This window comes from Perognathus longimembris, chromosome 2, assembly GCF_023159225.1.
Source record: "Perognathus longimembris pacificus isolate PPM17 chromosome 2, ASM2315922v1, whole genome shotgun sequence".
NCBI classification, from domain to species: Eukaryota; Metazoa; Chordata; class Mammalia; order Rodentia; family Heteromyidae; genus Perognathus; species Perognathus longimembris.
In genome coordinates this window covers 25595447-25826541 of record NC_063162.1, presented here as the reverse complement: position 1 = coordinate 25826541, position 231095 = coordinate 25595447, and the positions used below count along the sequence as shown (strand labels likewise).

The window sequence follows — 231095 nt, the reverse complement described above, 5'->3', positions numbered from 1 at the left end:
AATTTCAGGGATTGAACTCAGGGCCTTATCATGTTTCCTAGCTAGGTGCTCTACTGCCACTTGAGTAGGTGCCATCTCCAGTTCCTTCTCACATTCATTTTTAAGGCAAAGTCTTGTTTTGTGCCCACTCAGGCCTGAGTTGTGATTCTTCAACTTAATGCTTTCCCAAACTACTGGAGACGAAAGGCACATACCACTGTGCCCAGCTACTGTTCTTTCCTCATCACTGGGATCCACAGCATCCAGCCATAGTTGAGATGGAGTCTCACTGGGGTTGGTCTCAAACCTTGGTCTGCCCTCCCCCAATCTATGCCTCTCAAGTTTCTAGGATTATTCTTCCCTGTATATGCCAGGGCGACAGAGCCATAGTAGTTGGAGTTTACTTCAGAGCTAGAGTGGCTTTTCCTAGAGCTCTATTTAAGATGAGGTAGGTAATTTTCTGTGTAAGGCCATTTAGGGGTAGAGATGGGTGACCCTGGAAACAGAGATGACCTCTAAGCTGGGTGGAGTCAGGAGTTACCATGCTGAGGGCCTGGCACTATTAAACCAAACAAGGATGTCAGTGGAGAAGAAACTTGATTTCCCAGCAGTGTAATTCCCAGCATCAGGCTGAGTGCCACTCCCCTTACACCTTTGTCCTCTCCTGCTCTTGACCTTAGGCCTTTGTCCTCTCCTGCTCTTGACTGTCTCATCAGACCCTGTGACATGCCAGGCAGACCCAGGGCCATCCCCAACACAGACAGGCGGGCAAGGCCAGGAGGATGGAGCCACACCTGCAGCTGCTGAGTCCATCAGAGAGTTCCACTTTCCTCCTGGGAGCTTCACACTTCCTCAACCTGGCCCCCAAACCACAGACTTCGAGAGCAAGGAAGCCGTTTGGGGTTGGTCAAGGAGAAAGAAAATAAGAGGGTTTGAATGCATTTCGCTGCAGCCAGCATGAATCCCTGATTAGATTCCAAAGGGAAGTATGCATTTCCAACATTTATCTCAACTTCTCTTGTGGCTAAAGAATACAAAGATCAAAGAGGGTTCTCAGCCTCTCCAGAGACAGAACCGAGGTCTGCATAAGGAGAGATAGGAAAAGAGGAACAGATAGCAGAGGTGGGAGGAGGAAGAGGAAGAGGAGGAGGGAACAGGGAGGAGGAGGAAGAGGAGGGGAGGGGGGAAGGAAAGGAGGGGGGAGGAAGAAGAGGAGGGGGAGGAAAGGGAGGAGGAGGAGGGGAAGGAAAAGGAGGAGAGGGAAGAGGGGGAAGAGAGGGAGTCAGAGGAGCAGGAAGGGAGGAGGAGGAGGAGGGAGGGAAAGGAAGGGGAGGAGGAGGTAGGCAGAGGTAGTAGAGGTAGAAACCAGAGATGGATGGGGAAGAGGGGGAGGCAGAGAGGAGAAGAAAGGGGGAAGGAGTGGGGGGAGGAAGGAGAGGATTGGGGAGGAGTAGAGGTAGAAACCAGAGATGGATTTCTTTTCTCTTAGCCTCTTCGTTCAAACAAAAGTTTTACACTTCTTCAGGTCACCCTGATTATTCACATTCATGCTCCACATCTGAATTTCTGGTGCTGCCACATATTTAGGAGTGGAGTCTCCGAGCCCATCTGCTTGGCCAGGCCACTGACCTGGCCACGACAGTGACAGTGGGACAAGAAGATACTGCCTCCTGGAATCACTGCTTTCCCCCAGGCTAGCAGCTCACTGTTTCTCAAGGGATTTGGAAGGAACTCGAGCCCCTTACCAGTCCTTTTCCGCAGCTTGGAAAGAACTTGATAAAAGCGTGTATGACATTGTCAGAGCAGAGGAAAAATGGGCTACACTGAGTGAGAGGGTGTCAGCTTGCTCCTTCTGAACTGTTGGGTATACTCCATTGATCACTTGACTTTTCTCTCCACCAGCAACTTTGATTAGCACCTGGACCGGCAGAGAAAACAGTCAGGGGTGGGAGTTACACTTCTGCTTTTTCTTTTTACAGCCATTTGCCTTTCTGCTTTTTACTGTATTGAGGCTGACATGGTGAAACCGAGAGTCTGCTTTCCTAGACTAGTTTGTTCCATGCAGTGTGATATGTGTGGCAGACTAATGTTCCAGTTCCAGCCCTGCCATCAGTGCTTGGCAGTGGCAACTGGCTTGACAAGACGGCCAAGGCGAGGATGAAAACCTGTGATGCCGCCTCTTAGCTGATAACTCATAAATGGCATGAGGCCTCGGGACATGGTCCTCTAGCATAGGCATGATGGGCGTTCAGGCCCAATCTACATGGCACTGTGGACGTGGAAATTCATGAACCACTAGATTAACCCGTGACAAATGACTGATTCTAATGTGAAAGAACTTTTGTTTTGTTTTGTTTTTGGCCAGTCCTGGGGCTTGGACTCAGGACCTGAGCACTGTCCCTGGCTTCTTTTTTTTGCTCAAGGCTAGCACTCTGCCACTTGAGCCACAGCGCCACTTCTGGCCGTTTTCTGTATATGTGGTGCTGGGGAATTGAACCCAGGGCCTCCTGTATACGAGGCAAGCACTCTTGCCACTAGGCCATATCCCCAGTGCCGTGAAAGAACTTTTGAAATGCCTATATACTGCTGATAAAAGCATAAAACACAATCACTTTGGAAGCACTTTTAAGATATCTAATAAATTTTGTGGCATTCATACCTATAACCCAGTATTGGTCACAGATATGGACAGCATTGCTATTGGTACACACACCAAGATCATAATTTTCATTGAATTCCCGTTCCCCCCCTCCATTTGTTTCTACGTGGAGATTGAACCGATAGCCTTTGGCATGCTAGTCAAACACTGCCACTGAGCTACACATCTATACTTGAAGTGCTGTTTCTAATAGAAAGTAAAATACAGTCCTGGAAATAACCCAATTGTTCATCAAAAGGAGAATAAACAAGTTACCATTGCTCATTCACAAGATGGAGTACTATTGAACACCGAAAACAAGCAAAATATGGATAAATGACAAAATTGCATCAGTATGGGGAAATGACTAAAATAATTTGAGCAAAAAAAAAAGCAAACTGAAGAAGTTAGTCTGGCATGGTTTTATGTACATCGAGTTTAAAGACATTTAAAATGAAAGAACATGTTATTTAGGATGCGTGCATATATGGCAAAAAAAAAAAAGGAGTGAAGAATAATAAACATAAAATCAGGTGATTGATGAGTAAGGAGTGAAAGAGCACACAAGGCTCCAAGCAATTATATCCTTTGTCTTGCAGAGGATGTAAATGCTAATTTTATACTGCAATTACTTATTTCTCACATATATTATAGGCATACAGTATTTAACAAAAATAAAAGTTAAACGATCAGCTCTAGAACTACTGGGCAAAGCTATGTCAGCATGCATAAATCTACATCATTTCTATGGGAAGATGAGGAAGGCTTCAGCGCGAGAGACTATTATATTGAAGTTTAGGGATCAACTCAGGTAATCTTTGTTTTTCTTGGTCTCTTTTTCTTGAGTCTGTGTAGGGTGACTACAACAATATGCTTAGTGAATGCTTTCGTTGTTTCCTGTGCTATAGTAACATTCATTTTACATGTGAAGAAGTTAGTTCTCAGGGAGATTAAAGAACTGGTCCAAGTTATGCTATTTATCCATGGGAGAGCTAGGATTCAGACTCAGATATGTTTCCAAAGTCCACCCTGCTAATCTCACTCAGGGCTCTGCTATTGCAAGGGATCTGTGATTCAGTAGAAAACCCTGCTCCGGCATCATGACCTTGGGTGGGTTACTTCATTTCATGACCACAACTTCTCACTTTTAGAAGATAGGAGAAGGGATTCGAGGAATGCTCAGGCTCCTTCTGACTTAGAATCTGAAACACTGCCAATGTGGACAGAAATTGGCTAGCACCAGTGGAAACACGCTCAGAGTTTTCAGAAGAGAAGTCTCTCTTTTTATTAGCGCTTCCCAAAGAGGTCAAGGTGGTCATGGCAGCTTTCAGACCACTGGAGGGAGTTCAAGTCCACATGGGGGCTAGAATATTAGCCGCTCTGGCACCTTCCTTCTCAATGCACTTCCCCTGCCAGGGTCAGTTTAGGCAAAATGTCAAATGAACTGTGGTGTTGGTACTGGGAAGTCTGGTTCTATATAGGACTTACAACCTACTCCTGCTGTGCTCAGCCTCATGACAGCTATCACTCCTGTTACAGGATGTAAAATCTGAGTCTGAGCAAGGTATCAAAAAAGTTACTGAAGGCCACCCAGTCTTCCTGAGCTAGGGCCCTAACCCCCAAACCATTCATTGACTCTCTTTCCCTTTCTTGTGCTGACTTCTTGCTTGAGGTGGGGACTAGAGCAGATCTACTGGTGTTTGGACACTCAAGGCTTGTGTAACAGAGCTTGCCATTGGTCTGTTCCATGCTTGGTCTCCTCAGCTGCACCAAATCAAGGTCACCAGATAAGGGAAGGTCTGAGAGGCAGATAAAGAATTTGGTAAGGGGGAAACAACAAGGGGAAATAGCAGAAGAGGATAGGCAGAAGGAAAGACAGAAAAGGAAGTCTTACAGATGCTAGTGGTTTGTCTGCTCTCCCCTTTTGTGGCAGGAGATGCAGGAAGGGAGAAAGAAGGAAGAAGAGACATCTGTGGCTTGAACAATTGGGCAATGTCCCTTTAAAGCTTGAAACTATGAGACAAACCAGTTCCCTATTTTATCTGTTCAGAAAGCTCAACATTCTATATATCAAATTGATCTAGGATACAGCATCCATCTTATTGTTCTGATGAAAATGGCCTTTGCATATTGTACCAGTCCAAGCCTCAGTTGGAAATAATATTCCAGTGGCCTAGTATTGGGATGCACAATTCCTGATCTATGCGTCATCTTCACTCCCTCCTGTGCCAGAGCCTAGGAGGCAGCCAGTTTCTCCTGTGACCGATTTTTTGCCTTCACTTTGCCTTCACTTTTTTTTCATTCCCTCCACCCTAGGTCTCACTGAGATTCCTAACTAGCTTCTTGCTGCTCCTGTCTAGCTGCCAGATCCGCCCCCATTCAGGCTTTCTATTTTTCTAGAATCACACAGGAATGCCTCTCACATCCCTCTGTGACCAAGTCTCCTCTGTGATTCGCCTTATCCTCACTGCTTTTCAGGAAGTGACCATCTATCATCTCTTGGGTCAGACTGCTCATTAACATCCAGAAACAAAGAGATAGACATCGCCAAGAACTGCTGGGCAAAAAATTAACAAGAGCCTATCTCGATAAACTTGCTAGGTATGGTAAGGAACATCTCTAACCCCAGCAGGTTAGCATAGGAGGATCTTGGTTTGAGGCAACTAGGGCAAAAATTGTGAAACCCTATCTGAAGAGGTAGTAAAGCAAAAAGGACTGGGGATGTATGGTTCAACTGGTAGAGCACTATTTAGTTGTATTGATTATGGAGTCTGATTTCATTTTTAACATTTCCTCCACTGATTTTTTCCATCTTTTTTTTTTTAGAAGATCAAGTGGTTCCTTTGTGGAATTTCCACATATGTAATTTTTAATATATAGGATATTATTATTATTGCCAGTCTTGGGGCTTGAACTCAGGGCCTAAGTGCTGTCCCTGAGATTCAGTGGTCAAGACTAGTGATGTACCACTTGAGCCACAGCTCCACTTCTGTCTTTCTGTGGTTAGAGATAAGACTTTCATGGATTTTCCTGCCCAGGCTGACTTCAAACCATGATCCTCAGATCTCAGCCTCCTGAATAGCTAGGACTACAGATGTGAGCCACTGGTGCTTAGCTATTTTTTTAAATATATAGAAGTAGGAGAATTGATGTCAGAGATCAGTAGGTCAAAGCGTAAGATCTTATCTGAAAAACAGACTAGAAGGGAAAAGACTGGGGTGTGTCTCATGTGGTAGACAGCCCTTGCCAAAGCAAGGGTTCAATCTCCAAGTTCAATCTCCAAGATTGCAAATAAATAAGTAAATAAATATCCCAATAAATGTTTTGTTACTAAAAATAAAAATATCAGGATGAGCTTTCTTTGTAGTTATGGTCTTTGCTAAAATACATTTCACTGAGCATGCTTCACAGTACTGTCTTCATAGCCACTTGAAATAATTTTTCTTCTCCTGGATAAGATCCCATTTGAATTCACTTGTTTCTGTTTGTTTTTGTTTGTTTTACACACAGTGCTTTTTACCTGGGTTTGGCCATCTGGGTTTGCAGTCTTCCTACCCCTGCCGCTGGCAAAGCCAGGATTACAGTCAGGTATGAAACACCACATCTAACTTTTCGCCCAAACTAGCCTCCAACTGGGTTCCTCCTTTCTCTACCTCCCAAGTGGCTGGGTTTATAGGTATAGGACACCATATCTTGCCTTTCAAACAGAAGTAGAAAACCCAACTTGGGATGAACTAAGTAAGACAGGAAATTGTTGAGTGATCCATCTGTTAGAGTTCTGGTCCCAAATACTATGGTTTAGAAGCAGTGAGGGCAAGAGCCCTCACTGAGCCTCTGATGACTTCCTTTAAGCTATTTAGATGTTTGTTTGTTTTTTCCAGTGAGCTGCTACATGCTACTAAGAAACAATTGTCAACTCTTTAACAATTTTGTGAACCTATTGTTAACATTGCTGGAAAAAATCACATAAGATTGTAATTAAACAAATTATACTTAGAAGTAAACTCATCTCTTCCTTGTTATTTGTTTTGTTTTTTCCAGTCGTAGGGCTTGAACTCAGGGCCTGGGCATTGCCCCTAAGATTTTTTGGCTCAAGGCTAGCACTCTACTGCTTAAGTCACAGTGCCGCTTCTGGCTTTTTCTGGTTATGTAGTACTGAGGAATTGAACCCAGGGCTTCATGCATGCTAGGCAAGCACTCTACCACTAAGTCACATTCCTAGCCCTGTCTTCCTAGTTATTCATTACATTTACTATTATTGATGCTTTTGAGGTTATTTACACCTTGTGAGCCTGTCTCTAAAGTTCAGCAATGGCATCCTGGAGCTTGAAATCATCTTAGCCGAAGTATTTTCAGCTCAGGAATTGGCCAGTGCTACAAATCCAAGACCCAGTGTTACACAGTCACCAACATACCACCACTCTGGCTGCTCTCAGGTTCAAGTACAACTAGATGAAGGCAGTACCCTCAGACACAGTGAGATTCAACCTGATAAATTATGTCCATCACATCTCTACCTGTAAATAAAATGCCAAGGCTGAAGGAAATTGATGCTCTGTCTTTCAAGCAGGAGCCAGATCTACCCAAGGCTATGAATTTATAGTGATCCTCAGATGAACCTCAGGAGCTATTAATGGAAGAAGGGGGAAATGGTGACTGGGAAAGCCTCAAAGTATAACCATTTGTAAAGTAATAACTTAGACATCAATCTCCCATAACAGCTCCTGGTGCTCAGAATCTCCTACCATTCATCTTGGACAAGAGATGGGGGGACGGGGGGGAGAATCTGATCCAATGAGGCTCCTGGCAAGTGAGAGATGGGCATGTCTTCCTCACAATATCTAACCTTCTTCTCCAGAGGGACATTTTCCTACCCTTTTCTTCCCCAGTCTGAGTTGTGACTGCTCAAGTTTGTCACTAAGTTTCTGTGTGGTTTAAGTCATTAAAATTTGTGTGTGTGTGTGTGTGTGTGTGTGTGTGTGTGTGTGTGTGTGTGTGTATCATGGCATCATGCTCTCACTTGATAATAGCTGATAGCTGGTGGTCTACCACTTGAGCCATGTCTCTAGTCCAATGTTTTTCTGGTTAATTGGAGATAGAGTCTTACAGCCTCCCTCCTCCCCACCCCCCACTAGTTTTAAAACCAAGATCCTCAAGATCTCAGGCTCCTCAGTAGCTAGGATTACAGGCGTGAGTCGCTAGTGCCAGCTGAAATTTTTAATAAGTCAACCCAAATGATTTCTTTCTTGGCAAGGCAAATGGAAGAGACAGATTCAACTATAAAATTACAAAATGGAGGGATGCATGCGGTCATTGGATGGTGCTAGGGCAGCGGCCGGGCAGCAGGTGTGAGCTGGGCCTTTACTTCAGATAGGCAGGGGAAGCACAGAGTAAAGTGGGCAGTACTGGGTCCAGTGTGAACTATGGTGCTGAGAAGTTACCTGGCTCCATTCTTCCCAGTCTCCTCTCTCCAGCACTCCTCAGGCAGGTTTCCCTGCCCTCTTCTCTCCTCTCATCCTGGAACCCAAACATGAAGTCACACAGAGGCCCTGCTTGCTGCTGCTCCCCTGCAAGGTGGCCAGGGGCCTCCAACGGAGCCTGTCAGGAGCTGGGGCTGTGTGGAACTCACTATTTGCTCCCCACTTCCAAGGATAGACCCATTCCTTTGCAAGCATACACTGAAGTAGGCAGGTTCTTACTCAGGGAGCTTTCCTCCTTGGCTCCATGACTGTGTGACCACACAATCTCAGTCTATTTTCATCACAGGGTACGCATTTCTACAACTGTCTTTTGAGCCTGAGGACCGAAAGCACCATTTATAGCTTTGCTTCTATGGGAAAAGTGCTTTCAAGTACCCAACAACCAACTTACAGGAAAGATACTGAACTCAGCTGCTTTTAAGTAATGAATTTCCTGTGATGCTTTGCACACTTCAATGCTAAACACTGATGTGTGTGTGTGTGTGCTTGCACACATGCTAAAATTGGATGCCAGGTGCTGTATTTTCAGACTGACCAAGTGTGACTGGTTTTTCTTTCTTAAAGCAACAGAATCATATATCTGCTTAAAAGAATATTTAGAGGAAAATAATCACTAGGGGAAGAAAATCAAAGGAGGAAATATATATGGATTGTTTATTTATTGACTTACTGATTGCGACATGAGCTGGCTATGCAGCTCATGGAGGCCTGGAGCACATAATGTATCCTAGCTTGGTTTTCAATTTGAGATTCTCCTGCCTCAGTCTACTATGTCTGTGTACTGGGATTACAGGCTTATGCTACCACATCTAGAATTTTTTTTTAACTTTATCATAATAAATTAAGGCAAGCCTCCAAGATTAAAGTCACTTGTACAGCTGGTTTTACTTTGGCTCAGCCACCCAAAAGGATGGCCATGATGGTGTATCGAGCCTGCTTCAAAGCAACCCCAGAACAGAATAAAAAATGATAGGACATTTAAAGCCACATAATGAAGATCACACATCATTCATGTCTCTGATCATCAGTATGGTCATGTAATGCATGGGTCTGAGGGGGTGGCCAAATGATTTGCATGGAAAGAAAACTGGTGGGCCCAGTACTTGTTCCTTTTGCCCTTCACCTCTTCATTCCTCTTTGTTTCTCTTCTACACCCCTGACTGATTCAGTTTCTTTATTTCTCTCTCACTTCCTCTAACTGCAGAGTATGACATGGTTAGAATTTCAGCCTCCTGCACCGAAGAAGTGCAGTTAGCTGTGCCCAGCTTTTCCCCCTTTCAGAACAACCAGTGTCTTTCTATTTCTTTTGAGATTTGTTTCTTTTGTATACACATTGACATGATGAGGCATTTCCCCCTGTAAGCACTGGTGTAGAGTTTTCTATGTACAAAAATAATGCTATCAGCTAGGTGCTGGTGGCTCACACCTATATCCCAGCTTCTCAGGGAGCTGAAATCTGAGGATCACAGTTGAAAGCCTGTCCAGGCAGGAAAGTCTGTAAGACTCTCATCTCCAATTAATCACCAAAAGCCAGAAGTAGCTCAAATGTTACACCATTAGCCTTAAGTGAAAAAGCTCAGAGACAGCACCCAGTACCAACACACACACTGCTATCAATCTTTCTAAAAAAAAAAAATCACTTGTGCTTTTGAATACAATCCATTCCTTGCTAGCAAGCAGAACTGATCCCATGCTTTCTGGGATCTGGTACAAATGACTATACACAAGGGTCTGGGTGCAACAATTACTGTGGATTTCAAGGTGGTGCCTGTAGATCATTGAATCAAGAGTGAGGCTCTTCTGATTGTGACTCTGGGTGACATTCATTATAGCACATGGGCCAGCTGGTGAATGGAGGGCTTTAGAGCTGTTTTCAGATTTTTAGGACTTAATAATAAAATATTCTCAAAGTGTGCTAATGTTGGAGTCACATTTCCCTCCCTCCAGGACTGGAAATATTTGTAATGACATTTGTAATGGGAAGGGGTTCTGTGTGGACACAAAATCAGCACCAGCCAACACTGTGGCTTCCTGTGGCTGGGTCTGTGGAAAAGTGAGAAAGCCAGATTTCCCTGCTTCAAGCAAGTGAGATCAAGGTTACAGTTTTCTCCTCTTGTCGACACTTTGTCGAGATCCCAAGGACTTCCTCTTCTCCTCATAGTCCCCACTGCCATATTCCTGGTGTCCTTCTTGCTAATCTGACAGGGTATCAGTGACATCATCCACACTGTTATGTGGGAAAGGTGAGGAAGAACAACTGTCCCCCTCTAGCTGTGTCTGTGCAACAGGATGCTTGGCAGACAGATCTCAGTGCATTTTCCAATGGCCACTGTCATGGGAGTTCACTTCCTCTCCACTGCCCCTTCTACCCTAATGGAGACTCATATGTGTCCTAGGAATTTTATCTTTACAGCCTGTTGAGCTTGGGCACTGATGGGAAGGTTGGGATTTGGCAGGATTCAATAATGGATAATAAGAGGAAGGTATTTGGTTCAATCACAGCCCTAAGACTGCAAATCAGTTCATCTATTCTTCCATGTGGTTTTCTCTATTTTCTTCCCCTCCCCTTCTCCTCTCCTCTCCCCTTCCTTTCTTTTCTTTCCCCTTTTTTTTTAAAGTTCCATCACACTTGCTAGGCGAGCACTCTTCCACCTGCCACTCTTCTTGCTCTTTTCATTTTAGTTATTTTTCAGGAAGGTTTTCATGCTTTTTGCCTAGGCCAACCTCTAACAGGACAACAATCCTTCTATCTATACCTCCCGAGTAGCTGGAAATATAGAAGTGTGCCACCATACCTGGCCCTGTTTATTTTGTTTGTTTGTTTGCTTGCTTTTGTTTTGAGGCTGGATCTTTCTGGGTAGCCAGGTTAGCCTTAAATTCAAGATCTTCTTATATCAGGATCCTGAGTGCTGGGATTACCGGCATATGTCACTCTGCCTAGATTTTCTTCAATTTTCTCTCTCTACCAGATCCCATTCCCAAGTACTGATGTAGCTCCATCTACTACCTTCTCCCTCAAAATCCAGTATGGTGGTTGTAATTTCTCAGCCACTCCTTCCCTTCCCATCATCTCTTACCCCACTTAGACACTGTCAGAGACAGGGGAAAAATGAACAACAGTCCATCAGCAAGGAGAAAAGAGCTGACCATCCTAAAGAAGTTGGAAAGATTTCATGAACAGTGGACATTCAAATTTCTAGCCATGTGTTGCCTAAGTTGTCAGTGCTTTACCATCATATGAAACCTCAAATAACTGAAAACTTGTCCCATCACCCTTTATAGTTCATAAAACTCTTTTACATGCACTAATATACTTGAACTTTAAACCACATCATGGCATCATTGATCATGTTAGGTCCATTTCACAGAGAAGGAAACAGAGACACAGAAGCAGTTTTGTATTTTGCCCACAATTAGCCAATATGAGAAGTGAAGTCAGGTGCTCTGATTTGGAAGCTAATGTTCTTTCCATTCTCCCACACAGCTATTTATTGAACTTCATCTTTGGCTCAATGCACATTTATTTCTTCCCTTTTTTCCCAAAATGATGAGGGACATAATTAGAAAGGACTGAGAGCCAGGTCTAAAGTTCTACTGCTCACCCATCCTCTTGCTGACAAATATAGAAGTCATAGGCCTTTGTTATCTTTAAAAAATAGGTTACAGATCAGCAGAGAGAATAAAGGTTGTACTTAATAGAATAATCTGGGAACATGAAATGGTAATGGTTAAAATGATAGATATTGAAATCTTCTGAAATAAAGTCCTTCATTCACCGCATGTAGACTTTCTCCAATAGGGACTTGTTTTATAACCCAGAGAGAGAAAATACTGACCCCAAGAGGTGACAAGTAGAACTTCCACACCTTGGAAAGAAGGCTCTGTATGGCCAACTTAGGAAGCCACTACCATCCATCCCAGGCAAACCTCTGCACCACTTCAGCTTAAAGCTTATGTAAGTCAGAACTACCCTCACAATGGTTAACACATAACAATATGCAAATGATTGCCTCAAAATTTAAAAACATTGAATATGATTTTTTCTAATTTTTAGAAAGTAAACAATTACCAAACATTAGAAAAGATTACTCTATTGGAAGTGAGTCACATTTACCTCCTCCCTGAATTATTCTCTTTGACAAATAAATATTTTACAATGAAATGTCTCAAACTTATTGCACTGGCACCTGAGTGGAGTACCGCATTTGCAGTGGAAGGTTGTTTCTGCAGGCCGTTGAACCCCCTTTCCTCCCAGGTGGTGATAAAAGACTTATACTTCCTGGCAAAGAATGAGAGGGTTTTGGCTATATCCCCAGCAAAACCAGCTGTGGAGAAATGGTTTGGCACAGACATTTTGAGGCCCTACCCTATGTGCATCAAGGAGCGCTGTCAGCAGAATCGTCCTTAGTCTCTATGGATGGAAGCACACATGACATTCTTCCATTTGTAATTTGGGACTGTCACCTTTGTGTAAGGACCAGAACTAAGCCCTTCTAGGCATGAAAAGATTCTGTCTAAGTGGATAGATAAGCCATATTTGTCTACTGTAAGAAAGGAAAGAGACTGATGGAGTGGCTCAGGTGATAGGATGCCTGCTTTATAAGCAGGAGGGCCTGAGTTCAAATCCTAGGGCCTCCAAAAAATAGGCAAGAAATTGTAACCTCCTGGTACAACCTTTTGAAGTTCAGAAAAAATTCAAGATGGGGGCATGGATTAAAAAGATAGAAAAGCAGTTAGGTAGGGCCAGAAGATAAGTAAAATGGGGAGTGAACGTGCATTCTTTGGGTAACTTCCCAGGAAACTGGATCTGGGATGGGATTTGTGTAGGTCTATTGGGGCCGCATTTGGGATCATGTCTGTAGGACAGTGAAGGAAGTAGAATGAGCAGTAGAGGGCAGAGGGAAGTAACACAAATGGGGATAACAATGCACAGGCATGTGGCAGCCCTTCAGAATTGCTACCCACTGAAACAAGATGGCTGGGCCTCATCACCTCCCTCAACCACTGAGCACAGATTGGTGTGAGCTTGCTCCCAGGGAACATCCTGTCCTTAGACAAGATGGCTGCCTTTGTCAGCCAGTCGTCTGGCAACATTCCTTCCTGAGGGTGGCTGTGGGTCAGATATCATAATACCTAGTACAAAGGGCTGGTGGCTTTGCTGAGCCATTGCTAGGGGGCATGGAGTGAGGGGAGGTCCAAAGCAAATGATCATCTGCTTCCCTTTATTATCCACTTCACTACTCACACCCCTAGAGTTATACACAGGACCACAGCATAAAATCCCACCTATAAATCTAGTAGAGAATAACTGAAATCTTCAACACTATTTTCAAACTACAAAGGTCAGACAGATTTGTAATTTGGTCTAATTCTATATATTTTTTACAATTTCAGCTATGATCCTATCACTTTCCAATGGTATATATCTTCTTTATATATATATATGTATATATGTGTGTATATGTGCCTATATGTCTATGTGTGTGTTCTAAAATATATGTCATTCCAGAAACTAAGCTAGGGGCTGGGTTTTGGCTTAGTGGTAGAGTGCTTGCCTAGCATGCATGAAGCCCTGGGTTCGATTCCTCAGTACCACATACACAGAAAAAGCTAGAAGTGACACTGTGGCTTAAGAGGTAGAGTGCTAACCTTGAGCAAAAAGAAGCCAGAGACAGTGCTCGAGCCCCGAGTTCAAGCTCCAGGACTGGCAAAAAAAAAAGAAAGAAAGAAAGAAAGAAAGAAAAGAAAGAAAGAAAGAAAGAAAGAAACTAAGCTACAGCCAGGCACTGCTGGTTCATATCTGTAATCTTAGCTACTCAGAATGCTTAGATATGAGGGTTATGGTTCAAAGCCAGCTCAGGGAGAAATGTCTATGAAACTTCAGACTGGAGGTATGACTCAAGTAGTAGAATGCCAGTCATGAGCAAGAAAGATGAGCAAATTTGAGGCCCTAAGTTTTCAAGCCCCAATTCTGGCACACACATACATAAAAAGCTAGGCATGCTGGTACATACATAAGGAAGCATTAGGATCATGAGTTGAAGGCCAACTTAGGCTATATAGCAGTACCCTGGCTTCAAAAAGAAAAAGAAAAGAGAAACATTCCAGGTCTTCCTGGCAGGGCAGATTTAAGCTCCAGAAAGCACCTGCTGACAAGAACCAAACACAGCTGTTGAGGCAACAGAGGAAACTGATGCTCAGTATGAAACCAACCCAAAACACGCCTGCCCGCACAGGCAATGGCAAAGTGCCCAGATTGACAGTGTGAAGTAAATAGATGATGTGAGGTGTTTGATAGAAAAGAAAAGAAAACTGCCGGAAACAGAAGTCTTCTTTCCCAAACTGCCTTCCTCCAGCATGCAGCAGTGGGGCTCCTGAGGACAAAAATAATGTTTCTTGGGGAGCAGAGACCCACCTGTGCCCCGACCAGGGAGGATGTGTGGCCATGGCTTCCATCCCATGACAGCAGCAGGAGAGGCCTCAGAGCAAGCTTGTGGGGTCAGTGACACCCCAAATGAGGGTGCTGAGCACGGGAGGCAACTTCAGAGCATGAGCAGAGTGGTGGAGAGTGACCAGCATGACCTTAGCTCCCTTTTGGCTGTCATCCTGTTACTGGCAGGAGCATTGGTTGTTCCTTCCAGTATTTGGCAGTAAAGGAGGTGGGGTAGAGAACCGTAACCTGGCACCAACAGTGGGCCAGGTAGACATGTGTTTGGGGGTTGGTCTGTTTTGGTGTGTGTATATCTTTTTGTGGTACTGGGGTTTGAACTCAGGGCCTGGTACTTTCTAGACAAATGCTTGATCACTTGAGCCAGACTTCAATGTCTGATTTTTGGTACAAGGTCTAGCAGCTTTTTCCCTGGCTGGCCTCAACTTGCAGTTCTAAGTCTGTTTCCTGTGTAATTGGGATTACGGGCATGAACCACCATACTTGGCTTTTACCCAGTACCTTATTCATTACATACAGCACTAGGAGGTTAGCACCATAATTGTCATTTTACAAGTTAGAAGCTGAGAATCCCACCAGTCAAGGAAATTGCCCAAGAACACACACCTGGTATGTAGTGTGCTCTGTAGGGAGCTCTGTCCTACAGAACAAGCAAATAAAATACAAGTTGGGATAGCCTAGGCCAAACAAAATTAACACAGTTTCTTTACTACAGGAGCTCCTGGGGACTTTCATGTTTTAATATACATTTAATATAATAGCGTTCATCTGGATTTCTTAAGTTCAATGTGTAACAGAACTTAACTTTTTCTTTTCTTTTTTGTCAGTCATGGGGCTGGAACTCAGGGCCTGGGCACTGTCCCTGAGCACTTTTGCTCAAGGCTATCAGTCTATCACTTTGAGCCACAGCTCCACTTCTGGTTTTTGAGTGGTTAATTGGAGATAAGAATCTCATGGGAACTTTACAGCCCGGGCTGGCTTTGAACTTCCATCCTCAGGTCTCAGTCTCCTGAGTAGCTAGGATTATAGGCATGAGCTACCACTCCCTGGTTTAACCTTTTCTTTTATGAGACAAGATCTCACTCTGTCCCATAGGCTAGCCTTGAACTTGAGATCCTCCTGCCTCAGCCTCCCAAGTGCTTAGATTAGGGGTATGTGTTACTGCGGGACTATCATGTCCTAAAGCCACAGGTCACCCCTCCAATCTCACAAGCAATCTGTTCTTCCTCTTTTGGAAGGATTTAGAGAGAGTAGAGGCTGTCCAGTACTTTATGAGAACTGGCAGAGATATTGCTGTGTGCTGGGGAGATGAGAGGGAAGGGAGAAGGAGACAGATAGGAGAAGCCAGAAAAAGCTGCAAGTGGCACTGTGGCTCAAATGGTAGAGTGCTAACCTTGAGCACAAAGAGGCTCAGGGGCAGCACCTAGGCCCAGAGTTCAAGCTTCCCAACTGGCAAACAAAAAGATAAAAGCAAAAACAAAAAGAAAGAAAGGAAGGTAGAAAGGAAGGAAGGAAGAAAGAAAGAAAGAAGAAAAGAAGGAGGAAGGGGAGTAGGAAGGAAGGAAGGGAGGAAGGGAGGGAGGAAAGGAGGGAAGAAGGAAGAAAGGAAGAAAGGAAGGAAAATTTGTAGGACAGAAAAGCACAAAAACAAAAATTAAAACCACACACAAATCAATTAATTTATGATATCCACTACTACAGTGTTAGGCTTGACATCCAAATTGCCATCCAAATTCTTTGGTATCCAAATTGATGTTATTTGGTTACCAATACATTGTAAATGCATTGACAATGATTAGATTATGATCATTTACCCAAGTTATTTAATACTATCATGTAGCATAGTTCAGGTAACTAAGTAGTGTTTTGCCAAAGTTTACTAACCAGCCTCCTTAATGTTGTTTCCATGTCTTCCTTGTTCAAATGATGCTATGATGAGCATGGTGGAACATAGCATTTTATATGTCTCTCCTAAAAAAGGAAAGAAAGAAAATGATGGATTGAGGGGTTTGAATATCTTACAGATTTTTTTAACACTGTCATCAAATTATTCTTTAAAAAGGGTATGGCTTTTTTGTGTAGCAATGTGGGTGAATACCCCCTTTCTATACTTCTATTCTTATTGGACATTGTGTCAGTTTAGGGTTGTTAGGTATTTTACCAAAGTACACTAGGCATTTCTGTTGAGAGAATTTAATAGAGGTAATTGGTTTACATTCATTGGAATGACCTTGCTGGACAAAGCAAAAAGAGGACAGTGGGGCTGAGAATGTGGCTTAGTGGTAGAGTGCTTACCTTGCATGCATGAAGCCCTGGGTTCGATTCCTTAGTATCACATAAACTGAAAAGGCCAGAAGTTGTGCTCTGGCTCAAGTAGTAGAATGCTAGCCTTAAACAAAATAAGCCAGGGACAGCACCCAGCAGAATGAGAAGTGTGGCAATGCTGATTATGTAAAATCAAAGCAACCACACGCAGTATGCAGCACCACATGCAAGCTTATACCTGAATGTCTGTGAGAGGAAGAACATACCTGTGGCCTGGAAGTTCGAAGGAATCTATAAAAACAAGAGAAGGACCCGGACACTCAGAGAAATCAGTGATATTCCAACAATGGTGCTTCCTTCCCTACCTGCCTTGTAAGGTTTTCTGAGGAGCTGATGAGACTACATATGTGAACGCAGATGCAACTTGCTATTTCCATTAAGCTCTTGATACTGGAAGAAGGCACTGGTCAGAGCCAGGCATTCCTTCAGCAGGAAGCTGTTACCAGCTTCATGGGCAATGCCCATGAAGACTTCCCCTGGCTTCAGAGTCTACAGTGAGATGACATCAGAGCCCTTATGCAGAAGAGTGGCAGCCTCCCTCTCCCCGTCACTTCTAAAGACACCCCTCTATGGTACAGCCAGAGAAGGAGCAATCTCTTCCTATGGATCCACTGCCAACCGCCCACTCAGGCCCTCGTAAAAAGAGACCTAGGCAGATGGGCGCCTTGACAACCTCCACACCTCAAGACATCAAATTTCGAGACTTGGTCCTCTTCATCTTGGAGAAGAAAATGGGAACCAGCCGCAGAGCCTTCCTCATGGAGCTAGCCCGCAGTAAAGGGTTCAGGGTGGAAAATGAGCTCAGGTAGGACACTGCGCCATCACTTTGCTAAACAATTAGGGGGGCTTGAGAACAGCTTCTTTGGCACTCAAGGAACCTGTGTTTGCTTGGCTCTTCCCTAAACACCTGGTGGTGCTAAGATAGCACCACAGGCATCAACCTTTAGCGTGGTTTTCTGAATAGAGGTCCAAGTAGGGCTTAGAGAGAGGTTCTGGTTGAAGACTCAGTGACAAGTCATCTGATAGACACATCAGTGGGACATGACCAGAGCCCAGAAAGGAGGCAGTTGAAGCCACTGTTTAGGTCACCTAGGCTGGTTATTTTCCCACTCTGCTCCTTTTAAGCAGTGGTTCTTCTTGTTTTCCTCCCTGCTATATATACTGGCCTTGAATCAATGAAGAGAAAACACAATAAAATTGAGAAACAGTGATACAAGAACCTGGCCATAAATGAGAGTTCTAGACCAGGTTGCCCAGAGATTGTAGTGAGGACAGAGGAGGGAGCCACTCAATTCCCTGACAGATGGGGACCTACACAATTCTCTGTTTCTGACAGAGTAGATGGACCACAATTTTTTTCCAGAAAAACACATAAGAATTCTAGGTGGCATTTGGACTTGAAAAAGAGTCTGGTACTTACAAATAAAATTGTCAAGTATTTCTTGATGAAATGTCAACTCTAAAGTCTTAGAAAGGCAGAATTCAATAATCAGATATGTAAAATTCCACAACACCACCATTCCTAAGACAGGGACTTTTCATTTAGTGTTTTGCTGAAATATCCCCATGTAGAAATTTCAAATCTCCTTTGATCTCTCCTTATGATTTCTCTTTACATACTCTACCTTTTTTTCTTTCTTATTTCTTTTCTTTTTACTCTTCTACAACTATTCGCAAACTCATTTCCTTACATCTCTTCTCAAAATCATAGACTCTAACACACTGTAAAATTTGCCTCATCTCACAGACTTACATAATACATTAAGAGTTGGGAGGGGGAAAAGGTTATATAGGTGTAGAAGCATAGATTAAAAATAGAAATGAATAGAAAGTCTGAGTAAATACAGAACTGATTTTCATGGTTCAGAAATGTGGTGAGGTCCAGCCAGGTAGATGAGAACCAGTTGCTCAAGATAACCACTCACGTGTAAGGCTCTTTCTGGAACGTCCATGTTTCCGGAAGTGGCCCCTGACTTACAGAGCTGCGATTATTGTTTATACAGTGGCTGAGGCCGGGACTTAGGGGATGGAAGGCAAGTTTCTTCTGTTGGCAGGACAGTCAACACGACTACTTTGTGCTCCGGATGCCTGCTACCAGGGGCCAAGCCCAGCTGCTCAGGCAACAGAGGAAACGAGTGCCCGGCAAGCAAACTGCTGCTGGGTATGTGATTGGGGCAAAGTTCCCAGGCTGGCAGCTCAGAAGACTCATTAAACACACCTGAGATCTATTGGACAAGAATAAACCACAGGAAGTATAAGTCTTAGCTCTCTGTGTCTAGAGACATAGGTCTTTTGGAAAGGAAAATAAAAAATGAGCACAGGAAAAATCTCAAGACAAGAAATCTAGAGCTCTCAAATCCTGGTTCTGATCCTTCCCAGTCATATGATTTGGTCAAAGTCTCCTCTTTCCACCTGACCTTGTTTTCCTCAAAAATGGTCTGATGTGATCAGCAAACAGGAGAATGGGTGTCAGTGTGCTTTGGTAAACTGAAATGGTTGTATGGGTAAAGTATGATTTTCTTGTGCATCTGCTGAATCTATTGAGCTATACAGGAGAACCCAAAGGAGCCAGCTCCTCTCTGTGGCATGAAGTAGATCACATGACAGAAGCAAATAGAACAAAGACAGGAAGAAAACCCACCAAACTGTCAGAAGTTCTTAGGGGTGGGAGATTGTGGATATTTGTATTTGTGTCAGCACCAGGGCTTGAACTCAAGGCCTTAAACTCTCATTCTCCCTTTTTTTCACTCACAGCTTCCATCTGATCCATGCCTCCATTCCACCCCAACCCCCCCCCAACCCCCCCCCGCCCCCCGGTTAACTGGAGATAGAGTCTTACAGAATTTTCTACTTTAGCTGACTTTGAACTGTGAGTTTCATCTCTCAGACTTTGGAGTAGCTAGGATTACAGTTATGAGCCACTAGTGCCTAGCTAAATGTTTTTATTATTTGTATATTCTAGGTACTAGTCTTCCTTTAAATAAAAATATACCAAAAAACCCTAAAATATGTCTACCCAGTTCTTTACTTCTTGTATTATTTTGGTTTTGTTTAGCTAACCTGGCTGCTTGTACTTCACATTCATTCAGTATAGCTAACAGTTAAAATGTGGCTCCGGCCTCACTCCTCATCCCAAACCACTACCTCTCAAGTCCTTGGGAATCTCATGGTAGTAAATACTGTGTTTTCCACCTGCATATTGGCTGACAACCTATCCTTGACCAAACTCAGGCATGACTTTTTATCAGTCCCAAGGGGGGGCTTTTGTAGTCGTTTGTCTTTTTGCCCTGTGTCTCTCGATTTTGGTATTCTCTTTCAGTTTCCTAGTTCTTTTTTTTGCCAGTCCTGGGCCTTGGACTCAGGGCCTGAGCACTGTCCCTGGCTTCCTTTTGCTCAAGGCTAGCACTCTGCCACTTGAGCCACAGTGCCACTTCTGGCCATTTTCTGTATATGTGGTGCTGGGGAATCGAACCCAGGGCCTCATGTATATGAGGCAAGCTCTCTTGCCACTAGGCCATATCCCCAGCCCCTCAGTTTCCTAGTTCTAATACCAGTATACACGGTTTCCTCTCTTTGGATTGTTGAAACGTAAACAGTCAGATAACTCTCACTTCCCAGTGTCTGTAGAAGGGTGAGGATCTAACTTCAGGGTCACTGAAGTCCAGGGTCATTGGGTCTAACACACCACCAAAGTTTGCTTCTCCTCCATCATAATATATATTATAATTTATGTATATTTCCTATAATGTATGAGTATTACTTTTGTCTTTGACAATCTAATACAAACCATGTTTTTACAATAGCAAGGAATGTAAGCTTTCAGTAGGAAGTAAAAAGGAATAGAATTTCTATTTCAAAATTTGCAAGTTTTAAATTATTGACAAAGCTAGGCACTGGTGGCTCATGCCTGTAATCCTAGTTACTCAGGAAGCTGAGATCTAAGGATTGTTGCAAGCCAGCCCAGGGAGGAAAGTCCATGAGACTCTTATCTCCAATAAACTACTCAGAAAAAGCCAGAAGAAGCTCTGTGGCTCAAGTGGTAGAGCACTAGCCTTGAGCACAAAGAGGCTCAGGGACAGTGCCCAGGCTCTGGGTTCAAGCCCCAGGACCAGCAGAAAATAAAAATTAAAATAATTAAAATAAATAAATAATTGAATAATCCCATTTAAGGTAAGACAAAGAATCTAGACATGTTATTCTTGGTTAAATTATAGCTGGAGCTGGGTGCCGGTGGCTCATGCTTGTAACCCTAGTTACTCAGGAGGCTGAGCTCTGAGGATCACTGTTCAAAGCCAGCCTGGGTATGAAAGTCCCAGAGATTCTTATCTCCAATTAAACACCAGAAAACCAGAAGTGGCCCTGTGGCTCAAGTGATAGAGTACTAGCCTTGAGCTGAAGAGCTCAGGGACAGCACCCAGACCCAAAGTTCAAGCCCCATGACATATATATGGCAGGCCAGAAATCTAGCCTTACTACTGCTAGTAAGAGCTCAGGATAAAAGCTACACAGCTGTTTCCATTTCTAGGTTCCAAGGATTCCGAAAGACATTAGTTGCTAAGGGAAATTGGCCGGGGGGGGGGGGGGTGGGTGGGGGGCGGGGGGGTGGTTGTAAACCATAAACAACTTGGTTTGAGGATAAATCATTCAAGTCACTATTTACAAAATAAGTCCAATGTCAGATGTGAGGAATCTCCCAGGAAAACAAGCAGAAAACCAGGTGACCTTCAGTGAGTTTAGGAAACCCAGACTAGACTGGGAGGCAGGTCTGTCTCCAGGCAAAGAAAATGGCTGTCTCTTCCTTCATGGAAGGTGTTTCTAGGTGTTTGGAGAGAGGTAGCACTAGCTAGGAAAAGGAAGACAGGAAGAGCAAGGAAAATGGTAGCTGAGGGGAAAAAAATCAAGCCTCTGAACTGAGATTTGTGAGTTAATGCTTTAAATTAGAGTGTCTGAGCACTAGGCTTTTTATTTTATTTATTTATTTATTTATTTATTTATTTATTTATTTATTTATTTATTTGGCCAGTCCTGGGCCTTGGACTCAGGGCCTGAGCACTGTCCCTGGCTTCTTCCAGCTCAAGGCTAGCACTCTGCCACCTGAGCCACAGCGCCCCTTCTGGCCGTTTTCCATATATGTGGTGCTGGGGAATCGAACCGAGAGCTTCATGTGTAGGAGGCAAGCACTCTTGCCACTAGGCCATATTCCCAGCCCCTTTTAATTTATTTTTTTAATGTCTGACTATATTCTTATATTTTAATTGACACATAGTAATTGTGCCTACTTATGGATTACAGAATAATAACTCAGTACATGTCTACAACATGTAAGACCCAGGGGGGGTAATTAGTATTTCCATCTCTTTATGTATTTATCATTTATCTGTGTTTGGAGTCTTTGAACTTTTCCCTCTGATTCTTTGTGAAGTACTAATAGTTCTAGTACTGGAGGGCTCAGAGCAGAGAGAAATGTGCGTGCTAGCAAATAGACAAACAGATGCCACATAGAGCAGTAGGAAATCACCAGTGTGGGGTACGGGGGTGTAGGGGAGTAAGTCTCCTGGTCATATTGTTTTCAGTGGGCTCAGGACTGGGTGTAGAAGAGGGCACTCCAGAGGTGGACATGTCTGCCATAGGCAGCTGATAGCCCTACCTTGAGGTAGCCCACTGTACCCTACAGCTAGACCAGCAGGTGGAGAAGGCCAGGTGAACTCAGGTAGCGCAAGAAGATAAAATACAAATGGCAAATACAGGGATTGCCCTCTAAGCTTGTACTTCTTCCATTATTCCAGACAAAGGTCTAGTTTACAAAAATGTCTATTACCCTGAAGGTTTTATTTAAAAACAAACAATAAACCTATTGTGGCGATGTCAAATCATGCCTTCCAAGCCCTGTATTTACCTTGTTGGGAACCCAGGGCCCATACCATATGCACTTTGAGTAGCACAGGCTTAAGGAGTCTTGTTTGTTGGGCTCTTTGTTTGGGGGTTTGCTTTAAGATTATTCTTGCCGGGTGCTAGTGGCTCACACCTATTATCCTAGCTACTCAGAAGGCTGAGATCTGAAGATCATGGTTCAAAGCCAGCTGGGGCAGGAGAGTCCATGAGACATTTACCTCCAATTAACCACCGGAAAACCAGAATGGCACTGTGGCTCAAGTAGTAGAATACTAGTCTTGAGCCAAAGAGCTCAAGGACAGTGCCAATGCCCAGAGTTCAAGCTCTATGGCTGGAAAAAAAAAAAAAAGAAGTTTATTACAAATATTTTTGGCATTATATGGGCCTTGAATTGGGGGGAGCAGTTATAGCTGTTTCATTGGGCCTTGTAAAATGTTTGGCCATAGCTCACTTATTCGTGGCATATCTGCCACCAGACAGTCATAGCTCTAACTTCTATCCCCCACTTCCTTCCCAGCTCCAGCCTCGGGTCTCACCTGTCAACCAGATATTTTAATCTAAATCTTCCACCTTTTAAAGCAGTATGCCCACAATAAATTCAATCCCTTCCTTATTCTTCCCTTTCTTAAATCCTTATTTCTACTAAAGGTGTTATTACTTGGGATTATTTTAGAGTTATTTGATTCTAATTTCCACTTCACCTTTCACAAGTGAACCCACATGAGATTTCCTCAGTGTTTCTCTTTTGTCTTCCTTTCCATTGTAGCAGGAACCCCACTGGGGTTATGGTCTTCTCACACCTGGCCTGTTATTTCACTCCCCACCCACCACGCTCCCTTCCAAGTCATTGTGTACACCAGATCACTCATAAACTAACACTGCAGTGTGATCAACACCCTGATCACAAAAAGCCTCCTCTGGCTTCAGAACCCCAGAAAAGAAGAGCCAACTCCCTCAACCAGGCTTTGTCTTTTAGACCCTCTATAATTTGGTAACCCCTACTAATTCAACCACTTGCTAACAGCCTTCTCACTCCAGTGCAGGCCAGTTCTTCCCTGTTCCTTGACTTCTGAACTATTTCTTCCAGGAGAACTCAGAGCTCTGCCTTCCAGATACCCTATCCCTATTCAGCCCTCAAAACCACACACGAGCCCCAATTTTCCATGGTTAGCTGCCTCTCCCAGCTCACACCCATCTCTTTGTTTTCTTCTTGTCTGTATTTTGTGTCTCTTCAAGATTCACATTGTTAACCCTTGGTTTCATTTGAGAAACTATTATAGAAGCTCTTCCTTTTTTCTTTCTTTGGTACTCAGGCTTCTTTACCACTAGCACCACCACTACAAAGAACCTAGGGCCATACATGTAATAGTGAACCTCAAAATACTCAATGAAGTGAAGAGAAAAGGGAAGTCCAGGAACAGAGTAGAAGGAATAGAAAGGGCTTAAAAAAAATCATTAGGCCTAGTGGGGTGATGGTGGCTCACGCCTGTAATCCTGCTGACTCGGGAGGCAACGATCTGAAGGATTATGATTCAAGGACAGCCTGGGCATAGAAGTTTGACTCCATCTGCAAAATAACTAGCAAAAAGTAGAGCTGGAAGTGTGATTCAAGGAGTCAAGCAGCAGCTTAGCAAGCTGACTCAAAACCTAGGTACGGCCCCACTCCAATCACCAGGTCTTATGATATGATGCCAACTGTAAAATCTTGTTAAAAAACTGGATATAATAAGAACATACCTGGCCTAAATATGGCAATCAAAAAGAGTATAATTTATAGCTATGTGACTTTCACGATGTCACTTCTCTTCCTCACTTTCTCTCCCTCCCCCCTCTCTCTCTTTCCCTCTCTCATAACACAGACCTGCCTCAGACTCTCAGTCCACTTGCCCTGTAGGGGATGGCTATGCCTTTAAGACCTGGGGTAGCTCTAGCCATTCCCACCTCCTTCCGGTTTCTAAACCTGAAGAGAAGCCAAACCTGCCCCGCCTCTCCCTGGCAAGCACGTGTGTCCTGATGGCGGTGCTAGTTGAGCCAGAGGCGGAGCCAAGTGGTCCCCGCCTCTTCGGGGAAGTTCCGTGACATCACCATGATGGACATGCTCGTTAGCCTATCGTTGGCACCTGGCCAGTCCCTCTCCTTTGCGTGTCACTGCTGGTATAAGTGTATTTGCCCTCCCCCTTATTAAACCAGAACACCCCTTGAGGGTTCTCCGAGACCCCACGCACCCGTGTCTTCCTTGGCGAGTATAGGGAGGGGGCAGGGCGTCTCGCCACCACACGCTGACCGAGGCTATTCGTGGACCTGGCCCCCACAGTCAATCCCTACTGGCCAGGGGATGCATTGAGGGCGATAGGGGACCACAAGGGAGAGGCGGAGAGGCCCAGGACCTCCATGCAGACGGAGGTAGAGCTAAGCCCGGCACTGCCCCAGCCTCTTTTTTTTTTTTTTGCTTTTGTAGTTGTTTGTCTTTTTTTACCCTGTGTCTTTTGATTTTGGTATTCCCTTTCAATTTCCTAGTTCTAATACCAATATACACCGTTTCCAATATACTCAGATAAGATACAGAGATAGTGTAGGTACAACCACAGGAAGCAGATACAAGAAGATCATCAATAATAGAAGCTACAGTTACACATAGCATGTTGAAAGTAGTTACAACAGTGATATAACAATTGTTTCCATAACATGGAGTTCATTTCACTTAGCATCATCTTATGTGTTCATAAGGGTATAGCTATTGGGTTCTTGTGATCCTCTGTTGCCCCAGCCTCTTAAATGCTGAGATTACAGGTGTGTGCCACCACACCCAGCTTCTTTTCTCATTTTTGCAGTGTGGATAATCTAACACTTACTTGAGAAGTTACATGGATAGTTAATGACATGATAAAGCTTGGAAATAGAAACATGCCAATTGCTCAGGATTATTAGGGAAAAGATCCCTGGCTGTCTTCCATCACAGGTATGAGTGCACAGCAAGACATGCAAAGCAGAAGTTCCTAAAGGCTGGTTATAAGCTATCAATTAAATCAAGTCAGTGAGATGCTGCTATGGTCTGAATGCTTATGGTCCCTAGGACTTGTATTGTGAAAGCGAATTCTTGAGATGACCATAGGAGGTGGGAGAGAGGTAAAGTGATATGGTCAGGAGGGTTCTACCCTGGCAAACGGAATAATGGCTTTACTAAAAAGGCCTCAGAGCCCCTTCCTACCTGGTGAGGACACCTAGCAGGTGCCACTTATGAGGAATGGACCTTCATTAGCCACCAAACCTGTCAGCACCTCCATCTGTCTTCTCACCTTTTAACATAGTGAGCAATCAAACTCCATTTTTAATGCATTGCCCCATCTAAGGTACTTTGCTTTATCAGTCAAAACAAACCAAGACAGATTAACAGCCATACCCATATCTATTTGTATCTTAGGTCCGGATATAAAATAAAATCTATTTCTACCTATGGATCATAGTTAGAAAGCTACTGGATTTACTCCAATATAATACCAGTTGTCGAAGGAGAATTTCACTTTCTATCTCCCCTGGACCGTGGTGGTCCCCGGACACCAAATTCTTGCTAAGATTGTCTGAATTTTTCTTGCATCTGACATCTAACATAGACTGTCCTCTTCCACTCACTTAAATAACGGATTCCTTTGCATGCAATCCTGGATTCTGGTGGAGCCTAAGATGCATATTTCCCTTTGTGATTGACACTCTGAAACTTGGAAGACAGAGGAAGCTCCAGATGTTGCAAACTTCTTTACCCAGTTACCCTGTGTTGTGTTTTCCAGTGATTCTGTCACCCACATTGTAGCAGAAAACAACTCAGGCTCAGACGTTCTGGAGTGGCTTCAGGTACAGAACATCAAAGCCAGCTCCCAGCTGGAATTCCTTGATATCTCCTGGCTCACGGAGTGCATGGGGGCAGGGAAACCAGTGCAGATGACAGGAAAGCACCAGCTTGTTGTAAGTGTCTTGGGTGGAACCTACATTGCCTTTTGCTTGGTGGCCAAGAGCATGGGCTGTGGAATCTATAGACCTGAGTTAAACCTCAAGTTCTCTAAGTCACTTAGATTTTCTGAGCTTTGGTTTTCATATATATAACAATAATGCCACCTTGTAAAAGAAGCATGAAAATTGGAATAGCACATGAGCAGAGCAGGTGCCACATATGATAGACTGTCGGAAATGTGTAGGTGGGAGCTATTTGCACGAACACATTTATATACAAATATTTCAAGATATTTGTGCTTCGATGTTCTTGCATCCAGTAAAGTACTTTTTCTCACTAAAATTATCTGGAAAAGAAAATGAAGAAATAAAAAATAAGGAAATTTAAGCTCTTAATTCTAAATGCTTCACCAATAATACTAGGACATTTGGGAAGAGAGATCAGTCCATGATGATACCAGTTCACAGAAAAGAAAAATGATTATTATTTGGTAGTACCTTTTTCATGTTTTATTTCCAAAAAGAAACATGTCATAATGAAACTCACTGATTAACTCACAAAAGAAAAAATATGCATTAATAATAGTAAATTCAAATATTAAGATGTATGTAACATTTAAAAAAATTGTTGTTTGATCCTCCTTCCAGAAATTATTTTCTACATGGATGTCTATTGTTATTATTGTTCAGTGCTATTTAAAACTGATGGTTATACATTTGTTTAGGTGAGAAGAGACTATCCCCCTAGCCCCAACCCAGGCCTCCAAAAGACTCCACCGCCAACTGTACAAAAGATCTCTCAGTATGCTTGTCAGAGAAGAACCACTTTAAACAACTGGAACCCCCTGTTCACGGTAAGGGCTTTACCAATACCCAGAACAAATGAAGGCTTTGAGGCTTCTTTCTATGGGCCCACAAACGAAATAATGATTTAGCTGGAAATCTGAGAAAGCTGTCTCCCATATCTACTCATCCTTTAGGCTGGTTCATCATTCTTCTTTCTCTCAAGAATCAATCTCTTTTATAGTTTATATTGGGAGGCCCTCTTTCTTGTGTGGAAATGGATCAATACCTCTGAACTATATTCTCTAGAGAGGATAGATGACCACTTATTGAGAATTGCCACTAATGATCACAACACTCTTGAAAGGAAAATATCCTGAAAAACCAAATACTGTAACTAGCCAAAAACATTGCAAGAACAAATCATGCATCAATGATGAATGACTTCCAACACAGCTTTTGCTGGGAAGCTAACAGATGAAGAGTCGGCTAATGTGGAGGCCAGCCTGAGATTAAGTAGCTGGAGCAAGTTGATGCCTCTCTCTGAGCCTAACTTCCTGGTTTATGCAATAAGACATTAGCTGGAGCATCTCCGAGACCCTCCCCACCCCTGAAGTGTTCCAGATGACCCTAATAAGTCCACAGCTGCTTGTCCCCGAGCCCAGTGGTCCATCATCACCTGCACAAAACATCCGGTAGAGTATTACACACAGAGCTGCTCCCTTTTACATTTCCAGCCCCACATCTGGGAGGAAGACCAGGAAATTGCAGCTACTGGTCTACTGAGTACGATGCAGCCGCAGCTGCTTCCTCTGCTAGCAGTGCAAACACACTTCACCTTAAATAACCCCGTACCGGGGTCTGTACTACCTAGAAGCATGCCCATTCACTCAAGAAGCCCATGTTAAGCATTGGCTGTGCTTTGGGCCCATGCTAAGAGAGGAAGATGCCCAGGGATCCTGGCAATACAATGGCCACAGGCTAGGTGAGGAAGACAACTAAGAGGGAAGGACCATGCCTAGGCATGATTAGAAGAATGCAGTGAGCACCATAGCATTGATTGGTTAATTCATCCCTGAGTGTCAACAGCAGCTAAGTGTGTTTCCACAAGATGCACTAAGCTACTTTCACTTTAGCTCTCCACTCTGTCCCAGAAGGGAGGATACCAAGATGCAGGAGGCCAATCCTGACCTTCAAGGAGATGGACAGGTGCTTTTTAATATCTAAGGAGAGCAAGAGACATTTTTGAATGGCCACTGGCTAAGGACTCAGAAGCAGCCCTTTTGCTTACCTGGTTTTCTTCTTCAGGATGCCCTCGACATACTGGCTGAAAATTCTGAGTTTAGAGAGAATGAAGCCTGTTGTCTGGCATTTATGAGGGCGTCCTCTGTCCTGAAATCTCTGCCATTCACCATTAGCAGCATGAAGGACACAGCGGGAATTCCCTGGCTGGGGGACAAGGTGAAATATATCATGGAGGTAAGGGCAAGGTGGAATTTGTCATGCCTCTTGTTTGGTTTTGTTTTTTTGCCAGTCCTGGGGCTTGAACTCAAGGCCTGACCACTGTCCCTGGCTTCTTTTTGCTCAAGGCTAGCACTCTGCCACTTGAGCCATAGCACCACTTCCAGCATTTTTCTATATATGTGGTGCTGAGGAATTGAACCCAGGGGCTTCAAGTATACGAGGCGAGCACTTTACCACTAGGCCATAGTCCCAGCCCTGTCATGCCTCTTAATAGGGAAAGGGAGGAGAGACACAGAGGGGCAAGAAGGGGAGAGGGTGAAGGAGTCATGAAATCATATTTATATAATCATCAGGAAAATATTAGTTCATTCTACCTATCTCAACATATATTTCTATATAGGATATTTCTTAGATAACTCTTCATATCTATAGAGTTAAATGTGTGTGTGCGTATGTATAATCTATACCCTACTGATATGATGGCTGTAACTATGAAGGACCAGTTAGTAGAACGTAGAACAGAAGACGTGCAGTGAATGTTTTCCTCCTCTTCACCTGTGTTCCAGCAAGACAGCTAGGTGGTATTTATGTATTTGGGGATGTTGAGATCTGAGGATCACAGTTGGAAGCCAGCCTGATCCAGAAAGTCCATGAGACTTATTTCCAATTAATCACCTGAAAACTAGAAGTGGAGCTGTAGCTAAAAGTGGTAGAGTGCTGGTTTTTAGCAAAAGAACTCAGGGACAGCACCTACGTCCTGAGTTCGAGGATATCCCAGCAAGTTGGTTGTAAGTTTCAGTATAGTCAAGGGCACAATACATTATTTAAGGAACATAAGGGCTTAAATGTGAACTGGCTTTTCAGTGGGTCCAACATGAACCTGCTCAATTGAAAAGTCTTTTTATTTCAATAAGTTCATCTCCATTGGAAAAGGAATGGTCAGAAATAGGGCATGTATTTGTCAATGAATATGTTGCCTATGGGTCTATAGATGGGGACCCTCATAATTCTGTACTCTATCCTGAAGTATTGTTAAGGGGTCTTGGGATGATGAGGAGCTTGCATTGTCAGGATTACAGGGAAATCCTTTCCTCCAGGCCAGCTGGGGGGCAGCCTGCAGACCATGGCAAGTGTCGCATGAGAAACCATGCTTCTAGATCTGCGAATGGGAGCCTTGTACTGTGATTGTGCAGTGGCAATCAAATTATTTTTCACTTAACAATGCAGGGAATTATTGAAGATGGAGAAAGTTCCGAAGTTAAAGCTGTGTTAAATGATGAACGATATCAAGCCTTCAAAGTAAGTATATGTTTATTGGGGGCGGGGGAAAAAGCCTTTTGGTTAGTTGTATTATCTTCTCTGGATGGCTGTTAGCTTGGGCTGCTATAATGAAATGCCATAGAGTGAATAGCTTATACCATAGAAATGTATTTCCTTCTAGTACTGGAAGCTGAAAGTTCTAGATCAAGGCACCAGCATGGTGGGGTTCTTTGTGAAGATCTCTTTCTGGTTTGCAAATAGCTGCTGACTTCCTGTATCCTCCTATGGGGGCAGAAGAGGGAGAGGGAGAGGGAAGGAGGGAGGGAGAGAGGGAGGGAGGGAGAGAGACAGGGAGGGAGGGAGAGAGACAGAGAGAGAAAACACGCTTTCTGGGGCCTCTTCTTTTATAAGCACAGATATAACCTTATTTAAACTCAATTACCTGTCAGAGACTACATCTTTAAATATCATGTGAGAGATTAGGACTTCAACGTATGGACTATGGCATGGGGAGAGGTGCACTATCGAAACAAACGTCGATGCCCTAGCATATAGCCATGCTATGGTGACATGTAAATGACACTACCTTCCAAGAATCAGTCATTGGTGTCTACAAATATCAAGAGGACACAGGACCACAGGAACTGAACAAACTTCCTCTGAATAGCCACCCATGTCTGGGAAGCAATTCCCTATACCATCATTGTTTTTTTATATGATCTGTCATTTCCCAACTTTCCCTCCCTTAGAGTAGTAGGTAGAAGGGATTTTGACCAGACCCTTCAGTTCAGAAATGATGCAAAGACCTAAAATGTGGCTGTGAGCAGGAGCCTGGACTTAGAAGTATAAATAAAACGGGGCTTCTGTCTGTGTTCCACCATTTGCCTCCTGTGGGGGAGGAGAGATGGTTAACCTCCATGAGCATTCCTCTATCAACCCTCAGGGTAGATACACAGCATGCAGCACTGGGAGCCCAGGCAATCTGCTACCTGGGTTCTATGTGAGCCCTGAGCAGGTGCCATACCTGCCTCTCACTCTCATGGACCATGTACAACAGCCTTGCAGGAACTACCAGCACCCACCTGCTCGTCAGGCTCAAGAGGAGCTGGGTGGGAGCCTTGCTTATGCTCTATCGCCGTAGACCTTGGAAAGTCTCCTGTCATTTTCATGGTGATTATCCTCAAAGTTAATAGCACGTCTGTCCCTCCCTTTAGTTGTTTACCTCTGTGTTTGGAGTGGGACTGAAGACATCTGAGAAATGGTTCCAGAAGGGCTTCAGAACCCTGGGTGAAGTTCAATCAGACAAAAGCCTGAAATTCACACGAATGCAGAAAGCAGGTGTGAGCTCTCCTGGTACTCCCTGTGGCTCTGGGAGGCTGGGTTGTGGAAGAGACTGGAATCAGCGGCATTCACTTGAATCTGGAGGGGCTGGAATGTTTTGGGGTGTTTTTTTTTTTTTTTTTTTTGCGGTAGATTAGTATAATCTGTTGATGCTTGAATCCAAATCTTGGTTCTGGCACTTTCCAGCTGTGTGACCTTAAGTAACAGGGAGAATACATCAGATAACATGGTGTCTGACCCAGAGGGAAAGGCATTTCCTGGTGGCTAATTTGATTCCTTTATCCCATGTCAAACAGAACTATGCTCTGACCTGCTTCATGTGGACTTGTAGACATTTAGGTCCTAGTTCTCTCCCTGGATAAGAGACATGGGTGAAGAGTCAAGAGAGGAAGGAGAAATTGACCTGGGGGCTGGAGATGGGAGGATCAAAAGTCAGAGACCGACCTAACTACACAATGAGAGCCAGCCAACAGAAAGGAACAAGAGGAAGAGGAAGACAAAGAGGAAGAGGAGGAAGGGGGGAGAAGAAGAGGAAGGTAGAAGAGGAAGAGAAACAGAAAAGAGGAAGAGGAAAAGGAGGAGGAAGAGGAAGACTAGGGAGGAGGAAAAGGCAGAAGAGGATGAAAGAGAGGAGGAAGAGTAGGGTGTGAAAGTAAAAGAGAAGGAAGAGGAGGCTGAGAGTAAGGTGACATTGTCCAAAAAGAAATGTACTCTTGGGGCCAGGAAAGAGGCCTTGTGGCCTCGTATACATGAAGCCCTGGGTTCGATTCCTCAGCACCACATATATAGAAAATGGGCAGAAGTGGCGCTGTGGCTCAAGTGGCAGAGTGCTAGCCTTGAACAAAAAGAAGCCAGGGACAGTGCTTAGGCTCTGAGTTCAAGGCCCAGGACTGGCAAAAAAATAAATAAATAAAAGAAATATATTCTTTACCAGACTTATATAACAGAAACCCCTCTACACAGAATCTACACACACACACACACACACACACACACACACACACACTCCACCCTGGAAATGCTGCACATACCACAGTGTCTGCGCTGACCAATCCTGTCCAATGGCCTCTCAGGGTTTCTCTATTACGAAGACCTCATCAGCAGTGTGACCAGGGCGGAGGCAGAGGCGGTCAGTGTGCTGGTTAAAGAGGCTGTCTGGACATTTCTTCCCAATGCCTTGGTCACATTGACAGGAGGCTTCCGAAGGTGAGTGACGGCGCTGCTCCATGCTGCGGGCCACAGGCAGGCTCCAGAGAGCACACAGGGGTTTTAATGACCTGATACCAGCCTCTCCCTGGAGCTGTGTCTCCTGTCCCTCCGTTCATTTGCAGCATCCTCTCCCTGCACATGCAACTGCTTCTTGTGTCTGACCTTGCTCAGAGGTAGTCTCTCCTTGGGCTGCCTTTCTTGGATATGTTCTTTTCATCAATTTTATGCCCCCTCAGTAAAGCCCTCCCCCACCCCCCACTTCTCTGTGCTGGAGTAGGAAGCTCTCTTCAAAGTGGCCTGAACATGTGCCAAGCCCCTGCTGTAGTTTCACTCCTTTGGGAGCTTGTCCACTAAGCTATTGGGCTCAGCTCCCACTCAGACCAGGGCACGATGCCTGGCATGGAGCAGGGGCTCGGGAACTCGTGGGTGACTCCTTGAATGACTGGCTGAACTTCTCAGAGATGTGTGCGCTTATCAGCTACCAAGACTTCTATGTCAGAAAGGGATGTATTCCTTGTCTCCTTTCCTTCCGAGCCTCTGCTGGTGGCTGCTGCTACTCTGACCAGTGAGGCTTGGAGGGCAAAGGAGAAACAGGAGAAAGACTGAGTCCAAGAAAATCCTCTTTATCTCTGTCCTAACTCCAGGAGTGTGACTTTGTGTTATATAAATGCAGTTCTGGTTTGCTTGTTCCGTGTGTGTGTGTGTGTGTGTGTGTGTGTGTGTATGTGTGTGTGTGTCTGCGCACACGTGCATACGCTGTAGATGTCAGTGAATGTACAGAAGAACCTTCATTGTTACTTTCTGCCCACCTGTAAATAGCCAGGTACATTCTACATATGAATTTTGCAAAGAAGGGAATTCCAAGAGCCACTAGCTTGTTTTTTTTTTTTTTTTTAATGTTCTGAAGCCTGCCCTTGGCATAGTAATGCACACCCCTGGCATGGTGATGCATGTGTATAACCCTACCTCTTTGTGGGATGGACAGAAGAAGATCATGGTTTAAGGTTATCCTATGAGGACTTTTCTAAAAACACACTCAGGTGGGAAGGTCTGTGGGCATGGCTCAAGTGGCAGAGCACTGGTCTAGCAGGTTGAAGATCCTAAATTAAGAACCAGCACCACCAAAAAGGAAAATGCTGTAGTTATTTTTGAAGTATAAACCTTAAGCATAGGGCATAGAAACAAAGATAATGTTTTACAAAAACTGGCTGAAAAGAATCTAATCTGTTAGCTAGAATCTAATCTGGTAATCGGGTGTTGGTGACTCATGCCTATAATCCTAGCTTCTAGGGGGGCTAAGATCTGAGGATTGTGGTTCAAAACTAGCCCAGGCAGGAAAAGTCCGTGAGATTATTTTTCCAGTTAACCACCAGAGAACCAAAAGTGGTGCTGTGGTTCAAAGTGGCAGAGCTCTAGTCTTGAGCAAAAGAGTTCAGAAACAGAGCCCAGGCCCTGAGTTCAAGCCCTATGACCACCACCACCAACAAAAATCTAATCTAGTGATTAGAGACATGGGTCAGTTGGTAGAGTACTAGACAGTCTGAGATCAAAAAGAAAGAAATGAATCTGATCTAATTAATTCATTTTGAATTGCTTTTTGTTAAACTAGAGGTAAGAAGATTGGGCATGATGTGGATTTTTTAATTACTAGCCCAGAAGTAACAGAAGAAAAAGAACAGCAACTTCTGCATAAAGTGACAAACTTGTGGGAAAAAAAGGTAAGACAAAAGATCAAGGCTGTGTGTGATGGTTCATGCTTGTAATCCCAACTACTCAGGAGTCAGAGGTCATGATTCAGCCTGAGAAAGCAAACCTTAGTGAGGCTCCAAACAGCTATGGTGTACCTGTCTGTAATCCTAGCTACTTCAGAGTTTGCAGGTGGATTGCAGTCTACATGCATATCTAGCAAAAACCAAAGCCCTAAATAAACAGTGAAATAATAAACAGTGAAAAAAGGGACTGGAGGTGTGGTTCCCTGTTGGAGCATCTGTCTAGTAAGCATGAGGGCCTGAGTTCTGGTAGATTCTCTCAAAGTTTTCCTAAGCCTCTCCCACCACTCAATTCCTTTTCTGCAGAAGGACAAGGACAGACACCTTTTTCATTTCCTCTCCCAACGTTGTGAGAACATGCATGCACCCCACTTCTGCTCAGCCCTGTGAATCATAGACATCAATCATAGATTCTCTTCCCAGAGACCCTCCCTTCCTTCCTGAATCATCTTCCCCTCACTTTCCAGGGATTACTTTTATTCTGTGACCATGTGGAGTCGACATTCGAAAAGCTCAAGTTGCCCAGCAGGAAGGTGGATGCTTTAGATCATTTTCAAAAATGCTTTCTCATTTTGAAACTCGACCATCAGAGAGTGGACAGTGACCAGTCCAGCCAGCAGGAAGGAAAGACCTGGAAAGCCATCCGGGTGGACTTGGTCATATGCCCCTACGAGCGCCGTGCCTTCGCCCTGCTGGGATGGTCAGGGTCCCGGGTGAGTGTTACCTGGGGTGGTGGAGGCTTTCCCAGAGGCAGGGGTCTGGCCTTTCGGGGCCTGGGGATTGCTGGTGGCAGCAGGAGGGAAGGCCAGGGGACAAGGGAGGCCGTGCCAGGAAGCCTCTATGTTGGGACATTTCTTCCTGAATCTGGCCACATGAGTCAGGTTAAGACCGAACCATTATTCCCCAAGTGAGACCCCAGATCAGCAACCTGACGTTGGAACAGCTTAGCTCAGTGACTTCTCCACCCACCCCAGGCCCATGGGTTCAGAATCTCAGGAGGCAGAGCCAGCCATCTGTGTTTGAAATGCCCAGACTTGGTGACAGGTCTTATTTTGCATCTTCCTATCTGGCTGAATTTGAACAAAGTTTCTATACTCTTACAAATTTAATTTGGCCATCAGGGGAAATGATGGCCAGGATGTTGGCTACGTCACTGGATTGCAAGTTTGGTGAGAAGATGCTCTGGAAACCTCAGACACACGCAAGGCAACCAGGCATGATATAAGCAATGGCACCGCCATCTTGCTTCTATGACCTTTCTTCATCTGAGGTTTCAAACACCATCTTTGCCAGCTTTAAAAAAAAAAAAAAAAAAGAAGCCAGAATTGACTGGTGCAAAGAACCCAAGCTCTCAGACTCAGAGACTGAGCCCTAGTTCCATCACTGGAAGTTACTTGGGCGTTCTTCCTTCCTTCTCCTTCGTCCTCCTTGAGGGTGCAGCTCTCCCAAGCTTTCTGTCTAATCCATCTAGAATAGATGGAAGCTTTCCATCTGTTCTTCTCTCAGGAAGGCTAGCCGAATGACTGTTTTTCACTGTCCTTGTTTCCAAGCTTTTCCTGTTACCATCTTGGGCTTCCGATCTTGCTGAGCCTCAAAGCCCACTCGTGCTCATGGGAGATGCCGTTGCCTCATAGATGGCTCTTCCCAGAGTCTTAGTGTAGGGAGCTGTGAAAGTCAGAGAGGACCTGACTATGCAATCTCTCCATCCTGTGACCAACCAAGGTTCCGAGAGGTTGTGTGATCGCCCAAGAGATGCACAGCCAGGCTAGAATCTGGGTCTCCACTTCCTTTCTCTCTTTTGCAATGACACTCAACATCTAAAAGAATATTATCCAGAATTTCCTTTAGATCAGAATAAGCTGGACACGATTTGCTCCCTACCAACTTATCCATTCAACAAACATTCATCTTACACGCACCTTCTGGGCACTGTTTGATGAGGAAATAGGGTGATAGAACAAGTTACATCTTTGCTATCATCCAACTTTGGTTCTGTTTGTGGGAACTCAGAGTTCTGCCTTCAGAGAGCCCTGTACTGGGAGAGAGCACCACTTGGGCATGTTCAGTGGACAGCAATATTTCACTTGTGGGTCTCAGCTATCTCTAACTACCCAATACCAAAGACATGAGTCTAGACTTAGCAGTGATTTATTTTTACTTTCTCTTCCCAGCAGTTTGAGAGAGATCTCCGGCGCTATGCCACACATGAGCGGAAAATGATGCTGGACAACCATGCTTTATATGACAAGACCAAGGTAGAACTTTCTTCCTGGAACAGGCTGCTTTGGTCCCATCCCCAAGGCTTCTTTCCCGGGGTGAAGGGGAGGGGGGAGTACTTCCCCTGAGATCTGAGAATTGAAGTTTGGAGTCAGCTGGGCAGTCCTAGGGCTTGAGTCTGGGTACTGTCCCTCAGCTTATTTTTCTCAAGGCTAGTGCTCTACCACTTGAGCCACAGTTCTACTTCTGTTTTGTTTTTGTTTTTGTTTTTTTCTGAGTAGTTTATTGGAGATAAGAGTCTCATGGGCTGGCTTCAAACTGTGATCCTCAGATCTCACCCTTGTGAGTAGCTAGGATTACAGGAGTGAGCCACTGGTGCCCAGCTATGAGATTCTTATCTTCAGTTAACTAGCTAAAAGCCCAGAAGAGGAAGTATGGCTCAAATAGTAAAGCACCAGCTGTGAGCAAATGAGCTGAGAGAGAACATGAGGTCCAGAGATCAAGTCCCAGAACTGGAACAAAAAAAGAAAGAAAGAGAAAAAAGACAGAGTGGAGATAAGATGTGTTTAGCCTTAAAGAAATCCTAGATGAGTGGGGTAGAGGGTGGGCAGGAGGGCAGAAGGCTGGGGAGACCCCACTACACATCGGCATCCCATGATTACTAGCAGTACAGAATCCTGTCTTCAGGTAAGAATCACTCAGAACTTTCCAAACAAAATTAATAAGACAGTCTCTTCGGGGTTTTGATTTCAACCACAGATTCCAAGTGCCTTTTGCTGAGTGTGGAAGGCTGTCATGATTTTCCCTCAATTCAATTAGTGCCATATTCTTGGATGGGAAAGAAATGTATAAATGACAGGAGTTAGTTATCATGATGTATGCTTCAAAGCAGGACTTTATGTTTTGACAATAATAATTCATGCTGGCAAGACAGTTTTACAAGTAACACTTTGTGTCTGCACTGAAAAAATATTTGAATGTACTTAATTCTCATTATATGTTATTTCTTATTTTACTTTCAGAAGCTATTTCTCAAAGCCGAGAGTGAAGAAGAAATTTTTGCACATCTGGGATTGGATTACATTGAACCATGGGAAAGAAATGCTTAGGGAAAAGGTTGACATTTCTCCTCGGGTTTTTTTTTTCCAGTTAAATAAGCTGTGCTTTGTAGTAATACAAGATGCTTTAGGAAAGTTTAGAACCCTGTAGGTCTTGTAGCAATGCAGATTGCTACTAGAAAGGCATGACACGGAGACAGGACATGGTAAGGAATTAGGTTCCCACAGGCCACTTGTACTGCTGCCTAGAGCTTGCAAACTTTCCAAGTGCCATGATGTTATTGGAGGGTCTCAGGGGAGCACATCAAAGCTCACTTTGCAGCAGTGTAGCGGAAGTGCCCCTATCATCAATAAAAACAGTCTAAAACAAAGTAGTCGGGTCCAATTTTCTTAACTCGGTTTTTAGAAGTATTTTAAAACCCAAATGAAACAGTAAGAGACTAAAGAGCTTATGATTTATCTTGAGGGGACCTAAAGCTTTCATTTGAACATGCAGAAATTCCAAAAGAGACTCTGGATCCTTCCTGGGCATTGGGAGGAGGTGGTGGTGTTGATTCTTGGCTGGATCCAGTCAGCTTCTGTTCAAAGCCAGTTTCTCTGCAATCCCACGGTGCTGGGTCCCTAGGTACTGAGAGCACAGGGCACACCGCTATGCGTCCCATGGCTTGCAAGAGCTATTTCCCTGGAAACCTGTCTCAGAAAGACAGTCTCCCTTCATCTCTTCATCCCAGGGCACTTAAGGGAAGGAAGGAACTGCTGGGATTTCCTTCAAACTCATTCTGGCCATGACTGGTGACTTGTGCCTGCAATCCTAGCTATATAGGAGGCTGAGATCTGAGGCTAGCAATTCAAAGCCATCCTAGACTCTGACTTCCAGCACAAAGCAGGAAGTGATAGAGCACTTGTCTTGAGGAGAAATGTCAAGCAATAGCATGAGGCCCCGAGTTCAAGCCCCAGTACCAACACATTGCCAAGTGGATGGGCAAAGGTCCCCAGCCAGAGTAGCCTCCTTGGAGGATGGTGGACATTGAGAAGTGAGCTTTCTGTGGCCAGGCATTGAAGTACATTGCAACCTGGGCTTCAGGGCTCTGCTTTCCTGTGTTTTCCATCTGCTTTCTTCCCGTTGTGGTTTATCCAACATTATCCAGACACCGCTTTCCAGGATTACTCAATGGAATTCCCTAGGGCTGGTGGAGCGTGCTCAGTGCGCTTCTCAGGAAATGAAAATGATCAGGTCCTGTCTGCGCCTCACTCTCAAGAGCATCTGGCTCTCCAGGCCCAAAGCTGAGCAGCACCATGGACAGGGCAAGCAAGCAGGTACAGAAGGATGCTGGAATCTAAGCAACACCCCCATCATGCTTAAATAGGGCCAAGAACAAAGATTACAAGGAACCCAGATGAATACAAATGGCTCATGCCTGTAACCCCAGCTACTCAGAAGCTTGTGGACACAGAGATCTGTGGACAGCATACAAAGCTTGCCAGAACGGGAAAGTCCATGAGAATCCTTTCTCCAATTAACCAACTGGAAGTGGGGCTGTGGCTCAAATAGACAACGCCATCACTGAACAGAAAAAGGTAGGCTAGATTGCAAGGCCCTCAGTTCAAGCCCCAGTACCAGCACACACACACACACACACACACACACACACACACACACACACACACACACACACACACACACTCTCTCTCTCTCCCAGGGTTGACAGCACAGTTGGCCATCCTGCAATCCCCAGTTTGAATGAGACAGCCTGGAGCAACTGCCCCTGGGGACAGTGAACAAAATGTGAGCAAAACCTCAAAAGACATCCCTATCTCAATCAAATTTATAAAAAACAAAAAAAAAAAGTCTGGGTGTGGTGGCACATACCTGCTGGCGTAAACAGAAGGATGGTGGCCCACACCCATATGGGGAATACCACAGCACCAAACAGCAGCCCTCCCCTCATCAGAGAGCCCTGACAAGTCCAATGATGTGCTCATCTGTAAGAACACTCTAAAAACATACTAGGAGTTCCACAACAATCACTTAGTGTGGTCACAAGTTATCAGAACCCAGCCTTCCACAGTCCTCTTCCTGTGTATGTAGAGCGCCCTCTGGTGGCTGTGTTTTGGAAAGGTAGATGGGGGATGCTGAACTGAGCAGGACCTTATTCCACATTATCTGTCGGCGGCAAGACACACCCCGACCCCACCCAGTGCTACACAGTGGGTAATGAGTTAACACTAGAGGGTTTATTTGGAGAAAAAGGAATTGAGACAAGGCTTTTCTATGTAGCTCATGGTTAAATGTTACAGGGCTTGATGCCACACAGAAAATTATGTATTATTGTTACTTACTGAGCTAGAGGAGAAAGGACACACCCACTTGAGAAGTTAGGATTAGGAGGACCGCAGAATACAGAGGCAGTGCAAACGTGTGTGTGTGTGTGTGTGTGTGTGTGTGTGTGTGTGTGTGTGTGTGTGTGTGTGGAGGGGTGGGAAAGACAGAAAGGCAGGAAGGGGGCTTTAATTTTTAAGGTTTGTGGAAACACAAGGTCAGAAAGCTTGACCAGCGTGGAGGCAAACTTAGAGACAAATCAAACACTAGTGAAAAGGGAGCCACACACAGCAGGTGGCCCACTCGAGATCACCTTTCCCTTCCCCTGAGCTCTGGGCCGGGGAGGCAGAGCTGCCAGCTCCCGGGGGCACAGGGCTGCCCTCCACAAAGCACTCGATGGCCTCCACCATTTTCCCAGCCTAGGAAGTGCCCATACCAGGAATATTCCTGGGATCACCTTGGCTTTAAGTGGGTGGGGACGGGAGGGAAAAATTGGGAGAGAGTGAGGGAAGGGGAGACATGGTTTAAAAAAAGAATTGTGCTCACTACCGGGCTCATGTAACTGTAACCCTTCTATATATCACCGCAACAATAACAATAAAACATAAATTTAAAAAAAAACTTGGCTATAAGCCCAGGATGAATGTATTGTATGTACTTTAGTATTCTGTAAAGGAGAGCCATAGACATGTTATAGGTGCATCAAATGGCCATTTTACTTTTCTCTTTATTTCAAATAAGTTTTGTGTTGTTTTTTTTTTTTTGCCAGTCCTGGGCCTTGAACTCAGGGCCTGAGCACTGTCCCTGGCTTCCTTTTTGCTCAAGGTTAGCACCCTGCCACTTGAGCCACAGCGCCACTTCTGGCCGTTTTCTATACATGTGGTGCTGGGGAATCGAACCCAGGGCTTCATGTATACGAGGCAAGCTCTCTTGCCACTAGGCCATATTCCCAGCCCTCAAATAAGTTTTTGCATATACCTTGTTAGTTTAGTTAGAGCCAAGCTGAAATAAAAACAATTTTTTTTTTGCCAGTCCTGGGGCTTGAACTCAGAGCCTGAGCACTTCCCTGGCTTCTTTTTGCTCAAGGCTAGCACTCTACCTCTTGAGACACAGAGCCACTTCTGGCCTTTTCTGTTTAGGCGGTGCTGAGGAATCGAACCCAGGGCTTCATGCATGCTAGGCAAACACTCTACCTCTAAGCCACATTCCCAGCTGAAATAAAAATTCTAAGCAATACATTGTAAGTAAATTAAAATATGGGATCCAAAACTAAGTCATACCTTACATGAAAGGCTGTCATTTTTTCTTGTATATTCTATTATTTCTTTCGTTTATTGGTACCCGTGCTAGAACTTGAACACAGGGTCTGGGCACTCTCTCTAGGTTCTTTTGCTCTAGGCTACCACAGTTCCACTTCTGGCTCTTTGGTGGTTAATTGGAAATGAATCTCTTGGGTTTGTCTGCCCCAGCTGGTTTCGAACCACAACCTCAGATCTCAGCCTTCTCCATAGCTAAAATTATAGGTGTGAACCACCAGTACCTTGCATTTTATTTTATTTGTTTTGTTTTCTTTTGAGACAGGGCTTTACTATGGAGCACAACCTGGCTTGACACTCTCTATGTAACCTAGGATGGCATTGAACTTTTAATCTTCCTACCTCTGACTCCCGAGCGCTGGGATTACAGGCATACACCATCCTGCCTGAGCTGACATGAATATTTCCCTCGAGTTTGACAAACTGCTGAGTGGGGTGGGAGGATGAAAACTGCCATCTCCACTTTTATTTTGTATTTTTTTTCCATCTCCACTTTTATAAGTAAAGCATTGAGATTGCAGATGGCCCACGTCTGTCAGAGCCCATGCCCTGACACTGGAAAACCCAATTCTCCCCTGAGTTCAGCACACCCAAGGCCCTGCCCAGCCTGTGGGAGAAGTAAAGGCGCCCACATCCCTGGGCAAAGATGCTTTAGGACAGACACATCTGCTGGTCAAGATGGTGGGACCCAGGGAACTGGGCATTGCATGAGGGGCTTTGAAAAGTGGGCATTCCATGTGACCATGACCCATCAGTGTCCAGGACAGAGAGACAGGTCCCCGAGTAGGGTTCCTGTGTGAGCCTCCATGTCTTCCAGGATATCTAGGTAGCTCGTGGGGGATGCTCCCTGAGACACCCCTGGACCCAGGCTTTGCACAGGGAGAGGCCCTGGGGTCCCAGGGGGCTGCAGGTTGCTGGGAGCCCCCTCCCGGAGGTGAAGCACTTGATGCTGTCCCTGGGGTCCACCCCTCCTACAAAACCCCCAAACAGAGGCCTGACAGAGGTTTTTGTTTTTTATTTGAGGGGGGAGGACATAAAAAAAAATCCAAACCCAACAGTTGAGAAGGCAAGCCACTCAGAAACAAGCCCACACCCCCAGAGAGCAGAGGCAGTCACGTTGCTGGTGGTTCAGGAACAGAGTAGGCAGGGTATACAGAAGCTCACCCGGCTCCGAGCGCTGCCACAAGCCCCACTGGCATTGGCAACTTGAGGACCCCCCACCCCCCCACCCCATGAGCTGCTCTAGATCTGTACAGGAAATTCAGATTGGTTATGGAGCAACTTGGCTATTCTCCTCCCAAATCCTTGGGCTGTCAGCGCCGCCCCAGCTCCAGGTCAGCTCCTTGACTAAGGCCTGTCATTCGAGACTCAGCCTGGGCACCAGCCACCACAGGCCCCTCCTGCGTTCCAGGGCTTCTGGGGGCCGGTAGGCATCAGGCAGGGGCTCCTCACTTCCCGACACTGTCTTCACGTAGATGTGGGCCTCTTGGGGGCCTGTGGTGTTCCTCTCAGGTCGGGGTGGCCGCCCAGGATTCTGCAGGGCACAGATTTTTCTTTTAAAATAGAGCATAGACTTGTGCATGGAGCCAAGAAGGAGTTAAAACAATCTCATTGACTCCCCCTCCACCCACCAACCAAAAAGGAAGATAAAAGGAAATAGGGAAGCCATGGTTTTCAAGACACTGGGTCATCACCTCAAGAAGGGCTAGGCCTTGTGAGTAGAAAGCCTGCGTAGACTGCCTGGGAAGGGGTTCGCGCCACTCCGTCCTCTTTGGCTTATTTTTGGTGTAGTCTCTCTTATTCTCCCCCCCCACTTTTAACTTTTAATCCTTTCAAGTTTTTAGTGTTTCAAATGGGGCCTTGCAACCATCATATAGTTGGGTTTCTCTTTTATAGCTAATCTGAATGTCTCTTGCCTCTTCATTGGAGATATCTGGATCATTGACATATAATGTATTATTGATATGGTTGTGCTTAAATCTGCTGCCTTGCTATGTGTTTTCTATTTTGTTTTATGATCACCTTGTTTCTTGTTTAAAATCCTTTCTGGGGCTGAGAATGTGGCTTAGTGGTAGAGTGCTTGCCTAGCATGCATGAAGCCCTGGATTCAATTCCTCAGAACTACGTAAACAGAAAAAGCCAGAAGTAGCTCTGTGGCTCAAGTGGTAGAAAGCTATCCTTGAGCAAAAGAAGCTCAGGGACATTGCCCAGGCCCTGAGTTCAAGCCCCAGGACTGGCTAGATAGATAGAAAGATAGATAGGTAAAATTCTTTCTGCCTTATTCCACGTAGAGTTTAGAAGAACTTGGATTACTATGTTTCATAAAAAATTCTATTGGGATTTATTTAGGAAGCACGTTCATGATATAGATAACAAATAAACCATGCATTCATGGTGATTGACATCTTTATGTTACTGAGCCTTCCTACCTAGGAGTATGGCATACAACTCTTACTGTTTAGGGTTATGGTATGTCTGATTACAGTTTTATTATGTTCCAGAAATGGATTATGTCTGTTATTCTTTAGATTTCTATATTTTTATTACGATTGCAAAAATTGTCTTTTGGAAAATTGCTTTTTCTAAATGATGTAGATCTAGAGAAATGCATATTGTTTCTGTATATCCACTACGCTTGCTAAAATTTTTTTTTCCAATTCTAATGGTCCTAATTGCTTGTCTTTTCCAATAAAGGCAATTTTGTTTCTTTCTATACTTACATTTTCAATTTCTTTTTCTTTTCTAATCTGAGACAAGGACTCAAACTCAGTATCTGCTGCTTTCATTCTTCAGCTAGTGCTCTACCAGCAGAGCCTCAAACCTTTCAATTTACTTTTCTTATCCTTATATATCGATCAGGTACAATGTTGAATAGAAACAATGAATGCCTTTGATTTATTTCTGCTTTTGTTTTTAAAGCTTGCCTTCAACTTTTACCCTGAGGTATGATGTTTGATGTATTTTTTATGGTTGCTTTATTCCAGAGCTGAGGACTGAACTCGGGGCCTTGCGCTCGCCAGTCAGGTGCTCTTCCGCTGAGCTAAATCCCCAGCCCCTGATTTATTTTTTTAAACATGTCAACTTTTAAGTCAAGTTCCTACTCTAGTTTGCAAACAGCCCAACTCACACGACTTCCCATATTGTCAAGCAAGCAATATGGGAAGAAAGCCCTCCCATGACTGCTTTGAACTTCTCTTCACTGGGTGAGATGGCCACACCATTTTTCTCTTTTGTCAATAAAAGAAATGATGTTAAATTGATTTTCTAGCCTTGGCTCTTTGTGACTCTTTTTGTCAATTGTCAGTACCTAGGCATTGTCCCTGAGCTTTTGTGCTCAAAGCTAGTGCTCTATCACTTTGAGCCACAGCACCACTTCCTAAAGTGATTTTCTAACATCAACTTAACCCTGAATTCCTATCTTCCCAATAAACACAAGAAGCTTAAATTTTGAACATAAACTTCTCTTGTTCCACACATTTCTACATGTGATCCTATCATACTTTTTGTACATGGAAGGCTTTGAAAGCCTTAGTTCAGTTACTGTGTGAATCAACTGTAGAAACTCTAGTAAAAGGTTCTCACCTCTGATATCTTGGGATTGTCACTGATTTCAGAAATTTCACATGGTCTGTCATTTTCCTAAAGTGTAATAAAAAAAACTAAAATCAAAATGTGAAAGGCATAACCTATAACCATGACTAAAACCAGTGGATTTTAAACGTTAGGATCCCCAAAGCTTTAAAATAAAACAACACACACACAAGCAAAGAGATAGTAATCCCTCCCCAAACATAGCAAAACAAACTCAAGAATCATCATTATGAACTACTTTAAAAACAATCCCAGGTTGACTGGTGGAGAAGTGAATGGGAACAGACATAAAATGAGATTGATAATCAGGTCTACACTACAATTCTCTCTATTGTATGTTTATTTCTATTTCTATTCTATTCTATTATATATATATTTAAGTTACAGTAACCTTTACAAAGGTTTGGCTTTCCATAGTTTCAGTTTCTTGTGGACAACGAGGGCATGAAATTGTCATGGGAAATCCCAGAAGCAAACAATTCCTAAGTGTTTTTTTTCTTTGGCCAGTCCTGGGCTTGCACTCAGGGCGTGGGCACTGTCCCTGAGCTTCTTTTGCTCAAAGCTATAACTCTACCACTTGAGCCACAGCACCACTCCCAGCTTTTTCTGTCTATGTGGTACTGAGGAATCAAACCCAGGGCTTCATGCATGCTAGGCAAGCATTCTACCACTAAGCCACATTCCCAGCCCACAATTGCTAAGTTTTAAGCTGCAATGTTGAGAAATGTGATGAAATTTTGCTTCATCCCATCTAGAATGCGATCATCCCTTTAGCTAGCATATCCCCACTGTACATGTTACCTACCTTGTAGTATTCCAGAGAAAGGACAAGAAACCACGTTCACAACACTATAGTTTGTTGTTGTAATTGTTTTATTTTACTGTTAGTTACTATTGTTACTCTCTTACTGTGGTTAAGTTATAATTTATATGTAGGTATGTGTGCATAGTGGAAACCAGTATCTGTGGGGATTGATACTGCCATAGTCCCAGACATCCCCTGGGGAAGCCTAGATGTGTCCTTTGTGGATAAGAGGAGACCACTATATCTATAACGAAAGTATTTATTTATTTGGCTAGGAGAGAAGCTTGGTGATAGAGCACTTGCCTAGTGCGCACAAGACCCTGGGTTTAACCCTCAGAACCACAAATATATATATATATATATATATATATATATATATATTATAAATAGTATGTACAATGCCTCTTTGCCTTCAGTCTTTCTTAACATTATCTCTAGCCCTGCATTGTGAAGCTTGTGCCTTATAAACATCCTGGGCCACTAGAACATTTCACTGTTTGGGAGAGGAATGACAGAGTCTCAGTATGTCATCCAGGTTGGCCTCAAACTCCTGATCCTCCTGCCTCAGCCACCTGAACATTGACATTAAATGTGTGTGTTACCATGCTGGGCACCACTGCCACTTTTTGCCACTCCAAATACCATCATTGTTGCCAGAGATTTCTTTAAATGGCCTGAGAGTTATACACAAATCCATTCTAACTAGAGTACAAGGTCGAATCTAAGATGGAAATCATGGCACAAACACGTTACCAGGGATGATATTGATCAAAATGCATTGTATTCACCAACTGATATGTGGAATAGAAACCCCTTCATATAAAATACGACTTCCCCCCACCTTGTCCTTGTCCCAGCTCCCAAACTAGTTCACTGAAACACTAATTCCTGCCACAGAGCTACAGGCAACCCAGCCCTCACCTCAGCAGGCTCCCTGCGCCTTCGCTGGCGGATCACCGTAAACAGCAAGGCCACCAGCAGGGCAGTGGCCACCACGGATGGAATGCCTGCTGCCACTCCAAGAGAGGGCCCACAGTCCTGGCACACAGAGAAAGAAACACTTTCCTTAAGACTGAAGGAAGAATTCAGTGCCTAAATAGCAAACACAAAACCTAGACCCTCAAGGTCACAGAGAAAATCCAAAGGGTCATGAAATGCTGTGGGGGAAAAAAAGGGTTGTAACATACATATATGACAAATAACTTGCTTTCCTAGGAGCTTGTTTACAGAGCAAATCAGTTGAAAAGGGTGATAATCTAGAACAATGGACAGCCTCTCTGAGGGGCAGAAACACAAAGGCCTCTTGTATAGGAAAAGCCCAGGAATGGCTCAGGCAGATTCATCATCCCTTACTGGTTTGGCAAAAAATTAAAGCATGTTACTCTTACATATTCCAGCCCACACCACCTGATGCGTTCTTGTTTGTTTGTTTTTTTAAGTTTACTTTCACTAGATGCATGAAACAATTTTTGAATGTCCATTTCATTTTAATATGAGTGGGAATAGTCATGGCTAAGTTTTCAGGTTTCTAGATTTTTCTGGAATATTGAGTTTATCTGCAGGATTCTCCAGTCGCTATGCAATTCTTATGGCATGCTGCATTCTTCTTCACTTTTGGGGGGGGGAGGATGATTCTTATCAAAATATAATAAAAGCAAATTTTCAGGTTGATGACTTTCCACATAGTGGGTGGGCATGATGCATAATCAACACTCAGATCCAGGAGCTGCCGGGACCCTGGGGGCCCCATCCTGCCTCCCCCTTGCTGTTTGGGGCCACCACCTGGAGCTCTACTGCTGTCTGTTATTCAGCGTAATCTAGGTGGCTTGTCTTTGTTCAATGCCATGAAATCCATGTGCTCCCTCACTTTTGAGCAGAGATGGTTGTAAGAATAATTGCAGGGCCAAGTTTAGGGCTTGGTGACAGTACCCTAATCAAATCCTAATCTTCCAGACAAATGCTCAAGATCCGTTGAGCATCCCTACTTCCATCTAACAACCAGCCAAAGCCTTGGGAACTTCTGGGGGCACTTACCGCTTCTTTTCCACCAGTGATAACTGGGGAGGAAGTCTACAAAAAAAAAAAAAAAGAAGAAGAAGAAGAACATGTCTTATAAGGAGACAAAATCCACACAATCCTCATCTGAGTTTTCCAAGGTCTGGTGGTAGGCAGGGGAGAATACATGAAGCTACTGCTCTGCCTGCGCCTTCTTTACCTGTGCCCCTCCAGCTCTCCCCAGAGCCCGAGGCTCTCGCCAACGCCTGCTGACTGCAGCAGCGAGCCATTGTGGACCACTTACTGTGGGCAGAGCAATCTAGCACTTTTCCTACATTGACATGTGTGTTCGTCTCAGCAGCCAGTGACGACAACAACCCCCATTTGACAGCTCAGAGGAGCAGGGCACAGAGAAATGGGGGAATTGGTGTGAGGTCCCGCAACCGGCTACAGCAGGCTACAGTAGTCTGACTCTAGGACCCCCGGTCCTATCTCCTGTGCCAGGCACAGTACCCAGCCCAGGTTTCCATACATGAGAGTTCAGTCTGACCCAGTCTGACCCAGGACAGAGGATGTTCTAGAAACACCAACTGCCTGGCCTGAGAGAGGATGCCCAGGAAGCAAACTAACACAGAGCAGCATGGACAAAACAGAATGATTGACCCTACCCAGGTTCTCAGAGAAATGAGAAGATGGCAGCTGCCGTCCTCAGGCCCTCCACCTGGCACCCTCCATGCCTGAGCTGTGGCTTCTCAGCATAGCCTCAATAGAAGGCGTCTGACCATGTGAGGACTAAGCCTGTGGTGACCTCCCAACAGCCAGCGAGAAAGTTCCAGCAGTGACGAAAGAAAAGGTTTTAACAGGCGATGAGAAAGATTAGGAAACCTGTCTGCAGACAATGAGACTGAGGTGGAGCGATGGAGTGAGTCGAGAGATCCAAAGCCAGGACCCCAGGAGGGGAGAGCAGATGCTGGGAGAGCTGGCAGGACAAGGATATCCAGCGTGGACACTGGTGGCACCAGAAGGTTAGCAGCAAGTTGTAAGGGCCCAACATTGTACTCGTTTCTAGAACACAGTCCTCCTGAGTGCTAGTGTAGGAGTGCTCTCTAATAGCCTCAGAACTTACCAGAAAAGTCTGGACCATAGAATCCACCAAGATGCCGAATCAGGACGATGCCTCCCTCACCCAAGCACACAACGGATGTGAAAAATCCCTCTGGCTGTTAGTGCTATCTCTGAACAGTGTGAGAACAGGAGGTGGGAGAGCAGCTGCCGGTGAAGCGGTGAGCTCCAGGGACTGAAATCTCTCTCCAAATGCGGTCACCAGGAGCTTTAAGATGTTCATTCCCCAGCGAGAATCTATTCCAGCCACGTGCAAGTGGCTCACGCCTATAATGCTAGCTACTCAGGACGCTGAGATCTAAGGATCGTAGGTTCAAAGCCAGCCAGGGAAGACAAACCCAAGAGACACTTATCTCCAAAAGCCAGAGCAGAGACGTGGCATAAGTGGTAAAATACTACCCTTGAACCACAAAAAAAAGGTCAGGGACAGCACCTAGACTCTGAGTTCAAGCCCCAGGACTAGCACAAAATTAAAACAACGATGGGAAAATTTAAATATATAAATGTATACTAAGAAAACAATAATCAAAGACAAATATAAAAATGATGTCAAGAAAAACTGAACAGGAAGGGAATGCACCAATGATTTCTGTTCATGGGAACTTAGAGTTTGGGGCTCTTCCTATTTTTCTTTTCAAAATGTTCATTTATTACTTTTATACTTGCAGACCTTGTTCTCATCACCGCTCAGCTCTCACCAGTTTCTTGTGGGGTAGACGGGGCGGTGAACCTGCCTGTTGGACTTACCGTGTTAGTGGGCAGTGTGAAGATGAGTGAAAAGTTCTGCAAGAGAGAAGGAAGCATTAAAACTCCCCAGAATGGTTAGTGAGTTCCTGACTCCTCAAACCCCGAGGCCCTAATATACTTCAAAGGGATGGGCTGGTCCTCCAGGGAGACTGTCTCTGCTCTGGGTGTTGGCCCCAGAAGGAGGGGCAGCCTTGCCCCTCCCCCACCAAGGCCCAACCACAGCTGTATTAGGGGTACAATCAGTGCAGTTCTGGTCTGAGGGGTGCTCATGCATAAGGACATCAAAAATTTCAGCAAGAGACTGAAAATGTTTTGTTTTCTCCAGAACTATATTTAGGGGAGAAACTGTACAGTTCTGAAATACTTTGTATTTTCAGCTTAGAGCAGAAAGCAAATCCTCCACCCCACAAGGTGGTGACACTTCTCCAAATGAGTTACCCTGGAGAGACGGGCTGCCATGTTTACTGAGTTCCAAACAGGGGAGTGGGCTATGGAGCTGAACTGGTCAGAATGGTGGGGAGAGGTAAGCCCACCCGCCCTACCTCCCCTCGCACCTGGACTCACTCTCCTCAACATGGGGAATCAACGTGTAAAGATGGTGGGCTCCGCAGACTGCCGGACACCCTGCCTTGGTGTCCACTTACTTGTTCAAACTCTAACCGGGGCGTGGTGGCTCCTTTCTCCTTCCTGTCCTTACCCTATCGCTCCAGTTTGGACTCATTGAGACATCTGTCCAGGCTGCTGCTTCTCCGCCTGGACAGGAGCAGCGGATGGACCCTACTCTAACATGGCCAGCAACAATCTCTGATCCTGATTTCCCAGGCTGAAGCGATTTTGCTTCCATTTTCCAGGCTCTCAACAACTGGGACTCAGCCATCTTGATGAAAGCCCCTAGTGACACTCAGGCTCCCTGACCATGCTGGACCCGCCCTGCCCTCCAGCTCCTGATCTCCCTCCCTCAACCTCAGACTAGGTTCTTTCATTCTAGGAATAAGATATTTGCAAAACATTATCAGGTGTTAACAACAGGAATCTTGTGAAGAATTTTAAAATATTAAAGATCGGTTAGGCACCAGTGGGCTCACATCTGTAATCCTTGCTATTTGGGAACTAAAATCAGAAGGATCATGGTTCAAGGCCAGTATTGGGGTGGGGGTGGGGCTGTTAGCAATAGTTCAAGAAACCCCTTTTAAGCCAATAGCTGGGTGTGGTGTCATGTCTGTGATCCCAAACTATGTCAGGAGCTGAGATAGAGAGGATTTGAGTCCTAAGCCAATCTGGACAGAAAAATCCATGAGACTTCATCTCAGTGGAGAAGTTAAGCATGGTGGTACATGCCTGTCATCATCCCAGCTATGATGAGATGCCTAAAATAGCTGTGTGGTAACCCAGGTGCATGCCTGGGCAGGAAGAGAGACCCTATCTCAAAAGAAAAAAAAAAGTCAGTGCAAAAAAGGACTGGAGGTGTGACTGTAATAGAGTGCTTGCTTAGCAAGCATAGCACACTTGAGTTCAAACTCCCATACTGCCATTAAAAAAAATGAATGTAGATGATATGATTTCCAGCCTGAAGTATGTCAGAGGTATTTTTTTTTTTTTTTTTTGCCAGTCCTGGGGCTTGGACTCAGGGCCTGAGCACTGCCCCTGCCTTCTTTTTGCTCAAGGCTAGCACTCTGCCACTTGAGCCACAACGCCACTTCTGGCCATTTTCTGTATATGTGGTGCTGGGGAATCAAACTCAGGGCCTCATGTATATGAGGCAGGCACTCTTGCCACTAGGCCATATTCCCAGCCCTGTCAGAGGTAATTTTAAACCTTGAAACTTTATTTCACATGAGAGGAGATTGAGACCCAAGACTCATCAGAAATGACCTAATGGATAAGTGAGAACAGTTTGTCTGTCTCATTCTCTCTCGCTCTCTCTCTCTCTCTCTCTCTCTCTCTCTCTCTCTCTCTCTCTCTCTCTCTCTCTCTCTCTCTGGCAAATGAGCTTGGTCCACATGACCCTGGTCCAAGCTAAGAAATGGTTTCAGAGAGGGTAGGCTCAATCTGTGCCAAAGTGCTGGCACACATCTTTTGGCGAACTGACTGGTGGGTTGGAGTAGAGATGGCCTACTGCATGAGGAAACCTGTGAACTGGAACTGTATTAAGCAGAATGTACTTCTGTCTAGCTATGCTCTAAGATTATGTCCTCCAATTAAGATGGCCCCATCCAACTCGCATGCTTCAACAGTGACTTTGCCCACTCTCTGTCGATTAGAAATATGGCATCTTGCTGGGTACCAGTGGCTCACACCTATAATCATAGTTACTCAGGAGGCTGAAATTTGAAGATCATGGTTCAAAACCAACCCCAAAAAGAAAATGTCAGATGTGGTGCTGTTGATCAAGTGGTAGAGTGCTAGTTGTGAGCAAAAGGAGTTCAGGGACAGCACTCAGGCCCAGGGTTCAAGTCCCAGGACTGGAAAAAAGAGAAAGGAAGGAAGGAAGGAAGGATGGAAGGAAGAAAGGAGAGGAAAAAGAAAGATAGCATCTTCACTTTGCCAAGAAGGAAACCATCTCTAGAATGTCCATGGGTGGCCAGGTCCATATACTTGGTTAGCTGTCACCATATCTAGGTTCTTGGTAACAGCCTCTTTCTACCACTTGCTGAGAAGGCTACGAGGTTTCTACACAACTCCTGCAGTTTCTGCATATGAACCAGAGGCCTTATACACCTCTTCATCCATGACCCTGTTGGAGCAAGGGGTAATCTGGGCCTCCTAGGTCAGGTTCCTGTTGCTCGAGGATCTCACCACTGTCCTTCGTGCTGACACCAACCAGGCAGAGCAGTGCTGCAAGGACACTGGTGAGTGATGCCCTAGATGCAGCTGCCCAGCACTTACGTCACCAGTGAATGCTGGGCACTGATGTCACTAGGCCCAAGACAAAGCTTCCTTTACAGAGAGATGGGAGAATAGAAGCAGAAGCAACAAGCAGGCTATTGCATGCATTGTTTATCAACTGTCGGATGACAAAGATCTTGGCCAGTTTCAGCATGTGAAGACATTCATATGTTGTAGAAACACAGTACAGTGTTCTCACGGAGAGAAAAACACGGCACAGTGCCCTTCAGAGATGCAGCTGGGTAGGGTGAAGCAACCCTGGGCATAGGGCCACCCGAGCTGGATTTGAGTCCAGACACCTCCATCACTTAATGGCTTAGATAAATCACTTAACCTCTCTGGTCTCCATTTGCCAATCTATTCTTCCAGGCTCAGGTTTTCTATATTCAAAATGGGATGCTATTGCTATTAACTTGCCATCTCTACCCTTCAGGATAAGCCCAAGGGATATAATGTCTATGGTAGTTCCTTCCAGATTATCATACCCTCTGGGATGTGAGGAGTTGCATGGCAGCCTGTTCTTCAAGGCCTGGACAGCACAGCGTTAGTATACAAAGCCACTTGGGAAGTTCTTGTAAGGTGAAGTAAATCATACTCAAAGAATCAGACTGTGTACGATACACCTGTTAGCTGTTACTGCTCCTCTGGGCAGGCAGTACATGTCTAAAGAATGACTCCAAAGGCACTTGCAATCTTGGTGGCTGAGCGTCTCTGGTGAGTTTGTTGGAGAGGGAAGGAGGAAAGATGGCAGTGACTCAGTTACTGAAGGTGTGCTGGCATCAAACACTGTCCTCACAATCTCCCCACGAGGGGAGTGGTGTTGCCCCTAGGTCCTGGATCTGGAAATAGGTTTCTGGAGGAAGCAAGCTTATCAGTGGTAAGGGTTAGGTGCCAGATGTTCCTAACTCTAAAATTCAATGTGTTTGTATCCTCCCTCCTCATCTTTGCATTCCACATGCAAGTGAGATACACACTATTTTTCTTTTTGTGTCTAGCTAGCCATGTCCTCTAGGTCCATCCAGGCTGTGGCAAGTGGCAGTATCTTTCCCCCTTTTTGATGGTGGTACTAGGGATTGAACTCAGAGCCTTGCACTTGCTAGGTAAACATTCCACCACCTGAACTAGGCCCTCAGCCCTTTTGTTTTTGTTTTGTTTTGTTTTGCCAGTCCTGGGGCTTGAACTCAGGGCCTGAGCATTGTCCCTGGCTTCTTTTTGCTCAAGGCTAGCACTCTGCCACTTGAGCCACAGAGCCACTTCTGGCTTTTTCTATATACATGGTGCTGAGGAATCGAACCCAGGGCTTCATGTATACGAGACGAGCACTTTACCAGTAGGCCATATTCCCAGCCCAGCCCTTTTGTTTTTGAGACTAACTTTTCCTAGACCAGAAAAAATTTTTTCACCTTCTCGAATCTGCCTCCAGACTAGCTAAGATTACAGGTAGGAACCACCATGCCTAGTGGATCACCTCCTTTTAAAATACTGAAAAATATTCATCTAGGAACTATATATGTGTGTGTGTATTTATATACACAAATATATGTAATATGTAATATAGATGACATACAGTATACATATATAACACATAATATACATTGTGCATATAATATATACATACACACATATATACACACATATATACACCATATATACACATAATGGAACATATATACACAATAGAATATGTATCACATATGTGTATGTGTGTATATATATGTATGTATATGTACACACATATAGTTTCTTTAGGAGTTCAACCACTGACAAACATCCAAACTGTTTCCAGAATCCTTTAATAAAGAAAACAGAAATCTCCTGTTTTCCTTCCTGGTTTAACAAATCTCACTTGGTTGAGAGACAAATACCCACCACAAATCAGTGAGCGGGCTGGAGAGTTTGTGATCTGCCTGCTGAGAACATAGCAGGAAGCAGCCTGCATAAGAAAGAGGACACCATTGATGCAAGTAGGCAAGGAACACAGCTGAAGCATCTACTCTCAAAATAAAAGGTGAGATCAGCAAAATAATACTTGAGATTAAAAAAAAACACCTAATTATGTTGCACAAAGGAAAGTAATTACAAGCCCAACTCCTTGATTGCATTGTACCAGTTATAGTTGATTGAATTCAGAGACCTGAGCTTTGAAAGTCTGCAAATCAGTTTTACAGAGAGAAATGTTTGGCTGAGAGAAGATGCTAATGCTCACTCACCATTTCCAACAGCCTCCCAAGAACCTCTGCAAGCGCAGCCTTTGGCAAGCTCCTTTCTTGCCAGCGTTACTGGCTTGTGTCTCCCATTGTAGGAACACCCAGCTGGAATTGCTGGGGAGGCAAGGCTAGCAGTGGCTCTGAGAAAGCCCTGGCCAAGCCATGTATGGTCAGGGGAGTAGCCAGGCCCTCAGCCCGTCCCTCGAGAAAGACAGCTCTGTCCCCTGGACACCGCAAGTGGCTCAGGTCCTCTAGCCTCTTTGTTTTTGTTTTCTGGCTTTCTTACTTTTCTGGCAGCTTCTTCGATCTCAGCAAAGAAGCCCCCAGCTGGCCTGAGAGCTTGGAATCTCCCACAATTGACAGCTCTTTAGAAACAATGGGCCACACAGGCCGAGGCGGGCCACTCTGTCCCCAGCTGACAGGCATGGCCACGCTCCTGGCCATGAGGAAAGCAACATGCCACCCGCTCACTGCAGGGGATGGCTGTGGGTAGGTGCTGAGCTGCACTGGAGGCAGGGACAGGGCTGCCACAGTGAACAGCTCTGTGGTCAGACAGTGGACCGATGCCCCCCCCCCCCAAGTCCTCATAGGTCAGTGGGAATCTCCAAGGGCTCAGAGTGCTGTACAGTTGATGACTTGTCATGAACTTGCTTCTTTAAGATGGAAAGTTGCCAACGAAACCAAATTACAACTAATCATGTTGGTCACTTAAAGAGAACCATCAAGAGAGGAGCAAAGAGGGAGGTCGCTGCTTTAGATGACTCCAGGAGATGACATTGGAGCTACAGGTGGAAGATATGAAGAGCACAGAGGTGTGAAGGGTAGAGGGAGGAGAGGCCCAGTCGAAAGGTCCTGCAGGCTTGGTGTGCTCATAGAACCGGAAGGAGGCCGCTATAGCTGTAACAAAACCAAGGAGTGACCCGGAAGAACTTAAGGACAGAGTGGATCTGTGGCCTGATGATGCAGGCACAGCAGAAGATAATGAGTTTTGGGGTTTTTTTTGAGTGTTGTTTTTTTTTTAATCCCTAGGGAAAGGGGAAGCCTTTAAAGCGTTATAAGTGATGAGGAAGCATGATCAAAACCTACTTCAAAATTAGAAGGTAAGGGCTGGGAATGGGGCTTAGCAGTAGAGTACTTGCCTAGCAGGCATGAAGCCCTGGGTTCGATTCCTCAGCACCACATAAAGAGAAAAAGTCGAAAGTGGCACTGTGGATCAAGTGGTAAAGTGTTAGCCTTGGGCAAAAAGAAGCCAGGGACAGTGCTCAGGCCCTGAGTTCAAGCCCAGGACTGGCCAAAAAACAAATACATAAAAATTTAGAAGGTGAAGTATGTTTTCTATTGGATGTGTGTCACTCTCACACTGTTGGAGTGCTTTTTTAAAAAGTCATTAAGTCCAGGGGCTGGGGATATGGCCTAGTGGCAAGAGTGCCTGCCTCATATACATGAGGCCCTGGGTTCGATTCCCCAGCACCACATATACAGAAAATGGCCAGAAGTGGCGCTGTGGCTCAAGCGGCAGAGTGCTAGCCTTGAGCAAAAAGAAGGCAGGGGCAGTGCTCAGGCCCTGAGTCCAAGCCCCAGGACTGGCCAAAAAAAAAAAAAAAATTAAAAAGTCATTAAGTCCAACCATTGTAAGTTGAGGACCATCTGTATTGAGCCTGAGGTTCATCACCTTAGAAATGGTAAGGAATGGCTTTAGTGGGCAAGCAGTTAAAGACAGATGTGGTTCTCTGCTCATGTGTACCTCCCCATCATTTAAACTGGTACAAGTCCAGCCACACCAGTGAATTATGGGACCCTCAACTTTGCCAGCTTAAAAACCTAGAACATGCTCAGTGACCACAGGCTATACTGTCTTTCTGGGCTGCTACACAGAACAGCATTGCCTGAATGTCTTACAACAACTAGGTGCCTTTATAAACATAGCTCTGGAGTCCACAAGTTCAAGGCTCCAGCAGATTTGACGCCTGGTGAACACCTGCATCTTGGCTCACCTACAAGCATGTTTTGGCTGGGTCTTCATAGGGGAGAAAGGACAGGGGGCTCTCCGTAGTCTCTTATGAGGGCATAAATCTCTGGTGGCCTAATCACATCCGAAGGCTCATTTCTTAATACTGCTGCATTGGGTTCTAGGACTTGAGTATACAAATTTTAGAGTACACAAATGTTTGGTCTGTTTTCTATGCCCTTATCTAAAATGTCAGTAATGAAAGTAGTAAAGAACATATTAAACAGAAGGACCATGATCACTTCCCATTATGAATGTCACTAGTAAGAGGCATTAATGTTATGCACCCAATATTTCTGTAAGGTCCATTGTGGGAGGGCTCCATGCAGATACCCCCACCTGTTTTAAGTCTGTGCCCAGTACCTGACTTACCTACGTAACTGGCACACCTGGAGGCAGTTACCTCCTCTTTCTCTGAGGTCACATCCAATCCTCCTGGCCATATCTCCCACCTTTCCCTATATAATCCAGCTCAACACAGTTCCCTCTCTCATCCCTTTTCTCTCTTACTCTTTTTCCCTTCTTCCTTCCCCTCTGTCTCCCTACACTTCCATCTTGTGTGGGTTGGCAGTTTGCTTTGCCCCCAATAAACTCCTGAACCATGTGGTAGGTTTCCTTTCTGGTGAACCTGACAATTTCTAGTTCACTTTGTTCTTACCTGAAGTTAAGCACAGCCATATAATGTGCTTTGGTCAGTGAAGGGGGAGTACAATATGTTACTCTCAAGCCACACTAATAACCAGTGTGATCTGTCAGCTTCCTTGTGTCATGCACGCTCTAGATGGTGCCATTCCATCAGCCTGATTTATGAGGATGATGAGAAAGAGCTTCCAGACGACCAGAAATTAACATAGAGTGTGGCCAAGAAATAAATCTCTCCTATGTGAAGTTAAAGAGAACTTGGGTTGTTTGTTGTTGCAGCATAAGCTAACCTATACTGACTGATACATGGACATTTATAAGCTCACAACCTTGGAACTCACTTATTAAGTTCAGAAGATGAACCATGCTGGGGCTATCTATCATTACCTATCATCATCTATCTGTCTAACCATTTATCATCTTTCTACCAACCTATCATCTGTCTAGTCTATTTCTCATCTACCTACCTACATAGATGTACATAGACATCTAGATTTAACACCAGTGGGCCCCAAAATGTGGTGACTGTAGGAAAGCCATTTTTAGCTTGTGCTAAAGGCAGTATTGCTACATAGCCCTGACGGGCCTTGAACTATGTAACCCAGGCCGGTCTCAAACTCATGATCCTCCTTCCTCAGCCTCCCAGGGGCTGAAATTACAGGTGTATAGCACCTTACTAGGTTGCCTATGTCTTTCTAAGTCCATTAGGAACTCAGTTCTGGAGCCAATCATTTGGATTCTTACCAGAGAGTGAAGGTTCTTTTTTTTGCCAGTCCTGGGCCTTGGACTCAGGGCCTGAGCACTGTCCCTGGCTTCTTTTTGCTCAAGGCTAGCACTCTGCCACTTGAGCCGCAGCGCCACTTCTGGCCATTTTCTGTATATATGGTGCTGGGGGAACCGAGGACTTCATGTATATGAGGCAAGCGCTCTTGCCACTAGGCCATATCCCCAGCCCCGAGAGTGAAGGTTCTTTAACAACCTAAGTTGTTCTGGCTGTAGAGAAAATTATTGCCGGGAGCACCTATCTCATCTGAAGTAGCAACAAAGACTCAGGACACGTCAATAAATTACATTCTTTAATGAAACCACCCTTTGTAGACAGGCATGTAAGCTCCTCTCAATGTTCTCTTTAAAACTGACATTCTATGGAATGACTCAAAATAAAGAACATCTTATATTTATAGATAACACTTTAAACAGTTCTGTAAAAGAAATCTTTTAGGCATTTTGGTATTTTTACTCAGAAGTTCAGTCTATAAAGCAAACTTTTAAAATATCTGTTGGAAGCCAAAGGAATCTTCATTCCAGAAGTGAATACGAATGCTGCCATATTCTGAGGGTTTCCAAACCACCCAGACTGATGGGAAAACTCTCAAGTTAATTTGCTAGCTAACTGCATTGAAACCAATTAATTTAATCAGGCAGAGAAATTTGTAACTATCGTGAAACTGAAGAAATAATGAAATAAGAGGAAACTTTCAGAAGAAAATAAAAATTATAAATGAATCAATGCCCACACAGCCTTGCTTCATCTGTTGTGGAGAAATCCCACTGGCCCATATGAATTCCAGATCCTTCTTTGCCCTGGGATGCTGGTTCTAGCTTATGCTATCTCACAGTACACTAGAATCTGACCAGGATGGAGGCCCAGACCCAGGATACTTCCTTAGATCATACATGTGAACACAATTGTCCTGGGGCACGGTGGTATTCTCAGGTCCTAGCACCCTGTTAGCCAAAGTAAGCAGATGGAGTGCCTCCAGCCCCTACATCCATTTGTGGGGATGTTTCTAAGCAGGCCACGGGGCAACTGGAAGAGCCAAGGTAGGAGTCTGGGTCTTGCTGCTGAATGGACTCTCCCTTGTGAGGCCAGCTCTGAGGCTCCTTGCAGGGCCTGGGGGTGCAGAGATCCCTGTGGGTTCCAGACTAGGCCCAGGCAGCCCCAGCCGAGTCAGAGCTTGTAGCTCTGAGGCTTCATCACTCACAGGCCTAAATAAAGGTCTTCATAAGAGTCCTGGTGACGAATGCTGGGAGCTGTGGACTTCCGAAAATGTCCCTCCTACAGAGTGAAAAGAAGCCTCCGTGTGGCGAAGGCGAAGGCAATGAACGCTGAAACGGTGTCTCCCTCCCTCCCGCCTCCCGGTCCATCTCATTTAGACTTCTAAAGGTTAACCATAGGTTTTTTTCATCTCCTGGAAAAGAGATCCTTGGCAGCCACCTGATGCATCCAGTTTTGTTTCAATTTGGACAGACAAAATGGAACCCCGGAAATCACCAAGGTCGGAGAAATGCAATCCACCTTAATGGGTAGATGGATCTGATAAGATAAGGGGATATGTTACTCTATATACCATACCAAAGTTCACCCAGAGCAGGGTGGGCCATCTAGCAAGATGTGAGGATGGAGGGTGAGCCTCCGTCCAGGGCTGGGAAAGGCTAGAGAGAGCTTGGAGGGAGGTAGGAAGAATATGCAGAGCCAGCACTGGAGGCCAGGGCCATAAAGCTACTGCCAATGGGGGGCCTTTCCCACACTGCTATGATTAAGGCTTTGACAACTGATCCTTTACATCCATACATATATTATTATTAATAAAACTTTGATTTTTTGTTTTGAGAAAAACATCCCCATGTCTGTCTGTTTTTCTTTCTCCTTGTTTTATTCTAGGTTTTACTGCCCCCCCCCGCCCCGGCCCCAGCAATCAATTTTAATTTGAAACAGTCTTCTGGCTGCCAAGTCTGATCTTTAAAAATGATAACCCTTAGCCTTTCACAAACATCTTGTTTAAAATGATCATTTATCCCAGAGGAATTCAGAGTCTTGGGAGCTCCCTGGAAACTCCCATGTGCCGCTTCTATGTTCAACAGCAACTAAACAGGACTTCTGGTTATGTAAACATTATTGTAAAACGATTCTAACATAAATATTCTTTTAAAAGCTAACATACCACACAGCTTTGAGCTCATAGTGCCCATAGATGCCTTAATGAAATGCCATTCAAAGCAACCTCCTTGCTTACCTTGTATCTTGAGGTGCTAAAACTATGCAAGTATCGTCTCTACTTCTCTAGAACAAGTGCCAAGGCTTGTGGACTCTGACTGCCAGCTGGTGGCTGAGGATTCACCAACGGAAGTCATGAAAGCACTGCCTAACCTGCTGGATTTCAGCGAGTTAGTCATGATGGACTTCCCCGCCAGTGATGATTCTTACATAACTTAAAATGAACAGTGTTCACCCCACCAGCAGGCCCTGCCCTGGTCCCTCCTGAGGTGTCTTTGCACATCTTGCAGATGCACTCTGACCTGGCTGTCAAGGGCTCGAGGACCACCCCCCCCCCACCCCCTGCCATCCCCCAGCAAATGCTGCCATCACCCGAGGTTATTCAGAAGCCAACGAGAGCCCAAACCTAGATGGCGTCTTCTCCAAGTCAGGGAGGGAAAGACTATCAGGAAGAGTCAGGATATTTTCCTCTCGGCAAACAAGACTCTCACTAGCCAATGTTCTGCTGGGATTCCCAGGGAGGCCAGAGTCCCCAAGTGCAATCAGGGATAAGGGAACCCCCAGGGCCCTGGGAGGCAGAGGGAAGGTGCGGTCTTCCAAGGTCATAAGGAGTAACAAATGAGCCGCAGCCACATCTTTATCTTCCTTGCCAGTGTAGACCAAAGACAGCCTGTGCCACCAGGGTCCAGTCACACAGCAGGCATCTATGGAAACATCCAGAACAGAAGAATGACCAGCCCTTGGCTGGCCTGTTGCCCCATAGGAGCAAGGGATGGATAATGAGAATGAACAAGCATAGCTTGCATAGTCAGTGACTTCAAACCTTCACCTTTTGAGGCCCACAAGTGCTAACACTGCAGCTGGAATCAAGGGGACATTTTCTCTTTCATTTTGTGGGCCAAACCCTTATGTAACTGTTGTCTAACTACATGCCTTCCAGACTGAATTTAAGTTTTTGTTTGAGAAAAAGACTGTACACTGTTTTGGGCTGGCTCTCAAGGTGCTATTACAAAGCCCTCTTCAGTTCCTGTCTTTCTAGAACTTGGGCATTCCTATTTCATGTGCAGGGCATCCTGGAACTTGGTGCTGGTATATCGCGCGTGGAAACCTTTCTTGTTGATGGTGTCGTCTGTGTGGAACCGAATCATCAGGGAGTCTCCTGCAGAGTAGATTTCTTCTAATGGCTGAGGAGAGGAGAAAGGAAAAGCCGGGGACATTAGGCCAGCTGGCTGCGGTGGGAGTTTAAATGACAACAGGACGGGACCCAACCCAAGGACAAGATGGCTGGGGCTATGATGAAGCATCCCCCACACCAGAGGCTCTCAGGGGCACCCAAAGCACTCGATGCTTTCAAAGGAAAGTGTTGCTCCCCTGGGCCTTGCTTCTCCATAGAAGATCCAAGGTGCATAGCGCACAGCATCTACCATGTACCACCTGCACAGGTGGGCCAGGCTCTTGCCGAGCCCTCCCAGACCTTATCTAAAGGAAGTGTTACAAGCACTCTATAAAGACCACCTCCATTTTCCTCTTGAGGAACCTGAGACTCAAGTTCCCAAAGAGAGGCGAGGGCTGGGCTCTTTCTGACCAGGAAGTGTGTGCCAGGACTCAGTGGCACTTTGTCCTTTACCATAGGGAAGTGTCTCCCAGGAGACCTGGAACAAGGGCCCCTGCTCAGGTCTCCATCCTCAGGGGGTCCAGGAAGATGCTCAGAGCTGCTGAATTTGTTGGAAATGTTGTGCCAGGTGCTCTGGAAGTGCTCCCAGTGCTCCTAATGTGGCCTGCTGGATCCTGGCAGAGACAAGGGGCTCCCCACTCGGGACCGTCAAAGGGTCCTGTCCTGGGAGCACACAGCTTCGGAAACTTCATCCAAGCCCCAACCTCCTCTCTGGGGACTCTCCTGTTTCCCATTCTACTCCAGTCCTAGTGCCAGCAAGTGGCAGGGGAAGCAAGGGCTCACGCCCAGGTGTGAATTCAGCCACCCCCCTGGGTGGGACTCACCCCTGAGCCACAGAAGCGGCCAAGCCTGGGTGCTGAGCCGTCGTAGCCGTCATAGGCCTCCATGTAGTCATAGCCACAATCGGCCTCCTCCTCGACTTCGAAGGTCCGGAAGATCAACTCCACGCCGTAGCCATCCTCCGCCACTATCACCCAGTCACAGCGCGCCTGGCTCGGGTAGTTGTTGTCCCCAAACTGGGCGTGGGAATAGAGCTCCTTGGTCTGCACTTCGGCCTTCAACCTGCCCCCGCACTCTGGAGCAGAGAGAGGAAGGAGACCTCCCCTCAGTCCCTAGGGGACTGGTACCACCCCACACGTTCTGCCAGCTGCTCTGCAGAGCCCCATACATGCCTTAAAAGAGAGCCCAGACAGTCTTGTCCTCCCACTTCACAGAGGAGTAAACAGAGGCAGGAAGTCTGAGGTCAGGGCTCCCCTGGGGAGCTGAGAGTCAAATGGTCCATTTCAAGCCCAAATCCCATGTTCCCAATGGGGCCATACAAGGCCTCTCAGAATCCCTAAGCATGCCACTGAAAAAGGCTGGCTGCTTTTTTCTCTCCCCACTTCAGGGGGAATGGGCTGATGAACTGCCTGCCTGACCAGTTGTTGGATCTAATCACGGCCGGTTAGGCAGGTGCAGGAAGCTGTCACTGACTTGATGTCATGTGATATTTCTGCCACCAGAGGGCACCTCAGAACTGCAGGTGAACCCCCCAGGAGAAGCCTTAGCACTGACCGATGGACTTCTTGCATTTGAGAAAACCAACTACAGGCCAAGGTTCCCGTGGGTGTCCCAAGGGAGTGCGTCTCAGAATTCTGGCTGTATCCTGCAGCATGGCTTCTGGGGTTTATTATATTTTTTAATATTTGCATACATTTGTAATATAAGAGGGTCTGTGGCGGTGCTTCTTTCCACACAGGTGCACACTGTACTTTAAACAAATTCACTCCCCATTTCTGCTCTCTTCCCCTTTTGCAAACAATGTTTGATGGGTATTGTTCTCTCTCTCTCTCTCTCTGTGTGTGTGTGTGTGTGTGTGTGTGTGTGTGTGTGTGTGTGTGTGTGTGTGACATTACTTAGGGTCCCACGATCATGATCGCAGACCTGGCACTACAGAAGCCATGCACATACTCTAACTCCAGAACAGAAGAGTCCATGAGACCTCGCTCTCTGCCACCAGAGCTGGTCCAGGTGCTAACTAGCCTTGTGAAGCCGCAGGAGCAGCTCCTTTTCCTCCTGACCTTCTACTTAGCAAAGCAAAGAATGTAAGTTACAAGCATAGGCCTTTTCCTTCCCAAGGGATCCAGAGCTCCTGGCATTTTGAATGCAGGAAACAGTAACAGGGAGCAGAAGTGGTTTTCATGTTCCAAGCTGGTTCTCAGAGGGTAGAAAGGACCGCTCGCTACCGCTGGCTCCCAGACTGTGGCCTTCACAGGCCAGCGAAATGACAAGGACATTGTTGGAGGGGGGAAGAGAGGAAAGGAACTGATGAAGGGTTGCCTACATCAAATTTTGTCATTTAAGATCTCATAAGGGGCTGGTAGCCTGGCTCCAGGGAGAGAGCACCTGCCATCAGGTGAGAGGCCCCGAGTTGCAACTCTAGTAGCAAAAGCAAATGGAACAACCAAGCAAAACCAATGGAGGACCTTAACGACAACACCCTAAAAACCCATCAGCCTCTCTGCCTATGGTCACTAATCTTTCTTTCCCTCTTTCCCTTCCTCCCTCCTTCCCTCCCCCTCTCCCTCCCTTCTTTCCTTCCCTTTACCCTCTCCCTCCCTCTCCTCCATCTCCTTCCTTCCTTCCTTTTACCCTCTCCCTCCCTCTCCTCCTTTTCCTTCCTTCCTTCCTTCCTTCCTTCCTTCCTTCCTTCCTTCCTTCCTCCCTCCCTCCCTCCCTTCCTTTCCTTCTCTTCCTCTCTCTCCTTTCTTCCTTCCATCCATCCCTCCTTCCTTTCCTTCTTCCTCAGTTGGTGGTTTTTAGTATTTTTGTTTGGGTTTTGCTCAAGGCTCGTATTCTAACATCTGAGCCACAGCTCCACTTCCAGCCATTTGTTGGCTAACTGGAGGTAAGAGTCTTACAAAGCTTTGTGCCTAGGCTGGCTTTGAGCCTCAATCCTCGGGTCTCAGCTTCCTGGGTAGCTAGGATTCCAGGCGTGAGCCACCAGTGCACAGCCCATGCTTCATTTAAACAGGGACGTTTTATCACACAGTGTGTGTGGGCCCTTGCCCTTCCCTCAGCGATGGAGGCCTTCCTCTCTGCCTTCCCCACACACAGCTCCACCTCCCCCGAGGTGCCCCGGCCCCCCCCCCCCGCCTGCACCTGTGCTGTGTGCCGCCTGAAAGCCTTTCCGTTGCACAGAGGCGTCCGAATAAAACCTGAGGAACAGGCTGCTGCCCGAAGCCACCACGGGGTCCGGCTTCTTGCTGCCGCAGAACCGACCGAGGACAGGGGCCAGGCTGTCAGGCCCATCGTACATTTCCAGGTGGTCATAGGCACATTCCTGATGCTGCTCGATCTCAAACTCATTGAACGTCTGGGGACGGAAGAGCAGAAAGTGAAGCAAGGACCTGGTGCAGAGCTGGGGTTGGGAAGGGAAAGGCTGGCTGTCAGTGGTGGCATCTGCCCAGCCTGTCATGCAAAGGGGTGCCTAACCCTGACGCTGAAGCTCAGGGGCACTGTAGAAGAGGGGCTCCACTCAGCCTCTTGTTAGTCTCCAAAACAACCTGGAGAGCTACTGCTACCATGTCATGACCACTTTGTAGGGGAGACAGTCAATGGGTGCTTGACGACACCATGACCACCAGTAAGCAGCAGGTGCTAGCTATGCACTCCCCGTTCTGCCCCACTTCCTACCTTCCCTGAATCCCAAGAGCCAGCAAGGGCCGAGGGCTGCCCTCATGCAGATGTAGTGAATGCTGTGCAAGTATTACCTCGTTTGACATGCAAAAGTCTGCCATATGTCCAACCCCAACTCCAAAGCTGTTGGAAGCAAGTATACGTCAGGTGACTTGCCCAAGGTCACACATTGGTGCAGCAGGGTTGTAACCCAGGAGCTCTGGCCTCAGAGACTCTTTTTTTTTTTTTAAATTACCAGTACTGGGCTTGAATTCAGGGTCTGGGCACTGTCCCTTTGCTTTCCTGCCTGACTTGGCTTGATGGTTAGATCTCAGCCTTCTTATTAGCTAGAATACAGACACGAGCCACTAGTACTCTGTGAGATTTTCATCTGTGAGACATCTGCCTGCTGTACAAACAAAACAGGTGTGACTGCGCCAGGCATGCTGCTTTATGCTCTCTTCACTTGTCATCCAGGATGCATCCTGCCATTGCAAACATATTCCAGCAGATGGCAGTCGTGGGAAGATGTGCCTTTCTCAAACGCACTCCTAACCCACTCCTACCCAGACCTGAGGCTGTTCCCAATGACACAGGCAGCTCCCGGGAGCAACCAAGAGCAGTTCCCAGGTGGGTAGCATGTACTGGATGTGTGGGCTGAGTGTCCCTTCTGCATGCCATGAGATGCCCTGGGAGCATCTACCTGTCTAACCCTCATTCAAGGAGATTCACCTGTGTGCATCTCACTGAGGGCTCTCAGCACTAAACACCCCAGCAGTCCCTGTGCCACTGGCTGCTGGTGACCATGTTTATACCTCTGATGTTGTGCATTCTCCCTGAGTTATTGTTCTGTCATTCACAGGACAAATCCTGCTCCCGTCAATCAGAGGACTCATTTAGAATAATGGCATCATGGGCTGGGAATATGGCCTAGTGGTAAAGTGCTCACCTCGCATACATGAAGCTCTGGGTTCTATACCTCAGCATCACATATACAGAAAAAGCCAGAAGTGGCGCTGTGGCTCAAGTGGCAGAGTGCTAGCCTTGAGTAAAAAGAAGCCAGGGACAGTGCTCAGACCCTGAGTTCAAGCCCCAAGACTGGCAAATAAATAAATAAATAAAATAACAACATCAAAAACTTTGTCAGCCCAGTTGGCAAAGTGAGTTTGCCACACATTTCCAAATTTGGAAGTCCCTGGGAGTTAAGAAATAAGACTCAGAGAGACGTACTTCACCTTTGAAATAACTGAGCATGTGGTATAAGACACATTATCAGACACATGGATGAGACTTTAAATAAAGATGTGCAAGGGGTTTTCTTTTTTAATTCAAGAAAGAGTAAACATAATGTTCTTATTACTGATTGAATAAGTTGTACGAGAATATGAATAACTGGATCTGATTTGAATGCCCTAAGTAAGAAAAAAATCTATATTTTCCCCTGCATGCACATGCATAGGAAATTTCTGGATGGATTCAGAAGAAAATGCTGAGGGCACCCAACATTTAGTGCTTGCTGAAATTATTTTTTAAACCTTGAGAATGTAATGTTTTGGGTTTTTTTTTTTTTTGTTTTTTTTTTGCCAGTCCTGGGCCTTGGACTCAGGGCCTGAGCACCATCCCTGGCTTCTTCCTATTCCAGGCTAGCACTCTGCCACCTGAGCCACAGCGCCCCTTCTGGCCGTTTTCCATATATGTGGTGCTGGGGAATCGAACCAAGAGCTTCATGTGTAGGAGGCAAGCACTCTTGCCACTAGGCCATATTCCCAGCCTGTTTTGGGTTGTTTTTAAAAATCAACACTGAAACAACTGAATTCCAAACAGCTCTGCATATCTGAGGGGTACATGCGTATACACACACACACACACACACACACACACACACACACACACACCCCTCGTGAGCCAGTATTGTTACAGAGCTGTTGTGTGTGGCCTCTCTTTTCCTTCTGCATCACACCACAGCCCCATAAAGCAGGTGTCATTAGCACCCCCACTTTCTATACCGTGAATCTAAGACCTAGAAATTCTGGGTAGATCCCCAAGTGTCAGAGATGGGAAGTGGCAGAGCAGAGACTCAAATTTGGGCCCGGCCAACATGGAAATTCAAGTACTTAACCAGCTACATACGAAATGACTGACCAGTTTCACCCTGTGGCCAGCTGTGGAAGAGATGTTCCAGGTACATTCCCTCCGGCTGGGGTATTTGTCAGGCCAATTGGGGGTTGCCAGCGTCCCCTCTGCACTGCTGATCTTGTGTTCACAGCCAGCTGGGGCCACAGGGGTAGAAGTGGGGGCAGGCAAGAGAGTAAGAAAGAGAGAGAGTGTGTGTGTCAGTCACTTGTAAACAGCACCAAAGGTATTTGTTCTAGAGGTTTCTTCTCTCCCCTCCTTTGTCTTGGGGTCATCAAAGGTTGTGGGGGGGAACCTGAATCCAGTGCCCTTTCGTGCAGAGATCTGCTGGTTTGTTTGAGCTGCTTTCCTGGCTGTGGCTCAAGAGCCAGGATCTTTCTGTTAACTGTCCACATGGCTGCTGGCATTGCAAGTAGTACTGGGTTCGAAGCACAGGCCTTGGGGGGCAGGTGGAGCTCAGTTCAGGTCCAGGCCTTGGGCACTTACATCCTTAATTTGTAAAAGGGGTATCAGCCTCATACATGCAGATTAAATGAGATACTACATGTAGGAGGCTGGTTGAGCTCCAGCCTTGGGAGAGCGGCAGCAGAGATCTCCCTGTCACCAGGCCCTTGCCAGCGTCTGTTTCAGCTCTCCAGCATGTGGAGAACTTCCCACTTGGATCACCAAGTGCATCCCCAGGACAGCATTCTGGGCAGTGGTTACCTTGGGTCTTTCTCTGTGCTATGCAAGCATCCAATCCTTTCACTCATTCCCATTTCCAAGGAAGAAAGCTGGAGTGTGGGGGAACCTACTGCCCTCCCACAACCACCAAACTCATTTCTGGGCTCTGCGGCTTTCTTTTAATGTCTCAAAACTTTAAGAAGGAGGTCACTGAGTCTCTTGCTGAGTCTCAGGGACAAGTTAACTTGCTCAAGGTCACACTGCTAACGAGTGGCCAAGCTGGGGTGTAGAACTGGGCAGCCTGATTCTGGGGGTACTGCTTAACCACTTTTCAGAACTCAGCTTGGGGCACCTGAGCCACTCCCAGGAACCCAGAGTAAGGAGCATAGAGTTCCAGCCACTCACAGAGCAGCCCCGCCCACCCACTGAAGCCCCGCCCACCTCCACCACAGCCCCTCCCACCCCTCCTCCTCTGGAGGCATGGGCACACGGGGGGAAGGGCATGCAGCTGGACCCAGAGGCTGCCCTCACCCTCTTTGCAGTCGTGCTCGTTCTCATGCAGCCGGTACCCGTTCCGACACCTGCACAGGTAGCTCCCGAACGTGTTGACACACTCGTGCTGGCAGCCACCGTTGTCCTTGGCACATTCGTCTTTGTCTGGGAAGATCCATGGAATCTCCTAAGAAGTGCTGGTTGGGAACGTCCCTCTTGGCTCAGACCCTGTTCCAAATTGGCCTCCTCCAGGGAGCTTCCCTGATTGTCCCCTTATAGTGTGTGTGTGTGCGTGTGTGTGTGTGTGTAGTGTGGGAGTATCTTTGCCTCCCATGTGCTGGCATGGCCTGGCCAGGTATATTTGATTCCCTCAGTTCCTAAAACACAGCACATGTGTTCTCTGCCCCTGCAGGAAGGGCTCCTATTATAGCCATAGTCACAATGATATAACCGCCAGTACTGAGTATGTACTGGGAGCGGGTCCTGCCCTCAACACTTGCTATATAGCATCTGGTTCATTCTCAACCAACCTGAGGAGGGAGGGTCCGTACCCATTTTACAGGCAAGCAAATGGAGGCTGGAAGGACTGAGGTGCCCAGAGTCACTCAGCAAGTGGCCTACGCGAGCCACCTGCAGATCTGGGCTCGTACCTTCTGACACACACCACTTCCTGCCTGCAGAGCCAGGCAGACAGCGAGTGTTGCATGCTGCACCCCAACCCCCAGGGCAGGTACCAGCCCCCCACATCCCTGCGTTCTTCTGTGGATGCTCGCAGGCCCTCACCCTGCTCAGCCTCAGCTCCTTTGCCCTCAGGTTTCCAATGCAAGCATGGAAGTGTGCCCTGCTCCGGGGACTCGCACACCGGCTCTGAGGGGGCTGCTGGTCCGCTCCCCTACCCGACCAGCTCCACGCTCGAGGCCTGGCTCGATCACAGGCCTTCTTCACAACACCCCCTGCTCAGGAACCTGCGATCTCGCTCCTAGGTCCATCGAATCTTTGCCCTCTGGCCTGCATTCAAGGTCCCCGGAGACCGAACCCCGCCCAGCCTGGATCACCTCATCCCTGGTCTTGAGGACTGGCTTGGTGTAGTCTCTGTGCCCAGTTGAGACCCAAAACCCAAGCTCCCATGCTTTCCCTTCTTGGACCTTAATCGCTTTCTCTCTGGTTGTCCTAGCTCTGCCCTTGTCCTGTCCATCCCTTAAGACTTGGCTTAGACCACCAGGCATTCTGCAAAAAGCTTTTCCATATACTCCAGGCAGCCAGGTGCCCTCTCCCCACAACATTCATCCTTGGTAAGCCAGCCTGCCCCAGAGTGCCCCAAAGGCTGGGGTTCAGCAGGGTGAGCTCCCCCGGCCTCCCCAGCCAGAGGGTAAACTTGTCCACACCCTGGCCACCTACCTGAGCCCAGTGCTAGGTTATTACCTGCCCCCACCCCCAGCACTGTAAAACAAAACTTGTCAGAGTTAGAAGCCAGTGGCTCATGCCTGTGATCCTAGCTACTCAGGAGGCTGAGGTCTGAGGATCTCAGTTCAAAGCCAACCAAGGAAGTTAAGTTGGAAGATTCATATCTCTAACTAACCAGCAAAAAGCCAGACGTGGAGCTGTGGCTCAAGTAGTAGAGTATTACCCTTGAGAGAAAAAGCTATGGGACAGCACCAGGCTCCAGTTTCAAGCCACAGTACTGGCAAAAAAATGCAATGAAACAAAACAAAAAACTACCAAACAAAACCTTGTCAATGAAAGGCTGCCAAATCTCTCTCTCTCCCTCCCTCCCCAACCCCTCTCTCTCTCACAGGGAACTCCAGGCACATTCCAGGTACATATAAAGCCCATGAGGGATTGGCTTGCAGCTCAGATCTAAGCAATCTGCATATAAAAGAACCCAACTGCAGTCCACACTCCAATGCAATGTGACAAGCAGCCCCAGTTAGGTGATTTGGGTGGGCCTTTGATTTCAGATTTCTGGCCCCTAGAATAGTAAGAGAATATGACTGTGTCTTAAGCCACTCTGTGAGTTGTGATTTGTGATGAAAGCTCTAAGATGTGAATAAAAACTTTGGGTCCAGGCGTCTATCGGGGGAGGGTGCAGGAGTGGGCTAAGAGATGACAGGGACTCAGAGGTGGGAGCCAAGCCACTGACCCTGGGCTGCATGGCCTTACCACCGCCTCACCACCTACCAGAGAAGAAGTGGGCCCGGAAGCCCCGCTTGGAGACTGTGTTGTCAGACTTGAACTCCACGCGCATGTTGTTGCTCTGCGACGTGATGACCTCGGGGGTTTCAGACCCGCAGAACTTGCCGTGAAGCCTGGCGTCAGGGGACAGGCCACTGCGCACCTCCACAAAGTCGTACTTACAGACCTGTGAAGGAAAAAGGAAGAAAGCAGCCATTACCCCATCTCCCAACCCAGAGCCCCTGCACCCTGCCATGCGGCTCAAGCTAGCTCCAGCAGTTGGGGGTAGGGGTGGGGGGGGCTCCCTCTATTTTTCTATGCTGATCGTTAGACTGAGTTGCAGAAGCTGCCAGGGACCAACCCTGTCTTTCGTGCCTTCCCCACAACAGAGCCCCAAGCAAGCACTGCCCACTTGCTTCTATCATTTTATATCGTGGCCTGCCCTATGAAGATTATCTTGAAGAAAGGGCCCCCCAGTGCTCTGCTGGAAGAGAAGAGAAGGAGGAGGAAGAAGGTGCAAGGGAAGGAGGCAACATTTTCAAACCACGGACACAACCCAAATCTACCATGTCCTCCTGCAGAAAAATGAAAGCTCAGAAGGGCACAGACACTTGTCCGAAGCTGCAGACACAGGGTACACCTGGCAAACACTCTGGCTGTAGCACCCCAACTTGGTCATCCATAGCTACTCCCAAGAGAGGAAACAGGCTACCTGTAGCAACAGCTGAACCCCAGCCCTTCTGTTCCCCTCAACTGGACCCGGGGCTCAGAGCTGTCCCTCCCTGCCTCCTTCACTTGGGTCCCTGTTCTGCTTAGAGTTATCAGTGACAAGAAGGCCTGAGGTACCCTATGTGCAGCTGAAGAAATTGGGGAAAACACCCCCCATCCCCACCTCCACACTAGATTCTGCCAGGCTTAGATCCTGTGACTCTTTCAAATTGGTTGCTTCCACAGGGGCAACCTCCCCGCCTGCCATCACCCTCCTTGGTGCCCAGTTGGCAGCCACTTTGTGAACACAGCTCCCCCTCAGTGAGAGCACAGATACATACGTCATTGCCTTCCAGGTCGAAGGCCTCAAACTGCAGGGAGATGCGGTACTGCGCGGGGGCCACCACCTGCCAGACACAGTTCTTGTTTGTGGGATATTCCTTGGGCCACCCAGGGCTGGTGATGGTTCCGTTCAGCTTGGTAATGAAACCGCCGCAGGCCACTGTGCAGGGGACACAGACACGACATTTCATCTGGGGGTTGTTCCGAGTGCCTGCGCTCCCACCCCTGGCAGCAAGGAGGCCCTGCTCTGGCCTGACCATGGAAACAACTGGAACCAACTCGCCGCTGTTTCAAGCTGAGGATCTAGAGGAAGGTGGGAGACAAGTCTTTTTGGCATTGAAAATGATGATGCTTGAGGTGGAGGGGTGGCTTAAGTGGTAGACTGCTAGCCTTTGCAGGGAGGGCAGCCAAGTGTGACCAGGAGGCCCTAAGTTCAAGCCCCAGTACTGGCACATAAATAATAATACATAAAAGAAGATGAGGATGATGCACAGACTTGTCACCTAGTGGCATAGCTGTGATATCATAGGACTTGGACCAAAGGAGAATTAAAAATGTCTGTACCACCAGGCACCGGTGGCTTACACCTGTAATCCTAGCTACTCAGGAGGTTGAGATCTGAGGATCTTGTCTTAAAGCCAGCCTAGGCAGGAGAGACTGTGAGACTCTTCCAAATCAGCCAGCAAAACGCTGAAGTGGAGTTGTGGTGCAGGTGGCAGAGCAATAGCCTTGAGCAAAAAAAGCTAAAGGAAAGCCCCCAGGCTGTGAGTTTTAAGCCCCAGTACTGGCTGCATATACCCCCCTTCCAAACAAAAGTCTTCCCCAAACTGCTCACCATACCTGGCTTGCATGAGAAGTAGAGTCCCACAGGTAGAAAGGTGGTGGATGAAAGGAGTCACACCAAAGGGCTCATAGAGTTTTTCTTTGCCTTTATTTCCTGCCTTAATTAGGATGTAAATCTTACAGGGCCACAGAAGAAAATGAACGGTGGCTCATGTAGTTTGGGTAACTCCCACCTGTCACTGGTCACTGTGTGTGTGTGTGTGTGTGTATCTATCTCTCACCAGTATTCCATCTCTGTCCCCCACCCCCTCACATTGGCTGGGCAGGTTCAGTACCGACCTTCACATGACTTCTTGTCAGCAGCCAACTCGTAGCCAGGGTCACAGGCACACATGTAGCTGCCAAGTGTGTTCACACATCGCTGCTCACAGCCACCATGGTCTGGCCAGGAACATTCATCTACCTCTGTGGGGAGGAAAGGTGACCTGGCTAAATCCTCAGCTACCTTCCTGGTCCACTACCCACCCTTCCACATCCTGGGGCACCCAGCTAGGCCGAGAAGAGAGAAGGCTGGGACCGGGTCTCCACATAGCATAGCCGGAGCTCTGACTTCTTTCCATCCTCCAGCTGGGAAAGAGAAAGGAGGCGGCTTCCATGCATCACTGAGACACCCCAACAACTGTTTCAGAGTTACGGAAAGATGAGGTATTGAAGAAATGCCGTGAAGGACGCTGGTTCCCTTCACCACTGAGGCTCAGGGAGCAGCGATGAAGGGAAATCTCACATTCCTCATGGAGGGGCTACGCACCAAAATGGTCTAGCCAGGCCTTGAATGCCACGGTCAATCCACATCACCAGACATGGAAGGTGCTCTACCGACTGTCCAGCTAGTACACTCTGAGAGGGACTGCCATTTGGCACCAGGAGAGGGCTGCTGAGGCCAACTGGCATTCTGGCCGGTGTCATGGGCCAGCTGGGCCCCGAACAGAGCCTGCTACCAGCAGGCGCCAAGCACGAGCCTCTTTGGCTTGCTCCCGCTCTGTGGTTATGCTTCCAGCTTCTCTTGCTGGCAAAGTCCTGACACATGAGCTGGGCGCTTGTGTCCACAGCACAGCCTGCTGCTAGTCTCACTCCAAAGAAGCTGGGCTAAGAAACTGGGCATTACGACTCTCGTTCTGCTCCTACTCTTCTCTGGAAGCTCCCAAGAGTTAAAAAAAAAATAGTGGGGTGAGGAGTGTGGCTTAGGGGTAGAGTGCTTGCCTGGCACACATGAGGCCCTGGGTTTGATTCCTTGGTACCACATAAACAAAAATAAACTAATAAAATTGAAAGAAAAGAAGTACATTGGAGATTTTCAATAAATACATTAAAAACAGTGATCTCAAAGCTCACTGGGCCCTTGTCAGCTTAGAAAGCACCACGGTTTCATTGGGCTGATTTTTCTCTCTTCTGCAGAGGGGAAAACTGGGATCTATGGCTGCCTGTCACAGTGGCATGGCTTGAAGTGGGTTCTTTGGGCCCCTTTTTCTTTGTGGAGAATATAGACGTGTCTAAGAAGGCGATGGAAAGGAGATGGGGCCAGGTGCCAGTCACACCTGGAATCCTAGCACCTCAGGAGGCAAGATGGGAAGATTATAGTTTGAAGCCAGCCCAGACAGGAAAGTCCTTGAGACTCTTATCTCTAATTAAAAGGGGGGGGGGGGGAGGGAGAAGCCTGAAGTAGAGCTGTGGATCAAGTGACTGAATGCTAGCATTGAGTAAAAAAGGAAAAGGACAGCGCCCAGGCCCTAAGTTCAAGCCCCAGTACCAAGCATACACTCTTCCCCTCCCCTCCATGCTAGGGAACTGAATGTTTTACCCGGTCTCTGGTACACAGTAAGCACTCAACTAATGAGAGCTGCTGTTCAAATATTCAGTTACCAGTGCTCAGCTTCACTCTGCTCTAGTTTGACCTCGTAAATTTACTACATCTCATTCTCAAGTTCAGAATGATCTGCTCTATAGAGGCCAAGTTTGAGGCTGCTCCTGAAAGCTGTAAACTCTCGGGGCCTGCGGGCGGGTGAGCTCAGGACAGCTCTGAAATGGATGGCTGCCTCCTCTCTGCAAGGAATCGTGCTTCAGGCTAACACTGCATATGGGTTTTGTGGTTCTTCCACAAGGGGAAGAAATACTTATTCCTGCAAGTGAAAGTGGAAACCAACTTCTAATTCATACCCTTGAAAAAACTGGCAGCAAAGCCCGCTTTGTTAATGGAGCTGTCGGATACAAACTTCATCCACAATCTGTTGGAGCTTGATTTCACATCATCTGGCTTCTCGTAGCCACAGAAGTGGCCAATCAGGGCGCTGTCTTGTGTGGGGCCATCGCGGATTTCCAGGTAATCATAGGCACAGCTGTCATGTCTTTCAATCTAATGGGAGAAACAAAGGGGGTGCGATTATTCCAGCTGGCTTGCCTTCAAGGTTTTTGATTTGGGAGTTGAGTATGATTTAGGAATGCTGAGTATGGGCCGGGCTTCTCCGTGTTTTATTTATTTATTTTTTGTGGCAAAAGTCATGGGTGAATCCAATTGAGGATGGACTAAGAAAAGGGAGGAAAGATAATTCTACAAAAACTTCCTTGGATGGATTCCATCCCTAATCTGTCTACTTCTGTTATCCCTGTCAGCCTCTCTCACAAAGGAGGTGAAGCAAATCTCACAAAGATTTGTGACCTTGAAATGACATCTTACGTTCCTGTGTTGAACTGGACAATGAAAATCATCTTCCCAGAGTGAAAGGTGTGGAGCAACAGCTGTCACTTGCTTCATGTTCATGAAGACACGCAAGCTCCGCTCACCTCAAAGGCCTGGAAGGTTAGTCCCACGTGAAACCCATCTGACACCGTGATCTTCCACACACATTCCTTGGAAGGCCTGTAATCATCAGGGTAGTTGGGAGATTGAATCTGACCCGCGTCTTTGGTAATGTCTCCTCCACACATAGCTTTGGAAAGACAAGCACAAGGAGGAACCGGGTCCCTGGTCACACATTTTAGGAAGACAGGTAAGTGGCCATTTGTCACCACGAGGTGGCTCCACTCACTAACATTTTCCTCTAACGTCAACAAAGGCTGTGCCCCCCAGAAAGATACAAATGCATCTGATTTCCACTCTGGCATTCCTCATATAAGGAAAACCACCTTGTCATGCCTGCATTGCCTGTGAAATTCACACAGGAGCTTTTCCCACAGTGGGAGCCAGAGTCCTGTACCCAGAGGTCTAGGTGGGTTTGGGGTACACTGATCAACAAAGCTCAGAGTGTCCCAAGTGATTCAAAGGGCAGAAGTCTGGTGCTACACACAGACGGACATGCACCTCACCCATACATACACATGTAGCAGGTACATGCACAGATGTGCACACTGTTAGATTTCTTTTTTTACAAATACAAAATTTTGGCCTCTCCAACATTACAATGATTTGTGCCAGAAAGGACCGTTAGTAATTTTCTAGCAGGGTCCCTTTTTTATTTAGGGGTCGGGAGTGGGCCAGAGAAGAATTTTCTTTCACTAATGAAACAAATAGCAGCCCCAACAGATGAAGGCCTGTGCTTAGGCTCACACAGCTACTCAGCGGTCGTGGGCATGTGTACAGGCTCTATGCCAGCTGTCCAGCTGGACCGGTGACAGGCAGAGAGCAGTTCCAGGTGGGCACCCTGGCCTCCATCTTCCAAATGTGGTGGAATGACCTGCAATTCTAAGACCACCCTCCCCACCTCCAGCAGTAGCTTGACCCTTGGGGCTCCGGCAAGCTGCACTCACGCCTGGGGAAGAAGAGGGCCAGAGGGCTACACAGCAAGGACAGAGGCATATCAGCTGCCAGTGGCACGTTGCTTCATCATGAACAAACCTTCATAGACCGCAAAGAAGCCCTTGCCCAGGATGCTGCTGCTGCTTCGGAATTCCACCCAGAGCCGGCTGTCCGAGGAGACGAGGGGCTCCGGGATCTTATCCCCACAGAACCTCCCTGGAAAGGGGAAAGACACGGTCAGGATGCCTGTGGACAGCAAGAGGTGCTCGCTGCTGCCTGAGAACAAGGCCTGGTTCTTCCAATGTGCTTGGCAGACCCTCCCTGGGTCTGCAGATGTTGAGAATGGGAGGGCGAGTCCCACACTCGTGTGCTTCTTTTGGATGGGTTTCAGTCCATCAGTATACTTGGGGACAGCCTCCCTGGGGATACCCTCCTCATGGGGCACCCTCGTCAGCGCAGCTCCTAAATACAGCAGGATGATGCTCTGAGCTAGCACTCGTACGGCACTATGCCCTTTCTTCTGGAGCAATGAACAATCTGCTTTCTTTGTCTTGGGGGGTGGAGAGATACGAGAATGCATGTCCCCATCCTTGTGATTTACACAAGGGGCCCAGGCTGGCGGAGGGAGGGTACTGGGAGAGAGGCCTGGAGAGGGCAGCATGGGCTCCTTTAGGGACCTGTACTCTAGCCACCTTGAGGGAGACCATGGATGGAAAAGGGTGACCCCAGGCAGGTTTCAGCCCCTGGGAGAGGCATAAAGCTGTCCCCAGTCCTTAGGTAGATCCTGGAGGGGCAAAGAGATTTTCAATTTCCCAGCCCTCCCTGAGGGACAGCCTGGACAGATATGTCTACATCATCTGTCAAGACACTAGACCGTGAAACAGACACGAAGAGTTCTATTCCGCAAGCAATGTGACAGTAGCGCCATGGTGCAGGCTCCGGGTAGAAAGGCACCTTGTCATAGCCCTGATACTGTGGGGGTACTTTTATTTTCGGTGTCCTGTAAGGTACTGGATAAAAGTCTCTTGCAACTATAAATCCGTTTTATCCTTCTGAGAAAAATGGGGAGCAGTAAGGTTGGGAGAAGTAAATGCCCCCATGCGCACTTCTTTTATTTTATTTTAATTTATTTATTTATTTATTTATTTATTTATTTATTTATTTATTTATTTATTTATTTATTTGCCAGTCCTGGGCCTTGGACTCAGGGCCTGAGCACTGTCCCTGGCTTTTCTTTGCTCAAGGCTAGCACTCTGCCACTTGGGCCACAGCGCCACTTCTGGCCATTTTCTGTATATGTGGTACTGGGGAATCGAACCCAGGACTTCATGTATGGGAGGCGAGCACTCTTGCCACTAGGCCATATTCCCAGCCCCCCATGCGCACTTCTTAACGGCCCACTCTGGAGCACCTTCCCTGGGAAAAAGGTGACAAGGGACTACTAGCCTAGCCTCCTTGGTGTCCTCCTGATTTTGGCCACCTGTGGCCACGTAGATTTGGTGATTTAATATTCAGTGAGGTGAGATGGAATCACTGCGAGGAAGGACTCACTAGAAGCCCGGACATTGTCCGTAACTGTTCTGTGGTGCTGCCAATTAGATTCATTAGATTCTGGAGACTGACTGACTGTGAGGAATCATTGCTTACCAGCAGGGAGAGAGAGCAAGCTCAGGGGAGAGGGAGAGAGGGAGAGAGAGAGGGAGAGAGAGAGAGAGGGAGGGGAGAGAGAGAGAGAGAACGAGAGAACTCAGTGGCAGTTAGACAACATCAGTCAGAAGCTGAAATTCCTTCTTAGCCTAGCCCAAGTTTCAAGTCCGAGTTTTCCCTCTTAAAGCCCCAACTATCATGGCTACTGAGTACTACATCCAAAAGGGAAAGCGACATCCCCATCTTATTGCTTAAGGACCTAAGGGATGAGATGACTCCCTCCACCACACACACACACACACACACACACACACACACACACACACACAGGCTTCCAAGGAGAGACTGCCCTTGCTCAATTCTCTGAGTGAGGCAGGAATTGCATGCAAGAATATTTTATTGCCTAGGTAGTGTCTCAAACGAGGCACTCTCTCCTCAAGTTTCTACCACCTCCCATTAACCTGTGCCTCCATCAGTGGATTCTCCACGGATGAGGTCAGAACTCACAAGATCCAGTCACCTCTGAACACTGCTGCACTGGGGACCAAGCCTTCAGCCCAGGAGCACTCGAGATGCAAGCGGAAACACGTGGGGATGGGATGAGGGACTCCGTGGAGTGCTAAGGCGAGTGTCTCACACTAGCCACAGACACGACGGACAACAGAGGAGCTTTGCTGACATCCACTGCAGTGGAGAGTTTGAAGAAGTAGGGGGTGTGTCCTTGAAGGGTTGTCCCTGGTCTCTCACTCTCTTTGCTTACTGGCCATCATCAGGCAAGCAGCTTTTGTTTACCATGATGTACCTATCACCACCTTGCCACCTATCCAGGAGCAAACCAGGCAAGCAACCATGGACTGGAACTCTGAAACTGTGAGGCCAAAGCAAACATTTACTTCCTTTAAGTTGATTTTCCTCCCTCAGGTATTTTGTCACAGAAGCAGGAGTAGAACATACCACTCATCCTCGGATTAGGTACTGTTATTAATTGCACTTCACACATGAGAAAAGTGAGGATGAGGGAATTTATCTCCGAACTGGAGGTAGAAGTAGAATGTGAGCTATGGTTGTTGGAGATCCAGACTCCCACCACCAGTATCACCATCTTCATGATTACTACCCCCCCTCACCACCACCACCAAAAGGAAGTTGGGTACAGTTCTGAGCACCGTACACAGTTGGATGCACCAAATTTCCCCACTGGAAATATAAGTGTCAAGTTCATTCCTCACTTAGGAAACAGAGAAGTAAGAATGAAGATCACAGTTTGAAACTGTGAAGCCACTTTGTACAATACCAGGCTTGGCTGTGCAATGCCAAGCTTAGCTATTGGCCTCACGCTTTCATTAGTAGTTTGGGAAGCGAGCCTTGATTTGGGGCCCTGAGATACGGTGGCATAATGGGCCTCCTGGCCTTCCTGAGCTCCCTCCCCATCTGAAGGAAGGGGAAAAAGGGCTTTTGTGCACTTTGTGATGCTACAGAATTCTGAAGACAGTTCTGCATACAAAAAGTACATTGTTTTGAGTAATTCCTCTAACAAAAATGTGTGCGTGTGTGTGTGTGTGTGTGTGTGTGTGTGTGTGTGTGTGTGTGTCCATTTCCAGGGCAGTGTTTAAGACTACTATACGGATTCTCCACGTAGCCATTGACTTCTCCCAAAAGGCACAATCTCCTAAGCGGCCCCTGATGTTGAAAAACTGAGTTGAGATCTTTAAGCAGCTATGAAATATTTCTCAATCCGCTTAATTATCCCTGGAAATCATTCTGTGAAAACCTGGGTCCTGGGAGGCCTCCCTCTAAGGACACGACACCAAACAGGGTGAAGAGACTGCCACAGAGACAAGGTGTCCAGTCCCTAAAACTAAATCCTAGTTCTTGAGTTTAGAGGAGGAGGAAGTTTAATAAGGATATCAAGAAGAGGAAATGTAGATGAGGGCACTACAAGTGGCTCTGTGGGGAGTCATAAAGGCTTCATTCATAAAAAGTTATACGCGCATTATGCCTGGATTTTCACACACTGCCCTGGGAAAAAAATTCGATGCATGGTTTTTCAGAGCAAGATGCATACTTTCACAATCCGCCCTAATCCGCTCTGCCTCCTGCCAAAGGGGCGTTGACCTGCCTCCTCCCAGCAGATTTCATGGCACTGACCCCTCCCAGGGACCAGCTCTGCTGACACAATGCACTTGTTCCAAACACAAAAGTTCACTAACAACTGCATTTGGAAACATCAGAGCAGGCCAAATAGTTGGCAAAGGAGAGAGAGAGCTCTTGCAAATGAAGAATGGCGGTTGTGGGCACTGAGCCATGGTTGGCTGCAACACCACACACACACACACACACACACACACACACACACACTGCAGCCATGGATAAAATATGAGCCTGCCAACTCTCCCCAAAATAAACAAACAAACAAAATCCTCAAACCATCACAGCTGGGAAGTCCTGTTCCATTAATGCACATACCAAGATTTACAGCGAGAAAAATCCCTGCTTCAAGATCAAGCAAAGAAACCCGCCTGTGCCCACTCTCAAAAATGTGCCCGGGCCTTCTTCCCTTGGGAACTTCTAGAACAAAGACTCCTCCTGAGTCTTTGAGTTTACCCCTTTCCTGGGGTACATAGGACTAGCCAGGTTTAGCAAACAAAAATTCAGGAAGCTCAGTTAACTTTGAATGTCAGATAAACAACACATAGTGTATTTTATCTGGCAGTCCTAAAAGAAAACCGTGCTCAGAGCCGGCATTACCAGGACATCTGGATTCTGGTCTGATCGCAGCCACTCATGGGCTGCACAGCCTTAGAAAGGTAGTGCCTTCTTGGGCACCTTTCTTGTGAAGGTGTGGGATTCGGCAATGGGAATGGCTGGGCGGAGGGGACTGTGATCTCATGTCCTCATGAAGCTCCTCCTACACAGCTCTTGTAAAGAACGAACTTGTATAAGATCCCAACGATGGAGATACGTACAAAACAAAACACACAGCTGTTGGCCTCCAGGCTTCCTTTTTCCTGGCCCAGAACATCCCGGCCATCGCCTCAGTGTATTGGTTTTGGACATGGGCACATGCACAAACAAAACAAACTTGTGGGGGTTCCAGTTCAGCAGTCTCCCAGGAATCTGTGGTCAGAGAAATCTCCCCAGGTCATGTCAATGCTCCATAGTTTGGGAACTTCTGCTCAGTCCTCTCATTTTGCCATACCCCATTATTGCTATACTCTGGTGAATTGTTCACACCCCTGAAAGGCATGCCTACCCTTATAAGGCATGCCTATCCTAGCAACCACACCTCCCTCTAGCAGCTAGCACCCCTATGGCTGTTCATATTAGGCAGGAAACATGGACACATTCTGTGCCGTGTATAACCCACGGTTCCTTCAGTGCACACATATGCCTGGCCCATGGCCACGTTCTCGGCTTGCCTGAAGTGAGCTGTTACTGGGGCACTCACAGAAGATGGTGACAGAAAAGCAAAGAGGGAAGCCAGGTGCTGGTGGCTCACGCCTATCATCCTAGCTACTCAGGAGGCTGAGATCTGTTGCAGTTCTAGGCCAGACCAGGCAGGAAAGTCTGTGAGACTTTGATCTCCCATTAACTACTAGGAAACTGGAAGTGGCACTGTGACTCAAAGTGGTAGAATGCTGGCCTGGAGCAAAAGAGCTCAGGGATAATACCCAGGCTCTGTGCTTAAATCCCATGACTGACAGAAAAAGAAAAGAGGGGGGGCACGTGGTAGAGTTCACTGCTAGATAAAGACCTGGCATTATGTTGACCCTGGCAACCAAACATGAGATAGGAGGGAAGAGACTGGAACAGAAGGTCTGGCCGGAGTCAACGGGGCCTGGTGGATATGAAGCATCTCTATGTTGAGGGGTCCTCACTGGGCAGCTGCTATTAGGAGTAGCATATAAGCACCTATCCCAAGAGGTACAAACAGGAGTTTTCATCCACAGGAGCCCCAGAGCACAGGGAAGAAATCAGGGCAGGCTCTGGGTGGGGTCACCAGTGTGCCAGCACTAGGAAGGATCCATCAGATAATTAGCAGTCCAGGTAGACAAGCCGAGAAAGTGGCCATGGGCCAGGCACATATATGTGTGCATTGAAGGAAGCATGGGTTAAGCACGGGACAGAAGGTGTCTGTGTTTCCTGCCTAGTGTGAACAGCCATGGGGCACTAGCTGCGAGAGGGAGGCAATGCTTGCACTATGTATGTATGCATATGCATGTTTTAAATAAATGCCACCACTCATTGTACTGGGTAACATGCTTTCCTGTGTGTCTCAATGTACTATAAACACCTTTCTGAATCAGTATGTAGTCACCTGAAACTTCCTTGTTAATCGTTGGCAAGTTTTCCATTGGAAAGATGTGTCATCATTTATTCAGCTAACTCCTATTGTTGAACATTTAAACTGCTCTCAATTGTCCCTGCTTCGGTGCACAGCTCTGTAGCTAGAGCTCTGCACACGTCCTTAATTAGTTCCCTAGGATAAATTCCAAGCAGTGGAGTTGCTGGGTCAAAGGGTATTCACAGTTTTAAAAGCTTTTAACATGTGTGGCCAAATAGAATGTACAGCGTTTTACAATGACAAGGGCGCTTGGGGGGCTTCCTGTGGCTGCTGTCGGGATGGGCCTTTCCAGACAGGAACCGCAACTCAGAAAGAGCACCCAGAGGATGGGCCGCTCCTCCTAGGAAGTCTGTCCCAAGTCCACTCACCCAACAGGGGGGCTTTTCTCCAGTAGCCATCCCGGACCTCCACATAATCGTACCAACACAGGCGGCTCTTGAACAAATCCATGGCTGTGAAGTTTAGGATAATCTGTTAAAAACAACAACAAAAAAGTTCTCATCAAATGCGTTTGGGCAGCAAAGCCTGAGTTTCTCTGAAAGCTCCACCTTGCATGTGGCATTCTCAAGTTACCCCTTAGTATACAGAGCCCTCAGCCCCTCGGTAAGAGCGTCTTCTCAAAATACACACACAGGAAACCTCATGACATTAAATAATAAACCCTGGGCAGGAGAGAGAGTAAACAGAAGGAGATGGGTCCTTTGGTTCTGTCTGGGGAAATCATTCAAGTTTTTGAAGTCACTAGGTAGTTTACAGAAAGCAAGATGCATTAAAAAAGACAGGCCAAGGCGTGTTGAGACTGGGAATCTGGGAGGAGGGAAAGAGTCAACAAGGTTCAGAGATACGAAAAGATCTTATAACATCATCAATCATTCCAGAGGGTCTGGGGTTAGTCTGAGTGCATCCATTTCCCCTCAGCCATGACCACTCTTCTGAGGTGTGGTGTGTCTAATAGCTTCCTCTCCACCCCCTTTCTTCTTTCCCTCCCTCCCTCCCTCCCTCCCTCCCTCCCTCCCTCCCTCCCTCCCTCCCTCCCTCCTTCCCTCCCTTCTTTCCTTCTGTATTGCTTGTGAGCACCTACTATGTGCTATTCTATTTGGAGCACTCTAGAAAGATCAGTCCAACAGAGTCCTTGTTTTAAGAAAGGTTAGCAAAAATACTTGCAAAACTGTTTGGTGTAAGTGAACTGAACATCTCCGGGGGGTGGGGGGGGGAAGGGAAAGTGGGAGGAGGGGAGGGGGGTATGAGGGACAAGGTAACAAACAGTACAAGAAATGTATCCAATGCCTAACGTATGAAACTGTAACCTCTCTGTACATCAGTTTGATAATAAAAATTTGAAAAAAAATATTAAACTGTGAAAAAAAAGAAATGGTGGAACAAAGGTTAAATAAATGTAGCAGTGATACTCACTAGATAGTATGTTGAAAATGAACTAAGCAACTTGTGGGAGATAAGGGCCAAGAGGGGAAAACCCTGGGAGAAAATGAGGGGACAGGTGACACTGTTAAAAAGGAAATGTACTATTACCTGACTTATGTAACTACAACCTCTTTGTGTATCACTTTTACAATAAAAATAAAAATTAAAAAAAATTTAGAACAAAAAGAAAAGAAAAGAAAAGAAAAGAAAAGAAAGGTTAGCAAAGAAGGAAAAGGCAAATGAGACAAGCCAGTGAAGAGACAGAGTAAATACTGAAAAAGACAGGGTGAGGGTAGGGGGCCACAGGAAGAGCCTCTTGGCAGTCCTAAGAAGAGAGAGAAATTCTGCCTGACAATCTTGCGTAAATAAACTTCTCAGAAGAGGTAACATTTAATTGAGGGAATGAGGAACACCATGGGCCCAGAAGCAGGGCTAGAAACAGACATGAGCTGTGGGAGGAACTAGGCTGTGCCCCCAGTACAAGCTACTGTGTGTGGCTAAATGAAGGACCAAAGAGCTGGAGCAAAGGCTATGAAGACAGGACTTCCAGTTTCTGGGACATCCTCAGTATGGTTGCCTCTATGGCCAAATAGGTGAGCTTCAATAGAAGAGGCTGCAGGGGCCAACAGGCTGGGATTCAACACACAGGTGCTGCAGGCATGAGCTGGACTTCATTCCTTCCAACACTCCTGTCTGGAGCTTACTCAGCAGATGGTCCAGGGCTAAGCCAGGGTTTCCCCTTGCCCTTCACACACCATTCAGCCTGTGCTCAGCATACCTCAGTTCCATCATTCCTGCTTCCCAGCCCCAGCCCAATGCCTGCACCTCTCATCCAACTCCATTCCCACTCCTGTGGCTTTGTCTCAGCAATCCACCATTCAAAAGCTCTTCTCCACTCTGTGCCTCCACTGACCACTTCCTCCATACTCAAAACAGCCTCAGGGACCCACTGGCTTGAAGTAAACCCTCTGAGTGGAGGGGCTTTGAGTCAAAGGTTCTTACCCCTCCAGCCCAGATCTAAGGTGGTAGTTCCTTTATCCTTGGGTTCCTAGACCCCTCTGCTCTTAATTTGTCCTTCCTGGTTGCTATCATGGGCCTGTTCTCTGTCCACTGCTCTCTCTGTCTGTGTCTCTGTGTCTGTCTGTCTGTCTGTCTCTCTCTCCTTGGCTGGTTCTTTCTCACCTTGCTCCTTTGCTAACTGCAAGGACGCCCCAAGACCTAACATTTTCTATTCTGTCTACCTGGCCACAGGAGACCTTCTGCCCCCATCCCTGAAGTGCCCAACTTTATTCTTTCCTTTATCTTGTAGTTGACTTCCCCCTACCTATCCAGCGCACATGCCCATGGCTCTTTGCTCCTTAAGGTCCCCTTCCTGATCACTGCAGTGGGATGATGTGTCCATTGGTCCCGTACACCAGTGCTTCTGGGCCAGCCTTCTGTATCTTGAAGCACACGCTTACCAATACTCCCCCATCATGCTTAGGAATCACCCGTGGCTCCCTGTGCCCCATGTTCTGCTTCTCCCAGAGCCTCCAGGGCCAGCCTCTGTCCCCTGTTTGGCAATGTTACCTGATACACCAGCACTAATGGCGTCCTTCGTAGGCCTGGTGAAGTGCCCCTCCCCCTGAGTCCTCTGACTGCCCAGATGGACACATGGCATAGTCACCACTTTGGAGCACCCCCCCCCCACACACACACATACTCTCGTAAAGGTTCTGAGCAGGTGTTTTTAGAGTCAGGCCAATCTGGGTTCGCTTCTCAGTTCCATCTCTAACTAGTTCTAAAATCTTAGTGAAATGCTTGACTTCGCGGACCTCTTGTTCCTTCTGTGTAAAATATTATGCACAACATTCACTGGGTTGGGAACGCCATGAGACATTGTACACAGAGTGCAGGGGTTATGCCTGGCACAGAGCAGGTACTTCATACGTGCTCATTTTAAACATCAGGGCTTGTTGAGTGTGCAAATAGTGGACCATAATGTACCAACTGCTCCTCACAGCTGTCTGGACTGGTCTCGAGAGTATCTTCCTACTCCTTCACTTGAGCCAATCCCACCCAGTGGTCAGATCCATGGCAAGTGGCATCTTCTTCCATAAAACCTTGTGACCTCCTTGGAACGGATAGTGAGTACCAGAGACCCGGGGGACAGCTCCCGCTAGGAGTAATACTGTGCACACGATGTCACACCCTTTCCAGCTGGACTAGCATTTGCAACTGTACTTGTAAAAGAATCACCTTGGAAGCTTTGGGACAAAAGCTGATACCACACAAATGCCTGTCCTTCCATTAAATCAGTCTCCAGGGGAGTGAAGGAAGTCTACACTAAATGAGAAGTCTTGCTTTGTTGCTTTTGGTTTTTGAGACAGGGTCTTGCTATGTAGCTCAGGCTGGCCTTGAACTCACAATCCTCCCTACCTCTGTTCCCCTAATGCTGAGATTGCAGGTGGATAGCTGGCTTATAGTAAGTCTCTTAAAGACCTGGCTGTACCTCCGGCTTTTCTGCAATCCCCCATAGTGCCTGTAATCTGATGACCAAGCTCAGTGATAGTTCTAAGTTGGTTGTATGATAATTCTTTTTTTTTTTTTTTTGCCAGTTCTGGGGCTTGAACTCAGAGCCTGGGCACTGGCCCTGGCTTCCTTTTGCTCAAGGCTAGCACACTACCACTTGAGCCATAGTGCCACTTCTGGCTTTTCCTGTTTCTTTATGTGGTGCTGAGGAATCGAACCCAGGGCTTCATGCATGCTAGGCAAGCATTCTACCACTAAGTCACATTGTCAGCCCCAGGATAATTTTATTGCTATTATTAAGGTGTTGTACAGAGGAGTTGCTGTTTCATAAGTCAGGTAATGAGTACATTTCTTTTTTTGGACAATGTCACCCCTTCCTTCAATTCTCCCCAGATGGTAATTCTTTGGTCTTTGCTTTTTTAAATTACAGAAAGGAAATGTTAATACAGCTTGCTTAGTAACACATTCATGATCTGAATGAGAGGGATAATTATTCAGGCTAATTAATTTAAGTGTGTTCATGAACCATAAAGACCATAGATGTGTGATGAATGAGAGGTGATACTCAAATCAGTCAAGTTTGCTAATTACTAACAGCTTGGGGGAAGGCTGGGGAAAGTAGAAATTGGAATAATTGGTGCAGAAATCTGAATAATATATATTCTCCCTTCCCCCAGCGATCACAAATCATTTAAATTTTGTGACACTTACATAGTTCAAACGTATCACATAGTCAACAACTGGGGATAACCAGACCCCTTGCTCCTCTTTCTCCTTTTCCCTCCCTCCCTCCTGTTAGCACCTTCAGCAGAAACAAGGACATCACATCCACCCAAGGCAAAATGTCTGAAGTCTTAAAATCAAAGTGATAACCACACAGTCTTAAATGCTTAGAGCCAAAGAAATGATGTAAGAGAAAGTATGTGTGTGTGTGTGTGTGTGTGCACGTGTGTATGTGTGTACGTAAAAACGATACTCAAACATCTATCTACTAGCTGGTCCTCTCTGTGGAGTAATATAAGAGGATGGTCTATTCAGGCCATTAGGCTCTCAATTGCCTGGGTTCAAGTCTCAACTCTGCAATGAACTCAGAAGCCCTTGGCAAGTCTGTTTCCTTGCTACTAAATGAGTATGGCAGCGGTAGTGGCCTGCACATGAGAGATCAGTGTGAGGATTAAATCCAATGATCTGTGCTTCTACCTAAGTATGGAACCCAGTGCTCAGAAAAGGCTCGCAATCCAACCGAGCCATTTCCCTCTAGTTACCACACTGTGCTTCATGACGCTTAGATGGATACGGATTTTAAGTTACCAACTAGGAATACTTGACAGTAACTACTGGCACCTGCCCTGTATCACCTGACCTTCTTAAATCCACATCTAGCCATGCTCACTGGATGGCTGTGCTGTGCCACGGACCACATGGGGTGCTGGGGCTGAGGGGGAACAACCTCTGTGTTCCGTGAGTTTAAGCATTAGAGGATGGATAAGCATAGCAGCAGACACGGAGACATGCTGCAAAGGTACAACTGTGAAGAGCTCTGGTCTCACCTAGACCCAAGCAAGAGAGTTTCCCAAAGACAGCTGCATCTCGTCTGTGGCAGCTTGAGAACACTTGGAGCTGCAGATGCACATAGCAAAAAGATCCATGTTGGAGTACAAAGCCCAGGTTCCCCATTCTAAGTTCTCTATCCTGCTACAAATTTGGGCCACTTCCTCAATGTCAGAGCCTCATGCACAGGACATATATAAGAGCATGCATCCTAAAGTGAGGTTGAGAATGTGCCACTCCTGGACCAGGGCTAAGAAACCCTGACTCAAGCTGTTGTAGAGTATCACTCACTGAATTTTCAAGGACAAAGGAACATGGTGCTACAGAGCTTGACTGGCCCCCTGACTTCACTCCAAGGACCAATAACTCCAAATGTCTGAGCCCACTTGAAGAGCGCACACACAGTCTCTACCCTAGATTCGATTTCGATTGGGTAGATGCATACCTGGCCAGCCTACCTCTGCTGGGAGATAGCCAAGCAACATCTGCTTGCAAGACAGGACTGAATGCTCAGGAGTATGGCCTGGGTAGCCATCCTAAAGTCCCAAGCAGGGAGATGGAGGCTGGGGAAAGACAAGCCACGTTCAAGAGCAGCACTCTCTGTCAATAAAGTCTAAGGTACATATACCTGCCCTCCAGGGCCTGGTACACATATCAAAGCAGGTGGATAGCGTTCACTCTACCTTACAAATGAAACTTACATGTTCATTTAGTGCATGCCAGGCCTCCCTTTATATGGATGAGACTGATGGACAGGCATAGAAATGATGAACTTCCCATTTATCTTTTTTTTTAAAAAAAGTATTCATTGTTGTTATTTAATTTTGTATCTTCATGGGGATAACGTGGCGTCCGTCTTTGCATACCCTATGCAATGATCAAGTCTGAGTAGTTAACGCGCTCACCTACCTTCTCTCCAGGAGTGACTGAGACCCTCCACACACAGTGGGAGTAGGAAGGGTAGCCATTTGGGAAACCAGGTGCTGAGAAGTTTCCTGTTGTATCCTGCAGGGTCTCTCCACATGCTGCACAAGCAAAAGAACAACTGTGACACCAGCATGAGCACTGGCTCCCCGCCTGAGTTGCCCTGCCCTCCCCACTGTCCCAGGGCTGCTGGGTCAATGCAGCAACCAAAACCCTCAGAATGAAAGTAGCATCAACACTCTCAGGTTCTGCAGAAGCCTCAGATCTCAGAGCCTGGGCTGGGTTTGGAGCTCAGATCTCAGAGCCTGGGCTGGGTTTGGAGCTCAGCTTGTGGCTGGCTTGGTGACATGCACTGGGTCTTAGTCTGCTTCTCTGAGAAATATGTAGAGCCAACTCAGGGCCCAGAAGGTGAGCAGAGTCACCTGAATTGGACAAAGCAGATGTGCTCAGTGCTCAGGACCCAGTGAGCCTCATTGTAGCCTTTATGATTACTAGTAACAATAGCGACTGTTTACAGTAAAAACACTAAGTGCAGGTGAGTGAGGAAAAAACAAACCAAACAACTTTGGAATTCCTTCCTTCCTTCCTTCCTTCCTTCCTTCCTTCCTTCCTTCCTTCCTTCCTTCCTCCTTCCTTGCTTCCTTCCTTCTTTCCTTCCTTCCCTTCCTCCCTCCCTTCTTCCCTCCCTCTCTCCCTCCCTTTTTCCTTCCTGCCTGCCTTTCTTCCTTCCCACTCTCCCTCCCTCTCCCCCACCTTACTTCTTTCTTTTTGTGCCAGTACTGGAACTTGAACTCAGGTCTGACCACTGTCAGGACTCAGGCACTGTCTTTTAACTTTTTCAGTCAAAACTGGCTGGGACTCTACCATTTGAACCAAATCACCACTTCCAGCTTTTTGGTGTTAATTGGAGATAAGTATCTCATAGATTTTCTTGTCTGGGGTGGCACTGAACCACATTTAAGCTGTTGATTTGAACCTTTATTCCCCAACCTCCCCCTCCCCAAAAATGCTCTGAAAGAGCTAGAGTCAAGAAAACAAAGAAAAAGGCAGAAGACAGGAGGCTGGAATATTCTGTAGTATTATATTCTGCCTTTGCATGTTTGAAGGTTACCTGTGATAGGCATGGAACATAGAAAGTGTGTGGGAAGATCTTTTCCTAATTTATCTTAAAAAAAAAAGATATCTGGGGGCTCTTCTTTAGACCTCTCTCCTGATGGAGAGTTTCTGCTACTTTCTTTCCTGGCTTTCCTTTCACTTTCAAATAAACTTAACTCTGTTTACCTAAAAAATAAAAATTAAAAAAAGGATAGCTGCACGATGGAAAGGTAACAGTGATCAAGATGCATTGTACTTGTAACCTGGGCCATGGAATTGAAACCCCTTTGTACAACCACTTAATTTTTAAAAAGGAGGGGAGGGGAAGTACCTGTACTTCGGGGGACTTACAGGTTTCATATATCCTTGAGCCCAAGGGATTCCGATTCCAAGACAAAGACAGAGAGCGGGTGCTCAGCCTTCTTTAATGGGAAACAAGCATCCTCAAGCATCTCCTATGTAGGCTGCTACCTCGGAGCACCAAGGGCCCTATAGCTTTTAGTTCCTGCTTGAGATTGCTTGCAGCTTGGCAGCTTTTGGTGCTGAACAAGGGGGTATGTGGAGAGCTGCCCATTGCTGGCCTCAGGAAATCCTGGATCGGGGCTTCAGTATCACATTACCCAACAACTGCCAGGCTTCATGAGGATTATTCCCGCAGTCAACACCCCCGAGGGCTCCATGGAAATTATTTTAGAATAATCATCAACATTCTACAAGAACAGATACATTACTGTGTGGCTCCGTGGTATTTACCAGCTGCCTCGAACCCTTTTGGGAAATAAGCAGCGTATACATTAAAACTAAATAAATACGATGGCATTTCCCAGGGAATGCTATAAGGTTTCCCTTTAAATTCAGCAAGGTTACATGATATGTTTGTCCTGCATTTCAGCCCTAATGTCCCCTGATGACTAATAGCTGGGTGGACATATTTCCTAGTTTCATGAGGATGCAAGCTCCACAGAGCACTTTGTAAGCTCTAGGGCCCTGCTGCCAGCAGTCCAGATTTTCTCTGAGGGTCTTCATCTCAACATATTCTAGCCCATGAACAAACCCTGGGTCTGGTTTGTGCATTTGGAAAAGGCTAGTAGAGCTATTGATAATGGAACTTTCTTCGGTCCTTCCCAAGCCCTGGAAGTGCTCTGTGACCCTTCAGTGGCAAAAACTTAGCAGTGGTCACCAGTACTTGACAGCAGCCTGGGGACATTCACCTCAGACAATGGTGGCTACAAGGTTGTGGAAAATGGGCTGGGAATGTGGCCTAACCGTAGAGTGCTTGCCTAGCATGCATGAAGCCCTGAGTTCAATTCCTCAGTACCACAGAAACAGAAAAAGCCAGAAGTGGCACTGTGGCTCAAGTGGTAGAACACTAACTTTGAGCACAGAGAAGCTCCAGGGCCAGAGCCCAGTCCCTGAGTTCAAGCCCAAGGACTGGCAAAAATAAAATAAAATAAAAATCGTGGATAAGGCATGGAAACCAAAGGCAAAGAGGGCCAATTTGAGGGACAGGGACTGCCAAACTGGCCAAGAGACAGGTATGTGCTCCAGCCCCAGGGTACTGTCCAGTCTTCAATGGCAGACTGCTAGTCACTGACCCTGAGACTACAGAGAACAATTCATTTAAAGCACCAAGACTTCCTCTATCTGTAGCATCTGGGAACCCGACCCCTATTCTTCCCAAACTATTCCTCTCTTTTTCTGTCTTCCTGCCAGGTCTCCCTTGGTTCTTCTCTTGCCAAACCTACATCCCTCTAGTCTTGCAGAAAGGAGAGGAACTCACACGGTAATGGATCACGTTGCTCTGAATGCCTGTGTTCGTCTTGCCTCCTCCTGCTGCGCCCAGGGCTTTGCCAGACAAGTCTGGAGCCTCCCACTAGTCTAGCTATGGGCTCTGAGACCTATTATTCTCCTAATCAGTTTGGCTTTCAGCACTGTCTCGTACCTCCTAATGGGACACAAAACATCACAGCTGCCAAGAAGTAGTCCCTTTAGGACCCCCAAGTTATTTTCCCAGCAAAGGGACTGTGTGACAACAGTACAAGACACATTCCATGAGATGCTAGTGCATGGACACTCTCATGGCCCACCATACCTGGGCATTTGTACAGCTTCCTTGCTTGTGCTATGTCTCCCTGACTGAGCCGTACCCGCTGGCCAATGGTTGGCCTGACGCCATTGTCATCTCGACGGGGAAGGATGGTGTCTAAGAAAACTCCCCTACAGGAAAAGAGAGAGAGAAAGAGAGAGGAAGAAAAGTCAAAGTTTCTATGCATGCCTGGAGTCAGTCTTCATTTCCTTGCCCCTAACCCATCAGCATTCCTTCCCGAACATCCCATTTCCTCAACTGCCTACTTGCTTCCCTATGGAAGATGATGATGAGACATGGCTCTGGATGTGGTGGTGGCTACTCCTACCCCTAATATCTTTATTTCCAAAGTACAAGTGGACAGTGGGATCCCTGGCTGACCACTGGTCCTTTCTCCTGGCCTGGCCTGGTGCCACCTCTCGGCCTTCTGCTCTGCCTGCACGCTGCCTGGGCCTGATTTGGAGACCAGGCCTTGCCATGAACCTGTTTCTTCTTCAAGAGTCACTCAGTTTCTTTCTTTCACAACCAACCAATTTCTGGGAAGAACTGGGCCCATCACCGTTTGATGCTCTCCTCTCATTCACTCCTTATCCCAAGTGCAATCTGATCATGTCAATGATGGTCACTGCTTATCTACCAATGGGCACTTCTCAGTCTTGGCCTGCCCTCTGACAGCCCTGGACCCTGTTACCCACATCCTCTCTTTACTCTATTCTCCTAGTTCTTAGGGCACTTCCCTGTCTCTCTGATCTGAGAGACAGGAACCACTTCTGCTTAGAAGATGCTTCTTGGGTTTCCTCCTTTCACTCTGTTCTCTCTCCATGCTCCACCCATCACTATGGGTTTTAATCATCACCTATGGGTCCCTAGCAAATTCTGATTTCAGTCCAGAACCCTCCACTGTACCTCCTGATGCCTGAATGATCCAGGAGACTTGATATCCAATGTCAAATTTGGCTACAACAAATTTTATTTCATTCTTCTGCTCCTCTCCTGACCCTTGTCTCCTATGGCTGAATCTGAAGGGCCTTCCGCCTTCCAGCTCCTTTCTCTTCCTCATACTCTCTTCTTGAATCCAGTGACCAGGTCCTGCCCACTCTACCTTCTAAGTGTTCCTTTTGTGTGTGTGTGTGTGTGTGTGTGTGTGTGTGTGTGTGTGTGTGTGTGTACTGGGGCTTGAACCCAGAGAGCATGCTACCACTTGAGCCACAGCTCCACTTCCAGCTTTTTGTCTCACAGACTTTCCTACCTGGGCTGGCTTCAAACCACAATCATCAGAGCTCATCCAGCGGAGTAGCTAGGATTATAGGTATGGGCCACTGGCACCCAGTTGTGCTAGGGTTGTAACTGTTTCCCTGAAAAGGAATTTTACACTACACACTTATGTATCACCACATCGTCTAAGCAGCCCAAGCTAAGAGCAGGCTTGTGGTAAGGAGACCATGCTCCCTGTACCACCCTCCAGACCTTCCTGTGTGCCAGGCTCACGGGTGGGCACTTTGGGTGCATTATGACACCCTGGGAGGCCTATTATAGCTGCTGCAAGTGTCTTTTTTTGTAAGTGAGAAGGTGGAGCCCACAGGCCTGAAGTGACTGGCTTAGAGGACAGAGCAGTAATGGAGCACCAGCTCTGGAACCCAGGCAGGCCAGAAACCTGCTTGGGCATCTGCTCCTTCCAACCAGTTGCTCAGTGGCCAAGGAACAACTGGCCTTGATGTGCATTAAATGACATCATTAAGAACATTGAAGACATTGGAGCCAAAACAGCAGACACAGCATTGGCTCATACTCCTTCTTTGGAGTTGGGACATCCCGGCTCATTCCTGAGCTGCTAGCAAGGGAATGGTCTCAGAACAAGGTCTACAAGAGCTATCCCTAGGTAAAGCATTGATTCTAGAATGGACAGCTCCTGGCATTGACATTCTGCTAAACTGAGAGGGGCTGGCAGATGCCTGAGGAAATAAAACTGTCAGCTCTGAGTTCTTCAAAGACACCCCTGTACTAGGGAGCTGTTCCCTCATTTCCTGGATCTGTGCACAACAAAGATTCCAAAGATGCTACTCTCCTCAGCCTGGGTCTAACAAGGGGAAGAAGGGAGGAACTGCAATAAACCAGAGGGAAGAGAGATGAAAGGAGATAGCTCACTTGTAAAGGGACAAGGGATGGGATGCCCAGAATTAGGAAAAGCTTTGTCCACAGATGAACCTATAATCCTCAGGCTATTGGCTGTGCTTTTAGAGAAACAAAGACATGGATAGCCCAGCCCACAAGATATGTGACCAGGAGTAATAACCCAGAGTCAGGAACAGAAAAACTTTTGACAAAATGTCAGGAAAGCCCACCCATAAGGATCCATAGAACAAAACAGCTTTCTCGCACCAAGTATCAGAGAAAGGAAAAAGAGAAAGAAGAATCTGTTGTTTGAAAGCACCAAGTCTGGCAGGAAGCAGTAGCAAAAGAAATCTGCCTCTGGGGAAAGTGCTCCACTCTTAGCTGCCCATCACAGCCAGGGGCTGGCTCCTGGCCAACCTCCTCCAAGAGATTCTAGGTTCTAGAGAGAAGGAATGATTATTTCATGAGTTTGGCCCAGGGACTTCCTCTGCTCAGTGCTGATAAAATGGTTCACACTGACAGTAGCATTAGGAATGGTTATCTCTTGGGGGCTAAAGGAATGTGATTATAAGATAAAGATCTGGAAGTAAAATAGGCATAAAAAAGAAGAGATAAATAAAGATAAGAAAGGTAATGCTGGCTTCTGGATCGAGTTCTGGGCAGAAGTTGACACATAGCAGACAAGAAGAAGGAAGTGCTGTTCCTCCAGCCTCTATCTAGGAGAGACGCAAGCGTTGCCCCAGTAAAGTGACCACATTTGTGGGTGAACAGAAAGACTAGCAATGAGAAGAATGAAAATTTCTTCTCTCAGCACCATGGCTCTCCCAGGCCCTTCTGAAATCACTCATTAATTTACAAACTGAACAACTATCCATTGAATACCTGCTGTGTACCAGGCACCCTAGTAAGTGCTGAGGAATAGAAGAGAATGAGGTAGACTCTGCACCCAAGAGGCTGTCTACAGAAGGAGAGAGCAATGCAGGAGATAAAAATTAATAGATTAGCTGAGGCACTGGTGGTTCATATCTGTCATCCTAACTAGTCAGGAGGCTGGCTGGGATCTGAGGATCCTGGCCCAAAGCCAGCCTATACAACAAATTCCATAAGACTTACCTCCAATTAGCCACCAAAAAGCCAGAAGTGGAACTGTGGTTCAAGTGGTAGCAAAAAAAGCTCAAGGACAGCATCTAGGCCCTGAATCCAAGCCCAGGACCTACATGTGCGTGTACACACAGACACACACACACACACACACACACACACACACACACACACACACACTTAACAAATGAACAATAATGAGTAAATAAACCATAAAGCAATCTGAAGAGTTATGAGTTGTGACAGCTACAGATTAAGACCCAAGCCACTCAACTGGGCCAACCTGACATTCATTCTCTAACAAAATTAATACTTTGCTTCTATGTACCACCCTGCAGCTCCTGGGAAAGAGGGTAATATTTGGCTATTCCCTATGGCATATCTTAAACTGGGGTAAGGGGGGAGGCGGTTCAGCCAAGTCCTACTAGTCACACATCCATCTCTGACATTTTGGAGTGATCACTCATCCTTCCCACTCCATTGCTTTTCTGGGTTTCCCCCTCCAAAGTCTCAGAGTCTGGAAGAGGATACCCTGCCAGCTCCTGGGTTCTTGTATGGCAGTGGATGAGGCCATATCTGTCATCCCCTCACCCACTGCGGCACGAAGGTGAGAACTGAAAGGAGCTCAGAGAACACCTGGTTCAGCCTTCAAATGGGGAGAGTGAGGCTCATGAGTGTGAGGGGAGACACTGTAGCCAACCACATAGCTGTCTGCACTTCCATTCCTTGCCAAGCTCACAGAGAACTAGGGCTGCAACCTAGCCATGCTACTCAGTGTCAGTGGTCTCCACGTTTCACCAAGATACCCCTTGATGCATTTCAGAACGATCTAGGAGAAAAGTAAAGAATCCACAGTGGGTGTGGCTGGCAATGCCAACTTGAACAAAACCCTTCTGTTAAGAGTCCTGGGAATCGCCAAATGGCAGGGAATAAGGTCAGCACCGAACCAGCTTGTGGCTAGAGGAACAGCATCCCAGAGAACCTGGGATGCTCAGATCTATCAAATCCATCAGCAGGATGCCTCCGGCAGCCCTGTACTAAAAAATAAAGGACCTTTGGAGACAAGTGTCCCTTTGGGTTCTGGAAGCTGGTGCTTGAGCTGGTGGTTCACTTTAATCATTATGAACATGGAGACAGGAGCAATGGAATGTCTCCTTCTTTGCTGGGACTGTAGGAAACAGAGGGCAGGATTTGCTGCCAACCTCAAGAAAGCACATATGGCCGGTGGCACGTATCTGAGTACTAATTTATCACAGACCTACACAAAGCTTTCTGCTCTTTTTTCTCTCTTTCTCCCTAGTGTTTTCACCTGTTGTTTTTGTTTTTCTACTGGGTATGTTCTGGAAATCACCTTAACCCTCTTTAGGGCAATGATGAAATAAACAGCTAGTTTTTTTGGTTTTGGCTTGGTTTTTGCTATTGCTGTTCTCATACTGGGGCTTGAACTCAGGGCCTTGTGCTCTCCCTTGGCTTTTTCACTCATGTCTGGTGCTCTACCATGTGAGCCACACCTCCATTTCCATCTTTTTGCTGGTTAGATGGAAATAAGAGTCTCATGGACTTTACTGTCCAGACTGGCTTTGAACTGGGATCCTTGGATCTCAGTGTCCTGAGCAGCCAAGTTTACAGATGTAAGTTGCCAGCACGTGACACAAACAACTGGTTTTAAGAGGAGAATGGAAAGAAAGCCAAGAGAGGAAAGATATTTGCACTTTGTGACTCCCTCTACTAAGAGTGAGAAAACCTAAAAAGGAAGGAACTAGTTGGGAAACATTTCTACACACAGAACATGCGTGTGACCTAGAAGCAGGGGCAAGATGGAGAATACTAAATATCTGTATCAGATAACACAGCCCTCTAGCTCACCAGAACAGATCCTGTTGGTGTCATCCACAAATAGCTATTTGATAGGACCATCTGGATGGGAAGTATTATCACCAGTGATGTGCAGGTATACAACCCAGGTCCTCCTTTCTCACTCTGATCCCAGCTACCTACGTACGCTCCCTGAAGCTAGCTGAAATCTCTTTTTCCTTTTTTTTGAAATGAGTCAGTGATTTATATCCCTCCGATCTCTGACATGGCTTCTACTGAACCAACCCCCTTCTAGGAGAATGGGAGGGCCTCCCTGTTACACAAGGGTATGCTTTGAAGATGCCCCCACTCACTAGAAATTAGACACAAGCCTCAAGGCTATCGTCCCAGCTGACCTCTCCACAGTCTCCCCTTTCCAGTTTGCTGCTTGTGACATTACACTATGATGGACCGCCAGCTTCACATTGGGATTCAATCGTATTAGCAGGAACCTGATTAGATTATATTTCACTGCAGCCCAGAGGCCACTGTATTTCAAGGACAGACAGGCGAGCCGTGTTAGGAGCATGCAGAGACCCGCTAGCTCTGGGCAGACCTCAGGACTCCAACCCAAGCCTACACAGGCACAATAAAACACAGATGGCCCAAGCGAAGGTTCTGACCTTGAGAAGGTGTTCCGGGCGTAGTGCATGATGCTGTCGAAGTCGTATGTCTCACCCAGAGAGCTCACTTCCCCGGCTTCCATTTTTAAGAAATTATACTCCTGACCTGTGACACAACACTCTGTTAAGGTCTTGGGAAACCCAAGGCAGCACCTAAAGAGAGGCAGAGGGAGAAGGAGGGACCAGAACAACTTCCCACAGCTCCTGTAGCCAAACTGCTCAGATAACAGGGTTTGAGGGGCTTCTGGTGTTTGGATTTTTTTCCCCAACAGACCATAGGGTAAGTTATGTGTTCTCTCATCCCTACCACCCAGCACATTTTCCCTAAATGTCACTCAAACCCCTTCACCTCTATTGGTATGCTGGTTAGCATTCTGTGTGTCTGCAAATAAAACATTTTGTCAAATAACAGGACTGGGGGCTTAAGGGGTCCTGAGATCAATCACCAGCACTACAAAGATAAAAACTGACTTTGCAACTTGGAGAATGAAAAGAAAATCAATCAGAGCTAAATTCAATGGCAAATATTTCCCAATTTAGATTCTCTAAAAGCAATCACATAACTCAAGTAGCTATTTTCATGTTCAGTATTTAGTTTTTTTTTTTTCAGTATTTAGTTTTATACCAAGTGATGTAATATGAGGAGATTTTATTTTACATCTGGACATGCTATCTGCCTTGGGGAAGAATTCTGCCAGGCAGAAATGATACATTTGTAAGTATTCATATCTTAACTATAGTGCAGTTTCAAAAAGATGTGTTGCCAGAGTCAGCAAAAACGCCCCGTGAGAACTGCTAGGAGAACTCCTCTTTTGGGGGGTGTGGTGGTCAGCTTTAATGCTGCCACTGCATTCTGGCCAGTTCTGTTCCATTCAGGAAGTGGGGTTGGGTTTCCTTGTCCTTTCTAACTCAGAAAATCATTATTTTGCTTCTGTTGTAACCTATAAGCTTTCACTGGGAAGATGTCTTCCCAGGAAAGCCACAGGTAGACAGTGGCAATACTGGGACACATACATGCAAAGTCAAGTTGCCACCTCCAATATTTAACAAGCAGCATTGGTCAGCTCCTGGCAGGCCCTCTCCTTCACTCCTTCCTCTCCCTGTGACTGCTGGCTTTCAGATTCCACACAGTCCTCCTTACCTGGCTGGATGTTTTCTCTCATGATGGTGACATGTTGGTCTCTGTCAGGCCGGGTGTGTTCATGCCAGAACCCAACCACGTGGCCCAGCTCGTGAGCCACAATGCCGAACTTATCACAGTTTTTCCCAATGGATATGGCCTGTGGACCCCCTCCTCGGCGCCCAACGTAAGAGCAACAGCTGGAAAATATAGAATGCTCAGGTCAGCAGGGCAGGGGATAGCCAGAGCAGGAGGCAAGCGTCTCCATTCACTCTGCCCTCTATGTAGAGTGTGTCTAAGAAATACAGCTCTGCGGCAGTAGACATGATCTCAGCGTGCAACCTTCCACCCTGTGCAGAAATTCCCTCCAAAAATGCACTGCAGTCTTTCTGGTAGTCACAGCTGCTCTTGAGAAATGGCTGGGCACTGGTGGCTCACGCCTGTAATCCTAACTACTCAGGGGACTGATACCTAAGCCAGCTAAGGCAGGTAAGTCCAAGAGACTCTTAGCTCCAACTACCAGCAAAAAGCTGGAATTGGAGGCATGGCTCAAGTGGTAGAGTATCAGCCTTGAGTGAAAAAGCCAAGGAAAAGCGTCAGGCTGTGAGTTCATGCTCCAACACGAAAGGAGGAGGAGGAGGAGGAGGAGGAGGAGGGGGAGGGGGAGGGGGAGGGGGAGGGGGAGGGGGAGGGGGAGGAGGAGGAGGAGGAGGAGGAGGGGGAGGAGGAGGGGGAGGAGGGGGAGGAGGGGGAGGAGGAGGAGGGAGGGCGAGAGGGAAGAAATAGCCTTCCTCCCTAGAATAAGACCATGCCGAGCCCTTCACCCCAGAGTGCTGAGTCTCTACTGGGCCATCTCTAAGGACCAGAGACTGGTGGAATTTCTATCTTCAGCAATGGTATAAATGCATAAAAAGATACTTGCTTTGCCATTTTGGTCAACATAAAAAGTTATAGTTTCCCATCATAAAAAAATGTATCAACTTGCCAGGCACTGGTTGCTCACACTTCTATTCCTACTCAGGAGGTTGAGATCTGAGGATGACAGCTAGGCAGAAAAACCTGTGAGACTCTTATCTCCAACTAACCAGCAAACAAGCCCCAAGTAGAGGTATTGCTCAATTGGTGAAGTGCCAGCTTTGAGCACACACACACACACACACAAACACACACAAAAGTCAAGTGAGAGTGTGAGGCCCTAAGTTTAAGCCCCATTACCAGCACCGCCCCGCCCCCGCGAAGCAACCTACATCATGTAGTATAAAAAACAGCTATACATGTTTTTGCTAATCTATTTTGTGATCAGCTATCATAGTAAAGTCTCTAATTATTTTCTAATTTTCTAAAGTCTCTAATTATTTTTCAATTGATTTTCTAGGTTTCCTGGGTATATAGTCACATTAATTTTCAATAATGAAAACTTTGCCTTACTCCTGTTAATATTCATGTGTTTATTTCAGTCTTCTGTCTAATTACATTAATGTTTCCAAAACAAGGCTAAATAACTGTGGTGACCACAAACATCTTTAATCTCTTTCTGATTCTAACAGAAATGCTTCTAGAATTAAAATAAGTCACATCTATTCTAGTGCTACCTTGGTGATTGTTGTTTGTTTTTTTCATAACAAAATACACATTGAAGCACCTAGATGTCTTTTTTGTGTGTGCCTGTACTTGAACTCAGGGCCTTGAGCTCTCAATGTTTTTTTTGCTCAAGGTTAGCGCACTATCCCTTGACCCCTCCCCCCCCCCACTTCCAGCTTTGGGGGATGTTCTTAATGCTTAATAGAGGGACAAGGTATATCAACTTTTGTAGGTAATTAAAAACTGTTACCAATCTGATAGAACTACAGTAATAAACTACAGTAGTCACAGCCCAAATCCTCTAATGGTCTCTACTTCTTTTTTTAGCCATCTTGATGCTAACCTTCTTGGATTGACAGAAATAAAACAAATATCTCCCTGCCATGTTTCTGTCCACTTCCCCTTGAAATCCTTAGGCTTGTTTTATGATTCTTGATGCCATGCTAGTTAGTGCATAAATACTTATGACAGTTACAGTCTCACCACAGCCTGTACCCTTTCTCATTATAAACTGTCCTGCCCTTTTCTGACCTTTAAAACAAAAGTAGGGCTGGTTGCATTGTAGTGATCAAGCACTTGTCTGGAATGTTCAATGCCTTAGGTTCTGTCCCTGGCACTGTAAAATCAGCTTTCATTTAAAAAATAAAAAATGGAAACAAGAGGGTTTTTTGTTCTTTTTTGCTGTTTCTCTTTTCTTTTTGTTCTGTTTGTTTATATGTCTTTGAGAGTGTAAGGGGAGGCACAGAAATGGAGGGGCAAAGGGTGAACAAATGCAGCAACAGTACTCACTGGACACTATGTTGAAAATCACCTTTACAACATGGGGACAAGAGGGAAAAACCAGGAGAGAGCAAGGGACGGAGTGACACTGTTGAAAAAGAGATGTACTCTTTACCTTACTTACATAACTGTAACCTCTCTGTACATCACCTTTATAATAACAATAAAAAAATTTAAAAATAAACGAAAGAAAGCTTCATGTGTAACTAAAATGGTAACCTAGCATCGTTAGTATTTGCTTATTTGCAGAATTGTGTGTGTGTGTGTGTGTGTGTGTATGTGTGTGTGTGTGTGTTCTTTTGGGGGGTAACACTGAGTATTAAAATAAGGTCTTCACACTTGCTAGACAGGCACCTCTGCTGATTGAGTCATGCCTCCCTCACTTTTCCATTAGTTATTTTCAAGACAGGATCTCACTTTATGCCCAAACAGGTGTGGGCTGCAATCTTCCTACCCCACCCCCACTTTGTTGGGGATGAGAGGTGTGAACTACTACGAATAGCTATTGTTCTTCCCCTGTTGCTGTGATAACATGCATGTGTTACCACACCCAGATGAAGTCTCTTGAACTGCTTTTTGCCCTGAGCTGGCCTTGAACCATAATCACTCATCTTGGCCTAGAATTGCAGGCTTGAGCCATTGTACGCAGCCTTCTGTGCATCATTCTTGAGGGAGAAATGAGCTCACCTGCCATCAGATTCTCCATAGAGTCATTGCTCTAAATCCTTCCCTGTATGAAGCAAAGTCCTCTGCTGTCCTGGTGACAAGACTCTAGGAACAAATCTTCCTGGAGTCATGTTGTGACCTACCTGCTTTACCATGGGAGTGTAATTTCACAGAGGGCAGAGAGCTTCCAGCAAAACCTCAGCTCCTATAGAGCACAGCTCACTGGAAATATATAGCATTAAAGAGGCTCATTTGACCTCTGACCTGTTGCCTGGGACTCTGCTTTGAGGGCCTTACTTATGGGGACTCACCCACAGGTCCTGTAGCTGAACACAATAAAGCTTTCCTCATCCGTCCTCTCGATAAAGGTCACGCAGGTGTGCTTCTCCCAGTGCCTCATGGCCTGCTTGAAAATGGCCCTTTGGCTGCCTGAAAGACACAAGTGCTGGTCATTTCACCAGGCCATACCATCCCTAGAGGCTAGGTCATGGCCAGGGAGACAAAGCTTGCTCCAGTGGCTTTTGAAAACTTGCTGGTGATAGTGCATTCCTTGCTTGCATTTAGAGTATTGAAAGTAAACAAATTCTTTTTCTTTTCTTTTTTTAGAATTCTAGGCTCTTTAATCACTGAATTTCAGGTTTTACAAATAGTCTTAGGACAGACAATTTGGGTGACGAAAGTTTTGTGGGGGCACTTCTTGTACATGATGAACAATTACATGCTCCATTTTTTCTGTACGTTTAACTATTGGCTAGGATAACAAACATTGTCACAGAAACGAATATCAAAGCTGCAGATCACTGCATTTGTATTTACAAAAAGCCATAAATAAACATGCATCTCCTTTATTAGGACAACTTAAATAGAGGTTTAAATATTAAGGCTGTGATGATTCTAAAACATGAAATTTTAAGTTAAGGCTTTATGTTTGCTCTGAAACCCACATTCCTAGGCAACTATAAGTAAACGAAAAACAAAAAGCCACTGGAGGAAACTCCCTTGATGGGGTAGAAGATGGGGGTGTCATGTCACATTGTCCCCTAAAACATACACAGAATAAAGAATAACTTAGCTGTCTATTCTTTTCAGATACCTTAACACTCCCAGTTCAAATTGTTTCTTGCTTCCTTATCAAAATAGCAAATCTACTAATTACAGAATAAAATAAAATCCTTCCATAAACAAAATTCATACATATATAGTATATATACACATAGGTTGATAGATCATTTTGATGACAGTAATATAAGTCTTTGGTCAGAAAGAACACACCAGACCTGAAAGAACAGTTAAGGCACTAAGATCGATTGCCCTAGTCATTATCCTACATGCCAATCTTGAATGTGTATCTTTCTCTGAAAGCAGAATTGGAACTCCTAGAAAGCTGGCCCCACTCTTAGCCATCTTCTGGCTCCACCTGATTAAGGTTCTAGCACTAGGATGCCATAGGCAATGCTACTTGGGCAGCAACCATCTTGGGCAGGTCCCAGTCCTCCCAGGCTCCAGGTACCCCACTCAGGTGTATACAGTTCTAGTTCTAACTTGCTCATCTGAGGTTCTCAATGGTTATGGGTAGTCATTAGGACATCAGCCTTCCTCAACCCCCTTTCACAGTGGAGTCACAGAGCCACACAGAGGTGAAGACTCGCAAAGGTCATAGAGAAGTTGGGAAGCTGGTTGGTGTGACTGTTTACTCCAGTATTCAACCAGCATAGTCCTGGCTGCAGGCCTGGGATGGGCAGATGGGCAGATGGGCTTGGCACAGCCAAGCCAAGCCCTGTCCTAGGTGCTGGACACAGGGAAGAGAAAGTGGATGGAAAAGGGAGGGGAGGATCCTTGCTCCTACAGAGCTTGGGCAGGGACAAAAGTAAAAGAAATACAAGTGACTTAGGTCATGGTAAGTGCTGTAAAAGTTATAAATGGTGCTGGGAAAGAGGGGTACAAAGGAGACAGAGGGAGCCATCTATGGGTGAGTCACTTGATCTGAACTAGAATAAGAAGCCAATCAAGGGAAAATTGAATTTTCTGAGATTCTGGAGACGTGATACCTGGAAGAGAGATGATGTCTTCTCTCAATATAAAACCATCTTTGGTTACCAGCTAAAATATGAAATCACTGTACTGTAAGTAGTAAATAAATGAAGGCTTGTTTCAGGCTGAAAAAAAAAAAAGAAAATAAACAACCTCTGGAACACACAAAAAATGTTCCAGGCAGATAGAAGGGCAATTTCATGAATGCTGAGGGGCTGGAAGTGGACAAGTTCTAAGACGGCTTGGGAAGCCAGAGCCCAGGAACTAAGGAGAGGGAGAAGAAGCTAAAGGGCCGAGGGGGTAAAAGATGAGGAAAACTCCATGGAGAGAGCCTGAGGCCATGGTTGGCAGTTTCCAGTTCATTCTAGAAACAATGGAAAGCCATAGGATGGTAATGTATCCCGCACATAATTAGTTACCATATGCCAGGCACAACCCTAAGTGCTGTAGGAGTTCATAAAGTCCTTAAAACAACTCTATAAAATGGAAAACATAGATATCCCCATTCATGGTACAGGGAGCAGGGGACAAAGAAGTTAAGTCATTTGCCAGGGTGGAGCTGGGATTGGATGTGGGGAGTCAGGGTACTGATGACCTCTGGTTGCCAGCTGGAGCACTGCTCAGGCAGATGGTGGCAAAGAGGGCAGTCAGCCCATGGTGCTTTGCTGGGCAGAGGATGGCAAGCCATCCTGTGTAGCTAGCTGTTCCTGCTCATGGCCCTCACGTACTCATTGGGTAAACCTATCTGTCCTTCAAGGTCTAGCTTATAAATACACAACTAAACACATATGAGGTTGTATGCAAATGTACACAAGTGTATTAACTAAAATATGGTAGGTGCAAGGGAGAATTCAAATGATGTAACTGCTTAGAAAAATGGACTCCTAGCCCAACAAAATGAACACCAGGAAGCTGGTACCTGAAATGTGAGAGTAGGGGGAGGTCAAGGGGAGTAGGGTAGAGGAATGAAGAGGAATAAAGGGCACAATGCAGTCATAATATTCAATATATATCCAATGAAACTAGTAAAACTGAAGGGGTAAGTTAGGTTGGGAGGGGTAGGGGAAATGAAGAAAGATACATTGTATTTATAAACTGGCATGTTGAATGGTAACCCCTTTGTACAACTACTTAAACATAATAATATATGTATAGACATTTGCCAGTACTGAGGCTTGAATTCTGGGCCTGGGCACTATCCCTGAGCTCCTTTTGCTCAAAGCTAACACTCTACCACTTGAGCCACAGCTCCAGTTCTGGCTTTTTCTGTGATTAACTGGACATAAGAGTCGCATGGACTTTCCTGACTGGGCTGGCTTGGAACCATGATCCTCAGATCTCAGCCTCTTGAATAGCTAGGATTACAGGCATGAAGCACCGACCTGGCTAAAAAATACATTTTTTTTAAAAAGGCCAGAAGAATAATATCTGTTGCTAATGAAGCTTCAGGAACAAGATGACCTGACCTTTTTTTTTTTTTGAGAACCCCCCCCAACAGAGACAATAGTTTCTCTGGATGTGATGGGCCAGGTCCCATGGGTATGAGGGATGCCCCAGCATCTATTCGGCCCCACCAAGTCTCTCCAATGGGGACCTGCTTAAACTCAGGAGTCCAAACATGCCTTGTCTTAGGTACTGACCTGTGAAGTTCCCTCCAATGACATATGGAATGACCCCTCCAGGCCATATCCTCTCTGTCCTCGAGGTTGTGGCTCTGCGGACCCGGGCAGAGAAGGTCTTGGCTGTGGCTTCCGAGGTGTCAGAGCTATGTAGAAGTATGGTTCCCTCCTCGCCACCTGCAAGACATTCAGGAACAGTTACTCTTAATTTTGCTCCATGAATGCAGTGACCACATTGTTTATGACTGCATTTACCATGAGCAGACAGAAGGGGGCGCTAAAACCTGGATCCTAAAGGGAGCTTTTTAACCTGTGCAGGGCTTTGAGTCACTACTGGACAGTAGTTTCTGGATAGCAGTGAGAAAGTGTAACAAGTGTGCCTGCCTCTCAAGGGTCTGGCTTGTGTGAGACCTTGAAACAGTCCCCTGGGGGTGTGTCACAGAATCAAGTGGGCCCAGATAATTTAAAGCCATGGGGTGGAGGTGGGTGGGTAGCGGTTGTGATGCATTTTCTTCTTGGAGCCAAAAGCATTTAGGTGAGCAAGCTGAGATTGCCAATTTTGTGTTCTGAAATAATTTAGTCAGGAGGGCACAGAGAGTAGATCATTCTGTGATATTGGAAAAAAGAAAGAAATTCTTCGAAAGATAAACCCTGGAGAAAGCAGAGCCTCATAAAAGCTCCTAGCTCTTCACAGTCTCTTGGAATACCTGACCCTTTAAGAGAGGAATGGAGTTGATTGTGAGGTTCATAACTTCATAATTGCAGTCCTAGCACTTGAGAGGCTGAGACAGGAGAATCTTGAGTTTAAGGCCAGTCTGGGCAATACAGCTACCACTGAGTCACAGTCCTAAACCCTTAAGAAAACACTTGTATTGATACTTTAAACCATCTATCTATCGTCAGCTAGGAAGGATGTCAGAGTTAAAGGAGAGCACTTTGGAATACAGGTGTGGTGAAATCACACAGGTTTAAAGTTTTGAATCCAAACAATAGGCTTCTGAAAAATAGCTTTTAAAGTTATTTTCATGTTTTTACTTCATTAGCTTTATTTATCTAGTTACTTCTTTCTCTTTTTATTCTTCTGATCGGTATACGGTTTCTTTTCCTTTTGCTAAAACACTGAGATGTGATTCATAATCATAATATTTACCCTTTATATAGGATTCAATTCAGTTGTTTCTTGACTACTTGCAGCGATGTGCAACTATCTAGTTGGTACAGGCCTGGGACAGTAAGGTCCTTTTCCCTATTATCAATGTGTTCATCATTCCAATAGAATACCTACATCCATGAACAACCACTCCCCATTTCTCCCTCCAGGACCCAAAACCAGTACTGTGTTCTGGACATGTATATGAATGGAATGACATCACACATTCTGTGTCTGGATATTTTCACTAGGCATCTTTTTTTCATGTTCATCTGTATTGTAACATGAATCAGTTCATTCTACTTGACAGCTGAAGAATATTCCATTATATGGACACTTTTGGCTAATCTACCCTCAGTTGATTGGGTTGTTTCCTCTTTTTTTTGGCTCCTATGAATAAAGCCACTACAAACATTTGTGTACATATGTTTTGGTGAGCATAACTTTTCAGTTCGGTTGGGTATATTGCTAGGTCATATGGTAACTTTCAGTCTTTTGGGTAGTTACCAGACTGGTTTCCACAGCAGTTTCCCCATTTCGCAGCCTCACCAGTAATGTACCACATGGTTCCTTGCCAACACTTGTTATTGTCAATTTTTTTTATTATAGTCATCTTAATGGGTGTGGAGTTGTGGTTTTCATTTGTATTTCCCTCATAACTAATGGTGTTAAACATCACATCATATTCTCTTTGGTCATTTGTCTTCTTTAAATCCTTTGTCCACCCCTTATCCTCTTCTTGCTGGTCCTGTTATGGGGTTCGAGGGGGGAAGATTCCACATCCCCCCAAGAGCCCACCACTCAGAGACAGTCTCAAGCAAAAAGATGGGTTTATTGGGGAAGCAAAAAGCGAACTGACTGGCTAGGGACGCAGCACAGACTCAGGAGCTGAAACTACAACACCCCCCCCCCCCCCACCAGTCCTCGGGCTGGAGTTTATCCAGTAAAAGCATAGCACAGATATAGGGGGTTGACGCAGGGGGTAGAGCATGCAACAAAGCAAGTGTGGCACAGATGTAAGAAGTTGACACAGGGGAGTAGAGCAAATAACAAACAAGTTAAGCAAGCCATTTCAGAAGCAGAATTTTGGGGTCAGGTTGGCCTAATAATCAAGATGGAGTTAGCTCTATTCCCCCCAACATTTCCTACCATGTTCCCTAATCAAGATAGATTCAGCTCTACAACAGTCCTAGGCCTTGAACTCAGGGCCTGAGCACTGTCCCTGAGCTTCTTTTGTTCAAGGCTATCACTCTACCACTTGAGCCACAGCACCACTTCCAGCTTTTTCTGTGCATGTGCTACTGAGGAATTGAACCCAGGGCTTCATGCATGCTAGGCAAGCACTCTACCACTAAGCCACATTCCCAGCCCACAATTATTTTTTATATGTTATGAAAATCAAACCTTAATCAGATACATTCTATATCCTATATGTTTTGTTTTTAGCATACTGTTATGATATGGATCTTAAGTATTCCCCAAAGGGATACCTGTCCAAGCCTTGATCACAAGTTTGTGGCACTATTTTCTAATAGTTAGACCTTCTCTAATGGTTAGACCTTTAAGCGGTGGAGCCAAGTAGAAGGAAGTTAGGTCATTGGGCTTGTGCCCTTGCAGTGACTACTGGAATTCTAGGCTATTCTCCTCTCTCTTTTTTGCCTGGACTGGTCTTGAACTGTGATCTTCCTGATATCTGCTGAGATTAGAGGCACAAGCCACAGTGCCCAGTGCTCCCTTTCTATTCTTTAGCATTGCCTTTAATTATACTTACACATTTAATTATACACCATACTTGGCCTAACAAAGTATAAAGAATTGGTGAAACAGATTATAGATCTGAAGAAACCAGAATCTCTAGTCTTATTCTGAGAAATATGTTACCCTCTAACACACACACACAAACACAAACCCACACAAACCTACACACACCCCACACACAGTGAGACCAAAGGAGGATACATAAGGCACAATGCCTATGTGCATGGATTGTACAAAATAAAATTTATCAAAATGAATTCCAGAAAATGAAAACAAGAGGGTTTTTTTTCTTTTTTGCTGGTTTTGTTTTCTTTCCTTTTTGTTCTGTACGTTTGTTTACATGTCTTTGAGAGTGTAAGGGGAGGCACAGAAATGGAGGGACAAAGGGTGAACAAATGCAGCAATGGTACTCACCGGGCACTATGCTGAAAGTAAACTGTACTGGGCAAGGAATATGGCTTAGTGGTAGAGTCCTTGCCTAGCACGCATGAGGCCCTGGGTTCAATTCCTTGGCACCACATAAGCACAATAAATTTAAAAAATATTGTTTTTAAAATAAAATGAACTATATAACTTGTGGATGGGATAGGAGGGAAAAACTTGGAGAGAGTGAGGGAAGGCGTGACATTGCCCCAAAAGAAATGTATTCTTTACCTAACTTATGTCACTAAAACCCCTCTATAAATCACCTTTATAAAAACAATTAAAATTTTTAAATAAAAAAACTTCCCATTTTTAACTTTGTTATTGACTTTCTTTTAAATTTCTACAGTAGTCTTTTTTATTGTTGAATGTTTGCAAGATAGATTTTGATTCCCTTCAAATCCTTCCATTTTCTTGCTCATTGTTACTTCCTGCTTTCCACTTCTCCTGCTTGGAAGTGTATCTTCGATTCTTCCATGATGACAACAAATTCAGGCTACCTGTACATGTCTTATCTTCCCTCTTCACACGCAATGTACAAGGAATATGCAATATTCAAGCAATATAGCTGCTTTTCCTCAGCAATTCAAAGATAGTACCCCACCACCATTCCTTGTGACCTTCATCCTTGTCAGTGAGAGATGTCTTTTTATGATTGTCTATGTATGGATTTATTTTTCTTGTCTGTTTGGGAGGCCAAACAGTACCATTCTTCTCCCAGAAGTTCCATGTCTTCCTTCAATTCTGGAAAAGTCTAATTCATTCATCTTCAGATTTATTTGACCTCTTTCTAGTCTTTGTATAGGAGTCTGCTCCCTTTCTAGAATTGCTATTGGATATTGCACATTGGACATTATCATTCTAGCCTCCATGTCTCTTCGCCTTTTCCCACCACATTTTTATGTCTTTTTCTCTCAGGGCTGAGATTTGGATGAATGATGTGCTAGGATTTTCTACTTCTCTTTTCCCCATCATTAGCTGTAATCAATATACTAGTTTTCTGATTGCAGTTTCGGTGAATATAGTTATCAGTTATTGAAATGCAGTTAGTGCTTTTTCCATGTGGTCCCTTCCCCCCCCACACACCATAATTCCAACTTCTTCCTTTGGCTCGACTCATTTCAATCATATCTATTGTACTTCCATTGAGATACCATTTTTCTAATTCAGTGTGTCTGCAAGTTCTCCAGGGACTAACTTTTTGGGTCCTAGTGCTGTGTGCTTTGGCTCATGGATGCAATTCTGTTTTGCATATTATTAGGGGTTGTGGGACTCCAGATCAATTTTTACGTCAGTTTCTCAGTTTGGCATTTCCACATAGAGTATGATTTGATGATCCACACCTGCATGCAGAAGCAGCTTTGGGATTGAGTCTCCGGGAGAACTTGCCCTTAGACCCTGGGATAGATCATAGCATCTTTTTCCTGTTTTCTGAGCAACTCCTTTGAGGGCATCAATTTTATGTGAGATTTCAGTCTTTGCTTCCTGGCTCACATGGGATTAAAGCCACATCTCCTGAACCTCCATAGGCATTATATACTGACATTAGGACTCCAGCCCCTGACCTCTTAAATCATAATCCAATTTCAATACCTGCCTGGATTCTCTCACCATCACTTGACACTTACTTCTATGAGCTAACATACCCTGTTCATTCCTAATTCCTGGCCATTTACCTTCCATTCTTTTGACCTCAACTGTATTTATAATTTAGAGTAGGGAAAGGCTATTTCTACCCCTCCCCCACTCCTTCTCAGCATTTCTATGCTTGTAGAAAGGGTTCCTACCAGTTCAGTTGGTTGGCAGATCTAGATAGCTGGAATGTAATACATTTTTAAACCTGAAATTAGTTATTTTACGGCTGAGATTTCTAGAACAGAAGTCATACACTTGCAGTCTTGGGATCAACCCAACCCACAGATGTGTTTTGTTTGGCTTGGACACTTTTGGCTCACAGCATGGTTTTTTTTTTTTTTTAATCTCACTTTAGAAGCCAACTTTTAAAAATCAAGAGATTTCACATAATAATTCAAATTTTCTTTATAAATGAAAAGACCTGGTGAAAGTAAGCCCATTTTCCCACCACGGTACAACCCACCAGAGTGAAGGGGCACCTTCTCCCCACAGTCCCCTCTGCCTGTTCTGCCATTTGTCAGACCCTTTCTCCTAGTTCTCCTTGCTCCATCCAGCTCACTTTGCTTATTTACATGCCGTGTTCAGCCCTTATGAATATTCTAATTTGCGAGCCCAGCCCTAGAATCCATTGCATTGGGATTTCCAATGTTCAGGCAGACTGAAATCTCCATGGGGTCAGGAACCATGGCCAGCTTGTCTAGCACTGTGCTCCGTACACGGCACAGTGCCTGACTGGTGGCGTGCCTTCAATATTTTTGTAATATGAATGAATGAATTAGAGAATGGACAAACTATTCTAAAAATAAACAGCCCAACAGTCCAAACAATTCTGTGGCAGAACCTTCTCTAAAATGTTGGCAGCAATGAAATCCTTAATGTTTACATCCTGAGAATCATGTCTTAAGTAATCACAGGCAGCGATGTAGCAAGTGGAAGTTTGTTATTCATTTCCCATATGGTTTTCAACAAGTCTCTTAATTTTCCTCTGCTGCCAATTCTCCTTTGGAGAATGGGCAAACATACTTCTCTATTCAAGGCAACAACACTAAGACATCCCTTGTCGCTTCTACTAGCTGTGCTATATATACATATGACCTAGCATTGTAAGGGCTGGTTTTATGCCGCCGAGTCAGCATGGGAAAATCTTAAGTGCACCTGGAAAGAGACTGGGGTGTAATTTCCAGAGATGGATTATTGAATGACAGCTTCCCCTTCGGTCCAGTGAGAAATTTAATTTGCCGAGGACTCAACACAGGAAGCATTTGCCGATTAAAAATATGTCTAAACAGATGTTCTGCTTAGCCTGGAAGAAGGATCTTAATGCAACTGTCATTATTGGATTTTCTTGGATTACTACTATCTGGAATTGGAGTCCAAATAGAAGGATGTAATTATTTAGTATGGCCCAGAGTCTCGCATTTGAAGAGGAGCTCAGGGGCGTCTGAAAGGATTTACCACGCTGGGGGTGGGGTGGGGAGGTAGAACACATTTAAATTCCCTGGCTCTGAGGATGGACTTTGTCTTCCATGAAGGAGCAGAGCGGCCATTGCTATTCAATGTTCCATTTCCAGCTGAAGGCGCAGCCGTGTCATAAACAGAACCAGGCCTGACCCAGCCCTCTCAAGCGAGGAACTGCAATTTTTAGATTAGGCAACTGTTCATTCCCACACCGGAAGGAAATACTGTGACTGTGCAGCCATCTGTAAAATCCTCACCCCATGGGTGATGGAAAAATGTGCACCTTGTCAGCCACGATCCTGAAGGACTAAAGAACAGCCCCTTGGCGAAAGGAAGAACTATAGATTATTCTCCACAATGGCTTTTAAACCTGGCTGCACATTGAAATTAAAGTAAGAGCTGGGAGCCAGTGGCTCAATCCTAGCTACTAAGGAAGGTGAGATCTAAGGATAGCAGTTCAAAGCCAGCCTGGGCAAAAAAGTTCATTTATCTCCAAAAAGGCCACAAAAAGGCCATTAGTGAACCTGCGGCTCAAGTAGTAGAGGGCTATTCTTGAGCAAAAAATCTAAGGAATTGTACCCAGGCCCCAAGTTCAAGTCCAGTAACAGCATTAAAAATAAAAGCAATCAAACTGGGGAGCTTTTAAAAAGTCCCGATTGCTGGTGGCTCATGCCTGTAATCCTAGCTACTCAGGAGGCTGAGATCTGAGGATCATGATTAGAAGCCGGCCCAGGTAAGAAAGTCTGTGAGACTCTTATCTCCAATTAGACACAGAAAAAATCAGAAGTGGTGCTATGGCTCAAGTGGTAAGAATGCTAACCTTGAGCACAAACAAGCTCAGATACAACACCCAAGCCCAGAGTTTGAGCCCCAGGACTGGCAAAAAAAAAAAGTCCTGGTGTCTGCCTCTTGTTTGGAGATTGATTCAACTGGCATGGAGTAGAGTTTGGCAGCTGCAGTTTTTAAAGCTCACCATCAATGACAAAGTGTGGTGATGTTGAGGAGCAATCGACACAGCCCAAAGGTTAAAATGAAGGGGTTAGAGACAGAGCTTAAGATAAATGCCAGAATTTGCTACCTGTGGAACTTTGGACAAACCACATGGGCCTTGGAGCCTGATTTCTTGCTGCATCTTTGTGAGATGAACACTACATGTGGCCATGAAAGCAAATGCTCTGGGTAAGGAATGGCTGCAGTAGAGCGGCGGTCAGCAATGAAGGTCTGCTATCAGGACAGATTAAACAAGGGGCTAGTAACCTCTCTGTACATCAGTTTGATAATAAAAATTTGAAGAAAAAACAACAACAACAAGGGGCTCGGGTGAGTGGTTACTCTCCCAATAGACTGCCACAAGTAACATTGGAGGGTGACAGGTATTTTGCACTCAGGTTAAAAACGCTCTCTGGCATAATCAGATTCCATTATTCTTTGCTTCTGCCCCAAAACCTTAAGGTCTGTATCTAAAAGTGGAAGAACCCATTCATTCTCTTTTATGAATATGCTTCTGGAATTCAGGCTTGCTCCAAACAATCACAGCTTCATCCTTGGAGCAGTTACATACCCCATTTCATGAACCCCATTACAGCCTATGCATGCTGAGAGCCTAGCTCCAGGGAAGGGGCTCCTCTCACCAAAGGCTCTGCTGGGGTTACAGAGGGAGCAGTTCCGAAATTCACCCCTCCCCAAAGCTGCAAACACAAATCCCACCGTCAGGGCTGAAGGGAGCCACATAATGCCAGGAAATAAATCTCTGCTGAAATGAGCAGGCCTTGAGCCCCTTCCCCCCACCCCCAACACACATTTAGATCCTTTCTCCTGCTTGGGCGGTCTCTTGTTCTGGGATGGCGGAAGAAGGGCAGGGTGCAATTAAAGAGGAATCTGAGATGCACACAAATTATCTTCTAATTCAAACCAAAACAAGAGGCACCCCAAGCTGGTATCCAAGAGTGTTCCCAAAGGTATGTGATGGAAAGGACGGGAAGGATGGAGGAACAAGCTTGAAAGGTCTGTCCTCACCTCACCTCGGGGGTCTCCTTCCTCCTCTGCTTGCCTTGGATGCTGGTGTGTTGCCAAATAACACAGAGTGAAGGGATTGGCCTAGACTTGACATTCATTATCCCTTTCACACAAACAGGCCTGACTGACATTACGAATCTTGCTAGCCCCAGAGGACTGTGGGTATGGGGAGAGTGTCACTATCATCTGCCTTAAAAAGTCTAAGGCCTCTGGCTGCCAATGTGCATCCTGCACACAACCCAGCTAGAGGCCGAAGTTTAATGGGCTGCAGCCTCATTCCTTCCGGTCCTTCGTGATTGTATTTCTGTGCAGCTGTTGAACAGCTGTGGAATCCCAGTCCAGAGGTGGATGATGTGCTCTCAGTGCTGGGGAGTGTCGGTCTTGGAGGTGGAGGTGGGGAGAAGGAAGGGGTAGAGCTACATTCACTGAGCACCATCCAGCATGGCTTCATGTAAATCTTATTTCTAATTCTTCCAAGCCTCCTATGAGGGGTTGGATAACTTATCCAGTGAGAGCAATCAAATGGCTGAGCCAAGGCTCAATCCCAAGTGTGTGTGACTCTCTCTGTTTAATTGGTCGGGTTACTTTATAGCCTCCAACTTGATATATATTCTTAAACTCTGATAACAACAATTGTTGGTAAGAAGGTAAGATGGAATACTAGCCTCCAGATAAGGCTACCTGTTTGTGAGTGCAGGCTGAGTCTTCCTACCATAGCATCTACTTCCTTCTCCTTGAGCTTGGGCTGGCCATTTGGCTTGTTTTGATGGTGGCAGAAGTGGCTGTTTGGGATTCTGGTCCAGGACTAGCATCTTCTGCTTCTTCCTGCTGGGGACCCAGCCACCATGCTGGAGCAAGTCTCAAGCTGAACAAGAATGGAGGGGTCGGGCTGGGAATATGGCCTAGTGGCAAGAGTGCTTGGCATCGTATACATGAAGCCTTAGATTTGATTCCCCAGCACCACGTATATAGGAAATGGCCAGAAGTGGCTCTGTGGCTCAAGTGGCAGAGTGCTAGCCTTGAGCCAAAAGAAGCCAGGGACAGTGCTCAGGCCCTGAGTCCAAGGCCCAGGACTGGCAAAAAATAAAATAAAATAAGAATGGAGGGGTCAGGGCCAGGTGAAGGCACACTGGCCACCAGGGTAAGTCATGCTACTCTGGGACCCTTCAGTCCAGTCTAGTTGTCAGGCAAATGCAGTCAAATGAGTGACCCCAGAAGAAAGAGACACCACTCAGGTTAGGCAGCCCACAGAATCATAAAAGATAAAAGGCATCATTTGAAGTAAAGGGTGGACTGGGTAACAATAAATCATATAAAAAGTAGAGGAAAAAAAATAAGATGTGGTGTGTATATCACCACAGTGAAATGAGCAAGCCCTCTGGCTTCAGCCCCACCCCTTGGAGGCCATTTTTACCACCAAGTACTGTGTGTCTGTAGCCATATGTGCCCATATGATGCTGGTATCTAAACATTATTCCTGCTGGGTGCCAGTGGCTCACCTCTGTAATCCTAGCTACTCAGGAGGCTGAGATCTGAGAATCACAATTTGAAACCAGACTGGGCAGAAAAGTTCATGAGATTCTTGTTCGAATTAGCCAGCAAAAAAAACTAGAAGTAGGGGTATGGTCCAAGTAATGGAGTACCAGCCTTGAGCAAAAAAGCTAAGGGAGAGCACCCTGACCCTGAGTTTAAGCCTCAGTGCTGGCATGCACCACACACACACACACACACACACACACACACACACACACACACACACACACACACACTATTCTTGTGCTCTACAGTTAACCTTACGTGGAAGGCACATCACTGCCATGTGCCAGCCTTAATTCCTGCAGCCAAAGGTGAGACAAAGTCCTGTGGTCATAAATCACTCTGAATGGGAAAAGCTTCTTCAAAAATGAGACACTTCTGGTGACTGCCAAGCTAGAAGCTCTCAGGACTGGCGGACTGCACACACTTATGTCTGAGCCTTTATTGCCCCAGGGTTATTCTGGACAGGCTCCAAATGAGCCTGGTGGTCCTTGCCTGCAAACAACAGCCACCATCCCTGCCTCCTCCCTTGGAAGCCCACAGGTCTCTAGTTCACACCATCCCCAGCTCCTGCCCAGCTGTGTTTTCCTTCATGCCCACCATTCTCCCCCCTACCCGGAGCCACCTCGTTCACTAGTCTTATCATCTCTCCTCTCAGGCCTTCACGTGCTTCAACTCACAAGCCAAAGAGGACTCAAATCAGAAAAGCAGAATTGACCTGAAGTTCATACAGTTGATTTGACCAGAGTTTACCTGAATCCCTAAGCAACAAATGCCACTCCCCACCCCTCTGTCTTTATTTTCTGGCAACAAGCTGCTCCATTCTACCAAAGGAAACACTTTCCCGGTGCCCACTAACTCAGTGCTTAAATAAGAGGCTCAAAAACAGCTGCCCAAAGACTATGAGTAGGTGACAGGGAATAAATGACTAATGAGTATGGTGGGGTCTCTCTTGCGGTGACAGAAAATTCTGGCACTAGATAGTGTGGATGGTTACACAGCATTGTAAGTGTACTTAATGGCACTAAATGCCATACTTTAACATGTTTGTAATAGATAATAGGGTATCGTGGTGCACTCCTGTAATCCCAGCACTTGGGAGGCTGAGGCAGGAAGATTTGAGTTTGAGGCCAGTGTGGGCAACAACGTGAGAAGTTGTCTCAAAAACAAAAACAGGTTAAAAACGGTAAACTTTGGGCTTGTCTGTATTTTGCCATGATGAACAATTAAATAAAAGGTATTCAGAAACTTGGTAGGGCCTCACATACAGACCTTTTCGAGCTGCCTGGCTACTGGTGTTCAAAGCTGAAGCTGTTGTGTTTGGCCAGCTCTCGGATGGACGCTCTTCCAGCCCACCTAGAAGAAGAGGAGAAAAGGGGGTGAGGGGGTGAACATCAAAAACGAGGGGGCAAGCCTGCCACAAGCAGAGTCACCATGGACCAGCAGAATTTGTCTAGCTACCATTGACGGCCACCTACTGTGCTAAGCCCTGGTTTAGATGCCAGGGGGAAAACAACCTGTTTTGTGTTTGTTTGTTTTTAATAATCACATACACCATTCACAACTTAATGAAAATATTATTCTCGATTGGTCAAGGATACTCAGAATGAACTTTCCAAGTCAACAAGCAAGCCCAAAGGCAGCTTCCTCACACATTCCCACAAGACTAAATGCAAGTAGGCAGCTGCTGGCCTGAGGCCCACGAGGGTGGGAGACAGCGTGCCTGCAGCTAGATATGTGATGAACTGGACAACTGCTGCCCTGATGCTCCAGGCACCAGTGAGGCACCCTGGGGTCCTCCAGGGAGAGAGTCCCCTTTAGGAAATTGCTGGGTTACCTTCATAAACTGGACTCTGCAGGCAGCGTGCCCTCTGAGAACAGCAAGGCTCATGAGGGTTGGCAGTGGCCATCACCTATGTGTATTCACGTTCGTCTCCGCCAGGAGAATGCCAAGCAGCTAGCCTCCATGAGTCCTGCTGCGTCCGATGCAGCTGCAGGCATTGTGGATCTAGCTGTGAACAGGACCCTCTGCTCGAGCTGTGCCTGCTGGACACATATATGTTCTAATTGGGGAGCTGGGCTGGAAACAGCAGGTGAGAAAACAAGATGATCAAAGGCTCAGAACATGTTCTGAAGGATCCCTGAATACTCACGAGCAACATGGCACTGTGCACAAGGACCAGTCAGAACCAGCCTGGAATCTACCGAAGGATGGATGGGTAAAGAAAGTGTGGTACAGGGGCTGGGAATATGGCCTAGTGGCAAGAGCGCTTGCCTCCTACACATGAAGCTCTTGGTTCGATTCCCCAGCACCACATATATGGAAAACGGCCAGAAGGGGCAATGTGGCTCAGGTGGCAGAGTGCTAGCCTTGAGCGGGAAGAAGCCAGGGACAGTGCTCAGGCCCTGAGTCCAAGGCCCAGGACTGGCCGAAAAAAAAAAAAAAAAAAAAAAAAGAAAGTGTGGTACAGATAACACAATAGAACACTATTCAGTCATAAAGGATAGAAGTATGCCATCTGTAGGAAAAATTGGATGAAACGAGATTATCACACTAATATATGCCAGGCTGAGAAAGTCAAATGTCACATGTTCCTTTCATAGGTGCAATTTAGATCTAATCAACAAAAAGGACATAAAAGTAAGAGGATTCTAGGAGCAGGGAGTGGGAAGGGGGAAATACAGAGTAACCGGGGAGAATGCAATCAAAGTATGTTGCATGCATCCATAAAAATATCATGATAAAATCCATTTAAAATCTCTTGCAAGGTTAAGGAGGGAGATGGGAGGAAGGGGGGGTAAGAAAGAACTAGAAGGGGTGAATGTGATCAAAGTACACTATATGAATGCATGGAAATATCACAATGAAATCCTGTGCGTGTGTGCGTGCGTGCATACACACACACACACATGCACACATACACACAATTTCTCCAAATCCACAATGACCCCCAGAGCTTATCCAGGTGGCAGTTATTTTACAATAAAGAAGATAAGGTGATTAGTCCAGGGTGATTAGTCCAGGGCTGCTGGGCCCCTGAGGGGAAACCGTGCTCAGGACATGGTCTCCTGGTCAGAACCCCTCCACAGAGCCCAGCGTGGCCCCAACATGACTGGAGACAGCAAGTGGCCCCTGTAGCAGCTCCCCTGAGAGCCTCCCCCCCCCCCCCCCCCCCCGCCGAGCTGCAGCTGCCAGGCCTCCCGTAGAGACAGGTCGCCTCCTAGGCATGCTGGGACAGGAGCCTCCCCACTGCATCCTGCTCCTTCGGCTGCCTTTCTGGCCAACTCGAAATCCACTCACACACTCCCTGCAGCTGCCGGGGCCGAGGCTGCCAGCTCCTGGCCCTCGGGTATTCTTCCAGTTGCGATATCATTTCCTCTCAGGCTAAAGGTCAGGGGAAATCCTGATGGTGTGACAGGGTTCGGCAGCAGAGGAATGTGCCATCTGTGGAGGGAAAGTGAGCTGCAGGAGGCTCCTCTCTCTGCTCCGTAGAGATGGATGAGAGCTTGGGCGTTAGCATCCTCCATCTGTTAAATGGGCTGTTGCGAGGACCAGATGAGGTCATGGGTTTGTTTAAGCATGCGTTCATTTAACAAATATTTATCCAACACCTGCTACAGGCCAGACACTGTTTCTGCTCTCAGGATACAACACAGAAGAAACTCTACCCTGACCTCATAGAAATTATATTCTCATGGAAGGAAGAGGAAGACATCACAAACAAAGAGGCAACCAACTCACGTCGGCTGTTCATAAGTGTTATGAGGGAAATAAGAGAAAGTGAGGGGACCAAGGAAGGCTAGGAATGAGGGGCTGCTATTTCATGTAGGATAGGAGTCTGAGAAAAGAGGGGGAAAGTCTGCCATATCTGGAGAAGAACATTCAAACTGACAGCATAGCAAGTGCAAAGGGCCCAGGGTAAGAATGTTCCTGGCAGAGTAGAGGATGGGCTATGACAGGAGTGGAATGAGCAAGGGAGAGAATGGTAGGCAATGAGGTCATGGGCAGGTGGCTCATCAGGGGTCTTGCTGCCACTTCTAGGACTTTGGCATTCACTCTGAGTGATCTAGATAGGGTTTGGAGGATATAAAAAGTGTTTGTACCTGCACAACTTTGTATGTGACAGGGGTTATTAACAGTGGGCAGGAGGGGACAGGGGAGCTGAGGTCTGAAATATGATTCTATATACATGGTGGAAGCCCAGCATAGATGATTGACAAGTTAAATTGTGCTTAATTCCTACAAAAGTGGAGGAGGGGAAGTGTTTCTGGGCCCCCACCCTGGTTCAAGGTGAGCTAGAGTAGCACAAAGCTGTGCTGGATGGAGTCAGGCTGCAGTAGGCAAGTGTGTGTGTGTGTGTGTGTGTGTGTGTGACTTCTGGCTCTCTTGGCTTTTGAATAGTTGCAAAGTTCTGGAGTTGGGGAAGACTAGATGACACCCCCCCCCAACCCCCGTTCATGGATATGACTGAAAGAACCAATGCTTGCCAAAGGCCCATCAAGGGCCAACCCAGTGCTAAGAACAATTCCAGGCACTTTCCTGATCTGGAAATTTGTGGCCTCCAAGATTCCAAAACACAAGAACCATGAACACCCTCGTCTTAGGGAACAAGGCAAGGGGATTTGCCTGTCTTAGGGGTCCAGAGGAGTCAGTAAGGGAAACAGCTGGAGGGGACGTGGTGTGGAACCCACCATCCTTCTCAGCAGCCTGAGGATTAACCAAGGACAAGCAAGGAGCCTGGTAGAAGCCAGCAGGTCCCGTGGACCACAGAGGGACACTGTCCAGGTCTATGAGAGAACACAGGTAAGAACACAATCTCACTTCTGCCCTCATCATCAAGATAGATAGACTCATTACCTGGAAGGGCCGCAACGCTCACAGTTCCAGAGCATCAGACCCCATTCAACCCAGAGTTGGTGTTTTTTGGCTGCTCCCCTGATGAAAACCCTTCCTGGTCCCCATGGCCCTTGGGGATGAATTCCCTCTCCTAATCTAACTGACAGGCCCTTAAGTGGTATGGCCTTCTAGGATCCCGTTCTAGGGATCTTGGGGTGATGGGCCTCATCTGATCCTTCCAGATCCAGATTCTTCAGGAAGGAGCCATCCCACAGTGCTCATATTTTATTTTATTTTTTTCTTTTCCTTTCCTGGATGCACAGTCCCCAACCACACCCACTTCTTTACTTGCCCCAATCCTATTGGCCCTGCAATTATTCAATTAGCCACCACTGCCTACTGGAAGCCTCTGCTCTACTTTGGTTATAAACCCTTCTCCACTGCATTCCCCCAGTCCATACCTCTTCACAGCCTTGATCACAAGGTATGGGGGTCTCCTTTATGTTCAGTGGATTTCCTGCAGCCTAATTTTTATATTTGCTCACCTTGAAGGAAGGGAACCTGAATACCCAGCACCCGGGCCCCTATACATAGCAGGAACCCAATAACATATGATGGGTGGTGAATGAATGACCCAGATTGATTGTGGGGTTTTTTGTTTTGTTTTTTGGCCAGTCCTGGGCCTTGGACTCAGGGCCTGAGCACTCTTCCTGGCTTCTTTTTGCTCAAGGCTAGCACTCTACCACTTGAGCCACAGCACCACTTCTGGCCGTTTTCTATATATGTGGTACTGGGGAATTGAACCCAGAGCTTCATGTATACAAGGAAAGCACTCTTGCCACTAGTCCATATTACCAGCCCTTGATTGTGTTTAAAAAAAAATACTCAGTCACTTCTAATGCAGCTTAACTGTTGGAAAAAAAAATTGTCTTTACTTGCTTTTCTGGAGAGAGAGGCAGCTATTCTTGGAAAACTGGCTTTTACCCTTGGCTGCAATTTTTAACAATCTGGGAAGTCTTTTAGAAAGTATTAAGGCCTGAACTTCAATACTCAGAAGTTGGATTTAATTGGTCTTGGGCATATTCAAGGGCATAGGGACTTTTTATTCAAAGAGTACTCAAAGTTGAGAAGTAGCACGCACCTACAGTCCCAGAACTTCGGAGATAGGAGTTCAAAGCCAGCCTAGGTTATGTAGAGAGACCCTGTCACAAGAAGAACAAAACATTAAAAAAAAAAAAAAAGTTAAGTATAGCTATTCAGAAGCCTGGGAGAGGAGGACTCATCGCCCAAGCTCACCAGGAGCTGCAGATGTGGAGTTGAGAGACAGATCCATCCAACCCTAGGAAAAGCCACACCACCCTTGTAAATAGGAGGCAAAAGTGTTCCTGTTTCCTTAAAAACCGGTAGGACAGGAAAGGCTCAGGCTGTAACTGTAACCATGGTCCTAGAACAAGGAAAGGAGATAATAGCCTGATTCTGACAAAGACTGGGGAAGAGGGGCTACATTCAGAGTATGGGATTCAGAGTATTTTTCCTGAGGAATGATTGCAAGACAAACCTATCATCTATCTATCTATCTATCTATCTATCTATCTATCTATCTATCTATCTATCTATCTATCTATCTACCTACCTAACTATCTATCTATCTATCTATCTATCTATCTATCTATCTATCTATCTATCTATCTATCTATCTATCTATATCTACAGATAGAGAGATGAGAGGATAAGCAAAGATCTTGTAGATTTCATTAATTGCATGGGTTCATTCAAACATCTCCTTTGCATAAGAAACCCAGCTTACTTACAGCTGGTCTCTGGGAAAGAAAGCCCTCCAAGCCTTGAAAGAGCTCTGGGCTGTCCAAGCTCTCCCTGATACACAGGGGGCCAGGCCTGGCCAGTGATTCAAGGAGCCTGCTGAAATGTTTCTATCCAGCATTTGCAATTCAATCCCACAGTTTCCTTTAAGGAACAATTCACGAAATTCAGAGTTGTTCTTTTTTTCTAATTCACCATATAATTCACCTCCCAAGTTCAATTAAGAAGCAATCTGTTAGCAACTTTGAGAGCAAGCTGCTTTTCTTTGGGAAAGCTCAAATTTCTTCCGCTTCCAACAAAAAGTACCTTAATGATATGCATCACAGGAGACGCTGGTGTACACACAACGCCCCTCCACCTAATCAATGAAATATTAGTGGCATACATCAGAGATAACGAGGCAGGAAGAAATGGGATTTTCCAAAGCCCAGGAAGACAGGGTCTTGTGCCACACTTCAATTTGCCCATTTGAACAAGTCTTGTGAATATTCATGGATATGGACATAAACTTTATCTTAATTATTCCTTCCTTTTTGTGTGTGTCCCAGTACTGGGTTTCAACTCAGAGCCTCATGCTTGTGCTTGGCTTTTTGGTTCAAGGGTGGAGCTCTACCACTGGGCCATACTTTCACTTGCTTTTTGCTAGCTAATTGGAGATAAAGTCTTACTGACTTTCCAGCCTGAGCTGGCTTTGAACTGTGATCTTCAGATCTCAGCCTCCTGAGTAGCTAGGAATACAGGTGTGGGCCACCAGTATCTGGCTCCTTTCATTCATTCTTCTTTTTTTTTTTTTTGGTGCTAGTCCTGGGGCTTGAACTCAGGGCCTTGGTGTTGTCTCTGAGCTTTTTCACTCAAGGCTAGTGCTCTACCACCTTGAGCCACAGCACCACTTCCAGTTTCCTGATAATTAGAACTAAAAGTCTCATGGACATTCCTGCCGGTGCTGGCTTTGAACCAAGATCCTCAGACCTCAGCCTCCTGAGTAGCTAGGATTATAGGCATGAGCCACCTGTGCCCAACGTTCTTCATTCATTCTTTGTTTTGTTTTTGTTGCCAGTCCTGGGGCATGGACTCAGCCCCTGAGCACTGTTCCTGACTTCTTTTTGCTCAAGGCTAGCACTCTACCTCTTGAGCCACAGCGCCGCTTCTGGCTTTTTTCTATATATGTGGTGCTGAGGAATTGAACCCAGGGCTTCATGTATACTAGACAAGTACTTTACCACTAGGACATATTCCCATCCCCTCCTCATTCATTCTTAAGACCTAACATCATTTCGCCACAGGTTTACTCAGACACAATAGCTAGTATTCATTATCTGCAGGTTATCTGGAAGTACATCCTATGTCACCTATTAAATTCTCAAGCTGGCCCTCGCAGAGAGGACAGGTCCCATTTTACATTCAGGGAAACTGAGGCTTAGAGCATACACAGTGAATGGAGAAGTTGGGATTCTCTTCAGAGGAGTGAAGCAACCCTGCTTGATCACACAGCACGAAGTCATGACTGGCTTACACCTGTAATCCTAATTCCTCAGAAGGCCGAGATTGGGAGGATGGCCCAGCCCAGGCAGAAAAATCTTCTCTTTTCCATTTCCAAAATAACCAGTAAGAAAGGCTAGAGACATGTCTCAAATGCTAGGGGGCCAGCCTAGCAATTACAAAGCTCTGAGTTCAAGCCCTGCTACCTAAACTCCCCTCCCCCATCAACTTAGCATAAAATTACTTTGCTTTACTCTAAAAACATAGAAATAGCTCCAGCACATGCTTGTAAACCCCAGCCACTCACTTGGTCAAGCCTCTGCTCCAGGAGTGCACTGAAGAGTACATGGCCACTCCCTCCTGATGCCCTTCATTGGTGCCTGTGGTCTTCCAGGGAGGGTGGGAGGGGGAATTAGCACAAACAACATTTCCTGGAAGGATTAAGCACTTGGAACAGTTTTAACAGTGTTATGGAGAATGGAGCCCAGGGTAGGTCTCCCAGCGTACTCAACATGTGACCTGAGCCTAATTGATGAGACGGGAACATCTATCTGGAGGAAGATTTACAAACCAACCAAAACAGCAAGTAAGGTTTCTTTCCTGAGGAAGAAAAATGGAGCCTGGTGGGGCCGGAGCTGGGATCTAATGGAAGATTGCTAGGGATGGAATTGCTTGAGTCTTCTCCTCAGGACTTCTGTTTTAGTTTGCAGAGTTCTATGTAATATGTACAATAATCCTAGAATAACCAAACTTTAATGTTCTCTCTCTCTCTCATGGTTTCTTAGAATCATGTGCTGGAGATAATTCTCTCTCTCTCTCTCTCTCTCTCTCTCTCTCTCTCTCTCTCTCTCTCTCTCTCTCTCTCTCTCTCCTAGCTTATATTAGTTACATAGAGAGGGATTCATTAATGTTATTCTTTACAGAAAAGGAAAGTGAGGTCCATGAGGAAGTGAACAAGTTGTGTCGGTCCCCTGGTAGTCAGGGCTTGAATCTGCATTCCCAGGTGGACCCATCTGACTTTGGAATCCATGCTCTGTCCAGCCCTCTCCCTCACACCTGGACAGGCACATCTGCCCAGCTGTTCTGGAAAGGCCAACAATGAACCACTGCACACCACTGTTTGGAAACTACCTGCGAAACATAACTATGTGTCTGAAAAAAAAATTAGGAAAAAAACCCCAACAGAATGAAAGGGCAAAGCCCCTTTAAAAGGCTGAATTAGGAACAAACAAGGCAATTACTATGGTGATCAATGTGTAATCTTAAGTGATTCCATGCCAAGTAACGTTTATATCTATGCCAAATCACAAAATGCTACAGAAGGGAAAGGGAAAATGAGTTAAATGATCACTGCCAGATTTGTTAATGAAATGATTTAATATTGGCAAGTGCACAGTAAGACAGGAATTCTTACACACTTGTGGTGGGGGAACTTTTTAAGTTAGTAACATTTTACTTAGTAATTTTGCAAGATATATCAAAATCTTTTAAACTGGCAATATATAACTTCCAGGCATTGGCAACAAAGACAACAATAGTCATCTTTTTCTATATACAGGATAAAAGAATATGGTTGTGCCAAGCAGTGTGGTATGTGCCTGTAACACCAGCACTTAGGAAACTAAACTAAGAGGAGGACTGAGAGTTCAAGGTCAGCCTGGCATATTGAGTTGAGTTTCATCTCAAAACAACAAAATACATACAATATGTGCATACATAAATGAATACATCAGAATCTGAAAAGACTATATGACAACGACATCCCTGACAGGGGAGTGGTAAAATAAATTGTGATATAATGCAATGTAATAGAATACTCTGTGACCTTTTGAACAGTTTTTGGAATTGACCAACTGGAAAAATCATACTATAAAGCAAAAAAAGAAGAAGAAAACAGGCTAGGAAATAGTACCCAATATGATGCCAGTAGATTTCAATGTGATTCTACCTTCTCATGCAATGCATGTTGAAAACTCATAGGGAAATACTGACAGAAACACCCAGGTGAATAGCTGGAGATTTTGAGATGAGTTTCTTTTTTCTTTTCTTTCTTCCTTTTTTTTTTTTTTCCTTTTGCCAGTCCTGGGCCTTAGACTCAGGGCCTGAGCACTGTCCCTGGCTTCTTTTTGCTCAAGGCTAGCACTCTACCACTTGAGCCACAGCGCCACTTCTGGCCGTTTTTTATATATATGGTGCTGGGGAATCAAACCCAGGGCTTCATGTATATGATGCAATCACTCTTGCCACTAGGCCATATTCCCAGCCCCGAGTTTCCTTTTTTAAATATACTTTTGATATCCCTCCAAATTTGCTCAACATATTTCTTTTATACTCAAGAAATAAAACAAGAATTTTATTTAAGAAGAAGAATAATGCAGCATACATTTTGTGCTTTATACTTGGTGGTGCACATGTACAAGAGTGTGTATACACACACACACACACACACACACACACACACACACACAGAGTTGCCAGGGAAACCTCTTTCTGATGGGAGAGAAACATAGTTGTGTTTATGCAGATGGAAAAGCTGCAGTCCAGCCACAGGGATTAAAAAAACAATGAGTCCACACCTTGGCAAGATGGAAGCAATAGGGAGGGTCACTGGTGAGAACCAGAGGGGGCCTGTCGGCACCTCCACTCAGCCTGTGTCTGGTGGCTTTTCTGAGACCCAACCCTCCTTCTCCATGAGACCTAGAATTTGCTCCTGCTCCAGGCGGAGGCTCATGGGAAACTTCTTAATCAAGCAACATCAAGCTCTCCTTCAAACTTCCAGTTCGTTCTTATTAACCCTGGACTACAGAAACCTTACTGATTATTGTTCTTCATGTCAGCTCAGGAGGTCTCAACCCCTTGTCTCATTTAACTTGTTTGCTTGTATTACAGCTGTTTTCTTGCAGTGCTGTGAATTGAACCAAGGGCCTTGTGTATGCTAGTCAAGTACTCTACCACTGAGCTATACCCTCAGCTACTGGCTCTTTGAAACAAGGTCTCACTATAAAGGCCAAGCTGGCCTTGAACCCACTGTTCTAGGCTAGCCTAGAATTCCTACTTCAGCCTCTTGAGTGCCAGGGTACCACACCTAGCCCCAAGCTCTTGTACCTTTTCTGTCTCTGCCAAATGGAGTTAACCTCAGCCCCCAGCCTGCCGTACCCTAACCTTTCCCAACCCAGGGCTGGCCTGAACTCACAGAATGATAGCTTGTCTCTGTCCCACCCGTAGCCAACATGTTCATGCGGCGTGAGAACACATCCTAGTTCCACTGAAGAGAGAGAGGAGAGAGGGGAAGGCCAAGAGAATACAGTGGCTACTCTTTTCCTCACAGAAACAACTGTCGCCTGAGCAACCACACCCCAAAACAAGGGTTTGGTTCTTTTGGGTTCTGGGAAACTGAAGGGAAACAACTAGTTTTCAGAATCCCTGAGGGAATTCTTCTTTACATGGACTTCTAGAAGCTTCTAGAACACTGCTTCTGAAATGGTCAGGGTGAGAGCCATGGGGGAAATCAAACCCAAGGTCTTCATGGCTTGGAGAAGAAGGTGGCAGGAGGGGGCAGCAAGGGACCACAGCACAACAGAACACTGGTGAAAAATACTTCCCTGAAGTCTGAGGGCAAAAACTGGACTGAATGTAGCAAGCCTAGGAGGGAGATTCTTCTCAGCCCCCATTTATTTCCTTCGAGGCTCACTGAGCCTGACCAGCAGTGATCTCATTTCCTCGCTTATGAGGTTATGGCCTGCCTCTCCCACACCATCTAAAATGTAAGCTCCCTTGTCTTCATGGATGTGTCCCTAGTTAGGAACAGCTCCCAGCCTTCCGGAGATGTAGGAACATGTGCCTCATATCGGGAGGGAGGAAGGGAAGGAAGAGGATGGAGGATGCGAAGCCGTGGGCCTCTGATACTGTTCTCCAGGCCAGAAGGGATGACATTCTGAGGGGTGGCAGGGCTTTGGGAGGGAGAACAGAGGCACTGAGCAGCACTGTTTAGGTGATGGGACACACATAACCAGGTGGGGCATGAGATGGGGAAAGAACCCTGGTCAGTTCTCAGAGACTGGATCAAGAAAGGAGCCAGTTGCCTCCTCACTGCCCTTCCAGGCCCATCTCAGCCTATTCCATGAGGCCCTTCCCGGGGCCTTCTTTACAGCTCTTTCATGACCCTGTCCTTATTTGGGTCTTCATTTTCCCCCTCCCATTCAGCAAGCTTCTACAGGACACCTTTCTGGATCAGGTACTATCTCAGTGCCATGGAGAGGAAAAACTGACCAGACAAAAACCCTGCCCTCAGGGAGCTTCCAGCCTGAGCCACATTGTGCCTAGAGTATAACTCTTTGTAAGCCAGTGTGTCACCTCTGCAGCTCTATTTGTCCCTCAAGAACCATGACAACATCCTGTGTATGTCCAAAAAGGTGCTCATAGCAGATACTTTATAAATATGACTCCGTGAGGTGACCTGAGTTAGATGCACCAATACTCGCCTATATTATCTCAATTCGTATCCACTGCATTATCAATGCTGATGTTTTCACCATGTGAGGACAATTGGGGCCAGGGGAGGTGAAGTACCCGGTCTGTGGTCACCATCTGGTCCACGGCTGTGCTGAGAGAGTTGGACTCCCAGCCCTATCCTATCCTCTGCCTCTTGCTCCCTCCTAGTGTCTTAATGGGGGCAAAGAGGAGGGACACTCAGGACAAAATGGAGCCCGCAGGTGCTTTGTGACCTATAGAGAGAAGAGCTAGTCAATTCTCATCCTCCACAGACATTGTGTTCTGGAAAGTTGCTGCAAATCTCAAGTTAATACTGAGTCTTTGCTCCTAAGGAAGAAAAATACACCATTGTTTACAACAATGTTCTGTCTTCAGCAGGTTGTACACAGCGTTGGGCATGGCACCACTCAGATGTCCATCAAATAACTAGCAGATCTTTGCTTTATGGGTGTATCTGTTTAAAGACACTTTATTATGTATCTATTATAAATTACTTCCCAAGGAATTCCCAGCCACGAGCACTATAAAACCCACCAATGAAAAATCACAAAGCTACCCAAGGGGGGAAAAATCCCATAGCACTAAGCAGATCCCAAGGAGGCTGTGCACAGTCTTGGAGTTGAAACACAACCTAGACTGGGAACACACAAGGTAGGTGACTGGTGTTTGGCTGCTTTCACAAGTCTGACCAAGAACAACAGTACAAAAGTGCTGTGAGTACTGACTTTCCCATTACAAATAAAGTTTAGGAGTAGGAGAATTCACAAATACAAAGTGTGAAAATTGTGCCCTCAACTAAAGGAAGGAGAGAAAGAGACATTCATTTAGGGAGTCCCAGAACCCTAGAGAGTCCCTTAAACCCATTCTGGGGGCCCATTGCTGACCCATCATCTGAAGCATTTAGCCATGAGCCTCCCACTGTGGCAAAGACAAAGGAAAGAAGCAAATGAACCAGCTCTCAAGATCAAATGTGAGTTCTGAAGTGGAGTTCTGTAGTAAGTGGAGTTCTTCAGAAAGATGGCCATCCTGGCCAGTCAGCAGGAGGCCATCTAAGGAGGCAGGAAGGGCCAGGTTCTCCCAGTGCACAGAGGAATGGACTGTGTCTTAGGCAAGCTGTTGATTGATTCCCTTGGCCTCTGGTCCTCAACTGTGAAAGGGTAGAAGGTCTAGTGATACACAGATCTGTAGCGATGTTGAACTGATTGTGATTTCTAATAATGGATGTGAAGGGGCTCTGAGTACCAACCAAATGTCACATGCCTCTCCACCATCTGCCTGGGCTGCATACTGTGTGTGATTTCCATTGGCTGTGATACACACATGCCCTGTTACCAGAGTCTGAACTTACAGAAGAGCCATCTGGGAAGATGGGGCAGCTCGCAAGCCCATGCAGGAACCGAAGGCTCACCAGGCCTCCTTAGTTCGTCCATTTGACCAAATGAACTAAAATGAATGGATGGAAAAGTGAACCAAGCTAGCAGAGCTGGATCCTGTAAGGGCCAAGCTGGGGGTTGGGGAAGCCAATCAGAAAATGAAGGTCAACTGGAAATCAAAGAAAACATCCTCAAAGAGAAGAAGAGAAAAGCTGGACTCTGGTGGCTCACACTTGCAATCCTAGCTACTCAGAAAATTGAGGATTGAGCTTTGAAGCCAGCCCAGGTGTGTAAGTATGTGAGATTGTTATCTCCAATTAAATAGCAAAAGCCAAAAATGGAAGTGTGGCTGAAGTGGTAGAGTGCCAGCCTTGAGGGGGAAAAGCCAAGCAAGAGTAGGTGGCCCTAAATTTAAGCCCCTAGGGAGGGAGGGAAAGAAGAGGCGGGGGGGAGAGAACGAACACAAATCCTATCTAGGAGCTAGTGGAGAGAAGCAGAAAGAGTAGCAAGGGACTTCATGCTCTGTCCTTGTCCTTTTCAGACAGAATTCAGCTTGGTTTTGGGAGAGGAAAAGGAGGAAGGTGAGCTTCACCTTTAAGAAATAATATCAGCTTGGTAGTACATCATGTAATTCTTAAATTGGGGAGGTGGATGTAGGAGAATCACAATGAAAACAGGTATGCAATTCTCCACAATGCTGGCACATGTCAGGAAAATGCAATGAGCCCTTTGATTCAGAGAAGTTAGTCACTATATGTGGTCCCATCCCCTGCGGTGACTGGGGCAGTGAGGACCTATGCTGCTGCCAACACACACAAGAGCAGGGTCATAGCACTCCCATGCAGAACACCTAGTGTGTTCCTGATCTGCTTTTTCATTGTCACCCCCCTGCCCCTAATACATACACACACACACACACACACACACACACACACACACACACACACACACACACCAGTGCCACCCAGAGCCAGAGCACGGCATGCTCTGTTACAAGCAGGTGCTAGAGACTGTGTGTAAAGTGAAGAAAGTTGGGAGCCAGGGAAGTAATGCATCAGGGTGACAGGATGGGTGTGAAAGATGATGAGGGAATGGTGGGGGCTGTGGCAAACCCCAGAGCACCTGCTTCTGCAGAGTTCAGCCCATTATGCAACCCCATTGATTGTTGCCATGTGGGATTGCTGGACCAGTGTGGTCAGATCCTCCAACTTTCCAAGAGAAGCCAGAGTTCTGGGTTTTTATGAGAAATCTGATTTTTAAATGTTGGCAGTAAATTGAAAAAATGTAAGCACTACAAAACAAACAAAACACATCTGCAGACCAGATTTGGCTGGTGGGCTGATGGCTTAGGGTGTCTGGGCTGGAGGATGATGGGAAAGTCATGCCTACGGGCAAGAATAATGTCATAGAGGGAGGCAATTTGGGGCCAGCGACAGGTAAGGTCTGGGAACAAAGGTGTTGGGACAAGCAGAAAGCAAGGGATAGCAGGAGCTGCCAAAGTCCACAGGCTCGGTACCAAGGTCAGCGGGGGCTTTTTCTTCAGGGTCTGTGGGCAAGCAAGGGTCATTGGAGAGGACCATAGAGCAGTAGGATGACCAGACACAGAATGAGATTCCCTGGCAACTCTACCTCCATCTTCACTTTCTCTCTCTGGATCTCCATGGAAACCTACAGGCTTCAGTGTAAACAGCCCAGGAAGGAACATGGCTTTGTCCAGGGCCTGTTACATCCCCTGAATGTCTGTTACATGCAAGCAAGACAGGAACCTCACCCCAGATTCACACCAGCAGGGTCACCTGTAACCCCAAGCTGTGTCTCCATCTCTTACAGTCCAGCCTGCTTGCCTCTCAGTTGCCACCTCTCTGCTGTGAGAAGCAATCTCGACTTTATGCTTGTAGGTCTGGCCCATTATTATCTGTTGCTATTTTCTAAGGGAGAAAACGATGTAGCTACATTGTCCCTGGGAGCCCTAGAGGGTATGTGGAAAGGCCCAGGTGAGGTGAATTTAACCTGACTCTTCTGAAGTTTCATGAAGGAACAGAACCAAAGACATGGCGGCCATCTAAACAGTACCACAAGTGGCAGACTTCAAGACTCCAGTTCCCATCTCATTCATAGAGCTTGTTAAGAGAACAAAACATTGCTTGGCTCTCAGAAAGCCTAGCCCTTCTTTTCATAGCTAAGGAAGACATAGTAACCCAGAGTGATGTGATGTTCCTGAAGTCTATTCAAGCACAGACAATGCTAAGGGTGTGGTACTTGTTTTGTCAAAAGCCAATTTCTTTAATTATTATGTCCACATAGTAAGAAGATTCTTGAGTAATTGGTTCTTATTCAGCAAGAGTCAGTTCTCAGCAGTAACAAAGAATACCCATTCAAGAAAGACTAAGAAATACCAGGCCAAAGCATCCCCCAATAGAAAATGTAAAATGACAAACGTTTTTAGGATCCTAGACCTGGTGGTGCACACCTGTAATCCTACATTCAAGAGACTGTAGCAGGAGGAGCTAAGTTCAAGGCCAGCCTAAACTACGTGTAAACTTCAGTCTAATCAATAAAAACAATAATAGAATACAATAAAAATAATAAAGACCCCCAAAATTTTAGAGGGTGATTATTGACTAATAAGTTAGGGTGAGAAACATTTTCTTTATCTAGACCACTGATGCTGGACACATTTATTGGAAGATTACCTTTAAAAAAAAAAGCCGGGCTGGGGATATGGCCTAGTGGCAAGAGAGCTTGCCTCGTATATACATGAGGCCCTGGGTTTGATTCCCCAGCACCACATATACAGAAAACAGCCAGAAGTGGCGCTGTGGCTCAAGTGGCAGAGTGCTAGCCTTGAGCAAAAGGAAGCCAGGGACAGTGCTCAGGCCCTGAGTCCAAGGCCCAGGACTGGCCAAAAAAAAAAAAAGCCGTTAGTCATTTAGGACTTATTTCACTTTATTCTACTTTGAATACCAATTAAATTTAAATCAGGATGGAATTCCATTTAATCAATACAATAAAAGCAGGAGAGGAAAAGCAAAACCTGATTAATTACGATGCTTATCTTAGCATGGGTGGCTCACACTTACAATCCTAGCTGTGGAGGCTGAAAAATGAGGATCAAGGTTTGAAACAAGCCTAGGCAGAAAAGTTCTCTAGATTCTTATCTCCAATTAACCAACAAGATACAAGACTAGAGATGTGGGGGTCAGTAAGAGCATGAGGCCCCGAGTCCAAGCCCTAGTACCTATAGATCACATAACAAGAGCAATGCTTGAAAAGATGAGGAACTATCTTTCTGCTGGTCAAAACCAAGAGGCCAAGACTAGACCCTTGGTAGGCAGAGTCACCAGCTGTCACGTGGCTAGGACCCCAAATTCCATGCACTAAGAGAAACTCATAAAGTATTTCCCATGAAATGACATTATGAATGGCAAAGCGGGATAGGATGACTAAGCTTGACCCTAAAAGCCAGGTTAATCCTAAAGTAAGCCAGGCCACCTCAGGGGTCCATTTATCTACCCATCCCTTCCCCCCAAGAGAAGTCTTGTTTTCACCCTTCTGCTTGGCTCACGTTATAATTCCCTCGCTCGGACTTCTCTCTCAGCTCTTCCTCGGCCCCCAGCACAGGTGTAAGAACCACAGGCAACACTTCAGTTAAGGGATCATGATGCAAACTCAGGAGTGGTGTCCTCATTGGGTCAGATACAGGAAAAGAAGGCGAAATCAATCTTATTCTTTCTGAGTCCTCGCCAAGTGGCCAGCTCTCCTCCGTTTTGCCCTCAGATGGATGGCCATGAGCATAGAGTCTTAGGATAAATTCTTCTACATGAGCCATCTGGCATGGGTTCTAGGTCTCAGGCACTAACCACTCATTTGTCCCAGATGCTCAAGCTCATCTTCCAATTGGAATTCCAATTATGTGTGATGGGTACTTGAGACAATCTACTCCCTTCCCCTCTACCCACCATGGCTCCAGGTGAAGTACTGGTTCTACTCCTCCAAATTCTAACAAACTCAGTCATAATAAAGATAACTCAAAGGTGAATGTGCTTTTCCCCAGGCTTCAAGTTCCCACTGAACTCTGGCTTCAATCCAAGGTGTAAGTCAGGCCTGAATGAGGCCCCAGAGAACGAGATGATAGAATCCTTATGTTGCCTTCTTCCTTCCTTCCCAATGAGCAGATGTGTGTTTATCAGATGCCGCTTTATCATCTCAAATCATCTTGCTAAATTAAAAACATGACAGATGGAGTAACGTCCAGGCCTTGCTGGTTCCGGTGCTTCAGTCCCTGCCCCACAGCACCTGCTAACCGTTGTCCTCAGGCTCAGCCCCAGGCTGGCTCAGGGGCCGGCCCTGACTGTGGTTGAGGGATTTAAACACTTTAGACTCTACACATCAAGAGCTCACCCTTGCCTCTGACCTGGCCCCCTGACTTTGATGGGTGGACTTCCGCTTTATTTCTGAAACTTGTCTCCATCTTATTCTCCCAGGACAACTTTCTGCCCGTGTCCTCTCTGATCTCTTGCCCTGTTCTTCTCTGATGTCAGCTTAGAACTAGAAGCCTGCAAAATCTCACTGGTGCTATTTGCCTGGGACTCTGGACCACCCCCTAGATCAGTCCCCAATGCCAACTGCCTGCCGAGATGACAGTGGTTCCTGAGGCTGGCCTTCCAAGTATGAGTTCTGTCTGCTTTGGGGATATCAGAAGAAGCTGCCCCATGCAATCCAAGGCTTCTGATCCCAGGGCCTACCCTTCCAGCCTGCTCACATTTCTCCAGTAATCTCAAAGCACAGTAATCACTACTGTCATTATAACTCAGTCTCCCACTGGGCACCAGTGCCTCGCTCCTGTAATCCTACCTACTCAAGAGGCTGAGATCTGAGGATTGTGGTTCCAAGCCAACCCAGGCAGAAAAGTCTGTGAGACTCTTAACTCCGGTTAATAACCAAAAAGCCAGAAGTAGAGCTGTGGCTCAAGTAGTAGAGCACTAGCCTTGAGCAAAAAAAGCCCAGGTACAGCACCCAGTTCCCAGAATTTAAGCCCCAGGACCAAACAAACAACAGCAACAACAAACAGGTGGATAAAGCAGTAGCCTTGGTGCTGGGCACAGAAGAGTCCCAGTCAGCATTTGTTACACAAAAGAAGAACAAGTGATTCTAATCATCACAGAGAACTAGAGAACTATGCAGTACATGCTAGAGGACAGTGTAGAAGACAAGCAGGGAGTCCAACACGTGAAGACCAAGTCCTTCACTGGGAGGGCTCAGGAGAAGTCTTGTGAGAGGGACAAGATGAGGGTGGACAGTCACCAGCACTGCCTGTGGGCCTGGAGCCCTGAAGGAGTACTGAGGAACTCAGCACGCTCTCTCTGGCTCCGAGACATCCTGAGGACCATGCTTTCCATCAGGGAATCTAGAGTGAGAACTGAGTAGGAGAAGCTATTTGCCACATGGCTAAATGATGCCCTTTTCAGGCAGCCCTGTGTGCTATAGTGGGCCCAACCCGGGACCAGAGCTCCACACGGAGCTGGTAGGGGTCTGAGGCATTATACATTCAAGCAAACAGGCCTAGTCTTTCTCAGAGACATAAGGGAGCAAAGGAGGCCACCAAAGAATTCTGAGTCCTCTGGCTCAGCTAAGAACCTTGAGAGGACCTAGAGAAAGCCAGGAATAATGGAGAAAATTTGTAATAAAAAAACTTTGTATTTATTAAAAAAAACAATTCTGAGTCCTTCATCAGACTCAATTAGCACCTGTAATCCACAGTTTACAAATGCTTGATATCATCTGTGTGCCCAGTGTGATACTGGAACTGAAGAAGGGTCAAGACCAAGCCAATCCTATCACCACTGCCAAGGCAGAAAGGCAGGTTCTGAACACAAGATGAGGACAGGGCAGGGCCAGGACATCTCCTACAGGCTGGAGGGCCTCTTTCCTTCCTTTTACCATCACCCTTGAGGATCAATTCTTCAGCAGCTCAAGGGAACAAGATTAGAGGTGATGCTAGTGGCTGCTTTTAGAAGTAATATACACACGACATATGAGAGAGAAAAGTCCTAATGTTAGCTCCGCCAATAACTTAGTTGTGTGATCACAAACAGGCTTCTTATCCCTATGAACCCTGGATCTCATACCTCTAGGCATTAACAGTTCCTACCTTACACAGCTACTTGTGCAGATTAAATAAGATGCACACAAAGTGCTTAATCTGTAGTTAACACATATGTATTGCGATTATGCTTTATATTAAAAAGGGACCAACATCTAACCAATTTTACATCTCTTTCTGGACAACTTTGTGACCCTAGAATTTGATCCAGAACAAGAGCACTACTTGGGGGTCAGGGAGTGCTAATATAGAGATTTCTTCTGTACTGGTTGGGATCAAATCAAAGGATATGACCACAGCATGTTGCTACAGGCCCAGCTCAGCATTCCTAGAAAATTCTAGTAGGGTAGTATGAAGAATTCCAAGAGACCCAGGCTTTTGGAGAGCACAGGGTCTGAGACATAGAAGGGGACCAGAGAGAAAAGAAGACAAGGCAGCTATCAAAGGGACTACGATGGCAGGGGGCGGGGTGGAGAGGAGTATTCCACAACAGACCCTGTAATAATGCTTCACCTACCAAACTTATTTCATCCAGCCTTTAAGGCCAGTATTACATCCATGTTACAAGTAAGGAATGAATTAGCCTGAGTTCCACCGCTAATCAATGCAAAGCCAGAGATACAAACCCAGGCCTGCTACCCCAACACCCACACAGCCTCCACACAGCCCTTCTCCCGGGTCCCTGATGCCCAAGGGAACATCTCCAACAGCATGGAAGCACACAGAAAAGACAGGCCATGGGTCAGAATTTCACAACCTGAGATCCACAAAGAAGCTATACTTAAAATTGCAAAAAAAAAAAAAAAGTGTGTGCATGTATGTGTTGTGTGGTTGTGTACATGGAGACATGTACACAGGCCTTTTTCTCAAATAGCATTTGTAATGTTCATCAGTCACTTAAAGAAGTCAAAATGTTGAATGCCATGTACTCAAGAGAAAAGAAGCCATCGAGACCGTTCTTTTCCAGGCTCCTCCTCATTCAGCTCCTGGGATGACAGAGGAAGGGATAGGGATGAGAAGAGCTCCCTAACAGTCTCTTGTCTCTCTCTCCAGCTTCCCAAACGGAGGTCCCAGCAGCAGAGGCCCCCCACCCCACGGCTCAGAGATGGCACTTGGCAGTCTGGGGTAGAAGACAGACCTGGATCCAGTGACCTGCCCAGCTGATGTGCATTCACACTCAGGACAGGGTTCCTTCTCCAGCGTGCCCCAGGGAGCCACCCAGTGACCCATTTCCGGTGGACATTTGTTAGCGGCACTCTCACCCCAACAGAGAAAATTCATGAAATTGTGAAGCCACGTCTACACAGTTTAGGATCAGAGGCCGAGAAAATAGGGGCTGCTTGCGACATTTCATCCACAAGTTTTCTCGAGAATCTCAAGCTAAAACTATGGCAAGAAACAGATATATTGGGTCTCTTTCTGTCTCTCTCTCTCTTTCTCTCTCTGTCATTTGTGGGGCTTGAGCTCTGGGCCTGGGCACTGTCTCTGAGTGGAGATAAGAGTCTCATGGACTTCCTGCCTGGGCTGGCTTTGAACCATGACCTTCAGATCTCAGCCTCCTGAGTAGCTAGGATTACAGGTGTGAGCTCCCAGTGCCTGGCTGGGTCTCTTTCTTTAAACCCCCAAGCCTTGGAAAACAGAGCTCTGGAATGAGATCTCCCTGATTTAGAGCATTGATATATGCATTAGACTTGGATGTCTTAAGACTATTAGGTATTAATAGTCTTTGGTCTCTTTTCTGTAGTCTGAAACATGAGGGTTAAACTGCCTTAGAAATAACTAAGAATGAGATTTCGAAAGCCCTTCTTTTGGAAAGGGAACACAGAGACCAGGTGAGGTTACTCTGCGAAGTTCAAAGCCATGGGCAGAGGAAGAAAAGGAAATCCAGTAGCCAAAGAGGCTCATCACTCAGGGATGGTGCCCCGAGAGAGGATACAAGCAATCCAAAGTTATGCCTTGGACTCTTTCCTGCTCATTTATTATTATGAACCCAGATGCCAAACTATTGGTGTTATGCAGATGCTCTGCACAGATGGCAGGAGTTGAGGAAGCAAGGATTTAGAGCAAGGTTGGCTTCTTAAATAGAGACGGACATGGCCCAGTAGCTTAGAATAGAAGAGGTGGGAAGCGTTAGCTTCCACCGGAGCCAACAAGTAATTAAAACTGTTTCCCCTTTCAGAGTCCTCATTACAGAGATCAAGAGATCAGACCCATTATCCAGAGATAACAGCAAAGTAAGATTTCCTTTCTTGGTCTGTTTGCAAAGATGAGAATGTGAGGTACTCCTTCCTCAACTCTTCTGGGGAAGAAACAAACAAAAACCCAAAGCATCAGCCCCAGGGGCTCTGCACAGCCTGGTTGTTTAGAAGAGAGGTGTTTACTACCAAGCCGGAAGTGGGGTGCCATCTCCCAAACACACTGGAGAGGATCCCAGAGGGTTGGAAAGTGTGTGTGTGTGTGTGTGTGCCTGTGTGCGTGTCCCTGTGTGTCTCCCGCTAAGTACTTCCTTCACTACACAGCTAATCCGATTAGCAGCTTTAGGAAACTCTGCAATGTTCATTCAAGGGTCCCATTCATAGAGCAGCTTGGCCCATGCCTACCCAGGGCCTCCATTCTTCTCTCAGTAAGGCAAGCAAGGCACATACAGAAAGACTTTCTCTCTCTGAGGGGCATGCCCTTGCTGCCTTACCCCCCACACATCCAATGCTACTCCCTCGTCAGCCCCCTGGCAGCTCCAAGAGCAGAGGAATGGACTCACAAGAAAATGGGGGAAGTTGAGCACAGGCGGCTCATGCTTGTAATCCTAGCTACTCAGGAGGCTGAAATCTGACAATCACATTCAAAGCCAGCCTGGGAAGGAAAGGGAAATTCTTATCTCCAATTAACCACCAAAAAGCAGGTGGTAGAGCTATGACTCAAGTGATAGAGCACCCACCTTGCGTGCAAAAGCTCAGGGACAGTGCCCAGGCTCTGAGTTCAAGCCCTAATACCTGTAGCAAGAGGAAGGTGGGGGGGGGGTGCGGGGGGGGGGAGAGGGGCAGGGGAAAAGAGAGACAAGAGAAGGGAGAGGGCAAAGGACAGAGGACAGAGAGGAGAGGGGAGAAGGGAGAGGAGAGACGAGGAAGGAGAGAGACTAGGAAAAGGAGGGCTATCTCCATCCCAAGTCCCAAATGAGGCTACTTTCCCCAGCCCTGTCAACCACAGCTGGCAGCTGGCTGAGGAAAGAGCTGTCACTACTACACCCAGTTACAGAGCTGAGGATGAATCAGCAGCTTCCTCTTGCCTTCATTACTTTGTCTGTAGAATGGGGACTCTGAGCAGAGGGAGCAGCTGGAACAGAAGGCTGGAAGAAAGGAAACAAAGGGTGGGGACAGACACGATGTCATCACCTTTGGCTGGAGGGCAGAAGAGGGAAGGGAGCCTGTGGGGCTGTAGGCTGAGCAGGCAGGACATTGGGAGCTGGACTAAGGGATGTTCCCCATATGCATTGAGAGCTACTGAAGAGGGCAAAAAGGGAGAGCTGTTACTAGATTCCCAGGATAGCCACACACATTACCACAAACGGGTTTAAAACAAATCTCTTTATTTTGGAGGCTAACCGTCTGAAATTAAGGTGGTGGAAGGGCCACGAACTCTGGGACTCTGAATGACCGAGGGAAGAATCCTCCTTTGCTTCTTCCTAGCTTTGGTGGCTCCTGATAGTTCTTGGTGTCCTTTGCTTACAGCTACATCCTTCTAATCTTCTTCCATCTTCACATGGCCTTTCCATTTGTGTCTCTCTGTGTCCTCTCCTTTTCTTATGAGGACTCTAGTCATTGGATTTTCCTAAGTCCAGGATAATTTTAACTCTAGGTCCTTAAGTATTGAGATGGGTAAAGACCCTGTCTTCAAAGGCTATCATCTGAGGTTCCACTAGACATGAATTTGGTAGGAATGATATTCCACCTATTACAATGGTTAAAAATTATCAGGAAGATAATCTGGAAGCAGGATGGGAAAAGAGAGATTAGAGGTAGGGACATGTACTGGAACCAACCCAATTGAAGCCATGGCTTCTAAGTGAACAATGGCAGATAACTCGCCTGGGAGCACAAACCCTCAGTCTTCTTTTGTGGCCAGTGCAGAAAGCTAAGTGGACTCTTTTTTATTGTTTTGTTTTTGGCCAGTCCTGGGGCTTGGACTCAGGACCTGAGCACTGTCCCTGGCTTCTTTTTGCTCAAGGCTAGCACTCTGCCACTTGAGTCACAGTGCCACTTCTGGCCATTTTCTATATATGTGGTGCTGGGGAATTGAACCCAGGGCCTCATCTATACGGGGCAAGCACTCTTGCCACTAGGCCATATCCCCAGCCCCCTAAGTAGACTCTTGAACCATAGCTTTCTCATTCATTACTCCAGCCTGATTTTCAACTTGTTCTCTATTCTTTCCAGCTGACAGGGCAGGCTGGTCAGGGGAGGGTACAGCATCAGAGAGTTGGGAAACCTAGGCTCTGGTCCTGCTTCTGTAATCGAGTGAATTTGGAATATGGACACCTCTAAGAAATGAGGCTGGCTGGGCCACCTCCACATCCAATGGCATCATTTCATTCCATAGCTAGGAAAATACCTTTAGGTTCACAAGACAAACAGGAAAGGGGGCTTTGGAGGGGGGGCAGGATTCAACAGCTGACTACGTCCTTCCCTCACATTCCCTTTGCAAGGACTTCAGCCTTCTTCCCTGTATCTCCCTTTCCAGCCTCCAAGGAAAGGATACAGAAGTGTTTACCAAAGCTCACAAATGAGATGATCCACACCTAAGTGTGCCTCTTGCACACATTCAGGTATAGGAAAAGAAGGTAAAGTATGCTTCTCTTTCATATTTTTTTAAAAACTCAAGAAAATGTTTAATGATCTGTGTACAAAGTTCTCCCCGGAAGTATCAGTTCATTTCATTTGTGTTTGTTTGTGTTTTTTGGTGGTATTGAGGTTTGAACTCAGGGCCTCACCCTTGCCAGGCAAGCACTCTACCACTTGACCCATCCCCCAGCAGCATCATACCCAACAGGAAAAACAATAGAGAAAAAAGAAACACATTTCACGTCCACATGCAAGGGCTTCGTTAGATTAAATATGCAGTTGCATATGGACCACTACTACTATTAAGATAAACGGCATGAAAAAATGTCCAGCTAAAGGATTACATGAAACTAAGAAGTTTCTGCACAGCAAAGGACATATTTACTAAACTAGAAAGACAGCCAACAAACTGAGCTTAATGTCCAAAATATACAAGGAACCCAAAAAACTAACCCCCTCCAATTAATAAGCCCATCAATAAATAGGCAAAGAGGCTAAATAGAGTCTTCTAAGAAGAGGTAAGAATGGCCAATAAACACATGAGAAAATGTTCAACATCTCTGGCCATAAAAGAAATGTAAATCAAAACAATACGGAGGTTCCATTTCATCCCAGTAAGATGGGCCAACATGGAGAATTTGAACAATAAGAAATTCGGGGCAGGGAGCGGGGAGTGGGGAGGAAAGGGAACCCGCGACACTGTTGATGGGAATGTGAACTAGTGACAACACTCTGGAGGACAGTTTGGAAATTCTTCAAAAACCAAACATAGAACTACCATATGACCCAGCCAAAACACTCTTGGGCATCTACCTAAAGCATTACAAGCCAGGATACCATAAAGACATTTGCACATCCTCAGTCACTGCCACACTATTTATAAAGTCGAGTTATGGCAACAGCCCAGATGCCCGACAATGGGTATATGGAAATGTGGTACATATATACAATATATATACATATACACATATACAATGGAATTTTACTTATCCATTAGAAAAGATAATAGCATGACATTTACAGAGAAATGGCTGGACCTACAGCAAGTTATATTAAGTGAGGTAAGCAAGCTCAGACAAACAGCACGTTTCCTCTCATATTTGGAAACTAGATCTAAAAAGCACATCCAGACATGATAACGTAACAGGGTTCAATGCATTTACACACAAACTAACTAAAGCAGGGCATTTGTAGGGGAGGGATCCAAAGGCATAATTTCCCTGAACAACTAAAGTACTATTTATCAAAATGAGTTCGAGGAAATGCAAACAATTTTTGGAGGTGGGGGGACCAAAAGGGGAGAACAGGAATGGAGGGAGGAAGGATGAGAAAATGCAGTCATAATATTAATATATAAAAGTGAACTATGTAACTTGTGGGTAGACACAAAAGGGGGAAAATGGGGAAAGGGGGTAGGAAGGGGTGACCTTGCTTAAGAAGCAGTACATTCATGACTTGACTTATAGAATTGCAACCCTTTTGTACAACTCCTTAATAATAACAATAAATTTTATAAAAGATTTTTAAAAGATGTCTAGGATGAAATAGGGCATAATAGTTAGTAAAAATGAAGATTGTATAGGAACATGTCCACTAAAATATCTTGCACATTTTAAAAATAAAACAGATAGGTGATAGGTGATAAACAGATGATAGGCAGAGACTCTGTCTGTCTGTCTGTATGTATTGTACATATACATGTGTAGTTGTACACTTAGCCTAAACACATAAAGATAGGGAGGAATCCAGGGATCCCCAGGGTTGAATAATGGGGGAGTTTTCACTTTCCACTTTCTACAATTATGAGCCATTAGCATTTTTTGTTTTTTTTAAACAAGCAGTATTATTTTAATCATCAAAAACAATAAAAAAGATTCCCATTATAAACATAAAATCAGTCCAGCTGGATGCAAAGTATTATTTTTTTTTTGTTGTTTTTGTTTTTTTTTTGCCAGTCCTGGGCCTTGGACTCAGGGCCTGAGCACTGTCCCTGGCTTCTTCCCGCTCAAGGCTAGCACTCTGCCACTTGAGCCACAGCGCCGCTTCTGGCCGTTTTCTGTATATGTGGTGCTGGGGAATCGAACCTAGGGCCTCGTGTATCTGAGGCAGGCACTCTTGCCACTAGGCCATATCCCCAGCCGCAAAGTATTATTGACCTTCAGAGAGAAGCAATCAGGAGAAAAATCATCTTGCTCTAAAAACACACTGGGGAAAAAAAAGTATCTGGAGTTTGGGAAGGAGGGAGCTCTGATCTCCTCTTAGGTCCTGGGAGAAGGCTCCAAGGTGTGAAATCTCTGTCTACCTCCATCTTCTCTCTCCACTGATGTCATCAGTGTCTTCTAGGTTCGAAGCACTGGTCCACCTGTGGTGAGGCCCGAGCTGAGTGTGATGTAGACTAACCTGTATCAATCCACAGGTAAAGAGGACAGAGGAGACAAGCAAAGTTCCACATCCACCCTGAGTGGAGCTCACTCTCGAGTTCTAAGTGAGGAGGCTCTCACCTGAAATGTAAGTTGGTACAACCACTTTGGAAAATGACTGGACAGTAGCCACTAAAGCTAAACTTTTCTTTATCAGAGGGTCCTGCTATTCTGCTTGTGGGCATATGCCCACTGGAAATGAGTATTCACCAAGAATATGACCAAGAATGTAAGCAGCTGTATTTATCATAGCCAAAGACTGTACACATTTTGTCCAAATGCCGGCCAACAAAGGAATGAGTAAGCTGAGGTACATTCATAGCACAGAATATTGCAAGGAGAGAAGGGAATCCTGCCCTGCACAGTGCCATGGGTAAATTTCATAGTCATGGGGCCAAGCAAGGGGAAACAGACAAACATAGAAGAACATTCCGAGGGATGCTGTACCCGCAGGAATGGAGGTCAGCTTGTGGCTACTCTGAGATAATCAATGACTGGGAAGATCAACAGGGATCTCTAGGGCCTGCGGGAATCTGGAATGTTCCATACACGTGGCCCAGGTGACTCTTACCAGGGTGTGTATGTATATAAACATCTGCCATGCTGCATATGTAAGATACGTAAAGTTCACTATGATTGAGTAATGTTGTATTTTTTTAAGGTCTAACAAGCACACAGGTGGCAGTGAGGTGAACTTGTCTAGGCCTCTGGGAGAAGCTAAGGAAGATCATGGTGAGATAGCACAGTAGATTCATGGAGAAATGCCTCCTTCCTTTGGGGTTCATTTAAGGCTGTGGTGATGATTACAAAAAAAAACAATTAACTCCCCTTCTGGCCATTTCTATATATGTGGTGCTGAGGAATCGAACCCAGGGCTTCATGTATACGAGGCAAGCACTCTTGCCACTAGCCTTGAGCAAAAAGAAGCTAGGGACAGTGCTCAAGCCCTGAGTTCAAGGCCCAGGACTGGCAAAAAAATTTAAAAAGGCCAAAGGAAAAAAAATTAACTCAAGAGTTCATGTACAATGCAAGTGTACTTTTCAAACCACACAGAAGAGGCCTCAAAATTCTAAGAAATGCTAGTCTCCTAAACCCAAATACCACAGGAAAAAAAGATGTGGTGTACCTAATGGCTTCTAAAGCTCCCCGCTAGGCACCGGGCACTGGCAAGGGTCCCCCTGACGTCCCACAGTTTTAGTCTCTCATCCACACACCCCCATAGGGACCTCTGAAGCCTGTCCTCTCTCACTGTTCTCATTCCTCATAATGTGCTACTCGGAGTACCTTCCTGCCTCCCATCTTCACATTCCTGGATGTCACCAAGTGGGGGAGATACTTTGTGCCCCTTCCCCCCCACTGCTATCAGCAAGCAGACAACCAGGAAGCCAGTATCCTAGGACACATGGTGGGTTATGGAAAGTGGTAGGAGAGGGGTCTCTACAAGGGACCCTTAAGTTCACGCTCAAATAGCCACATTCCTATTCAGAAATCTTGGAGAGGAGTCCGGAAGCCCACAAGCAGAGGCCAAGGTCGTTAGCTTGGTAGATAAACCAAGATAAGTGGCTGCCCCACCCAGCCTCTCTACACATGTCCTACCACAGCCCACCCCTGGATGGCGGCCATATCATACCTTGGTTCCCTCACATAGACTCGGCTTTTGCATCGATTTTGTCTCCACCTGATGTTGCCCTCACTCCCACTAAGAACTCCTACTCATCCTTCACAACACAATCTGACAATGCCCATTCACACAGTGCCAGGTAGGCTTCACCACTTATTTCTTTCCTCCCCTCCACTCTGGACTCATTACACAATTGCTATGAGTGTCTCATTTCAATAAGTGCCGTTTTCTGAGACGTTACATGCTAGGCACTGGGCCAGCCTGTTTCCTTTGCACTTAATCCCTGGAACTTCGATGGCGTGAGAGTTGGTTTCATCCCCCTTTTGCAAATAGGAAAACTGAAACTTGGAATAAGTTAGAGTTCGAACAGATCAAAGCAGGCTGCTAGTGTAAAGGCCTCCTAGGAAACAGGGCCACGCTCTTTCCTCCTTCACTCAGATGGCCCATGAAAAGTGCTTACAATGGCTTCAAGAGAAAGGAATGGATACTGCAAAGCGGTTTGCAGGTACATGTGAGCCTCAGTCACCAAATCAGCTCCCACACGCAGCAACTTGGACTGCCTCCGAGGATGACCAAAAGAAGTGAACCCAGTGGACAGGGAGGAAGCCAGTCTCACTCCTGTTTATCTCAAGCAAGGAGAGGAGGAGACTAAGGGGTAGGAGTCTCTTGGCTTGTGGGCCAAATAAATGCACAACAACTCAAGAGATAAATACCACCCCATAAGCTCCTCATTACCATTATGACCAGCTCACTCACAAATTCTCTACTGTCTGCCATGAGCTGATCCCAGGCCAAAGACTGAGAAACCAAACACAGGCTCCAGCCTGGACCTTGCACAGAGACAAGTGGAGATTTTTGTTGTTGGTGGTGGTGGTCAGGGGGCTTGAACTCAGGGCCTGGGCATAGTCCCTGAGCTCTTTTTGCTTAAGGCTAGCACTCTACCACTTTGAACCACAGAGCCACTTCTGATTTTCTGGTGGTTAACTGGAAAGTGGTGGTTAGTAAGAGTCTTGTGGACTTTCTTCCTTCCTGGGCTGGTTTTGAACCAAGGTCCTCAGATTTCAGAGTCCTGGGTAGCTAGGCTTACAGGTGTGTGCCACCAGAACCTGGTTGGAGGTTTTCTTTGAAGGATCAGCTGATTTGGGCCTCCCTACTGGAGCCCCTGTGGCTCCCAGTCAGGTCATGAGAAGGGACCGGTACTTACCAGTGTTATGTCCCATTTCTTCCTCTGATGGCTTAGTCCAGTCATGGGCCTTGTCAATGTGAAATAACTTCAGATCATCTTCATCCAAAGCAATGTCTCCCCAAAACACAGCTAGGAAGGAAAAAACATAAATGGGTCAACTATAGCTGGAGGTCCAGAAAAACAGATTGGCGAATGGTCCACAGAGCACTTGGAATTGGGGAACAAACTCTAGACAAGGTAGTTTCTGTGGTCAAATTTCTCCCTGAGTCTAAGCGATGGAGCTGACAGAGAAAGAAGAGTGATATTCTGGGCATCAAAGCCATGGGGAGTGGGAGGAGGTATGCATCAGGATGTGCTAGGCTTCGGCTGGGTGGGGCAGGGGGCTGGGAGGGCAGACAAGGTTTTTCCATGCTTTACAATCAACAATGGATTTCACCTCTGTAACACTTCCTTTTCAGTTTCTCATCAATTCATATTGATCTCACTTCTATCCCACAGATGAGGAAACTGAGACTCTGAGAAGAAATGACTCGCTCTAGGCACCCACTCCGGGTCTCACAATCAGCAAGTGACAGAGCCAGAACCCCCAAACCAGGTCTCTCTCCAGTCCCACAAGCTGCTCCCCACACACAGCTCAGCACCTAGAGATCCAAGTTGTGCTGGATTCTAAGTGCCTTGAGGACAGGCTATACACACTTACCCCCACACAGCTATCTATCAAATCCCATTTCTCACACGAAGGAGAGTCTACACCTATGTAGGCTACTGGGTCAGACAGTCTAGGGCTTGAGTTCTGTCTGTTCAACACTGAGCAAACACCTGAAGCTGAGACTTCCAAATGGGGATAAACAATATCACTATCACCCTCTAGAGTTGGAAATGACAAGTATGACAAGTATGGAAATGACAAATATGAATGAGTGCCCAGCACAGGGCTAGTACTCAGTAATCAGCAAATACAACAGAAGAGCTACATCCACCAGATACTGAGATCCTTGGCAATGGTCCAAGTGAGCAATGATATTCAGCCAAGACCAAGCAATGCCCTTGCAGATGTGGCCTGTAAGAGCACGGACTTATACTACTGCCCATCCAGGACGGCCTTTACCCATGGCAGCCACAAGGGGGCCCAGGCCTGGCTCTGAGGGAGCACATGGGACCGGGTAGGGAGTAGAGTTTGTGGTGAGCCACAGGATTCTGTGCCACAGCCAGCCTGCTTTCCCTCCTTATGCTTCTCTCTACTCCCTCTGACTGGATCTGGAACCCAAGTTCCAGACCTTCTGTCTTAAAGATACCATACCAGGAGCCCATGTTCTTCTCAAGACAAGACACATCCCAGCCCAAGAAGAGCCTACCCTACAATGACTCCTCAGAGTTGGCGCTGTTCCGGCCCTAGAAGATGTGACTGGTACCCCAGGACAGAGGTCCAGCATCAGAATGTCTTCTAGAGATACTGCTCCACCCATCTGGACCCAGCCCACCATTCTATTCGGCACCAGCACATCCTGTAGAGCGTCTGAGCGGTTCGCTCCAGTTAGCATAGCAGGTCCCTGTCACAGCCAAGACTCAAGTCCAGGACAAATTCCCACTGCACGGACAGTGAATAGTCTGATTGGGCAGTGCCTCATTTGTGTCTGGGAGCTAGGGAAAAAGCTCCTCCACAGGAGAGAGAGGGACTTGACCCTTCGCATTCTCAATAAGACCAGGGCAACTGTGGGAAACCAAAATCCCAGTTCTCCTTGGCAATGTTCTTCCTCACATGGTTCCTTCAAGGTGTTAATACTCTCTCCCTAGCTCATTATAGTTGATGTTTGATCTTCAAAGGGAAGAGCAGCATACTGAAGAGGGACATTTTAAAGACTGTCAATAACTCAGGAAATTGCACAAGTGTTATGATCAATTAGTGATGATTGCCCCAGGCCGAGGGAGGAGTGTAACCCTCCTGGTATAGATTTTCACCCCTGTTTGCATCTTTAGGAAGGGAACTAGGGTAATAAGGCAGCAGGGAAAAAAAATCAGAAGTTTGATATAAAAGCAACTGCTTGGAAGTGGAGCTGTGGCTCAAGGTGTTAGAGTACTATCCTTGAGTGAAAAAGCTAAGGGACAGCACCTAGGCCCTGAGTTCAAGCCCCATTACTGGCACACATATTAACTGGTCCTAAATTACTCAGCTATAGTAACAATAAATAAGTAAAACTGATCTGTGACACACTATACTTGTGTGCAACAGAAACTTTCTGCACCTTTCTCAGGGGCTTTGCATCTGGGTTCTTCAATAGGATCTCCACTAAATACATGTGGTTACTGGGAATTAGGAATGTGGTTAGTGTGAAGAAGGTAAAGGTTAAATTTTGTTTTGTTTTCATTGAATAGCCACCCGCAGCTAATGGCTATATTATGAATATAAAATTGAAGATAAGTAGTAGAATAGTAGTAGTAATAGTAATATGTATAGTATAAAAATTATATTTAACATAGCAGAAAAAAATCATCTATCTAGGGGTGGTCTTACAGAAGCAAAGAACTGAAGGGATAGGAAGCCATGGGCTCCAGCAGCACACAGGTTCCTTGCCTCTCCTAAGCCTCTCAGTGCATCACCACTCCTACTAAGAAAACGTCGCAATTCCACCCCTTCCTTTGCCTCCCTGGGTAAGAACCAGGAGCTTGGTGGGAAGGAGGGATGCAGCCATGGGGCTGGAACCAGGGATGACTTCAACAAGGGAAACACTGGAGTAGGAGAATGGCAAATGAGCAGAAGCTTGAGAGATGGCTAACTGGAGGAGGAAAGGACATGTTGGCCAAGGGAAGAGCACATACAAAGGCCCTGAGGTGACAAAGAATGGGCAGAAATAACAAGGGCCTGGTGTGTGTGTGGTAAGGGCAGCTAAAGTGGAGGGACTCTTCCATGTTGGCTGCTAAAGATGTACAGGCTGGACAGGAGGCACAGCAGGAAGCTCAGACACAAAGGATAGAGTTTCTAGGCTGTCAGAACACCCAGCACAGAGTTCCCAAGAGCCCCTCATAATTTGCTATCCTTTCCGTGAACATATTCCCTCCCCCCATATCTCCCATCATTTTCCTGGGGTCCCCAACTCCCAGCACAGGGCCTGGGGCTGACCTCTGAAGCATTTTTGTAAATGATGGAGGGAGAGAATGAATGCTCTTTGCAGAGGTCCTAGGGTAGTCAGGGTCCGGTACATTTAATGAAGAAAGCAAGGAACAGGGAAGCCAACCACCAGCCCTAATGAGAAACCTATAAGAAAGGGGCAGGACTTGAACTCATAACTTTGGAATCTAAACTCCAAGCTTGGAGCTCAGGCCAGCTTCTAGAATTGGGATTACAAGCAGGACCCACAGGAAGTGTTCTTTTTCTAGAACGACTAACCTGATATAGACTGGGCAGCCCCATGGGCACTGAGATGGGACAGACTGCAGGGGTGACTCAGGAGGGTCCTCCATGGTGCTCCCACTGGACACTCCAAGAGCCTCTGGGAGGCTGGCCAGCAAGCCGTGGGGGACAGAATCAGGCCCCCTGACCTGAAGCCCACAGAACCAGGGTCTGCAAGACACTGTTCTCTGGCTTTTGGACAACATGGCTTCAGCCAGCCCTCAGCCTTCCCAGGGCATCCTGGCCACATACCCTACCCCATCGCTCCCTCCAGAACCCACATGGAATCTGTGACCTATGGCAGGCAGCACACCACACCTCGCCTCCACCAGCCATTTCTTTTTTTTTTTTTTTTTTTAGATTTCTTTTTTTCTTTTTTTTTTTTTTTTTTTTGGCCAGTCCTGGGCCTTGGGGACTCAGGGCCCGAGCACCGTCCCTGGCTTCTTCCCGCTCAAGGCTAGCACTCCGCCACTTGAGCCACAGCGCCGCTTCTGGCCGTTTTCTCTATATGTGGTGCTGGGGAATCGAACCTAGGGCCTCGTGTATCCGAGGCAGGCACTCTTGCCACTAGGCTATATCCCCAGCCACACCAGCCATTTCTTGATTCTCACAGCTACACAGCTTGGGGCCGCACTGAGGGCTGGTGGACTCTTTTCTCAGCTTCCTACTGAAGCATCCTGATCACAAATGATCCCCAGTGAGGTTGCATGTCTCAGGATGGTCTACACTGGGGAAAGGGGATCTACTCTCCATGGTCTACACTGGAGCTGGATGTGGGCTGGACAGGTAAGCTGCCCCTTCGCCAGTACCATGAGGCAGCTCAGTGTGGCTGGAGGCACAGCCCACAGGCTGCTTGCACAAAAGTGTGGAAATGGGTGTTGATCTGAGTTGGGTCTGCAGGTCCCCCACCCCACCCCCACCCCCCTGCTGCCGCCCTGCTCCAGTGATGCTGTCCGAATGCTGGGGCTTCACGCTTTAAATGCACATCCACGTCACCCCACTTGGATAGCATACTAAAGTTTAGGAACCGGTTGGGTTGATGGTCTCTTGCGGTCCCTAATTTCCTTTAGAGAAGCACTTGCCATCTGCCTGGGCCTGCCATTTGTCCAGTCACAAAACAAGCCACTCTGAAAGCCAGGAAGGATCTCGCTAATGCACTATGAGAGAGGCTCCAAGGGACAAGCCTAGGTGGTGGCAGGAACTAAATATGGAGCATTCAAACCATTGGAATTCCTCTCAGGAAACAGGCAGAGGTGGTGCGGTGGAGGGGCCAGCGGTGGGGAGAATTACAGGGAAATCCTACCCAGAGATGCATCTGAGTTCCTTTCAAGTTCCAGCAGAGGGATTTAACAGGTTTAAGGCAGTTTCTGTGAATCTTTGTCAAGGGAGTGTATGTACAAACAAACAGGGAGGATTTTTTTTTTTTTTAGTAAAAAGTTAATCGGCTTAAGTGTGGAACTAAATAAGCAAAGCTTACATTAAAGTGACCCACAGAGAAAGGACCCCATGGAAGGAAAGTTCTAGGAAATACAATATGGCCTCTATGTTCTTTTGTAGTTCTACACTATAAATATTCATGGGACGGTGTTAATGGGGTCCACCGCTCTATGCAACCACAATAGTTTTTTTGTTTATTCTCAGGACCATGAACTTTGAAACCATGACCCTAAATTTCAGGAGTCTGCATTCAGGAGAGTTTGTGGGGCAGGAGGGGAGAGGCTGGCTTTTGGAGGACATTAGAGAGGAAGCAGGCAAGTGTGAATCACGCCTCCGGGATCTCTGGGTGGGGATGGCATAGGGAAGGATCTGTTTAGTATGGGAAACCTCCTGTCTCCAGGGTCCCCAGCTGCTCCTGGGGAAGTGGCCTTCTTGAGGGACGGATGGCTTAGTTACTTAGTTACTCGAGCATATGGCAGAGAGGAGTGGGAAGTTGTAAATATTTTAATTGGATCAAACAGATTTGCTGCGAGTTTTATAGTGAAGGCTTACAAAAACAAGTTTCAAATCAAGGAACTGCTAAGATGGTGAAAATTCAAGTCATCAAGGCAAGGTCCTTGTTCTCCAGATGAGGGGACTGGGGTCTAGGGAAGTCGAATGACTTGCTCCAAAGGTCAAATCAATTCACACCCAACGCGTACCAGCCCTCCACCATGCTCTTTCCCACCCAAAAGGTGGCAAATGTGAGATACACATGTGCCTCTTCCAAACCACTCTCCACCAGGATGAATATTTCTAATGAGTCCCAGGCCTCCTGTCCAATCAGTTCAATTTCAACACGGCCCTTGATTCCATCTCAGCACAGTGCCTGCCACCCAGGGCCAGCCTGAATTCACAGAAGTGGCACACGTTGAAACCTATGCCAGCCACCCTCTATGTTATCCTGGCAATGCTCAGAGCCCATCACTTATTTGTTCCAGCCAAGGATGATCTGTTCAAGGCCACTTAAGTCTGTCTGAACTCATGAGTCTGAACATACCCATTCAGAAACACCACATACAGGCACTGAGTCTGTAGGATTCTGGTGCTAAAGGTCAATCAGGACCAAGGAGAGCACCTTACACAGCCAGATCCTACAGAGTCCTCAGAAAGCTGTTCAAGAGAATACGCAGCCCCCCCAGAGCCCATACCCCTCCTGCTTTGGTTGTGAAAATGCCAGGAGGTTCTGGGTGGTACCTGAGCTGGTGGCCACCTTGCTTGAGTCAGATATGATCTCCTGCCTCTCATCTGTAGATCACTAATACAGGGTGATACCATAGCTTGGCTTTCCAAGCAGGACATACTTGGCTCAATAATTTTTTTTAAAAAAAAAAGAAATGCATGAGAATGGTGTGGTGAGGCCAGCCATATTTGCCACTGGTGGGGAGAGGACACGGCTTGTGTCTATACACCTACCACTTACAAACTGTTAGGAAGATAACCAAATATATTTTGTACTCTATACAAATGAGTCGCTAGGACCCAACTCGAGCTATAATCCCTTATTCCTTGTGTGCTTATTCTCCATTCTCTGCTCTGCGCCCAGGGAGTTGCTGCTGTTCCCCTAGCTGCTCTGGCTCCCGGTTATGTTCAATGAGCAGAGATGCAGGCAGACCTTGGGGAAGAGGAGAATGAGGTCCTGCCTTGGGGTTGCGGGCCTGATGGTGGGTCCTCCCTCCCAGTGGGCCTCCCTTCAGCAGGCCTCTCTCCCTATAAGCCTTCCTCTAACCTCATTCTAGCAGTAACCCTGCTTTTCCCAGCTCCTCTGGCTTGTCTCTGGGGGTCTTCCCTGGTCTCTGGGCGGTCTTATTCCTTCCACCCTGCATCTCTAGTCCCATCATTAACAATTCTTCATCTGAAACACTTGGGGTATGTATTGCCTTCTGCTGGGCTCCTGCATATATAACCGTTCTAAGAAACCCCATCCACTATTTCCATAGGCAAATAGAATGGGAAGGGGTGTGTGTAACTATTTTGGCCTAAAATGGCCATTTGGGCTGCTCGAGTCCAGAATATGCCTTTCTGCTCTCTCACACCTGCTGTGTCCCCACAGCAAGCTCCTAGGGGCCCTGTCCAGTCACAGTGACGAGGAGGCAGAGCACATCCTCAAAGCCAAATGCTTCTTGGATTCTAATTTTACATCGTATAGGTCTGATTCAGAACCCGACACATCTCATAAGCCCTAATATCTCCACTGTGCAATGAGCTTTCATAGAGTCATAAATTACAAGTGCAATTGGGCATGACTCATGCTGAAGATGAGACCACGAGAGACCCGAAATCATGCACGAAGTGGAAAGACAGACTAGGTGGAGAGCGGAGAAGACCTGCGGTGTGCTGCGAGCTGGGCCCACCACTCGCTGTCTGCCCTGGGATCAGTGATGGCCCCTCTGGGCTTTGCGGTCTCATCAGAAACTTGAAAGGCAGAATGGCAATTCCCCAGGCTATTCCTTCCAGCTCCAACTGTTCAATCACTTACATTATGTAGCTGAGTAACTTCTAGGAAGACAGGGGCTTGTTTTGATCACCTCAGTTTTCTGCTTAAAGGTCCAACAGATGTTAGCCTACAGTGGCAGAGATTGCCAGCTTCCCCCAAGTACCCGAATTACCTTCTTCCACAATAATAGAACCTTTGTGTAGTTCTAGGTCCTCTGGAAGTACGACCTTGGAGACCCATGCCCATGTGACTAAGTTCTGCCCAATGAGATCATGTATACAGGGCAATGGCAGCTCCAGGGAAGCCTCTCCCATATTTTTTTGTCTCTTCTCCTTACCCTCACAGGATCCTTGAGAAAGGATCTTAGGTGGCCTCTAACTCCCAGTCCTCCTGCTTCAGGCTCCTGGGGGCTGGGATTACAGGTGTGCATGACCATACCTGGCTGTCCTTTTCCCATGTTGAGGTCATGCCTGTGATGGTATGATCATGTGAGTTCTGGATACCATCTTAGACCATGATGGGGCTACTGTTAGGGAGAATAAGTGACAAACTGGGAAGAGCCTAACCCTGGAAGGCCATACTAGGATAGAACTGCCACACTGGATTGCAGACTTCTAGGCTTTGATATGAGAAAGACAGACCTCTGGCTTGCGCTTAATCCAATTCCTCAGCTACTGATATAAACTGCTTTTCAGCCTCCATCCCACCCCGTGTCCCCATATTCTGATACTGGAGCTGGACCCTGTAAACGCTTCTCCCTTCCCACCTGACACCGTGTTAGGTTTTGTGGGGAGGGCACGGGGGGGGGCACGGAAAGAGGAAGGACCATCTCTCACTGGTTCCAGTGGTCTCCTCTTTCTTGCTCCAGCAGGAGTGGCTGACAGCAGCATTCTGAGGAACCATGGGCTCCTTGATCCCTTCAGAGCTTTGCCAGTCTCACTGGGCAGTCCCCTGCCGGCCAGCCTTTTCCCTCAGCACAGGGGTGCTCCTCTTGCTCCTTCTCCATGGTCTCACTCACCTTTGTTTCAGTTCCCAGTCAACTGCGGTCTGAAAAGATTCAATGGAAAGTTCCAGAAAGGCAACTCACAAGTTTTCACCTGTGTACTGCTCTGAATAACACAACGAAATCTAGCATAAGCACACCCTGACAGACCTGGGATGAACTCTTTGCAAGTGTCCCCGTTGTCCACATTACCTGTGTGTTAGTCACTCAGTAGCCTTAGTTTACAGATCAACTAACACTGGGTCACAGAATCTGTGTTGCACAACTCTTACTTTACCAAACAATGACTGTCAAAGAACAAAACCTATGATGCACAAGAGGACTAGAGCATAAAGCACAGAAGGAATGCTAGGCACCTGGAGCTCATACTTGAAATTCTAGCTGCTCAGGAGGCTGGGATCTGAGGATTGTGGTTCAAAGCCAGCACAAGCAGGAAAGTCTGTGACAGTCTTATCTCCAATTGACCACCAGAAAGCCGAAGCAGAGCTGTGGCTCAAGTGGTACCGTGCCAGCCTTGAGTGAAAAGGCTAACGGACAGCACCCAGACCCTGAGTTCAAGCCCCATTACTGGTACACACACACACACACACACACACACACACACACACACCACAGAAGGACTTGGCTGTGGTGTGGACCAAGTGTTAGTCTGCCTTATAAGCACAAGCAAGACTCTGAGTTCAAATACCAGTATTGCCCCAAACAGAAAGACAACACCAAAATGGGAAGGATAGATTAGCTATGTGTCTATGTAGCAATGCTGCTGGGTTTAGTTCTCAACAGGGTTTTGTCCTGCATAGTTTCCGTGAACACTGGGGGTGCCTTGGAACATCTCCCCTGCAGGCGAGTGGAGGCCAGTGTACCTGTGTGAACTTCTCCCACCTCCAGCAGCTGGCTCTACACCTCTGCGGCAGGTGCAGGTGCAGTTTAGATTCCCTCCTTTCCCAGCAGTGGCTCCTTACATCTGCATTCCTGCTTTCTTTACAGTTCTCTTAACCACCTTTACTGGTCAATCCCCTTGGGCTAGCAAACCAAGTTATCAAATTTGGTATATCTGGGAAAAATAATCTGTTACATAGAAAGGTTGGGAGGAAAATCTGTATATCTAACAAAGGACACTGGTCAAGTAAATGATGATGCAACTATGCAGCTAGGTATAGAACAGCTTGAACCAATGTTTTACAAGTACACTTACTACATACCCATCTTTGCCATCACAGACAGCTTCATGATTCCAAAGAGAAAATGAACTGGAAGAAGGTTCAAAGCTGTTAGGTGTGTTATAGTCAAGGGGTAGAAATAAACCTGTTACAAATGTACACAGAAAACATCTGGGAGAATATTAATATTAACAGTAACCACTTTCAGCCCTTTATGTCTTTTCATAGATAGACAGAGATAGATAAATAGAGCTTTCATAGATACAGATTTCTTAAATTATTTTTCTTGAACTTACATATCTATCTCTCTCTGTGTATATACGCACACATAATACATACATCAATATTGTTGGTAGTACTGAGGATTGAATTCAGAGTCCCACACTTGATGCCCGGCAGGGAATCAATCAGTTGAACGATACCCTAGCCCTTCTTCGATCAGAAAAGTATCAGATTAAAATAGTCTCCCTTCCTGTCTATGTTCTGGGTACTCAGTGCACGCTGAACTTGTCTATCTCCATCCTAGGCTTACTAACCATGTCTGGATGACCTCATTCATGTTTCTAATTTGACCTTGAGACAGTGCAGCTCTTTTCACAGAGCCACCACTGCTGTTCCCCTCTTCGCCCTTTCTGGCCCTCATGTACCAGGACTAGATGCACTAGTGGTCACCTGCTTCCTGCTTTCATAGTTCCTAAGCATTGCATATGCTCATAACAATTCTCTGCTCCAAAGCTTTCAACAGCTCCCGTTTCCTTAGGGATACATTTCAAACACATCACTGTGACATTCACTGTCACACGTTGATTTCAGATTTGTCTCTACCATTGTCCAGACTAAACCAAAGAAAACCCTGGCTCCAACCAAATCCCAAGCACCCCTTTGCCTCACCTTGTTCATTCTGCCTGGAGTGCTTCCCCCTGTACCCCAGCTTCTTCAAATCCCATCCCTCTTTTCAGGCCCATCTCGGGCTTAACACTCCTCCCCCAGGAAGCCTTTCTTGGTTGTCCTAAGGTGGTTGCTATCTTTTCAGAATGCCTATGGTTTCTGAACCTCATTTATCCAGATTTTCATTTGACAAGTATTGGCTAAGCACCCACCAGGTTCTGGCTCTGTGCTGGTGATAAGAACCCAGAGTCCTGTCTCTAACCCTGGAATCTCATTGTCTAATGTGGAGGCAGTCACTACCCAGTTCTAGGGGTTAAAAGAGCTTCATACAGAAAAATGAAGGTGCAGAGCAACAAGGGAAGAGACTGTATTGACATGGTGGCTGGGAAAGCTGTGCAAGCTGAAGTCATGGAGAGTCTCAAGACCTTCCCAGGCAGAAGAAAGAAGCTACATGAGGAGGCTAGCGAGGAGAGGAGCTGTGTAACCGCATGGGGTGACCAGAGCTCACATCTGAGTACCGAGGAAGTTATGTGAGGTGTTAAACAGGTCTGCCTGTGCAAACTGCTCACACATGAGCTCAGATCTCTCACTGCTTGTCACCTGCAAAACAGATTTGGGGAGGCAAAAGCAGCAAGGGGAAGAGTTGCTCTGGCACCCACAGAGGAGCCCATCTGGGAGCCAGCAAGGGCTTAGACCAAACAGCAGTGATGGTGGGAAGAAGTGATGGGGTCAAATTATGGGAGCACAACTGGCAGGACTGGGGTTGGGCTGCCTGACAGGAATCAGGGAGAGTCTAGTGAGCAAGTTGAGAAGGAAGATGCTGGTTTAAGTACCTCACTGGACTACCAGTCTGGCACCAGTGACCAAGGACCTAGTACTTCAAGGAGAGAATGGGCAATGGGAGCTGGCTCAACAGGCAGGTTCCTTGACCCAGGGACATGAAAAAAGAGTTAAGGAGACAGGTAGCTAAAGGGTGTTCCTGGAGGGGAACAAGCTCCGAGGATCCATAAACTCCAGCCAGTAACCCGAGTGGGTAGAAGGGAACAAACTCATAAATTGCAGGATGAGGTTGAAGATAAGTGGCCCAGCTGGCAGAGCGGGCAAAGACTCAGGGCTGAACACCAACACTCAAGTGCTCATGCAGGCGAGCCTGAGAATATTTATTGGTAATTGGCAGGAACAGTAAGAAGGTGGTGTGATCACAGATAGGTCTGTAACCAATCAGCAGGAAAGCTGGGTTCCTGTTGCTATGTTTGCATCCAGGCAGAACTGGATTATGAGCAGGCTGAGTGGGTACCAGAAAAACCTTTCATACTACGCCTGCGGTTTATCTGTCATCCCCTCCCTGCTCAAGTGAGAGCCAGCAAGCAGTGGAACCAAAAATTATCACCTGCCATGTGCTATGCATCCCAAGGGAACTCTTTGCAGTCCTGAGAGGCAAAGATAAATATACAACATGAGGCCACTGAGATCGTCACTTAAAAGGGAACATAACAGGAATCATCGTAATAGAAAGAAGAGCTAACAATTACAGTATACAAAATACTTCAGACTGCATGCCGTATTTAATCTTTAAGCAAACCTATATAATGTGGGTTTTGTTGGTGCTGTGCCTCTCTTGGGGCTTGAACTCAGGGCCGGGGCACTGTCCCTGAGCTTTTGTGCTCAAGGTTAATGCTCTACCACTTGAACTACCGCTCCATTTCTAGCTTTTTGGTAGTTAATTGGAGCTAAGAGTCTCACAGACTTTCTGGCCTAGGCTGGCTTTGGACCTCAATCCCTCCTGAGTCACTAGGATTACAGGTGTGAACCACCACAGCCAGCTTAGATGATGGGTTTTAACATCATCCCCATTCTCCAAGTAAGGGAAGTGAGTCTTAGGTAAGGAACCTTGATGAAAGCCACACAGGTTATACAAGAAGAGATGGGCTGGCTTCATGCTGTGGGTTTGAACAGGATATTTCACTGTTGCTGCTCTTTTGAACAAGAGATTCTTTAGGAAACTGGACCTTGTCAACGTTCTCCCACTGGGTGTCCTGCACTGACCTCACACCCATGCACTTCCCTGGCCTTCTGGAGGAAGAAAGATGCATTTCAACACCTTGAAGTCTTCGATGGGCTCTGGGATAGAGAACACTGTAAAGGCCTGGATTCTCTCATCCTTGTTAGGTTCTTAGATATAGTATAGAGAAAGTAGGTGGGGAATACAGACACAAATATGACCTTCAGTCTAAGCACAATAGAAGTGCTTACAGACTATGGGCGGAGAGAGCTGAGAAAAGCTGCAGGCTCTTCCTGTGCAAGCACCTAGATCGTGACCTGTACGACTATGAGATCACACAATCCCAGGGCTTATCTTGACAGCATCCGCATACTCTGCTGGCCTGTCTGGGAGACCAACAGAGGAATAAAAGGAAAGCAGATTTGTAAAGCATTAGGCAGGGCCCAGAGCTTGATGGCAGTGCTGTAGGAGAGATCATATCTTGTTCTTCCTTTCGAGAAGCATGGTGAAGGCTGAAGAGGCAGTGGATTGGGGACCTGTAGCTTGACTGACAAGGTCTCCACGGGAAGGGATGAGCCGCACCATTAATGTGATGTAATGGATCCCAATCTTACTGGTGCCTCTGTTCTTTGGAAGCGTGATATCACAGAAACACCACTTAGCAAAGAAGAGTAGCTTGGAGAAGCCAGCAGCCCAGCAATCCTCACACATCTCTTCAAGGTCTCCTTACAAAGAGAAGCTATCTATAACATTAGAAAACCCAGAACTCTTGCCAAGCACGGGTGGCTCATGCCTGTACTCCTAGCTATTCAGCAGGCTGAGATCTGAGAATCAGGATTGGAAGCCAGCCCAGGCAGGAAAGTCTGTGAGAACCTTATCTCCAATTAATCCCAAAACAAAACAGAAATAGAGCTGTAGCTCAAGTGGTAGACCAGTAGCCTTTAGCCAGGTTCAGAGACAGCACTCAGACTGAGGCCAAGACTCAGGACTAACACACACACAAAGAAAAAAGTCACCTGGCTTTGGTTGTTCAGATAATCAGTTTCCTTCCACTTGGAAGTCTCATTAGATTTCTATGGGATGATATTAACACAGGAAATAGTGCTATTTCATTTCTACCATGTTCCAGGCATTATGATAAGTGATTTGTCTAAACTTCCTTAAATCATCATAGTAACTATGTGGTAGATATTAATATCGCCAATCTTACAGATGAGAACTGAGTTGATCAAGCTTGAGCAGGTTGGCTAGGCATCCTACAGCTATCTGTGGCAGAGTCAGGATTTGCATCCAGGTGATAGGTAGAGTCTGCCTGCTTCATTCCAGCTGCCCCACAGGAATAGAAAACATTGTTGTTCACGTAGCTTAATCTACACACATTGGGGTTGTGGGACATGATAGGTTCTTCAGGGGCCACATACGTCTAATAGTATTTCATATTTACCAAGCACCTCTCTTTGCTAGGTACAGTATCAAGTATCTTTAGCCACACTGTGTAGATGAGGAAACTATGGCTTTGCAGTCAGTAAGTGATAGAGCTGAAAAAGGAAAACCCAAGTCAGCTTCAGCCAACACATAGGACCATAGCATTGCATGAGAGCCTAAAAAAGCAGTCACAAATCCAGAACTGACCGTGGCGGTGCTGTGGCACAAGACATTGTGCAGACCTGTCTACACCTGCCTTCCATGCAGAGCCAGCTATGCCCAGCCTGAGTGGGAGGCATCATGGAGTAGTGCTGATACATGACAAACTCTTACATGTGCAGTACCAGTGCAAAGCCCATGCATGCCAGGACTGCAGACCTAGAGCCTTTGTGGGTGGCTCTGTCATAACATCACCACCACCACCACCCCACCTTCTCTCACCATGCTGGACAGAGGAGGAGGGCCACTCACAATAGGACCTGTGTGCAACACTGATCACTGCCCCTCCTGGCAGGTGAAAGAAGGAAAAGTGGGTTCCACTGATGGTAGATGTGGGGCCCTTGCTTTGATGGCACCACTGTGGACTCTTCTGCCTATTGAATGTAGGCTCTGTCCACAGGGATGGAGGGGAAAATCCAAAGGCAGCAAGTCCATGCCTAAAGCCCAGTTTCCCCATACGCAAACCAGCAACCATTACGGCAGCCTGTGTGCTCTGTGGTGGCTGCGAGGGTCCCTCCAATGAGGTTCTTGCTATGGATCAATTCCTAGAGCAGCCACATCTACAAGGGGTCTGATATGACCCCAGCCCAGTCTTTCCCCAGCACTGTCCACTTCTCCACTATTGGAGCCCTGGGATCAGTCTAGCACGTAAAGGACCCACATGCCATTCCTGTTGACCCAAACTGCTGTCTCAGCCAGGCAAGGGCTGATCCTGGGGACTGACCGCAGGGTCTACACCTGCTAGGTAGGTGTTCCACCACGTGAGTCACACACACACCACAGTTTTTGTATTTAATAGAGTTTTGCTTTCTTTTGGTTTTGGCCAGGGATAGCCAGAATTATGATCCTCCTATTTACACTTTCCATGTAGCTGGGATGACAGACACGCCAATGTGTCCAGTGATTGGTTGAGCTGGAGTCTTATTAACTTTTTTCCTGGGCTGGCCTCCAACTCTTACAATCTTCTTCTGTTGAATAGCTGGGATTACAGGCATGAGTCATTGTGCCTAACCTTTTTTTTTTTAAGCATCTCTATTGAGATATATCACATAATCTATAAAATTTGACCTTTGCTTTTTCAGTTCTGAGGATTCAACTCAGGGCCTCAACTTTGCAAGGCAGGTGCTCTGCAACTTGAATCATGCCTCCAGCTCCTTTTCTTGTTGGTTATTTCTTATATAGGGGTCTAGCTTTTAGGACCAGGCCAGCCTGAGCTGTGATCCTACTGTGCTTCCCCAAGTCCGAGGAGATAACAGGTGCAGGCCACTGCATCCAGCCCTCTGATTACCAATAGCTAGGATGGCAGGCATGTACAGCCACACCCAACCACTACTTGAGATGGAGTCTTGCAAAGATTTTTTTCAGCATTGAGGACTGAACTCCTCACTCCCCCATGGAGTGTAATTCCCAATTCTAGTTCAGAGACTAGTTTACAAGACAAGACTTTTATGTGAAGACTGGCCTTGAACCACTATCACTGCTTTTCATCTCCACCTCTCAAGTAGTTCGGATTACAGGCTTGAGCCACCTCACCTGGCTTTTGCCTTACTTTTGAGACACTGTTTAACCATAATGATCAGTGTTTTTTTTTTTTGTTTTTTTGCACTATCCCTGGCTTCTTTTTGCTCAAGGCTAGCACTCTAGGACTTGAGCCACAGCACCACTTCTGGCCTTTTCTGTTTATGTGGTGCTGAGGAATCGAATCCAGGACTTTGTTGCATGCTAGGCAAGCACTCTACCACTAAGCCACCTTCCCAGACCCTTACTAGGTATGGGAGCCTCATGAGGGTCAGGTGGGAGACACGAGGGAGATAAGCTCACAGGGAGAAGCCACATGAGTCTCAATTCTGCTTAGGAAACTGGGATTTCTGTCCCTGTTGTGAAAGCTGGAAATACTGGAAGAGCTCTGCTCAGGAAGTCCCTCTCCCCCACGTCTCCCTAGCTCTACTCAGGGCACTCCTAAGGTCTGCAGTCTTCTTGCCAGGGCTCAGAGTAGGTAGACAGTTCTGTGGACCCAATCCATGTAAGGCCACCATCACTTACACACACATACACACACACACACACACACACACACACCTCATTCAACAGATACTGACAAGGGTCTGTCATGTTCTGGGTGCTAATCTAGGCACTGGGCACACGGACAAAAGTCCCTAACTTCATGAAGCTGAATATTTTCTTCATATCAGATGAGGGCTGCTGGAAAGAGCTGGCCCAGAAGGGTCAACTCAAACAACCCTGACTGAGGCTGGGAATGCGGCTTAGTGGTAGAGTGTTTGTCTAACATGCATGAAGCCCTAGGTTCGATTCCTCAGTACCACATAAACAGAAAAAAGCTGGAAGCAGTGCTGTGGTTCAAGTGGTAGAGTGCTAGGCTTCAGCAAAAGAAGCTCAGGGAACAGTGCCCAGGCTCTGAGTTCAAGGCCCAGAACTGACAAAAAAAAAATACTGACTGGTGAGACGTAGAGAGAATGGCAAGGTGGAGTGAGGCCCTGAATTCCAGACAGAAGTAAGGCCCACAGTGTGGAGAGGAATTGAGCTTCCACATGAGGAAAGGGCAGTTTCCCATGAACTCTACTTACCATACTTGAACCCAAGACTCAGAGCTAGGAGGAAGCCCCTGGCGTCACCGAGCCCCCAGCTGAAACGTATGCTGACCTCTGAGTACTAGTGGCTCATGACGAAAATCCTAGCTACTCAGGAGGCTAAGATCTGAGCCCCAAGCAGACAAATCCTCTGATCTTCAATTTAACAAGCAAAAGAAAAAAAAAGCGACAGATTATCAGCCTTGAGCAAAAACCAAAACAAACAAACAAAAATGTCAAGTAAGAGTATGAGGCCTCCGAGTTCAAGCCCCACCAGCACCAAAAAAGTTGACTGCCAGGCAGTTATACAGCAGTCTTAAAACCCAGTGTGCTATGCGGGCAAGAAGCACTTTTGTACCATCTAAGCTTTATGCAGACAAATTTTGTTGACCTGACCCACTCACATACCCTCAGCTCCACTCTTGGCAGTTCTGCTGCACTGCTCCGTGTGTGTGTGTGTGTGTGTGTGTGTGTGTGTGTGTGTGTGTAACAGTGGGTGGGAGAGGAGGAAGAAAAACCTGACAGGGTAAAGGTGTTAAAAGTACATCATATATCTGTATGAAAAATTGTTAAGAGGGACCAGAAGAAAAGGGGTTAAGAAAAAGTAATAAAGATGGAAGGAACTTGATCAAAGTGTATATACATGTTGTAAATATCACAATGAAACCCCTTTATACAACTAATTTATGCTAATTAGTTTTTTAAAAATACATTAAAATGATGAAGGCAGGCAGCACTTCCTCACTGAAGTGATGGTGATGATAGATGGCAGCAAGGTAAATGGGATAATGCTTATGTGCTAGTTTGCTTAGCCTCAAAAAGCTGGGCTGGCAGGAAGGAGTCTCACAGAACCAGAGAACACTAAACAGGAAAAAGGGCAGGTGATCAAATACAAATGCCACAGGCATGAAGTAGATCCAAGGCCAGAAAGCCAATGTGGATCAAGAGAAGAGCTCCCCAGATCCACTGATTTGCAATCCTAACCGATCCTTTATTTTACAGGAAAGAACCAAATCCTCAGAGAGGAGGGGAAGTATTTGTCCAAGAGGACACAGTTACTGAAAAGCCAGGAATAAGTCTTCCTCTGTATCTGGGGTCCAAAGCAGAAGGAAGACTCACATTGGAGAAGGGATAGGTGAGAAGTTTGAGATTTGAAACCCAAAGTCGGGTCCCAGGAGCACTACTTCTGGCTGGAGAGGCCAGGGAGTCAAATTTGACTGGGATGGTGGGACTGCTTAGTGTGTGTCTGGAAAGATATGATTTAAACACACAGTGAGGAAAGACAGTGGCCAGCTGAGCGATGTGTTCTTTGTTGAGACTTTAGTGCAGTACAAACTGCTTGTTGGCCTTCCAGATGGATGGTTGTTCCCTTGGTTGGAGAAGTACCAGGAGGGTAGGAAGACTGTCCCGAGGTCTCCCTGGCCATTGCCCTTCCCTTTCTGAAAATCCCCCGCCCCCACACACATGCTTTTAGCATCCCAAACAGCTCAGGGAGACCCTGATGGGTTGGGAGGATCCAAAGATGGCTGTGAAAGATGCACAGAGCTGGCTGAAACCATATCCCCAGCATCCTCTACCTTAAAAGGTTGTCCCAGACTGCAAACAGTCACAGAACTGACAAATAGGTATCAAAAGCCTCAAGCAAACTTGTCTCAGGGTTTATCCCTGGAGGCTGAGACCAGGCTGAGAAGGCTTCTGTCATTCCAGTGTTTTCCACCTTTGGATGTAGACCCCCTAGCAAACTGATCTCTTTCCAGCTCCTGGCCCCAAATGCCCACACGGCCTCCCAGAGTCCCAGCTTCCTCCCACCTGGCAGAGTCCAGGATCCCACAGGTGCAGCAGGTGGTTGGTCCCCTTCCATCTCATTTCCCCAGCTTCAGAGTGCCCTCTCTTCAAGATCATTCTAACAGGGCTGGGACTATGGCCTAGTGGTAAGTCTCATATAAATGAAGCCCTGGGTTCGATTCCTCAGCACCACATATATAGAAAAAGCCGGAAGTGGTGCTGTGGCTCAAGTGTCAGAGTGCTAGCCTTGAGCAAAAGAGAAACCAGGGACAGTGCTCAGGCCCTGAGTTCAAGCCCCAGGACTGGCAAAAAACCAAAACCAAACAGAAGACCATTCTAAAAATGCTCTGGAGACTTTCTCCCTGGACATACCCTAGTCAGAACGTGCTACCTGCTGATAAGATCTCGAATTACCCTGAGACCAAGTCTTCTGCCCTCCCTTCTGCCTCCGAGGCTCCACAGGTACAGCAAGGGGTAGATATTCTGCAGGAGTCTTCCTCGTGGTAAGATGAGGTCATTCACACCTGGTTTGATCTTTAACCATCACAAAATCCTCACGAACTTCCTAAATCCTCCAGCCTCATCTCCCCACAAACTTCACCCCAGTTCTGGTCCATCCCCCCCCCCCACCTGCACCAGAGCCACCATGTAACGACAACAACAATAATAATAATTACAACGCCCGCATCATTATTGTGCTGGCAAGGATTTTCCCATAAATCCTTTATAGATGAGGAAACTGAGGGTGGTAGAGGGCTCCAGGGAGTGAGAAAGTGGGGTGCTGGCCTAGGGAACTGGCTCAGACCTGGTGGACGTAATGCCTGACAGTAGCTCGGGGAACCTCTCGGGGTGAAGCCAGGCTCTTCTTTCTTTCTGCTCATCCCTGCCAGAGGCTAAATGAAAGGGACCAGACAACGCTCAAAGGAAAAAAACAAACATTATAGCCCGGTCCTGACCACCAGCCAGGAGCATCACCCGGGTAGCGAAAGCACCCCTCTGTCCTGGCGGGAAAACGCCCCGTCGCTTCTCTTTTGGGACCTGCCATGGGGCCCATCTGGGCCTGACACCTCAAGGACTGCTGTTCGGAAGCCGACCCCGCCGTGGGGGGGGGGGGGGGGCGGGGGGAGGGAATCCCGGAGCTGCAGTGCCCAGGCCGGCCGCGCGTCCCGGGGCGGCGCTTCCTGGTGGGATTAGAGCACCTGCTGGCTTCCATCTCCGCCCACCCCGGGCGACTCCCAAGCCGGGACCGCGCGGCGGGGACTGCGGGGAACTCAGCGGCAATTCCAGCCCGGCGCCTTCTTCCTAGGCAACTCCTTTCCCTCTGCTAGCTTGGGATACTTTTCGGTCTTTCTTCTTAAAATCTCTTCCCAAGGATTAGCTACGGAGCTTGGGAAACTTTGCGCGAAACTTCCAAACGCTGTGAAATCGGAGGCGGCCACTCCCGCGGAGCCTGCGAGCGCGGCGCCCAGCCCGGAGCCTCCGCTCCGACCCCGAGCGTTCGGTAGTGGCCGGTGAGGACCCCACCCCGGCTGACAGGCGGCCCCGGAGTCCGCCGCCTCCCGGAGCCCTCCCGGAGCGCTCCCGAGCGCCGGGACACCCGCCCCAGTTGGCCTCGGGGCCGTTCCCGGCCGCTACCCGGTGCGCGCCCGCGAGCCTGGGACCCGCGGGTATTTAGGCAGTTTCCGCGGGGGCATTGTTTTCCCGGCGATCGGGGGGCATCTCCGGGGAGGGGAGACCCGCCCCACAGACGGCGGCGCAGGCTCGCCCACCACTCATTTGCATTTCAAAGGCAAACTTCAGCCGGACTTCCCCCGAGGCGGCGGCACCTACCGGCTTTGCACGGGTCGTGGTAGCGCTCCAGCTGCGGCTCCGCGCCCGCCTCGTCTTCCGGAGCCCAGTAGTCCAGGGCGGCTTCCGAGTGCTCCCCGAGCCCCCCGAGCCCCGCGGCGCTGCGGGGCAGCGGCAGCAGCAGCAGCAGCAGCAGCAGCAGAGGCGGCAGCAGTGGCACCAGAGCCCGGAGCGCAGTTGCCGGGGGCATGGTGGCGCGGGGCTGGCGGGGGCCGAGGGACTCGCGTGCGCGGAAAGCTCGGCTTGGGGGAGATGGTGCACTGGGTCGGGCGTCGGCGGCTACGAGCGGATGTGGGGCATGGCGTCCTCGCGGAGAGGAGCCGAGCGCAGCGCCCACTGTCCACGATGGGGCACCCGGGAGAGCAGCGGCTCGGAGCGACTTGTCCAGCGGCCGAGGCTGCGGAGGTTGCGACTGTGGCGGTGGTGGTGGAGCAGTGGCCGCTCCGCCCCCTCTCCACCAGGGCTGGACCACACAGCCCTCGCCAAGGCCTCCGGGCAGCCAATCACTCGGGCGCCCGAGGCGAGGCCCCTCCTCTTCCCGGCACCTCCGCAACTTCGGAGGAAGGGGAGCGAAGTGAGGATGCTGAAGGCCGGGGCCGAGGGCCGGTAGCGCGCGCCCCGCTGAAGGCGCCCTTCTTGGGGCGTCACCCCCCCCCCCCCCCCCGGCTCTTGACTCCCCGGAACGGTGCTGCTGAATGTCGCGGCTGGGCTTCCCGCCTGGTTCTGTTTCTGCAACTCACTTCACAACTCCCCGGAGCACACGTGGACGCGGGCAGGCGCAGGGCCAGCCGCGCGACCGGAGCGCTCTGAGTCGCTAACAACGCGCGCGGGGTGCTTTGGGGCACGGGCTTCTGGAGAGCGATCCAGACAGGCCGGGGGGAGGGTGGTGGTGGTGGTGGTGGTGGTGGCAGGGGGGGGGGGTGGTGATCGGAGAAGGACCACTTCCCCAGCTCTTCCCGATAACCTCCCATCCAGCCACGAAGGGCATCTGCGGTGGCGCCCACCTCACTCAATGTAGTGAACGGTGGTGTGTAGAAAAGATTTAAGGGGGCTGATCTCCCCTCTAGGTTTTCTTCCCCCCAGTAATAACATGCGCGATGCTTCCTATGGTCTAAAAGACTTAGAGCCGTATCATACCGTGCTTCCTAAAATTAGATGTTTCATTAAAGCCCCTCAGTATTAACCTGACAGAATAAAAGCACCAATTGCTGACATTTGATTACTCTTTGCCAATGATAAATACATGCCCAAATGATTTGGAGGAACAATCAAGAGCTACTTGAAACCCACTTCTATGTGTAAAAATTGTCAGAAGTGAGCCATTTTGATTTAGACATGTATTGTTACTGTAAGGCTTTCAAAGAATTTTTTTGTGAAAGCAAAATTGCCCTAATCATAGGTATAATACCAATGGCATGTGAAGAATTTTTTTAAAAATCACACCCAGCATACATTTTTTAAACTTCCCTTTTAAGGGAGTTTCAAATAAAAGTCTAAACCCCCAGTAGACTTATTTTCACATGGTTTTATAGCTATCAATAACAAGATAATGAACAGGAGGCTCACAGCTGGTCTTTGTGTCAACCATGAATTCCTTAACATTATAGTCATTTGTCATTCTCTTCTTAACTAGGATAACCATTAATACTTCATCCTGGTTCTTACAAAGAAATGCTTGAAAGAAATGCAGTGTTGACCCTGCCTCCTGCTATCCAAGTTATTACCTAATGGGCACCTATAGGACAAAGCCAAGACTGGATAAGACCTGGTTAGGAATTGGCAGGCAGGAGGAAGGGACTAGGGTGAGTGGATTCCACCAAATGGTAGGGAAGGCCAAGTGGTCAGTCACTAAACAGGCAATAGGTGTGGAAGAAGGTTAAATGGCATTTTGCCTGAATGCTAGGAGTCAAACCCAACGCCATAGTTCTCTGTGCTCCCCCCTGTGAAGGTCACCCCGTCAGTAGACAAGTCCACAAAGTCAACATCTAAAAGGCCTAACAAACTTCTGTGACACTTTTACATGTCCAGATGGCAGTAGGCAAACAGCCAACTGGCTTCACTAGCAAGGGATTTCTCTGGAAAACAGGCATTAGAAGCCACCTTGTGCGTGCATGCACTGAGGTTGCAAGCTTTATTGCCTTCTAATCCCCAACTGGTCTTTCCATCAATACACTTTGTCCAAAATTTGAAAATTGGTGCCTCTGGGTGAGCAAGCTGTACAGCTTTGTTAAAGGGCCTGTTGAGATCCTGCTTTGGCAATCAACCAACAGACAGCAACAAAACATTCAGATTGTTAGAAAGGTTAGATAAGACCTAAACAGAGATGTTCTGTATTTTTTTCTCATCAGTTATAGTTCTTAATTGAACTCTTCACTTCTAAATTCTAACCTGGATTCAAATAGTTTTTTAAAATATTTAAAAAATATAGAGGTACATTTAGAACAGGCTAAAGACCTAAAGCTGTTCAACAATTACACATTCCTAATTTCGGTGGGTTTCTTCCCAAGAACTCTAGTCCTCTGGAAACCCTGCCAGTAAATTCTCAATCTTAAGCCAGTGCTTGTGTGCTCGCTCTCTTGCCAGCCCCCCCCCCCCCGCCCCGGTGTTTCTCCACTAGGTCAACAGGTTCTTCTGCAGCAGCTCTTAGACCCCTTCAGGTCTAGCAGGTTTTTTTATTCTCCTTTACCCAACCCTGGCCACTTTCTCATTCCACCAACTCTAGGACAGGGAACCGAACCTTCATAAGGGAGGGCATTTTTTACCAGCTGTTACCTTCCATTGTTGACAAATGGGACTGTACTTCAGAGATGCTAATTATCATTCTCAGCAGCTGCCTCATACCTTCCCTGACTCTCCAATACCCTTATCTTAGCTTCTCCAGGTGGAGTACCAGGCCCCCACTATCATCAAGTTTTCCCTTTGCCTATCATTGGTGTAAAACTTCATGCCACTCTTGCATTAAGCATTGGCAGCTATCCTTAGCTCTGCTGCCTCACCTCCATGCCTCTGCCTGGAACATTAACAGCTACAGATCTGCATCCTCACACAGCACCTAGTGTAGCAACTGCTATATCTGACACCAATTCAGGTCTGTCTTGCCTCAGCTACTTACTTCAGCAGTCCACTCTTAGTCCCCAACTTGGAATCTACCTGTCTTGCTGACAGACCCTGCTTTTCTCCTTTCAGAGACCTTCAGAATTAGTCCTGGTTTTGTTTTTGTTTTGTTTTGCCAGTCCTGGGGCTTGTACTCAGGGCCTGAGCACTGTCCCTGGCTTCTTTTTGCTCAAGGCTAGCACTCTACCACTTAAGCCACAGCACCACTCCCGGCTTTTTTTCTATATAAGAGGCGAGCACTTTACCACTAGGCCATATCCCCAGCCTAGTCCCATAATCTTAAGTCACTTAAGACTAAGCCATTAGGTACCAGTGGCTCATGCCTGTAATCCTAGCTACTCAGGAGATTGAGATAAGATCACCAATGGAAACCAGACCAAGTAGGAAAGTCTAACAAATGTTTATCTTCACTTAACCACCAAAAAGCTAGAACTGACTGGAGCTATGGCTCCAGTGGTAGAGTACTAGCCTTGAACAAAAAAAACCCAGGGACACATTCAGACCCTGAGTTTAAGCCCCTGGACTGGCAAAAGAAAGACTGAGCTGCCATGACAAACTGACATTGGCCAGAACTACATCATCTCCTCCCTACAACTGTCTCTACTTCTTTTCATTTGAAATTCATCACACTGAATTTTGAAAATAAAGCTGATTCTAAATACAGCTGTATACTTAATAACACTGACTTATATGTTCAGATATAGCCCAGTTCATCGTTGATAATATCATATTGTAGATTGTTTAATAATTCCCACTTGAATATCAAGAAGCTGGCTGCATAACAGACTCTATCCTCACTTTTCTAAGACAAAAAGTGTTCATCAAAGAGGTGAGAAGTAATCCAAATTCACACTAACTTAAAACCATCAGGCAAATATGAATTGCCAAGTAGAGACACTGAGGTAGCTAAAAAATCAGGGGAAGAAAAGAACCAAGGAAGCTAGTAAAGATGTTAAAAACCAGTGAAGAATGATTATGACAACCAGTAAGTGAAACTAACCACTCCTTCTAATGGAGTACACTAACAGTCCATCTACCTGTATACTGATTGTTACACTGACAGTGTGACTTCTCATATAACTAACACCAGCTGCTCTCTGGGCTAGAGAGATGACACCTCCAACTTCCAGTTTTCCCAACAAGAGAACAGGACCTAATCTTGATTACTTCTGGGATAAAAACAAAAGCCTACTTTCTTATCTATGCTATTAGCTACAAAGGACAGCTATGAGGGCACATGTGTGAAACAACTATGGAGAAAGTAGTAAGTACTAGACAAATGCAGTGTATTCTTAATGAGAATCACAGGCACAGGGGTGGTGGGGTCTGTGTGTAGGATTTGAAGATTGCGTATTATGAAGAATCACAAGAATGGTAATTTAAAGCATTTAAAAGACAAACCTTGAATTCACTGTACCATTCTAACAACTGGTCTGTACCTTAATTTTTTTCTCCAAAATATAAACTTGAGAGAATTAAACCTTAAATTTTAAGTTCTTCATTTATGGCTGTTTCTGTAGCTACAGTTTCCCTACTGTGTACTATGGCTGCTTTATATTTGTTCCCACTGTACCATGTCTAAATTACTATGTGGCCCTTGGCAACGTTGACACTCCCCCCACATATACTTTATTTACTGTGGAGTGCTATTTGTATGGGTTATCCCTTGTGTTTGCTTCTTGTCTCAAGAAGGTAAAGAAAGAAAGCATTCAAGGGAAATACGTTGAACTTTTTATTACTTTTTAAAAATCCAGCTTCAGATAAATTAACAGACTAGACTCTCAATTGTATTTGATACATTATTACTAAATTTCTAAATAACTAAAAAGCCAGGTGAAATATGGCCTACACAAACCAAGGATGTATACAAAACGGAAGTGATCACTGGGCAATCATTGTTTCCTTCCCACTCTGTTGGCTGTCCATGCTCTGTGGGGATTTATAGGTTCAAGGTTAAGAAGGTGGGAAGCCCAAGTTGGACTGCTTTGCCAAAGATGCTCTGTTGTCCTTCAAATAGAACTATTTTTTCTTCCTTGCTTTAAGCTAAGACAGCCTTTCTAACTGTAAATACGCTCTGCTTTGCTGGTCAATTAACATATACCTAGTTCACCAATACTTTATTATAAGCAGCTCTTACAACAATTTGTCTCCGCTTCATTAACAATGAAAGAAAGAACCTGATTTTGTCTTTGCATATTAGTATCTATAGTGCTGGTAAAAATATCCAATGAGGTACCTTTTAGAAAATGCTCAGAAGAAAACTAGTTATTCCTCATACTGAAATAAAACTTTCTGAAGTTTCTGCATTAACATAAAAATATCCTTTGTTCTTCCCTGTCAACCTACACTATTTCTGTACTCAGACATAAACATTTTCCTAAAGCTCTTCTCAGATTTCAACACTGTGATTACTAACATAGAGCTTCATAACTAGAATTTTTAAAGATACTTGTGGTTTTACACAACACTATTCCTATTTATTAATGTTCCAATAAATCAGCAGAATGAAGCAGTAAAACATACTGAGATCTAAACTTAAAACCCAGATGTACTACAGTATATAGGTTTTTACAGATAGGCTTTCCCCCCTAGAATTCATATACAGAAGCCCTTCAGTATGTAGCTTTTCCTGAACAAATTACATTAATACATCTTCTCTTTTTCACATTTGTAAAAATTCAGGAAGTTGAAAAATAACATTTATTCGCAAGACATTTGGCATAGGTGGTTAGTAAACATTTAGAGAAACAAAAGCTATATCAAAATGAATACAACTTGTGGATAAACTCTAAATAAAGTGGCTTTTGGAAGAACTGGAGTTTGCAGCAACCACCTTTATAAAGAGTCTGCCCACTATCAGTGGAAAAGACCCGAGAAAACAGGTTCAGATATCACCACAAGATAATCAATTTTAAGAGTTTTGGGCTTGACTTATGTATGGGAAATGCAGTGTAATCTAGGAGCCCAACACTATATACTAAAGTATACTTTATTTTCCTCTAGCCATTACATTTTTATTTTATCTTACTCTTGGTACCAGAAGATATGTATAATGTCAACTTCTAATCTGTTAAAATTTTAGGAGATGAATTAGGAACAGAGAGTTTCCCCTAAAGATTTTTTTCCTTTGGGTGCTAGCCCTGGGTTGGAACATAGGGCCTGGGCACTGTCCCTGAGCTTTGTGCTCAAGGCTAGCGCTCTACCACATGAGGCACATCTCCACCTCTGGCTTTTTGCTGGTTAATTGAAGACAGGAGTCTAACAAACTTTCTGACTATGCTAGTTTTGAGCCACAATCCTTAGCTCTCAGTCTCCTGAGAAGCTAGAATATAAGCATTAGCTACCAGTGCCCAGTTTACCCTTTGTTCTTGATAGTGTTCAAAATGTCAGCTGATTCACTGAGCAAATGTTAGCAAATGAAAGACATACTCAGAATGAAAAACTTTCACCTTCAATAATATTTTTACTATTCTACTGAGAGCTAGTTAGGAAGCTAAGTCATTTGTGAATTCTATCTTCTTCAAGACACATTTGTCTAGTCTCTCCATGAAGCCACAAACCAACAAAAAGCCATTAGTTTGGGGGGGGGCGGGATTGGAGAGGGAGGTGGGTATCAAAACAAACTCAGGGCTTGAACCTGCCTGGCATAACCTCAGATACTTTTGCATTAGTTATAAGGTCTTATGTTTCTGCAATCTTTCTAAATGTTTTCTAAAGAGCTGGGACTACAAGTGTAACCACTATATATAGCTTGTTCTTAAAGAGAATCTTGCTAATTGTCTTGCTCAGGCTGGCTTTAAAGCATGATCCTCCTATCTCCACTTCCCACATAGCCAGAACTACAAGTGTGAGAACTATGACTTTTGTAAAGGACTTTTCAAGGTGATTTATATTATTTTAATGCCCCTAATGTATTTGAATAGTAAAAAAAAAAACAGATTCCATCAAGTAAACAATAGATTCCATCAAGTAAAACTCGACTTAATAGGCAGGATTGGCTCACCTGAAAATAACTAAGATAGTCTTTAAAAACCCTTCATCTTACCTTCAAGAGTCATAGCATGAAAAACTACTATTTTATTAAGACAAAAAACTCCTGCAGTCCCAATTTATACCCCATTAAATAGACTAGTATGTTTTCCTGTTAAAAGTATTTTATATGTTCAAAGTTACACAATATAAGCAATTAAGATAGTGAGTTTTAGTCGTTTCCAAGATCATAAATTTAGGTAAGGAAATGGAAGAACCAATAGATAATGTTTAATGTAACATTCTGGCTTGAAGTGTATACCTACAGATTTCTGATCAAATTTCTGTTTGCTCATACTAGCCATATCTAAGTGGTCATAAATCAAACTTTTCACCCTTCATAAGGCTTAAGTGCCACACTACAGAATATGGAGTCCATTACTAACTATTAATGGCATGAAGTTCACTAAGGTTCAGTAATGGTGATGTTTTTCTAAAAACACCAATGTTTGGTATTGGTTTAAGTGATCATTTGCATAGCAAACTATTAAACCAGAAACACAATGGTTTTAGAGAAACTTCACATTATAGACAGTTCCAGAAAAATGCATTCAAAGTGAAAATTATTTCTTTTAGAGAACAGCAGCCTCTATTTGTTCACCCAATAAAGGAGCTAACCACCTGTGCCTGCACCACTCACAGAACACCAGCTTGTTGAGACTTGGTGCTAGAATTTTATTCAAGGGCTTCTCACTCTCTGTCATTGTGCTGGATAATTTAGATGTAGGTAATCTGGGGGACATTAGTATATGGGTCCTTTGTATTCAAAAGCACATTTTTTAATGTGTTAAGTAAATAAGTGGGACTCTGTAATAGTGCCTTTTGGACAGTTATCTTCAAATTGGAAACACATCTAATTTCACAAAACAATTTGGTCAGGAAATTTTATTTGAACATTCTAAAGCAGTAATGCTTTAGATGTTACTTAAATGTCCTAGACAGGATTAACAAAATTAAATGTTTCTAAATTACAAATTTAGCTCCTGTATGAGTCTCACAAAAGAAACAGAATAAAACACCCCCCACCCAAAAGAAGTATGACACACACATTTTGAAGAAACCCCAATGTTTCATGCAATGGTAGGCAAGATGTAAAAAGCCACCCAAATCCACACATTTCTATACCAATCATCATCAGAAAAAAGTACTCCCCTAGTCAGTGTGTACATCCAAATGCAGTTGGGAATCTATACCTACGTTACATTATTTAATGTTATATACATTTATTACCCACCCCCCTTGTTTTTAATAATTTCTCATGTAAAGCCTTCATTCAAACCCCCCCCCCCAAAAAAAGAGGTGAGACTAACTGGGGGGTGAGGGGCTAATCACTTTAGATACTCAGTTAAAATGTAGTTTATCTAAATCTCAAAAATGTTTAATAAAAACAAGTACCTTCTCCATTTAACACTTTGCTTTCTAACTGTACAGTAAATTGCATATAGAGAATACACATCTATCTTCAAACTGTATCTTTGGATGGAATTAAGATGTAATTGGATAATTTTAAGATAAATAAATGGAAAGTTGGTCTGACTAAGATGGCAGCAGATATATTACATGCAGAATTTAACTTGGCTAAATTCTTTTCTTTTTTTTCTTTTTTCCTTTTTTAAAAAAAGGATGCAGTTGTGTTGGGGTGCGGGGTGTGGGGTGCGGGGCATGGACAACCAATAACAGATCAAAAAAGAACCCAGATTCAATATATAAAAATGTCCCACAATAGGTCAACAATGGCAGTAAAAATAAAAGGGTAATCTTTCTGGAACATCATTTTTCAACAACACAGAAATACTAAGTGCCAGGAAGATTTCTAGTCATGTACTTTTAGCATCCAAGTTTTCCTCTTGTTTATTTATATTGGAACAAATGCTTTAAATAAACGATTTGTCCTCTTCACTGAAGAGAGCTGGTCTATTTCATCTTTAATGAGCTAGTTTTTGGGAAGATTAGCCATGTACTGTAGTAATGCCTACTGCATAAAATCCAAGCATTTGCTGTGAACAGTTGGAGAAAGCAGTCAGTAAGAACCTAGGATCAATGGAAATAGATGTTACTTTAAGCCATCCATGAAAGAGAGACCCACAGTGTACCCAGTGTTAATAAGCCCAAATCTCTTCTTGCGCTTTCCTTTTTTGCTGTGCAAGTTCCACCACTATGAAAGAGAAATTGATCCAAAGTTCCAGGTTTTTTGCATCTCTAGTCAATTTTCACATTAGTATAGATTTTTCGGACAAAGGCACTTGTTCCCATGTAACCAATTGCTCCTGCAAAGATAAAATAGAATGCATTAAAATAAACGTAATCCCTCTGTACATCACCTTAAAATAAAATTTAAGTTAAAAACAAAGATAGAATAGTATTCAAGATTTACTAATGCTCTCTGCTCAGGAAAGTTATTTTTTCCACAGGATAGTATTATATTAGCATTCTCTGTGAATGAATTAAAATTCTATCATTTGCATTCACAAAGCATGTTACAGTCCTAAATGAAGTCTGACCTAGTGTATTTTTAAAGAATTAAATCACAATTAGTATAATTAGTCAAAACATGTGGAATACTTAAATACATCTTTAATAAAAGAATAACTTGACCATGACAAAACATTGTTAAATTAAAAAAAAAAAACTTACCTTATTTGACCTGAGAATACACTATCATCTGAGGTCACTTATGTACTACCATTATGTTTCTGCAACCTCAAGGGTAGGCGAAGTGAGCAGTGCCCCAGGGAAGAACAGAGAAGCATGGCCAGTGGCCTCTGTAGCTCTCCAGAAGAGCTGCTTCCTTGTGTTTCCTTTTTTATGTTACAGCCAGAGAGGCTGTACACTTAGTAGAAAGGATGACATATTGGAAAGAATGAACCAAGAGAGAGGTAAGCAGGTGAAAAGAAATGCTAGTTTTGAACAAATTTCAAATGGGGCTCAAAACTACTGAAAGTGAGAGGACAGTTATCTATTCTGTTAATGAAGTATCTACCTTCCATGTTTGAAAGAGCATCTGACACAAGAAAAGGTGCTCAATAAATATTTGCTGCATGAATGACCCAACTGCATAATTATTTGTAACAAATATTGGGGCTCTTTAGAACAAGACAGTTGGTCATTAAATTGTCAGAAAATTCTCCACTTAGGAATTTTTCCACTTAAGTCAATATTCTTAAAAGCTTAAAAGTAAGTTTTCTATGAGTTAGTTAATAAAGGCACACACACCCAGATATCTATAATTAGTCACTTTGGAACCAACTTTTGTCTACCCAACTGGGGAATGTCCTACTCATGAGTTATACCTAGAGATTAACAAATAGTGGATGAAAAGGAGGTTCTCTTCATAAAAGTATTCTAGCTAAGGGGCTGGGAATGTGGCTTAGTGGTAGAGTGCTTGCTTGCCTAGCCTAGTGTGTATGAAGCCCTGGGTTTGATTCCTCAGTACCACATAAGCAGAAAAAGCCAGAAGTGGTGCTGTGGCACAAGAGGTAGAATGCTAGCCTTGAGCAAAGAGAAGCCAGGTACAGTGCTCAGGCCCTGAGTGCAAGCCCAGGGCTGGCAAAACAAAGAAAGAAAAAAAAAGTATTCTAGCTAAAAAACAGAAATAAATAAATTACTTGAGCTAACCAATAATTGTGACTGCTGGCCACAAACACACCCCCTGAAAACAAAACTGTTACATAGTTAGATAAAAATTGGTATGATCAAGGCTATCACTAACAGTTTATAAGAAATATGAACAGGAGAACATGTGGAAAATACTGAATGACATCTCAGAGATATAATCAAACAAATCTGGAGCACAGAACACTAAATAGATTTTTTTTTTTAGTGGTACTGGTGACTGAACCCAGGAATGACTTCATGCAAATACTCTACCACTTGAGCTATACCCCAAGATTTATTTCTGGGAACAAAAATCTCACTACCTTTTGGCCTGGACGGGTCTAAAACTCAAAATTCTCCTGTCTCTACCTCCTGAGCAGCTGGGATTACAGACATACACCACTACACTAAGCTAAGAAGAATTTTTTTTAAATAACTTTTAAAAAATAGTGAGAAAAGAGTAAGAACATGAATGGATTAGAAAGCCCTTGGTTACCAAACAATGCATGGCCCCTAACCTGATCTTGTGCAAACCATACTAAAACTAGAAGTGACAATAGGTGAAGCAAATGTGAATACTAACTAAACATTTCATCAGAGGAGGAGATTCTGCTTATCTTCTAGAGAAGGAGATATTATAGTTGAAGTGACAAAAGATCTTCCTTTTTGAAGTCAGATCAGACAGGAAAACACATGAGACTCTCATCTCCAATTTACCACCAAAAGGCCAGAAAGATGTTGTGGCTCAAGTGGTAGAGCACCAGCCTTGAGCAAAAAGGCTCAGGAACTGTGCCCAGACATTGAGTTCAAGACCCAAGACTGGAACAACAACAAAAAAAGTGCTAGGATGCCACTGGCAGGGCAAGGAACTGTGAATATGTCAAAATAAACTTTCAACAGCAAAAAGCTACACTTTTCTTTGTAAGTATTAACATATTATTTCTCTAGGTCTTCCAAAGATCCCATAAAAAAAAAGCACCCCCCTTCCCAAATTTTACACTCTGCATAGTCACTTGACTGAAGGCTGTCAATAGTAAATACCTCAGATAGGTAAGCAACATTTTCAAGAGTGGACAAAACCATTAAAGAACCTTAAATATTGCCTGAAGACAAGACACTTCCACATGATACAGCTAGTTTCAACCTCAGTCTTTCTTCCTTTTCCCACCAAAGTCAATTAATGTAATTAATAACCCAGAGAGCAGCTATAAAGCGTAGGAATAAAATATAGAGAAATCTCTCCCCTTACTTAGTGCGGCCACTTTAGAGCCAACCTTATTTTGCTTGTGCACGCATGCAGGATCACTAACATGCATTGTTCCTCCATCGATGGAGGAACAAAGTGATCCTGGAAGTACCACTGTCAAGCAAGAACCCAGCTTTGAATTATCCTATCTTCCCTACTCTGTTGCCCATCCTATATATCAATAGATGGAAGTATGGAGATGAAAAAAAAAAAAAAGCCAATGGCAAATAACCAAAAAACAGAAAAGCATCTAAATTCAGCACTCTTCATCAATGTTTCCACAGTGATCAGACCATAGGCCTTTCAGTCTCATAGATGACAGAAACAGTGGACCCTAAAAATAATAAGTTACTTCTGAGTTTTGCTTATCTCTGCCTTTCATAGGCTTCAAAGTCATGAAACTGCTGAGCAGTAACTCAGGGCATAGCAAAGCTGAAACTGCAGAAGCAGACACACCCCAGAGCACAGGGCTGCATGCCAGTGGCAGCAGTGCTCACTGAGCCCTTTGCCAACCTGAGGCCCCTGCAATGCTGGTTGTACTTCAATTTTGCCAATGAGAAAAAAAAATGAGTGGAAAAGGATAAAAAAAAAAGGTGATTATTTATTTAATGTGGGGGTAAGAGGATTCACATCCAGGACTGAGCACAGAAGTCTTAGTTTTTCCTGTATCTTATAGTGTCTCACATAACTGGCTCCCTCTTCCCACTTAAGAGCTGTCCAGGCATGGTATCTGATACCTTACATGGCAACCACTCTGGGAGACATGTCCACTTTACAAATGAGAATGAGACTTGGAGAGGCCAGGCTGACTTCTGGGACTACAACCTCACCACAGTGATCAGCCATACACACTCACCTGTTCAGGTCTTTTGGATTCTCAAGTCTGTGTGCCCTTTCCATTTACCACACTGCTTCCAAAAGCTCTTTATTTTCTAGCTATTCCACATGTACTAAAGGACTCTACCATATGGTATAAACTTATGTCTTCTTTTTGATGTAAGACTGTGAAAACCCTATCCAAGAGCTGCACTATATTCAGCTCACAGTGGTCAGGACAGAGCATTGGAGTGGTGGGCAGAAAGTAAGGCCAGGGTGCAGATGCCCAAGTGCACACTCACACAGTGAACTGTGCTGCTCTCCAGACACTGGGCCTTCATCAACAGCCTCAGACTCCAAACAGCAACACTCAGGCAACACCTTAAACTGACCGTATTACACTCTTTTCCAATGAACTCAAGCTTTAAAAATGCCAATACTCTGGGGCTGAGGATATGGCCTAGTGGCAAGAGTTCTTGCCTCCCATACATGAAGCCCTGGGTTTGATTCCTCAGCACCACGTATACAGAAAACGGCCAGAAGTGGCGCAGTGGCTCAAGTGGCAGAGTGCTAGCCTTGAGCAAAAAGAAGCCAGGGACAGTGCTCAGGCCCTGAGTCCAAGCCCCAGGACTGGCAAAAAAAAAAAAAAAAAAAAAAAAAAGCCAATACTCAGCCACATGTCTTTTAAGCTCAGACACTTGGGAGCTATAGCAGGAGATTCACTTGAGCCTAGGAGCTCAAAATCAGCCTGAGCAACGTAGTGAGACCTCACCACAAAAAAAAACAGTAAAATAAAAATTCTAATTCTCAAAATAAAAAACAAACTGTATTATGGAACTCTGTGTTATACAAAATTATTAGAATTAAGAAGAGTAACCAATCAGGATAAATCAGGTTTCATGGGAAAGTCAGAGGTCTAAAAGTAGACTCTTTACTTACTTTGCTATTCCTGATAAAGGAAACAGCACAGAATTTTAAAATTTCTAGTTACTGTATTTTTTGTGGTTTGAGGACATTCAATGATTTACTCAAGGTGCTCTAAGAATTTCAAAACTTACCACACATTATCCCCAAGGCTGTGCTAAATACGGCCATATATCCAAAGTAAAATGATGTCTGAAATAAGCCATACATCCTGCAATGAGACAAAATGGTACTTTGTATATATTTTGCTTTTGAGATAAATTTTATTAAAGGACACACTTGATTTCTTAAATAAGAGGATGAGAAAATGTCTCCACTTACTTTGTTTTGAAAAAATAGTAGTAAAAGGAATACATGTAAACATAGATCGCAGTTGATGCAGCAGAGAGAAAACTTGTCCATTGCCTGGGTGGAGGGGTAATAACAAATGAATGGTATTAAAAACTGTAAAGTAAAGAAGTTTACAAAAACATTCCTTAAAATTCTATGTGTCAAAAACAGAAGAGGTATACCTGGTATACCTCAATACATCAACAAGGAGAGATCCTCAGCTCTCCACAGAAGTAAAGTTCCTACATTTTGTCAGATTATCTACTATAAGAAACCCTAATAAACAATTTTCTTTTTCAGATTTAAGTCTTTGTGTGTTTAAACTGGGAAAGATGTGGTAGGTGTCAGTGGCTCATGCGTGTCACCTTAACTACTCGGGAGGCTAAAATGTGAAGACCACAGAAAAGTCCATGAGTTCAATTAACCACCAAAAAGCCAGAGGTGGAACTGTGGCTCAAGTGGTAGAGTAAAAAAGCTAAGGGACAGAGGAGCCTTGAGCAAAATTGCTGAGTTAGTGCCCAAGCCCTGAGTTCAAGCCCCAGTACCAGGGGTGAAGTGGGGAGAGATGCTTCTTTATAAAATTCCATATCAAGTTTTTCATTAAAATATTTCATTTAGCAGTGGTTTTTGGTGGTTTTTTTTTTTTTGGCCCAATGCTATTTTTCTTCTAAAAGTTTTTATTATTATGGGGTGAGGTAGTGCATGCCTGAAACATCAGCTTATTGGAAGTTATTGAGAATCAAGGCCAGACTGGGCAAAAGTTATCAAGACTCCATCTCAACAAATAAGTTGGGCATGGTGGTATATACAACTGTAATCTCAGCTATCCAAGAGGCTTCTGTTAAGAAAAGCATGATATGAGGCAAGCCTAGGGAAAAACATAAGACCCTATCTGAAAAGAGCTGAGGATATGCATCAAGTGGTAGAACATCTGCCTGGCATGTGTGAAGCCAAGTTCAAACTTCATGTACACCCCCCAAAATGTTTTTTTCATTACTTTTACAACTGAAAAAAAATCCCTCTACTTTTTTCTTGGGGGGGGGGGGCAGTATCAGGTTTTGAACTCAAGGCTTTGACTTGAGCTTGCTAACCAGCACTCTACCACTTGAGACATACCTCCAACACCCAGTATTTTGGTGGTTATTTTTTTAGATGGAGTCTTATACTTTTCTGCCTCAACTGGCTTTGAACAGTGATCCTCCAAATCTTTATGTCCTAAATAGCTAAGACTACAGGTATGAACCACCAGCATCTGACTTCTTTCTTAAGTAGTAAAATGTTTCTATTTTATTAATTTGCTTTACTGTTATTACAGAGGTGAAAGACAAAGGGATTACGATTACATGAGTCAGGTAATGAGTACATTTCCTTTCTTATAGTGTCTTCTGTTGCCTCATTCTCTCCCTTCCTCTTATCCCTCCCTACCCATGAGATGTATAGTTCACTTTTATGAATGTCCAGTGAGCTCCACTGCTGCACTTTTTCACCCTTTTTCCCTCAAGTTCTGACCTTTTGGAAGATGTACTCTTGAATACATGAATCATAAGGTAAAATGTTGGGGACTCAGTTTTGGCCTTGGTGGGGGAAGGGCGCCAAGAGCGAGACACTGCCCTTCCCCCAGCCCTGGGACAGTGTGGGAGGGAGTCCCTCCCACCTTCCGGCCTCAACTGGAAAAGAAGCCCCCCTCCCCCGCCCCTGGGGGGCGAACACATGCGTGCCACCATGATAGGGTTGTCCAGCCCACAAAGGAAGTTTCATGACATCACCTGATGGACATGGTCTTTAGCCTATGACTGGCCTTTTGGCCACCCCCCCTTTCTTTCCCGCCATTACCTCTATATAAGTCCCTTTCCCTATTAAAGATTTTGAGACTCATTCAACCATCCAGCTGTCTCCCCGTTATCTTTGATCCTGCGGTTCCTGACACATTATGGGGGCTGAGGAAGGGATTTCGGTATCCCACTTCAGCTTACGGCTGTCCGGTAAGGACACGCCTTACTCCTTCTGCCAGTATGAGGGGTAGGGCGGAGTTTCTTCCATAAAATCGAGGTTCAGGCATTTCCTCCCGGGAGATGGGGGGGGGAAGGGGTCCTCGAGACCCCGACATTGGAACATCTCCTCTGGGGAAGGGAGGAGAAGGGGTCCTCAGAGATCCCGACAGTAAAGAAGACAGAATCATCAACTGAAATCTTAAAAGGTGTTTCCATATCATGGAGTTCATTTCAGCATGTATACTGTTTTATATAAACATGAAGAGGCATTTAAGCATTGTGCCTTCTCTCTCTAAAAGTAATCCCTTTTTGTCTTACTGTGTGCAAGTATCTAGAATACTGAATAATTATTGTATCCCAGTGCATTTTAGATCTAATTTCTACATATCAGAGAGAACATGCACTGTTTTTCTCTCTGAGCTTGTCTCACTTAACATGATTTTTTTCTAATTTCATACAGTTCTTTAAGTAGTAAAATTTTTATACATATGTTTTTATACATATGTTTTTCTCAGCTGTGGGACTTCACAGACAAGTTTTACCTTAAGTACTTACCACCTATAGTCCTCTGCATTTAGCAGGAAGTATGTGCAGACGATGGTCACACAGACAGTCACAATGCACAGGATGACCAGCACCAGCATCATGAAGCCATAGACATAGTAGATCTTATATGCCCAGAAAGAGGTGAAGATGAAATACCTGCAATGTGATAAAGACATGGCTTCAGTCTTCATCTCGAAGATCACTCGGCTCTTCCTGAGGCTCAGTTCATCTCACTTCTCATGTCTAGCTCACTTAAGTGCCTTCTTTTAAGTAACTTCCCATCATTTCCCTAACTCTTATCTCATGTGTTAAATCCTCAAAGTAATTTCTTAAAGAATCAAGAATAGATCTTGAAGACATTCAGACCTAAGCAAACTGAATAAACCATAAGCTTAAAGGAGTCAATTGTGGAAAAGAACTAGTGAAAGTAGTTGAAAACCTCCATTTGTAAAAGTCAGTTCCTTCATTTTTATATTTGATCAATGTATTATTTCATATTTAGTAAAATGTTCTCTTACATAGAAAAACATAAGTTGACAGAGTAATACATAAAATTAGGGGGAAAAAAGCCTAAGAATGATTTATACTGTCTTCAGCAGATAGTAAGGGAAAGGGTAGGAAGATTTCTCCTTAAGTTTCTACTCTAATTCAGCATTAAGTTAGAACAAGATCTTGAATCTCACTTACTTATCATTCATGTTTATGGCAAGTATTTACAGAGCTTCTACCCTGAGCCTACCTGCCAGTCAGGATAGTAGTAAGAGCAGAACTGTGAAGACCTCCTCTACCTATTGCTAGGTAAACTCTATTAACAGGATAAACATGACACACCGTGACAGGTGCTACAGCAGATACAGAAGAGGGGCATCTCCTGATTTTAACTGGGCAGGGCAGTGGGAGAAACAAGTGAGAAAACCAGAGAAGGCATGAACTGATCCTATCTTACAAAGGCTATGGACCTGAGGACCTCATCTTGTTAAAAATGAGAAAACTTTAGCAAAGAAGTGTCCTGAGCAAATTGACAGATTACAAAGATCATTTAGAGCCAGTCACCAATGGCTCATGCCTGTAATCCTAGCTTCTTAAGAAACTAAGATCTGAGAAGGATCAAGGTTTGAAGCCAGACTGGGCAGGAAAGTCCACTGAACTCTCATCTCCAATTAACCACCAAAAAACTGGAATCAGCTAGGTGCTGGTGGATCACACCTATAACCCTAACTACTCAAGAGACTGAGCCAGGGTAGGAAAATTCATGAGACACATATTTACTTAACCACCAAAACGCCAGAAGAGGAGCTGTGGTTCAAGTGGTAGAATGCTAAGCCTTGAGCACAAAAGCTCAGGGACAGGGCTCAGGCCCTGAGTTCAAACTCCAGAATCAGTGCATGCACATACATGCACGAACACACACATGAAAACACATGCACAAGTTGGATATGAAAGCTGGTGGTACACAGCTGTGGCAAGTAGATTCCAAGTGTGAGGGCAGCCAGACCTATCCCACAGAACCCTCACAACAAAAGAAAACAGCTGAGTATGGTGGTGCATGCTTATAAACCCAACACTCAGGAGATAGAGGCAGAGGCAGAGGCAGAGGCAGAGGCAGAAGGAGTTCAAGTTCAGGATCAACCTGAGCTATTTAACAACAAACCTGTCTCAAAAAATCAAAAGCCTGGCCAGGCATCAGTAGCTCAGACCTGTAATCCTGGTTAACCAGGAAGGCTGAGATCTAGAGGATAATGGTAGGAGGCTAGCCCAGGCAGAAAAGTTCAATAGATGGCACCTTTGTAATAACTAATAAAAAGCAGGGTAGGAAGTAGGACTCAAGTAGTACAGCAATGACCTAGCAAGCGAGAGGCCCTGAGTTCAAACCAAAGGGGAAAAAAAAGCAAAACAACAAGCTTTTTTAAAAGACTGGGAATGTAGCTCTATGATAGAACACTTGCTCAGAATGCACAAGACCCTGGGTTTGGCTACCATTATCATTCCAGAGGGATAGGGGGTAGGGAATCAAGATTTATCTACTTTTTAGGATCTTCAGATATATTCAAAACATGCAATAAAAATCAATAGTTCCTTATGTCATACATGTGGATCAAAGGCTGGTCTACCATTCTATAACATACATGCTTTGATTTCTTAGATCTGTTAGATGAGAGAGGTCTAAAATCTAGGTACCCAGACCCCTTTCTGGAAGGGATTAACTCTGTTAGACACTGTTATGGTTTTAAGGTGTATGAGTATCTCCTGAGGATGTTCTTTTGACTAAGAGTCTTGATCCCAGGGTGGCCTGGCTGGGAAGTGGAGTACCTTGGGGAGGAAGGGTAATGGTGGAGTGCCTCTGGAAGAAGCTGTGGACTGCTAAACCTTCTTTTTTACTTTTTTTTTCACCATCCTCCACCCCTCAGATATTTTCATTATGATACATACCATCCTTACTGGGGGTCAAACCAATAGAACTGCCTCCACTTGGACTTTGAACCTTCAAAAACTTTGTCACTTCATAAAGTCAGCTGCCTGAAGAATTTTGTTAATAGTAATGTATGCTACCTTAATAATTCCATATCTACAATAACAAATTCTCTTTATTATAATTAAATCCCTCAAAATATAAATACACTGCAGGAACTTACATTTCAATAAAGATTGAGCCAAAAGGTAAAATTCCTCCCAGGCAAACAATAACTGCAGGCTCCATAAACCTGGAAAATATTAAATTAACAGTAAGCTTCCAATATGATTTTTTTATATTATATATATGACCTAAGGATAAAAATAAACCAGTAAAAAGAAAAATCAAAATCCAGAGACACAATATACAGGTAGGTTTCAAATTAGTCATAGGTTATAATCAATAGTCTTTGCAATATTAAAAAGCCTAGATAAGTATTTGAAGAATGAAGTATTGTAACTGAAAGAACCTAAAAAAAAAACTCTTGGGGCTGGGAATATGGCAAGAGTGCGTGCCTCGTATACATGAAGCCCTGGGTTCAATTCATCAGCACCACATATATAGAAAAAGCCAGAAGTGGCACTGTGACTCAAGTGGTAGAGTGCTAGCCTTGAGCAAAAAGAAGCCAGGGACAGTGCTCAGAGGGCCCTGAGTTCAAGCCCCAGGACTGGCAAAAAAAAAAAAAAAAAATCTCTTACTGTGACACTTCTCAATAACTTCTATGAACTCTATAGGCATTTACTTACAGAAAGCTGAAGAGAAGAAAATGAGTCTGAAGTAAGTTTTCGTAAACTGTAGCTTTGCTACATCTCTGCTCACTCTGTACTGCCTTTTTCCAGTGAATTATATAGTTAAGGTAGGGTGAGTTCTGGTTTATAATGAAGCCAAAGAAATGATAAGAACTAAAATTCAAACATCCCTCATTCACTTAACATTTACTGACGATAATCAGTAATTCTCCATCTGGATTGCCTTCTGAAATACTCTTTCTGAAAGCTAAGCCCTGGCTCATGTGTTCTCCTTTAAAGCCTCCAGGGGAGAGATGGCCCTACTGCCTGGTGAATACAGCTCACTGTACAAAGTACAGTACTGTCTAGTTACCTACAGCATACTTCACTAGACTACAATGTCAGCAAGCACAAGCTAGAAATTCCCACTGCCAAGCACAGTATCTGGCATAGGAAAAATAACAAACAAGTACCTTTGAGATTAATAAATTGGAAAAAACAAGAAGAAAATTTAGGAAATTCAAAGCTGCAGGGGAAAAAGTAATTTTTTTAGTCTAGTTCCCCTCTTCTACAGTTAGCCAAGACTCACAGAAGTTGAAAGTAATCTAAGATAATAACACATTCAGTGAAAGCCAGATCTATAATCAGATTTTGATTCCCATGTAATTAAAAAACAAGCCTGGGTGTTAGATGTGGTGGCTCATGCTTGTAATCCCAGCTATTTGGATGGTGCAGACCCATGAGGATCATGATTCAGCCAAGGCAAAAAGTTAGTGAGACTTCATCTCAATAAATAACTTGGTCATGGTGTGGCACATCTGTAATCACTGTAACTGAGGAGGCATAGGTAGGAGGAGTGCAGTCTGAGGCCAGCCCAGTAAAAAAACTTGGGATCCTATCCAAAAAACAACTAAAGCAAAATAAGCTGGAGGCACAACTCCAATGGCAGAGTTCCTGCCTAGCAAGCCCTGAGTTCAAACCCTAGTACTGCCAAAAACAAAGTAAGTTATACATCAGTCTTTCTACAGCCAACTGTGACCCAATTCTAACAAGTAAGGGCACAGGCAGATGATGTTCATTCCTCTCTTTCACTAGTCTCAGTGGCCTGGAGACACTTTCCCTCCATAGAAATGAGGTAAACATGAGAACACTGGCCTACTCTAACAGTTTGATAGTGATTTAGGAAAAAAAGATGTTGAAAGAAAGACTCAAAAAATTACTATATAGCCATATTTTCTTTCTCATTAGCACCTTAAGGAAAGAAATGCATGACAAATTCCTATGACTACAACAGATCACTCCTCTAAACTACAGGTCTATTCTAGTTAGCCTTCACTTCCATATACATCTACCTACCTCACACCTAAGGAAAACAAGTAACTCCTGCCTGTTTGTGTAAGTAGCTAGATTATTAGAGCTACATTTAGAGTGAATATCTAAGAAAAGTTTTTTCCAATATATATACATTGCTTATATTTATGTATTTAAGTCTACTCTGTACAGCTATTGTTTTTTTAATTATTTAATTATTGCCAAAGTGATGTACAGAGGGGTTACAGTTTCATATGTAAGGCAGTGAGTACATTTCTTACCCAACTTGTTACCTCCTCCCTCATTTTTTCTCCCACCATCCCCCCTGCCCATTTCCCTCCTCCCCATGAGTTGTACAGTTGGTTTTATACAGTATTCTTAAGATGATGACAAATTCAATTAACTCTATCCTATGAAAAAATTAGAAAAATAGAGCCAGATATTGGTGACTTGTGCCTGTATGACTAGCTACTCAGGAGGCTGAGATGTGAGGATCCAGGTTCAAAGCCAGCCTAGGCAGAAAAATCCGAGACTCTTAGCTCTAATTAACCAGCAAAAAGCTGGAAGTGGAAGTATGGCTCAAGCAGAGTAACAGAACTTGAGCAAAAAAAGTTAAGGAAGAGGGCTGGGAATGTGACTTAACGGTAGCATGCTTGCCTAGCATGCAACAAAGCCCTAGGTTCGATTCCTCAGCACCACATAAACAGAAAAATCTGGACGTGGCACTGTGGCTCAAGTGGCAGAGTGCTAGCCTTGAGCAAAAAGAAACCAGGGACAGTGCTCAGGCCCTTAGTTCAAGCCCCAGGACTGGCAAGAAAAAAAAAAAAAAAGCTAAGGAAGAGCTTAAGACCCTGAGTTCAAACACCAGTAACTGGCAACACAGAGAGAGAGAGGGAGGGAGGGGGGGAGGGAAGAAGGGAGGGAGGGAGGGAGGGAGGGGAATGAAAAGGAAGGAAGAAAAGAAATTTTGTACTATCCCAAGGTGAGGAAAAATTGTGACTTAGAAAAGATGTTTTAAGCCAGGAGTTGGCAGATTTTTCTGTATATGTCCACATAGTAAATGGTTCAGGTTTTGAAGGAGATATGGTCTGACATATCTACTGCTCTGGTAACTCTGATGCTGTAAGGTACCAGCAACAATAGACTCGTGGCTGACACCTGTAATACCTCCACCAACTATACCAAAGATGTAGGTAGAAGAATTTTAGTTTAAGGCTAGCCTAGGCAAAAGCTAGACACTATCTGAAAGATAAAATAAAAGCAAGAAAAACTAGAGGAATAGCTTAAGTAGTGAAAAGTCTGCTTAGCAACAAGGTCTTCAGTTCAAAGCCTAGTACTTAAAAAAAATAATAAATGGCAGCCAATAAGCAGATCAAATTTAACCTGTAGGCTTAAAAAAACTGGTGAAGCTGGATTCTGGTGGGTCACATCTGTAATCCTAGCTACTCAGGAGGATGAGATCTGAAGATTGTGGTTCAAAACAAGCCCAAGCAATAAAGTCTCAAATTAACCACCAGAAAACCAGAGTGGCACTGTGGCTCAAAATGACAGAGTGGTAGCCTCGAGCAAAAGAGTTCAGGGACAGCACCCAGGCCCTGAATTCAAGTCCCACAGATGATCAAACACAAACCAACAACAAAACCCAAAATTTGGTCAAGTAGCTGGGCACCAGTGGCTTGAATCTGTAATCCTAGCAACTCATAAAATTGAAATCTGAGGATCGTGGTTCAAAGCCAGCCCAGGCAGGAAAGTCTGTTAAGAGTCTTATCTCTAATTAACCATAAAAAAACCCAAAAATGGAACTGTAGCTTAAGTGGTAAAACAGTACTAGCTTGAAGCACAAAAGCTCAGGGAGAGTACCCACCCAGGTCCTGAGTTCAAGCCCCAGAACTAGAAAGAAAAAAAAATGTTGAAGCATTACTTTCCACCTACTTTTATACTAGTACTAGTATACCCATCAAAGCATCTGAAGTATCTGTGAATGGCAACATTATTCAGAAAGTAAAATAAGGATGTAACATTACTTCTTTAATGTCAAATGATAGGAAAATGAACACCAACCAATTCTTAAATTTAAATTTAAAAGTCTCATAAACACATGCGAATTCTAAAGCTATATATGCTTTAAGAACTTCTTTAAGAAACAATCATATGTGATGTAGTATTCTTCTTACCATTTTTTCTCTGGTATAGGACGAGGCACAGCATTGACTCGACAAGGGAAGTTAGGCTGGCCTGACAGATTTCGGCCAAGAATTGTACCAACAAGATTTAAAGGAAGAATAACAAAAAAGCAAATGCAACAAACAGCCACCTGTAAATTAAAAACGTGTGTGATTATCCAGAGAACAAAAACAAAAGACACCTAAAATTTAAACATGATTTGATCACAAAAGAAAATGATTAAGTTCAGTAAAGATTAAAATTGTATAAGATATAACACTAATAAAAACAGGAAAATATTATAATTGAATCAAACACCAGCTGAATTGTTTCATATCATTTTGGTTTTTCATTTCTCCCATTTTTTTCATACTCGGGTAAGTCCTTTGTTCTATTCTTTTCTGATCAGCTATCATGGTTTAACATTACCTATGCTTCTTTTATTGCTATAACCAATTTATTAGGCTACATTGAACTTCACAAACTCTATTCCCCTATTTCATAGGTGAATAAAATGAGATTCAGAGAGGAGAGGTAATTTTCTGTGATCATACATATAGCCAAACTAAAATTTTAACTCAGCACTGTTGGCTCCAAAGCTCATGTGCTACATTCTATTCTACACTGCCTTGGAATCCAGCAACAGAAGCATCTCTACCATGTATGTATGTATGTGCCACTACTAATGTAACACAAATATTTTTCTATTCACTCGGTGTCTAAAATTAGAGAAAGTTATGTATTTTAGAACCAAAGAGGACAATTGGGAAGCATTTATTTTGTAATTTTATAAAACACAAACTTTGGAGGATACCATCTAGCTAAGATCAATTCTCTCTGAACTTGAGGTAAAATGCAAAAGTGAATTATTACTAAAATTGATTATACATTTCAGGATTTTAATAAATAGAAAGTAGAAGTGAGAGGAAAAGCTATGAAGAAAAAGAGAAATAAGAGCGATCGGACAGGAAAAGGACAGTTATTACATGAATGTTTTTTGAACCAATGTTAGAGAAAACTCATTATATTTTGGGTGTGTCAAGAAGCCAAGGTATCACTGTCTGTCTTTCAGATAAAACTTCCATGGCTGGAAATGTGGCCTAGTGGTAGAGTGCTTGCCTAGCATGCAGGAAGCCCTGGGTTCAATTCCTCAGCACCACATATACAGAAAAAGCTGGCTCAAGTGGTAGAATGCCAGCCTTGAGCAAAAAGAAGCCAAGGACAATCCTTAGGCCTGGCAAAAACAAAACAAAAAGCCAAAAGTCTTCCATAAGTGTGTGACAGTTAAGAGAATTCTGTAATCTCATTTTAAGGATTAGATTAAGAAGCTCATTTTGTCTCAGTTCATATCTTCGAATAACACAAACTTATACTCACATAATAAGAATTACATGAAACATAAAAATAAACAGGTGCTTGTGAGATACTTTAAAGTATTATGTTTAAAAATTCCTCTCCCAACTGGGTGCTAGTAGCTCACACCTTAAATCTAGCTACTTGGAAGACTGAGATCTTAGACTCATAGTTTGAAGTCAACTCAGGCAGGAATGTCTGTGAGACTCTTATTTCCAATTAACTCTTTCCAATTAACTCTTATTTCCAAAAAAACAGAAGTGGAGGTCTAGATCAAAATGGTAGAGTGCTAGCCTTGAGCAAAAAACAGAGAGTGCCTAGGCCCTGAGTTCAAGCCCCAGTAGTAGCACATGCATGCCATGTGTGCACGCACAAACAATATATATATAAATTTTTTTATAAATCCGACAAATATACATATAAAACATTAACATTAATAAATCACTGTTGAGAAAAATTAAAGCTATCTAAAATAAGATACATATTATGTGCATGAGTCAAAAGATGCAATAATATTAAGATGCCAATTTCTCCCAACCAAAGTTCTAAAGTTTGTAGAAACCAACAAGCTGATTCTAAAGTTTATGTAAAAAGTGCAAGTATTAAAAAGCCAAAACAATTTTGAGAAGAACTAATTCAATAAAACTTTTTTTGAAAAAAAGAAAAGGAAAAATGTAAATAACCACAACAAAAAAATCTATGATCAAAAACCCTATCTTCACCACCACCAGTACCACCAAAACAAAGAAAATGTAATTTTGAGTCAATTATTATGCAAAAGAGTTTTACTCTAAGAAACAGTGTACCACACACTGGCTCTGCTTCCCTTTGAATTCTTCTAAAACTAGATGAGATAATGGAAATGGAAATGTTCTGTAAACTACAAAGCACACTAAAAATAATGTATTACCATCTATCCTTATAATCAATCTTTTTAGATTTGGCACATAATTTTAGCCAGATGAGATCTTTTTTTGATGCATGCTGTGTTCTGTATTCCATAACTAATTTGCTCCCTGGTCTCATATCCTTTTTTCAAGTCTTTTTTGGGGGGCCAGTGCTAGGCTTGGACTCAGAGCCTGAGCACTGTCCCTGGCTTCTTTTGCTCAAGGCTAGCACTCTACCACCCTTGAGCCACAGCGCCACTTCTGGCCATTTTCCATATATGTGGTGCTGGGGAATTGAACCCAGGGCTTCATGTATACAAGGCAAGCACTCTTGCCACTCAGCCATATTCCCAGCCCTCATATCCTGTTTTCAAATTAGGAGATCACTATGCCTTTGAGTTAATAATTATTTCATTCACTAGGTTAGAAACAAGAATATCTACCACATGTCCCTAAAGCATAAATGTAATGTACTACAGGTAATGTCCCAATATTTCAACTTTGTAATTATTTAGTTTATATATATCTGCTGTACTACTAACTACATTTCCTTAGATGTGATATTTCACTTATACTCTTTTGTTCTTCTAGTCCATTAAAAACTACCAAACGAAATTAAACAATTCCCCTTTAATGAAACCATATTGTTCCTGATATTCATGACTCTTGTCATTAATCATGTGCTTTATCAATATCAAATTCATAATATTCTATAAGGTAGAAAAGTAAACTTGCCTGTGTTGTTTTACAGCACTTAACTTTATTACAGTTATTAAAACATTACTTATCCATAAGATCTCTGTGTTTCAATAATGAATTATTTACACAGAGACTTTTAGCTAAAGTTACTTGGTACTCCTATAAAATTACTGACTCATCTTAGAATTCACTTCTTTCATATCAGATAATTTTCTTGTTTTCTTGTGTATAAAAATCATTGTTCAGGCTGGGAATGTGGCCTAGTGGTAGAGTGCTTGCCTCGCATACATGAACCCTGGGTTCGATTCCTTAGCACCACATATACAGAAAAGGCCAGAAATGGTGCTGTGGCTCAAGTGGAAAGGTGCTAGCCTTGAGCAAAAGAAGCCAGGGACAGTGCTCAGGCCCTGAGTTCAAGTTCCAGGACTGGCAAAAAAAAATAATTGTTCTCAGCTGGGGCACCAGTGGTTCACACCTGTAATCCTAGCTATTCAGGAGGCTGAGATCTAAGGATTGAGGTTCAAAGCCAGCCAGGGCAGGAAAGTCCATGAGATTCTTATCTCTAATTAATCACAGAAAAAAAGTTAGAAGTGGCACTGTGGCTCAAGTGGTAGACCGCTAGCAAAAGGAGCTCAGGGACAGTGCTCAGGCCTAGAGTTCAAGCCCCATGACTGACAGAGAGAGAGAGAGAAAGAGAGAGAGAGAGAGAGAAGAAAAAGGAGTTTCCTAGCACTATTTTTATAGATCTTTACTGTTGATTATAAGTTATATAACTTGAGGTATTCTGTACTCTTCCAGCCACCTTTTAGTTACCACTTCATAGTTGAGTTTTTTTTGGTTTTGTTGTTGTTGCTATGGTGTTTGAACTCAGGGCCCTGCACTTTCTAGGAAACCACTGCACTATTTAAGCCATGTCTCTAGTCCCTTTTGATTTAGTTATTTGAGGGGGTGGGGTCTTGCTATTTTTGCCCAGGCTGACCTCAGATGATGATCCTCAGACCTATACTTTCCACATATCTAGGAGTACAGATATGTACCACCACACCTGGCTTGCTTGTTGAAGTAGGGTCTTACTAACTTCTAGTCTAGGTTTGCCTCAAACTGTGATCCTCTTGACCTCTGTCTCCAGAGTAGCTGAGATTGCAGACATAAGCCATTTTGGCTGGCCCTGCTTTATAGTCTTTACCACCAAGAAGTAAACTTGGTCTCCAATTCTTCTTCATTATTGTAATTTCTGATTACACACCATGAATTTCATTTTTGAGAAGCTCCAATTTTCAAGTCACTTTTCCAGTTATGGCTCGAGATGCCAGTCATGATAAAAACATTTCCCTGCATATTTGTGAAATGTTATTTCTAAAGCCTATGACATATTTCTGATTATGTTCAAGATTCTCTTCCAAACAAATGCAGTAGTGATACTCAGTAGATATTATGTTGAAAATGAGCTATACAACTTGTGGGTAGGGATGGGAAGGAAAAACTGGGAGAAAGCAAGGGAAGGGGTGATATTGAAGAGGTGACAAAAAAGAAATGAACACATTACCTGACTTATGTAAATGTAACTCCTCTGTACATCAACTTTACAACAACAAAAAAAAATTTTTTTTTAAAAAGATCCCCCACAAATCTAAAACTGGCCTTAAGATACACAGCATGGCTATTTTCAATATATTTCAAAACGCTCCTAATTCCTAACTAAAAAGTACTGAAATTCAGTGAAAATGTCTATTCAATATATCTGAAAAACTGGAATTTCTCTAAAACCACTTGATAACTCCTGGGTAACAGAAAGAAATTGCAAATAAGACTAAAACTCAGAAAAAGTTGTACATCGTAGTTGCAATTATACCCCTCATTGCCTGTATGACCTTACTTGCACAGTATGTGTACATATACATATATATGTACATACAAGTACACATCAAGACTGAAGTATAGTTTGATTGTAAAATTATGCTTCTGGCAAAAAATAAAGGAAGAGTTGGGAGACAGTTAACAATGTTAAAGTACCACTGTATCTCTGTTCTACTTTTTTTTTGTTCTACTTTTAATATATTCAAATAATCCAAAACATTTCAGTCTGTGAGTATTGCTAAAATATAAAAGGGTTTTAATACTTGTATCAATATATATCACTAATATAGCATTAATGAAGTTAATGAAGCTCTATAATGCCTAAAGTTCTAAAAATAGCATGTTAATTAAAAAAAAATGTGAATTTCTTCCTACCACTGCACTCTCCTATCACCTCAAAACATGTTCCTCCTTATGTTATTATTCTCTCTAAAATATATTCACCAGTTCTGCCATCTCTGATAAAAAGCTATAGTGTGCTTTCTTTTGTCTTACATACAGTCAGCTTCTCATTACTGGCTCACAGAATCAGGGAAAAAGGAGCTCAACTACCTTTAAATTTTAGCATAAATTTACGGATCCCAACAATATTTTTCTCATCATCTAACTTTCTAGGATTGAGTAGGGGCTGACTAAAACTATCAAAATGCTAAAAAGAAAAAAAAAGAAAAAGTACTCTGGAAAGGCAGCAGATCTTATATTAGAATGTTTGTACTTAGTTTATAAGGAAGATTCAAGTAACTTACCATTGTTCCAAAAGGAATGGCTCTTGAGGCATGGTAATAAATGGCTATAAAGTTGATGAAGAAGGCAGTGCCACACACCATAGCTGGGATCAGAAATGCCCCAATAAACATCTGCTTTATCCATCTCCTTCCTGAAAGACAAAAGAAATTATATAAACCAGAGCTAGAGAGACAATCATCATCAATGTTCAAATGTATTTATCTAGTACCAAATTATTTACTAAAAAATTCAACATAAAACCCATGAAATGTGATACCTTGATAACTTTCAAATCAACAGCTAGTAAGACTAATCCAATTCTTCAAGTTCCAGGCTATCCCTAGCTTCAAGGCTATATACTCACTTCAAAGCGAGAATAGAGTATTATTTAGTAGTAGAAGACCTTCAGCTCTAGTACAGATCCAGTTCTGAGAATTAAGTGAAAAATTCTCAATTCAGTGGCTGGCCTCTACATTAACCTGATTGTCAGTGATCATTGCAACAAAATTACCAGAATACAATCAGACCTCCTCAGGGCACTATCAATCTAAAGATGTTCTTAATAATGTGAAGTTTTCATTACACAGATCTGAGCTTAAATGCTTTCAACTGGGAAGGGGAGAGGAGAGGGGGAGGTATGTGTATGGTTGTGTGTATGTGGCACATCCCAGTCCCAGAGCTTGAACTCAGGGCCTAGGTACTGTCCCTGAGCTTTTTTGCCTAAAGCTAGGGGTCACCACTTGCTGTCCCTGAGCTTTTTTGCTTAAGGCTAGTGCTCACCACTTGAGCCTCAGCTCTACTTCTGGCTTTGGGTGATTAATCAGAGATAAAAGTTTCATAGACTTTCCTGCCCAAACTGGCTTTAAACCATAATCTCAGCTCCTGAGTAGCTAGGATAAGCATGAGCCACTGGTGCCAGGCTGCTTTCAATTTTTAAAAGTATAGTAAAGAAAAATACAGCCTGGCCCTGGTGGCTTATATCTGTAATCCTAGCTACTCAGGCGACTGAGATCCGAGAACCATGGATCAAAGCCAGCGAGGGCAGGAAAGTCCGTGAGGCTCTTATATCCAATTAACTACCAGAAAACTGCAAGTAGCACTGTGGCTCAAAGTGGTAGAGTGCTAGCTTGAGCTGAAGTGCTCAGGGACAGCGCCCAGGCCCAGAGTTCAAGCCCCACAACTGACCCCCTCACACACACACAAAACCAAACCAAAAGAACAGCTAGCTGTTCTTAACAAGATCTTAATCAGAATAAAAAGCAAATTTATGTCCAAGCTTGAATAAATTTCCTGTTTAAATACTTCTGCTGTGAAGATTCTCTCGTCATAAATTAAAAATTTTTCGCCGAATAAAAGTAGAAGTTATTTTAGGCATCCATGTTTCCTTAGGATATAGTCCTATATGACAGAACTAGTTTCCCAGGTATAGAGGTAGATAGAATTTACAGACTGAACACCTAAGTAAAATTGCTAAGAATCCAGAATGATACGCCTGTAGGCAATCCAAAGAATTCCCTAAACCAAAGGTACTAACCAAGGAAAGCCATGGCAACTAGGATATCAGGGAATTTTAAGTGATGGTATGCTCTCATTTCTTATAACCTATAAATCTCTGCAGTCTACCAAAAGAAAGCAGTATCCTCTAATGCTCACAGTGCGTACCAGGCTGTGAAAAATCATACCAGAAAATCTCTGTCCTTGGAAACATAAAGTCTCTCAACAACCCTGTATTCATAAATTCTGAGCATCTTTCTGACCCCAGATTATTATTACAGGAAAAACAAAGAAACATATATCCCTGAATGCCACCACAAAAAGGGCACATCAAAGGGCAGTAGTCTTTATCATCTCTGTGTTTTCCCTGTCACATTTAAGGTTATAGTAGTAGGAGTTAAGATAAAATGCTCTCTGCCAAGAGATTGTGATACCTAAAAAGAAAAAATCTTTATGATTTTAAATCACAAAGAGCTCACTTTCCTATTCTCTTTTCACTGTTCAAAAGCTTTACCCACAAGCTATTCAGCATGCCTTTATATTCATCTATAAAGCTAAACTCTTTGTAAAGGCCTCACAGGGTACATACCTAGGGAGCCAGGCACCGCAAAGCAACATGGTATCAGTAACTCAAATGTGCTCTTCTAGATGTTCCTTGGGGTTAATTTCACAATGGAGATAATCTACCAATTATTCAGAGAGAGAGAGAGAGAGAGAGCAAGATAGAGAGAGAGAGAGAGAGAGAGAGAGAGAGAGAGAGAGAGAGAGAGAGAGAGAGAGAGAATGTGTGTGTTGGTCCTGGAGCTTGAACTCAGGGCCTAACTACTGTCCCTGAGCTTCATGCTCAAAGCTAGTGTTCTACCACTTGAGCCACAGCTCCACTACAAGAAATAAAAGGCAAAGGTTCTCTAAAGACAAGCTAGAACATGTAATATGTTTGGTGAAGGTAATACAAATGGCCTAAAAGAAGGACTTTACAATGTTTTTCTACCCATTTTAAATTCCAAATGCTTCACACTAAACAGTATCTGTAACTAAAAATATGATAACTCCCAAGTTACCTCCTTGTCTAGCATACAGACTTCCTCCAAAATAACCATTCACTGGAGATGTTGCAGCATAGACAAATATGGCTGTACTGAGCATTGACCCCCTCCTAAAATGGCAAAAGAAACACGATAAATTAAAACAATGTAAATAAAGAAAACATTATATATTCTGTTCCCTTAGCTATTAATTTAACTTCAAAGATATATTTAACATAGGAAAAATATCATACCCAGGACTGCAAAAGATTTAAGAGGTTCTCTAGTGAAGGAATTTCTAGTTAAAACTGCACTAAAATGATAATAGGCCAATCCAACATTTTTCCCTGTATCTACAGTTAAATTTTATAACATTCTAAACAAGAATTATTTTTTTGGCAACATTATTAAAAGCTGGAAGCAAAACTATTCCGTAACTTGTAAACCAATCCCATCATATCCAACAGAATAGTCACAGAACAGTGACTAGAATATTCCTTTTTCCTTTACTTAACTTCATCCAATGCTTAATATTCCTGCCTGCCATCAGAAATAAAAGGGGAACAGGATGATAACATTAAATACTTCTATATTTGGGGGGGAAGGGTATGGCTCAAGTTATAGAGTACTTGCCTAGCAAACATGAAGTTCTGAGCTCAAACTCCAGAACTCTTCCCCCAACACTGCCCCCAAGGAATCCAAACATGTGAAATGGCAACCTCTCTGTACAATACCTTAATTATAACAAAATTAAATTTTAAGCCACTATTATTTTAAATGGTATAAAACTGAAAGCCTCCTTACTTAGTTTCCTTTATGCTGTTAAAGAACATTATTTTTTTAAAAAAATCTATTTGTCAACAAGGCAACACTGACTCAGAACAAGAACCCCTAACCACTTACTACAATAATATCTAAGAAATTCAGACCAACCCTCCTGTGGGGTAGAACTGGAAAAGATATTTTTAAAATATTAAAATGATAAATGGCAGTCTATCATTTGCTACAATGTATAAAACATGTAGTCATTACTTAACCCTCTACACACTGTTAACTACTGGGCTTGCAATATGTGGACCATGCTCAAGAATATCTATGTTCTTCACTTTTTCATAAAGCTGATACACAACAGTGCAAACACTGCACTATTCCAGAACACAAGTATAACTTAAGGATCATGAGTCTCAAAGTCAGTCAGTTCCAAGAGCTACAGCTGTTTCTTAAGAACCCAATTAGACACTACAAGTGGTAATTTACTCTTTGTACAGTTTCATTAACAAATATAAACCATTCTCTTTATAAATGTGTGTTTCAGGGCTGACATAGGCCTAACTATGCTGAAAACAGGCTGCTTATAAGACTGGGGGTGTAGCTAAAAGGAGGTAGACTGCCTACCTTACAAATGTGAGGCCCTGAGTTCAGTTAAGTCCTACTACCAACAAGAAAAAAAAAAAAATATATATATATATATATATATAATTTTCAATTCTGGTCAAGGTATTGTACTTCAAATTATAGTACAGAGCTATAGTTAGAAAAGGAGAGAAAGGGATGGCACAAAGACAGACACATAGACCAATGGAATAGAAGAACCAGAAATAATCCCACATGGCTACAACCAACTGAGAGTTAAGAGCCCTTCCTTCCCCTCCCACCAAATGCTTCTTCACATGGTACTGGGAAAACTAGATATCCATATGTAAAAGACTGAAAATATACATTCATACACTGTACAAAAATCAACATGAAATAAATCAAAAATCTTAAGGTAAGAAAATGTTGTGGGAAAATCCTTTGAGATATAGGCATAGCAACTTTTTCTAAATAAGACTCCAACTGCCCAGGATATAAAAGCAAAAATTGACAAATGGGCTTTAAAACTTTCTACACATCAAAGAAAAAAATTATCAGAATCAAGAGATATCCCACAGGGGCTGGGGATATAGCCTAGTGGCAAGAGTGCCTGCCTCGGATACACGAGGCCCTAGGTTCGATTCCCCAGCACCACATATACAGAAAACGGCCAGAAGCGGCGCTGTGGCTCAAGTGGCAGAGTGCTAGCCTTGAGCGGGAAGAAGCCAGGGACAGTGCTCAGGCCCTGAGTCCAAGGCCCAGGACTGGCCAAAAAAAAAAAAAAAAAAAAAAAAAAAAAAAAAAAAAAAGAGATATCCCACAGAATGAGGGAATATCTTTGCATGCTACTTCATCAGACAAAAGATTAATACCAGAACTCAAAAAATAAACACCAAAAGAACAAATAATTTAATTATCAAATGAGCAAATAAATCAGTTCTCAAAAGAAAAAACACAAATGGTTAATGATAACTTTAGCCATAAAGGTAGTGCAAATCAGTTGACAAAGATTCCATCTCAGTCAGAATGATGGGAAAACATCAAGAAAACCAACGACAAATGAGAGCAAGGATGGGGGACGGAGAGAATGACACCTTATACACTGTTGGTAGAAATGTAAATTAGTACAACCACTACTAAAGTAAGCATGGAAGTTCCTCAAAAAATTACAAATACGGCGGCTGGGAATATGGCCCAGTGGTTGAGTGCTTGGAAGCCCTGGGTCCACCACATATATAAAAAAGGCCAGAAGTAGTGCTGTGGCTCAAGTTATAGAGTGCTAGCCTTGAGCAAAAAAAAGAAAAAAAGAAGCCAGGGATAGTCCTCAGGCCTAGTTCAAGCCCCAGGACTGGCAAAAGAAAAACAATTACAAATATGATCCTGCATTGCCACTGGAAAAACATTCAAGGGAATGTAAATTAACAATTAGTCATACTTGGATGCATGCATTTTTTTAATGTTACATATGTTGGTATATATACACCATAAAGTACTATTCAACCCAAAGAAAAACTGAAGGTATACTGTTTGCAGGAAAATTGTTGGAACTGGAAATCAAAAGGCTAAAAATCCCATTTTTGTTTATAGGCAGAAACTAGACCTAAAACGATGATGATGATGACGACGATGATGATAGCATTAACAGAACATGAATGTAAAAGGGGGGGACTTGACAGAGGAAATTAGTGGAAGGGGAGACGGAGAGACGATAGAGTTCTGCTGAAGGGTGAACACAGTCAAAATTATACATAATGTACACATAGATACTGATCAAAGTTCATAGTGTGTCCCTTTGGAGTTATCAGAGAAATCCTTTCAACAATTGCTTTTCTCAAATAAAAAAAAAGGAAAGGAAAAGCTGCTTTCAGTGTAGGACAACTCTAACATCACAAGTTCCTCGTATCAGTACAAAGGCTGATATCAAAAGGCTGCCCACTGTTGGGTGCTAGTAGCTCATGCTTGTAATCCTAGCTGCTCAGGAGGCTGAGATCTGAGAGTCCCAGTCCAAAACCAGCCCTGGTAGGAAAGTCCCTGGGAGACTCTTATCTCGAATAAACAACTCAAAAACAAGCCAGAATTAATGCTGTGGCTCAAGTGGTAGAGTGCTAGCCTTGAGCACAAAGAGGCTTAGGGACAGTGCCCAGTCCCAGAGTTCAAGGCCCAGGACTGGAAAAAAGAAAAGAAAAAAAAAAAAAGACTCCCCATGTTTCTAAGAGTACAAAATGATTATCAGGTACATGCTTGATGGTGCCACAGACATTCACTGTCAGTTCTAAAAATATATCCTTTACCTCTCTGTTCATAAATACTCTATAGGCATCTTACTCCCAAGGCTCTTTGAAAACAGCAATGAGGCAGGCTCCGAGTCCTGAGACTGGAGGGGAATCCACTAAGCAACTGCTTTGTCTTCACTTGCTGCTGCTCGCCACGAAACCACTCGCCACCGAAAGTAAAGCAGCAACAGCATGGCAGGCTTACCCTAATCTTCTCCAGAGTTAATATCACACACAAACAGGCATCTGCAATCCATCCCTTACCCTTACCATCATGAATAATATTTTTTGTTTATTCCTATTATGTACATAGTTACTAGTTTTGATGTAAATAGGAAGTACTAATTTACTTAATGTGAAATTCTGGTGTTCATCTTATAAAGATCTCATTGAGTCATCAACTTTCAAAGAAAAAAAATGCCTGTTTGATTTTTTAACTATTCTGTATTGAAAGTTACCTCTGTTTATTTCTTTGTTCGAACACAGCTGTTACTATTCCACCATAAGTTCAGTAATGAAAGTAACCTCTGCTTATCTCTTTATTTGAACACAGATGTTATATTCAACCATGAGTTCAGTAATGCTAGCAAGTTTTAGCATGTACAGAGAAATATACTTATAGCTGACTTATAGCTCCCTATTTATCTGTAATACGACACAGTATTATTGTTCTAAATAAATAAGCAAATATTTAATTGGAATCAACTTATAATGTTCTAGTAATAAAAAAACTTAAAAAACAACCAAAGAGGAAATAAAAGTTAAATATAAGCACTTACTCTGTATATAAATCTTCTATCATTGCAACAATAATAACAATGAGAGATACTGCAAATATCTGACACCCAGAACCAATGAGAGAGGAAAATATCAGTGGGTGACTTGACGGTCTAAATACATCTCCATGAACCTGCTTCCATCCATATTCATCTCCTAGGTCTCTATCCTGTATTTAAGTATATACAATACAAACAGAGAAAAGAAAACCAGTCAGAATCAAATCAAACCATAGAAAAATCAAAGTTTACCTTTCTCCAAACTTACACCTTTTGAAAGCATTCTAAATACTCCCAAAAGACATTTCAAACTTAAAATAATGTCTGCTTTAATAACTTAGAATATTATCTCACTTAAGTGAACATTTCATGTCTTGCTGAAAAAACATTAATGTATTTGATGCTATTACTTTTCATGTCTCCTTTCTTTTCTTATAATGTATTATTTAAAGTTTGCAGTGATGGGGATTGAATCCAAAAGCTTTGTGCATACTAAGCATGTATTCTACCACTGAGCCATACCCCCAACAAAGTTTCTTTTCTTTCCTTTTTTTTTTTTTTTAAAAGAATGAGTGTCACTGGGTGCTAGTGGCTCATGCCTATAATCCTAACTATTCAGGAAGCTAAGACCTGAGGATCATGGTTTGAAGCAGCCCAGGCAATAAAGTCCACAAGATTCTTATTTCCAATTAACTACCAAAAAAGGGGGGGGAAGAGTGAAGCTTTGGCTTAAGTGGTAGAGTGCTGGCCTTGAACAGAGTTCAAGCTCTAGGGCTGGCACAAAAAGAAAGGAGGAAAGAAAAACAAAGGAGGGAGGGAGGGAGGGCAGAGGAGGGCTGAATCTCACTAGGATGCCATATAGAACTTGAATTTCTGAGCTCAAGTGATCTTCCTATCTTCCTGCCTCATCTTCTTGAGTAACTGGGACTAAAGACATGTATTACTGCACATCACTTTAGACCTTTTTAAAATTTTAAAATTCTAAAATCTACCTTGGAGTCATGGACTTCTAATTTTAAAACTGTGACTTATATTGTACCATTTTTAATTTTTTTTTTTTACTAAATATAGTGTAAAATGTTTTCTCACCATGTCATCCATCTCTTCTTCTTTACTATACCGGGCATAATCTTTTCTTAAAGTTCTCATTAAAATCATCGAAACTAAGCCCACCAAGAAGATCACCATCATGAAGGAGTTAAAAATTGAAAACCAATGGATCTAAAATAACAGAAAATAATGTTACATAAAATATCAGTTACAAAATTCATAGGTTTCATGACAACTAGGTGCTAGTAGGAAAAAAGTCTTTTAAAAACTCTTAAATATCTAAACTCATTCATAACACCCTGGAAATTGGCTTTTTTTTTTTACGGTAAACTTCTATATATTGAAAACATGCCATCTCCTACACATTCAAATAGACCATACTTTAGCCATATGACATATGCTATTCAACATCACAGGGGAAAAGCACAGAAGTGAAAAACAAACAAGCCTGTAAATTTTAAGCACAGTTGTCAATTTCTATGTGGTTTTGGTTATTTGAAAAATGGAAAAAAATGATACGTGTATATGTGATTTGTAAGGTTTAATAACATACATAAAGTATAGCACTGTTAATGGTAAAGGCAGTATTAAATAAATGTTAACTTTCTTTCTCTGAGCAACAATCTTAAAACCTTTTAAAACGATACATAGACTAAATAAAGTCACCTTCCCAACCCTACCAACTGCTGCCCTCTAGCACCCCCTAGTGGTATTAATTTTAAAGTTGCATGTCCAATTGCTCCTTGATTCTAGAGTACAATCAGACAAGGAATGGCACAGGCACAGGAGTGTACAGAGTGCCTGTTGTATACCAAACACTGACTAGATGCTTCAGGAACACTATCATAAAGTGAAGTTGTCCTATGACCCCACGAGGTATTGTGATCCTTGCTGTAATACTAAGGAAACAAATTGAAGAACTCAAGTCATTTGACCAGATTACAAGCAACAGAACCTGCACTAGAGTCAGCTCTTAGCCACTGAATTAAGAAATCACCACTACACTTACACAAATTTCATCCCATTCCCTCCCTCCTACTTTGCTATACTATCTGTTTTGTACTCTCCACTGACCTAATCACTGTATGAATGTAATGTTTTTGCTATATCTTAAAAGGAGGGGTCTGAGGTCTGCGAAACAAAAAGCTTCTTGTCAAATGGTATTTTCACAGGTTTGGGTCAGCGACCATACATTATGTAACTAAAACCAAACAACTACTAAACATAAAAAGGTCTAAAATAGACCTCTCAGTGGATCACAATAGCTCAACAGCTATGTGCATATGATCATATAAGACAAGGATAAGCAAACTCTATTGCTGACATTATATTTAAAGTTCTAGGTAAATTTCCTTTGGCATACGCCATGTGGCTACTGTATATGATTTTGGAACACTGGGTATTGTATATATGCCTACCTGATCTACGGAAGGGAAAGAAAAACGAGGGTGTAAGATATCACAAGAAATGTACTCACTGCCCGATTATGTAACTGTACCCCTTTTGCACAACACCTTGTCAACAAAACTTTAAAAAGGAAAAAAATAGTAAAAAAAAAAAAAAAAAGGAGGGGTCTGGCCCAAGTTGCAGAGGACCTGGCTAGCACACAAAAGATCAAACCAGACATGGTAGTCCACAGAGGCCTATAATCCTAGCTCCTTGGGAGGTTAAGATTGGGATGTCCAAGGTTCAATGCCAGCTTGGATCAAAGAAACCCATTTCAACCAATAAAAAGCTGGACATGAGGCTGGTATTGTGGCTTAATGGGAGAGTGCTTGCTTAGCATGCATAAAACACTGGGTTCAATTCCTCAGCACCACATAAATAGAAAAAGGTGGAAGTGGCACTGTGGCTCAAGTGGTAGAGTGCTAGCCTTGAGCAAAAAGAAGCTCAGGGACAGTGCCCAGGCCCTGAGTTCAAGCCCAGGACTGATAGGAAGGGAGGGAGGGAGGGAACGGAGAAGCTAGACACAGTGACAAGGACCTATTATCATCCTCCCAGCAACATGGGAAGCATAAATAGAAGGATCATAGACCAAGCCAGGCTAGACCAAAAGGGAGACCCTATTTCAAAAATAGCTAAAGCAAAAGAGTTAGAGGTATGGATCAAATAGTAGACAGCCTGTCTAGCAAGCAAGCCATCAATACCTTCAAAACAAACAAACAAGATGAGATCAAAAGAGAGGTGATTCAGGAAAAAAACTCATAAGTATGATATATCCAATTGCCTTGTGGTCTTTTTATCTCCATCCTTCAACAAATAACCAAGATGAAGCCTATCTTTTGCTGTAAGAAATCAAAACTAGCTGGGTGCTGATGGCTTACACCTGTAATCCTAGCTACTCAGGAGGCTGAGGTTTGAGGACCGTAGTTCAAAACCAGACTGGGCAGGAAAGTCTATGAAACTCTTATCTCCAATTAACCACCAGAAAAACCACAAGTGGAGCTATGGCTCAAAGTGGTAGAGCAAAGAGCTAACCAAAAAAAAAAAAGTCAAACTAACACATAAACTCAAAACTAATATTACCTGCTAGTCTTATGAGGTGAGATCTAGCTTATATATGGTGGTGGAGAATGAGGAATACTGAAGTGTTTCTTCATGCTCTTGATGTTTCTGTGTAAGGGGTTTCACTAGCAAAAACTGTCATTTATTCCTATCCAAGAAAATGCACATTTTCCCATACCACAGGCTTCATAGTTCAGCACTGAGTATGTCAGATCTGTCTAATTCTGAGTATCAGTAGTAAAAAGCCCATTTCATGATGAATATAAGCCATATTCTCCAATATTAGCATCAGTAGTCATTAAACTGACATGTTGGTGTCCTACACATTGTATTCCTTCTTGTGTATTTCTTAATTTGTTTAAACCATGAGACGAAGAGCTTTTGACTGATCCTCTAAAATGGCCTAACACCCTTCACTCTGACTCTGAAATCACCACTAATAAAACCTTGAAATCTTACTATAATGCCCTACACACAGCAAATATTCAATGTTTATGAAACTGATTTGCATGCATATACAATGTCTTAAAATATACAATTTACCTACCCTATGTTGAAAAAAAGATGGATCAAGATACTTGTCAAATCGATCTTCAAATTTTACATCTGACTTTTTCCATTTTACCTAAAAAAAAAAATTCACTTGAAAATTAAAGATCAGTAAAGAAATCAGTAAGCTGATGACAAAACTAAAAGTAAAATTTGAAAATATTTACATACTTAAAACAGAGAAAAGCTAGGCTCATGACTGTAATCCTAGCTATTCAGGAGGCTGAAATCTAAGGACCCCAGTTCAAAGCAGTCTGGGCCAGAAAATCTGTGAACTTATTACCTATTATCTCCACTAAACTATCTCCCAAAAAAGCCAGAAGTGAAGCTCCAGTGGTAAAAGAGCAAAAGAAGCTCAGGGACAGCATCTGGGCCTTGAGTTTAAGCCTCAGGACAGACAGACACACACACACAGACATACACACAGACACACAGAGACACAGACACACACACACACACACACACACACACACACACACACACCTTAAGAGAAATGGCAAAACATTACTGAGAGAATGGAACATTTAACGAGGTATAAGAAAACTAATCAACTTTCTTAAATTTCTTCTCTATATAAGCAAAAGTTATACCTTTCCTTAGTTTTCAAAGACTATTTATTTACTATTGTGGCCTTGCACACTCTAACCTGATAAATGTGTTGAGAATTTAATTAACACTAGTGTTAAACCGTGTGTGTAAACCAACTAAAATAAGAATCTAGACATCTTTATCTTTGTGGGTTGGTTTTTTTTATGGTATCCTGGAGCCTAAACTCAGCGCCGGGTGCTGTCCCTCAGCTTTTTTTCCCTCAAGCCTAGCCCCCTACAACTTGAGCCGCAGCCCTACTTTCAGGCTTTGGGGTGGTTAATTGTCACTTTAGTCCACAATCCTTAGATCTCAGCCTCCTGAGTAGCTAGAATTACAGGTATGAGGCTAGAATTACAGGTATGAGTATTACTTTTATTACAACTATAAAATTTCTATGCAAAGCATAAAAATTATGTCAATATTATTTATCCTATGCAGAAAGCTTGAAAAACTCTCAAAATATTCATTCCATTGTGACTAAAAAGTAGTCAACAAAGTGAGAAGCTACCTATATTGGATTTTTCTCCTTCCCACCATTTTAAAGTCTAATAAAACAGAATTAACTTGACAGTTGCTAAAGGGTTCTGATGAGCTCTTACTCTGTAAGAATAATGATTCCAATATATAAAGTTAGCCAAGGTAAACTAAACTTATCCAGTAACTTTTTCTACAGTTCTATTTCTATCTGCAATGATAAAATGTAAGAAACAACGTGAACTACTACAACCTAAAAATGTAACCATATAAGTACTTGGCTGTTAGAAATGCCCAGTAACTTTGCTAGAGCAAATGGCAAATAGTATGTCCAACAAATGCACAACTAGTATCTCATACTATGTAGACTTGAAGTGTATCTTTCCTATTTTTAGGAGGCTTGACATTCAGAAAAAAGTTTTAATATTATGCTGCTGCATCCAATTTTAAGTGACATTTTCATTTACTAAAGCACAAAAGCACAATCACAAGTAGTTGTTCTTACAAGTATTCTAACACTTACTGAATAAGACATCTGTATTTTTGTATTTGGAACCAGTTTCACCTTCCCTTCACTAGTTAGATTAACATCAACAATTCGATTTCCATTAAAACCAATTTCAAGTTTTTTGTAGGTCCACAGATAATAATCTTCTCCATTCTCATCTGCTTCACCAACAATACCTATAAAAGAAAAAATACTTTATACAAGGTAGTAGCTTTTAGTATCTAAAAATCCCAGAAGCTAAAAGCCTGCTGAATTTCTTTTACATAAGTAAAACCAACAACAATATTACTATCTTCATGGCTAGAACAAAGCAAATTTTGTAGGCTCAGCTTCTATTTAGCAACACACACCATAGTCATACCATTACTACTAGAGTGTAACTGCACACTAACTTGATCCCAAAGTTCATGTTTTGTCATTATTATCACTTTCTTTGCAATAATTACCACCTACCTATATAGACTCTCTAACATTTCAAATTTCAGAAGTGCTCTATCAACATTCATCAAGGCTACTAAACTACCAGTGATGAAAGTAAACTAAAACCAGGTTTTCTCAAGCCTCTAGGCTTTTCTTTCCCTCCCTCCCTCCCTCCCTCCCTCCCTCCCTCCCTCCCTCCCTCCCTCCCTCCCTCCCTCCCTCCCTCCCTCCCTCCCTCCCTCCCTCCCTCCCTCCCTCCCTCCCCCTCCCTCCCTCCCTCCCTCCCTCCCTCCCTCCCTCCCTCCCTCCCTCCCTCCCTCCCTCCCTCCCTCCCTCCCTCCCTCCCTCCCTCCCTCCCTCCCTCCCTCCCTCCCTCCCTCCCTCCCTCCCTCCCTCTCTCCCTCCCTCCCTTCTTTTTGCCAGTCCTAGGGCTTGAATTCAGGAGCTAGGCACTATTCCAGAGCATCTTTGTGTTCAAGGATAGCGCTCTACCACTTGAGCCACAGCACCACTTCTGGCTTTTTCTATTTATGTGGTACTGAGAGAAATTGAACCCAGGGCTTCATGAAGGCTAGGCAAGCACTCTACTACTAAGCCACATACCCAGCGGGTTATTATTTCTCTAACAACCTATGCTCTAGCCAATCCTAGAAAGATGTTACATGTAGATACAAACATACACTGTGTGTGTGTGTGTGTGTGTGTGTGTGTGTGTGTGTGTATTTCAAATTTAAAATGTACCCAAACTTAAAATGCCTCTTTTTACCTCAAGTACTACGCCTGTCTCTGGAAGTCATCAAAATGAAAGGACTGTTGAAGACAAATAGTAATGAGGCAATATTTAAAAACGCTCATTTTGACCCTAATTTTGGTACCAGAAAGGCAAGATGTGAACAATATGAGACAATAGTTGGTACCTGAGAATTCATACCTTATGCCTTCAAATAGTCAGCTGTCAAATGTTCCCCTTCCAAACCTATATACTTCCCAAAGCTTTAAACTCTATAAATTGCTAGGACATTCCTCTATGGTCAATACATCCCACTGAAGGGAGAAGATATGATAATTTCTTATAAAGGATTATTTGCCTACTAGCCAAGGTGATTCTTGCTAACTGGTACAAATTGAAGGAGATAAGTTTTGTTTTGTTTGGAAATAAAGATAAATTATTCTAATAATTAGTTTCACTAAGATTGAAAGACACAATTATACCAAATGAGAAGCTTTTCTCTAAGAGGCTTTCAAAAGATTCTACATTACCCCAAGAAAAGTCAGATTGTAATTTTCTTTCTGATAGATTCTCTGTGGCTCAGATATTCCATAATGTTCAAAAGTATCTCCTAAACATGGCAGACCCTAAAATCCCAAGGCTAAAAAAGATATACTTTAAGATAAGAATATCCAATATTTTTGTTGGTAAAGAGACACACAGCAATAACTAGAACACAAAGCAAAACAAACACAAATCATACAACTATGGATCTACGTAAAAAACTCATAGCAATAGAAAAGAAGGGAAGAACCTGTTGTCTCACTAAAAATGAAGTTTATGTCAGGAGCTACTGTTTCTCACCTGTAATCCTAGCTACTTAGGAGGGTCATGGTTCAAAGACAGTCCAGGCAGGGAAAGTCCATGGGACTCTTACTTCCAATAAACTCCCCCCAAAAGCCGGAAGCAGAGCTGTGACTCAGTGGTAGAGCACTAACGTGAGCAAAAGAAGCTCAGGGACAATATCCAGGCCCTGATTTCAAACCCCAGGATATATACAAAATTCTTTTTAAAAACTAAAGCTTAGGGCTGGGGATATGGCCTAGTGGCAAGAGTGCTTGCCTCGTATAAATGAGGCCCTGGGTTCAATTCCTCAGCACCACATATACAGAAAATGGCCAGAAGTGGCGCTGTGGCTCAAGTGGCAGAGTGCTAGCCTTGAGCAAAAAGGAGACAGGGACAGTGGTCAGGCCCTGAGTTCAAGCCCCAGGACTAGCAAAAAACAAAATAAAACAAAACAAAAAACAATGAAACTTAGCCTGATGGGTTCTCTTAAGCATTAATTATACATAATTATACACAGAAAAGCATCCAGAGACATTTATACACATATATCTATATATAGTGATCAAACATGAGTGTGATAGCTGCTTATGTTTTGTATTTTAAATAATTTAATCAAGCCAATATAACTGAATTTTGTATTATGCATAGTCTTTATTAACTGTGTATGTATCTTCTCCATCAGTATAGGTAAAGAGCAAAAATTTGTGTGTGTGCTGGTACTAGTGCTCAAATTAAGGGCTTAATCATCTTGCTCAGCTTTTTTAACTTTTTGCTAACAGCTGGTGCTATACTTAAGCTGCACCTCTAGATACATAAAGATATTTAAATACTGCCAGGCACCAAGGGCTTTCGCCTGTAATCCTACCTACACAGGAGGCTGAAATCTGAAGATCACAGTTCAAAGCCAGCCCAGGCAGGAAAGCCTGTGAGAATCTTATTTCCAATTAACTACCAAAAAAAGCCAGAAATGGAACTGTGGCTCAAGGGGTAGAGAGCTAGCCTAGGGGACAAAAGCTCAGGGACAGTGCCCATGCCCTGAAGTTCAAGCACCACAACTGGCATAAAAAATAAAAATAAATTTAAATTTAATCATTAGGTTTTAGAAAACAACACAGAAACTAGAATAGCAAGCTATTAAAGAAATCATCAAGCCAGCTGCTGACAGCTTATACCTATAATCCCAAACCACTGATGAGATGTGGGATCATGGTTCCAATTAAACAGCAAAAGGCTAGAGGTGTGGTTCATGTGGTAGAATGCCAAGTTTGAGCAAAAAAGTGGAGCAAGCCCTGAGCAAGAAGCCTCAGTACTAGCACAACAACAACTAAAAAAAAAAAAAAAAAACAAAAAAAAAAACTATTATACCCCAAACCCATGGTAACATGTGAAAGAATTAAAACTTTGGAGGTGGCGCTATGGCTTAAAGTGATACAGCACTAGCCTTGAGCAAAAGAGCTTAGAGGCAGGATCCAGGCCCTGAGTCCAAACCCCACTACTGATTAAAAAAAAAAAAAAAAAAAAAGTGTTGGCTTAGGCAGTACATATACTAAAATTGCAACAATTCAGAGAACAATAGTGGCCCCTGTGCAAGGATGACACACAAATTCATGAAGCATTCCATATTTTTTGAACTCCAGGAAATGGTGATGAGAGAGATTGCTTTTTGGTGCTGCTGTTTTCAATGTCTTTTCCTTTTGTCTTGTCAATTTGTCTTTGAGAGGGTAAGAGGGGCACAGAATAGGTGGGACAAAGAAAATGTATTCCTTACTTATGTAACTGTAACTCCTTTGTACATAACCTCTACAATAATAATTATATGTATGTGTGTGTACACACACACACACACACACACACACACACACACACACACACACACACACACAGTGTATTTCTTTTGGGCCAGGTGCCAGTCATGCCTGTCACCCTAGCTACTCAGGAGATCTGAAGATCATGGTTTTAAAGCCAGCCCAGGCAGGAAAGTCCATGAGACTCTTATTTCCAATTAATCACCAGAAAACTGGAAGTGGAGCTGTGGCTTAAGGTGGTAGAGCCCTTGGCGCTGAGCTTTAAAAAAGCTCAGAGATAGCACTCAGACACAAGTTCAAGGCTCCAACAATAATAAAAGGAAAGTTAAAACTTCAAAATGGCCTATAATCCTAGCTACACAGGAAGCTGAGATGGGAGGATTGATGTTCCAAGCCAGTCTGGGCAGTCCACAAGACTCTATAACCAACAAACAAGAAAAATGAAGGACTGGAGAAGTGGCACAAATGATAGAGCACCAGCCATGAACAAGAAAGCTGAGAGAGAAGATAAGATACTGAGTTCAAACATCTGAATTAACTTCAGATTTTAAAAATCAGACTATATTTAATTTGGGGGCACATGCATTTTAGAGAAAAATTTGGCATGATTAGTCAAACATTTAAATGTATGTAAAATGAGGGAGGAGGTAACAAGTTGAACAAGAAATGTACTCACTGCCTTACATATAACACTGTAACCCCTCTGTACTTTACTTTGACAATAAAGGGAAAATAAATAAGTAATAAATTAAAAAACAAACTTCAAAATGCTACATTTGAGAAAAGTTAAAGTGAGAAATGAGAAAAACATGGGCAGAAAGCTATTTCAGATTGTTTGAAGCACCTTTTAATTCCTTAAATCTAAAAAGTTATACTATATAAAAGTTCTACTTTGGAGTTTTGGCCATATGAAAAATGCTTTAAGAAACCTCCATAAAAAATGGTTTTAAAAATCATTCTGTGGGGCTGGGAATGTGCCCTAGTGGCAGAGTACTTGCCTAGCATGCATGAAGCCCTGGGTTTGATTCCTCAGTACCACATTAAAAAAAGAAATTATACTGTGGAAAATAGTGAAAATATATTATTAACATCATGATCTCGTATACAATCACTGTAACAAACTCATCATGTTTATTACTCAAATATTCCCAAACCTTACATTTAACAAATCATATTCACTTACCCCATATTGGTAAGTCATCTATGTACATCTGGTACCAGTAGTGATTTTTGATAGCATAAACAAATGCATCTCTCTTTTCTTTATCTAAGTCAATTTCACAGTAAGTGGCTGGCATCACATCATCTGTATAAAATAAAAATTACAGTTTAGCTCACTGGTTTGCAAAAGAGTTACAAGAAACAAGAAAAAAATAAAATTTTTGAAGCTAAAATTTCAATTCATAACAATTAAATCTAGCCAGGCACTAGCAGTTCACACCTGTAATCCTAGCTACTTAGGAGTCTGAGACTCTTATCTTCAATAAACCACAAAAAAAGCCACTACCCAAGTGGTGGAGCACCCAGGCCCTGAATTCAAGCCCTAGAACCAGCAGCAGCAGTACCACCCTCACCCCTGCAAAAAAGAAAAAAAGCCAAGCCAATGTACATTAGGTTAAAAACTGTGACCTGAGGTTAGGGATAGGATGGGGGAAATGAGAGGGACTGCTGGAAAGAGTGACTGATAAAGAAGCATTGTACGTATAACCTAACTTATGGAATTGTAACCCCTTTGCATAACTACTTAATAAGTAAAAAATAATAAGTAAATGAATAACACAAAAGTTCCCTAAGATTTTCACTCAACTGCTTTAAAAAACTGGTGTAACTGTTCAACTGGCCCCTAATTTATATATATCTAATGCTTCAAATACATGCTTTATGTTTCTAAACAAAACAAAAGACTAGCCAAACAACTTGCAAATACTCTAGATACGAATTAAGAGAACTATAAACTTCTGATGCATTACTTAAGCAATTAGTAAATAATGAAATCATAACAATAAAAAAGAAAGCACCAGCTTTTGTTTTCTTACATACTGGTTATTTAGAATCTAAAATGCAATTTTTCCCAAAGAAATATTAAACTTTTTAAATACTAATTAAAGTTTCTTAAATATAAACTAGAGTTAAATCATAAATTTAATAGATACTTAATAGCTTTTTTGTGTGTTCCATAACTGGGTTTAAGCTCACAGATTTGCTCTGTCATTTGTCTTTTTTGCTAAAGACTGGTGCTCTACTACTTGAGTCATAACCCCTACTTCCAGCTTATTGGTTACTAACTGAAGTTAAGAATTTCCTGATTTCTGTGACCCACAGATCTCAGTCTCCAGAGAAATAGCCATAGCATTATTTCTATAAAAGATCAACAACTGAGTTATAACTCCACATTCTACAACATCCATCCCAACCCTCAAAAGAAGGAAAAGATTCCCTATAAGTCAGCAAAGAGTGCAAATCACCAAAAGGACAATAAACAACAAAGACTTGTGGAAGGAGGGCAGGGAAATACTCATCTTCACTCAGACTAGAAGAAAACAATTTTATCTACCAACAGTGACTCTCAAGCAGATTTTCTTTCAGTCCTCTAGGGAATTTAGGACTTTCTTAATGGGAAAAACTGAGGCTGAGCAGTGAAGCAAAAGAGTTAGGAAATGAGATTTCCTAAAAGCATTCCTACAACAAGAGCTACAGAAGAACTGTCAATAAGAGGTCCCCAAAAAAGACCTCCATCAAGTAATAATGCACCCAGGGCAACAGCCTCAAATGGACAGTCTCAGAGGACAACATAAACACCTCACTGCTACCTCTGTATTCCTTGCTATTAATAAAAAGACATGTTGATAATGACCATTAACAAGATGGTAGTTTTAAGTATAACAATATGACATTTACATGTATAAAGCTTTTAAAAGATGCTGTATAGCCTGAACTCTAGTTCAAGTGTTTCTGAATAGATCTAACATCTTCAGTACATTCACTGTAACCTAACAACTACCAGAAACTCCTACACATCCTGTGCTCTCTTGGCCTCTAAACATTTTTGCTCCAGCTGTTAACTCTACCTGAAAGTCCCATACATTCTTTCCATCCGCAGGCCCTTTCTCCCACAGAGCAGTTCCTGATTCACCATCCAGTAGTGTTGTTACTTTATCTGAAGTCTCATGGCTTTCTCACCATGCCTCCCTATATGCCATGCAAGCCTGAACCATTATACCTCAGACCAGTATCTGAGCGCCTAAGAAAACACTATATGGCCTTGAAAATTACATTCTTTTTACCACCAGCTATGCTTTCTCAGTATCCTACACTACAGTACCCTGTACTATAAATAAAAAAAACTAATTGGCGCTGGGAATATGGCCTAGTGGTAAAGTGCTTGCCTCAAATACATGAAGCCCTAGGTTCGATTCCTCAGCACAACATATATAGAAAACGCCAGAAGTGGTACTGTGGCTCAAGTGGTAGAGTGCTAGCCTTGAGCAACAGGAAGCCGGGGACAGTGCTCAGGCCCTGAGTTCAAGCCCTAGGATTGGCAAAAAAAAAAAAAAAAAAAAAAACCCTAATTTTAAGAGCACAATTTCCTACTTACTTGGCAAAGAAAAATTAATTTATTACAGTTTGCACATATACATGCATCTGTGTAGCAGTATATGCATGTGTGCAAAACTGCATATAAAGAAATATCAGTGGGGCTGGGGATATGGTCTAGTGGCAAGACAGCTTGCCTCATATACATGAGGCCCTGGGTTCGATTGCCCAGCACCACATATACAGAAAACGGCCAGAAGTGGCGCTGTGGCTCAAGTGGCAGAGTGCTAGCCTTGAGCAAAAGGAAGCCAGGGACAGAGCTCAGGTCCTGAGTCCAAGGCCCAGGACTGGCCAAAAAAAAAAAAAAAAGAAAGAAAGAAATATCAAGTTAAACAAATGAAGTTTTTGAGCAGAATCTCCAAGAAATGACAAAAGAGTTCTTGAAGACTATCCTTCTCTGCTATGAAATCTAAAAATAAAATGAGGCAAAAGGAAAAAGCATCATGACAGGCTGTACAAAGGACACTGGTTAGTTGTATTTTAATGAGATTCCTTTCAGGAAAATGCAAACATTACAAATAACTGAAAAGCCTGGCTGCCCAACCAAAATACATTACTTCACTCAGGAGGTAACTGCTTTGAAGATAACTAATACAATGTGTATGAATATGTCAAATCACTATCAGCATCCCATGTACCAGGAAAACAATTTGCAAATCTTTCATGAGAAATCACTGCTTCAAAATTACAATTGGACCTTTCTCAGATAAATGATATACCTATGAACTCTGGAGAAGATGCAATTACAGTATAAACAGTTTGCAAATGGTAAAGTAAATGTTAACATGTATTTTTCAAACAGAAGGCAAGATCTGGGTATACTGTAGAAAGTAAGCACCAATACATCTGTCATCAATTCTCAGTTATATGCCATACTAGTATGATAGGCCCTGAAAGCTCTGAGAAAAGGATGTAATAATTAGGAGTTGTCTAAGAATGTAACAAGTCATCATGCTTTGTTTACATTCACTTTTGATAACATCACTAAATTAGACAATCAGAATGTTTCCACCTCAAATCCAACACAAGTGAATTTTAGACTGAGCTATGCTGCTTGCTAAGCAATTAAAAGCAAGTCATTTAACTTCTGAGAACCGCAGTTCCCTCAAGTGTGAAACAGAAAACAACTGTGTTAATTCTTTCCCAGAGTTGTTTTAAGGACTGAAAGTGCCAATGTATTCACAGACAGTGTTCTTAAGTGTCCCTTGTACTGATAAGTCCTTTGAGAATCTGATGAAAGTCACATTTCCCTTGCTCTCAAGTGCACATTCATATAAAATTAAGTGTACTAGTTCAGAGAGTCAATATACTCCCAGAGTCAAAGCTCCTGGCTGAATTCTCTGAATTGTATACTCTGAGCTTACCACAGTGCTGGAATGCATTTAGGCATTCAATAACAACCAAATGAATTTAAGGAAAACATAGACTAGAAAAACTGGTATGGTCAGAGCTAATTTAAAAACTATTGATTTCTAACCAATGACATAAGCTATGCAACATTTTTTTTAGATTGTTATTTTGGTAAGATGTATTAAGAACAGCCTTAAAATGTTATTTCTTTTGTTTTTGTGCTAAACACAATTTGATTTTGATTTAGTAATTCTCAGAATCTATCTGAATGAAAGATTAAGATGTATATTAAAATTCTGAGCACTGTCCTTGAGCTACTGTAATTTATAATACCAAAATAAGAAAAAGGAAAAGAGGAAGAAAGGATCAAGCAAAATATCTCAGGGTCTGTGAATGGAGAAAAATAATAGTATTCAAGTTTAAAAATACTATGTATAATTCCAAGAGGAACATTGTAAGGACAAAGCCATAAAATGTTAAGAAAAAAATCAGGACAAAAACTATACATAAATGAGTTAAAATGCTTGGAACACTGGCACATAAGTACTATATAAGGATTGATCAAACTTTTTTTTTCTAAAATCATATATGTAATATGAAACTGGAAGCATAACTCAAGTGGTAGAGCACAGCTGTGAATGATAAGGCCGATGGAAATAGAAGGCCCTGAGCTCAAGCTACAGTACCAGCACAAAACAAACAAGACTAAAGAGAAAAAAATGTTAATAACTTGGCATTTATGTCTTTTAGAGCAATGTGGATGAATGCCAAGAACACGGAAAGAGGGCTGGGATGTAGCTCAGTGGCAAAGCGCTTGCCTAGCAAGTGCAACATCCTGGGTTCGATCCCCAGTACCAAAAAAGAAAACACACACACACACCATGGAAAGGAAGAAACTGGAGAAAATAAACTAAAATGCTAATAGTACTTATATCTGAGTGATTTTTTTTATATTTTCTGTAGCTTCTAAATTTTATACAGCGAAGCTATGTCACTGTTAAAATCAGAAGAAAAAGTATGCATTCCTTTGAAAACAAACCAACAAAAAGGTTTCAGTCTGGAGGAAAACAACATTATCAGCACAAATAAAGACTTAGGAAAAAGACATACTTATCAAACTGGTTGGCATGTGTTGAAAGAATCATAACAAAGGGCTGGGAATATGGTCTAGTGGCAAGAGTACTTGCCTTGTGGGGCTGGGGATATGGCCTAGTGGCAAGAGAGCTTGCCTCATATACATGAGGCCCTGGGTTCGATTCCCCAGCACCACATATACAGAAAACGGCCAGAAGTGGCACTGTGGCTCAAGTGGCAGAGTGCTAGCCTTGACCAAAAGGAAGCCAGGGGCAGTGCTCAGGCCCTGAGTCCAAGGCCCAGGACTGGCTGAAAAAAAAAAAAAAAAAACAAAAGAGTACTTGCCTTGTATACATGAAGCCCTGGGTTCAATTCCCCAGCACCACATATATAGAAAATGGCCAGGAGTGGCGCTGTGGCTCAAGTGGCAGAGTGCTAGCCTTGAGCAAAAAGAATCATAACAAAATTAAAGCATGCAAAAATACAAAAATCAAAAAACTATTTAGACTCAAATTATTTAGTCTGACTAAGATACTTTGGGTTAAAGCCAGGACAAAATATTCAATTATGTTCTTACTCCAATCTAACGAGACAGATTTAAGCACAAATGTTTATTCTCTCTCACCTAAAACCTACTGCCAGTAAAGAAATAAAAAAGATGGGATGGGATATTAAGTATACCAAGACAAAAACTAGATCAGACAGTGGAGAAAAGATATTCATTTCTTTTTGCATTGATTGGTACTGGTATTTGAACTCGAGCTCAAGGCTTCATACTTGCTAGGCAGGTGTTCTACCACTTGAGCCAATGCTCCCAGCTCCTTCTCTTCTATGCTTTTAAGGTATTTTTAGGTAGAGATTTTTGGTCAAGACCTGGGACCAGCACTAAGTAGGAATCAAGAACACTTTTTGAAGCATAATCAACTTTATCACTGAACAGCAAGCAAAAGCCTCTAGTAGAGGAAAGAGAGCAATCTGATCAGCATTTACTATTTTACCTGGACCACTTAATTCAGCAGTTGTTTTTAGCAGTATATGCATACTGATGTAGAGTTAATAAGTCCCCTAAAAACCACTTAACTACCTACCTAGTTCCTTGATCAATCTAAAGATCCATAGATTAGTCTGGGCCCACACAGTTCACCAAGTATGACTAAGTGCCTTTGTAAGCTTTATGTTTGCTTGTTTTTTGTTTTGGCAGTCATGGGGCTTGAACTCAGGGCCCGGGGTCTGTCACTGAGCTCTACCACTTTGAACCACAGCTCCATTTCCAGTATGGTGAGTAACTGGTGATAAGAGTCTCACAGACTTTGAATTGCAAACCTTAGAACTTGGCTTCTGAAGTAATTAAGACTATGGGCATGAGCCATCACCCAGCCCAAGTCTCACTTTTTTGAACTACCTTCCTCTAGACTTAACAATCTCTTCCTCTCAGCTTAAGAATGACAGGTGACTCATGCCTGTAATACTAGCTATACAAAAGGCTGAGATTTAGGGATCTCAGCTTGAAGCCAGCCTGGGCAGGAAAGTCCAAATGACTCTTATGTCCACTAAACTACTCAGAAAAAGTTGGAAGTGGTACTGTGGCTCAAGTGATAGAGCATTAACTTGAGCAAAAAGAAGCTCAAGGATAGCACCTAGGCCCTGAGTTCAAGCTCCAGGTACGGCAAAATAAAAAATAAAAATTCTGAGTAAGTACTCTTCTTTAGAAAACAGCAGGGCTGGGAATATGGCCAAGTGGCAAGAGTGCTTGCCTCATATACATGAGGCCCTGGGTTCGATTCCTCAGTACCACATATACAGAAAATGGCCAGAAGGGGCACTGTGGCTCAAGTGGCAGAGTGCTAGCCTTGAGCAAAAAAGAAGCCAGGGACAGTGCTCAGGCCCTGAGTTCACGGCCTAGGACTGGCCAAAAAAAAAAAAGAAAACAGCAGTAAGGATTTCAAAATATGATGCAGTCTTAGTGCCAAAGTAGGACTTGGGGTTTTCTGCTTATTCTCTCAATGTTCTTTAATAAACTACAAATATCTACCAAAGGAGAAAGTAAGTGAATAAATATAGTAATGAGTTCTCAAAAATCACCTCTTTGTGATTAAATATTTCAATTACCTTATTAAATTAAAGCCCAAGCTTCAGGGCATGTTTACAGTGATTAATAAAATTGTAAGACACACACCTTGTGGTTTAATTTTATAACTTTACTTCATAATTAAGTCCCAAGAGACATTACTGGAGGGAATATATGTGTATGCATATATGTGTGTACATACTTACATATCTAATTTTCAGAAACAATAGCAAAAAAATCTTTAAAAATACAAACAAAAAAATAGAAACCATTCATATTAAAGTAAAATGTTAATCATATCTCATTTCAAATCCTTGTCTCCAACTATACATTAAAAAAATCAGAAGACAATTACTAATTCATATTACATGATGAAGTAAACACTGGAGTAAACAACCTTACTAAAATCTATACAATCAAATAGGATTGAGGGCTGGTGTTGTGGCTTAGTGGTAGAGAGCTTGCCTAGCACGCATGAAGCCCAGGGTTCTATTTCTCTGTACCACAAAAACAGGAAAGGCCAGGTAGTGGTGCTGCAGCTCAAGTGGTAGAGTGCTAGCCTTGATCAAAAGCTCAGAGAGTGCCCAGGCCCTGAGTTCAAGCCCCAGGGCTGGCAAAAGAAAAAACAGGATTGAAAATCAAAATTTGACTATAAAGTCCATGCCCTTTTCAAAAAGCAAGACATATAATCAAAGATCCTGTAAAAACTCAATTTTTCCTATGAAGACAGAACAGTGAAACTTGTTGAAACTGTTTTGAGAAGGAAGAATGAAAAGGGGAGAGTGATAAAGAGGGTGAGTTTACATAGAATACATTATAAGTGTGTGAAAATATAACATAATGAAACTCACCCCTATAACTAATGTAAGATAATTAAATTTTTTTTCAATTTCTCAAACTTCAGCTCATGATGCATACTAAAAGTATCTATGCAGGAAATATACACTGACATACTTCCCTGAGGAATATAAAAAGCATACATGCCCTCAAAAAAAAAACTGACACATAAGGAGAATTCCCCTTAACATCTAACAAGATATTTAAATATCCTATAGGTGTTGAGAGGGTAAATTAATGCAGCATTGACAAATACATGCCAAATCAATGGTACAAGTCTGAATTTGATTTACATAGTTTTTTAAAAAGTAATCATAAAACCCATTACACAATTTCATAGCTCCAGAAATTACTAGGAATCCATGAAGGCCTTCCCTGTTCACATGTCTGATCACAGAGTTAACTAGAAAATACTTGTCAGAAAGATATATTTTAGATAAATGTAATTTTAGTAACAATTTGCTCTGTTAACACCCTACAAAAAAAAATCCAGGCCTAAAGTTACTATAATCTATTACTTATTGTAGAGACTATTAAGACTGACTTACCTTTAAATTTAATATCCAGACCACTAAATTCCAATTCAACTCCTTGAAGTGCTTCTCCCAGAGTTTCATGGTAATGGCTGATACTTTTTTTTGACCCAACACAGAATGGAAGTGAAAAGTACTTATATGTTTCTTGGCGATTATGGTAGGGCCCAACAGTATTCATCCATAAGACAACTTCCTCTTTATCTTGATACTGAAAAAAGAAAGGCAAACATAGTACTTTAAAAAATCTAACTCAAATTAAGGGAATATTTATTATCTATTTAAAATAAAGGTGTATTTTCTGTGCTCAAGAAATATAAGATAGTTGGGTGCTGGTGGCTTACGCCAGTAATCCTCGCTACTCAGGAGGCTAAGACCTGTGGATTGGGGGTTGAAGCCAATCCAGGCAGGAAAATCTATGAGACTCTTATCTCCAATTAACCATCAAAAAGCCAGTAGAGCTATGGTTCAAGTAATAAGAGTACTAGCCTTGAGCAAAGCAGCTGAGGGACAGTGCTCAGGCCCTGAGTTCAAGCTCCAAGACTGGCACACGCACGCACACACACACGCGCGCGCGCACACACACGTAATCTGATGATCTATGTCCACACCTTAAAATCAAACTTTGTGAATTTTTAAACTATATCCTGATTCTGGTCTCAGGATTCATTTTTTTTCTTTTTGGTTAGTCATGGTGCTTGAATTCAGGGCCTGAGTGGTGTCCCTGAACTCTTTTACTCAAGGCTAGCACTCTACCACTTGAGCCACACAGAACTTCTGGCTTTCTGGTGGTTAATTAGAGATAAGAGTCACAGACTTTCCTGCCCTGGCTACCTTTGAACTGCAATCCTAAAATCTCTGCCTCCTGAATAGCTGCGATTACAGGTGTGAGCCACCAGTGCCCAGCAGGATTCACTTTTTCTAAATGTTGTTTTATAGAAAATAACATTTAAAAAAGACCAATATCTCATATGAATATGCTCATAATTAATATTTATACTATAAATACAGATAAACAATAAGTGGTAAAAATGCAAAATCAACATAACTCAACAGGCTAACATAGACAAGGAAGGAAACAAAATCAACAACTTATCCAGATGGTAATTGTGTATCTTCCCCCCTAAGAAACTAATGTTGCCTGCACACATCAATAAAATCCCCTCTACCTTCTAGTTACAGCATAGCCATTGGTCAAAGTGCTAGATATGAAAAAAAAATCACTAAAAGGAGAAAGAGAAACCATAAATACTATGAAACTATCACAATCCCATTCAAGCCCAAATTCTATGTGTTATCAGATATTATGTATTGTATTCATTTCTTTGAGTAATTTGCGGCTCTACCCATCAGTGAATACATATACAGATAAATATGAACTGTGGCTCAGTGACGTGAATAAATGGCTTCAGCTTTTCAGGGTCCAACTATAGAATCTGTCAAAGATTTCTAAGATCTTCACAAGTTTAAAATCCTAAATGAGTCTATGAAAACCAATTACTTGGGTTCTTTTTAAAACTAGAAATTCTACTTAGTATTATTAACTGAAGACACCCAAGGATACATTTAAGTCAAGTAGCAGTGAGAAAGTTAATCCACTGAACAATTATTTGCTAAGTGTCAACAACTATTTTTATAATAGAAGACTCTGCTTTGAACAAGATGTAGTGGAGCCGGGCACAAATAGGTCATGCATGTAATCCTAGCTACTCAGGAGGCTGAGATTTGAGAATTGCAATTCAAAGTGAGCCCAGGCAGGTTAAGTCCATGAGACTCCAATTAAACTTAAAAAAAAAAAAAAAAAAAAGCCAGAAGTGGAGCTTGGTGGCTCAAGTGGTAGAGTGCAAGCCTTGAGCCAAAGAAGCTCAGAGGCAGCATCCAGATCCTGGGTTTAAACAAGCCCCAGGACCAGCACAAAATAAAGTTGTTAAAAAACATGTACTGATCTCTCAAGGGAAAATGTACATTGAATAAGATATGGTAGACTGCTACAAAGCATGAAACAGGAAGCTGCCAACTAGTCCACATAAATCCTTAACTCGAATCTTCCAAATGAAACTAATCATTAACATTTTCAACCAAAACCTATCAAGTACCACCACAACTTAGATCTTTATCTTCAAACATAATGTCTCAATGTCTCATTGTTCATATAAGACATTATATAGGTCCTCAAGGAACGTCACTTATCAAAAACCCAAGATATCTACTAAGTATTAGTCAGGTACTGAGGATATAAAGACAAAACATTCTCCTTTCCTTTAGAAGTTCACAACTCACAGTAGAATCAGACAAGCAAATGGTTAACAGAGAAAAAAAAAGATTGAATAAAAGTTACATATAAGGGTCAAGATAAACAATATAGAACACTGTAAGCTACTTCAAGTGAGCAGAGAAAAATTACAAATAATTGTCACATATAAATAAAGGTCTGAATATTAAATAGCCATACATTCATAATATTCTTTTCATTTGGGGAGGATAATAAATATTCTTAAAACATTATTCATCCATCTCAATGCTCATAAAGCACTAATCCAAGTGCTCCTTTTTTCAGTATTCTGAAAACAGTGCATAAGCCAGCATAGTGGTACAGGCACTCAGGAGGCTGAGGCAGGTTAAATCAGAGTTCCAGGCTAGCCTTGGCTTGAAATTGGCCTAGACTATCATAGCAAGACCCTGCCTAAAAACAAAACAACCAATGCTCTACACCAACCAATATCCCCCAGCTAATGGCAGTATTCGAATTGAAACCTGTGTACCAAGGCAAAACATTCTCTGCATAACACAATGTACATGATAAATATTTAACATGGGATTTAAGATGGGAAAACACTAAGAAATGCTGAAATATAAGGTTCATTGGTTACTGCAAAAGTTTTAAAGTATCTGCACTAACTGCTATGTGCAATGATTATGGTAGTGTTTTATCAAGAGATATGAGAGGTAACAAAGTGCACATGAGCACACCCATTAATAAGAACTTGGTCATGAATTTTGCTGTGTCCACAGAACTGTCTTGTAATTCCAGAAAATATAATTTTTCTCTCTATATATATATCCCTTAAAATTTTTTAACTATTTCTTTTTAAAAAGAACTATTTCTTTTTTTAAAAGGGTATTCATTTATTTTACACAAACTGAACACAGGACATTTGCCAACTGTAATAAACTGGCAGAAGATTGACAGAGAGAGAGAGAAAGAGAGAGAGAGAGAATAAAATGTATATCATTATGTAGTCTAAAATTCTTTAAGAGGGGTGAAAAAGCAATTAGACATCATATTTTCTACCATTCCTCTTTATGTACACTATAATCAAAATAAAACAAACTTAAAATGTTAACTTTTTATAGATTTCTTATTAGCATATTTTTATTCATTTTGACTTTTCCATATATACACTGCACCCCAAGCAAACTCACCACCTCCCCAGGTTCTTCTAGCCCTTGTTTCTCTACCCTCTTCCTAAAACAATTTCGACAGGCTTAACTGTTTATTTTCATACATATATGTTAACTACTAGAACCAAAATGTTTACTTTTCATCTCTACCCTTGAATGTCTGAGAGTAAGTGTACCATGCCGAGTTCAACAATTCTCTCACAGGACATGGTAGCTCACAAGCTTGGCACTCAGTTTGAGGCAAAAGGAAGGTGAGTTTGTGGACAGCTTTGGTTACATAACTAATTTTAGGGCAGTATGGGCCACCTAGTAAGATGTCTCAAAAACATATATATGTGTATACGTCTATGTGCATGTTTATGTGTGTGCATGCACACATATACATGTATATATGTATATATAGAAATTCCCATTATTTTATTAATATAGTATCAAACTTATAAGCATTGGCAGGGCACTGACTGGTGGCTCGTGCCTGTAATACTAGCTATTCAGGAGGTTGAGATCTGAGAATTGCAGTTCAAAGCCAGCTATGCAGGCAAGTCCACAAGACTCTTATTTCCAATTAACTGCCAGAAAACCAGAAGTAGAGCTGTGGTTCAAAGTGATAGAGCCCAAGCCCTGAGCAAAAGAGCTCAGGGACAGCACCCATGTCCTGGATTCAAGCCCCATGGCTGACCCAAAACAAAAAACATTTTTTTACAAGTATAGGACTACTTTCTCTGACTCCCGAACAGCTTCACTAACCAATGAGCCAAACCAAATCAAGGAAATATGAAAAATCTCAGTTGTACAAAACAATTAATGCTGATACTAAATAATGAACAACTTTCCCATTTGAGTCTAATCTAACTTAAAGAAAAAAAATCTTTCCTAAGAAGCTATTTAATCTAATGTATTTTAATCCCTACGGGTATTGTTTTTTCCCAAGAAGTCATCAAAACTGGATCACTTTTTATTAAATATTCTATGTTTGTACGAAAGTGGGAGGAGGAGCACTCTGTAAATTTTGTTTTATTTATTTTATTATTATTATTTGTCAGTCCTGGAGCTTGGACTCAGGGCCTGAACACTGTCCCTGGCTTCTTTTTGCTCAAGGCTAGCACTCTACCACTTGAGCCACAGCGCCACTTCTGGCTATTTTCTGTATATGTGGTGCTAGGGAATTGAACCAGGGCTTCATGTATACGAGGCAAGCACTCTTGCCACTCGGCCATATCCCCAGCCCCGCACTCTGTAAAATTTGAACAAAGAAATCAGAAATTATACTGACCAGCAGGAGCAGAATCTCAAAGCACCCAAATGCTATCCTTCATATTACTGGAAATGACCACTAAAATACATTATGAGAGAAAACAAAATCCATTTCTGAACATATTTTAGAAATTATAGTGTCAATGCTTTTCAATAATTTAACACACACTGGAATACTAACTCAAATGAATTAAAACTACACTTTTGAATAGTCTCTTGAGACAACGGTTCTCTCTTAAAACAGCTTTGTACCTAAACAAACTTTTAGTCTATCATTTGAGTGTGGCCAAAAATAGGTCGACAAATTATGGCATTTCCAAGCCTAGTAGCTTGGCTCTTGCTAATTATTCTGCTAAAACAGTATCAGCAAGTAAAGAAAATAGCAGAGGGTGTAATGAAGGCACATCTCAGGTTGTTCAAGAAAGTAACAAAGGGTGTGAGTAATTTAGACATCCTACCCTCTTCAAAATAGCCTGTCATGAACAGACTGTGAACCTGAACTCAAACAATTTGAGCACAGGCTTTCTGGGTGTTCTTGATTTTTGGTTGATGGCAAACCCTCCTGCAGACGTAAACTCTTTGTTGAGTTCTTTTCGAAGTTGAGCCCTTATTCCTACATGAAGCCACAACATCCTGAACCATTTCTATCTTAAACTCCCTAGTTCTAAAAATCTATGATTCTCAATGTTAAGTACTTTAGTGTATGTGTACCTGTCCTGGGGCTTGAACTTGGGGTCTGGACACTGTCCTTGAGCTTTTTTGCTCAAAGCTAGCATTCACTCTACCACTTGAGCTACAACTCTACTTCTGGCCTTTTGGTTGGTAACTGGAGATGAGTCTCATAACCTTTCCTGCCTCAGTTAGCTTTGAACCACAACCCTCAGATCTCAACCTCCTGAGTAGCTAGGATTTCAGTGTGAGCCACCAGTGCCCTGCTGAAATATTTTTGAATGGAGTCCTCTGGAATCTTAGAAGGCATAGTAATTTAACTCTAAATATCTCCTTTTGATTTCATCAAATAGACACAAATAACACACTAGACACCTTTCAATTGCTTAGAGAGATCTTTTTATGAACATTCAGTTACTTAAAAACTCATGAGGGCTGGGGATATGGCCTAGTGGCAAGAGCGCTTGCCTCGTATACATGAGGCCCTGGGTTCAATTCCCCAGCACCACATATACAGAAAACGGCCAGAGGTGGCGCTGTGGCTCAAGTGGCAGAGTGCTAGCCTTGAGCAAAAAGAAGCCAGGGACCAGTGCTCAGGCCCTGAGTCCAAGCCCCAGGACTGGCAAAAAAAAAACACCTCTCATGAATAAAAATATTGTCTAGTTTTGATAAGTAATATGTCCTATAATCCACAATTTGATTTTATACATTAAAAGTGCACACACTCATATATAGCATGTATATTTATTAGATGCGTACACTATTTTCTAGACGTCAACTCTATTGAGAATCATACCAGAATGAGCATATAAAGAATACTATATGGGTCATATAGTTAACTGATGACAAATTCAGTAGGTTGAGTAAAAAGGGAGAAAAAGAAGGTTTTGTAAAATGTCACAGTGTAAATTACTCACTCTTAGGACCACATAATTTGTGGATCCCAGTACAAAATAAAAAACTATAGTACAGGAAAGTAGCACATGTAGTACTGGCTATGCAGGATTACTTGAGCTCAGTCAAGAATTTGAGGCTAGGACTAGAGGTGTGCCTTGTAAGGCCCTGAGTAATTCAAGTAACACCCCCCCCAAAAAAGCAGCCAGCCTGAACAACATGGAGACCCAATTGATTTACAAAAAACTCCTTGTTCAAGGATTAAGATAACTGTACATAATTTTTATTTGAAAATAATTTTTTCAATATTTTAATTGGAGATGTTTTTTAAAATTAAGAATTAAGATGGTAACAGCAGAACATTAAAACAGTACCCATATCCATCTTTAATGCTAACCCAAACCCAGAATGGAGACTGGAGGGTCTGGCAGAGTTACTTATATGCCCTTGATCCAATAATGGCCCTCCCTCCACTGAGGAAGATCCTCATCCTTTATGAAGTGCAGAGCTTCTTCAAAGGGGACATACATATACGGTGCTGAAGGAGGAAGGGGACACCTACCTAGCTAGCCACACAGGAGTAATTAACCATTTCTTTAAGCACTTAAAAATTCCATCAATGAATACTTACTCTAATACTAAGTATTTTATACCACCATTTTTAAGAAAAAGGATCTATCAGCTGAGTTAGACTGAAGACTATTGACTCTGTCAAAGACCATACCTATACCTACTTCTACATCTACTGGGTCCTGGCTTCATGCAAGTGACAACCTCTCTGGCCAGTTTCCCATATACAAACAGAATATAATGCCATCCATAATACAGTATTATTAATTAATTGATCTTACTGCAATGCTGAGGATCAAACTCTGAGCTTTATGTAAGCTAGGCAAGCGCTCTACCACTAAGCTACCTAGTCCTTCACAAGGTCATTAACAAAGGTTTAATGTTAGTTAAGATGTATAAAGCAGGGCTGGGATGTAGCTCAGTGGCAAAGTACTTGCCTACCAAGTGCAACATCCTGGGTTTGATCCCCAGTACCAAAAAAGAAAAGATTAAAAAAAAAGGATGTGTAAAGCATTTATAACCGTGCCCAGAATATATTGTTATAAACCATTCTACTTGTTATTTCTATCTGGAAACCATCTTCACAAAAAGTGAATCTAAAGGGCTTGCAAGCTATGGCTTATGAAAGCTATTCTTTAATTAATAATTCAATCCACAAGTATTTATTAAACGCCCACTTGGCAACGTTCCCTTGGCAATTTGTCTCCTCTTCCATCATTCTCTCATGATTTACTTCTGCCTTGTTGGTGTAGAAAAAAAATAAAAAGAATTCACCTGACCATTCACTACTCTTCTAAAAGTTAGTTGGCAAAGGTGAGTATCTAGTTTTCAAGAAATATTTAGAAAAAGTAAAAGACTGTGAATAATAGCAAAAAAACAATATAAATGAAACTCATTAGAATTTAATACACATATCAATGTTATTCTTCCTATAAGTCTTGCTTAATTAATAAAGGGTAATCACATGAGAACAGATAAACACAGACATGCAATGAAATGACACAGACTAATTTTTTTGTCTAGAAATCATGACATATATGCCACATTTTCTTTTGTAGCATTCAACAATATCTTTTGGAGCCAGGTGCTCACACCTGTAATACTAGCTACTCAGGAGGATGACATCTGAGGATTGTGGCTTAAAGCCAGACCAGGCAGGAAAGACCGTAAGACTCTGATCTCCAATTAGCCACCTAAAAACCAGAAGTAGGGCTGAGTCCCCTTGAGCAAAAGAGCTCAAGAACAGCACCCAGATCCTGAGTTCAAGTCCCATAATCAAATAATATTAATATCTTTCAGGGATAGAGTATGTATGTAGCTCTCAGTAGTACAGTGCTTGTCCAGTTTGTGAAGGCTTGGGTTGCATCCCCAAGACAAAATAGATAAATAACTCTTCTAACAATAAAGTTTCATTAAAGTTGGTGTTTACATTTTAAACTTATTAAAAGTAAATAGTCTTCTGTTTGAAATAGTATAAAATACAAAATAATAAAGAATACTGCTCTTGAGACTACGTGTCTATGCAGTGGAACTATAGCTAAGAGAAAGATTAGAATTTTATGTGGAAACTTCTCCTAAGTGTTAAAAAAAAATCAGAAAAAATATTAGTAATAATACCATTGACTGAGAGAATACCCAGTGGAAACTGGAAAGTAATGACCCCAATCTATATATCTTCCTAAAAGACAAGTTACCTGACAGGAAACAAAAACAACAACAAATAGAGTTTAACTATTCAACCTCTGAACAAAATTATCAGGTTGAAGACAAAAGTATAACTCAAGAACATGTTATCAACTCACTATTTGTGTCTTAAGAAAAAAAGTTACAGCTTTACAGTCAAGAAAATTCTGGAAGTGACAAAGTAAACTGGTCAAAAGTTTGAGTTTTATTAACTATATTAAGTGCCCAACTAGCCAAAGAAACAGAATTAAGTTTTATTAATTACAAATAAAATCTAAAAACCAGGCCCACTAAGTAGATATGCCTCACTGCTTCAAACATAGACTTAGATATGGTCCATATACAACTAGTCAAAACCCTAGTAATAGGTAAAGGCATCCTTCTTAATTTGCCTGACTTTTCAGACTTCCACAATCTGATAATCTTTCAGGGTGAAACCATAAAGTTACAGTTTTAAGTGAAAACCACTCCAAGAATAGTTTACATCCACGCTTTGACGTGAAAATGTAATTAAATAAAATGCCAATCAACTTCAGACCAAATGCAAAAAAGGAAGACTGCGAGGTCTGGCATGACACCTCCCCCCCTCCCCCCCACACACACCCCAACCTCGCTTTTAGGATAATAAACTGCACGAGCTAATGACAGCCCCTCCTCAGGTGGGAGGGCACCTGGGGGCTTGGAGGGGTGAGGACAAAGTTACCCGGAGGACCTCGGGAAAAGGAGCGTGCAGGCTCGCAGCCTGTACACGTGTAACCGCTCTCCCCGGGATCACGAGCACTGTCCCCACCCCGGGTTTTAATCCGGCTTGGGCAGCGAGGAGACAGGGAAATGAAAAAGAGCAGCGAGGACCATAAAGTGGCGGGTATTTCCTGGTTGGCGAGTGACGGATGACCGCGACGCATCCATCTTCTGCTGTGTCGTTCGCCTCAGAAGCCCGACAGCGATTGCTTCCCTGGGGACGCGGGCCCCAGGCCCGCAGCGGTCCTACCCACGTCTCCTCACGCCCCCCACCCCGCTCCCGATTTCCAGACCCCGCGGCGTGCGGGTGCCGGAGGCCTGGGCGCAGAGGGCCGCCGGGCCGCGGAGGGAGGCCTGTCCCGGAGTGCACGGAAATGCCTCCTCCCAGCTCCCGCGGTTCCTGCTCCGCCAGGCCCGACCGGAAGGAGCCCACGGGCGGGCCTCCGGTCTGCAGCGGGCCGACCGGGGCGGCGGCCAGGAAACGGGCCGGGGACGCCTCACCGTGTGTTCGTGCTCGTCCGCTCGGGCCCGGGGCAGCAACAGCAGCAACAGCGCGGCGGCCGCCGCCACGCCAGGAGCGCCCGGCAGCGGCCTCATCCTCCGCGCTCCCACAGGCCCGGCGCCGGCCCACCGACTCCGCCTCCGCCTCCGCCGCGGCCGATTCGCATCCACGGGACGCGGACAGACGCACGGGGCTCGGGCTCAGCCGCTACCTCCTACTCAGCCGCCGCCGCCGCCGCCGCCGTCGCCGTCACCGCCCGCCCCGAGCCTCCCCCGCCCCCCGGCCTCCCAGCCTCTTCCTCTGACTCGGCCACGTCATCCGGTCGCCCCGACGCACGCCGGAAGTGCCTCGTGACGCAGGCCGCAACTGCCGCCAGCCGCCGGCGGGTTCGTGCACGCTGCCCGCCGCGCCGGCTGCACCTCGGGGGCCTGCGGCCGCTGAGCCCCGAGCTCCTCGTGGTGGCCAGGCCTGGACCTCGGGTTCGCGGCCGCCCTCCGGTGTTCTCGTGCTGGGGGAACTTGGTGCAAACGCGTCGCTCTTCTCCGCTTCCAGGTGCCGCATGGGGCGGAGGGTCTGACCCGCCGCCTCTCCAGGCCTCTGGCCCTGCGCTGGACGGCGCTGGATGGACCGCCGCCTCCGTCACCGTCGTTGTGGAGTCGTTAAGCTTGTGCCGAGTTAGATAAGTGTAGTGAAGTCACTGGGTATTCTGCCTAAAAAAAAAAAAAAAAAGTGGGGGCTGGGGTGAAATTATTTGCCCGTTTAGTTGTCTATGTGTTATTTGTTGGTCTCTCATTCTCATACGTTATCCTCCTGGAAAATAAGCTGCTCGGGGCACTGATCTCGTTGCTATGTTTACTCGTCACTAAGACCCCCCAAAAGTCCTGTCAAATGAAGAAATCCGGCACCTCATCCGTACAACCCTCCAAACCCAAAATGTGGAATGTGTAGAGATTAGATTGTCTTCTCAGACATCAGCGACACACAGAGTTTAGCAT

At 44.3% G+C, this 231095-nt stretch overlaps 4 protein-coding genes, 1 long non-coding RNA gene and 1 other non-coding gene across 7 annotated transcripts; 3 read left to right on the top strand and 3 right to left on the bottom strand.

Annotated features, from left to right (window-relative positions):
* Positions 1 to 17472: 17472 nt before the first annotated feature.
* Dntt (DNA nucleotidylexotransferase) lies at positions 17473 to 37859 on the top strand. Of its 2 annotated transcripts, none has more exons than XM_048335297.1 (11): positions 17473 to 17675; positions 26548 to 26722; positions 27433 to 27561; positions 28799 to 28969; positions 30182 to 30253; positions 31429 to 31552; positions 32629 to 32761; positions 34374 to 34482; positions 35001 to 35246; positions 36708 to 36788; positions 37773 to 37859. In XM_048335297.1, exons 1-11 carry the CDS (start codon positions 17473 to 17475, stop codon positions 37857 to 37859), a joined length of 1530 nt encoding a protein of 509 aa, XP_048191254.1. The 2 variants fall into 2 exon arrangements, with proteins under 2 accessions (XP_048191254.1, XP_048191249.1); XM_048335292.1 differs by having other exon boundaries at positions 36705 to 36788.
* A 4942-nt stretch (positions 37860 to 42801) lies between these two features.
* Opalin (oligodendrocytic myelin paranodal and inner loop protein) lies at positions 42802 to 47982 on the bottom strand. Its single transcript, XM_048335280.1, has 5 exons — positions 47974 to 47982; positions 47875 to 47910; positions 46762 to 46878; positions 45027 to 45083; positions 42802 to 42978 (listed from the first exon to the last, which is right to left on the bottom strand). The coding sequence occupies exons 1-5, from the start codon at positions 47980 to 47982 to the stop codon at positions 42802 to 42804; spliced, it is 396 nt and encodes a 131-aa protein (XP_048191237.1).
* A 13077-nt stretch (positions 47983 to 61059) lies between these two features.
* Tll2 (tolloid like 2) lies at positions 61060 to 165978 on the bottom strand. Its single transcript, XM_048338581.1, has 21 exons — positions 165771 to 165978; positions 145588 to 145698; positions 116676 to 116759; positions 105449 to 105604; positions 102089 to 102206; positions 98772 to 98950; positions 97631 to 97736; positions 91947 to 92071; positions 88745 to 88860; positions 82720 to 82822; positions 76459 to 76575; positions 75408 to 75553; positions 74784 to 74979; positions 72909 to 73034; positions 71786 to 71946; positions 70743 to 70923; positions 68604 to 68729; positions 67419 to 67546; positions 64761 to 64974; positions 62444 to 62694; positions 61060 to 61629 (listed from the first exon to the last, which is right to left on the bottom strand). The coding sequence occupies exons 1-21, from the start codon at positions 165976 to 165978 to the stop codon at positions 61498 to 61500; spliced, it is 3084 nt and encodes a 1027-aa protein (XP_048194538.1). The 3' UTR covers positions 61060 to 61497.
* A 6784-nt stretch (positions 165979 to 172762) lies between these two features.
* On the top strand, positions 172763 to 198555 carry LOC125346214. Its single transcript, XR_007209880.1, has 3 exons — positions 172763 to 172824; positions 190937 to 190939; positions 198517 to 198555. It is a non-coding gene; the product is annotated as an uncharacterized LOC125346214 (long non-coding RNA).
* On the bottom strand, positions 172854 to 230347 carry Tm9sf3 (transmembrane 9 superfamily member 3). Its single transcript, XM_048338580.1, has 15 exons — positions 230100 to 230347; positions 220401 to 220596; positions 212113 to 212235; positions 207165 to 207325; positions 205578 to 205655; positions 202565 to 202696; positions 201479 to 201645; positions 197110 to 197204; positions 194575 to 194705; positions 189044 to 189183; positions 185012 to 185080; positions 182388 to 182534; positions 179833 to 179916; positions 179646 to 179722; positions 172854 to 175198 (listed from the first exon to the last, which is right to left on the bottom strand). The coding sequence occupies exons 1-15, from the start codon at positions 230193 to 230195 to the stop codon at positions 175131 to 175133; spliced, it is 1764 nt and encodes a 587-aa protein (XP_048194537.1). The 5' UTR covers positions 230196 to 230347; the 3' UTR covers positions 172854 to 175130.
* Positions 210647 to 210751, top strand: LOC125347402. Its single transcript, XR_007210190.1, has one exon. It is a non-coding gene; the product is annotated as a U6 spliceosomal RNA (small nuclear RNA).
* Positions 230348 to 231095: the final 748 nt, after the last annotated feature.

Coding starts and splice junctions, on each gene's coding strand:
- Dntt (XM_048335292.1), top strand. CDS start 17,473: ATGGATCCACTGCCAACCGCCCACTCAGGCCCTCGTAAAAAGAGACCT. Junction 17,676..26,547: donor AGGGTGGAAAATGAGCTCAG/GTAGGACACTGC, acceptor TGTGTTTTCCAG/TGATTCTGTCACCCACATTG. Junction 35,247..36,704: donor TGGGATGGTCAGGGTCCCGG/GTGAGTGTTACC, acceptor TTCTCTTCCCAG/CAGTTTGAGAGAGATCTCCG.
- Opalin (XM_048335280.1), bottom strand. Junction 45,084..46,761: donor GGCGCAGGGAGCCTGCTGAG/GTGAGGGCTGGG, acceptor ATTACACTTTAG/GAAAATGACAGACCATGTGA. Junction 42,979..45,026: donor ACAATCCCAAGATATCAGAG/GTGAGAACCTTT, acceptor TGTGCCCTGCAG/AATCCTGGGCGGCCACCCCG.
- Tll2 (XM_048338581.1), bottom strand. CDS start 165,978: ATGCCCCCGGCAACTGCGCTCCGGGCTCTGGTGCCACTGCTGCCGCCT. Junction 82,823..88,744: donor CAGTCACTCCTGGAGAGAAG/GTAGGTGAGCGC, acceptor TGTTTTTAACAG/ATTATCCTAAACTTCACAGC. Junction 73,035..74,783: donor TGCTGCCAGTTTTTTCAAGG/GTATGAATTAGA, acceptor TCCTCCCCACAG/AGGTAGATGAATGTTCCTGG.
- Tm9sf3 (XM_048338580.1), bottom strand. CDS start 230,195: ATGAGGCCGCTGCCGGGCGCTCCTGGCGTGGCGGCGGCCGCCGCGCTG. Junction 185,081..189,043: donor CCTATACCAGAGAAAAAATG/GTAAGAAGAATA, acceptor AATATTTTCCAG/GTTTATGGAGCCTGCAGTTA. Junction 179,917..182,387: donor AATGCAGAGGACTATAGGTG/GTAAGTACTTAA, acceptor CCCTCCACCCAG/GCAATGGACAAGTTTTCTCT.